Source organism: Pseudonaja textilis, chromosome 1 (genome assembly GCF_049901715.1).
Source record: "Pseudonaja textilis isolate UNSWEBS1 chromosome 1, rPseTex1.2, whole genome shotgun sequence".
In the NCBI taxonomy this organism is placed as follows: Eukaryota; Metazoa; Chordata; class Lepidosauria; order Squamata; family Elapidae; genus Pseudonaja; species Pseudonaja textilis.
Window position 1 is genome coordinate 178,085,811 of NC_141990.1, and position 288,358 is coordinate 178,374,168.

Below are 288,358 nucleotides of genomic sequence, written 5' to 3' on the forward strand. Positions count from 1 at the left end.
TATGCTATATTTCACAAATTTGTAGTTTATTCAAATGCTTGGGTTCTTGAAGTTCTCTGAGCTTGCTTCTTTTCCCGCAAACAGTTCATTACCAGGCTAGGTAGCATCATGGGAGAATGGGGTAGAGTTGAGTTTCTGGTTTGCCATTATTTTGCCTGCTGATGTGTATGTTCAGAAATATGTTGCTGTTCTTCTCATCTTCTCTTGTGAAACTGATTCCATGCAAGGTGTTGGTGGTTTTATGTTGGTTCTCAGCTGATTTTCTGAAGAATATGTCTTGCACATAATGGATCCATATTATAGCCTGCATCTGTAGGATTACTATTGTTTGCAGATGTTGTATCACTAGCTCTATCATGAATCTTGAGATGGGTGATCTCATGGATGACTGATCCCTTGATCTGTTTGCATACTTGTCCATCCTATTGGAAATAGGTGGTAAGGTAGAAGTCCATAAATTGGGACATTATGATTTTTGTGTGATCTAATAGGCTTTTTGTTTTGTGTAGTAGTGCTTCCTTTGATTCTTTGGCCATTGTTGGATATATGAAGTTTAAGAGTCCCATGACCTTATTCAAGAGAGGTTGGCTATATTATTGCCTAAGGCAGGGGTGGGCAAACTTTTTGGCTCGGGGGCCTCATTGACTTTTAAAATTTGCCTGTCATTACAAGTCAAAATCAAATGAATGCAATCATTCAATCATTCACATCAAACCTTAATTCTGTACCAATCTTCGGCAGGCCGGATTAAAAAGACCAACGGGTCAGATGTGGCCCGCGGGCCGTAGTTTGCCCACCCCTGGCCTAAGGGAATAAGTGGAACCTCTTTTGCATAAATACTACTAGAAACAAACCAAATCATAGTTTAAAGTACAACAATATATATTTCATCTGTTAAAGAAAGTGTAAAGAGTTTGAAATATCATATAACTTAGTTGACAAATCTTGGTCTAAAATGGGGCTTGTCGAGGGCTGCAATAATTGATGCAGCTGCTTCAATTGTTCTTCATCTGGACTATTCAACTCATTTATGCAAGTATACATTCCATGTTGGGCTGTATCAGTTTTTAGTCCAGAGAATAATTCATCTCAGAGTTCACATTTCATAACCGTTCTTAGATATTTTCCACTGATTTTTGAATACTCAGGGCAATAAATAACATGGAAAACTGTCACTGAAACCCACTCCCTTCATTCTGTACTGGAAAGAAACATTGGCAAGCCAATGCTACATTCTGAACTAAATGATTCTCTGACTAGGAACAATGAATGGATTTACTTCTCAATCCTAATTTATTTTTGTTGGAATTGAACTTGATCTATGACCAAACTCTTTTTTTTTTGAATTCTGTGAAGTTTTGGAATTCTTTTTTTAAAAAAATTCTCCTATGGATTGAAGCTGAAAGTGTGGGTGTAAATAATTCAGCTATTTAAAGCTTTCTTTGAGTGCCTTAGTATAATACATTTTCCATCCATTAACAAGAGAATATTGGCCAACTGTCCACTTATTTAAAAGACAAAAGGCCCACTTATGATTTTAAAATAATTAATTAAATATACACATTCAGGCAAATGAGAGCCAGTTTAATGTAGTGGTTAAAGGTTTCAGGGTATTTTATTCTGAAGACAGGTCGATGCATTTTATTCTGAAGACAGGTCGATGTCAGTCACTTTCCTTCAATCCTAGAAAGAAGCTAGCAAGCCACTTCCAAAATGCTTGCTAAGAAAACTGCAGGGACAGAACCTGCATTAAAAAAACTGACTCAAAGGCACATATAGCATATGAATAAGCAAAAAGGCCAAATAATTTTGTAAACAAGATCAAAGTTTGTTAAAACATTATATTTGTTTGCTTACTTAAAACGTAAAAGACTAGCTGAACGTTCACCCCTTAAGTCCAAAAATGTGCTTAAGCAAGTATCTATTTTAATACTATTCAGTTGCCTCCTAAGAAACCTACCAAAAGTTTGAAATTAATATATTAATGTTTCTAATATCTGAATCTTCCCTGGTATTTTCCATCTTAACTTACTTGCCAGGGTTTTAACACAATTAATATATTGTGTGAAGCTAAAATGTGGTTTGTTTGGCTTTGGTTATTGTAGTAGTGGTGGGATTCAAATTTTTTTTACTACCGGTTCTGTAGGCATGGCTTGGTGAGCGTGGCATGGCTTGGTGGGAATGGCCTGGTGGGAATGGCAGGGGAACAGGCTGCAAAAACTCCATTCCCACCCCACTCCAGAGGAATGTTACTGCAAAAGCCCATTCACTCCCCACCCCACTAACCTGCTTTCCAGCTCCGTCCTCCTGTGCAGGGCAACAAAAGAAGAACCAGCCAATCAGCTGGGACTTGGGAGGCAGAGAATAGATAGGGGCAGGGCCAGTCAGAGGTGGTATTCTGAACTTCTCAAAATTTCCGCTACTGGTTCTCCGAACTATTCAAAATTTCTGCTACCGGTTCTCCAGAACTGGTCAGAACCTACTGAATACCACCTCTGGTGTGAACCCAAACACTGCTTGTCAACCGTGGTTTACGGATTAATGTGTCCCATGCACTCAGTCAATTATTCAGTAGGCCACATTTAATGAAGCATAGTGCAGCTTAGGAATCTAGTCAGTATTTACAACTTTTGACATTTTGGGATGGTAATGGATTTATTCAAGATACAATAAATAGATTAGGATTTAATAATCTGCAAAAAACGGTGGGTATTTGATTGTTTCACAATAACAGTTTGATCTGACCAAGCTCCATTTCATTCAGTTTTCATTATTTCATTCACTCTTTAATTCCTAATTAAGTACATTGGGGGTACAAACAGCTCCCATTTCAAGGAGAGAAACTTGTTACTCATTGTTGGTGGCAGTACTAGGGCAAGTGGTGGTAGCAACAAGAATTAAAAAAGGTCTAGAAAAAACAGACTTGTTATAAAACTATTGAAGCAGGAAAAGATTGATTCAGGAACATTTGTGGTTGCTGAATATGCATTTGTGTGTATGCTGAAAAGATAAAAATTGCTAGTTTTAGTTTTTGTGGTTATTAAAAATCTTAGATCATGTTTGAAAGCACTACTGCATTTATCTATTTAATGCTATATGATATACCTTGTTTTTTTTAAATTATTACTGATTTGTAAAATATAAGTTTTTTTTCTTCTTTTCCATTAATGTGTTATTTCTGCATTGTAACGGTGCCTTATAACACTGTGCCAAGATAAACATTTCTTGGATTGGGGAACCATGCTGCGAGCATTCCAAAGTTCTGGAATCCATATAAATATTTAACATGATAAACATTCTGATTATGTTGAATCTATAACAACCTTCACGCTTCAAATAATTTTATGTACTATTATTGTGTGTGTGTGTGTGTGTTGTTGAGAGAGGGAAAGAGAGAGGGAGGGAGAGAGAGAGAGAGAGACTGTCTTGCAAGTGTTAAGTGAAATAGTTACAGATCTAAGATGGGTAGATAGGTAAATAGATGCAGATTTTGGGAAGAGAGAGGAAGATTTTCTTGTGAGTATATTTGACCTCCAGATTATACTTGACCCAGTCTTAAAGCTTAGGCCAAGGGTCTTCAAATTTGGCAAGTTTAAGACTTGTGAACTTCAACTCCCAGAATTCCTGAGCTAATATGTCCACAAGTCTTAAAGCTGTCAAGTTTGAAGATCCCTGGCTTAGGCAATGGAAGGAGAATAGAACTGAGGAAAAGAAAAGTATGGAAGGTGCAAGTTAAATGCTAGTTCAGGAATATATATAAGACCCCCTACTTTTGTTGGGGTGGAGGAGAGGGAGAGATGAGATAGGGAGAGGAAGAATGATTGAAACCAGCACGGTAGGGAGTCCATCCTCTGGTGGAAAGATTGTTCAGGAGCAAAATGTGAAGGAAAGAAGGCCCAAGGCTTTGTCTAAGGCACCCCAGAATGACTAATAGCAAGCTGAGTCAAGTTTATGTGAAGAACTGGAGGAGAAACTGAGAAATGGTTTGGAATTCTAGCACTGGAGGAGAAAGATGCTGGAATAGACAGAAAGTAGAAACTCAGGTTGAAGATCTGATACTTGGAGCCAGCAGTGAGTAGCCAGATACAAGAGAGGATTAGATAGAGCATGTTTTTTGCGGTGTGGGAAAAGAGAGTTGATTGGTTCCTGGGTTATTCATCAAACAGGTTAGTATAAAGTGTTTATTTTACTAGTGTACAGTAATTATATGTCTGTATGTTGTTTCATGATGCTATTAGTAAAATCTGCAAAAAGTGGAAAACTCCTTTTCTTATTGAATGTAGGGACGTTATCCATATAGCTCCCCCAGAAGAATTGCTAATAGGTAAAATGATAATAAATACTGAAGGAGATGAAAGTGATTCTGCTTAACCAAACTATATAGGGAAGAAGCTCTCAAACCCAAGACTGGGTCCAGCATTACAGCTGGAACTACTGGTGTTATGTATTAGCATACTTACCTGTAATTGGTCGGTCCGTGGCGGTAGGAAATTCAAAGAGCCGTCACTGGCCACAGCCGTGAGCAGCCCGAGTATAAGAAGGGCTGCCGTAGTTTCTTCATTGCTCAGTCCTAGACGGAAGTAAAGACAAATTGGAAATCATGCTGATGTCCTGAGTCTCACTCCCACGACATAACAACTACAATCTTGCATGTTCCAGTATACCCATTCTAATTATACAAATAACATCAATTCTACAGGTATATCTAACTGCAATGTTGATCCTGTTCTCTTACAATCAATATTGGAGTTTTGAAGAGAAGATTAAAAAGGAATAAGAAGGGAGAAAGTTCATCTGGCAGAATTTACCAACAATTTACAGGCATTTGGTGGCACAGTGGTTAGAATGAAGTCTTGCAAGCAAACTCTGCCCACAACTGGGATTTGATCCTAATGGAGCTCAAGGTTGACTCAGCCTTTCATCTTTCCAAGGTTGGTAAAATGAGGACCCAGATGGTTGGGGGCAATATGCAAATAGTACGGATATTGTAAACCACCCAGAAAGTGCTGTGAAACATTCTGGGGCAGTATATAAACCTAAATACTATTGCTATTGCTATCTGTCTGGATTCTTCTAGCTGGTCAGAACGATACTTGTCCCATTAAAAGACTTCACTTCTTTTATCTCCATAGAGTGCTTAGTAATTGTTTAGAATTCGTATTACTGGTATTTTTTTTTTCTCCCTTTCTTTCTTCTCTACTAGCCCTTTCTAGTGCCTGTACCTTTTAATCTGGAAAAAAAACCCCTTGTTGAGAGGGTTGTTACCTCATGATATTGTCACCTGGGTTTTAAGGGAAGCAGGGAATACTGCAGATTGCCAGAAAAGTGACAGTAAAATGTAACACCAGGAACAGTGGTGGGATTCAAATTTTTTACTACCAGTTCTGTAGCGTGGCTTGGTGGGTGTGGGGAAGGACACTGTAAAATCCCCAGTCAGAGGTGGTATTTGCCGGTTCTCCGAACTACTCAAAATTTCTCCTACTGGTTCTCCAGAACTTGTCAGAACCTGCTGAATAACCCCTCTGACCAGAAAGACCATAGAACCCTTTCAGCCACCTTCTAATTAAGGTAAATTGAAGAAGCCACCCAGGGGAAAGGACATTTTTGATACTGGCATTTTGGGGGGGCGGGATTTATTACAATTTGGGTATGTCAAGCTCAGTGATACGCTCCAAAGTTGATTCATCATCATCATCATCATCATCATCATCGTCAACATTTCCATATTTTCATTCACAATTATTTGACTGGAATGTAAAATATAGGTATACAATTTTAGTTGGAATACCCATTGCATTCTAAATGAGTAGATGGTTGCATATTAATGTTTTTTGTGGATTGTAATCATTTAGCAATTTTATTATTCTATTTCACAATTGTATAGTTAAAGTCCCATTGACAGTGTTTTCCATCTGAAAGGTGGGCCACAAATTGTTGAAATGTAATAACTGAATACATCGTTGATGGCTTAAATACTTGTCACATCAGTTTCCATAATAAAAGACGTCTGTATATGATTGTTCCTATAAACAGGAAAAAAGGGTATACCCATGATTTAGTGCTAGCTACTAAAAGGAAGTTGTGCAGGCAGAGCTTTGGACAAGATGATTCTATGGGAACATACGTCTGTTATAAATGGAAACTTCTCAGGCATTTGTGTTTAGTACTGTCTAATGTTGAAAGAGGCACATTCAAGAAGCCAAGCCAAGACACGTAGCCCCACCTTGTCTGCCCAAAGCTGGTCCTATGTTTAGATACATTAAGTTAGCAGATGAATCAAATTGATTGGAAATTATTTTGTTAGAATGTTTATTTGTCAGGAATGGGAAAAATATTTGCGGTACTGTCTCTTCATTATTAAAATAATTTTACTGGTCAACAAGAGTAGACCAAGAAGTGCCATTTACTCTGCCTCAGAAGTGGGGGAAACCTGTAGGCTGATCTCCCTGTGCTCTTTCTGTATCTTCTGCCTTGATTTGTTCTCTTATTGTTTCATCTTTGAAATATGTGAAATACTTTCTATTTAGGCATTTAGGTATGCATTAATGTGCAGATGGTAAAGCAATAGACAAACATGTTCCTAACAGAGCTTCCAGATGCTTAAATTAGGGCAGAATATGTATTTTTTATCTCATTCTTTTCTGTCTTAAAAAATGGGAGTCAAAGAAGACAAACAAGGAATTCCAAGTTCTTGTGTTTATATTTTAATGTGAAGGAAGGAAAATGTAGGAGAGAGAACTGATAAGGAATTGAAGGACATAAATAACTTATCCATTCAACCCTCTTTCCAACCTCCCATTAAACCCCCTCCCAATTTAAATGGACTGCCTACTCCAGTATTTCTCAAACTTGGGAGCTTTTAAGATGTATGGCTTTCCATACCATAATTTCTCAGCGAGCCTGGCTGGTTGGGGAATTCTGGGAATTGAAGTTGAAATCCACACTCTTTCAATTTGCTAAGTGAGAAACTGGCCTTGATTGAGGGAGGGTTTTGGGGTTTTTAAAAACCTTGCATTTAGCTCGATGGCAATTTTGGTGGCCAAAGATGATGTCCGATATAGAGCAGTATGTAAAAAAATGCCACGTCTGCGCAGTGTCAAAACCAAGACAGGGTAAGCCATTAGGGTTGTTACAAACAGTATCCAAACCACAACATCCATGGCAAGATATCGCCATGGATTTTATTGTGGAGTTACCAAACAGTAATGGTCATACAGTTATATGGACTATCATCGATTTATTCTAGAAACAGGCACATTTTCTACCTTGTAAGGGTTTACCATCAGCTAAGATGCTAGCCAATATGTTTATACAACAGGTTTACAGATTACATGGAACCCCTCGATGAGTGATTTCTGATAGAGGAATACAGTTCACTGCACAATTCTGGAGAGCATTCCTCCGCTTGTTGGGGTCATCCCAGGAATTAAGTTCAGCCTATCCAAGCACGAATGGCGTAGCAGAAAAAGCGAATGCTATGATAGAAAGATAGTTAAGATCATATGTGTCCTATCAACAACAGGAATAGGCAGAGTTGTTACTGTTTGCAGAGGTCGCGTATAATAACGCGGTATACAGTAGTACAGGATACAGTCCATTTTATGTGGTGAATGACCTGGAATTCAGCCCATTACCGGATCTTACTTGTCACCCCAATGACCCAATCAGTGTCCAAGAATGGGCACAATGAGTACAGGCTAGTTGGGTACATGTCAGAAAAGCTCTGGATAAAACAGCGATGGATTATAAAACATATGTTGATAAGAAGCGGCAAGACCATAAACCTTTTCAGGTTGGGGATAAAGTATGCCTTTCAACAAAATATATTAAGTTGAAATTGAACAGTAAGAAATTAGGACCCAAATACTTGGGCCCATTCTCAATTACAAGAATCATTAACCCTGTCACAGTCGAGTTAAAGTTACCAGCAATGTTGGGTTGTATACACCCATTGTTTCATATCAATTTATTGAAAACCATTAACTCTCAAAATGATGCGCCATGAAATAGAAACCCCAAACCATCAACCAAATACGGATCAGATCGAAATAGATAGAATTCTCGACTCCCATAAAAGAAGGAATAATATTCAATATCTAGTATGCTGGAAGGGATATCCAGTGTCAGAGGTGTCCTGGGTGAAGACATCAGATGTATATGCAGATCGTTTAGTGTACCATTTCCATAATACATACCCCTACAAACCTGGGCCCACATTGTAATTAGATTAACTATCATGGATGTCACTAATATTAATGTTTTTACTGTGTTGCAGGTGGATTCCTGATAGAGGGGGCCACCTGTCACGGCCCCGTGGCATGCTGGAGCCATGACACTGAGTGTTCCACTGTGTCTGGGTATTCTACTGCAGTAGTAAGCACCTGCCGGCCGACTGACACTGGGTCGGAGTTGCCGACAGCGATAGACGACGAGTCCTGATGACATCAGATGCTGAACTATCACAAGTTGTGGGCGGCTATCGGCAGAGCGATGAACCGGCTGACAGTTAAAACAATGACCTTGGGGGGCACATATAAACCGGGACGGCACAGGGGACTTGGTGGAATATAGAAAGTGTACTGTGGTGAGGGTATGGTAAAGGAGGGTTAATTAACAGAAAAATGCATGGATCAAGGTTAACCAGAAATTAAGCGGTAGCAGCCATTGCATGGTGGATAAACTCATTACGTTATTATCTGATGGATAAATACAGCTCTGGCTGTGAGGTGCACCAGAGCTGACTTTACTATCATTTTTTTGGTGTTTGTTGTTACTTGAACCCAGACTGATATATGGATGAATAAAGACTTGTCTATGTGCTATGGAGCTTTATTTCTTTTTCTTTCTGGATTTCAGCTGAACAGCTGAGACATACATTCATACATACATACATACATACATACATACATACATACATACACACACATATACTTTATATGAGCCCAAATTATATTTGCTAGTATAATACTACAAGAAGAAAACAGATTGCATGAGTGCAGAATTATAATCATTTATTACTAATCCACTTAATTGTCTATTGGAAAACTGAAAGTTGTGGCATGGCTGAAAATTGCCATGTTTATAGAAGGAATTCGATTTAATGGCTGGATTCACACATTGCATAATAGTGGCCCAGTACAGATTTAACACAGAATTATAGGCATGACCTACAAACCACTGTGGCAGAATCCAACATCAGGCTAAGACAAAACCAAACCAAGTTATGGTTTACTATGATCTGCAAACCCCTAATGTGCAGAGAAAACATTGTTGCATACTATTTCTAGGGTTTATTATTATTTTTTAAAAAATATACCTCCATTATTCAAATTTGCTAAAATCTCTTCGTTGTTGTTAGTTGTTGTTAGTTGCGAAGTCATATCCGACCCATCACGACTCCATGGACAACTTTCCCCCAGGCCTTCCTGTCCTCTACCATCCCCCGGAGTCCATTTAAGCTCACACCTACTGCTTCAGTGACTCCATCCAGCCACCTCATTCTCTGTTGTCCCCTTCTCCTTTTGCCCTCGATCTTTCCCAGCATTAGGCTCTTTTCCAGTGAAGAGTCCTTCCTTCTCATTAGGTGGCCAAAGTATTTGAGTTTCATCCTCAGGATCTGGTCTCTAAAGAGCAGTCAGGGTTGTTCTCCTCTAGAACTGACCAGTTTGATCGCTTTTGCAGTCCAAGGGACTTGCAGGAGTCTTCTCCAGCACCATAGTTCAAAGGTCTCAATTCTTTGGCGCTCAGTCAAAGTTATGGTCCAACTTTCACAACCATACATTGCAACTGGAAAAACCATAGACTTGACTATACACATTTTGTTGGCAGAGTGATTACTCTGCTTTTTAGTATGCTGTCTAAATTTGCCATAGCTTTCCTCCCCAGGAGCAAAATCCATTAGCAAATGTATTTCTCTTAGTTGCGCAATGCAGTGAAATACAGGCAGAATTCCCTTTTTTCCTTGGCCCATCTTTAGTGTGGCCTGGCATGCCTCATCCTCTCCAGCAGCTATTCACATAGTCCTATATAGCCATTTCATCCTGGGCTCCAGACAGCTATGTTCTGTGCTGGGCTTTGCAGTTGGGCTTTTTAGAAAATAATATTTTAATTGATCCAACTATGACCTGTTAAATCAATGACTGCCATCAATATTAGAAATTCATGCTCACTTCACTCCTGGCACCCTTTGGTTCCTGTTCAGGCTGGAGGAAGCATGGACCCATAGAAATAGCTGGGAACGGTGCAGGAAAACATCAGTTTAAAACTGCAATATAGAATTACCCTAAGTAGCATCATACAGCAGACTTGGACAACTGTTGAGCCATACCACTCTGGCAGGGCTCAGCAGTACAGTATCACTTGTACAGTATCACTTGCACCACAGCCTTCATTGGCTGTGTTTGAGAGCTGCTTTTCAAACTTCACATAATGTCCTGAACAAATATTATATTAAGGGAATTAGAACTGCATCTTTAAGCCACTGACGAGGAAACAAGGCATGTTATTACTAATTGACTCTTGCCATTGGTCTGATATAAGAAATCTTGAGTCAGTGGGCAATCTGGTTATCCAGGGCAGTAGGCAGTGTCCATCCATCCATCCATCCATCCATCCATCCATCCATCCATCCATCCATCCATCCACTATGTATCCTGGCAGAAAGGTATCAATGATAAGCAGTGGAAAGTTCAGCAGCAAATCCATGTAACAGGCCTTAGTATTCCTTAATGCACTGCTATGCAATTTCCCAGAAAAAACTGGGATCTAGCCTTTGGACTACTGCAACTGAGGTGAATAGAGAAGAACTCGAATCACCTTTCTCACCTTGATAGGAATGGACTTCAATCTCCATAATTTCAGCAGGTAAACCCTGCACACGAAAAGGGCATCTTAGAAATGCAGGATCAGAAGAAGGGCAAAACTTAGGCTGCACCTATGAAGGAGGATGCTTCCTTTCAGAAGCCAAAGTTTGTCCTAAAGAATGCTTTAGCATCTCATTGTCTCCTCATTTTCCAACAGTCTGAATCACCAAATAATTTTTCTGAATCAAATATGTGTGGATCCCAATCTGTTCTTTCAAAGGAGAGCTTTTCTTGAACAACAGCAGGGAGAGGTAGCAGCTCTCAGAAACTGTGTGTTTAAAAAAACAAAAGAAAGAAAGAAAGAAAGAAAGAAAGAAAGAAAGAAAGAAAAAGAAAGAAAGAAAGAAAGAAAGAAAGAAAAAGAGGAAAAGTTTGAGGGAAGAAGAGCGAAGCTACTCCTGATTCGATTGTTTACCATCAGTCACACGATTCCTTGCCAGGGACTGGATGATTATTAGGCTGAAGAAGCTGAAAGGGGGCAGGAAAAGAACTGGAGGCAGCATTCTTCCTATTTAAAGCTGCATCACTTGAGGGGGGAAAAGTGTTTGCAGGCTGCGCAAGAGCCAGAGCTGGTTAAAAAGAAAAGGCAAGCGAGAGAGGAGCTTGCAGACTTTCCGTGTGTCCTGTGGGAGTGCTAAAAGAAAAGAGCTGCCTTATGATGTCCATATGATCTTCTTTTGTACACTTTTTGTTTTGCACTTTTCCTCCGAGGAGGATATACATGTCTAATATTTAGACATGATGGCCATCTGGACCCAAAGAAGAACGTTTGTCATTCTTATTGCTTTTCTAGGACATTTGGGGACGATACGAACACAAGAGGAGGACGAGTTTGAAGGGGGTGAGTTTCTTTTTAGAGTGCCGAATGTCACTTTTGTGCTTTGAAGCTCTGAAATAAAAGTGGACTTAGAAATGCAGGATGCTCTCTGTATATTTGTGGGGGTGTATTGTGAACTAGAGGATTGATAGGAAACTGAAAAGTCAGTTAATGGGAAATGGGTTTTAAAAGCTAACGTTTTTCCCCCCTCCTGCCATCTGCACGGAGGACAAGAAAGAGAGGAAGAACAATGGGGAAAAATCCATCGAGCTCTTAGGGATAAATGCAGTTATGCAGGCTTTATTTCTGTGTAAGACGTTTTTAAAAAGAAGTCTTATTACTGTTTGTAATAAGTTTGCAGTTGTGATGAAACGAATGCAGCCCTTGGAGACAAGCCTAAACTTTCTGAACAGAGGGAGAGGGAGAGAAGTAAACACAAGGAATTGGAAGGGTGGAGTCCTTTTGCACTGCCTAAACTACATCTGTTTTATTCAATTCTTTGTTAGCGAGAACTGCACAGAACTTCTTTCTTTTTTGGTTCCCTTTCCCCCTGCTGCTTCTCTGACTTTCTCTCTGCATTTCTTTGCTTCTTGGAAATAACCGTTCCCCCGCTTTTCCTAAGTGACTCGTCTTGATGAAATCCAGACTTTATGACACACTGTTCTTTCACCCTTCTGGCTGGGCTATCAGCACCCTGCATTTTGCTCCCTGGTGCTTGAGGACAGGAAGTCTAGTCAGGAAGCAAAGTATTTGTCTTCGTGGCATGGCGATGGATTCCATTTAGCCAGCATGTTGGCTTCCAGTTCATATCGGTTCAAGGTTAACGTTGGGAGGATTTCTAAATGGCTTTCTGTGACACCCACTTGGAATTCAGCTGTTCCAAATTTGTTCTGGCTAGATTAGAAACTCAAGTGGAACTGCGAAAAGGATGAGGATTTTATTTTGCTTATCTGCATTTGCTAAAACGCCACACTGATTTGTAAGAAATTGGAATGGTGGATAAGGTTTGTGTGTGTGTGTGCGTGCATGTGTGCATATGTGAATGTGTATCTGCAGATTGTTGGACTGTATTACTAAGATGGCTTGGATGCTTTTGGGCAGGACACCTTGCATGCCCAACTTTTTGGATGGACAGTCAAATATGAACAAGGTCAGAAGTCCCCCCCCCCCCTTGCTGGAAGTCCAATAGAGATAAGGATGTTGCTGAGCTGTACAATGTACAAGGAGACCTCTAGAGGGTGCCCTTTATGTAATCAAAGTGGGCTCTAAGATAATGTCAGATTTGCATGGGACATGCTTCAGAGAAATAGATTTGCAGTGGAAAGACAAGGCCACTACCCAAATTCACAGCCCAGTCCTATGCAGCCTTCCCTTGAAATGTGTGCCATGGAATTAATGGGATTTGGAGGGCAATCCTTAGGAAGCACTAAATTCCATTGATTTAATGGGGCTTATTTCTGGGCAAGTGTGAATCAAATCAGCCAATCCTTTCTCACTGTTAAAAGACAGACAAACATGACAGTGGAACTTCAAGCATAATATTTTTAACTGCCAAAGAAATTAAAAGGCATGCCCTGAACAAGCTGTTTAAGCGGGGTTAGGTTAGTACACGCCATTTGTTTTGTTTATGTACAGCCTGGGGGTATGCCAGTGATCTTGTGTTGGGCAACACATTTTCCACTATATGTCATATGCAGGGAGATTTTCATTAAACAGTCAGGAGGCCAAAATATGAACTATTTGTACTAGGATTGAAATGTTTAAATGTTGTCTTGTGCAATAATGCGATTAAGCCCTTGCATTTTTAAGGGCTGCCAGCCTTCTAAAATCAGAACCTAACTCAGTCCAGCTGTAATCTTGTTTTTTGTGGAAGGTTACCAGCTTATTTCATGGTAAGGATTATCTGATGTCATGATCTCTTTTTCAGAAACAACGTGTCTTCATAAGTCCAAATAATACTGTACATTGTATTTTATATAGGATTACCCCAGGCCAGAGAATGCAAAAGCTACTGAAAACCCAGCTCACAAAATCCATCAACCATTCTCACAGCTGCCTTTACAAGCTGGATGGCAATTTAGAGATAGAGTGCTGTCTATAATCCATCCTTCAATGCCTGCTCAGAGAAAGAAAAGAGGCTTGGAATCCCTAAGTTTTTCCTTACTCTCCCAGGATCTGAGGGCCTCATTTTCAGCTGGGTGGACATTACCACCCTTAGTTATTGCTTTGGCTTATGACTCACTACTTGCATACATTTAGTGAACCTGTGAACCTCCATAAATTATCGAACTAGAAGTATCACTGAGCCAGCCAATGTGATTAGTGTTGAGAGATGCTGGGAATTATGGCTTAGCAATATCTTAAAAACCACTGATTTTAACCCCAGACCTAAATGTTCTATTCTGAATTCTCTCAATCATCAGTAGTGTGGGAATGGTTGACTGGTAATCAGTTGTGCTTTTCCTTAATTCTAATGTTCAAAGTGTGGCTGGGGGCCTTTCCCCCCTTTTAAAATGGACCTCTAATCTTTTTTTTTTTCTATGTAGAAGTAATTGCGTCTCACCTAGCCATCCTTTCCTTCCTCTCGTTTTATCTATAGTTTACTGTGCTTCAGATTATTCTTTCTTCCTAGTTTTGAAAGTTTTGGCCCCCTGCTTCCTTTTAAAAAGCTGAATCCAAAGCCGTGGGAGTTACCCTCAATGGAAAATATTTGACTTATTTTATGAACTGTTAAAGCAAATATTGACCAATTTTCTGGACAGATATGGAATGTTATACTTCATTGATATTATGAACAAAACTTTAACTTTGCATTCATTCAAAATCTGGTGGAATTGGTGAGATAAATGAAATTAGTATTTATTTATTAATTTTATATGCCAGTTTTCTGCATACCAAGGGACCTCAGATATAGAATCAGTAAAACAAGGTAGCCATCAAAATTAAGGGGAAAGAGAAGATTAACCCTAAATTCCTTGCAGATGCAGAAAGAATGGTGTCTTATAAACAGAGATGGGCTATATCAGAAGTCTCCAAATGTGGCAACTTTAAGACTTGTGGACTTCAACTCCCAGAATGCCTATGCTGGCTGAGGAATTTGGGGAGTTGAAGTCCACAAGTATTAAAGTTGCCAAGTTTGGAGACCCCTGGGTTATATTGTGGCTCCAAGTACCATGTGGTGCTAAGGAGTGTTTTAGGATGTGATTTGGCTATCCAATTATTCTGTACATTTCCTACATTGGTCTGAGTCCAGAGGTGGTATTCAACAGGTTCTGACCAGTTCTGGAGAACCGGTAGTGGAAATTTTGAGTAGTTCAGTAGTCCACTTCTGACTGGCCCCGCCCTATCTATTCTCTGCCTCCCAAGTCCCAGCTGATTGGTTGGGTCTTCTTTTGTTGCCCTGCACAGGAGAATGGAGCTGGAAAGCAGGTTAGTGGCATGAGGAGAGAGTGGGGATTTTACAGTATCCTTCCCCTGCCATGCCCACCAAGCCACGCCCACAGAACCGGTAGCAAAAGAATTGGAATCCCACCACTGTCTGTGTCATACTTTACTCAGCCAAAATGACTGCATTTGCACCAAATGCTAATCCACAAAGTATGGCATATAAGCCAGAACAGTTGTAGTAGCAGAACATTTTTAGAATGATTAATGAACCCGGTCAATAGATAAACTGCCCATGAAGTTTACAGTATATAAAAAAGGGGGAAAAAATCAGCCAATTGTACTCCCCAGACTATACTGCTTTTTTTCTTGTGTGGAAAAAGAACAAACATAAAACTGTAGTGTGCTTTATTTTCCTCAAGGAAAACTGGGACCTCAAGTATATGTTCACAATGGCAGCTTTTCAAGGGGTAAACCTAAATCGTTGCTACCAGTGTTTTTAATAGAACATGCAGATAGATTCTTAGCCTAGGACAGTGGTGGTGAACCTATGGCATGCATGCCACAGATGGCACGCAGAACCCTTTCTGTGGGCACGTGTGCCAATGCCCCAGCTCAGCTCCACCATGCATGCGCGCGTGCCGCCTGCTGGCCAGCTGGCCTTTTGGTCTCTGCATGTGACGCATCTGGCCTGCGGGTCGCCAGCTTGACAAGTGGTTAGACGGTCTAGCCACTTTGAAATAAAAGCTAAAGATACACAAACTTGGAGGTGTCTTCATTTTAAGACCTCTGTATGTTTAGAGTGCCCTTTGGTGTAGTGCTTAAGGTGTCTGGCTAGAAACAAGGAGTTCTAGGCCTGCCTTAGGCAAGAAAGCCAGCTGGGTGACCTTGGGCCAGTGTCTTTCTCTCAGCCTTAGGAAGGAGGCAATGACAACCATTTTTGAAAAACCTTGTCAAGAAACCTTGCCAAGAGAACTGAGGCAGTTCTCAAGAATCAGACATAAATAAATGGAAGGGAGAAAAAATCTTCCTTTAGCCATGGAAGAGTCACTCCTGCACCCTTCCAATGTGATGAATCCCTTGTATCTGACTATACTGACTGGTACAGTGTAAAATCTAAAACCTTTGAAGGATATGAGGTTGCCCTTCCCTGCTTGAGCCTATGAAGAGATGCTTGTCACTATGTGATCAACAAGAGAAATCAGATGTCAGTAATATGAGTTTGCTGCAAAATCCTGTGTGTATGTTTACTCAGAAACAAGACCCACCTTGGTCAATAGGCTAACCTTCCACTTGGACCATTATTACTAACTAATATACTATATAATTATTACCTACTAAGTGAAAAGGAAATAATTATTTATACAGCTCCACTCATAGAAACTAGAACGACAGCAATTTCCACAACTATTTGGCATTTCTCGACTTTACACTGTGAGGACCAGACATGTTACTCATAATTCTGCAAACTTAATCCCTTTTTTCTCAGTTTTTTTAAAGTAGAGGGAGTATAGTGGAGGGAGAAATATGCAAATAAAGTGTGTATTCAGGCCTGAATCTAGGTTCCTTATTTCATATGATGATTGGTTTTAGGTGAATGAATAACAATTGCTTTCCAGACTTTAAGCACAATAATAGTTGGTCATTGAATATTTCAACTTAAGAAAATGCTAGCAAAACTGTGACATTTGCTTTCAAAATAGCAACTGCATAATGGCAGCCCTATAGGGAATATACATAGCTAAAATGGGAGCCAAGGAATAATATGGATTTCTTCATGCTGATTTACTGTAGAAGAAAACATTTCTTTTTCTGATGATGAAGTAAAAACTCAGTTTACTATACAAAAGTAAGAGCTTTAACAAGAATGGAAGAAAGGTAAAGATTGCCTGGCAGTCAAAGTTATGCCAGTGATAATAAGCCCATATTACAGAAAAATGCAACCTTATTTAAAGGAATATAATAAATTACAATGAGATGCCAAGGATAGATCAAGGAAAGGCATGCCAAAAATGCCTGTAGGATATGCTAAATGAATACATTTAAAGCAAAGAAAACCCAGATGATTCCAGTCAAGCAGATAGCGCATGTTCCATACGAATGCCAAGCAATCCATTCAAAATTATTTCCTTACTTTTCATAAACAAATGTGAACATGGCTGTAGCTACTTAGCTCCTATGCCATGAAAGCTTTCATTTCACTGCAAACCTGACAGATTGAATTTGGGCTTTCAAAAGGATCACTCCAGCAGCACTATCAGCCTAACTAGGGATCCCAAGGACCAATTCTTGATCCAATAAGCTCTGTCAAGCTTTGATTTAGAGCACAAGCCTTTAGTATGCCCTCCTTAGGACACCTCAAAAAGTTATCTGGAGATAAACAATTATTAAGTGCATTGGGAAACATCTGTTCTGACCTGGATCCCTGCCTAATTTGGGGAGCATTGGCCCAGAATATTATTCAGAGGTCAGACATTGTGCTCAGCCCCTGAAAAGTTACACACTGTCATCTTAGAGAGTGTGCTTTAATCTGGCAAGCTGCATTTAGCAAGGGGATCTTCCTTGCAATACTGTATGGGGAGATAGGCATTTTCCCATTTCAGGCAAATCTAAAGAGCAGAATGAGAATCCCTGTATCAGAGTTTGGATACCAGTGGTGGATTCAAATTTTTTTACTACTGGTTCTGTGGGCGTGGCTTGGTGGGTGTGGCAGGGGAAAATACAGTAAAATCTCCAGCCAGAGATGGTATTTCCCAGTTCTCTGAACTACTCAAAATTTCTGCTACTGTTTCTCCAGAACTGGTCAGAACCTGCTGAATACTACCTCTGCAGTGTACATAAACCTTTTCTTTAATATATTTTTTCCAGCCCAATGGAATGTTGGAAAGAAATTATGGGAAAGAACTTTGATCTTTTGTCCGATTATTGATCCACAGCAAGATAAATCTCTTAGAACAAAAGGGGACCAAATTTGGTATGAAGGGAGAAGCTGGCAAAAGAAAGCTCAATTTCCTCTGTGTACCCATGTGGAGAACAGTTGGGCAAAGGCTAGAGATGCTGGTAAACGCCTTTCTCCTTTCTCCTTTTCGGTCCCTTTGGGGCGCCAGGACTCCTAACAAAGCTTTTTTAAGGAGTTGGAAAGAATTCCCAAAGCCATGCTTTGCATGTTTTCCTACTTTGTTTATAAATATCCAACTTTGTAGGATCCTCCCCTCATGATTAATTGAATTGAGTTCCACAGGCTTTAGAGACTATTTCTCTAATGCACAATTCTGTTTCTTTGGGACTTCCATAGTCCTAAAATTGTCTTATTGATAGATAAACCTTACATTTCCACCCTAATCCAATCACTTGTTATTCAGTGTGTTAATCAACACAGACATCCCACACAATGTTACTATGTTTGGAAATATTTGCTGTTAGGTATCTTTTTCATTAGATTGTTGCTTTTTCATTTTCTAATAACGTTTTCCATATTTTTCCCCCCATGGCTAAATAAATCTGCCAAAAGGAAACTAGTTGGTTATCTTACCTGGGAAAATTCATCTCTGGCCCCTGGTTTAAAGCTGAGCTTATTTCCAGCTGAGCTAACTGAGCCCAGGAGGTTAAATGGTTTAGCCATAATTGAGATTAGAAATTTTAGCACTGCTCTTTTACTCTCTTGACTCTTTGAATGATTAGACCACACAAGATCATCTGCTTTTCATATAACATATAATGGCCTCTTTCTTGAAAAGAAGGGAAACTTCTGGATGAAACTAAAACAAATGACAATATGTCAGTTCCTCTGCATTTTGCATCCTAAAAGAAGGACAGCAAAATTCAACTACAAGGTTTGTTTTAAATCCTGGCTGGATGGCTTAAGAGCTGCATCTAGAGATGTGCTATCGAGTGGAAAAAAATCTGGCAGTGTTCTGTACCAAAAAGTCCCAGAAAAAGCTGTGGTAGACACTGCGTGACGCTGTGCAAGGCTGCATCCAAGAAAGTGCATAGCGCCTTGCATAAATGGAAGTACATCTTTGGATTTCGGTTTGTTTTTTGTTGAAAAGATTGTGAACTAAGTAAAAAAGAGAGAGGTAAGGCTGAACTACATTTTTAATTTGTATATCTCATTTGCAAAGGCAGTGGTGGTAGGGTAGCATGAAGTGGAATAACAATAAATAGGAACCCAGGAATTCCTTCCAGGAGGGTAGGAAGAGGGGAAAAAGAGGAAGGGGAGGAAGAAGAGACTTTCTTTACTGGAAAGTTGGGGATTTTTTCTCATTTAAATTATATGTAATATTCTTGTTACATATACATGGGTCTCTCCCTTCTTCCCCATTTTTCTTAAAGTATACAGGCATTTTACTTACAATTACAACTTGGAATTTTGATCATTAGTCATTGCGGTTAAGTGAGGCACCCACATGACCACCTCACTCAATGATCGTATACCAAGTTCTCCCATTGCAATCATTAAGCAACAGTGCAGAGGTACCTCAGGGTGAGAGAGGCCCTGGGAAGCCATATGCCCATTGACATGCAGAAATGTGCTGTGGATAGGTAGGCATCTGCTGGCTAGGCCCACCAGAGTGCAGACCCTCTACCTACTCCACCATGCCTAGTTCTATTGCTTTGTTCCACCCTGCATGCAGGCTCCATTCTCATGATGGTTCAGAAGGCTCCTTCTATAAATCATACGGAGTGGAGAAGGGTCTTCTGAACTATTATGACAATAACATTCACTAGTCTTTTCTCCTCTGGAATGCCATTTTGAAAGGCTCTGTCTGGACTTCAACATTTCAGCACATTGAAGGTCAGAGCCCTTAGCGTTTCTCATCCAGAATCCATTTTTTTCACTAGCATATTTTGACTCTCTGGAAGAGAAAACACTTTCATTGTGAAAGGCTGGAAGAATTCAGAAGTTAGGAGGGAATGTTGCAAACAGCAATCATATGATCGCCGGGCATTTGGCAACTGGTAGCAAATGCGGGCAGATTGACAAGTGCCTGAAGTGCGGTCCTGTGACCAGGGGAAGGGCAGCACAACATTGTTAAACTACGGTCATAAAGTGAGGACTAGTATTCAATTCACTCACAATGGAAGACACCATATACTGTTGAGAGCAAGAAAACACTTTTTTTTAAAAAAAAAAAGGAAAAAAAGGAAACGAGAAAAGAACGAAGCAAAACTATTTCTCTTTTTTTCCTCTGGGTTTTTGAAGGATACTTTGATTCCTTACAAAAGATGCAGAAAACAATGCCATTTTTACAGGAACTAAAGCTTCTCAGAAACTTTGACACAGGATTTGGCCAGCCTTTAGCAAAAGTTCTTTTGTTTGGAGAGGATCACCTCTTTATTCAACTGTGAGGACAACAACAAAAATCACAGTAGTCACCCCCAGACCACTTCCTGAAGTGTTAGAACTATATTTCCCAGGATTCTAGTCATGGTGACTAGGAATCTTGAAAGTTATAGTCCTAGGGCACGTGGAATTTTCCTGGCTGGAAAATGCTACAGAAGAAAAACAAAACTTAAAAGAGTTTATTTTCAGTGTAGGTCACTCTTCTATTACTGTTAAAGAAAATAAAAATTTAAAAAATCCTTTCATAGTTTGATTTTGTAATTTTGATGGTGCAACAAAATTTACGGGAGTGTGTAAAAACATAACGTCTCTAAAACATTGCACAAATTCTCAAATGCCTAATAGAAGTCTGTTGTTATTTTTTTGGGAAAAAAGGCGTTAAATAGCTAAAAGATGGGATTAGGTAGCCTTTTATAAAAAATTTAAAAGCATTTATACCCTATTTTATTTGACTTTTACAACCATAATATTTTTCTTATGGATGGCTAAACCAATAAGATAGCAGTCTGGAAGCCTCTGTCCCAGCGCCTTTCCCCTGCTCTGGGGTAAAAGCTGGATAGTTTATGCTTCTACCTTCTATCTTCCTAATCAAAACAGCTCTATTCTAAGAATTTGTTCTGGCTCCACCTTCAATATTATTATCCTATCCCAGTGGTGGTGAACCTATGGTACGCATGCCACAGGTGGCACGCAGAGTCCCCTCTGTGGGCACATGAGCTGTTGCCCCAGCTCAGCTCCACAATGCATGCGCGCGCACCTCCTACTGGCCAGCTGGCCTTCTGGTCTCTGCCGCACATGCGTGAAGGCAGGGCACATGCATGGGGATGAATGCATGGGGCATGGGGGCATGAGCAGGGGACAGTGGGCACATGTGTGGGGTCCACACCTTGCATTTTGGGTATGCGTGCATGCAATTTGGGCACTGGGTGCCCAAAAGGTTCACCATCACTGCCCTATCCCACGGTTTGCTATATGAATAATATAACAAATGCTTCACTTTTCTTGGCAATTCCATCTCCACCATCTCTGGTGGTGACTGTAAAGGAATGTGTGAATGAACTTGGGGGATGAGAGAAAGAGATGCTGCTCAGAGAACAATCAGACAAGGGAGGAAAGAGCCCACTGTCCCTTAATAGGTAAGAGAAAGAAACTTGGGAAGAATGTGCCCTAATATCAGGTTGGTAAATGGGGCAGCAGGAAGTCTGTACCTTCAGACTTGCAAGATTTTGTTAATATGCTCTTATAATAAAATAGAATAAGCTCGTCTGGTCATGTTTCTTGTCTGATTTACCTAAGTGGACTGACAAGAGAGATGTTAATCATCTGCTTTCACAACTTCACTTCACCGATTCTGATTATATTTTTAGAATGTCAAGGTTTTATACCCTGGCAGTGTCAGATGCTGGGGTGATGTGACTCTGTACATGGTTGGAGAGTCATATTTTACCCAAGAGAATATGAATTGAGGTCTGAGTCTTTGTACAAGCCGTCTACAAGTTCCCACTGAATGTGAATAGTACTAAAAGTTTTCAGTTTTAATTAAAAGCTGCAAGATTGTATAGTCAGGTGATTATGATAAAAATAGGAAGGATAGGGTCTGTAAAGTAAACATTAAAATAAATAAATAAAAAGAATGTGGCCATTTACTAACAAACCCTGAACCCTGATCTATATATACTTTTTAAGGTCTAATTTTAGAATTCATTGTTCTGAAAATCTGTCATTTTTCATTAATGAAAAGCTGGTAAGCAGATGGATTACAAATGTAAAAATCCTTATTTTCTCCTGTTCCCCAGTTTATTTTTAAATACCGTGTTTCTCATATAATAAGGCCGGGTCTTATTTTTTTTTTGAGCCCTGAAAAAATGGCTAGGCTGTCTTTTCGGGGGTGACTTAATTCCCCGCCCTTGCATCTTCGGGTGGGCGGCGACGGCTTGGATGTTGGCCTCAGTGTTGGTGGGGCACTTCGTATCGGGGTCAACGCAGGCAGCACCATATCTGGGTGTGCAACAAAAGTACTTCCTAATGGCAAGCCCCCCCACCATTCCCCCCATTTCGCTTGTTTTAATGTAGGCCTTAATTTGGGGGGGAGGAGCTTAATTTCATTTCATGCCTATAAAACATGCTGGGACTTCCTATTGGGGGAGACCGTATTGTTGGAGAAACATGGTATCATCATCATCATCATCATCATCTCATCCTATGGGTTATTATATGACTAGCAAAATAGGTTGGATTGGTGTGGAAAAGGCCAGGCCAATATGAGTGGTTCAGATGCAATTGGGTGATTGACTATGTGCCATCAAGTCAGTGTTGAGTCTTATGACCACAAAGATAGATTTTCTCTCTGATCAAGTACAATGCCAAGTCATCCATCTAAAATTTAGATATACTGATAAAGATGAACATTTGTAGCTCAGGGCTGAAATGAGAAGTCCTTGGTGCTCTCTGAGCTTTGTTCTGTCCTGGCAGACACTTCATTACCCAAACTAGGTAATATCTTCTAGTTTGAGTAATGAAATAACTGCAAGAAAACAACCACGCTCAGAGAGTACCAAGGACTCCTCAAAATTTAAATTTGTTGGTTTCTTTTTTTCTACTTCATGTCAGAATTTCTTCCCTTCCTTTTTGTTATTTTGCACTGTCTGAACAATCCAAACAATTTTTTGGGTGTACTGTAAAAAATTAGAGATTAATCCTAACACATTCCAGAAGGTATCTCATGCCCTAGGCAAGTTGCATTAACTTATTTTGAAAACGCTTTATTTCATTATCATCTATAGTTGGACAGACTAGATAAGTGATTATAACAATGTTCTTAAATTAATCTTATAACAGTTAATTGGCTGGCATTTGTAGAAAGACATCTAGGGAGGAGGAGGAATAAAAGAGTGAAAAAAGTTATGATAGCAGCCACAATGGTTGATCAATAAATACCCTACAGAGTTTCAATTAGCAATTGCCACCACCCTCCTGACATTTTAAAAAATTCTCTCCTGAAGATATCCAGTTAAATCTCTAAATGCAGATCAGCTTGTTTTTGCACCAATGAATTGGGTTGTATAAGAAAAGAGTCATTGATGCCCTAGTCACTTTGTGATGGGACTCTGTGTAGAATGTGCTCTGCACAGGGCTTTGAAGACTATCTAGAACAAGGGTCTGCAACCTGCAGCTCTGGAGCCACATGTGGCTCTTTTGTCCCTCTGCTGCGGCTCCCTGTCGGCTGATCCCACCATTGGCTGGCCCCTCCCCATCACTCCTTGCCTGGCCTGAAAAAATAAGGGTGATTCAGGGGATGGAGACTCCGCTCCATATTCCAGAGCATGAGGTGACTGGGTGGGAGTAAGTGACGTCAAGTTGGCCATGACTACCCAGTCACACCAGTTTAAATTATTGGCTCCTGGTGTTTTCTTTTCTGTGGGAAACAGATCCAAATGGCTCTTTGAGTGTTTAAGGTTTCAGACTCCTGATCTAGAAGCTCTATTGGTCCAGAAAACAGTAGCGTAGGCAGCGATGGGCATGCCACAGTATGCCTATGTTACACTACTGTTCTTTGAGCTGCACTGACTGCCAGTGAGCTTCTGAATGAAATTCACCAGAGTTATCATCCACAGAGCCAGGATATTTGAGAAGCTGCCCTACATTCTATAATTCCATAATACTGGACAGAGTTGGTACACTTTAGGTCCCAGTAATTAAACACTGCCATCTATCAGGAGCCAGGAAACATGTCTTCTCTGTCCCAGCCCTTCAACTAACTAACTAACTAACGAACTAACGAACGAACTAACTAACTATTTCTGAACCCACTAGTACTCTCACTATGAAAAAGTGAGAGAATATTTAAAGAAGAACAGAGGCACATATGTTCCCAAAACATGAATATTGTTTTCATAACCATCCAACAAGATGGTTAAAAATGTACGATAGTAAAGGCCTCATCACTGCACAGTAATTTTAATCTTGATTTCCTCAGTCCTAGTCTACTCCCTTTTTCTTTAGTTCTAGAACTAAAAGCAAAACCTTCCTTTATGTTAAAAATGTTGAAGAAGCTAAAACAAAACCTTTTCATAATAATTCATGTTTATGTTTTCTCTGCTCTTTTAGTTTGTATCTAAATGCTTAATTATGTCTGCCCTTGATCAGATGAGTTAAATTGCATTCCAAAATATTTTAATTCTTTCATATTTCAGTTGAATGTTTTTGTTGTAATTAAACATTTGGCTTAGCTAGTAAATCCAGGAAAAGGGGGATAAAGTTGGCAGATGAAAAACATATCCAATTCATCTTTTAAAGAAATTCATGGCTTATTTTACAACAATTAAAAATAGAGGGACATTTCATTTAAAATATTTAATTTGCTGTGTTTTGATATAGATAAGAGATGATATTGTTTGGTTAAACATTTATTAAAGTATCAGGTGTTGCAATCCACATGTTATAATCTTAATTATATCTTGAGGCACTTCAAATAAAAGTATATTGTATTTTACTAAGGGCTTTAGATGATATAGACAATTAAGGCATTTTAATTATACAGCAATTTATATTTAATGTTTACAATTGTTCTGAGGAAATAATGTTAGTTTGCAATATTATAATTAGACAAAATGTATTTTGATTGCTTTTCCTATCATATTATTTTTTCTTGTGTTGTTTTTCTTTTAAATGTCTTCCTTCCATTAATGTAAAGGTCTATAAAAAGAGTTCTGATTATCTTCATAATTTTTGCTGAAAATAACTGAAAGAAGCAAATTAATTCATAGACTAGAGAGTGAAACCACAACAATGCTTGTTCACCAGGTCATGGTTAAATATGATTTATTTTTTACTCTAGCTTGGTATATAAATCAATAGCTCCACACTAAGTTTGACAGAGAATACTTAATGAATCTATAAAAACAGGAAAAGGATGTATCTAAAACAATATTTTAGAGTTTCTTTTGTGCTTCCTTAATTTTTTAAAGAAATTTCTTACAAAGTTTATCTTGCAGTCATGATGTAGTAGCTCTGGGAACCACAATAATGGTTTTACTAATGATTTGACAATGAAAAAAGCATTATTTGGCATTATTTTACACTGTTACATATAGCAAGATATGTACACATACAGACTCAAATCTTATTACACTTACACAGTTAATTATACAATTTTATGTGATAGTTAAAATAGACCATAGTATAAAGTGCCTTATATGATGTTCAGGGCTAAGATTTTCTATCAAACCTGTGCAGAGAACATTGAACATTCCTTTTTATAATGGGTTATGTGACCCACCACATTGTTTTATCAATCATTGGATGCATTGGAATATCTGTAGGGAATACCATTTGATTTTAAGCAAGACTGGTAGGACTACCAGATTATCTGTCAATAAGAAAGACAAAATTGTGGATTGTGGATAAGATTGTGGACAAGAAAGCCAAAAAAAATTGGTTAGTGGACTTTGCAGTACCTGGACACAGCAGAATAGAAGGGAAAGAACTAGAAAAAAAATCACAAAATTTAAAGAAACATAGAACTGCAGAAGTTGTACTGCAAGTTGAAGTAGAATGACTCTGGCAAAAGAGAGCAAAGATAGTTCTAATTGCACCTTGGGTGAACTTCAAAGATTCTGGAGCATCACTTGAACATCATCGGATTGACAAAATCACCACCAGTCAACTGCAAAAGGCAGCTTTACTTGGAACAGCTTACATCCCAGGACATCTATTTATTTATTTATTTATTTATTTATTCATTCATTCATTCATTCATTCATTCATTCATTCATTCATTTGTCAATCACTTACAAGATAATAGGTATAAGTATAAACATGAGTAAGAATACAGGTTTGAATAAATGGGGACAATAGGACAGGGACAGGAGGCACGATGGTTCACTTATGCACGCCCCTTACAGACTTCTTAGGAATGGGGTGAGGTCAATAGTGGTTAGTTTGAGGTTAAAGGAGTGGGGGTTAGAGAATGTAACAACAGAGTCAGGTACTGCACTCCAGGCATTGACCACTCTGTTGCTGAAGTCATACTTTCTGCAATCAAGTTTGGAGTGGTTTACATTGAGTTTGTATCTGTTGTGTGCTCTTGTATTGTTGTGGTTGAAGCTGAAATAGTCATTGACTGGTAGGACATTGTAGCAGATAATTTTGTGTACTACGCTTAAGTCCAACCATAGACAGTTTTACACCACCAAATATCTGCCTAACTTAGATCCTTGGGAAGGGCTTGATTGTTGGATAAAAATCCAGTCTAAACATCTGGCTGACTGTGTGACCAACTACAATTTTTAATGGAAAAAAGAAGTCAATGTTGAAGTCCTTCATAACTGAGGTTAGAGTGGTTTATGAAAATTTAGAAGATCAAGGATATGGTGTAATGGATAGAGAAAGGACAGCAGTGCTATTCATGATGAATGGATTAAGGCCTTGAAATAACTCATGATGAATGATGATTCATAAATGCAAAGCAAAGAAACTGGACAGATGACCTAACTAATGCTTTTTTGTTTATTTAAAAAATGTTATCCTAAGGAATATTCACAATAGTTAAGACAAATGCAGCATCTCACTAGTAGAAATTTTGAAGGATGATTTCCAGATGTTTGAAAGCTCAATTTGGCAGTAATAAAGAAGTACTGAGGCACATACTAGTTCCGTGAAAAAAAAAAGTGAAGCCCTGATGGAAGAAGCATGGAAGCTCTGACAGACTGGCATAATTTGCAGAACATGGCAAACTATGGAACATATGAAGAAAATAGGAGCCAACAGTGTAATGTGACTGCCCAGAAGATGTTAACTCTCAGGACTATAATTCATACTTGATCATAGAGAATTGAACACGTACTGTATAATTGCAAGTCTATTTTTATTCATCCCTTTCATCAAAAATGCAGGCTATCCACTTCGTCAAATACTGCCAGTGCCAAGCTATACTTTGATTTAAGGCTAGACTGAATCCTACCCCTTTATGTTCTAGGAAATTCTTTATTTCCCAGGAGCATAGATGTTTGTGTCTCTTTTGTCAACTCCTCCAATCCACCATGATATTTCCTAGAAGCAGCAAGAAGGAGGACAGCCCTTTTAGCATGCAACTGACTCTTCTTTTAAAGTGAAAGAAACAGTCAAACAGCACACTCTCTTCCTGCAAAATAAAACATCATAGTATACAGTATAAATTCAAAAGCTATCTCATAAATATTTATTATGGACACCCATTCAGAATTGAGAGTGACAACTCAATTCTTCCTGTGATTCTTTTTCACTTCCCTTCTCTCAAAGATTTTAAATCTCAATGCCAAATCCTGCCATACTTTTTTCATCTCTCAGTACCACATATCTTCCTTTTATTGAGGTCTATCACACAATGAAATTACTGGGAATCTCCTACTAAATGCATTTTGCTAATGACACTGATGATACTGTGATAGTATACCAAAACTTTGAAATTTTGATTCTTTTTTTTAAAAAAAAAACAAGTTCGTTCCATTATTTCATGGCTTTTTGGAACATATTTTCCTGAGAGAGGGTTTTTAAAATTCTTTTCATTCTTGGAAAGTTGTATATAAGAGTGCTTGTTCCATTGTCTGCCCATTAGCAAGTTAATTCTCAACAACCATAATAGAACAGGACCAAATGGTTATTTGGGGAGAAGCCAAGAAAGGTTTGATTTGAAAATAGTTTGGAATCAGCTAGGGAGTATTGTACAGAAGATGGGCTTGAAGAAGAAATGTAAGACTAGTTATATAAACACCAGCTTTGCCCTGAAATGTGATTAGGTGAGAAAGAAAGACATTACCTTGATTCCCCTGGGTATAATGATGAATCTCCGAGAGGCTTTTAAGATTTCATTATTATATCCTGTAAATAAGATCCATTAGTCCTTCTGGAATTGGTTTCCTGACTTAGCTTACCCCAGAGGGCTGACAGATAGCTTTAGGAAAAAGAATTTAAGATGTCTCCAGGACATTTGTTTGAGAGTGACAATTAGAAAACTTAGAATACAGATCGATTTTGTATTCCTTCTATGGCCAATTTTAGTGGAACACAGTGATCAATAATCAGGTGCTCTATATTTAGTTATCTGACATGTGTTAGAAAATTATCTCATCTGATCAAATTCTGTACTTTTCTGAAACAAACTTATTTTTTTATTAAATAATTTCACTAATCTTCTGGAATAAGAATTCCAGTCTATATTCCTTTGGGATAATTGTGATACTTTAAGGGAAACTGTTACTGTACAGATATACCTCAGTTAACCTTGGCAATTAGGATTGGAATTTCTATCACTAAATGTCATGATGGTAAAATATGATGTCACACGATCACATCTCTTATCAACAACAATTCTGGTGCTTTTTAGTTGCCACTTTTAAACAAATCCAGTGCCATCATTAAGTGAAGATGATATGTGGTCATTTCAGTTTTCTCTGCCAACTTCCCCATTAATTTTTCTCGTAAGAAGCAAATTTTGCAAAGGTTGCAAATGGTGACCATATGAATACAGGACATTGCAGTTGGAAGTTCAAGGACCAGTCATAAGTACCAATGATTCAATGGCATTGCCTATCTGAATATTTGCTGAATGAGTGATTGTTAAGTGAGAACCACCTGTGGTTACTCTTTATGAAGGATGCCTGGTTTTCTAACATATATAAACGAATCATTCTGAATCCCTAATTCATTTTCCCCAATCGTAATTTTATATTATCTGTTTTTATTGTAGCATTTGATTCATACCTATAAATATAGAGAACCTACCAGTTTGTAATCAGAACAAGGACACTTTAATGCATTCTACATAATATAGCTGGGCGATATTCATGTAACTGAGTTGTGATTAGTATTCATATTAACTAGACAGTGAAGCTGAAGCTCAGATACTTTGGCTATCAAATGAGAAGAGAGAACTCATTGGAAAAGACCTAGATGTTAGGAAAGATTGAAAGCCAAAGTAGAAGGGGATGGCAGAGGATGAGATGGTTAGAAAGTGTCACTGATGCAATGAACATGAATTTAGGCAAACCCCGGGAGACAGTAGAGAAGAGGGGGGCCTTGCATGCCATGATCCATAGGATTGCGAAGAATTGGACATGACTTAGTGACTGAAAAACAAAATTCATATAACTAGGTTGTTGATAAATAAAAGTTAGATTGTGTGAATTTTGTAACATTGGGCAAAACCTTTTTGAAATGCGATTTTATCACCAGTGGCAGGCAAAAAACAGGCAAGATCCAAAATGCCTAAAAATAATAAATCTGTGGTCAAGCAAGCTGGAAGTTTCCATGTAACTTCTTTCATCTGATGTTTCTGCTGATGACCCTGTGTTGTTATGGCATGCTTGTGGTTCATAAACTTGTAAAAATGTGTGATTAACAGTTTCAATGCCACCCTTTTCAACACTGTTGGTTTGAAGGCTTTTGTCAAAGTCAAATATTCAGTCATTTTACAGACTTAATGATGGCAGGTTGATCAGAGTTAATGAAAAAAAAATCTTCCTGATATAAAAAAGCTCCAATACCAAAGGAATAAGTGGAATGCTATTATTTCAAATCAGTTTTTTTTATCCCTATTAAAATCTTAAAGTCAGAAACAGGTAACATTTACAAATTAGGAAGAGAAACTGTCTGTTTAGTTTAATTATCCACTATCAAAAGTAGTCCCTCGACTTAGAACTGGTTGCTGCAGTCATGCATTGAAGCTTAGAAAAGACTGTAACTACTTTAAATAGTATACTCTACCCCCATACTATTGCTAGCACATTTTTGACTAAGTCTTGTTGCATGGAGAGCAACAAGATTATTTATTAGTTCCCTTCCACAAAAATAAATTATCCTCTGTGTCCTTCTGCATAACAATTGGGGAAATTTGCTTTGAAAATGCTATCCTCAGTAGTGTATTTCTGCATTAAAATATTTTATCCATTGCAAAGTATTCATAAAGGTCCCAACATTGAAAAATAATATGATAAACGGTAGCTTTGATGAAAACTTATTGAGAGTGGACACTCTGTCATCATTGCAAAATATTCTTTTGTATTTCAATGTCTGCATCTTTTTTTTTTTTTTGCTGAACAGTTAACAGTAGCATACTGTCTTTATTTATAATAATAGCAATAGCACTAAGACTTATATGCCGCTTCATAGTGCTTTTACAGCCTTCTTTAAGTGATTTACAAAGTCAGCATATTGCTCCCAAGAATCTGGGTCCTCATTTTACCGACCCTGGAAGGATGGAAGGCTGAGTCAACCTTGAGCCGCTCAAATTTGAACTCCTGGCAGTGAGCTGAATTAGTGTGCAATATTGCGTTCGAACTACTGCATCCCATGGCAACAATAATAGGTTTTCATATATTTTGGAGATTATAAATTTTTATTATGTTGGAAATGTGTAACTAAAAGAAAATAAAAATTGATATTTTGGGGAGAAAGATAAATAAACTTAGACATGCTCATGTTGTTACTTTGATAGCTAGAAGTGAGGCAGTCTTAAGGAATCTCTTGTTGAAGATGAAATAATGCAAAAGATAAATTGCTAATCAATATAAAAAAAACTAGAATTATTTTAGGAGCCAATGAAAACTTGTGTGAAAATAGGCAAAAATGGAGTATTTTCCTAGACTGAAAAAAAAGTACAGATCTAGACAGATCTAAACAAAACATCAAAGTGCAAAGACATTACACTGATATCAAATATCAGGACCATAGTTGTCTAAATTGTAACATAGAGCTGGACCACCAGAAACCTCTGGACAAATAAAAGCTGCTGCCTTTGAATTGGGGTAGTGGAGAAAATGGTTGGGAATGCTTGGATTGTAAGAGTAAGTCATTCAATTCTAAATGAAGTAAAATCAAATGAAGTAACTTGTTTTGGGTGCATAATGAGAAGACGAGTCATTGGTAGAAAAGCTGGTGTTTAGAAAAAAACAAAGAACACAGGATGACTAGATACTACAACTGATGACACAAAGGTAGGCGGATTACAAGAATTCAAAGAATCAGTTTGGGGGAATGATATTCCTTGGATCATACAGAGACCAAGTGGATTGAATAACAGGACACTATTAACAACATGGTTATCTACAATTTGTGTATGGATTACAAAGAACGAACAATATACTCATTGCTTCTGCCCTACTTTATTATTTTTAAAAAAATATTTATTTATTTTGAATGTACACTTGTGCATAGGTAAATACATTACAGCAGAGTAAAGCAAACTTGATACATATATTTACTTTCTAACATGTAGATGAGCACACTATTTCTAATAATTATGACAGAGAGAAACTGAATGATAAAGATTGGGAAAATGATAAATTTGATTATAAATCTAAAATGCACAGAAAGCTTCTAGCTGGTCAAAAACTTTTATTCTTAATTTAGTTTTGCTTCTGCTTCAAGTTATCTAGTTGTTTTCTGGTTTCCTAGAAAATTAAATCAGATTTTACCAGAAATTTCTTGCTAATATAAGAAAACATTGTTTTGTCACAGTCAATCCAAATCATTGCCCTATATTGTCCACCAAGTTAGAAGGAGCAATAACTTCCCTTGATTCAGCAGCATATTGTTTTGGGGTTTCTTTTGCTATCTTTTGTTAAAATTGGCACATTTTTCTTTAACGTCCATAGAGCTGTCCTACATTTATTCTTTGCAACTGGCAAATTATATTATCTGAATGTTTTCCCTCAAGGCAGTGGAAAAGTATTCCTGTTCCTTGCCTTTGGAAGATCCACATCATGAATAGCTTGTGTATCACTTTCAGACATTATAATTTCTCAAGTAAATCTGTCTTGGACAGAAATGGTGGAATGAGAATGGTGGTTGGATGCAACAATAAATTTTGCTGCATTAATATTACGGGTATGCAAAATAAAGACAACAATTCATTTTGTGTGTGTGTATGTGTATCTTGTGTGTCTGTGTCTATGTGTCTGCGTATGGGTACTCTGAGCCAGTTTTTTGACTCTTGGAAACTCCTGGACAAATCCCTGCAGTTTTCTCGACAATGTTTTTCAGAAATGGTTTGCCATTGCCTATTTCTAAGGTATGTATACTATACTTCTGTGTCAGAAGCACAAAAAAGCTTCCGTATGAAAGGATCAGCTGGTGGCATCATTGTTGCCCAAGGAATGCCCAGTTGGAGGTTGCTTTCATGTCCCTGTAAAGTTGCCCACCAAAGTGATATCCATCTATCTACTCATGATTACCCTCTTTTAAACTGCTGGGTCAACAGGAGCTGGAGCATGTGAGAGCTTGTCCTGTCTTCTTAGAGATAAAAAAGAATGACTGGCCAAAATCACCCAGCAGGTTTTGTGTCTAAAATGAGATTAAAACAAATGGTCTCCCACTTGATATCTTTACTATACCACTATTCTCAATTACTTTAATAAAGGTACTAATCAATGCATTCTGTTTGACCACTTCCTGACAAGGATCACATGGTAAAAAAACCTAAAAGAATTTTGAGTGGCTTGAGAATGAGGAGACCGGAAATTGCCAGTTTAGCACTGTGTCCAAATAATTCCAGTCTCACCATAATGCAATTTAAAATAATAGACCCAGCCCACCTGCATTATTAAAACACTGAAGCCAAACTCTCAGGTCATTCCAAACTCTTCTAATTGTTCTGCTATTGCTACAGCTCCTTTCTAGCTGTCTAGAATAGTTCAGACTACTAGCACCTGGAAAAGTCCAGAGCAGAATATTGAAATCTCCAAAGTATAATTTGGGGGAAGGGGGAGGGCAAGGAAAATCCTGCTGATTGATCCAGATTTTCCATGCTTTGGGCAGTCAGTGTGCATCCCGTTTCTGCTCGCCCACAGAAGGCAAACTAGCCATGCGGTGGTCTAATTGCAATGGGTGATGAAGAACTGAGAAACAAGAGGCAGTGAAAATGTGCAGGATCTTGCATATTAAAAGGGCCAGGTAGTTCCCATCGGCTAATTCAGAATTCTTAGATTTAGGAATGCTGGCTGCTTCTCCAAATTCAGAAAGAAAGTGATGCATAATTTATTATTGTTCCTGGGAATCAATGAAAATGATAGACATTTTTGTGCGATGAAGGGATATGCCTCAGACATGAACAGACATCAGTTGAACACAAGGAGACCAACAATTTGAAGAAACAAGGCAGGGGACTATTACCTAGGATTCCTCCTGGGAGTAGGAGTTATGGATATGGATGCGCTCTCATGGCAGAGACCTGGCTAAAAGGGCTTTGATGATGGTTCACACTTAGAGAGGGAGCTTTAATCTATATGGATGTACAAGATAGGAAGATAGTAAGAGGAGGCGTCACTACAGGGAGTCTCATACAAAAGATTCATTAATAGAAACCTCATGTTCTCAAAGGCTAACATACGGAAATGAGAAGTACTGGTGTTCGCTTTCTCAACATCAGTGGAAGAATGTAAGAACAGAGGAATTTACCAATCAGAGGATGTGGTGAATATCATCTGAACAGAATACTTTGACAGCATCATTGCCAAAACTGAAACGGACTGTAGATTGACATCTGTTGGGTCCTTGGTGCTCCCTGAGCTTAATTGGTTTTTTTTTCCAGACATTTCATTACCAAATTAGGTAACATCATCAGTGTTAGCAGGGAGTGAGGTTTGCTCTCAATTTATATACTAGCAGCTTGCACTGTCGGAGTTGGTGAGAGTGAAGTTGGTGGTTCCTTGATTAGATTGTTGCTTGCTGTTAGCCTGTTTATCTGAGTTGGTTGACATCTTGATAGAAATTTTTTAAAACCCAGCTTTATTGTTAGCTAGTTTTGAAGTGAGAGCCATGCAGCTTCAGGATATTGCACCGAACTCACTTTTGTGAGTTTAGCTTCTGTGAAAAGGCCCTGGTGAGTTTGTTTTGGTGTGTGTGTGTGTGTGTGTGTCATTAAATGCTAGCTAAGGCAGGCCAGGGAGAGAAAGAAAGGACGAACTGAAACTAGAAGAATGGATGATGACGTGCACTATAAAAACCCTGAAGAATTGGGTTAGATAATCCATTCACAGAAAGAGAAAGATACTGCATGGTATCAATGAAAAAAGGAATAGAAATGTCATGGAATGGAGAGAATTTGAGCTAACTGAATAATTTGAATTTGATAAACTGAATTATAATAATGAATTGTTATCTATTATATTATCTGAGCAAAGTTATAGGCTGAAGCCGCTGAGGCCATGATGAAAAATGTTAGGCAAGTGTTACACAAATTAATGTGTACATGTATCTCAATTATCTGAAAGCCATAATAATAATAATAATTGTCGGCACACAATTCCCGTCCAACAATACCACATAAGATGGATTGCCCTTCTTGGTGTCCCTTAAGAATTTTGGAGGAAATTCTTACCCGCTTCCCTCCCCACTCAGTTCTAGCAATTTCTCTTCAATTTGACTCCATCCTTCCTGTGTTAAATTAAGGGAAACGAAGAACTCACAGCATTATCTGGATTATCTTTTCTGTGTTAAGGATTACCTCCAAGGAAGCAAACAAACCTTTCATTTTAAGGTGTCAACTTTGTTATGTGTAGCTATGATCCGGAGGGATAGTGACCTGTTTTTACTTGTCCAGAATAACCCCGGTGGGACTTCAAAAGTGTTTTTGCTCTAGTAAATTTTTTTAGAACCCCCCCCCCCCAGTTATTCTTGTTCTTATTAATGATGACTGTCATAAAAGCAACTGCAACAATGTCCCCAGCCCCCAAGTTTAGGGAATGTGCACGCCCCCTACAGACCTCTTAGGGAAGGGGTGAGGTCAATAGTACACAGTCTAAGGTTAAAGTTTTTGGGGTTTGGGGAAAAAAACACAGAGTCAGGTAGAGTATTCCAGACATTGGCCACTCTGTTGCTGAAGTCGTATTTCCTGCAATCAAGTTTGGTGCGATTAACCTTGAGTTTGTATCTGTTTTTTGCTCTTGTGTTGTTATGGTTGAAGCTGAAGTATTCATTGACAGGTAGGACATTGCAATGTATGATTTTATATACTATACTTGGATTGGACCAAAGGCGGTGTTTTCTAGGTCTAGAATTTCGACTCTGGTGGCATAAGGTATTCTGCAACAAGTAGAGGAGTGGAGAACTCTTCTTGTGAAATATTTCTGGACTTTCTCAACTGTGTTAATATCAGATACATAATGTGGGTTCCAGACTGATGAGCTGTATTCAAGTATTGGTCTAGCAAATGTTTTGCATGCTCTAGTTATTAATGTAGTATTACCAGAGAAAAAGCTACGTAAGATCAGGTTAACAACTATTAATGCCTTTTTGGCTATGTAGTTTACAGTGGGCTCTAGCACTTACCGTGTTTCTCCAACAATACGTCCCCCCCAATAGGAAGACCCAGCATGTTTTCTAGACATAAAATGAAATTAAGCCCCTCCCCCAAATTTAGGCCTAGTTTAAAACATGCAAAATTGGGGGGGGGGAGGCGAGGGAACTTGCCATTTGGAGTGTCCCGGGGGCAGCTACGCATCACCATCAGCTGCTCCTAACAGCCAATCATGGTGGAGCACGGAGGGCTCCCTTACCCCCCCCTTACCCAGGGCAGCAGGCGGGTGGCGTCGGCATGGATGTTCGGCAGTGTTTCAGCCAATTCTCAGGCCTCCGTAGCTTCCACGGTTCCCACCGATGCTGGCACCTCTCTCGCCAGCGCCATCTCCAACAACACCGTCTGAGTCGCTCCTGCTTTTCCCCTGTCCCCGTAACAGGAAAGAAAAAGATTTTGAGGTACCTGGGAGCGCCGCGTGCTGCATTTTGGTTTAATCCTGAGCGGCTGGGTGGGCATGAGAAGAGCCAAGCGAGCGTCTCTGCTGCTGCTACCTTTGGCGCTCCAGCCTCGGGCTCTACATGTTTGCAAAAGTCCCGGTGCACAGCCCGTTCCTGCATTCCAAGCACCCAGACTGAGCTGCAGCTGTCCCTCTCTCACTAGCGCCATCTCCAACAACAGCGGCAGCAGCGGCGGGAACCGTGGAAGCATTTCAGCCGCTTCTTGGGTGGGGGAGCTGCCTCCGTAACTTCCACAGAGCAGCAGCAGACGCGCTCGCTCAGCTCTTCTCACGCCCACCCAGCCGCTCGGGATTAAATCAAAACGCAGCGCGTGGCAATCCCAGGTACCTCAAAATCTTTTTTTTCCTGTTGTTATGGGGACGAGGAAAAAGCGGGAGCGACTCAGATGCTGTTATTGGAAACGGCGCTGGTGCATGCGGCGGGAGGGGGAGAAATTAATTCACCCCCCAAAAGATGTCCTAGCCGTTTTTTCGGGGCTGAAAAAAAAATAAGGCCAGCCTTATTTTGTGAGAAACACGGTAGGTCATTTGAGATGAGTACTCCAATATCCTTGACAGAGTTTGGATCATCAACAAGGTCTTGACTATTCAGCCTGTATTTTATTTTCTGGGGTTTTTTGCCAATATGTAGGACAGAGCATTTATTTGTTGAGATTTGAAGTTGCCATTTGTTTGACCATTCTGATACATAGTCAAGGTCTTTTTGAAGGGTAGCAGTATTGTCTGTTTTGTTGAATAGCTTTACATCATCATCAGCGATTGTTCTTGATATGATCACAGAGGTCATTTATGTAGAGTATGAAAAGAATTGGTCCTAGAACACTGCCTTGGGGGACACCACTGTTGACAGGTACAGAATTTGATAGGATGCTCCCAATTTTGACCATTTGTTGTCTGTTTGACAGGAATGCTTCTATCCAGTAATGCAGGTGTCCAGAGATACTGTAAGCTTTTATTTTTAGGAGTAGTTTGTCGTGCACCACTGAATCAAAGGCTTTACAGAAGTCTATGTAGATTGTGTCTATTACTTTGCCCTGATCGAGTTGTGTAGTCCATATGGTTTTGCAGTGTAAGAGTTGCAGATTGCATGATAGTTTTTTCCTAAAACCAAATTGTTTTATTAGAGAGTAGGTTGTTTGTTTCTAAATGGAGGATGATGGATTGGTTAATAATTGTGTTTATATAATAAATGTTTATTTATTTATTATATTTATTTATATTTTATTTTATTTATTATTATATGATAAATGTTGATCAAATAATCTCATATTTCTTTTCCAAACTGATTCAATTGTTATGTGTGGTCTGGCTTATTCTGTCCTGATTGTAATACAATTTTATCAAGTTTGCATCTGTAGGAGTTATAGGTAAATTGGAAGACACACTTATTTCAAAACATTGAAAAATGCAGATTTCCATGTGGTTTGCAGTTTAAAAAAATGAGAATAGATATGTTAAGGAAATCCACATTCAAAATTGTATACATTAAAGAAAAAATGCATTCAAAAATGCATTGCTTACTGGAAAAGCATGCAAGTTTTTGTGCAGGTTTTTATTCACAACTTGATGTAAAAATAATGCCAAACCAAACAAATGCTTGAGAAAATGAATACTGAAGAAAATCAGATATGATAGTTTTGTTCCAGAATAGATAGAACAATCCAGCTGCAGTTACTTTTCCACAAATGAATCCAGAACAAAAGTGTTTCATATTTGTTTTAGACATGCACTACTCCACCCTGTAGAGAGTGCCACATGGGAATTGTGTTATGTGATGTAATTTCTTGAGGCTAGAAGATTATGGTTGAATGACACAACCATATGGGGCATCTCAAGTAATTTGCTTCAGAACAACTGACTATGATCCATGTTTGGCCTAAATAAAAGAAAAAGGAAAGGCTGGAAACAATAACTTGATATGGTAACTTACCTCTACAGGCAATGTAATAGAGTTGCACAGTATGTCAGAAAAAGTATTGCAGAGCCTGCAATAACTACAGTCAAATGACTACAGTCAAAATAGTCATTGCACCTAATCTTACAGATAGAAATCAGCATCTGATACAAAAGGTGTTGAAAAAAGGTCACAAAATTACATCATGAGGTTGCAACACAAACCCTGAGCTTTGTTACTTGAATTCCAATGTCACAGGCAAGCCTGTAAGTGACATGCTTTGCGTTATGACATTGCATTGCACATTTCCTTTCCTCCAAGGGTACCTGTGCAGACTATGCACTCTTTCTGGAACTGAATCTGGTATTTGAATTTAGTTTACATGGGCTTCAAAAATAGTTTCATCTGTGTTCTTTCCCTCTGCATCCTAATTCGAAAATCAGCAATATTCAGCTCTTGAAACTGCTCATTTTTAAATATATGTTTGGTAAAGAATTCTTCAGATTAGGTACCTTGGTAACGTGTGAATTATGTCCCATTTTCTTTTCTTGTTTTAAAGCTAGTAAACAAGGACAGAGAGACAGACAGACACACACGATAGATAGATAGATAGAGAGAGAGAGAGAGAGAGAGAGAGAGAGAGAGAGAGAGATTGATTATTGGAGCAGGATCTAACATTAAAGAATTTTTTATATACAACTCTTTTTCAAACTAGGCATGAAATGGCTTTGTAAAATTTTCAATACCATTTAAAATTGTACAGATTTATATTCCTATGAACATTCACTATACTCCTGATATAATTGAAAGGTAAGATACATATATATTCATATTCAGCATACATATTCAAAACTAAGCAGCACTTTTTCATGAGGCTGTTGATAAAAATAGGACCACCAACATCTGATGATGGATATGGCACACAAAAAAGAAGTAGCAGATACATACCAGAACTTATGAACTACAATTTCCAGAAGCCCTCACTAGTGGTCAGGCTTTTGGAAGTTGTGTTTATAAATCTAGATCCTTTAGAATCTAGATTTATAAATCTAGATTCTCTAATCATGTATTACAACAGAAACTGGAATTAGGAAAAAGTGTTGCTTGTGGTGAAGGATGGTTGGTATGCATAGAATAAACACTTCCGATCTTCAAAAAGGCTAATGTGTGGGAGCATCTTTTGTCATATTGAGATGTGGTGGTGCAGTAATTAGAATGCAGTATTGCAGACTAACTCTGCCCACAGCCAGGAGTTCTATCCTGACTGGCTCAAGGTTGCCGCAGCCTTCCATTCTTCTGAAGTCGGTAAAATGAGAATGCACAGATTGTTTGGGACAATATGCTGACATTTGTAAACAGCTCAGAGAGTGCTGTAAAGCACTATGAAGTGGTATATAAATCTAAATGCTAATTCTATTGCTATCATGTTATCATGCTTTTAAAATTTATTGCATAGCACAGTTGGTGATGTATATCAACCAAAGTGAGCATAGCAATAGTTAGCAGGCTTAAAAGTCATGTATTGTAGACTGCACAAAAAGTATTTTGATGTTTTACTTAGTTATTTATTTCCTCATTGTGTGTGATAATAGAGAGATAGTAAGCTATGACCACTGCCGATTTTTTTCTATGTCTACTTCATAAATATGCAGCTACACACATTATAGTATTCATAACAATGAGTATTGTCAGAGAGAGTAAGAACGGAGTTGTTAAAAATGTGAAATATATTTTTATATATTTAAATAATATAAACATATAAGTATTATACATTTATATAAATATAAACAAATAAATAATGAAAGATAGGAACTGTTTTAGATCCGTACTGTCAGCTCTGGGGAATCCAAGTGTAAATTATTGTTCTTTACACTGTACAGATTTCAATAAAGAAATGGTGCAGGTTGTGTATTTATAAGTGTGTGTAAAAGTGAAGACCCAAGGGGGAAAACATAACCATATGCTCTATGTGTCCTTATCCAATCCCTATAGATGATTATTACTTAATATTTCTTTCCTTGGACATCACTTTGGCCTCCTCCCTTCTCCCCCAAATCACTGACTTTAATTGTTGGTTTTGGAAAGCTAATTTCCCTCCTCCCCTAGTACTGCTGTTGCAGCTAACTTCTCTTTCTCTTGCTAGAACTTGGAGCATCTGGATTTTGCACTGTAACGGTACTACAGGATTGTCCTTTTCAGCACTCTTTGGTTCCTTTGCTCTTTGCCACTTTCTTTTAGGTTCTTCCTCAGTCTCTGCAAACATCACTTGGTTCCTTTTTACTCCTAATGCATGAATTGTCTAGGCTCCCCACCTTTCTGGTTACCTCTCCTTGGTTCACTTCTGTTTCCATAACTTCTTTCACTGGCAGCATCCCTTGTAGAATCTGAAAGAAATGCCCCTCCCAGCTTCCTACGTGTTCTTATCTCTCAGAAGTTTCCATTCCGGCTTACAGGTCTCCTAGAGAATTTAGACTCCATCTCCCATCCACACACATGGCTGGGCTTTGCACTCAGCAGGAAGACTTCCCAGGGAAAATAAATCTTTCCTCTTGATATGGTCAATATTGAAAAGAAGAGCCATGTTCTCAAGCATGGCAGCTCTCCCTGTCATATATAACTGTTAACTGTCCATTATAGAAAATCTAGGACATGTATAGAGGTTGGCTCAAATTACAGAATTGTGAAATCTACATCTCATTTCAAAAAAAGCACTTTAACTGTACTATTTGTTAATCTATAGTTTGTAGTTATACTAAATCAGGATGTTATATCAGTTTAAAACATACATTTAAACTGCTATTAAAATGCTATGAATGTTGGTGCTTACCTGACACAATGGATAAGATGAGATATGCTTGGTAACAGTTAAAAGGGCAACCCATGTTCTCTCAATATATTTATCTATATAACTACTATGTTTCCCCCCAAATAAGACTGGATCTTATATTAATGTTTGCTTTAAAAGACACATTAGGGCTTATTTTCTGGTTAGAACTTAATTTTGGGGAAATACAGTACTAAATGCATCCGTCTGGCTGACAATCTTAACTGGGGCTTATTTTGGGGGTAGGGCATATATTTTGAGCATCCTGAAAAATCATGCTAGGGCTTATATTATTTGGTTGGGTCTTATTTTAGAGAAAACACAGTAGGAGTAAAATTATGACATTGTGGTTATTTCATGAGTGAAATATGAGATACTAACCTTGCTATTTTCTCAGTCTTAATCAAGCTGTAGTAAATGCAGAAGACTTTGAAATTGGTAGATTAAATGGTGATGTTTCTCAAATGGCTTCAAACGTTACTCCCACTTACATTTTTTGTGTGTGACTGTACTCAATTGTTCATATAAGGTCCCAATTATATAAGCAAGAACCAGAGCTCAAGAGTTCCTTGCTTGTTCTCCTTAATACTTCTGTTTCAAGATGCTGGAGAGGCACAACATTTACTGTGGTTTGCCTCAATTTTTGTCCTTTGGAGATTATGAAATATTTCCATAGTGAATCTACCTCATTATGATATTTTAAAACAAAACTGCAGGTTTCTTGAAAAGATAGGAAGAATCTATTGGTTTTATGAATCCTAGAGTTTTGTTATCATCTTATTCAACCAGGCAAAACCTGTGGATAAAGGGAATATTCTGTACTTTTAGTTTGAATATCATAAGCCAGCCAGAATCACCAAACTCTGTAAAGCCTAAACCCCAAGTTCACATTTCAGTCTGAGTAATTAGCCATTTGAAGAAACAACTCAGGTTGTTGCGGTCACTGCCTCAATTTGCCTAGTATAAAATCTAATCTCCAACATGTTTCTTTTTCATTTTTGAGGGCTTCCACCCATTGTGCTTGCACAATTATTTAGATCCTCTCTTTTAATTTTCCCCTCCATCCAAAAGAATATCGAGGTTCAAGGGTTGTCCTTTGTCTCCCTCTATTCATTAGCATTATAAGACTGCAGAGAAAAGAAATCCAGAAAAAAACCCTCCAATGTATCCATATGGAAGAGACAATTGTGGCTTGGAACATTGGTGACTGTTCCATTTTCTGCCTTGCCCCTCTTCCATCCTAGTTTCATGACACAAAGAAGAGCTGGTACGAAGCGGCTGAAAATAATTATCAAAGCCAAATCCTGCAGGTTTTTCTTAGGTTATGTCTTTTGAGCATATATCTTGTTTTTCTTTGCCTGACACCAACTAGAAATTAGAGCTGGTCTCAGACCTTAACCAAAGAGTATGAGGAAGGAAAAGGATATTCATGGAATAGAGTTTCTCTCTCTACCAACCTTGCTGGTCAGTGGTGGAATTCAATTTTTTTTTACTACCGGTTCTGTGGGCATGGCTTGGTGGGCAAGGCAGGGGAAGGATACTGTAAAATCTCCAGTCAGAGGTGGATTTTGTTGGTTCTCCAAACTACACAAAATTTCTACTACCGGTTCTCCAGAACTGGTCAGATCCTGCTGAATGCCACCTCTGTTGCTGGTGCTTTGAAGAAGCCTGAAGTCTGGGTCTTCACCAGGCCTTTGCTGAAGATGACTAAAGCCTCTTTTTTTAACCTAGGTTATTTTCTTTTGTTGCTGATTTTTTTATTCTGCCACCTCTACCCTTTTTTGCTTTTGCTGTTTTCATTATCATGTTTTTCATGTTTTAAATCATTTGTGAATTGCTCAGAGATGCTGGGAGTTGGACAGTATATAAATGCCATAAATAATGACTTTAGCCTTTATCTTTTTTTGTTGTTGTTCTGTTGTCCTGGATGGGAAAGAAGGGAGACATCTCATCTATTGTAGTTCCACCATATCCTGCCTGACAGGTGGTTTTTCCTGTTCAATTTCCTGCTCTTTAAAACCATTCTTGCTGTTGAAACTTTGCAACATCAATGAAGACCGAAAAGGACAACAAAGATGAAAGTATATCTGTAGCTAAGGAGGGGGGAAAATGTATAGAATTTCTTTTGAGTATGGGTAAGCCTCAGTCACCAAGGTGCTTCCAAAACCTCCCAATGAAAACCAGTAATGCAATTTTTTTCTGGTAAATTTTCAGGCATAGACAGAAGAACCCCAGGAGGGTCCAGGCAATAATACATGATCTGCCTTTCAAGAGTGTGTTCCTTTAGGTTTCAACCCTCCCATTCTGTCAGAGCATTTCAGCAGTGCAGTTTTGATTAAGAAGGTTAAGGAGTTTGACCTGCTACATAACTTTACAGTATTCCTTTTAAGAACTATAAAGAGAGTAGGAAGGAAAGGATCAAAAATAGGCTGGCTTGAGGGATAGGATAAATATAATGGCCCAAAGCTATGGTACTGGATAAATATCATGGGTGAGCAGGAATCTAAAACTGGGTTTCCCTTGTGTCAGTCTCAAATTTTAATCACCACACTATGTGGTCTTCCTATAGCACACAGCTTTTCAGTGTATCTGTCTATGTACTGGCTTTATCGCTGGAGACTATCTGGAAGCAGAAAATGATTTTTCCATATGCATGCATGAAAGTTACTTCTAGCTGCAGAATGGAGGCAATTCCTGATTTCTATGGCTTTCCCCCTCCAGCTGTGCCTCTCTTCCACATTCCTGTGGAATAACACCAATCCATAACTGGAGAGAACATCCAGCAGGAGGGGGCTGGGAAGTTCCCTGACTTCCTTCTGTTTCTCTGGATTCAAGCCAATTGTGAGCTCTGTTTAAACAGGATTGAGGATATTTGCTATTGCAGGTGGATGGGATTTTTTTTAATCAAGGTGTTAAATTGATCTCACAGAAGGCATGACATTTTCTGATCTCATGGTCCAAGTATGTTTCATTCCAATGATGCCTGAGAAAACAACCAGAACAAAATATGACAAAATAGCTCCGTTCAAGCCACTCTGTGTGTCATTTGGGAAGGAATAATACAATCAGTGTAATGATGAGACCATACAGATGGATCAAGTTGTGTCATCTGCTGATGTTATAAAATATGTAATTGTCAGTGTTAGATCAATGGGTGTCAACTTAGTTTAGAAAAAGTAGTGAGGATACTAAAGATGATTCCTACTGAGATGACCCAAATATATTTTGGATATGGTCAAACTCTCACAAGTTTACCCAATCATATTAACTACAATGATTCTCATAAATGTTTGGCATTATTATCCCCAAACCCACACAATATTATTAGTAAGATTTCCTTAGAAGTAAACACTATTAGATGTAATTGTATACAAAACCAGAAGTTTTGCTGTCCTTGGCACCCCATATTATTGGGATACTGATCCAAATTTAGCTGAGAATTAATTATGCTGACACAGAAGTATAGTCTGCAGGTAATCCAGACCAACACTGTTCCATGTGCTGTATCATCCTAAGGATTTGGGCAGATGATCGATTTAACATATCTTTTTGTGCCTTCAAATCAGTGTTGATTCCTTTCAATTGCCTAGAAAAGAGCCCATATTTTTTTGTGGTAAGATTGTAGAAGTGGTTTGGCTTCTTCTTAGGACTGAGGGAGAGACTGGCTGAAGGTCATCCAGATAGCTTTATGCCTGTGGTAGTCTAGAACTAAATCTACCAGTTTCTAGTTTGGTGCTTCAACCAACTATCCTAAATTGGCTCTCATCTCTGTGGAATATCTGAGGTGTTTTTCCTAGTGATGCTACCCTTTCTATTAAGCAAGAAATGCCTCACAGGCACCCCATGAGGCCTTCCAGTTATTAGTTTCTATGTTAATCTTATATTGAACCTTTAAATAATCCCATTGTATTTATTCATTCATCTATACACTCTTGTGTCTGTTTGTAAGCTTCAACTGGGTGAGATAGTGCATTATAGGGCAACAGTTTTTGAATCATTGTACCTCAAATAAGCTAACTTGCAAAACCTGTTCAAAATCTGCAACCCATGATTCCTATTGGGAAAGTTGTGACTATTTCAGTGCTTCCATAATGCTACTGGTACTTTGGTGGTAGTGCTGCAGCCAGCCACAGTCATATGATTGTAATTTCTAACACTCTCCTACAGCTTCCCACAAGGTAGTGGGGAAGACAGCAGGAGAGTTTGTGAGTTGCTAAGTTTCCCTCAGGTATGCAAACTCCACAGCCCCTCTGCACTTGTGCCTCACCAGCCACTTCCACTCCTCCATGCTTTCTTTCTGACCCATATCACACCCCTGTGTACCTTTGCTGATGTAACTGTGGCCCCTCTCATAAAGGAAAACCCAACAGGAAGCTTAAACTTGAGAAGGAAGGAAGGAAGATCTGTAATGTTTACTCCCAGCTTCTCACAAGTATACACAATGGAAAAGTTATAGGAAGTTGGAAGTCACTCCCACTCCCATTTTGTTTTCCTGCGTATGGTCATTCCGTTTCTCTGTTGGGATGAGGAAATATCTCTGAAACAATGATCCAATAATCATGGGTTGTCTAGTTAGATTTAAACTTCATCTTTCTTCTGGGATTTTAAGCTTGCATACACAGCAGTCTGTTTTCCAGTTGCCCCAAGGAAACAGCAGCAGGGGTGGGATTCTACCAGTTCGCACCTATTCGCTAGAACCAGTTGTTAAAATTCTAAGCAGTTTGGAGAACCAATTGATAGAAGAAATTACTGGCCTAATCCTGTAAGAAAGGCAGGAAGGAATCATTCTGGTGTTGCTTACAGAAACTGCCTCTCCGTTAACCCTTATTACATTCTTGGCAGGACTAGACTTCCTGTCTCAGGAATGTCTCTGGAGTTTTCCCCCCCTTCTTTGCTGGTACTTTGCTTGTATGGAGTGACCATTCAAAGTTACAATGGCACTGAAAAAAGTGACTTATGACCATTTTTCACACTTACTACTGTTGTAACATCCCCACAGTCATGAGAGGCCAGGCGAGGAGATGCATGCCTCGATGTGAGTGATATTGAGTTGGCCACACCCAGCCAATAACATGACCACCAAGCCATGTCCACCCAGTCACATGACCACCAAGCCACGCCCACCACCTAAGCCATGCCCACAGAACCGGTTGTTAAACAATTTGAATCCCACCCTGAATAGCAGTGTTGTTAGAACAGAGAGTAACAATAAAATACAACCAACCTAAGTTAAGAAAAACAAAACCAAACAAAACTAAATAAGCAGAAAAGGGGGAAACTATGTATGTTATTTATGAATTAAATATCAAACAAATTACTATGACTGTATTACAAAAGAATAAATTAATATTCCCAGCATTGTTAGAAGAATTATTCTGAATAAAGACACATAGTAAAATGCTTGGCCGAGTAATGAGGTTCATTTAACACTGCTGATATCTATCAAGCTGTATGAAACAATAGAAAATTGAAACAACTAAGCCATGAGAGTTCATGTACCACAAATAATGCACAATCCAGCTGGACCTGTAGCCTGGCTCTCCCCATCCTCACAAAGCACTGTAGTAGCCCAAATATAACCATTATGATATATTCCAGGAGATCATTAAATTGGCTGCCTTAATTTTTTTCTCTGCCAGACTTCTTTTATATAGACTTCAATTTCCTTTCAGAGTGTAGAAGCATCTGCTCCTATTCAACCTTAACTGTGGTATCCTTCCTCCACGTCAACAAGGCAGGCTTCCAGGTTCAGCTAGGCAATGTCAGCTGCATGCTTTCTGCAAAGGCTTCACTTGCCAGTAGTTCTGGCTATAAATGAATCTTTCAGGTCCCCATAAGCCTGAAACTGAACATGACTACAGATGTGGGGAAATGAAAAAGTCAGAGGCTTCTAGAAAATCTCCAAACCTGAGAAAAGTATACATGATAAATATGAATCCTATGTGTACTGCACTATAAAGTAATATCTGGTATGTTTACTCTATGGATCGTGTGGTTCCAGCCAGCATGGTTCCAGCCAGCATGTTTGTTTGTTTGTTTGGCAGAAGTATATGTAATCTCAGTTTGGGGAGTTAGAATCTATATCATACATTGATTATTATTATTATTTTTTTAAACAAGTTTTATTGATTTTACAAACAAACAAACAAAACAAAACATCATTAAACACTAAAAACATAAAACCTCTTTCCATTGTAAATCGTTACAAGGCAGGTAACACATTGCTTTATATCACATACTTATAGTTTATCCCATTTCCAGATAAACACGTAAATTCCCTTTACCAAATTCCACATTGTTTCTCTTTAATCATTATTCAATCATATTTCCCTTCTAGTTTATCTGCTATTCAATCACCACATTTATATTTTCCTCTGGCTTGTTTATAATTGTTCTCATCTAGTCTTCCTCCGAGATTTTATTATTTAATTCTTAATTGAACACACACACATAAGACGTAAACATAAAAACATAAAACTTTCTTTTAGAAAGTAACTTGGCCCCAGATTACCTCTTTTTGTATGGACTTCAATTGAATTCATGCTCTTCTTATATACCATTACCTATCTTGTTTACTATTCTATATCTATTATGTAACTCCTCTCCAGTTTTGCCTCATCTTAATTCTGTTTTATATATTTAATCTTGCTTTAAAGAAAAATATTTTTATATCTTTTGTCCATGTCTCCATTTATATCTGTCTCATTTCCAATATAAAAAAGAATAGTTTCCCCTGGAATCACTAATCAGAGTATGATGCCTTTCTATCATTCCCCTAAATTAAAATTTAAAATAACACCTAAATCCCAATCAGATTCTGCTTAGTACATTCTACTATTTCAGAAACCAATACTACAATAATAAATCCATAACAGTCAACACATTAATCCATTAAACTCTATATTTAAACTAATATTTTAAACATTCCCTTTAGTATTTTATTAAAACTTAATATCATTCATTATTAAACATTTTAAAGTTATACCTTAATATTTTAGTCTTTTATTAGATCTTAAAAAGTTCTGATTATCTACTTATAATACAAATACCACTATTACAATACTCATGTGTACTTTGCAGAATCCCCCCCCTTTTTTAAAAAACCCATACATTACCCATTATCCCTAAAAAAAATTTTCTTTTCTCCATCTTGTTTTATACCTTTGTAACTTTTTCCCCCCTCTTCTCTTTCCTTCTTAGCCCGCCTAAACTTTTTACCCCCTCCTCTCCAAACCTCTGCCTTCTTGGTTTCCCCTTTCTGTTGCATTCCTCTTTCCTTTTGCTTTCTAGCATTCTGTTGTTTTTGCATCTTCTTTTTCTCTTTCATAAATATTTTTTTATTTCTTAAGTCCTTCCTTTTCACTCCTCTCTTTCTCCTTTCTTTCTTAGTCACACCATTTAGTTCATTAAAAATGGCTTCTTCTTCCTCGGCTTCTTCCAGCTGTTGTTTAATTTGCTGACACATGAAAAGCGCCATATCTAGGAAACAAAGGGCTTCTCCCATAACATCTTTGCCTTCTTTCCTTATTTTTAAATATTGTTTTTTTAGTTCATCAAGAGATAGAGCCATTTTAAACTGTTTCTTCTTCTTTTTCTGTATTCTCTTCTTCTTATTAAGCCAATCAGTTATTTCCAAACTTAAAACAGTTCCCAAAAGTCCCCAAATCCCGCAATCATCAAACAGTCCAGGCAGAGTACAAACTTCTTCTTTTTACAATTTCTCTTCTAGGGGTGAAGTCAAATTAGGGAAAGAAAAAATGTCCAGTCTGTGCTTTAAATCTTTTTTAGAATTAATTTCTATTCTCTTTATCTTCAAGGCATCTCCTCCAGCAAAGTCTTAAAGTAAATTTTTTTTTTCCAAGCCTCTCCCTTCCCACTTATAACAAAGGAGTTTAGGTTTTACCTTCTATTAAAAGGCTGGTTTCCCTTGACCATTTGTTAATTCCATAAGGGAGGGAGAGTAACTTCCCCTTTTCGTCACTTTTCTTCGCCGCTGAAAACATCAATCGGGAACATTGTAGCATCCAGAAAAAAGCCAATACTTTCCCAGGTGTTAAATATGTCCTTAAGGTCCCAGTTCGACCAAGAAAAAACTTTCGTTTTAAAACTCCTTCTTCCTCCTCCTGCACATTCTTTATCCAGTTGCCGGCTTCTTTATGGCGGCCATTAAGACCGCCGCTCCACCGTCTTGAGAGAAGGGGGTTATTGCCGGCTGGGGAGGGGGTTTGCGACACCCCTCAACCCCTGTCCAGATCCCCCCTTTCTTCAGCTGCCCCAACAGGGCAGCCTTAGCCTCCAAATCCGTCAGGATCGGAGGCACCAAGGTGGCTAGCACAGCAGGGATCGCAGAGAAAACCGAATCCCTGCTGTCACCGAAGCCGACAAACCGGAAGTATGAATCTATATCATACATTGATTATAGCCTATAATGGATAGATCTGAAGGAGTTATCTGCAGTTCATGTCAGCTGAGCTGAAAAGATACAATTTAAGATTTCAACTGGAAGATTGGTCATTTTTTGCTCCTAATGGTAGTTTTTATGGAATCTCTCCTTACTGTATAATTGATATTTGGTTACTGGTTTCAAGTTTCAGATATACATTTTTCATATTTACTGTATGTTCAGATAAATATTGCTTTTATTTTTCTGATTTTTAAATGCTCCTAAACTTTATATTTCTGCAAAGCTTTGTTTATTTGGGTGATTTCTTAACACTTTTAGAGCAGTTACTTGGCTGCTGTTCCTTTAAGATCTTTGCAATATTCTGGTTGCTGAAAGAAGGAAATTGTTTACGAATCTTACATGAAAAAAATCATTTCTTGAACTTTGTTTCAGTAAGGATGAGACACTAATCTACCGATTTACCTATACATCCAAAAAATAGGCAAATTCATATAGACACATGGAGGTAGACAGAAGAACGAAAGGAATAAGATGTTCCCACATATCTGTTACATCAATTTTTAAAGAGAAAAAAATGTGTTTCATAGCACTTCATCAGCTCTTTGAAAATACAATCTATTACTTATGAGCAAGATTAATTCTTTGGTGAAATAGGCTACCTTTCACAGCAAATTAAAATGTATTTAGAACAGAAGAGTGCATGTTATAGAGACATATTTAGTAAAATACATAAATGCCACACTTTTTCGCAGGCAGACAGGACCAAATTTTTTTAACACTTTTAAACATTATAAAAATTTGGACCAGGGAGTTGTAGGGATGAAGGGATGAAGGGAAGGTTCACTAGAAGATCCCCAAGTCTCTTCCAAACCTATGATTCTACAGTAAGTAAATTATTAAATTAGTTATACCTGGACCACCAGCTGAGCAAAATGCAGTGAATTGGATTTCAGAAACTCAATTGGAAGTCTGATACAGGATATGAGAATTGTACAGGTCAAATTTCCATCAACACCTGCTTCAAAACTTCATGTATTTGACTGCAGTCACAAAAAACAGTTTATAAAAAAACACTAAAAATACCGTAACAGCTGATATGTTATGATCAACTCCAACATCTATTATTGTCCATTTTGGGGAGCCCTTAAATCATACCTTGTTGGAAGCCATAGCTACCAGTCACAAAGCTATACTTCCGTATCTCCTCAGTTCTTCAGTTTTCTTTAAGAGGAGGGTTTAAACAATACCCATTGAGCAGAAAGTGAAGCCCATTTCACTTTCAATAAGACCTTCTTCATTTAGGATCTGATATTCGATATAATCTGTGTTGGTCAATGCTCTGCTTGAATTGGGTGCATACCTTTAATATTAAAGGTAAATGGGTAAAGCTACTCAGGGTTGTTATACATGAAAAGAATTCTGGGAGAAGTGTGAGCCTGAGTTGAAAGAATGTTGGTGAAGAATAATTTGAAGCATGTAGAATTATTCTTTTTCAGCCAATTTCCCAGACATATGTTGCAAACATAGAGCTAGAAAATATCACCCAGAGAGCACCATCTGTTTTGAATAGACTGCCGTGGCATTTCTAGTAGCTTTTGTTTATGTGTTGAAAATACACTGAGGCCATAATTTTATGCAACTGGAAATAGCTATCATGACCTAGTAGGTACCAATCATTTACATATCATTTATTTATATGTTCTCTCTGCTATCATTATATATTTTTTGATATTGTGGATTTTTAAGGTATAGAAAATAAAGTAAAATTTCTAATTTCTGCCTGTTGTGGAAAATTCAATGTAGGCAAATGATCAAGAAGATACAAGCAACAAAAATGGAATGTACTCCTATATCACATCAAACATTATTTTTATAAGCATGGCAAATTATGTTTTTACATATGCATTATGAAGGTAGTCAAAAAGTTTTTCTGCTGTTAGTGTGTTCTTCTGCTGATAGTTTGTTCTTCTGCTGATAGTTCTTCTGCTGATAGTTTGCTGTCACAAACTATCACCCTTTCTAAAAGTACAAAGATAATGTTATTCATTATTTTCTATTTTCTTAACTATAGCACAGTTCTTAGCTTAAAAATATAATAAAATATATATGAGCATGTATGCCTTTAAAATATGTATACACATGCATTTTATGGTACAATATCAACAAAAAGCCCACTTTATTAAAAAATGTACTAAAATACTGCATGTTTTATTGGGGATTATTTTTATTAAAAAACAGATTATACAAAAAGTGAATAAAACAGATTTATCAAGGAATACAGATGAAATTGTTGTAGTCTAAAATAATGTGACCTAAATTTATTCTTAGTGTGACAAAAATATCTTCAATATCACCTACACCTCACTTTAACAAATGTAGAAAGAAGATGAAGAGATATTTTCCACAAGAGCCTAGCCATCTCTAAGTACAGTCAAAGACATAATTTTTAGAAGATTAAGAGACAACAGGGCTATTGGGAACCACAGATTGCTGGTGTGTATTGTATGATGTCATAGACACATTGCGGATCACTATGGAAATACATGTGCAACCAATTACAGTTGTATTGCCAGCAAAAGCCAGATGGAATGTTCTGAAATGGAAAGCATGAACAACACACATAAGCTACAGGATTCAGTTTTAGCTACAGCCAATAAATTTGGCTGATGTAACTTAACCAAATTATTTTTGATTGTCACTTACTTGTTTTTGAGAGATCTTGTGTGATCTTTCTGATTCCTTATCTTAAACGGCCTGCTTGTATGCTAAATATTAGAAAATTAAAAGTCTCGCTGGAAGAGACAGTGGATGCCAAAGAATGGTTGTTATTAAGACCACATTCAATGTTTTTGTATTTTTATTAAACTTATAGAGAACAGTACATTAAATCCAGTCAAAGTAGGAAAAATGTTCCATCCAGATTAATTTGTCATACATACTTTAATGTACGAAGGGCAACAAAGCATATTTAACTTGCAATTCTATATACATTTGTTTGGGCGAAAGTACCTTAAAATAAAGTGGGGCTTATGCCGAAGTAATTTGTTCCCCAAACCACTGGAAACACTTCTGCATTCTTTCATGAACATTGGAACCATTGGTTTTTCCCTCTGCATCCCAGGTTCATTAGCTAATTCAGGAGTCTCCAAACTTGGCAACTTTAAGACTTGTGGACTTCAACTCCCAGAATTATTCAGCCAGCATGACTAGCTGAGGAATTCTGGCAGTTGGTCCACAAATCTTAAAGTTGCCAAGTTTGGAGACCCTTGAGCTAATCCAAGCAGGTCCCAGGGGAATCTAAGAAATGACATCTAGGTTATACTGCCTGGCCTCATTTGCTTTTCCGGCTAGGACAAAAAAGTAGCCAGTGAACTGGTGGCAAAATGTTATGGTGATTTGACTTTCTATGCTGCAGTTGAAATGAAGTTCAGGGCAAAGGGCCACGGCATCTTGACTTCTACAGCTGTGTGTCTCTGGTGGTACAAAGCCAGAAGGCAGAATGAGATGAGACATCCAACCGAAGGGAATCAATCTGCCAAGTGCCTGTTGTTCATATTGCTGGTATTTTATTTTTGTTATTATGCTATGTTAATTATTATATTATTGTTGATATTCATGGCATTGTTGCAGAATTGATCTCACGGACGGTACACTACATTAATCCTAGGCTAAGAAGCAATCTCACAATGTTTCCTTCTTGGCTGCAGCTAAGCCAGAAGTGAATCATTTCAACTGCAGAAGGACTATAGTCTATAGAAGCTTCCTGAATTCACGGGGCTATGGATGCAGAACTAATGCTAGATAGATCCAAAAGAGAGCATGAGTGATTAAAATCAATTTCATAGATATCAGAATATTACCCGGTGATACATTTGCATAGGTACTGACAAAGGTAAGTCCAGCAGTTTGCAGAAGTACTGGATCTGCTATCTGTAGATCCCATGTTAGCTGTTAGATCACATGCAGTTTGCATACCGAGCAAATAGATCGACAGATGATGCTGTTAACATGGCTCTGCATTACATCCTACAACACCTTGAATCTCCAAATACCTACGCAAGGGTCCTCTTTGTAGACTTCAGTTCAGCATTCAATACCATCATTCCAGACACTCTTCTAAGTAAATTAAACTAACTAGTGGTACCTGAACACACTTGTAAGTGGATCATAAGCTTCCTAACAGACAGGAAGCAGCAGATGAAGCTAGGCAGAATCACATCTGATACCTGTACAATCAGCACAGGTCCCCCCCAAGGCTGTGTGCTACCTCCACTTCTCTTCTCCCTATATACCAGTGACTGCATCTCAAACGATCCATCTGTTAAAATACTGAAGTTTGCTGATGACACAACAGTGTTTGGTCTCATTCGAGACAACGATGAATCTGCATATAGACAGGAGGTTATACAACTTGCCTCGTGGTGTAACTGGAACAATCGGGAACTGAACACACTCAAAACTGTAGAAATTGTGGTAGACTTTAGAAGAAACCCTCCCATATTACCACCTCTTACAAAACTAGACAATACAGTATCAACAGTAGAAACCTTAAAATGGGCGTTGGTAGAAGTTACCCTGAACGCCCTTTCTATCTATGCTGTGAGAGAGCCCAAGATGGGTTGACTCCTTCCTATGACATCATTTAGCTGAGTCTGTACTAAGATATAAAAGCCAGCCCCCAGAAGAGACCCCAGCTTTGGCGAAGATACTTGACAGACTGAAAGGTGTCTCTGAAAGACAAATGAATACAGAAATATGACTTACCCTCTCCGGACGAATCAAGGGAGTGGCTGGGTTCTCTCTCAGCATAGATAGAAAGGTGTTCAGGTAACTTCTACCAACACCCTGCATCGAAAGCCCAGGATGGGACATACCAAAGCTTGCATGTCCATGGGTGGGTCGTCGTCCGCTCATCACACCGACTGTTGAACTACTTGTTGAAGCACCCATCTGCCGAAGGCTGCAGTTGCCGAGGCAAAGACATCCAAATGGTAGTATCTGATGAAAGGAGACGGAGATGTCCACGTGGCCGCATGACAGATCTCATCTAAGGGTGCTTGGGTCGCCTTGGGCATCCTTGGCCAATAGGGTGCCAGGAGGAGGAGCTCCGCTCGTTCCTCCAACATCTTCCAAATTACTGCTGGAATGATGGGAGCGGGGGAAAGGCATAGAGGAGACTCTGAGGCCATCTGCACCAAAGGGCATTGGTCCCCTCCGCTCCCTGGCAAGGAAACCTGGTGAAGAATCTGGTGACCTGGGCAATTTGAGGAGTGGAGAAGATCCACCTCCAGTGTTCCGAATCTGAGGGAAAGGTCCCTGAATAGAGAAGGAGGAATAGACCATTCTGCCTGGTCGACTAGGCTCCTGCTGAGCCAGTCAGCTGGGGAGTTGTTGATCCCAGACAAGTGGTCCGCCGAGATCGACAGCAGGTGGTGCTCTGCCCATAACCCCAACTGTAGAACCTCTCCCATGAGGGCCGTGGACCTCATCCCCCCCCGCCGGTTGACATGAGCCATGGCGGCCATGTTGTCCATAAGAACTAGAACATGAGAGCTGGTCACTGAGTGCCTGAAATGCTTGAGAGCTAGAAAAATGGCTCTGAGCTCTAGCCAATTTATGGGAAGGACCTGCTCTGACCTGGACCAAGGTCCTGAGCTATCTGGCTCTGCATATGGGAACCCCAACCCAGGAGGCTGGCATCGGTGGTTATCACTAGCCTTTCTGGGACCCTGAAAAGGAGTCCCTTCCAGATTAACGGGAACACCACCAATTGAGAGATCTCCGGATTTGTGGTGGGACCGGGACCTTGATGGATGAGTGGCTGGTTCCTGCTGGTTGGTAGGGAAGCAGGAACCATTTGAGTGGACAGGAGTGGAAAAGTCCGCAGCTCTGGAGATATGACAGGGTAATTTGCAGATCCCGATGGGCTGCATGGACGAAGGAGGACAGAATCAAAATGTTGTCCAAATAGTATTGGATCCTCACTGAAACAGAAAGCAGAGATGCCATCAATGCTGCCAGAACCTTCGTGAAGACCCTTGAAGCCGATGAGAGGCCGAAGGGAAGTGCTCGATACTGGTAATGGGTACTCTGATAACAGAAACGGAAAAACTGGCGATGATGAGGCCCAATGGGGATGTGGAGGTAAGCCTCCATGAGATCAGTGAGATCTCCATGAGATCGCCCTCCTGAATGCTCTCTAAAATAGAATGCAGAGTCTGCATTTTAAAAAGACTGTATTTTACAAATTGGCTGAGAAATTTTAAATCCAGGATGGTTCACTAACCCCCCTGAGGCTTTGGGAACGATGAAAGGTGAGAATAAAGCCCAGGTCCCCATTGAGAGGGGGGAACAGGTTTGAATAGCTCGGATTTCAAGAAGGAGTTGAATGGCCTGATTCATGAGGTCTTGCCTTGAAATGTCCCGAGAGACAGGACAGATAAAAAAATTTTTTGGTGGGGGGGGTGCATTAGGAAGTTCAATTGTAATCCTAACCTAATAGTGCTGAGCATGCAGGCATCCGCCGTTGACTCCTCCCATTTGGAGGCAAAGAAGGCTAGGCGACCTCCGATGGGTGAGAAGAACGAGAGATTACTTAGAGCAATGGCAGGAACGACCCCCAGCCTCCCCAAAGGGCTGTTTACCAGTAGAAGGAGCTGGGCGATAGTCCCAGAGGAAGAGAGAATTTTATGTTTACCTCTGGTTTCGATGAGATTAGGTTCTAGAGCATCGCCAAAAAGCTTATTGCCCGCGAATGGAACTGAAACCAGCTTCCATTTACAGTGTGACTCCGCCTGCCAATTTCTGAGCCATAACAGTCTTCTTGCTGCTACTGAAGATGCCGTGGCCCTAGATGCAAATTTGGCGGAATTGAGAGTGGCATCTGCAGTGAATTCCGCCTCTGTGATAATCTTATTAAGGCCTTGGTGAGACCGAAGGTCAGATGTAGTCAATCTAATCTGGAGTTGGTGCAGCCACCGTATGGATGCCCACATGTGAGTGCCAGAAAATGGGAATGAGGCCAGAACCGGAATGTCAACAGAAGGCACTGCCAGGGAATTGTCCAGGGCTGTGCTGGCGTTGTAGAAACGCTAATCCAGAGAAGACGGGCGAGGACCTGCTGAAGGGGAAGCGCACTGTTCCTTGACCATGTCCAGGAACAAAGTGGGAGAAGGCAAAACCCCTGCATGCACTACAGGCTTGGAGAAGAATGAGTCTCCCTGGCTAGAGGGAATTCCTTGTGGCTCAGGAGCCACTTCCTCTGGCGACAGCTTGGCAGTGACCAAGGCCATGCTGAGTATTGGCCTGAAGAGAGAAGGATTGAAGACCAATGCAGAGGATGTCTGTTCTGGGCGAGAGTCCTCTTCCTCTGAAGATTTTGGTCAAAGGTCTCGCCCGCTTCACGTTCTGAACGAGAGGAGTAACTGTGTTCAGATGGTGAAGCCCTTCCCTCCTCATCAACCTCCTCCCATTCTGGTAGAGAAGAATGGACCCTGAGGTCCTGGGGTCTGTGTAAATCAGGGTGATGAGGCAACTTATAGATTGAGAAGGGAGAAGGGCCTGAACCCTTTCTGGAGGTCGAAGGATTTGCTTGAAGCCTTCAGCCAATGCCTGCCTAATGGCCAAAGAGACATCATCTTGGATATCCCTGGTCTATGCTCAAAGGTAGGGGCAGAAGGCCAAAGGTCCGCTGCTGAGGGAGTGAAGGTGGCTTCAGGCCTAGATTGAGAAGAGGTTCGAGGCCTGGAGGGAGGGGGAGGAGCATAGGGCCCAGAAGCCTGTTGGAAATAAGGCCCAGATCTGCTTAGATCCTGAGGATCATTGTACTGCAGAAGCCTCAGGAGACCAGGATGGAGGATGGAAAGGCTCATAGATAACTTCTCCTCCCCTGGGAATGCTTGGCTGGGGCCCACAGATATCATCTGAAACATGCTGTAGTTGCACTCCCTTCTGTTGAATAGTTCTATTGAACTGCCTCTCTCGGGCTGCATGTCTGTGTTTTTCTGCCCTCAACTCAGCCTGAGTTGCCTGCTTACGGGCTAGAGCCTTAGCTCTGACTTTAGCAGCCACCTCCCTCTGGGCTGATTGGGTGCATTGCCTACAACTTTTTCTCTTATTGGCTTAAGAGACTGTTCCACTGGGGGGGGGAGGCTCTGCCTGACCCTTATCTTGCTGCATTTGAAGAATAAAGGCTCTTACAATGGAAAGAAACTGTAATTTTTTTTGTATTAAGCCCCTTAGGGTATAAATTGGCCCCCGGGCTTACAAAATGGCCGCTCACCTTGTGGTGGAAGGCTTCAATCCAAGATGGCCGCTGACTATGGGAAACAGGCTCCGAGATCGAAGAATTTCTCCTTAGGCTATAAAGAGCCCCGAGTGAAGTCAGCAAAGGAAAGGGCAGCCTCTGGCTGACGCTGGTATTGGTTTTCCGATCGCTTTTTATGACCGCTCAAACCGCAGGCGTGGTGGAGGTCTACAGACGCTGCCCAACTTGCCTGAACAGCACTCTGGCAACGCTGCTCCCAATGCTGCAGGAGAGAGAGAGCCCTGCTCTCCTGGAAGAGCAGCTGCCCAGATCCTGGGAGCTGCTGAAGCGAGGAAAAAAGGTACTGAAGATCGCTGGTGAATGCTATCTACAGAACCTCAGCTGGCTGAGGCTGTTATCGGTTTGCCGATCGCTTTTTACGACTGCTCAAACCGCAGGCGTGGGGGAGGTCTACAGACGCTGCCCAACTTGCCTGAACAGCGCTCTGGCAACGCTGCTCCCAACCTTGCAGGAGAGAGAGAGAGAGCTCTGCACTCCTGGAAGAGCAGCTGCCCAGATCCTGGGGGCTGTTTGAAACGAGGAAAAATGGCACTGAAGATTGCTGATGAGTGTTATCTAACAGAAGCTTTCAGAGACACAGCTACTGACTGAAAGGAGCTGAGTCAAAAGCTGGGGTCTCTTCCGGGGGCTGGCTTTTATATCTTAGTACAGACTCAGCTAAATGACATCATAGGAAGGAGTCAACCCATCCTGGGCTCTTGATGCAGCATGGAGAAGAATTTCTAGGTTCTATGATATCACATGACCTAAAATGGACACCTAACATCAAAAACGTCATCAAAAAAGCACAACAAAGAATGTTCTTTCTGCGCCAACTCAGAAAGCTCAAACTGCCCAAGGAGCTGCTGATACAGTTCTACAGAGGAATTATTGAGTCTGTCATCTGCACCTCTATAACTGTCTGGTTTGGTTCTGCAACCCAACAGGACAGTCACAGACTTCAGAGGATAATTAGGACTGCAGAAAAAACAATTACTACCCACCTGCCTTCAATCGAGGACCTGTATACTGCACCAGTCAAAAAAAGGACTGTGAAAATATTTACAGACCCCTCACATCCCGGACATAAACTGTTTCAACTCCTTCCCTCAAAATGACGCTATAGAGCACTGCACATCAGAACAACTAGACACAAAAACAGTTTTTTCCTGAAAGCCATCACTCTGCTAAACAAATAATTCCCTCAACACTGTTCAACTATTTACAAAGTGTGCCCTGCTATTACTGTTAATCTTCTCATCACTCCTTATCACCCATCCCCTCCCACTTGTGATTGTAGGGCTGTAACTTTGTCACTTGTATCCTTACAATTTATATTGACTGTTTCCTAGTATGATTTGATTGTTGACTGTAGCCTCTGACATTAAGTGTTGTATGTTATGATTCTTGATTCTTAATGAATGTATCTTTTCTTTATGTATACAGAGAGTATTTACACCAAGACAAATTCCTTGTGTGTCCAATCACACTTGGCCAATAAAGTATTCTATTCTATTCTATTCTATTCTAAATGAGCAAGATGACAACTTAGGAATTGGTGTGGATAGAGCAAAATTAGGATTTGCACCTGAATATTTTAGCAGAAGCAGTCTCAACAAACCACAATTACATCAAAATGCACCTCTCATATAATAATCAAGCAAATGGCACAATTACATGCATGCATCAGAATGGATACCTATTCTAAAAATGTTGAAAGATATAATTTGGACTTTGGGCAGCAAACTAACTTGGACTAACACTGCCTGGATGGCAAACAACTTTGAAGGAAAATAGCTAATCACAATTTGACATTCTGCCACTTAACTGGGATAATTGCCTAACATTCAATTACTACTGTAACATTAAACTTGACCGTGGTGTTTTAGGAAATGCCTCTTACCTATAAAATCCTGGTTTCACCTACACTTACTGTCTTCTCATATTTTACTTTTGAGCTTACTGTCTCTTCAGCTTTGAACAAAAAGAGTTTTCAAAAGAGCAATTCAATGACATTTTACAAAGTAGTAGTTGTTCAAATCATATATCATGCTTTTGATTGTACATAATTGTGCCCTGTAAGATCAGATAGATACATAAAGATCAATAGCAACAGCACTTTGACTTATATGCCATTTCACAATGCTTTACAGCCCTCTATAAGCATGTTAACAGAGTCAGCATATTGCTCCCAGTAAGTTGGGTCCTCATTTTATCAATGTTGGAAGGATGGAAAGTTGAGCCAATCAAGATCAAACTCCTGGCAGTGTCAGCCTGAAGTACTGCATTCTAATCAATTATCTGTTATGCTTCAACAGATCTGCTATAGATTAATTCTAATCTTTTTTTTTGGAGGGGTGCCTCCAAATCAGTATTGATTCCTGGTGGTTGCCTAGACTAGTTCCTGTATTTTTCTTGGCAAAGTTTTTCAGAAGTGATTTGCCCTTCTGTATTTCCTAAGGCTGAGAGAAAGTGATTGGCTCAAGATTGCTTTTTTGCTAAGGTGGGACTAGAATTCACAACCTCATGTTTCTAGCCTGGTGTCTTAACAATACATCTGGTTCTCAGCAAATTCTAGTCCAGTTAAAGGTACATTTCTTGCTAATGTTTAATTTTTTAAAATGAGCATTTATAACTCATTGAAGTATCAAAACATCCTCACACAACAAACTACTTTTGATTTTCATCAGTGCTTGATGCATTATTCTTTGTGCTAAATTTTGTTTTACTCCCACTAATCTCCTTTTCAATAATTCACTCATGCTCCCTTCCAAGTACATATTAGTTCTAGAATTATTTAATTTTTACGTAAATTAACTGGTGACCATCTTCAGTAGCCTAAATTACCACCCTCCCAAACTGGCCCAATGGCATATTAATTAACCATTATGTACCTGTACTGATGATATGGTAGCTTTGTCCTAGATTTTTAAAGGTCTTTAAAGGGACCTTGCATGATCCCTTTGCTTTCTTGCATTCACAAAGAGCTAGTTATCAATTAGTTTAAGATTCTCATATTTTTTTTCACAGCCCTAAGCTGCAGAACTGGCAAGTAGGAGGACAAAACTTTAAATACATAGGTGTGCTTTTTGAAGCCTTTGGAGTCTGAAATGCCAATCAGAACCATGTATACCACAAGATACAGAGATTGGCCTCAATTTTGCAACCTTTTTATTTTAATGAAGACACACAGACTAATTAGTCTAATTTGTAACTCGTGTCTATTCAGTTATTTACATCTGAGATTCACTTCCGGTTATTATATGAGGCTTAATTAGGACCATATAATGAGATGGCAATATTAAAGATATTACAAGTTTTGGAGGAAATATTGGATTATTTTTTTCAACTTTTAATTATTGGATAATTCATCTGGATTGGCCCCTTTAATTATAATAGATAATTTTTGGCTCCAGTTGAAAAAAAGCTATTTTCAGGAAATTATACTTTTCTTGGGATGCTTTTTTACTAATGGGGTTGATCAAGTTGATTTGATTTTGAATGAAAGGATTTTAGATAAAGAAGGGCAGTTGGATTAAGTAGCTTGTCCTTATGTCTAAGGAGATTCTCAGTCAGCCAGGTCATGGTTGTCCCCAAAGTACTTTTTCAAGAAGCAACTGGACTTTCTGGGTTTTTTTTCCCCCTTTGAAGGTATTTCGCTTCTCATCCAAGAAGCTTCTTCAGCTCTGAATGTAGAACAGCTAGTGATCTGGACAAGAACACTACTTCAAAAATTCAGAAGACTTTGGGTTGTTTTAACATTCTCCCCACAGCAGTGTAGGAAAGGAAGTACAGGATAATCCCCTTTTCTGAACAATGGTGGCCTGTGATTTAGGTACAATAGAAATCTGATTTGTTATCTGCCAACTTGTTGGGACTTACACTGTTCTCTAAAATTCCAGACTAGGAAACCAATGCCATAGATGGTTAGATCAATGCTATTTTACTGTAAAGCTATCATAACAGAATCTTGCATGTTTGAATACGCTCCCACTCCACACTTTGTGTGAGCTATGGAGAGGTTTGCCTATGAAATAGTAACTAATGTTATTTTCTTGGCCTGGACTCAGTGTCTTATCCTCCTGGCTTTCAAGGTAATTCTTTGCAGTGTCCTTAAATTTTGCTAAGTGTAAACTCTGCCCTGCTAGGATTGTGTTAACCCTGATTAATATTTTACAGTAGCAGTAGTACACAACTTTTGACCACAATTGACCCCAAAATTTATGTTGTTAAGTGAGACATTTGTTAAGTGAGTTTTGCCCCATTTTATCACTTTTCTAGCCACAGTGATTAAGTGAATAATTGCAGTTGTTAAGTTAGTAACATGGTTGTTAAATGAATCTGGCTCCTCCCCTCCCATTCAGAAGGCTTTTGCTTTTCAGAAGGTCACAAAAGCTGTTCACATGATACCAAGACACTGTAAACCATCATAAATATGAAAGATGCCAAGCATCCAAATTTTGATCACATGACCACAGGGATGCTGTGATGGTTATAAGTGTGAAAAATGGTCAGCAGTCACTTTTTTCAGTGCTCTTGTAGCTTTGAATGGTTGCTTAATGAACTGTTGTAAGATGAGGACTACCTGTAGTTGGCTTTTTAATATTTTATTTCTAAAAAGATTCCTAAATATAGTCTGTTCATGTCCCATTTTGGATCTAGGATTGAACTGCTCTTCATGAATGGACGTTGGCCAAAGTGTCAAATTAATTCTGCTTTGATTCATATAATGAACACAACCTACAGAATAAAGCATGCCTTCACAAAAAAATTCTCAAATTCCAAAGATGATCAGTGAGAGAACTCTTGTGAGTGCAGATAGAAGGAATATGATCTATAAATTGAAGTTTATTAGATACAGCCACAGTACAACTCTAGGGATACAAAGTGCAGAGCTTAAAAGAGAGATGCCAGATCTTGGGCTACTACCCTCATTCGTTTCTGTAGGAAGCTTTGAACTAGATTTTGAAGAGTATTATTCAGTGTATTATGCATTGGCATGTCTTTTTTTTTTTTCTGGCAAAATTTGAGGTGTTAAAAATGGTGCCAGAGTTCTGTGTGTGTCTAGTGGGTTGTTCATCTCTGTAACATAATATATGAACCTTTTTTGTGTAATCCAAGACCAAAGAACTAGAAATTATAATTAACCTCATTAGACATCTGAAGATAATTAAGTTCTTTACTCCATTTTCAATGTTCAGTAATGTGTAAAGCAGACTGCGTTATAAAATGTTGAAATGTTTTTCATTTAACAGACTTTATTCACATGTCTAGAAATGAAGATTTTTTTTAAAAAAATGATGTTGTTCTTCACAAAGCTTCTTTTTCAAGTCCACAAAGCCCACATGTCTGTCTTACTGCAGGCTTGCTTATGCATGTTAGCATGGCAAGTCAAAAATTATAATGCTTTTATTCCAGAGTGATGGCTAAAGACATCGTGCAGTTTTCCTCACATCCATGTGTAATTTATAAGCAAATTTGCTTTTAATTGCCTATAAATAAAGCATCAATTATCTTGTTTGGTACTAGATGCTAATTATAAAATTCTGCATTAACACATTCCTCTTAATTTGTTGCAGTTAACTTGTAAGGCAGGGTTGTCAAACTCATGTGGTCACGTGACGTATTGTGACTTTTTCCCCTTTCGCTAAATCGAGCATGGGCATGGCCAGCAAGTGATGCATCCAGCTTGCGGGCTGCAAGTTTGACAGACCTGTTATAATGGAACCAGTTAATAGGATAATATTGGGAAAGGGTGGCTTTTTCAGTGCTGGCAGATGTCATACTCTTTCCACTTTTTTTTTACTCTTAAAATGGAAAATTGGAAGTATCTGCGCTTCCTTTTCTGTGTGTTAGTAAGTGATGTTAAATAATAGGAAATGTCCACATCCAGTTTTAAGGTGAGAAAAATATACAAAATAGAATGGAACTACAACAGGAAGCAATAGGTCAGCTAGCCAGGAAGTAAACGATTGTAATTCAGCCAGAAAAATCAGAGGCTAAGATAGACAGGCAGGCAAGAAGCCTGACAGACAGGAGTAAAATCAAAGGGTGGCTCCAGCAAAAAGTCAACTCCAATTTGGACTGAAAGATGAAGCTTGCTACCATATTTGGGGCAACAGGCTCTTGCTTGAAATCAATTTTTCATCATTTGTCTTGGGTCCCTTGTAAGCACATGGTGACTGCCCATCTGTTATGAAGCAGTGGATTTAAGCTGAGTAGTAGCTCAATATCCATAATCCTGATGTAAATATGGAATGGATAGGAGATGGTGAGTAAATGAGATGTTGCATCGATGTTGATTTTGCATTTGAGGAAAGAAATGGACAGCAATTGAATCTTTGTAGATCTTTTAATCTACAGCAGGTACTCAATTATCTACTCCCTGATCTCTGCCTTGCTAACCCAAAGGCATATCTTAGGTCTTGATGAGTTGCATGGGACTAGGAGTACAATACAACTGGGGTTTTGTTACTTTGGCAAGCACTAAATTGCTCGTCAGTGCATAGAGAAAGCTTCCTTCACTGCTCCATCCATGGAGGTTTTTAAGAAGAGATGGATAACCATTTAGAACATAGAATAACAGAGTTGGAAGGGACCTTGGAGGTCATCTAGTCCAACCCCCTGCTCAAGCAGGAGCAAATATTAGCCTTTACCTGGGATCGAACTCACAGCCTCACATATGATTGTGTTTGTCTGAAATGGTATAAGGTTTCCTGTTTGAGCTGTGGGTTGGACTAGAAGGCCTCCAGAATAACTGTTATTCTTTTTTGGTTAGTTAAGACAGCTAGGTGATAGTTGTCAACTCTTTCATACATAACTAGTACTCAACAAGGTGTATGTTAGTTTTAGTTGGGTGTATAGAATATATCTTATAATGCATAATATAACTGGGCAGCATAAATCTTTCATTCAGCCTTTCTAGCATCTACTGCCATATTAGGAGATTGAACTAAATGTTGGCCTGTACTTCAGCTATATGAAATGGAGGTCATCCAGAATTGTCTTTGTGTCTCTGGACAAATTTGCTCATCATATCAGAAAAGCGAATAATCGGCTGATAAATTATATTAATGAATAGTTTGGCTAAAATAGTTTCATAGTGATTTATTGAAGGGAAATTTCCAAGAAAATATGACCAAGGGAATTGCCTAATTCTTTACTTTTAGAATAAAAGCTGTTTTTTTTCTGTCAAGAAATAATGCATTTTATTTTTTGACAATCTGCAGAATGTTCCATGAAGAAAATAGTTTAACAATGTTTTCTAATATATGGGGGTTATATTGTAAAATTGTAATAATACTTGTCTTTTTAAATTTGGTCCACCATCGTTCATCTTTATAACATTACAAATAAATTACATTATTCATAAATTATTAATTATCTGGAAAATATAGAGCAAGGGAGTCCAATCTTGGCAAATTTAAGACTTGTGTATTTCAACTTGGAGTTCAACTATGTATTTCTGGGAGTTAAAAGTTGCCAAGATTGGATACACCTGGTATAAAGTATGCTTTTTGGAAGGGAGGACATCCTGATTTTAGTCAACTTTTCTAAGGTAACCACATTCAGATGAAAGTTTTCTGTGGAGAATTAAACTACCTAATTGGGTTATTCTCCATCTGGAACAGCCATGGAACTGTTGCGAGCGGCAGATGGTGATTGGTATACAACAGGAAGAGCTTTCTGAAGGACAAGATTATGTCCAGCAAGTATTCTCCTCTATCTCTTCCTCCAGTGATTAAAGTTCTGGATAAGAAACCAGGAGACTATATGTTTTCGTCCTCCTTTAAGAATGGAAGTTGACTGCATGACTTTAGGCAACTCATTTTCTCTTAGCTTAGCCTATTTCACAGATCTGTTGTTGTGGGGCAGGACTGTCAAACTCTTGTTCCATGGGCTGAATGCGTCATGTGCTGTCTATGCCCACCCGGTTTAGCGAATGGGAAAAAAGTTCTGACACGTCATGTGACAATTCCGTGACGCCGTGAGTATGACACTCTTATTGTGGAGGAAATAGGAAACAGGAACATTATATACAGTCTTCTTGATAGAGGTATACACATACCAAATAGAGTCTAAACATCTGACTGACTTCAATCAACCATAATAATAATATTGACAAAGGAGGAACAATGGTACATTGGAATATGTGCAAGAATATTTTGATTTGCCCATGAGCAAGAACTGATGGGACAGAAAATAGAGAAAGTAATAGAAAGTAAAAATGCTAAAGTGGGACTTTAGAATTCAAACAGACAAGCAGCTGCCACATAACAGACTGAACAATTATTCACAAGAAAGACAAAAATTCTACATAGTGGACATTACAGTACCTAGATATGATAGAACAGAAGAGGAAGAACTGGAGAAAAACATAAAATACAGAGACCTAAAGTAGAAAGACCCTTTCATGTCTATAGCTCAGCTTTCACAGCTGTGAAAGCAAAAGAAATTATCATGTACAAAAAAAAGTGATAGGACTACTTGTCCATCACTCCTAAAAGAAAAAAAAAACCCCTTGGTCTCAATTTTATATTACACTTTAACATCCTCTGAATTAGTGTATGTGCATTTGAATACAACTTTTTTACATGTCCACCAAACATCATAAAATGTCCCTTCTTGTTCACATTTCCAATATGAATTTGAAGTTCCTTTATGTATTCTAGACAATTAATGTGCTGGTGTACACCAATGGTATCTCACTTTATAAAATTTCTCTTTAAGATCGTATAATGTAAATTTCAATCTTTTAAACCAGGGATCCTGAACTCCTGGTCCTCAGATTGGTATTGGTACATGGCTTTTGGGGAACCAGGGCAGTGCAAGTGGCTGGCGAGTGCATGAAGTTTCATTTGTGCATGTGCGGGATCTAGATTGTGAGTGCCAAAACATCGCCTCCCCTGCCACCATAGCATCAGCAGTCTATGGAGCCAGAAAAGTTGGGGACTTCAGCTTTAAACCACATATTTTCCACCCATTGTTCCATCTGTATATTACACCCAAAATTTTTGTCTACTTTCTCCCATATGTTTTCTTCTGTTTCAAATATTACTAAAAGTTTATACATTTTAGCAATTACATGTTAATCATTTGTACAGAATTCTATTTCAGACCCAGTCTTACTATCAAGAGTGGGATTCAATTTTTTTAACAACTGGTTCTGTGGGTGTGGCTTAGTTGGTGGGCGTGGCTTGGTAGTCATGTGACTGGCTGGGCAAGGCCAACTCAATATCACTCACATTGAGGCACGCATCTCCTCGCCTGGCCTCTCATGACTATGGGGATGCTGCAACAGTCATAAATGTGAAAAACGGTCATAAGTCACTTTTTTCAGTGCCATTGTAACTTTGAATGGTCACTTCATACAAGCAAGTTAACAGCAAAGGAGGGAAAAAAAACTCCGGAGAAGTTCCTGAGACAGGAAATCTAGTCCTGCCAAGAATGTAATAAGGGTTAACGGAGAGGTAATTTCTGTAAGAAACACCAAAATGTTTCCTTCCTGCCTTCCTTACAGGATTAGGCCAATAATTTCTTCTAACAACTGGTTCTCCGAACTGCTTAGAATGTTAACAACCAGTTCTGGTGAATAGGTGCAAACCTGTAGAATCCCACCCCTGCTTACAATGTTGAAAATCAGCAACTCTACTATAATTTTTCTAGTTAGTGAAGTGTGTTTGCCTATTTGTCATCTATAAAATGTTTCTTGTGATGAAAAGCCCAGCCTGTTTTTGTATTTATTACATATTCTCAAAATGTCATGTCTATATCAATATGTACTTGTTATCAATGGGGGGTGGGACTAAAAATCTTGCTGTTGTTCTCTTATGTCTTATTTTGGCTTCTCCTACTTATAATAAAAACTTCTGTATTCATGATTTTCTTTGACATGCAACTTTATATTAGAAGAAAATAGCATCCTTTCTGTTTCTCACCTGCTAGGGAGAAGTCTATATTCCTGATGTCTATCTGTCTGTCTCTCTGTGCATGTTTGTGTGTAAATTTTGGAAAATTTGATTATTCTTCAATATAAATCCAGTTGGTTATATTTAGATAAAATGATTCTAGATATTTGACTAGAATTAGATAATATAATGCTATTTTGAAATAATTTGAAATCTTTACATGAATTTATTAAAATAATTATACATTATTTAAAGATGACAAGATAGTTATTGGTTATCCTGTTGGGACCCTTCAAGAAAAAAATAAAGAAGCCATATATCTTCTGAGAATTTTGAAGACTGTTGAAAAATGCAAGCCTTTGGGTAGAAATAGTATATCTGGCGAAATGTTAAATTGTGATTTGTTTGTGAAACGCCTGTATTTGAAAAGTCATAATGAGCAAAACTGTGTGCTGACTGGATCTTTGCTCTTTTGCAGGTCCTTGATAAATGTATGAATGTGAAAAGAAGTTTATTTTATATTTATTTGAGAAGTGAGGCATATGTGTGAATATAATGAAATAGTTAATGCTTCAGAATTGAGCAGGAGGTAAAATAAAGATGTGTGATGGTGCAGTGGTTAGAATGCCATATTGCAGGCTAATTCTGTCCACAGCCAGCAGTTCGATCCTGACTGGCTCAAGGTTGACTCAACCTTCCATCCTTCTAAGGACCCAAATTGTTGGGGGCATTATGCTGACTCTATAAACCACTTAGAGAGAGCTGTAAAGCATTGTGAAGCAGTATGTATGTTAAGTGCCATTGCTATTGTTTATTTATAAATAAATGTATAAGGAATGATTTTTTTTGATGTTACAGATGTGTTGGAAGGAGATATGAATGTTTATGTACTTGTTTTCCTTTTGCAGATGATGTTGTGTTTGTTACCTGAAAGCCTGAATTATTTGCAGTAAATGTTAAAATGAAATGATCTGAAAAGTGTACCGAAATTTGCAAGTTATACCTAAAGGCTGAAAATTCAGAAGAAGTAGAGGAATTTGGGCATCTTAGCAAAATGTTTGTTAAAGATGGGTTTGTGTGGGATCTATTGCAATGAATGGATATTGAAAATTGTAAAAATGGCATGTGTCTGGACATTCTATTATATGGAATTGAAAATTTTCTCTGTCAGAAGGAACAAAAAAGGAATTGTATCCCCTGGGAATTAAGTACTTAAGAAGGCTGGGTGGCAAGGAGATAAGATAAAGAATGAATGCAGAATGAATACAAAGGAGAGTGGCTGTATAAAATAAGCATCTTGGAATGGTTTGACATAGAGAAAGAATGAGCGAAGATAGAATTGCCAAAGAAATATATGAAGGTTGATTAAATGGTTGAGAGGAAGAAAAAGATCATGATTGGATGGAGTTAATCAGAATTTTAGAAAAAGAGAGGTGAAAAGTTTAAAGAACCTAAAGCAATGGATGAATCATTAAAATGTGGTGGAAATAAGGATGATATCTCTCTCCTATGGGGATAAGCCCTAAATCCAGGCTACTACGAACAAATGAGAGGACAGATGCTTTAAATATACAGACTCAACTAGATATTGAACAACTAGGTATGTGTTAATGCATTGCACTCCTTAATAAAAACTTAAATTCATAAATTTCTTACATATAACATATTAAAATAGTTAAAATATGGTCTTATTAGTCCATCATCAGTTATAAGTTGGTGCCAATGTTTAAATTCCATACAATCAGTCTGCTGGGTTAAATCCAGTAATTGTTTAAGCGTATTTCTTATAATAACTTAGCAGTTACTATTTTATTCACAAAGTAATGTTATAACTTAGTGACTTAATTTTAAATCTTTAAATATTTTAGTATTGCAAGAGTTAGGATTACATTATTACCTATATTTATAGTGTACTTTAGTTTACTCAATTATTTTATCAGGACTCTCTAAAGTCTTTATAAAATATATATAATTTTAGTTGGTGACAGTACAAGAACTCAAAATGTATCATTTTGAGGTGGCGGCAGCTTGATTTTCAAATGCCTGCATTTATTTATTCAACTCAACATTAATGTCTTTAAACTTAGAAGACATACCATTTTTGATCAAATAAATTGTTTGCCGCAGCTAATAACTACTTATAATGATTTTCTTTTTTTTAGATGTGTGTATATTGTTCCACAGGAAAGTATAGTAATAAAATGTTTATACTACATATGCTTGGTAATTTGACACAGCATCAAATATGATTTGATTTATTTCTGTTACCCACAGTATTTAAAAGTTTGGGCATTTGGTACATTTGGTACAGATGTAGTTCTTTTTAATATTATGATTGTAGGGCTCATTTAGCTCATCTAAATTAAAACTTTTCACATATATATTTTCAAACAGATTATAGATAGATAGATAGATAGATAGATAGATAGATAGATAGATAGATAGATAGATAGACATACACATTTGTTATTTGACACATTTGTTATTTGGCCTCATGGAAAAGAAAACCAAAACAATTTCCTAACACACCTAAACAGCACACACCCAAAAATCAAATTCACCATGGAAATGGAAACAAACAAACAACTACAATTCCTAGATGTACTAATCTACAAAAAAAACAGATGGCAAACTAGGACACACCATATACCAGAAGAAAACACACACCAACTACTACCTCAATGCCCAATCCCACCACCACCCAGCAGAGATAAACTCCATGGCCAAAACACTAATCGCCAGAACCAAACGCCTGGCAGACAAGACAAAGACTGAACTATGCACCCTGACTAAAGTACTGACAGCCAACAGCTTCCACAAAAGCAAAATCACTGGCTTGATCCACAAAAACACACTGAGACATAATGGAGACCTAGAAGATGAACAGACCTATGGAACAGCTGTCCTGCCCTACATAAGAGGTACTATAGACAAAATTAGTAAGATACTATACAGACATCACATCAAGACTGCCTTCAAAACAGACAGAAATATAACAGCCATCCTAAGAAACCCCAAAGATAAAATTGACCTGGAAAACCAAGGCATATATGAAGTCTCCTGTGCATCATGCCCTGCCACATACATTGGACAGACCAATAGAAGAATAAGTACTCGCCTAGGTGAACACAAAAATGCAGTCAAAAAGCTGGAACACACTTCCTCACTAGTCCAACACATGGAAGCCACAGGTCATAGCATCGACTTCAATAGCCACTATAGAAAACCCCAGCCACAGAATCATCAGAGAAGCCATAGAGATTGAAAAAAGACCTGAAAGCATGAATAGAAGAGATGATTCCACCAGACTGTCAATTATCTGGAAGCCTGCACTCTCAAACAAAAAAAATCTCCACACCACAAGCCAGGCAAACACCTTGGCACAAACAGATCCCCCCCTGATACCTCCAGCTCAAACACACCCCAACCAGGCACCCAGATGAAACCTAGCTTCCTAATAAATGATAGCCTTCTGCTTACTTGGAGCCAAGCCACACTAAAAGCTCAAACACAGCCCAACCAGGCACCCAGATGAAACCTAGCTTCCTAATAAATGATAGCCGTTCATTTACTCGGAGCCAAGCCGCACTAAAAGCCTCCAATACAGGAAACACAATGTTGCCAGCCAATCTAGACAAAAAAAGCTACAAAACAGACAGAAGATATTAGAAACACCTATCAAGCAGAACACAGCAAACTCCAAGACCAATAAACACAGGGCAAGACTCCCAACCAATCAGGATGAAGAAAAAACCATTCTGGCACAGCATAGGCTAGCCCCAAATTTAAAACAGAAACGGCTGTGAAAGTCTGACTCATAGATGAACACTATACAGAAGCCTGATGATGGCAGATAAGATTCTGCCAAAACGTTGCTACAACTTTAAAAGCACAACTATAATGACGTGGGGAAATACCCGAACAAAGCTGAATACCATACATATACATATACATATACATATACATATACATATACATATACATATACATACATACGTACACACACACACACATGTCCATGTATATGAAGAAAGAACCCATGAATGTGTTGTAGTTGTTTATTCAGTGGCTGAGTGCATGTTTGTATATAGAATGTCGCAGTAGCTGTGCATTAAGTGTAGAGACTATTTATAGAGTCCTATTAATTAAAATTTTCATTTGATTCCCTCCCCCTCAAATCTCCTTTTGGTGCTAAGCTGAATTTTCCAAAGCACCTAGGGCAGGATAAGAAGCAATGAAAACTGATCAAGGAGAGAAGCAACCTAGAATTAAGGAGAAATTTCCTGACAGTTAGAAGAATTAATCAGTGGAACCACTTGCCTTCAGAAGTTGTGAATACTCCAACACTGGAAGTTTTTAAAAAGAGATTGGATAACCATTTGTCTGAAATAGTATAGGGTTTCCTGCCTTAGCAGGCGGTTGGACTAGAAGATCTCCAAAGTCCCTTCCAACTCTATTCTCCTCCTCCTCCTCCTCCTCCTCCTCCTCCTCCTCCTCCTCCTCCTCCTCCTCCTCCTCCTCCTCCTCCTCCTCCTCCTCCTCCTCCTCCTCTTCTTCTTCTTCTTCTTCTTCTTCTTCTTCTTCTTCTTCTTCTTCTTCTTCTTCTTCTTCTTCTTCTTCTTCTTCTTCTTCTTCTTCTTCTTCTTCTTCTTCTTCTTCTTCTTCTTCTTCTCTTCTCCCTTCTCCTCCTCCTCCTCCTCCTCCTCCTCCTCCTCCTCTAAAGATGCTGGGCTAGAAAGCAGGAGATTGTAAGTTCTAGTCCTGCTTTAAGAGTTGAAGCCTAGGAGTGACTCAGTCACAAGAAGGAAACAAAGGCAATTACACAGATATTGTTGGGAACCTGCCTAGACTTAACCTTGTATGTGCCAGCAATTAAAACAGATTTGAACACATACATTCATGCACACAATAAACACATGTGTGAACACACACACACACAGAAACACACACACACACAGAATTTGTCCAGCTTAGAACTTTTATTTTTGCTTCAGTAGTTTGAAGCTGTATTATTTTGCACTGCTAGAATTTGGAAGTGAGAACAGCAAATAAACCTCAGAGTTTGCAAGTCCATTCTCATAAGTTGCTATAGCTTGGCAACTGATTGTTAAGTTTCCCCTTTTGGATCCATCAAGCTTTGCATTAATGTAATTACTTGTATTGGTTATTGATTTGTCATCATTCCATATCGAAACCTTTGGGAAGCATCAATTTGCTTAAAGCCTGCTATTTGAACAATTGTGATGAAAATGAATAAGAACTCTCTTTTGGTCTAAATCCCTAAACATGTCCTCACTCAATTTTTAAAATTCAAGATATAGACTAAAGGTTCCATAAGATCTTTCAAATTATTAGCATTACATTGTTGAATGTTATATTTATTTAATGTCATAGCATGTTTGATTGAAAATGAATCTTTGACTCTTGATTATGTTAAGAATTCCACATGGAGGGAATCTCAGATTGATGCCATCTGTTTTGTGTTTATTTATGGTTAGTGCTAAACCAACATAGGCAGATTTTCTGCATACTAAAGAGCACATAATCAAAATTGAAATTAGATGGATATCCCAACCCAAAGGGAAAAGAAAGGCAGAAGAGCAGAAATCAGTTGTTGTTGTTTTGTTATCCTATTTCTTTGTGAGGTTCAAAAATTAACTCCTTGTGTGCTTTTCTGTGCTAAACTTTTTATAACACATACTTTATAGTATATGGTAATTTATAGCTTCTTATTGTAGCTTCTTTTTCTTACAAAGAATACGCAATAATCTTGATGATATGTTCACAAAATGCTAAAAAATTTTGATACTCACATTTTATAGATAGTGAACAAAGACTGAGACCACAGTTTTGGTCACCATAATATAAAAAAGATGTAGAGACTCTGGAAAGAGTGCAAGAGAAGAGCAAAAAAAAATGATTAGGGGTTGGAGGTTAAAATATATAAAGAACAGTTGCAGGAATTGGGTATATCTTGTTTAATGAAAAGAAGGACATAATAGGGGTGACATAATAGCGATGATCCAATATTTGAAGGGCTCCTACAAGGAACAATGGTTGGAGATTAATCAACAAGAGAAGCAACCTAGATCTAAAGAAAAGTTTCCTAATGGTAAGTGCAATCAACCAAGCTTGCTTTCATAAGTTGTGGGTGCTCCATCCCTGGAGGCTTTCAAAAAGAGGCTGAACAGCTATTTGTCTGAAATGTTATAGGGTCTCCTGCTTGAGCAGGGGGTTGGACTAGAAAACCTCTGTGGTCCCTTCCAACTCTATTATTCTATGTGCTATGTTCTATGATTTGCTTAAAATCATCCAAGAAACTGATGTTGATTTTGACTCTGCAGATATTTTACTTTCTCTACCATAAGTAATAGAGTTAGGTAATCAAGTGGCATCTTACTCTCTCTTAGGACTAAGACGTAGCCTTATCCAACCATAGAAAATTATTAAGAATATTATATGAAGTAGAAATAATTAAAAACAACACTTTTTAAAACCCGTATGAGACCCTAACAGGGAAATGAACCTATAAGTTTGGCATTGTCTGATTTTTCACTCCCATCCCCAAATCTTTGAGTATAGAGAAAATGTTTTGGCTACCACTGACATAATACAAAGAACATATTCCCAAGAAATGTTATAGGCCTAACCCTTTGGGATACATTTGAGTCAATCATATTGATGCCCAAAATAGGTAGTGATCACCTGTTGGCCATGACTTTTTCGCCCCACAAGCCTGCCCTGTTCTCCAAACCTACTTGCCTATCCCTCATATTGACCACAAAGGTTTTCCTAGCTTGTGTGAAAATTGCCAAATTAAAAATCCTAGATATATTCTAGCATGATGAATTAATGCAAAGTAGGAAAATAATAACTTCACAAACATGCCTTGTTTATGAACTTGAATTTTTGTGTACTATATAGGCTTTGAAATGATTTGAGCATTCCAACATCTGTAATTTTAGATTGGAAAATTTGTAGTATAGCTGAGTTTCTATGATCTCTGGAAAAAAAAATAAAACAAAACCAACAACTCAAACCAAACCACAATTTGTCCTTTGGTTGTCAAAGACTTTTCAAGAAGAAACTAGGAACTGTGGGTGGATGTGGCAGGAAGCTGCCAGTTATATCCCAAAGAACAGCTCCCTTATTTTCAAAAATAGAAATGCAACGTGGCACAAAGACCAATTGTGCCATGAAGTTGGATGTACTGCTAAATGGATAGACAATCTGCATAATAATAATTACTCTTATTATACATGATGGAGCAAAACTGAGAACTGGTATACTGAACATATGTAAGAATGGATTTACCAGCTGTTCAGTTCGGTTTGCTAATTTGCTGAAATGAATTATTTCATTCAGAAATACCATAATGAAAAACAAACCCATTGATCTATGAAATTTATTCATTTCATTATCTCATTAAGATGAAGATGGTTTAATACCATTGTATATATTATGTATAACTGTGCATTTATCAGGCATGCAAATATTGAGCTAATATTAAAATCCAATAGGTAAGTGTACAGTATTATACAATTATGATTTACAATACAGAAATCTTTCAGTATGAATGGTGTTATAAGTTGACATCTCATAAGAAATTTTACCACCAATTGATAATATACCCTGAGTTATTGGTATCAGGCTTACTGGTTTATAATAATTACTCTTGGCTTTTTCCAGACCATCATGCTATGTATTGTTCTTAATTTTTCCCCATGAACTTTAAATAGTGGAGTAGTTATATTTTGCCTCATAAACATAACATCTGTCATTCTGGTCCAATAGAATAATTTTTCCCTATTTTTAATTCTACTGTAGACTATAAATAAAAAGAAGAGTGATATTATAGCTCATTGGGTGTCTTTTTAGTCAGAAAACAAAAAGAGTCACTGACCAAATGACAAAAAAAGTTTTTTTTTGTTTTTCCATTCATCCTCCTTCAAAGTTATTTATCACTTCATGAATGGAGCACCTTTAAAGCAGAGAAGGTTCAGTAGACTATAGAACCAAATATATAGAGACCATATATCCAAACCACACAGATGTCAGGTAGCAAGGTGTCTTGGGCCAGCCCTACTTGATTGAAAGTTTCTAAAAAGTTATTTTACGATGCGATTTGTCCCAGACTCAAATTGGGACCTAAGATTCCCCCATTGAGAAATCCTCACAAATCCGATATTTATTTTTTCTTCTTTGCTGTAACGCGATACAGATTTTTTTGGAAAGTATAAAACTTTGAAGGCGAAATGTGCAAGAAAAATATAGAAGCCAAAATATAACAGTCACCCCCTTCCAAACTCACAATATGACAAATATTTTGGAAAAAGCACAGTGTTTGATGAAAATAAGAGTTGATTTGAAAACAGAAGTTTTTTCTTAAAAAAGGTAAAGGAGTCCTTGAGGATTTTACTCCACTAATTGTTGCTAATTATAGGGGATGGTGCTCATCTCCATTTCAAGGCCATTGAGCTAGCACTGCCCAAAGACATTCCCATGGTCATGTAGTCAGCATGATATTGAAGAGTGCTGTTCACACCAAAGTGATACCTATGCATCTACTAGTATTTGCATGCTTTTGAACTGCCAGGTGGGCAGGAGCTGGAGCAAGGACAGGAGCTCACCCATCACGTAGTGCTTGGGTCTTGAACCTGGGCTGCCAGTTTTCCAGCGCCTTAACTGCTGAGCCACCCCACTGCCCATATACATCAAATACATGTCTATAATTGTGCTACCACATTAAAAAGGCCTCTCTCCTGCAACTATGTATTGCTCTTGATTTAGTAGGGCCCTTAGGAGAAAACCCTTAAAAATGATGACAGCATATATATTTTGTCTTCTAAAAATAATTATATTAGCCAAATAGTCAATGTGGCTCTCTGTATCTTCACTCTTAAATTCCCATTTTTCATCAGAGATAAGATGAACAAGCAGGGAAATCCACAATTCAGCCTATCAGTTGCGTTTTGCAGGAAGGCCATGTGGGTTCTCTATGATTGAAGGCAAGGATCCTCTGAATGCCAATTGCTGATGATGAATATCACAGAAAGACCATAATCTCCTCATCAGTACTTAGGAGCTTTTGGAAGACCATTCCAGATCAGCTAGATCTTGGTTTAACAAGCAGGGTCATCTTAGAGCAATCTGATCAAATGATTTGTTCAGGTTTGTTATTAAAAATATTTTCTGAAGCTCTTTGTGATACCACAGTATTCTCTTATGCTGGTTTCTCTCAACTTTTGTAGGACTACAATCTGTTGTTTTCTCTTAAGCTTGAAGCTATGAGGATTTTCTTTTAAGATGGTTAAAACATCTTCTCATATCATCAGTAAATATCACATTTCACTACTGGTATAATTTCTACCACCCATATGGTTTAATTTCATCAGAATTCCCTTTGTTCTTACTAATTACTAACAACTTGTCCATGATAACCCATAATAAGAGTAAAGACTCTCTTGAGCTGAATTGATTATACTGACACATCCATGAAGTTTTCTTGGCAAGATACAAAAACTGTTTGCTGTTACCTTCTTCTAAAATTCAACTTCCTCAGTTATTTCTTGGTTATTTCTTCTTACCATTCAAATGCTAAACAAGTCTGACCCTGTTCAGTTTTTTCAAATAGCTGGATTTTTTTAAAAAGTGCAGAATGTAGAATAGAATAATATAGTATAGAATAGAGCTGGGAGGGACCTTGGAGGTCTTCTAGACTAGCCCCCTGCTCAAGCAGGAGAACCTGTACTATATTATTTCAGATAAATGACTGTCTAGTCTTTTCTTAAAAGCCTCCAATGATGGAGCGCCTACAATTTCGGAAGGCAAGCTGTTCCATTAGTTAACTGTCCTTGCTGTTAGGAAGCTTCTGCTTAATTCCAGATTGCTTCTCTCTTTGATCAGTTTCCAACCATTGTTTCTTGTCCTGCCCTCTGGTGCTTTGGAGAATAATTTGACCCCCTCTTCTTTGTGGCAGCCCCTCAAATACTGGAATACTACTATCACATCATCCCTAATTCTTCTTTTGTTTAGACTAGCCAAACCCGTTCTACATATGTTTTAGTCTTCAGGTCTTTGATCATCTCAGTTGCTCTTCTCTGAACTTTTTTCAAAGTCTCAACATCTTTTTTGTAGTATGGTGAAAATGGTACTAATACTTCACATGATCTTGATTCTATGCCTCTATTTATACAATGGATTATATTAGCTTTTTTGTCTGCTGCTGCACACTGCTGGCTCATATTCAAGTGAACATCAATTAGGACTCCAACGTCCCTTTCACAGTTACTGTAATCTGCACTTATACCTTTGATTTTTCCTGCCTAAATGTAAAACTTTGCCTTTCTCCACATTGAAATTCATTTTGTTGGATTTTGAAATTCCCATTGTTCATGTTTGTCAAGTTCTTTTTGGATCCTGAGCTTGTCTTCAGGGGTGTTGACTATTCCTGCCAGTAGTTTTTAAATACATTGTTATGGTTATTTACATACAATTCCTCAGATAGTTCTGATTGAATTTGGTACTCTTGACTATTGGATACTATTGTAATATATGTGCTGCTCCAAGTAATGACTTTTGTAATTGAAGTGTGAGAGATTCTGTCTATTCCTAGTGTGCTGGTGCCCCAGCTATTGAAGAAATTGTTCCTGTTTTGCTTGACGGTCAACTGTATGCCCCTCTTAGGGTTAGATATTTAACATCCCCACTTAAAAGAACAGTCCACTGGGATCTCAACTGCAGATTGCCCTATTTCTTCCTTGGCTTTAATGCAGGGATGTCAAACTCACGTTATCACAGCAGTGTCACATGATGTATTGGGACTTTTTTCCCCTTCGTTAAACCAGGAGCGGGCAGTGCATGACACATCTGGCCCGCGGGCTGGGAGTTTGACAGCCCTGCTCTACTGTATACCTTGTGAGCAGAACTGCTAAGTTTTATTTAAAGCAGTTGAGCTAAGAACCCATTGCTTTGGACAGATTGGGATATCCTGTAAAGGTGATTTATTTAAAGGTGCTATAAAGCACTGTGAAACGGTATATTGCTATTGCTATTTGTCTGAGCATTGATTCTTTGCATTTACCATGTATGTTTTTTATTACCGCATTTTTCTTTTATCTATTTACCCCATAATTAGATCCTGAATTTGTATTTTTTAATATGGTCCTAAGACTAATCAATTAACTCCTCTTCCATCTCCTAGTGTGTCCAGGTGCTTGTCCAGATCTTTTGGTAGGACACCAAGTACTACTAGTACCACTATATTATTTTCTTTTTCTGAATTCGCTTGAAGGAATCATCACTTTCAAAACAGTTTACCCATCTTTAGTGCAAACTTCAATTAAACCTGGCCAAGAGAAACAAGAATGAGCAATGTTTTTGCAATTGTAAACCGAACTATTTATTCTCAAGTTTTGTATAGACATTTGTTCTTCAGTTTATTCTGTGTTTGCATGAGATATATTTATGTGTATGTATGTTCATGCATATATATGCACGCAAGCATATACTTGCACACATACCTTTTCTGTTGTCCAGAATAATGTTTACTCAGGCTTTTCCAAGCATATCATTCCCTGTGTGAGAACTTGCTAGTAAGAATAATTTCTGCCAGTTTTGAGAGCACCAAAAAGAGGATGCTTACTTCAGAAAAGCTGACACAGATTTACCTATAAAATAACAGCCCAAGACATCTGTTTTCCATCGGCTTGTTGTATCTTTACTGCACAATCAAGATCATGATGTTATTTTTTTGTTCCTCTCACATATGGCAAATGCTTTAATTTTTATAATGTTCAGTAATTCTTGACTGAGAAAGTATGAAAAGGCCATACTCTACCTTGCACCAAAGCTTGTGCATATGGAAAATTGGACCAAGAATTCTGCTAGCATTCCCCAAAGTGCTTTCTCAAGTAGTTCAGTCTCAGGAAGTCTGTCTTATGTATTTACATTAAATTGAATTGTTTGAATCGACCCATTTATATATTATCCTTCAGTTTATGAATGCTGGGATAGTTCAGAAGAAACACCCTGAATGTTTTCCCTTACTAATTTGGTTCTAAAGAAGCACTTTTTGGGGGAAATGTCATGATGGAATATTTTGGAAAGAAAATAGGAAAAATTTAAATATTATACTGCTAATGGATAGAAATATAATAAACTTGGGTTTAGACTTGAATAATCCATCCATTTCTTTTCCTCCAAAAGCAGAATAGATAACTTCTAATGGCTTATTCCCCTTGACCTGTTTCTTATATTCCAGGTAATATTTGGGTTGTGGTCTCAAAAGAAAAGCTTCATTTTAGGGCCAGGATATAAGAAAAGCTATAGCAGGCAGCTGAATTATCCATCATAACTGATCTACCAATTGTTAGCAAAAATCCCAGTTACTTAAGTTAACCATATGGTTGACAGAGTTCTCTGTAGGCTTTTACTCTGTATGAAATGCATCTAATTTCATAAAATTTCATCTGGAGATCATTTTACACATCTATGGTGGCACAAACTGTTTCTCACAATCTGTCTGAACTGAAGTTCCCATGTTGGAAGTACTTTGCTGTAGTTAGAATTTCCATCTCATCCTACTGCCTGATTTAGCTTTGAATCTGAGAGATCAAATATTGCCTTCAGTCATGGGATTTCAGTTATATTAGCTCTATATATTAAATGTTACCTATAGAGCTTCATTTAAAAAGTATACAAAGCAAGCTGCTAAAATTCATTTTTTTAATACACCCATTAAAATGGTAGTAGGGAATTAAACAAATTCTACTCACAGATCCTGCTTGGAAATTCCTGCTACTGATGGATATATGGTGAGATAAACTCTAGAAGATCAAAATTATGCTTGTGGTAATTCTTCCCTAGGAGAAAAATTATAGTGGATGTATTTATAGCAGGATTGAGCTCTTTAAAGGGTACTTACACAGAATTTTGGGATTAGTTGTGCCACATCAGTCACCTCTCAAAGTTTAGAGAATAAGTGCAATTCCTACCTGGCATTGGATTGACCTAGGAAATGTTTCTACAGAATTATACTTTTTTAAAAAAAGGAAATCTCCCAAAAGCAAGGAATTTACCTTGGTCCACTTATCCTTAGTATGTAACCCTGTTTACTTTTTCATCTAGCCATTCATACCAAGAGCAATAGCATTTAGACTTTTAAACTGCTTCAGTGCTGTATGGCCCCCTCTAAGCAGTTTTACAGAGTCAGTATATTGCCCCCAACAATCTGGGTCTCATTAATATAGAAAAATGCTTTCTGTGGAATATTAATTGATGATAGATGAATGTAAAATGGATTGGGAGTGGATAATTCCTGCCAAATTATTAAGTGCATAGCCATTCCAAACTAAGATAAAGCTGTTTCATGTAGAGATTTATGCACTGGAAAAATTCATAGCCATATGAAAATAAAATGTGCATTATAGCTTGAAGAAAACTTTTATTTCTGTGTCCCAGAAATCATAATCCTAGAAGAAAAGGAATAATAAACCTGTATAGATGTACTGAAAATCGTTTGAGAAGCCTGCAGTTATAAAATGACACTGGGGCAAGTTGATGCAATTCTTTCGTTTATTTTAAAGAACTCATGTCCTTGATTTTATTAGCTTCAGCATTTTTATCTTAGTAAGTTCTCTTAGGAAATATTGCCTTGGCAAGTCAGTGAAAGATTTGTAACTGACCAGAAAGCATTATAAATCCTAGCACCTATTACAATGCAAGAGAAATTGAACATTTGATTTTCTTGAATTATACTTAAATTTTAGGCTAAGCCAAAATCAGATGGTTTTGCAAACTGAACTGAATGATACCGGGTGCAGGAATTTGTTCTGATTTCCAAAACAGAACTAAACCTTGCCAATCTATTCGTGATCATCCAAGGTTCTACCCATCTGTCTTCCGCCCATTCCTTGGAAAACATCAGATTAATTAAAATTACCCACTTCCAACCCATTAAAATGGCAAAAAGGGTGCAAAATACCAGAGAAAAAACACTTCCTCTGGCAACTGTGGTGCTATGGTAGAGCAAAGAAAATGGTATGATCTGCAGTGCACTTACCATCAATATCACATTTATCAACCATCACTGACAATGATCTCTTTGGTGCTTAGTGAAAAGGATATCACATCTCCATGAAACAGCAGAGAGATTAATTGTTTGAACATTTTGGATTAATTGCTCTGAGCTGTATATATGATGCAAATGGTAGGTCAGGGGTGTCAAACTCTTGGCCCCCTGGCCAGATGCATCTCACCCTGGCCATGCCCACCCCTGACTTAGCGAAGGGAAAAAAAGTCATGATATGTCACATAATGAGAACGTGACGACAAGGTGATGTTGCAAGTTTAATATTTAATAAATATTAATAATATTTAATAATATTTACTTAAAGTTTTTATTTTTTAAAACAAACATATACAAACAATACTTAAAAACATAAAACTATCTTCCATTTTATATACATACAATGTGTCAGTTGGTTATGAATCTTTTGTGCAATCCTTTCATAGTCATTACTCACAGTTTATATAAATTTCACATTGTCAAACTAACATATGCTTATATGTTTATCAGTTATTAATCATCCATGACTAAACTATTTATTCCATCATTTTATATGAGATATCCCAAATTTTATATATATAAGACTTGTGAACTTTAATATCCAGAATCCCTGAGCCAGTATGAGTTAGGTTTAGAGTTAGGGTGGAAAATGCTGCCTGGAGAATAATTCTGGGAGTTGGTCACAAGTCTTAAAATTTTCATGGTTGGACACTCCTGGTTGAGGTGTTATTCTCATCCATAGCACTTTTTACAAAAGTGCATTTGTTTTCAGTATTTATATTGGAAATATACAATCTAGCATTTCATAAGTGAAAGAGGGACACTTGTATTGTTGTAACATCTTTGTCTTTACTTCCTGGAGCTTATACTAATTTACTGCACTTTTAAAAAGATTCTCCTCTATGTGCATTTTGCTGTAATTGTTCACTATGCAGCAATCTTTCTTGCACCAATTTAGGTTTGTCATAAGGCTGAACGAAAGTTGCCTACAAAAATTCTCTAAGTTATTTTTGGGTGGAGTTCATCGAGTATTGTTGATCATTTTTCAACAGTTTATGGTGTGTATTTCTGAGAGAAATTGGCAAATTTATCATTAAATTAAATTTTATTATTAGAACATTGGGAAAGAGATGAAGACTGAAATGAATAGAGTCCAAGCCGACCACTTTCCACAATATTAAAAGAGCATTTAACAATATTAACATTGGCTCTGCAATAGTACAAAGAAGCTATCCTCATAGAATATAACTTTAAAAACTCATTTTTGCCAGCTATGCTTCAAGAAATAATCAGAATTTCCTAGGATAGTTTTCTTCAATCTGATTTTAAAGGCAGTTGGCTGTTTAATATTTTAGTTTATTATGTGTTTGATGTCTGACATAAAATTTTGGTATATGACTATCAAGCAAGTTTGATACTTCATAGAAGCATAATCTATTGTCTTCCAGATAGTTTGGGGTTTCCTAAAACTGGAAGGTTAGAGAGCTGTAAATCCAATGCATTTCAAGGGTAAAATTTCATTAACAGATTAAAAAAAATCTTGAAAAATGAAGACTTCAAACACTGATAAGAAAATAGTCCTTTACAAGATTTCAATATGATCTTAAAGAAACCATGGTTAAAAAAAACCACAACAAACCCTCACATGGTACTTGTGTATTTGAATTGAAGATTGATTCTAGTAAATAACCTTTAGGAGAATAATACTTCCTTTGCAGTGACTGAATGCTAACTGCAAATCTTTTATCACAAATGGATGTTATTCAATATTGAGCATTGGTCTAACCTTCTGTGTTTATTTAGTTAACTACAGTAGTTACCCTGAGTAATATTTTTCATAACTTGTTATCTTGATTCATTTTTATCGTCAATACTTCACTCTGGAATGTCAAAGGTCTGTTTTTTGTCAACTTGAAAGCTAAACTAGATAACTGGGATGCGGGCAAAGCTGAATAGGAACCAGGAACAGAAGGATTCTGCCCCCCTTTGGACTCCTTGTAGCTTTTCTTGCTGGGCATTCTTTTAAATTTCCCATAGACCCAGTATTGCAATAGATGAATAATTTTGCTATGCAGTCAGCCAGTTATCTGCAAAACTTTCCAGGAACAGCAAAAGCAGTGCAATTATCTCCTTAGGTCAGTACTTTGTGCTGATGGCACCAATATAGGAGCTATGTCAGAATAACTGCTTTGCAGCTTGAAAATGGGGCCTACCTCACCCTTACTTCTCATCCTTGATTGGGGATATCACAGCTCATTCTGGGGCTAAAACAAAAGAACAGATGTGAAAGTGCCCAACAGACAAGGTGAAATCCAGAGTTTGGCTCAATGTCTACAGCAAATCAATTTCAATATTTCTCAAGAAAACATTTTACTTTTAAACCTTTTCCAGAACAGGCCTTTTGAGTAGAGAATTTTATTTTCACAATGTTACTGCATTATGCCTAAAACCAATTAATCTTCCTCCTTCCCTTCCTTCCTCCCTTTCTCTCCTTCCCTCCCTCCCTTCCTTGTATAATCACTATTCTTTTTATTTCTATTTATTTACTCACCCACAAATCTTCCTCCCTCCCTTCCAGACATCTGAAAAAGGAAACAGTTTATTTCATAATGTTATTGTAACATTAGAATGTATTAATCTTTGAGAGAAGTGAACGATTATAAGATAAACAAGATATATAGCAAAACACCGTTCCCACATTGGCAAGCTGCTTTAATCTCCTTTACTGGTGCTTTGGATCTACCTATTATAGGGCTTAGAAGACAAGATGGATGCTTGGGAATGAAGATGATTCATAAATATATGGGCACATTGAATAAAGATTTTACCTATATCTGAAACGGATGTGTTGGCAGTTATACATATTGGGATATGGCTGGATACAAGCAGTCCTTGACTTACAGTTCATTTCATGACTGTTCAAAGTTACAATGGCTCTGAAAAAAGTGACTTATCACCATTTTTCATACTTATGACCGTTGCAACATCCTGTGGTCGTGTGATCAAAATTGGATGCTTGGCAACTGATTTATATTTCTGATGGTTACAGCATCTTGGGGTCATGTGAACAGCTTTTGTGACCTTCTGACAAGCAAAGTCAACGGGGAAGCCAGGTTCACTTAACAAGTGTGTTTACTTATGTAACAACTGCAGTGATTCACTTAACAACTGTGGCAAGAAAAGTCATAGAATAGAATAGAATAGAATAGAATAGAACAACAGAGTTGGCAGTGTTGGAGGTCTTCTAGTCCAACCCCCTGCTTAGGCAGGAAACCCTACACCACTTCAGACAAATGGTTGTCCAATCTCTTCTTAAAAACTGCAGTGATGGAGCACCCACAACTTCTGGAGACAAGTTGTTCTACTGATTGATTGTTCTAACTGTCAGGAAATCTCTCCTTAGGTTGATTCTCTCCTTGATTAGTTTCCACCCATTGCTTCTTGTCCTGCCCTCAGGTGCTTTGGAGAATAGCTTGATTCCCTCTTCTTTGTGGCAGCCCCTGAAATATTGGAACACTGCTATCATGTCATCCCCAGTCCTTCTTTTCATTAAAATAGACATAATCAGTTCCTGCAACCGTTCTTCTTCTCTGCACTGTCTCTAGAGTCTCAACATCGTTTTTACATCGTGATGACCAAAACTGGATGCAGTATTCCAAGTGTGGCCTTACCAAGGGATTATAAAGTGGTATTAATACTTCATGTGATCTTGATTAAAGTGGAGCAGAACTCCCTTAACATTATGTCTAACTTAACATACATTTTGGGCTCCATTGTGGTCTCAAGTGAAGGATTACCTGTATTTTATTTATTTTGTTGGGATAGTTTATCCTCCAGTGGCAGGAACATGAAAGGTCATCCCAATCCTTAGCCTTAAACTAGCTTTCCAAAATCAATTTCACTGAGATAGTTTGATGCAAGAAAAGTAGCATTTTGGGATTTCATCCTTTCAGTGTATAATCCCAGAATGTTCCACATATTTAGCCTTCACCTCTTAGGGCAAGAGAGATGTGAAACTAAGTATAGAATATAAAGAAGATGACCTGGTCAAGAATATGCACAAACCATTAACCAATAAAAGGGTCTGCAACATTTTAGAGTCCGAAGCAAGAAGATAACATTCCTCTCAGACAGGCACTTCCTGAATTCAGTTAACTATAAAGGATGCAGCATAACTAGATTTGCATGAATGTACTGTTAAAGCCAATATCAACAAAAGTAGTTTTAACCTTTCTGTGGAGTTGTTTTCCTGATATGGTCTACTTTGTGGGTCTGGCACTAAATACACTATTAAGGATTAGGGCCATGTTTTTAGAATTAAAACATACACACATATAAAAATCCCAATCTTAGATATAATGAAAGGGAGGGGCAATAGTTATTGGGAACAAAATCCACAAGGAAACAGGATTTACCATAATCTTTATTTTCCTCCCTATGATTATGTCTCCCATCCTCCCAGTGCAGTTATTATCTGTATTGGGTCTATGTGTGTTAATTTTGTCAGTATGTCCCTGTATGTCTAACATCTGCCTTTCCTGTATGTCTAACATCTGCCTTTAGGTGTGTGTATGTTTAGATGTTGCTGGGAACAACTTTGTATTTCTATATACTGTTGAAAATAGTATCCCTGCCTGTTGCTAACTATTAGGAAAAATGCTGTGGTTTCTAATGAAAGTATCTAGTAGCACATCTTGTTTAGCTGTTTAAATTAGGCACTGCTTGTTCCCAAAATTGTGGGCTTATACAAAGCTTCTGTGTTTCTTAGAAGTTTGAAGGATACTAGCATGCTTGATCGATGGCAGAAGACTTTTGGAATAAGATTTTACCTCATAGGGAGTCTTCGTAAGTCAGGGCTCCAACTATTGGCAGTAATATAGCTGTTGTACTAAGTTGGGAGGCCTCTGGAAACTGAGTCATTTCCAGAAACATGACAAGGATTTCTAATAGTCAGCTGTGTGACAACAGTGGCGACACTAAAATGAAAATATTGGAGGCAAAGGGAATGTCTAAAATAACTTTTCAGAGAAGTAAAAAGTCCCTTTTCAGTGAAAGGGACTCCATTCTAATGCCAGTCAAAAATATGTGGTCAAAAACTGGTAGTAGATATTTGCCTGACTGACCCATGCTTTGCTTCTGGCGCTGATTGGTTTAACGTTGTAAGCTGCCCCAGAGTCATATCAATGTGGGATGGGCAGCAAACAAATGTAATAATAAATAAATAAAAAACTGATGGATTTCAGCTTCTAACAAAACAAAATAGATCTTCACAATTCTACATTTTTAAATTGTACACAGATCTACTAGATGCTTTGAGGCCCAAATGCAGGACCAAATTTTACATTTCACAGACATTTTGTTTCTTTAATAATTTTAACAACAGCTAATCCTCCCTAGACTGGACTGAAATGTACTGCAGCAACGTGATATAAATAGATATTCTACAGCCCTGCACTCTCGTTTGATTCCCAATCCTATTCTGTAGGACATTTAGTCCTAAAGAGTAGGTTTGTGAAGGCCTGCTGGGGCAGTGGGAAAGGGACTTTATGCTGAGTCTGTTCTTTTGACTCTTGGATGTATTTGGTACTTCAGTGTCTTCAGGCTGAAAACTTATGCGGTACAATTATTTTAGCTTCATTTTGAAGAAAGAGGCAGTTTGATAATATGGGCTATATACCATTTTTTTTACACTAATTTTCTTCCATCCCTCAATTATCTGGCAATTTCGGTACCTGCTTTGCCAGGCTGTATTAGTATTAGTAAAAAGCTAATGTGTTCTTCTAAGAAACTGAATATGAACTTCCAAATGTCAGTTTCATTCACTGCTTTGCAAACATACAATTCTGTTTTTATCTCTCATTAAAAAGTGCAGGCAAGCTACTCAGTGGTGGGATTCAAATTTTTTTACTACCAGTTCTGTGGGCATGGCTTGGTGGGCATGGCAGGGGAAGGATGCTGTAAAATCTCCAGTCAGAGGTGGTATTTGCCGGTTCTCCGAACTACTCAAAATTTCTGCTACCGGTTCTCCAGAACTGGTCAAAACCTGCTGAATACCATCTCTGAGGCTACTTATTTTCCTCAGCATCTCTGCAATGTAGTTATTACATTTGCAGAGAAAACTTCCTTTGGCTGAAAATCATAGTCCAAGATGATTCCAAGTAAGTCAAACAAGTTAGCTTCTGGCCTGGTTTTTCCTTTTGGTGCAAACATAGTTTCGTTTAGTTTTAGCTGGCTTCTTCTGCCCCCTTGTGGTTGTTTATTAGTACTTTCCCCACCTCTAAATAATGAAAGGATCTCTATCCTAGGAAATCAGCAAAAAAAGGAAGCAGGAATAATTTTCTAGTTGAACTTGTATCAGCCACCGGAAAGAAAAACAATAAGGTCACGCTAATTGGTATTCAGCTTTCTTCATTTATTGAATGCATGTGTTATTTTTGCCTTTGTATATACTCTTTTAATATATTTTTGAATGATGGAGACCAGCTTTGCTATTTTTTTTCTTCTTTTCTACCACTATTTTTCATGTTATTATTTTTTCAGAAATGAACATTTTCTGCTGGTTTCCCTCATATACTTCATTGGATTTATATTTGGAATACAGAAATCGACTAATCATTAGAGATTGGTAGACCTTATATGAGAGAATTGGCTGTTTATTTATTGTTTGGATGCCTTGGGAAGCGTTGAATTTTCTTTCTAGAATAGAGCCAGTTTGGTGTAGTGATTAAGATACCAGGTGTGAAATCAGGAGACCTGAGTTCTAGTTCTGCTTTAGGCATGAAAACCGGCTGAGTGACCTTGAGTCAATCATTTGCAGCTCAACTTAGCCCATAGGGTCATTGTTGTGGGAAAAGAGTATGTTTGTCACTTACAGTTATTTATAAAAATAATAAAGGCTGGATTAAAAAAAAATCTATTTTTTAAAAAAATGATTATTGTTGTCAAAGATATTTTATTTATTTTATCTGAAATATTTTAACAGCTGCCCATCCCACAATCCAGGCAACGCACAACTCCAAAAAATAGAACAACTTTTATCTGCAATAGAAAAAGATTGAAGTGGGCATAAATATTAAAACTGAACATTAAAACCAGAAAACTGGTTAAACTGCCCACAACAATTTCATCTCAGTACACTCAGATATGAGGCTAACCAAGCCATTTTGGGATGTGAATTATTAATGAGCAGGATTAGGACTGGGGAGAGAAATCCTCGCTTAGCTGTGAAAGCTCTCTGAGTGTCTTTGGGCTACATACTTATTGAGTGGGTAAATCAAAAGGATTACAGGTTATGCAACTTTTATTCAGAAAGTAAAGGGAGCTACAGGGTTAGGTAACTTTCAAATCTGATACTGTTTTAAGATGCTATGAGAACTCTGAAAACCTTGATGTTTATTCTTCTAATGCTCCTTTTTACTTTTTCTCCTCTTCATCATCATCTTCTAGTTGTTTTAATTTTTTTTTAAAAAAACCTTATAATTGCATACATGGGCAAATTAAATAAGTGTAAAAAGATGTTAGTTTCAGGCATGGGCAGTGCTTTCAAAGGAGTACAAAGGTAGTCTAGTGCTGGATTGAGAGGTTTTACTAATCGTGCAACATAATTTGTTGAATAAATGACTCATTGCTTAGATTCATACTGCAAGTCCAGCTATGATTTGCAAATTTCACTGGGTTGGTTTATGGCCAATTATCCGGTAAAATCCATTACCACAATTCACAGCTATGGCAGTAAACTTAGTTGACTTCAAAAGAAATTGAGATAAATTCATGGAGGGCAAGACTATCAAAAGCTATTGTTCTTGTAAATCAGTTACTTTAAATTTGGGCCAGCGTCTCTTTTAATACAGTATCAGCTATAAGGGTGAAAGAGGGTTGTTGCTCTCCTTCCTGCTTGTGAGCATCTCAAGGCATTGAGTTTGGCCAATGTGAGAAATAAAATGCTGGACTATGATAGGCTTTGGCCAGAATGAGCAGGGCTATTCTTGTGTTCTAATGTCCTAATAAATTAAGCCAAACTGAATCAATCAACCATATGAGTTAATGGGTTGTTTGAACCCTGTTCCTGAGCTCTAGCACAAGAACTCAGCCTTTGTTCCAATGCTGTTGAATTATGGTGCCATGGGGCATGGATAATGTTCATTGCACTGCTATATTTGCTTGACTGTCATCAATATATTTAAATATACAAAGCTGATTCTTGCTGGAATAGTTGAGCTAAGGTTCCTGTGTTCTCCATTCTCTACTTCTGAAAGTCAAGAATATAAATGACAGCCCTTTTATCTTTTTGATTCAGTTTAGTGGGATCTTCTCAAATCTGGATTGTCAAAAGATTTCACTATGCTAGAATTTTTTTTTTGCACAAATGTTAATGTAATTCTGTATATATAACCAGAGTCTGAGGCATGTTGTTTTGGGAAGGCTTCCTTAGCACATCTCATTTTTACTTTTTTTTTTTTTTTTTTAGTATATGAAAAAGATAAACGGGTAGCTCTCAAGGCTCCCAGGCTGATTGGTCTTGCTATGTATGCCGGCAATAGCGTCATAATCACATTGGTATGCAACTCTCCTGGTTTTAGACTGCAATTCTGCCCAGTGAAATGCTTTGGATAGCTATGCTCATGACACCTTCAATAAGTCTTCTGAGTCAGGAATATTTTCCTGTTCTTGTGTTGGAAGCATTTTTTTCTTCTTCACAGCTGAAATCAGATGCTACTAATGTTGTTCTCTGTCCTTTCTCTCTTCCAGACTTAGAAGAAGAAGAAATTGCCTGCACTCAGAATAACCAGGTGTATCTGAATAGGGACATCTGGAAACCTTCGGATTGCGAGATTTGTGTGTGTGACAATGGAGCCATTCTGTGTGATGCTATTCAGTGTCTCGAAGTACTAGAATGTGAAAACCCACGGGTCCCCCCTGGAGAGTGTTGTGCTACATGCCCAAACACAGGGCGGACTGGATTTGAAGGTTCTATCGGTAAAGTTTTTTTAAAACAACAAAATAACTTTCAATATATCAGTGTGTTTTTTTAAATCCATACTTTCAGTGACCGTTTGATAGTAAAGCATGACACGAGAAGATCAGGTGTGCACTACAATATACTGTGATTAGTGATAATGAAAGGAAAAAAACCAAGAAGCTAAAAAACCAAAAGGTTATATAGCAGAATGTACAAAACATTAATTGTGAAAGGTTCTTTGTAAATAAATTAATTTAGAAAGTGATCTTACTCATTCTATTTTTTATTTATTTAAAGCATTCTCCCCCCGCCCCACTTTTTGTTTAAAATGGATGGTTTTACCTTTCTAGTGAGTGTTACATGTATACAGTTGTTAATTCATTTTGGTTTGATTATTTTTAACACGTGCAAGTCTAATTTATATACCTTTTCTCCTAAAACATAGACCCCCCCCATTTGCTCCCCCTGATAAGCATTTCATCTATACCTCCTCCAAACACACAAACAATTCTTTTAAAGCCAAAAACTTGATTGTGAGAAGAGCACAGCTTAGAAAGGGATACCAAAATCAGATTAGTTTGGTTCGAAGTATAGACTGAATGAAACTTTCCAATATTCAATAATTTTAGTACATTTTTCAACTGAAAACTGTTCCAGAACTTGCAAGATATTTAAAAAACTCAGCAATGACTGTGTTTTCACTGATACCAAAATTTGAGAGGAATGGATATGCATATAGAAGTAGACTGAATTCTCCAAGCATATCTATGGGACAATATAGGCAGGATAGAAAACAATGGATGGAAATTAATCAAGGAGAGAAGCAACCTAGAACTAAGGAGATATTTCCTGACAGTGAGAATAATTAATCAGTGAAACGGATTGCCTTCAGAAGTTGTGAGTGCTCCCCACAACTTGTGGGGAAATCTTTAAGAAGAGACTGGAGAGCCATTTGTCTGAAATGGTATAGTGTTTCCTGTCTGAGCAAGGGGTTGGACTGGAAGACCTCAAAGATTCCTTCCAGCTCTGCTATTCTCTTAATACGTATTATGTATGAAAGTGGTGGTGGCGATAGTAGAGAAAGCAATACTTCAGTGACAATCCCTCGTACTATGCCTGTTTCATCCCCATTCCCAAGTCCTTGAAGAGATGTTGACAATTTTGGGAACACAGAATGGATCAATAAATTCAATAGAATACTTTTTAAAATAGATGTATAGAAGGACTCATTTCTTTTTTCTTTAAAATAACTTTTTTTAAAGATTGCACAAACCAAACAAAATATCAGAATAAAAAAGAACCATGCAATACAAAAAAACAATAAGGAAAAAATAAAACAAATTGAAACCAAAATATAGGCAAAAAGACCCTGCTAACATTTAAAGACCCTAACAGACCTTAACAAATTTTAAGGCTAAACATTTAATATGTAAAACATACAAATGTCACTAGTTTACAAAAATACTTTTACACATTACTAAAATTATAAAATTATATAACAAAATCTATACCAAAGAGGAATGTGTTACTTCATTTGTTGATTAGTTAAAAATGCTGCCTTTTCTCAGATGGACAAGTTACACATTTCTCAAAGCAAATTTTTATTGTCTTGAATAATATCACTTTTCCACTGTCTCAATATATTTTTTCCATCCACCATGCCCAGATTAACCAGAATTCTTCATAGATTCCAAAGTTTTGGAATATGATTCTACATCACATTAACATCTTTAACACTTAGAGATTTCCCCGTGAATATACTTACAAATGTGGAAATATTATTCCAGATGATTACCAGTAGTTCAGAAGAACAAATTAGATAGGCCAATGAACTTTTACATTTCCAGGAAAAATGTAGTAGGGAAAATCTAATACTCATCCGTTTGAATACAGTAATTTTTTGAGGGTGCGGGGGTGGGGTGGGGAAGTCCAGTCAACTTAAAATACGGTTTTGATGAATCAATTTTTGTATTAAATTTGATATTGCGTGGGTGTTAAAAGCTTGCTTTTATCAGATATTCTAATTCTTCAGTCTGAGTTTGATATATCCGTGTAATACCAACTTTAAAAATATTGTGCTTTAAAAATATAAGCTATATTGTGAGTCAGACTTAAATCTATGAATTCATATTCTTCTACCATGCACATAGTTATCAAGAACAATGAATGGGTCTGCTGAGACATTCCTAAGCAAAATATCCCACGAAATAATGCATGACTAATCCATGCTGATCTTATTTGAAATTAGTTGGAAGCAGAACTTTGTAGATAGATACAGTGCTAAAGAACTGGGAAGGTCTGCAACATGCATTATCTTTCAAGTTGTAAATGTAAAATTGCTAGGATGTCTAAATAAACCTTTTCCTGATATAATTCTGAAATAGTAGAGCTTCTACTTAATATTCTGCCTCTTTGGACTCATGTCTCCAGTTAATCTTAACATTGTAAGTAGCTTTAGACGTGAAAGCTGCCATCTGAGATTTAAAAACAGTTCAAAATGACAATTTGGTTTTAGAACACAGGTGTCCAACCTTTGGACTTGCCTGAGCTACAATGAGTGAAGTGGAATTGTCTTGGGTCGCATATAAAGTATATAATATAATTAATGTATCTAAATAAAAGAGAAGCATGGTACCTGCTGGTAAAGCATCTCAGCTCCCACTCAGATGATTTAGAACTCAATCCTAGGTAGCGGCAGATGTTTCTCTCTTAGAGTATAAAAAAAAAATCTGCTATGAACTCCACATGGTGTCAGGAAAGGCATCTGGCCAGTAAATGCCTCAACTCTATCCAGTCACCCTGACTCTATCCTGAATTAAGGGATTATAGTATTGTAGAAAGGGAGTTATTAATTTTTATAAATAACAAAACTTTCTTCAATGTTTTATAAATCTTGTGGGGCTTCATTACTAGCTGTCCAAGGCCACAAGCAGGTTAGACACACCTGTTCTAGACTATGACCTTAATGTCGTGTAAGTTATATTTTGGTGCCAGTTGTTATTGCATCAAATTGCTACTTGGGCATATAATATCTTCTTTGGATAATTGGAGCTGTTTTCAGTTAGTGTCAAGCTAGTTCTCCCCCAACCCCCCTTGGAATAGTAATAGTCCATTTTGTTGTCCCTTTTTAAAGCCATTCAGATACAATTGCCAAATTATGACATTACTGTGTTTCCTTTGATTTTCTTTTATAACAAAAGCAGCATTATTTTGCCACAAAAATAGACATTCCCCTCAAATAATAAAATAGAACCTGATGATTAAGAAACCAGACAAAAACAGTTGAGAGATTATTCAATCACAAATCCCACATTTATCATTAACTCAAAACAAAAATGTAGTCTAGAAGTGCAGGGACGAAACTTTTAATTGAAATTAGGAATACATTTATTGCGTGGAACTTAATTCCTGTTAAACTCTGCTCTATAGAAGGATTTGGATCATAGAGAAGCACTGCCTGACAATAACCAGCTTATTATACAAACATGTTGCTTTGGCAGCTCGAATGGGAACCTGCCAGGAGACAAGCCAGAGTTTCTGGCTCAGATATTAGAGTAAATAAACAAGAGATGGAGCAGCAACGACTTGTTAGCTAAGCTTGCTGGATGAAAAAGTGAAGCAGGATTGATCAAGCAAAGCACATCATCACGTAATAATCAAGGATTCATTACAGTTTGGGCTTACTGTGACATTGTAGTGCAGCCTATAAGAGTTGAGTTTCAGGCAGTATCCAGCTACCCATGGAGAATCATGAAAGATTCTAAAAGATTCTGGTCAAGAAGCCACCCTAAATGATCTACTGGTAATCAATAGTTTAAGAGACAAAAAGGAAAGAACTGAGCAACCCACTTGTACCTGCTATCTGCAGTTCTGTCAGTAGGATAATAGCGAGGTAATAACTGAAAGCCAGGCCGGTGCAATGGTGAAGGTGCTGGCCTAGAATCCAGGAGACTGAGAGTTCTAGTTCTGTCTTAAGCATAAGAACTCACCTGAATGACTTTGGGCCTAGTCACTCTATCTCAGCCCAATCTATCTCACAGAGTTGTGAGGGAATAAGGAGGAAGATTGGGTATATTTGCTACCCTGAGTTACTTATAAAGACATAAAGGTGACATTAAAAAAATCTGATAGACAGACAGACAGATCAAGCTGAACTGGAGAGCTACAATGATCCAATTCCCTTCTTTGAGAATATGCTGTTTACAGAGATTCTGGGACAAGCCTTCTCTGAAATGGCCTTTTAGGGAATGACTTTTACTTCATTATGCAGTCTCCCTCCTCTATACTGGCACACAGAGGACCATAAAGACTCAGCTCTTCAGGACACATTTAGGCATGTTTAGCCTACCGTCACAGTTGGCAATGTCACTGTGCATAGATGGATGACAGTAGTTTATGTTTTTAACCCTATGTTCTGGCATTTTGTCAGTTGTTCAGAACCAATGGGAATTTAATGGCATAGAAGCTTTAGTATTTTTTTTAAAAAAATTAACCTATTTAAATGTTTCCATGATTAAGAAGGAAATGTAGTATTATTACACACTAAGTATTTTCTTCCAAAATTCATACCATATAGTTCCCTGAAAAACGAAAACAAAATCTCTTTAAATGACAGCAGGAGTGATTCATTATTTGTCTGCCTAGAGGAACAGAAACTGGAATGACCCCTAATTGGAAAAAAAGGAACCTATATTTGGAGGAACTTCACGACATTCTTTCAAACTGGAAGCCAGCAAGAGCACGCATGCAAACCCACAGTCCTTTCCTATCCATCTTTGCTTTGAAGTAAATTCCATCAAGGCCAGAAGGGCTTATGTCTAGATACAGTGGAACATTTGTATACATTTGTATACACCCCAGTGCATTATGCTTTCTGAAAATGATTTGTCAGTGATGATACTGATTATGAATTAAGAGTGCTGTGCTGGTTGCTCTATGCCAGTTAAGCAGTAAAACCAGATATGGTTGCTTTAATAAACAGATGGTACATGTCTGGAAAGTCTTTAGGTGTTTTTAAGGTCAAAGGCTGAATATTTATTCAGTAATACAAATAGGGAGAAATATGTTTGGAAGCTGCAGGCTGCATAAGAGCTCTTAAATATATTAATTCATGTCAGCTGTCCCTAACCTGATGTCCTACAGATGTGGTGAAACTATAGCTCTTACAACCCTGCCAATTGGAATCTCAAAAATGTCTAAGAGAGGATACATGTGTCCTCCCAACATATGTCTGTCTGTTTGCTTGCCTGTCTGCCTGTGTATGTAGGTTTAATTTTAGCATTCTCCTTAAAACAAAAGATAAGTGCTCAAAGAAAAACAGGAGATTTTATTTAATGATTCATGTTACCTAGAAGATTTTCTACTATGTGAAATAAAAAACATAAATACAAAATATTGGGGTTAAATGTAATCTTAAAAGCCCAGTGCATTGTAAATAGATACAGTATGCACAGTTTAAGTTTTTTCGGACCTTACATTTTTTTTATTCCACTTCAGCACAGGTATATTAATTCATTTTTAATGAGCCTGCATTAAAATGTATGTGCTTTTGATGCATGTGTTACAGTATTGATTTTTCTGTCTGTGTTTTTCCTTAATACATTGCTGTTTGGTATGATTTTTCCCAAGTGTGCAGATTTCAACACTTTTCCCTGATATGCATTTCTGAATGCATTTTTTAAAACTTACATTTTCAACTTTTTTAAAAAAAAATCACATAAATACCTGTATTTAAGTAAGTTTTAGTGTGTAAAGTATGGATTTAGTTAATTTGCATTAAAATCTGAATCAAGTGAACTTCTGTGCCATCTGAAATAAAACCCAATTAGTTAAATTTATTCCCAGTTATGTTGCTCCGTAGGGCAACAAATGCTTTTCTGGATATTGATGGAGTGAAGCTCAACTTTTTACAGGGTTTTTTCCTGCCTGTCTTTGTTTCACTCAGTGTTTTGACTTTGATGCCAAATCTCTTCCCAAAACTACTGCCACCTAAGAATAGCAACAGCATTTAGACTTATTTATCATTTCACAGTGCTTTACAGCCCTCTCTAAGCAATTTACAGAGTCAGCCTATTGCCCCCAAACAATCTGCATCCTCATTTTATTGACTTTGGAAGGATGGAAGGCTGAGTCAACCTTGAGCCTGGTGAAATTTGAACTGCCAAATTGCTGGCAGCCGGCAGTTAGCAGAAGTAGCCTGCAGTACTGCATTCTAACCACTGTGCCACCATGGCTATTGAATGCCTGTTTTTTCCATTCATGTCAGTGCCTTGCAGTCAACCAGTCATACATAGCCAGAGGGGGTTAGCATCTCTTTTCTAGAGGATTAACTAATACTGGTAAAAAGCTGATCTTAGGAACATAAAATGAGCAAAATGTTTTATATTCCATATTTGTGTATTTGCACTCCAAAAGCAATTAACATTGAAACAATCTGCATATACCCAGTGACGGCATAATAGATCTGGAGGCCTAGAAGCTAACAGGTGACTCTAATATGAGTGGCCCATTGGCTATCTGGCTACTGGTATTCTGGTATTCTGTAACTTTAGCCACTATCCTATTACAAGGTTTTAGGATAAGGATGGGAGTCAGGAGAGCAAGGATTTTTCTTTCCTCCTCGGAAGTCTTAGTTGAGAGTCTTCAGAGAAGCAAGAAGGACTGGATCGGCATATGATTTGGAGTTTGCCCAAAGTCCCTCTGCCCAGAGAATTAGTAAAGTGAAGTTTGCAGTGAAAGGATGTATTGCCACACCAGGATGTATTGTTTCTTTTCAGTGGTTAGTTCTCTAGTTACATCTTTTCTCTCATTCACTGTCCCTCTCTCTATTTGTTCAGAGTAATGTTTTCTGTTCTTATGCTTCTGAAATAGATCTATTGTTGCCTTTAAAAAAATTAAAATCCTCTGTTCTTTGTTTGTTTTACACACACACACACACATACACACATACACACACACCGAATTTAATAACACAAACACATTGTGTTTTGTTCTTTCACCATGGACTTCCAAAATGGCTTAAACTTGGTAAGATAGGTTAAAAGGGGGGAAATTGAGATAATTATTTAAAATATTATTCCTGGATGAGGTGGATTTGCTGCAGTGCCCTCAAAAGACTGTTGGTGTGTCTACCCTTTCCAGAACAGGTCATGGCAACATAACTACTGGTTTAAATAGTCATTTATGGTGAGCAATCTCACTAGCCAGTCCAAAACACAATAGATGGGATCCCATCTATTGGGCGAGGATGGGAGAGGATAGGTAGGATGGTCTTGACAATATATAGTCACTACTTTCAAAAGTTAAATATGCTTAGCTCATGAGATATGGCTCTACAGACATGATCACCAATGCTTGGAAATTAATTGTGTTAATTAATTATTTCATTTTGCTTCCCTTTTTCTAGGTAGAGGACTAAAGGTAAGCTTAATTATTGTTATTTAGATCTCTCTCTCTCTCTCTCTCTCTCTCTCTCTCTCTCTCTCTATATATATATATATATATATATATATATATATATATATATATATATATATATATATATACACTGCTCAAAAAAATAAAGGGAACACTTAAACAACACAATGTAACTCCAAGTCAATCACACTTCTGTGAAATCAAACTGTCCACTTAGGTAGCAACACTGATTGACAATCAATTTCACATGCTGTTGTGCAAATGGAATAGACAACAGGTGGAAAGCAGAGGCAGTTAGCAAGACATCCCCAACAAAGGAGTGGTTCTGCAGGTGGTGACTACAGACCACTTCTCAGTTCCCATGCTTTCTGGCTGATGGTTTGGTCACTTTTGAATGCTGGCGGTGCTTTCACTCTAGTAGTAGCATGAGACGGAGTCTACAACCCACACAAGTGGCTCAGGTAGTGCAGCTCATCCAGGATGGTACATCAATGCGAGCTGTGGCAAGAAGGTTTGCTGTATCTGTCAGTGTAGTGTCCAGAGCATGGAGGTGCTACCAGGAGACAGGCCGCTACCAGGAGACAGGTCTACCAGGAGATGTGGATGAGGCCGTAGGAGGGCAACAACCCAGCATCAGGACTGCTACCTCCGCCTTCGTGCAAGGAGGGACAGGAGGAGCCCTGCAAAATGACCTCCAGCGGGCCACAAATGTGCATGTGGCTGCTCAAATGGTCAGAAACAGACTCCATGAGGGTGGTATGAGGGTATTTGCCAGAGAACACCAAGATTGGCAAATTCGCCACTGGTGCCCTGTGCTCTTCACAGATGAAAGCAGGTTAACCCTGAGCATATGTGACAGACATGACAGGGTATGGAGATGCTGTGGAGAACATTTTGCTGCTTGCAACATCCTCCAGCATGACCGGTTTGGCAGTGGCTCAGTAATAGTGTGAGGTGGCATTTCTTTAGGGGGCTGCACAGCCTTCCATGTGCTTGCCAGAGGTAGCCTGACTGCCATTAGGTACCAAGATGAGATCCTCGGACCCCTTGTGAGACCATATGCTGGTGAAATTGGCCCTGGATTCCTCCTAATGCACGACAACACTAGACCTCATGTGACTGGAGTGTGTCAGCAGTTCCTGCAAGATGAAGGCATTAATGCTATGGACTGGCCCGCCCATTCCCCAGACCTGAATCCAATTGAGCACATCTGGGACATCATGTCTCGCTCCATCCACCAATGCCACATTTCACCACAGACTGTCCAGGAGTTGGGGGATGCTTTAGTCCAGGTGTGGGAGGAGATCCCTTAGGAGACCATCTGCTACCTCATCAGGAGCATGCCCAGGCATTGTTGGGAGGTCATACAGGCACGTGGAGGCCACACACTCCCTTTATATTTTTGAGCAGTGTGTATGTGTGTGTGTGTGTGTGTGTGTGTGTGTGTGTGTGTGTATTCGTAGATTTTCACTGATACAGGTATGCAGGTCTTGGCATGTTTGGGTCTTTTCCCGTGTAAGATTGAGAGCTGAAATGTCACCAAGATACTCTCAATCTTACACGGGAAAAGACCCAAACATGCCAAGACCTGCACACACACACACACACACACACACACTAAAAGGGGAAGTAGTTGGAGGTGATATTTCAAGAAATTCAAGGTTCCAGAAAGAGTCATCCTCTCGTAAATGTATTAACATTAGAAAGACAAAGTTGTTAACCATTCTTTCTAAAGTTTCCAGACTCTCTGACTTGAAATAAATAACAAGATATGCTTAGATATGGGAAGAATGTAAGGAAAAATGAATGAAATGACAGATGTGGATTTCTGTGGAGCGTCATTGCAGCTTGAGGCATATGGGATAAAGAATGCATATATGATTCTTTAGCGCATCACTCAGCTGAACTGAGTGGGAAGAAACTTGACGTATCTTTCTGCTACCTGGAGAATGAAATACCAATTCAATTTATTTATTTATTGAAGAAATACCAGTAAGTGAGTAAGTAAGTAAGTACCATGTTTCTCACAAAATAAGTCTGGGCCTTATTTTTTTTTGATTCCCCCCGGAAAAACGGCTAGGCTGTCTTTTGGGGGGTGACTTAATTCCCTCCCCCACCTAGAGCGGTCCATGTGCACGTAGCTCGCCACGAGGCCGTTTCTGTCGGCCGACGAAAGCTCCCCAAAGGCAGATTCCCCAGCCGCTTCGGGGCGAGGCATGGCTGCCCGTGTCCCCTCGCCATTAGGCAGTGTTTTTTGGGCAATGGAAGCTCCCCAAGGGCAGTCACCAGCCACTTCGATCGGCCAATAGAAGTAGCCTCGGGGCGAGCACACATGCACACTCCCCTCACCCCGAGGCAGCTTCTATCAGCTGATGAAAGCTCCCTGAAGGCGGAGTCCCCAGCCGCTTCGGGGTGAGGCGTGGCTGCCCGTGTCCCCTCGTCATTAGGCAGTGTCTTTTGGGCGATGGAAGCTCCCCAAGGGCAGTCACTAGCCACTTTGATCGGCCAGTAGAAGTGGCCTCGTGGCGAGCACACACACACTCCCTGCCGCGAGGCCGCTTCTACTGGCCGATCAAAGTGGCTGGTGACCGCCTTTGGGGAGCTTCCATTGCCCGAAAGACACTGCTTAATGGCGAGGGGACACGGGCAGCCACGCCTCGCCCCAAAGTGGCTGAGGACTCTGCCTTTGGGGAGCTTTCACCGGCCAATAGAAGCGGCCTCACGGCGAGGGGAGTGTGCGTGTGTGATCACCCCGAGGCTGCTTCTACTGGCCGATCGAAGCGGCTGGTGACTGCCATCAAGGAGCTTCTATAGGCTGATGTTCTAGCGGTAGTAGATCGGGGTATTCTAGCCTAGGCTACCTGCAGGGCACTCCTAAAGGCAAGTTTTCTCCCCATCACCCCACTCTTCCCCCCCATTTCTCTTCACCTCGTGTAGTTCTAACAAACGATGTGAGAAATGATGGGGAAATGCATGGTTTAAATAGGCCTAAATTTTGGGGGTGGGGCTTAATTTCACCTCATGCCGAGAAATCATGCTGGGCCTTCCTATTGGTAGAGGCCATATTGTTGGAGAAACACGGTAAGTAAGTAGAAAAAAAGAAAAATAGTGATTATACAAGGAAGGAAGGAAGGAAGGAAAATGATTTTTAAATTGCCTAAGAAAAAGTCTGGTGGTTGAACGGTATAAAAGCAAGTACCAGGTGACTAAACATGGCAATATGACTAAAGTGGCAGATTTCCAATGGCTTTTCAGCTAAGATGAAATAATATCTGAGAAGGCCTTTTCTACCCAGTCATCAATCAGTGTCTGGAAAAAGGCTATTGATGAAAACTTATTCAGGTACTTAGGTCCTTAGTCACAGCAATACTAACTATATCAGTAGATATTCTTGTGAACAACAGAGGTGGAAAAGACATTTTCTTAGGGCAGGGGAAGAGAAACTTGGCTCTTCTATCACTTATGGACTTCAACTCCCAGAATTCCTGAGTGAGCCATAAAAGGTTCCCCATCCCTGGCCTACTGGTTTTTCAGTTGTGGGAGAACTCAATTTTTGACTTAATGGGACTGTTTAATATGCCCTACATTTCTATATTAAACAGTCCCATTCAAGTCAAAAATTGATTTTCCCCACAACTGAAAAACCAGTAGGCCAAGGATGGGGAACCTTTTATGGCTCACTCAGGAATTCTGGGAGTTGAAGTCCATAAGTGATAGAAGAGTCAAGTTTGCCTACTCCTGTCTTAGGGTGTGTGTGCACTTTCCTCTCTAAGCGGATTGTTGGATTCTGTTTTAAGGCAGGGGGAGACAGAAAGCAGAACACCGGAATACATCCATCTCATTTCTCAAGCCAGCTCTGTCTGCCCTGAAATCTTGGATCTTAAATTTGGAAATTACATCTCACAGCTAAGAGGGCCTAGCATGTGCCTTTAATGCTGAAAAATTTTCTAGCAATCAGGGAATACTTTCCACAATCATGTAAATTTATGCTTCATTGTGAAATGTGAAAAAGTGGGAAAACTATTTCTCAATGTTTTTTTTAATACTATTTTCCTCAGATAGATGTTGTCTTTTTTTACCTTATAGGGTCAAAAAGGAGAACCTGGAGTAGTACCAGTGGTAAGTTAGTGTGTGTGTGGGTGTATGTGTGTGTATTTGGGTGCGTATTATATTACTCTTTATGACAAGTATGTAGAATGTAATCTTAAAAAAACTATATTTTGGAAGCACTTACGGTATTTTTTTACTGTATAGTTCTGGGCTCTTTAGGAAAAAAATATCTGTACTCCCTATAGATATTAGAATATAGTAGAATAGAATTTTGTTTGCCAACTTGTGAGGAACAGATTCCAGGGATGGAATGCCATGCAAACTGTAGTCCATAACAGAATTTCTCTTGTATCCCCCCTCTGCAAGTAGTCCTCGACTTATGACCACAATCGAGCCCAAATTTTCTGTTGCTAAATGAGACAGTTGTTAAGTGAGTTTTGCTCCCACTTAAAACATTTCTTGCCAGGGTTGTTAAGTGAATGATTGCAGTTGTTAAGTTAGTAACACGGTTGTTAAATGAATCTGGCTTCCCCATTGACTTTGCTTCTCAGAAGGTCACAAAATTACATGATCCTGGGACACTGCAACCATCAGAAATATGAGTCAATTGCTAAATGTCTGAATTTGGATGACGTGACCATGGGGATGCTGCAACTGTTGTAAGTGCGAAAAATGATTGTAAGTCACTTTTTCAGTGCCTTTATAAATTTGAACGGTCACTAAATGAAGTGTTGTAAGTTGAGGACTACCTGTATCCACCTTATATCAAACGCTGGGAGGTTCCCAATCAACAATTAAAACATTAGTAATAAAACAACTTAATAAATATATCTATTTAAACATTAAAAACCTGGCACCGGTATGACTCTTTCTCTTCTATGGGAATTTTTCTCTTAAGGGGATAGAACCATCAAAGCAAGATTTTAATAACTGGACCTAATTACTCACTAGTGTTTGGCACAATAGTGTGTGGCAATTGTGGGAGCTGTCTTTTCTATCCAAACCAAGAAATATCTCCAAATAAAACAGACAGAGAGCAATTGCTTGATTTCTTACTCTTCCCCTTTTTTCTTCTATTAGCCATAACTGTGATGCTGTGATAAGAACTCTATGTACTTGTTCACATCTGATAGCATCACAGATATGTATTTTGGTGTTGTGAGACTATAGTTGTTCTCTCCCCCTCCATAATCTAATTGTATGCTACAGAGGAAATAGGAAAGGCAAATATATCAGACTTCCTGCTGTTTGCTGTCTCCTATTGGATACAAGTTTTGTATGGTTTATCCATTCCCAAATAAGATTGAGCCCAGGGATGGAATGCAAATATTTTTACTACTGATTCTGTGGGTGTGGCTAGGTGGGTGTGGCCATGTGGCTGGGTGGGCATGGCTTTTTTTTTGCACCCCCAGCGCTCCATTTTTTTTGCCTCCTGGGCCTTAGGGAAGCCTCTTGGGGGGTGTTTTTGCTTCCAGGAAGCCTTCCTAAGGTCCAGGAAGAGAAAAAAATGGAGCGCAGGGGTGGGACGCAGCACCCCCATATGCCCCTTTTTGCTTCCTGGACTTCAGGGAAGCCTCCTGGGTGAAACAGTAAGACAACGAGGGGATCCCAGCATAGCTGATCATTGGAACAGCTGATTGTCAGGAGGAAAAAAAGAAAAATACCTTAAGAAAAATACCTGGGCGGGGGACAATGCAGTCAGCAATGTAGGGCATGTGTGCGATGTTGTGCATGCACGATAAGGACTGACTGGGCGGGGAGGGGTGGGGCCAGACGGGCATGATTTGCTGGTTCTGCAAACTGCTCAGAATTGTAACAACCGGTTCTATAGAACCAGTCCGAACCGGTAGAATCCTACCCCTGGTTAAGCCTCCAATACAATCATTTTTATTGCATTTGTGCATAATGCAGGCTCTTGAGACAGGGTCCAATTGAGAGCCACTAGTTTGTTTGGGTTTCGATGTTTTAATTCGATGGAAATGCAATGGGGCCTCTCCACAGTTTGTTTCTGGTAAGCATTTTACTGCAAAAAGACAGAACAAAACAAAGATTGCAGTATATCCTACAGTGGATTATGATGATGTACTCCCACTTATTTAACTATTGGATTGATCTCTCTTGCACGCTTCTTTCCCAAATAGAGCAGTAGTTTCAAATATACCTCCAGTTTTTGCACCCTGTTTAAAAATTTTTTAAAAAGTAATATAGTCGTACCCAGAATTTTAACTTTACAAGTGCTGGTGTTCCTTCCCCAACCTCCTGTTTAGATATTTGGTACAATTGCTAAATTATTTGTGTCATTTATAAAACAAGGAGGTAAATGCTATTTTTAAATTATTGATTCAAAATATTCATACAATATTTATTTATTTTATTTTTATCCCACCTTCATTTTTTAAAATAAATAATTCAAAGACAGTGAACATATCTATTGGTCTTTTCTCCTCTTGTTTTCCCCACAACAATAACCCCATGAGTTGGGTTGGGCTGAGAGAAAGTCGTCTAGCTGTTTTCATGCTTAAGCCAAGACTAGGACTCACAGAAAACCAATTTCTAGGCCAGTACGTTAACCACCATCTTTCTCTTCTCTTCCCTTTTCTCCCCTCCCTCCCTCCCCCTCTCCTCTCCTACCCTCCCTATTCTTTTCCTTCAAATCAATTACATATTTATGTAATTATTTCTGCATTATTTACAATACCGATACCGAATAGTTTGGAGGGTTTGCCCTCATTCTTACCATTCGTGCCCCCTTTAGGGGATAGAAGGATTGGTATGAGATGTTGTAAATTTTATATTCTGTAGTATCAGATAGATGGGAAAGGGGGAAAAATAAAGAAGATAGAGATTTGAAATAAAGAATTCCACATTGATATTTAAAAAAAAAATTCTCTCATTTGTAGACTAGAGCCTTCATATTGTACAGACGAACAAAACAGAATTGGTTGTCTCTTGCTGAAAATATAAGAAGCAGTTACAGTTCTTATTTGTTTCATAACTATATCGCAGATGACACATGTTCAGATTCTTTTCAGCACATTCTGTGCTTATATTTTAGTCCTTAAAATGCTTTTATTTTTTTAAAAGTAATCTGCAAAAAGATGTTCTTGAAATAATTCAGGATACTGACAGTACACTAAAGATCAGAGATAGAATGAATTCCAGGATGGATTGAGAAGTGTCAAGACCAACAGGCTGAGAATTTGTCAGAGCCCATGGCTTTATGTGGAATGAGCGGGGATTGCTAATCTATAACATTTGACCTTCCTTATTTTTATTACAATTGCTTAGTCACCTCTTCTTGCTAATCAAGTGAGTAATGATCAAAGGAAAGAAACAAATGATTTTTTAAAAAACCGATCTTGTCTTTTTATTTGGTGCCAACCTCTTCTGTTCTGGTGCTTTCCAGAAGTATTAAAGAATTATTCCCAGTTCCCAGAATCCCAAGAAATTTGGCCATTGGGAGTTCTAGAATTATAGGAGTTGAAGTATAGCACATCTACGGCAATATACTGGGAAATTGGTGTAGGAGTAGGACTTAAAGAAAGAAAGAAAGAAAACCCAGCAAGCACATAAACAGCAGGAACACTGAAGAGGAAGCCTACCTTGAAAGCATTTTGAAGGCATGAAACTGACAGTGATGTGCAACTGTGTTTATCTTCATTATCTGCATATGTTTGAGTAAAAAGCTTATGAAACAGAACAATAGACACTAAATAAATAGACAAATAAATAAAGTCTAGCAATTGTTCATATCATTTCTCTTTCCCTTTTCTTTCCTTAATAGAAATTAGTAATGAGAAAAAGATGATATGCTTGCCACAGTCATTACTGTGTCCTATTAACAGTTATGACTTTTTTTTTAAATAGGTTACAGGTATACGAGGACGGCCAGGACAATCTGTAAGTATTATTCCTGGTATTCTTTGTAAAAGTGTGAATAGTTTCCTAATATTTTTAGGAAATAATGATCACTTTTAATAATTGCTTAACTTTTTTTTAGTACTATGGGAATGGAAGTATTGTGGAGAGATAGGGAATCCCTGCAGGATTATTGCTATTACTTAATGCTGAATCTGTGGCTTTGGGAGAAGTTCTACATTACAATCCAGCTATGTGAAGATAGATATGGATTTCTTTATCAATGATTTGGCTAAGTGGCAAATTCTAGGGTACTTTATTGCCTTGCATAGTATGGGCTATCTTATTGGGACTCTTCCAATATTTTTATGGACTGAGATTAAGATCTGAAGTTCTTTTTTTTACTCCATATAATGGAAAAATCAGCTAATTTGTTTGTTATTATCAATTTTCTTGTTAGTTCCTTAATAAGTCCCAGAAGCCCAGTAGTTCTTATCACACAATTTAAAAATGACTGTGACAATGTACAGGTAGTCATCAACTTACAAATTTTGCTTGCTAAGCAATGCAGTCATTAAATGAGTTATCACATGACCAGATTCAATGTTATGTCCATTTTTACAGCAGTTATTAAGGGAATCATCTGGTCATTAAATGAATCACATAATCATTAAGTAGATTTGGGTCTCCTGTTGACTTTGCTTGTTGGAAGCTGGCTAGGAAGGTTGCAAATTACAATCACTTGCATGCAAGATGTTGCAACCACTTTAAATCAAGCTGGTTGCCAACTGCCATACTTGTGATCACATGACAGCAACGGTGTTACAACAGTCATAACTTTGGGCATAGGTTGTAAGTCACTTTTTCCCAAGGCCGTCATACATTCTCAAGGCAAACTGCAACAAAATATGCAATTATAGTGTAATTTCAAATGTGTGGTATTGTCACCATTTTATTAAATTATTAAATTATTAAATTATTCTAATAATTGATTTAGGGACCTCCAGGTTCACAAGGACCAAGAGGAGCTCGAGGACCCAAAGGAAGACCGGTGAGTTGGAAAGCATTCTTCCAAGAACAATTTAATAGCACTTAGTAATAGCACTTAGACTTATATACCACTTCAGTGCTTTTAGAGTACTCTCTAAGTGGTTTACAGAGTCAGCATGTTGCCCGCAACAGTCTGGGTCCTCCTTTTATCCACCTCGGAAGGATGGAAGGCTGAGTCAACCTTGACTTCAAACTCTCAAACTGAAGTCAGCCAGCAGTCAGCAGAAGTAGCCTGCAATACTGCATTCTAACCACTGCACCACTGAGACTCTCTATTAATAGGAATAGATTGCTATTCCTTTCCCAGATGCCCAAGATGAAATGTTTTGGGGTCAGAGCTACCTAGGTTTGGCTTCTGTTTGAAAGTCAAAATGATTAAAGTTTGGTTGCATTCTATAATGTTTGGTTTCTAAATATGAATGTGTGTTAGCTTCAGGAAAACATAATAAACATTCACAGCAATAACACTTAGACTTATATACTGCTTCATAGTGCTTTAAAGGAATTCTGGGAGTTGAAGTCTACAAGTCTTAAAGTTGCCAAGGTTGGAGACCCCTGCTTTACAGTCCTCTATAAGCGGTTTACAATGTCAGCATATTGTCCCCAACAATCTGGGTCCTCATTTTACTGATTTTTGAAGGATGGAAGGCTGAGTCAACCTTGAGCCAGTTGGGATTGAACTCCTGGCAGTGGACAGAATTATAGTAAATGCATTGTAATAATTATAAAGGCACTGCTCTTAGCACACTCCAAGAGATGTACCTGGAAGTTTTTCAGTCTCTAGCTCCCTCCAAATCTCTCTCTTGCACTCTGATTCATTTTTATTTCCCAGACTTTGCATTCTTTCACATATAATGAGTCATATACTAAACAGTTCTGAACTTCTGACATTCCATGGATGACTAAAAAAAAAAAATCAACCTCTGATAATTAGTCCTCAGGAAAAGACATCTACCATTTATCCTTGGTATTTTTTTCCCCAAAAGATGAAGTATCCTTCCCCCTGGTTAGAAAGTATAATACCAAATATAGCCATTTAGTCCACTCTGGATTTTTTTAAAAAGGATTCCAAACATAAAATTTCCAATCACTAATTCAAACTAAAATATATAAACATTCCAGTCACCAATTCAAGGATAAAGGGAGAATAATAGTGATTAAGCATAACAGTAAATTTAGAGGTATAAACCAGAGCAGTTCAGTGGTTAAGGACCAACAAATCAGCATAAAAACAAATACAAACACACTTTGACTGAGCACGGAAAGGCATAGTGAAATATTTCTTTGAAAACACTGAAGTTAGGCCACTAAAGAAAAAAAAAAAACCCAACCTCTTGTATTTTTTTGATTAATGGACTCAAGAGCCACAGCTGAAATGAGATGAGCCACTCCTTTCAGTTTTTAACTTCCAAACTACTTAGAATTTTAAGAGTCAATACCAATGTCATGAAAACTGACAGAAAAATATAAGTATTACTTTAAAAAGTCATGTTCTAATAATACAAATAAGTGTAAACCTACTACCTGAGTATCCCGAAGGTGCTTTTTAAAGGGGCAACTGGACTTTCTGGTGTTTTTTTTTTTTTTGAAGATGCTTTGCTTCTCTTCCAAGAAGCTTCTTCAGCTAAAGAAGCTTCTTGGATGAGAAGTGAAATGTCAAAGAAAAAACAGAAAGTCCACTTGCCTCTTAAAAAAGCACCTTTGGGACAACCATGACCTGGATGACTGAGAATTTCCATAGATTACTACCTGAGTAGCAGCAAGTAGCATCTCCCTTGAGTGAAGATATGGTCATTCACATGCATATTGTTCTATAGAGGTCTTGTCATGTACAGTTGCTCATGTGAAGGCTTCCACACAATCCTGCAGTGTACGGTCACATATATAGTTATGGCACTATATATTCTCCACGTCAGTAGGTCACCCTGTAAATAAAAAAGATCACATCTTTACTGATGTCACAGCATGGCTTATGGGAGGGAAGATCTAGTTATCAATACTTGCATGTTAAACTAAAAATCTATGGAACAGAAGGGGTATAACATGGTTCCATCTAGTTAAAGTAGTCAGATTAATGCTCCAATATCTTCAGTGCCACCTCCAAGGACAATATCAGATGGGATCCAACCTTTGTGTTGTAATATGAAACATAGAATTTGAGAAAAGTCTTCAGTGAACCTACGATTAGGAAGGAATTTGTAATACTTGCAAAAAGGGAGAGGATAAGTAAAAGACTTTAACTAGGAAAGAAGAGAAATATTAACCAATATAGCTTCTTAGGCAAGTCATACTTATTGAAATTCCCATTTCTGTAGAAGCCCTATCCTGCCTGATATCAGCCTAACTACATCTTTTTCATTAGGATGAAAGGAGGAGGTTGCCAGAGAACCTGGGATATGAGCTACTGAAGTATACTGAAGCTTCCTGCTGAAAAGATGCAGGAAATATGACAGTGGGCAACAGCTGTATCACTGGCAGTCATTTATAGCATTGTATTTCTGTAGAATGTAGCAGGCTGCTTGTTCTGATAACTCAATTTACATTTGCTAGATTTTTAGCAGAAGTAGGCAATTTAATTTAACCAAACTTGGCCATAATATCTGAAAGGTACCAAGATGCTAACTTTTGAACCCTGTTATAGAGCTGCCTTAAGAGCTTTACATTTAAGGGGCTGATAGATATTTAAGGAAATATATCCATTTTGGTTGCGTAATAATATAGTAATAATTCTCACTACCTCTAAGAGATTAATGAGAATTAAACATTAGTGTAAACATTAGAATTAAACACAGTGTGTGTGTATTGAATTAATTTATATGAATGAATAATCCAATGATTTGACAATTTTATCATTGCTGAAATATTTCTCAAATACATTTAAGTATTGAGTAAGAGGTAGTACAAGAGTATGTGTGTTGAAGCGCCATCTAGTGGCCTTCTTTAGCAAATATCGTTTAGAAGTTGCCTTGAATTGTGGAAATAATTGACATAAGAGACCAGTATAGCTTACCTTTAGATAACTTATTTTTGAACTTTTCATATGTTTCTCAAATAATGAAGCCATCATCTTTTTTGCAGAAAAACGTCAGTTTTCACTTCAGTTGTATTGATGAGCTTAGAACTTTGATTAAGTATTTTTGTGGGTAGCTGTTTCTACTTTTAATTGTTTATTTGGTCTACAATTTTATACTCTCAGCATAACGTCCACCAATAAACTGCAATGTAACACCAACATATAAAGATGTATCATATAGGCCTTTAACATGTAACGACAGATGTATCTAAGATGTAAATGTATAGAATGGAGTGGTCCCATCTCCAATTTCCATATATCAGAAGATTTGACATTTTAATATGAGAAGATGAAAATTCTTACATATTTTAAATTAATAATTATAATACTGAAGGTTTAAAAACTCTTGACATATTACTTGCAAAGCAGGTATCAGAGACAATATACATACCAGTTAAGTAGGTTACAAATAAATGATCTTTACATGCAGATTTTTAAAAAAAACCAGAAATCAGTGAAAATCTGATTTCTTAAAACCAGGTTTTACTTGGGCAGAATAATCCAAACCCTTCCACTCAACTCTAACAGAATAAAAATATGGGAGAGACTTGGCTGATAGAGGGGGAGGGCTGGTGGGAGGCACATTTATCCCACACATTAAGCCTATTCAAAGTTCCAAGGTGGTGGGTCCAACATGGAAAATTTCAGGAATGGGTATTATGACTTTTAAACTCCTGAATCTTAAAACTCCTGGTTTCCCTGAGACAAACCCAGATGTTTTCCCGCACATTAGCTTAGTTAAAAACCTAGTAAAGCTGCTGTATCCTACCATGGCTAGCTTGAAACCAGGTTTCCCATAACAACTCACTTTTCCTGATTTACCACTGAAATCCCTTAATCTGCAACTTTTACAAAATAATTTGTCAAAAGCCAAGTTAATCATTTCCCCCCTCACATTATTTGCGTATTGAGTGTTAAAATAAGTTCTTAAGTAGCACTTAGATATTCTTTTCTTGAGCTTCTTTATTCAGCTATCAACTTCATTCATTCACTTTCAAAGCAGTAGAGCAGTGCATAAATGGAGGAGGCTGCAGAATATATTAGGTTACCAAGAGACTTCAGGTTTTATTCCAGATTTATGAAATATTTGCATTAATTATTTTGTGATTTTTCCAGCTGTCTTCTAAACAGCCTGTTCTACTTTTAATATACATTCTTGCTCCATACTTTGCCAATATAAATCTGGAATGGTATCCATAGACTTTGAGATATTTCTCTGGATTTATGCCTGCATAAATGGAAATAAAAGCTGCTTGTGTGCATGCCTGTTGGTATTTAAACCTTGTGCAGATGCAAATTATGCAGTTTTGCCTTTATTAAGTAAATATCTCAAATCCACAAAATTAATTTCCTGGTATAAATATTAATTTACTGCAATTTCAACATATATCCATTCCAAGAATTTTTTTTATCCACAAAAGTCAAGGATTTTCATCAGACAAAACACTGCTGATGAAAAATGTCAATCACCAGTTTTATAATTCTTCCAGGAGAAAATGTGAGAATGAAGTTAGCAAAATCTTTCATTTGGGGTCTTGTTATTTAAACTTGTCTTACTTTGCAATAAGCTACATGGTATAGATTCCATTCAAACAAACGATATTTTTTTCCATGAGATCTATTAGTTTATCATGTGAGATTTCATTCAGGTCCAATGTAAAGACTATTGGTAATTTAATGCAGTGAAGACTCCATAGGAAGAATGTCATTGTGGAACTAAGTTTGTGGATACTGTTCTGACCCATCCTTCACGGAGCCCCACTCAGCAGCCTACTCATGAGAAGAAGCCCCCTTTTATTTGGAAAGGCAGGAATTCACACATTCACTGAGAAAGCTCCAGATTACACACCCGTAAGTGATTCACAAGCCATAGCAGACTCTTGAGTTCCCTACAGGGAGTCTCAATTAGAACTTTAATCCCAACACAAAGAGCCCTGACCAACCTGATCAGTGGCAAGGAAATCCTGGCAAGAAATCCTGAACTCTTCTAGAGCATGAATGGATGTCTCCAACAACCATGTCCCCACATCCCTCCTCCTTATATTCCAGCCAGGGAGGGGGTTGTTAACATCTCCTTCTTTTCCTGGACAGTCCTGTGTTGCTCTCCTCTCAGCACTTCTCTGTGCATACACGTGTCTAGGAAAGGGAGCACCTGTTCCTCCCCCTTGCTCAGCTCAGGCCCCCAAAACAGTTGTCTCTCCGCCTGAGTATGAGTGGATGGGCCCTGCTCTGCATCTGGCTCTGAGACCTCCTGCTCCTCAGAGCCTTCTGCCAGCTCCGATGGTAACCCAGGCACCCGCTCCATCTCCTCTGACTCATCTGACTCGACTGCCATCTCTGCTGTCAGTCAACAAACCACAACAGATACATCAATTGTTGGGCGTAATGATTGAAATGATGTATACAATGTCTGCTTGATGGATATGTGTGCTTTTTAAAAATGTGCTTTATATCCAATCTCTTTTTAGGGTGCCCGTGGTCCTCCAGGAATAGATGGGGAACCTGGTGTACCTGGACAACCTGGTGATCCTGGACCTCCTGGACAACCATCCACAGGGCCAGATGGCATAGGCAGAGTGAGTGACAGTAGTAATTAATTCCATTTCCTACATGTGCATGCTGTGGTAAGAATAAACTGAATAATAACTGAGTACACAAACTGATTTGCAAATGCATCAGATTAAAATGTAATTGGTTAGTTTGTCACAATGTACAAAAGGCTTCAAATCTGAAATGTTCCTGTTCAAAATGGATGGTTTGATCCTACTGGTAGTGGTTGCAGATAATCCTCGACGAATGACTAATTCTTCATAATTGAACCTGCAATTCCAGTTGTAAGCCAAGACAATCATTAAGGGGGTTATCAGGGGACTGTGGCCGATTTTGCAAACTTTATTTTGCAGTGATTGTTAAATATAGCTATTGTAAAGTGAATGTTGCAATTATTAAGCAAAAGCTGTAGTCATTAAGCAAACACCACAGTTGTTAAACAAATACTGTGGTCATTAAGCAAACCCATTGTTCGCTATGTGCTATTGTTTTGCCAGAAGCTGGAAGTAAACACAAATGGCAGCCACATGATTGTGAAGTAACATAAATGGCGGTCACATGATTGGGATGGTGCAAATGAACATCAATGTGGGCCAGTTGCTGAGTGCCCAAAATGCAGTCATGTGACAGCAATAGGGTGGATGACATAATTTCGAATTCAGGTCATATGTCCCTTTTTGGGGGTCTGACATAACTTTGAACAGTTGGCAAGCAGCTGGTCATAAGTTGAGGACTGCTTGAATTGGAAACTCTTCCAGAATGCTGAAAATAACCTTTTCTTGAACTCAAAACAACTGTGAACAGGGCATGTCAACCTGAAAATGTTTTGAATTTGGAGCATTTTCACATACCGAGGCTGAGTGTATCATGTCATCCCTACCCTTTGCTGAACTGCCAAATTTAAGGGATAACATTTCATGAACTGCCAAATTTTGTGACATATTTAACAAAATTAGATCTGATTATAATTAATAAAATTGTGTTCTGTATGTATAATTTTCCACCTTCTGTCACAATAAAAACCACCATGTGAACTCAAATTTGGGATTCGTTGAAAGCAGAAGTGGTATTCAGCAATTTCTGACCAGTTCTGGAGAACCAGTAGCAGAAATTTTGAGTAGTTCGGAAAACCGATTTTACAGTATCCTTCCCCTGGAGTGGGGTGGGAGTGGAGATTTTACAGTATCCTTCCCCTGCCACGCCCACAAAGCCATGACACGCCCACCAAGCCATGCCCAAAGAACCGGTAGTAAAAATTTTTTGAATCCCACCACTGGTTGAAGGGTTTCTAAATCTTCTGGAAGCCACACACATTATGCATTGCTGTAAACATGTGATAAAATAGTGATGATTTCCTATGGACTCCCATCAGATTGCTATTAATTATACTACACCTTTATGATTCCTGATAGGGTTATCTCATTCTCACAATCCATGCACATCAATAGAAATTTATATTTTCTCTTTTCTCTGTGTGAGATTTCAGAGGAAAATGGAAGTTCCCAAACATTTTTCTGCAACTGTCACTGGGGATTTTTATAACTATTTCTACCTCTGTGCTCCCACTGCCACTGATTACAATCTTTCTGTATAGTTTTGGGCAGTTTAAATCTCAATGAGCTCAATCCTAGATGCAAAAAAGGATGGCAGAAATAATCCTGCCCTCTCCAGTGCTTCAGAAGAAAATAATATTTGAGGCTACAGGGTTGTTTCTTTGTGTCTGTAAAATTTATACTTGTTATTCATAATACTTAAGAGGAATTATGTATTTCAGTGATACTCAAGTTACCTGTGACATTTCCAGAGTTAGATCAACAAAAAAGAAGCATAAAATGTTAGGAGTCATGCAAGACAAAGACTATTTTGTTTGCGTGAGCAGTTTCAAATATGTGCTTATATTGATGTTTAATTTGGTCTTTTGTAGCCAGCATGTGATGCATCTGCCCTGCAGGTCATGAATTTGACAGTCCTGAGCTAGATGGACATGCCATAGCCAACAACCTGAATGAGGATCTAAGCCACAGAGAAATATAACAAACTTTTTTGGTAAATTTTAGGTTTAAAGCTGTCCTTAAATAGTAAAAACACAATACAATGAGTGAAGCATTGGTTAATGTGCCCTTGCCTCTTCATAATTGTTACTGTGCCCTGAAGCTAAAATATCTCTAGAGAAGTGTGGCCCTTGGGTGGTTTATCAATTTGTGATATAATACTCAAACATTATAGTAAACATACTGTACTTACGCAGCTGAATTTGACTGAAATAATGAGGAGAGAAAAGTGGTAGATATGAACAAGAATTTCCCTATTCAGTTATGACATTGAGACACTTCTGTTTTTTTCTTCCATAATCTATAGCTACTTTTTTTAAGAATAAAATTTTAACAGCATGTAGTGTTTTATTCATTTGTAAACACATTAATTTACATCAAACACAGTAAACACATCAAAGAAGGTGAAGCATAATTTTTCTCATGTTTTTAAATACGAGGCTCACAAATGAATGTCACTACACAATTCAATCACCTCTGAATTTATCATTGCAATGATTTAAAACAGTACTGATAGTATTGTTTATTCCCAGAACATCTCTGATGATGGGAACAAAAATACCTTTCATACATTTTTTGAATAACATAACTTCTTATGTTTACAGCCATTTACATCTCAGCTGGCCGGACAAGATGATGCCTTTTCACAGATGATGATGCCTGGTCCAGTGGTAAGGATATGGATTGATTAATGAATGAATGGAATATGTATGAAATAAGCACTGAAAAAAACAAAGGTGGAACTGGGTCTTATAGTATGGTAAATTCTGTTCACAGTGCATCCCAACAGCTTTATACATTGTGATAGAGAACTTGTCAAACAATAGAAGAGATATCTAAAACGCCTGGAGTGATCTGGGAACTCTATGAACAGTGGCGTGACATAGTTACTATGTACATAGGTAAAGCAAGTTCAAAGTATATTCTCAGTTGTTCAATTTCTGCATCCCAAATGGCTCAATTATTCTTGTAGGAGGCTTTTTAATATGTCCCCTCATGGATGGTTTTGTAGACATATTTTGGTAAATCTGCTCTGTGAAATGTCAGAATATAAACTTTTCTCCTGGTAATGTTGCTTATAGTTGCCACTCTTCTATGATCTGCAGGATATTTTTAAGTGTTTATTGAGAAGGAATTAATATTTCCTCAAATATTAATCAAATAAATGGCTATCAGGACTAGGGGATGCTATGATAGTAGTGTTCTAATATTTGAGAGGCTGCTACAACCTATTTTCCAAAGCACCAGAAGACAAGACAAAAAAGAATGGATGGAAACTAACCAAGGAGAGAGGCAACCTAGAACTAAGGGAAAATTTTCTAATGGTGAGAACAATTAACTAGTGGAATGCCTTGTCTTCCAAAGTTGTGATGCTCTTTCACTGGAGGCTTATAGAAGAGATTGGATAGCCACTTTGGTTTGGAACAGTATAGGGGCTCCTGTTTGATCAGGGGATTGGACTAAAAGACTTCCAAGATCCTTTCCAACTCCAATATTCTGTTATCCTGTTAAATGCTTTTCTGGACTTTTCATGCTGTAAAGTAATTTGCCATTATTCTGCGCTCTGTGTGTGGTGGATGGATTATGCTTGCCCTTCCCATTGCAGCAACTTTCATAGATTTAAATGTTGGGATTGAGATTTAAAGTCAGAATTTATAGGCCAAAAGACAGCTAAATATCTAGTGAATTCTAGAAAAATGAAAGGTGGACAACGTTTTCCATTCAAAGGGTTGCACATTTTTTTGCAAAATGAATTTTTGCCCCTGAAGAAACAACCTTGAGAACATTTTGAAGGGAAATTTGAAAATCTTTAAGGCAATTTTTCAAGGTAAAATCACATTTCCTAAGATTCACATTTTGCTATTTGAGCACAATTAATTTTTAACCACCTGGGTGTAGATTGTCAATCTCTGAGATGGATCAAGGAGTTAATGTTGATTCTATGTCCAATTCACTTGTATCTTTTCAAGAGCCCATTTCAATATTAAACTGCAAAAACACATATACAAATATGCATATACAATGTAATTTTAATAAGAGTCAGGCTGACTCACTTTAGGTACGAACTGCATAAAATTTCAAGAATCTTTAAATGTTAACAACCCAGTTGAGCTTTGCCTTATATCATGAATAGAAATGACATAGGGAAAATATTTAAGGTTTTGTTTGTTAAATATGTAAATCCAAATCTAAGAAAGAAATTTTATATGTATTTGCTGGAAGTATAAAAGTTCAGGTATTTTATGTGGAAAAAACTATTTTGCTGTTTTAATGTATGAAATTTGTGAAACAAGAAAATATGAAATGTAATAGTAATAATAGACTAGATACTATTGGAATTAAATAAATTTACATCAACTGGAGAATAGTAAGAGAGATTAAAATGAGTATGATAAGAAACAATGTTTATTTTCATACAGGTGACTTGAATGTGCTTTATATGAGAGAAAGTGAAAGTTCTTTTAAAAATTCATATCAAATTTTTCTTTTATGGCAATGTTTATATTCATAAGCAAACTTTAATGTTAGTGTATTTTTGGGAGGTGTCTGTTTCTTTCTTCTTTGGGATGAAAGGCAGAATCAGAAGTTGTTAGTTACTGAAACATATAGAATAGTTGTTTTACCTAAGGCTGCAATCTCTCTACTGACTTTCTTGGCATATATTTTAACAATTATATTGAAATTCTAGTATTTTTTTCATAATTTTCTTTGCATTTTGTCCTTTTAAACTTCTTTTGACAACATGATGCCTGCATGTTGCATTTCTGCACTAGTTCTCATTATTATTTGATTAATAAGCTTATATGTCTTTCTCCCTAGGGTCCTGTGGGTCCAAGAGGATCTCCAGGTAATCATGGGAAACCAGTAAGTAGTTTATTTCAAAATACTTGCATGTAATTAAAATTATTATATACTGACTATATTTGGTGCCCTCCAGACATACAGGTCATACTGACTTGTGGATTATGGAAGTTAAAGCTGATGTGTTTGATGATACCATATTCGAGTAGGCTGAATTATATTTACCTTTAGGGAATAATTTTGTATTTATATATCCCATGTCTCCTCATTTTACAAGATGGTGCCTGAAATTATTTGTTTACATTTTATTCTCCTTCACAGTTTAACTTATGTGCATGAGTTATCTTAAAAGTTGTTGAAATAAACCAGCTTTATAACTCACAACATAGGTTTAAAATGGCTAATTGCAGGAATCAAACATCAGTTAAGATTACCCATAGTTTATCTTGATGCAGATGTACTCAGAACACTTGCTTGAATTAAAGTGGAGGTAGAGTAGTCCGTATCACTGTTTAGGAGCTGCTTTAATTTCCATAAAGCTTGCATGACAAGTTACTGCAAAAGGAACGGTGAGTTACAGGTTTTCCCCTTGTTCTAGTTTTTCTAAATAATATATATGTTGTACCATCAATGGCATTCATAGTGTACAGTGATGATACTAAAATTGAATACTGATGTCATGATATTTGACCCAAGTACATACAGTAAGTCACAAAATTTGAATAATATTGTCACACAGTTTCTATTATTTACCCTCTTGGCTTGTGTCTGCCCTCTTTATGTATTTATTTATGTCTGGTGCACTCTTAGAGACTCTTTAGCTTTGCAAGCAAGACAAAAATAAAAGTAAAACAAATACAAAGTTACAATTAACACAATAAAACATCTATAATACAAGTAAAGCCCAAGGCTGTGCAGGGACCATTTCTTGTTTAATTTAACAATTTGTGATGTGAGATGTATTCTTGCATTTCTTTATTTTTTTGTTTGTTGATGCTTTTCTTTTTACAAATAGCTCAAAACTGCAAATATATCCAACATACCTCTCTCCTTCTATGTATTTTAATTTTTGCATTATTGTCATCGTTTTTATTTTTTTTAAAAAAGTTTGCTGCCCAGTATAACCTGGTGAGATGGATGGTCATACAGGAATGAATAAATGAACGCACGAATGGATGGATGGATGGATGAATGGATGTATGGATAAATAAATGAATGAAAAGAAAATGAGTATAAGTAGTCAGCAGTAATGGACATTTAGTTATAGGATTAAACAGTTGTTAGTGAGATTTCATACCCTAAATGCTCCTGGAACAATTCACTTTTTAATAACTTGAAGAAAACCAACAAAGGAAAATCTGATCAAACTTCTGGAAGGAGGCTATTCTGAAACACAGCACTGCAATAGCAGCACCTATATGCCTCTGCCTCCTCATGTCATGGAATGGGGGTTCTCTTTAGATATATCAGCTGAGCAGGTTGAAATCGGCAGGAGAAGAAAAAGCCACTAGGACCTTGATGCCAAGCCGTTTGGCTTTTAAAAGTTAAACCAGCACATTAAAAGGCATATGGGAAGGGGTCAGCAGAGAGTTTAGAAAAGAGGTGTCACAATCTCATGTCAACCTATACCAGTTAACAATTGAAATGTTGCATTCAGGACCAATTGAAACTTCCAGGGAGTCTTTGAAGCCCCATGTAGAGCACATTGTGGTAGTTTAGTCCGGAAAAGTAAATACTGAGGGCATTAGTCCTCCTTGAATTCCAGATAGAGCTGGAGCAGAACAATATTCCTCACCCCCAACCAATCAGCTACAGACTCTAAGTTGTCCATTGGCCAGGAATCTCAGAAAATTTCCCAATGAACTGCTTTCTTCAGGGGTAGTGCTATTGTATCAAGATTTATGACTGAAAACATCAAAAAAACTTGAACAAAGTTAACCTGTTTTGGTTGGGTTCAATTTCAGTTTCTTTTGTCTCACAGGCTTCAGAGAAATTACAAATTAAGAAATTAGGATTATGGAAAATCAATTCTGGACCTAGGCTATCTTAATTCTTATAACATGTTACATTTATTTTTGTGGATTGTTTTCATTAATTGATAGACTACATCATTGTCCTGATTTGCACCATTTCTAATATAAATGTGTGTTTTATTTGTTTATTTATGTTTTAGGGTCCTATTGGACCCCCAGGTCCTCCAGGTGAAGTTGGTGACCCAGGATCCATGGTAAGGTCAATTATGCACATATTACCTAGTGGTGGGGGAAGTAGCATAATAGAGCTTTATAAGTTGTAGTATGTCACAAGTTTTTCAGAAGTTATGTTGATCAGTCTGGGAAACAAACTTCTTATCAAAATAGGTGTAGACAGTACAATTTTGATTGCTTAATTTTCAGTTGTATTTTTGTGCATTAAGCATTTTAAAATGTCATTTAATTTCTTAATGTACTGTAAATTTTCTCTGCTAGGGTTCACCTGGTGTTCGTGGCCCAGAAGGTCCTCCAGGAAAACCTGGTGAAGATGTAAGTTTTAAAATAGATTTCCCAACAGTATGCTGCTAGACATGTTACATAATAATAATCAGGAAACAATCTTAAAATCTGAAAAGTTTATTTAGCAAAGCAAGGAAACTTATATCAAGGCAATTGTCACCCATACAACATTTTTTTCTAAAATAAGATTCTGTTCCATCTGTTGAAAGGAAAGGTCAAGAAGTTCTAGAAGGGAGTAGGCACTAAATGAAATTCTGTTTTTCACTGCTTTTTGAAAAAATAATAAAGCAAGCATTTGTGCTAACCTCCATGTATGTTGAGATTTAACTTCCATGGGCTCAGAATTCTGGGAATTTGTTCCTAAGTTGTCCAGAAGTTATTAGATTGAGGAAAGGTGGCATAGTCAACTGTATAATAATGTGATGCAATACATTTTGATCTATTTTCAGTACTAAACTGAACATTTTCAATATTAAATATTCTCTGCCTAAATGGGGAGGAAATAATTTTTTATTTTATTTTACACTGATCACTGACATTAGTGGCTAAATAATACTGCAACCATTTTCACACAGATGCAGTTGTCCATGAAAATATGAAAGATTGATTTATCCTAAGTTACATGAGTACAGTTGGCTTGATCCAACGCACCTGATTTTGAGCCATTCCTCACAATCCATTGTAACTCAACTCTGAATACTATTATCCTTTGGTATAATGTGGTATATGGCACAGAAGATTATTATAGATATTATAGATTTTTTTTTAATAAAAAAAATTGTGCTTTATGACAGTGGAAGACATTCCTGGGGGTTCAGAGTTACTTTTGTATAAAACTTAATGTCGATATTTATTTCCTGCTATGCCACATATATTATATAGTATTATAAAGCATAATCTGATATTAGTTTTTATAACAACCATCAACTGCATAGTGAGACAGCTTTCATTAGTAGAGCAATTGCTACATTCTAATAGAACTTCATTGTCTCTTGGAACCTTGATTTACCTGCTATTGCTGATGTGACAATTTCAAAGAAAAGAGAGGTACACTTAGTATAAATGCTAGAGTGTTACATGTGGTTTAACAGAAACCTTGGTTGGTAATAGTTACACATATGTATATATCTTTTTGAAAATATTGCTGCAATACTCAAAATGCCTTATTTTTGAAGAAATAAACTTTCAAGAATTTCTCACACCTTCAGCCTGAATGACAATAACATGTTTCAGAGAAAAGAAACTGGCTGATGTGCAAGATATTATAACACTATCTATTTATTTATTAAACAAATTTTAGGGTGCCCAACTCACACAAGGTTACTCCAGGTGACTTACAACATTAAAAACCACAGCATATAACCAACTCCCTCCCTCCCTGGCAGTAGCAACCCAATCAGATCAACCACTGCTTTTATTTTGTGGTTTTATGACTTTATTGTTTTGTTCTTTTAGGGCGAACCTGGCAGACCAGGGCAACCTGGGGAAGTTGGATTTCCAGGATCTCCAGTATGTACAATTAGCTGTTGTTTTTTTTCTGAACAAATCATACATTCAAATCTGGAATAAAATGTGTAAAGGATCCTAGACTGCACTTACACCATTTATCAACAAGTGTATTTTTTAAAAACAAGAAAAGGTAAAAGACCTGTATCTTGTTAGCCTTAATTTCTTAAACTTACCTGGTTTTTAGAACGCACAAGAAAGTTTATCTTTGGAAACTATATTGTAACATAAGAAGGAGAGCTGGGGATAGAAGATAAGAACAAAAAAAATGTACGTATAGTTCTTGACTATTAGTCTTAAATGCGAAAAACGACATGTAAAAGAACAAAAGATGTATCAATCCATATCCATAGAGTTTCGATGGCAAACTGAATGTTAATGCAATGCACTCAGGAAATGCAGCTAAATAGACAAAGAATTTTCATATGGATAGTATCTGTGTGTGTCATAGTTGCTAGATAATACAGGACTTATACTGGTAGTCTTTGACTTACAACAATTCATTTAGTGATCATTCAAAGTTACAGTGGCACTGAAATAAGGGACTTTTCACGCTCACATCCATTGCAACGTCCCCATGGTTATGGGATCAAAATTTGGATGCTTGGCAACTGACTCATATTTATGACCATTGCACTGTCCCAGGGTCATATGATCCCCGTTTGCAACCTTCCCACAAGCAAAGTCAATGAGAAAGCCAGATTCACTTAGCAACTGTGTTGCTAACTTAACAACTGCAGTGATTCACTTAACAACTGTAGCAAGAAAGGTCATAAAAGGTTGCAAAACTCACCTAACAAATCTTTCACTTAACAACAGAAATTTTGGGCTCAGTTGTGATCAACCTGTAATTATATCAGGATGAGCCAGAAGTTTTCTCTGTTTCCTCTATCCTCTGTGAAGAGGATCAATAGTTACATTGCTGATTTCTGATCGGTATGAAAAAAAGCTTATCATACTAAGTATTATCATTAAACAAAATTACAGAAAAAATATTTGTTAGTAGATTCCAAAACATAAAAACATGAAACAAAACAACAAAAAATTTCAGAACAAACCAGTAGAAAAATTGCTACTAGGTGTCATTGTGCCAGTTTGGTCAGAAAACTTTTCTCTTTACTCTCATTGGAACAGTCAATGCAAAATTATTATTCTCTTCGATTCAAACTAAATAGATGATTTGCTATCCTGTGAAATATAATACAGTAGCATTTTTGAAAGAACCCTATGATAAAAAGGGTTTTAGGAGAAAGCTTTAAACAATTCTGGTTTAAGATTGCTGATTCAAAAATAGATTGTTTTGCAAGAAAACTTAAGAGAATTATGCATAATAGAACAAATTCCAAAGCTTTATTGATTATAAAGATGTATATTTCCTGACCAATCAGGCAAAACAACAGTGGCACATTTTCTCTCATTGTTTTGTATGTGCATTTAAATTTCAGAGTCAAATGAGAAATGCTTAAAATTGGCCTTAAAAACCACTCAGGATGTTTATACTGCTGTGCAGATAGTTCTGCACCATTAAGTTAGGAAACTCGCATAGTTTCAGGTTGCATGTAAGCTGCTTTCCTACTTTTGCAAGAGGGATCTTGGAGTCCTAGTAGACAACCACTTAAATGTAAGTCGGCAGTGTGCTGCAGCTGCCAAAAAAACCAACACAAACTGTGTGAACAGAAGGATGGAATCATGATCATGTGAAATGTCAGTATCCCTTTATAATGCCTTGGTAAGATTTGGAATACTACACCCAGTTTTGGTCACCACAACACACACAAAAAAAGATGTTGAGACTCTAGAAAGATTGCAGAGAAGAGCAACAAAGATGATTAGGGGACTGGAGGCCAAAACACAAGGAACGGTTGCAGGAATTGGGTATATCTAGTTTAATGAAAAGAAGGACTAGGGGTGACATGAGATCAGTGTTCCAATATCTATCCAATCTTTAATCAAAGAAGAAGAGGTCAACCTATTCTTCAAAGCACCTGAAGGCAAGACAAGAAGCAATGGCTGGAAACTAGTCAAGGAGAGGATCAGCCTAGAAATGAGAAATTTCCCAACAGTGAGAACAATTAACCAGTGGAAACCTTGCCTTCAGAAGTTGTGAGTGCTCCAACACTGGAGGTTTTTAAGAAGAGATTGGAGAACTATTTGCCTGAAATGGTATAGGGTCTCCTGCTTGAGCAGTGGGTTGGACTAGAAGACCTCCAAAGTCCCTTCCAACTCTGTTGTTCTGTTAAGCTAAAGAACAGCAACAGCTCAACGTATATTACTACAAAGCACAAAAACTCCAAGGCCCTGATAATTTTTTTCATGTTATGCTTTACAATTTATTTCATTTATTCATAAACTTAAATTAAAAAAAAAACCTCAGATACCAAAATCCTTTGAAAACTTGGACAAATAAGTAAACATTAAAAGAGGCAAATATTAATTTCAAGCCATTTCAAAGACCTGTAAAAGATAGGCTTGGGTTTCTGGTAAGTTTTGGAAGTCAGCATATCTGGTGAATGATCTCTGCCCTGGGGAAAAATGAACAGAAAAACTGAGACGCTAAAATCAGGCCATTTCAGTTTGGGCAATGCCTTTAGTTGCTTTCTGATTAGATCACAGGAGGGAAGAGATCGCCACTTACTAAATGATACTTTTTTTCCACAATCTTGAAGGACATATGTTCAATTCTGTAGCAACTAAAAGGCTTTCACAGGGTATTGTAGAACAAACGTGTCATTTCACATTTTTCCCTCTTTTTTGAGATTATTATCTGCTGCTTCCTTTGAAGCTTTTCAAAGTTATTTTTTATTTAAATATAAGCAGTGAAATTTGGATATAATTTTGCATCCTGAAGCTAAGATTTTGTAATGTAGAAAGCTCAGGTGTGCATTATATACTTATGCCAGAATGTTAATTTGTGGCCTCTACAAATAAAGAGGCACTTTATTTACCTTTTAAAGTTGGTTGCCTCCCTTTTTTTATTTAATCTGTGAGCCTCATTCTTTTATACCTTTCCAAGTACCTCAAATCTTCTCCCATCATTCAATTGTTCTATAATTTTTAGTTTCAGGGCATATGCAACTGTAGTATGTAACGTTTTCCGGTGTTTGTGTATCTCAATCCTCATACTTCAATTTTTTTACCTCTTCTTACACCAAGTATTTAATATTTTCCCATTTTCATCTCATAAAGGACCTAGTTTAAAAAAGAAGTTGGACTGGCCTTCCTCAATTGGTGTCACTTCCAGGATTCTGAAGGTTAAAATGTAATGGACTATATATTACCATCCTTGCATCTGGGAACTGCCTTTATAGTCTCCATTTTGAATTTCCTTGTCATCCACACATAGTCAAAAGAAGAAGAAAACAAATCTCTATTAAATGCTTCTTATGTACATTATGCAGTATGTAATTTGAGCTTAAATAGTATATACTTCCAGGGATAGAGGAGATTCCTTACTGCACAAATGTGTTGGACAATTAAATAATGTCATGGTTAGCTTGTTAGGCCACTGAGAACTACATTTATCCCTGCATACTTTTGTTACATGCAAAGCCTATACAGGGTTCAAATGACTATAGGCAACTTGCATGTGTGAATAGATAGGTGGTACAAGCATCTATAACACAGGTGTCCAACTCAATCGTGTCACGTAACGTATCAGTGTTTTTTGCCTTTGCAGAGCTGGGGTGGGTGTGGCCTGCGTGTGATGCATCAGGCCCATGGACCAACCAATTTGACAACCCTGATCTATACTGTGGGGACAGGAAGAGGACTTGACAGTAGTTTGACTTGAAATGAAGAAGCGTCTTGTGTCATTATATAATTGTGGATTTTCTCATTCTGCTTCAGGGAGCTCGAGGTTTTCCTGGTACACCAGGTCATCAAGGTCTAAAGGGCCCCAGAGTAAGTGTGAATATATCTTTTCCTAATGAAAGAATTGACGTGTATTTGGCAATTTCTTAAAAATATCTTTGCTTCTTTTTTCACTTTTTTTGGTGAATGTGGGTTCCAAATTATTTGTCTATTTTTTTTTTTACTGGGTATATATATATATATCTTTGGTTGTTCGGGTTTTCTCCCGCGTAAGATTCGAAGTATCTTGGCAACGTTTCGATGAAGTCTCATTCATCATCTTCAGGCTTCCGTCTTCGGCTCTTGCTTCTTCTGAGCCGAAGACAGAAGCCTGAAGATGATGAATGAGACTTCATCGAAACGTTGCCTAGATACTTCGAATCTTACGCTGGAGAAAACCCAAACAACCAAAGATCCACATACAAATACCCGTGAAAACCTCAGAATATATATATATATATATATATATATATATATATATATATATATATGCGCCACTGCAATTACTGATTTATATTTACATCACAGGGAGAGAAAGGACTTGATGGCCCTAAAGGTGAAATTGGAGCCCATGGATCCAAGGTAAAATTTTGTGGCTTTTTTGCCAGGTAGTAAAATAGTATTGTTCTATTGCTGCAACTTGTTATGAAATGCAATGTATACTTTTAGAGAAGTTATGGAAGAAACCTTCACATTATGATGCGTGATGTGTTTGCCAAAATATATGTCAAAAATAATAATTATTCAGAAATGGCATAAATCATACAATCAGTTAAGTTTGGAGCCAAAAAAAGAGACTCTGCTTTATCATGTGTTTCCCTGAAAATAATACTGGGTCTTATTTTTTTGGACCAAAAGACCCATTAGGTCTTATTTTTGGAGGAAGTCTTATTTTGTGGCTGCCCACCCACTCCCTCCCATCATCTGCTTGCCTGCAGCCACCATGGCTTGCACACCTTCCCAGGGCAGATACATTTTTTGCCCGGATGGAGAAATGGAGACTCAAAGCTTTGTCTGCTTGCAAATGAAATGCTTTGAAATGGAGCTAATCTTTCAGTTTCAAAGTGGCCATTTGCAAGTAGATGAAGCTTCGTCTCTCTCTGGGTGAAAAGTATACAGCGGAGGCAGAGGCATGGGAGTGAAACAGGCGATCCCAATGCACCCACTGCTTTCCAGTGTCGGGATCACCTGCTTCTCCCCCATCCCTCTGCCTCTGCCTGCTTCCAATGCTGCCATACAAGTCTCCAATGAGCCTGTCTCTCCCTCCCCACCTCTATCTCCACATTTGGACTTATCTGTGCTGCATCAAGGGGCTGATTGGCTGCTGCTGCTGGACATCATCAGCCCCTGAATGCTTGAAACCTCATCCCTGGGTTTATTTTGGGGTTAGGGCTTATATAAGGCCCACTCTAAAAAATCAGGCTAGGGCTTATTTTTGGCAGCAGGGCTTATGTTCAGGGAAACACTGTACTTACTTACTTATGCTGTAGTAAGGGTAGTTAGTTAGTTGAAAAATGGACAACTATATAGATCAGTGGTCGCAAACCGGTGGTCCACGGTCCACTGGTGGTCCGCAAGAAAATTTTGGTGGTCCACAGAGAAATGTCACCCCAAGAACACTCCCCAAAGCAATTAATCCAGGCTGCGTAGGAACACAAGGCTCCGCCTCCCACATGGCTTGCAGGAACCCTCCCCGCCCAAACTTGCCTACTAAGTTGCTATTTTTCCTCCCCCCCAACCATCAGCTGTTCTGCTGTGCCAGGAGATTTAGATTAGTTAGAAAGCAGGAAATTGTTGGATTTCTTGCTTTCTAGCTAATCTTTAGAACTTTGGCTCTGCTTTTAACCTTCCTTAGGACTGAAGCTTCTATTATTCAGTGCAGACTCAGATAGCCGATGATAGAAAGATAGATCTCTGAGTGAATCTGTGATTCTCTGAGCAACTCAATCTGCCTGTCTACTTTGCCTGATTTTGGGTAAAATTTGCTCTTTTTTATTAAAAAAAATCAATATTTACATAAATATTTATAATATTTACATACAAGCCATGACCAGCCAGTCACATGACCACCAAGCCACACCCACAAATTAGGCCATGCCCACAGAACCGGTTGTTAAGAAATTTGCATTCCACCCTGCCTCTCTCTGTGTGTGTGTGTGTGTGTGTGTGTGTGTGTGTGTGTGTGTATGAGGGAGAGAGGGAGAGAGAGAGGTTAGATCAGATCTCTCTCTGTCTCCCTCTGTCAGTCTCTGTCTCTGTCTCTCTCTGACAATGACAATATTGAACATTTGTCAGCCTTCAAGATTTTCTCCCTTTGCTTTGCATCTTTCGACTGTCATAAGTAATAGGGGGAGGAGGGGGAGAATGATTATGGGAAGTGAGCTGGAGGTGTTACAAACCAGAACTGTATAAACTGGGGGGAGTACATTCTTGCTTAGGTTTCTATCCTATGCTATGCGCAGCTGCAACCCTTTATCAAACTTTGTCAAGGTCAATGGACAGAAGCCCCATCACCACCTGGCGATGCCCACATGATGCTATACACAACTTTTAATTGGATGAGCCAATTGAACTCTTGGGGATGGGAACATTGCCATTACTTTGTATATGTGATTTACGCGCCATTTTCTCAGATTCAGAATTCTTTTGTTGCTACCACTTGATTTCCAGTAAAAGATATCTTTTCTCTAATTAATGGAGTCTAAGTATTTCTTTCTTGGATTTTGAATGGAGCACCAGCTGATTCCATTATTTATTCTATGCAATAGAAGGAGTTCTAGGAGACTTAAAATTTAGGAAATATTCACTTTTGCTGTCACTTTTGGTGTTTCATGGATGGATTTAAATAAGCTCAATGCATGCACCTTGTTGTTTTTTCCTGATGAAGAAAAAAGTTTTAGTGTGATAGGGTTCCTTTATCCTTGTGTTAATTTAACTACCTTCTTTAATCTAAAGCCAGAATAACTGTATGTTAAGAGTGTCATCAAAGTTTGCTTGTAGCTAGGTGACAAAAATATTGCAGAGAAACTCACATAAGGATGTTCTCTATTTTGCAAGGTTAGATGAAATTCACATATGAGAAATACTGGCACAATGAGTACACTCTAACTTTGCTTAATTTGGTCCTATAGTTCATGGACCAGATGTAGTGTTGAGAGCCATTTTCATCTGGTCCACAGTTGTCTAGCCTGTGGAATAACTAGGCTTTTAAAAAGTTTTCATTGGCAACAGTGGATACCTTTTAAAAATATAACCTTCTGTTTGGAGAGGATTGGGATGGAATAAATTCCTGAAAAGAAGAAACCATCCCTACTAAGATATTTAAATCTGTCCTCAAGAATCCCTCACTCTCACAAGACCGTGCAGTGTGTACAATACATTTCATGTATATATTTGAAGCTGTCATTGAAGGATCAGTAGAAGAAGAAGGAGGAGGAGAAGCTATCAAAATGATATGACAAAACCTCACAAATATCTGATACTTTGCTTGGAATAATTTCCAGCTATCTTATATTTAAAAGAATTTATATTTTACCAACAAATGAATTCAACACAAAAATAGTTTGTCACAAAAGTGACTGCCTGTGAAGGCTCCTGGATTGGGGCTGCAAAGCAGAAGTGGAAGCAGTATTCTCTGTCCCATAAATGGGTAGACCAGGTTGCCCTGATGGACCAGTCTCACTGGAAAAAAAAAACACTTCTATTTGGAATGTATATTAGATTTTAATTTCATTATTCAATGATGGATTGTTGCAAGATGTATATTTTTTGTTCTTTGCTTTGTTACTGAAATGTAGCAAGTTTGAATAAACTATTTTTTCCCCACTCAATGCATAGGGTGAATCAGGCCCATCAGGACAGATGGGTGCAGCAGGTCCTATGGTGAGTGTATCATATTCATTATTCACATTTATTTTCCTTTTTTCCACCTGTAGGTTTTTTTATTACTATATAAGTGTAGTTTTAGTCTAATTATTGAAGAAATATCTTAATCAATTTTATTTCTTCATTTAGCTGTCTTGTTTAGTTGCTCTTGATTTAGACCCCACAGTCATACATTTAGTTGGGATGGCAATCTATACCAGCTGCCAATCAAACTCAGAAGTAGTATTCAACAGGTTCTGATCAGTTCTGGAGAACCGGTAGTAGAAATTTTGAGTAGTTCCAAGAACTGACAAATACCACTGACAGTATCCTTCCTCTGCCATGCCCACTAAGCCATTCCCACAGAACCAATAGTAAATTTTTTTGAATCCCACTACTGATCAAAGTGTAAGAAAACTGAACAAAGGGGTGATATTTTTTTAAGGTGAAAAAAATTCCCACAGAAGCTATACTAGCAATTTGTTTCCTACAGAGACAATCAACCAGATTGAGCCTTGAAGTAGTAACTAAGAGAATGCAAGGAGATTTTTTAAAAAACAGCAACAACGAAGACAACATAACTTGTCTTCTTTAAGCCAGGGGAAGAACTTTTTTCTATGAATTCAAGTCAGCCATGACCATTGTTGCTGTAGGAAAATCAAATACATTATCTGGTCTGATGTTATGCTTCTATATTGTATTATAAGTTATAATGTATTATGTCTCTTCTGTCATCACTGACCTTAAATGATGATTGACTCTGCTTTTCCCTGTATCTGCTTGTTCTTTTACATTAATTGCAGAGGTGGTATTCAGCAGGTTCTGACCAGTTCTGGAGAACCGGTAGTAGAAATTTTGAGTAGTTTGGAGAACCGGCAAATACCACCTCTTGAGTGAAGATTTTACAGTGTCCTTCCCCTGCCACGCCCACCAATCCACACCCACAGAACCGGTAGTAAAAATATTTGAATCCCACCACTGATTAATTGTATTTAATAGAAACTGGATGTTATGATAGAATGATGATAGATTGTCTTACCCTTTAGGCACCTGCCTAATAATTAACAACAAATTGGAGATGCCATACTTGCTATACATTGCCTCAGAAGACTATTCTTAGTACAGGCAACTATTAAGCAATTTTCTTTGCATCACATACATACAGACCCCACACAAACAACTCACTCACTATTTGGGTATTCAGTATTTGCCTCCAGACCTTGTGGGTACACCATCACTGGAGGAGTACCTCCAGTGACTGGGCAGCCCATTTGTCTGGAGTGGGTCAAGATCTCCTGCTCAAGCAGGGAGTTGGACTAGAAGACCTCCAAGATCCCTTCCAACTCTTGTTATTCTGAATTCTTAGCTGCTTCTTTTATAGAGAAAAATGTATGACACAACATGTTTACTTCATAATGCAAGAGAAGAAAAGGGTTCTGTCTTATTTAAAATATATTTTAAATTCCACTTCCTTAACTGTTTGGGTGTGTGCCTGTATGTTTACCTAAGATTCATTGAACTTTTATTATTTTTATGCTGACTGCCCAGATAATATTTGTTTTGGGGTGGATAAAGGAAATTGTTGGTCAGTCATAACTAGAGTTGGGGAGAATTACAAGCAGATGATCTCCACTTCCTATTTAACTTTGGACTAATATCCTTTTCTTTTGGTATTATTGACTCCAGGGTCCCCGTGGGATGGCAGGAGAAAGAGGCCGAATTGGACCACAGGGCGTTCCAGTAAGTAACTGTTTTTGGTACAAAGCATAGATAAAACCAGTGTAATTGTTGAACAAGGGTGTTAAAGCATCCCCATTTAAGTATCTTTTTGCTTGCTGTTCACTTTAAACTTGCTGTTTATTGAGTTCTAGTTAAAAGCTAATTTTGGAAACACTCAGTTTTGGACAACTGCACTAGAAAGCAACTAAAAAGCATTGGTAATTTCTAATGGCTTTTTTAGACCCCTCATGTAGAAAGAAAATAGCAATTATCAATGCAGACCTATATGTTAGTAGCAGCTGAAAATAACCTGAAACATATTGAAGAAGAAGACTGCTACAGTTCTGTTCAAAACAAATACATTCCCCTGAAGTAGTTAAGAAAATAACAGGGAATGTCTTTTCTATGCCAAGTTATTTCCAAGGAAATGTTCTTACAACTTCAGTCTTCCTTGCAAGAAGACTTTATAATCAATGAGAAATCAATCTCTGTCTTGAGTTACATGTGCAGTAATGAAGCCACTCTGTTTCTAATAGAAACTAGTGGCAGATTTTTTTTGAAATCCCTTGTAGCAATCAATATCCCTTTGGAAATCATGTTCATATAATCAGACTTCTATCTTGTAACCATATTTTTCCCCTTAGGGGGCTCGTGGTTCACATGGCATGCCTGGGAAACCAGGACCAGCGGTAAGTATTTCTTTGGAATCCCCATTTTCTTTAAGTGATGTGACAGATATGCAATTCATAACATCATAATTTATTAAGATATTTTACAGAACCATGCCCTCAACAAAATAGTACTATCTACTATTGGACTTGGACTGCATATCACCTGGATTTCAGTATCCACTATGGTATTTACTGGGTGACATTGGGACAGTGACTCTCTCCCAGTGCAAAGAATCTTAAAGATTTGTGGTAGGAGAGCAGATAAAATCCTTCCTTCCTTCCTTCCTTCCTTCCTTCCTTCCTTCCTTCCTTCCTTCCTTCCTTCCTTCCTTCCTTCCTTCCTTCCTTCCTTCCTTCCTTCCCCAAAACATTAAATATGAGAAAATAAGTAAATAATTTAATAAATACTACTTTAACTAATAGTACCACAAATAACAACAACGTCAATGAATAATCACATCAAACCTTGGGGTGGGGGAATCACATCAAACCTTGGGGTGGGGGATCAATAGTACTGAACATGTTGGAGAACCCTGGCCTTTGCTTACTCCACTACCATCTGTAAACACATGGAAACATATCTCAGATGTCCTTTAAACAAAGCTTTTTCTATAGGTAATGGAGATTAGGTATGACGGTAAGACAGTTTGCAAAAAAGTTTAGAATTTTAAATTTATTTATTTTGTTCAGAAATGCAAAAAAGAAAGGAAAACTAAGTAACTGCCTTATTTCTTGCATAAACAAGACAACAAACAAGCTGCTAACTACATTTCATGGCAAAACAATTTCTAAGTGTGTTCAGTACTTGCAGAAATAGTATCTTAGGTAAAACAGTTAATGGGACTCCTTTGCAGGCATCAGGAACAGTTGACCAGCCAAATTCAGGTCAAAACCTGTAACATGTTCATTCACCTGGATTATTTATTTATTTACTTATTTGTGAAGAAGCTGAAAAAGAAAGAGCCAATTTGATGTAGTGGGTGAAAGTGCTGGCCTAGAAACTAGGAGACTGTGAGTTCTAGTCCAGTGCTAGGCATGAAAGATGGCTGGGTTCCTTAGAGCCAGTCATTATCTTTCTCAGTCCAAACCACCTCAAAGGGTGATTGTTGTGGGGAAAAGAGGAGGAGGAAGGAGTATCATGTACATTCACCATCTTCAGTTACTTATAAAGTAATAAAGGCAGGATAAAAAACTAATAAATAAATGAAAAGAGAAAGGATGTAGCCAATGAGACAAGAGATTTGAGGTTCTCATGCTTAGTTATTGACAAAGTGCCAATACTGTTGGCTATCCAATAGATGTACAAGAGTTAAGATTGAGGAAACATCCAGTTTACAATTCCCTACTTGCTTTCTGGAAATATTTAAACAAACTCAACTCATATAAACTGTTGGTTTTTTCTGATGGAGAAGAAATGCTTAGTGAAATGTACTTACTTTTCTCTTGTATTAATTCAACTAACTTCTTCACTCTAGATATATCCTCATAGACCAGATGTAACATTGAGGGCCATTTCCATCTGGCCCACAGCTGTCTAGTTGTCTAAAACAACTAGGCTTTTAAGAAGTTTTTATTGGCAGCAGTGGACAATTTTTAAAGCCATAATTACTGAGTGCAGGGAGACAGTTGGGAAAAAACACATCCCTGGGGAAGAAAGGAAGAAAGGACTATCCCTTCTCATGTATTGAAATTTCTCTTCAAGAGACACCCACCCCCACAAGGCAATTAAGCTTTCAAATGTGAGCCTCTCTCTATACTCAATTCTCTTTCCAAAATTGTCTCATCACGCCATAGTGAGGACTTCTCAGTCACTGCCAGTGGAGAATTCTAAAAAGCCTGATGAGCAAAGGAACCCTTTCTGCATGTGCATGTGTGTGGCTGAACATGGGTGCATTGTAAGTGTTGTCATCACTGCATTCTAAGGACCTGATCCATTTTAGATGTAATATGGAGTTCAGATTGAATTTCAGATAATTGGTAGAAAGCTTGCAAGTGAATGCAATGGAAGCTGCATTTATTTAAATTGTGGAACATTTCCAAGCAACCCCCCAGCAAGCACCAAACTTAGATCTTTCTTCCCTCCTTTCTGCCTTTCAAGTTAATATGTAGTGGATTATGTCCAGAATGTATTTGACCAGGTTCATGAATCAGTAATGTTAACTTAACAGCTATTATTTTATAGAATAGAATATTCTTTAGAATAGAGTGGAGTGGAGTAGAGTAGAATATTCTTTATTGGTCAAGTGTGATTGAACAGACAAGGAATTTGTCACTGATGCATAAGCTCTCAGTGTACATACAAATAACAAAGTAAGAAAGTCATAAACCACAAATCATAGTTACACTCATTAATCATAAGATACAAACAACAATTGATAAATCATAAGATAATAAGAGATAGTTTGTAACAGAATTTTAAATGGCAAAAAGAAGGAAATATATAGACTAAAAACATCACAAAAATTAAAATATGTGGATATGCACACATATACACATGGTTGATAATAATTAGCATTACATAATTCCAAATTAAATCTCCTTTCATCAGTCTCCAGAGTTGGCTGAAGCAGCCAGCCTGATAACCAGTGGGCAGAAATGTGCCATACATTATCACAAGATCAGGGGAAAAAACCTAAATATGTCGGATAGATTGAGTCATATTGTCACTGAACAATAATGCCAGTAGAAGACAGTGTACATTAATGCATGAATTACTGTTAAAATGAGACAATGATTGGGAAGTAAAAAATAATAATTGTTTGATTTCCTGTGGCTTTTCTCTGTTCAATCTTTTTTCTCTTTCCTGATCTTTTCCCAACAGAAAATCCAATGGCCACTGGGTTTGTTAAAATCTTCTTCTTAAAGCTCCTAAGGAATTCCCCCCCTAAAATTGACTTTTTGGTAAATCACTAGAAATCCTGGACTTTCCCTGGAAAGTGACAACTTGAAGATGAGTGGGCTTCAACTCCCTGAATTCTGCAGGAAGGAATTCTGGAAATTAAAGATAGACATTGTCAAATTGCCAAGATTGAAAAATATTCCCCTAGATCTACTGTATTTCTCCATTGTGCCTAAGTTGTGTCTAGGTATTTTGGTCATGGTAGCACCCATCGGTGAAAAATGGACTTTATTGTTAATATATAAAAAAGCATAATCAAACACGGCAGCCTATCTTTGCCATGAATGTTAGCTGGATGTATGATTCAGGTGGTTGAAACCAGAGGTGGTATTCAGCAGGTTCTGATCAGTTCTGGAGAACCGGTAGTGGAAATTTTGAGTAGTTCGGAATACCACCTCTGACTGACCCCACTCCTATCTATGCTCTGCCTTCTGAGTCCCAGCTGATTGGCTGGGTCTTCTTTTGTTGCCCTGTACAGGAAAATGGAGCTGGAAAGCAGGTTAGAGGGATGGGGAAGGAATGGGATTTTACAGTATCCTTCCCCTGGAGTGGGGTGGGAATGGGGATTTTACAGTATCCTTCCCTGCTACACCCTGCTACACCTACCAAGCCACACCATGCCCACCAAGCCATGCTCACAGAACCGGTAGTAAATTTTTTAAAAATCCCACCACTGATTGAAACATACAACTAAACATTGGCATTCAATGAGCCCTATCTTTAATCTTGCTTCAAAATGTATTCTTTTCGGTGTTGAAAGTGTGTAAATCTCAGTAGAAAAATGAAGGAGAATAAATTAAACCTCCCTTCTCTGGTAAGATGTTCTTGATCTAGATTAGGAATCTGTCCTGTCTATAGGCCACAGGGTTCAACTAATGCAGAGTATTTTATCTAATGTATAATTTGGCAACCGGTCGACTAAATTTGTTGTTTCTGTTTTTTCATTTGAGATTTCATTATTGTTGTTATTTCCCCAAATCTTTCTGCAACTCCCCTTTGTGTGTAGATTGGGTTCATTTGCCTCCAACTTTCTAAAAGAAGACTCAAATGGCTAATAACTTGAAAGAAGATGAGATTTTGCAGGGATGCTTTGAATAAAATTCAATGCAAGGCCAGAAACCACATAATTTTCCCGTTGTCAATCATTTCTGGAACAGATCATTCTTCTTATTAAGATTGCCAGGAGACACATCCTTTACCCCGGACAATATTTTATACTGGAATATGCATCTTGTTCTTCAATAAGAGCCGAATCAGCCAAGGAAAAGAAAAAGAAATCACAGGGGACTAGTGAACATTCGAAAGGATTTGGAAAACATTATAATTGCAGCACAACACTGTCCAGAGATTGCTTAAGCAATCTATCTATTCAGAATAACTAAACACATAAAAAGCATTATACAATTGGAAATCTTTCCACTATTTGGAAGCCGATTTCCTTAGCTAATTAGAGTCATATAACTTTGTTGTTTGTATCTCATGATTTATGTTGGTTGCCTTTATTTAGTATCCCATTATGATTTATGTTGTTTGTTTATTTAGTATCCTATGTTTATCAATGAGTGTTGTATCTTATGATTTATGATTATTGTATTTTATGATTATGATCACTTGTTGCTTGTATGGACACTGAGAGTTTATGCAATGGAGACATGCCACAATCCAAATCCTTAATCTCTACCCACCCCAACACCAAACAGCACTAGTTCAATTGGAGCAACACAAAAATCATTGGTCACACTACCACCCGCCATGCTTATGAATTCATATAAGCCTGGCACTCCACAAGCAATTCCATCAACAGACATGTTGACCTACAATCAGCCTACAAGCCCTCAGAATCCAGATCAACCGCACAATCAACCAGACACAGTACTGACCCTCAATCAACTCCCCTACCAGCAGTTCCCCTCCCAATGACACTGACTGGAGGTAATCTCCTTATCACAAGACCCATCACTAGACTCAATGATGACTCACAGCTGACCCATCACAAGACCTATTTTGATACACCCATAACTGAAGCCCTTATAAACAGAATCCCCTAAACTCTGCTGAAGATGTTATCTAGCCTGCTCATGAAACATTTGGAAACCAACCCACAAACTTAGAGAATGAACCTTCACCTTCACTCTACACCCGAGCTACAGATATTCGCCACTATTGCAATTCTTTTCTATTCTAAAAAAGGATATTTTTCTTTTCTGTGGAAGAAATGAATACTGGCAGAGACTCTCTCCAATATTTATATTCGAGTTAAAACTGGCTAGTATGATGTACATGTTTGATTATTGTCCATGGACTACATTGTCTTGGAAGTGATATATAGTAATAATAATGGAGGGTTGCGTAATGGAGGGTTGCTGGAATGCTGACATTCTGCTAATGTCTCTGATAGCTGATTCTTCATTCAGGACAACATGGAATGTGACATTTTGTGTTGTAACTCTGCTCTGATCTTTGGATGGAACTTTTAGCTGCTTTGCAAGCATTGAACAGTACTAAAGATTTGTTCTGTCTTTCTGCAACTTGACTTTCACTGACTATGCACCATGAAATTCAAAGTCACCAAGTTTGTTTTGAGGAAGTGAAATATTTAAAGAGAACTGTCAATCCAATTCTGTCTCCCTTTAACTTTTATAGGGAATGTATGAGTATCCTCAGGTCAGAAATGGGTAACATTTTCATTGAATTCTTTTTTCACATTTCTTTATCATATATATATAGAATATATACGTGTGTGTGTGTATTTCAATGTGGGAAAAAGTGAAACTGACAGATGTCTCAGCTGACTCCGCTCCCAATTTTGAAGATTCCGTACTTCAAACACAGGCCACTGAGTTTAATAGTTTCAGTTTAGTAAGCAGTAATAGTAGAGCTCCATTAAAGCATGTTATTAGAGTAGAAGACAAACATATTTATGTGTTGCTCTGTTGCTGCCAAAAGTGTTTTGTCTAAAGTGAATCAAAATTAGAAGAACAACAGCATCAAAAGAATACCACTTGGGTTAAATTGGATGTAGTATGCCTGGCCTTTAAACCATTAACTGGCATGAAGAGCAGATTAGGACTTTATCATAGGAAAGGGAGATTTGCTCTGCAAATCCAGATTAGAATACTCTCTTTCCCTGTAACCACATAGAGGAATTATTTGGTACCAACGTAGACTTTTGGCCATTTGCAGAAAGCATTCATCATCATTTTTCAGTGTTGCTTAAAAACATGGCATGGCCAAGGAACAAAACTGCTCAACATAAAATCCTAATATACCTCTCCTGCACCAGCTCTTGGTTAAAGGGAAAAAAACAAAAAAAAACAGCTTTAGCTTTGAGCCTTGGTGACATGGTGGTTGGAAAGCGGTATTGCAGGCTGATTCTGCTGACTGCTGACTGCTGACTGCCAGCAGTTCGGCAGTTTGATCCTGACTGGCTCATGGTTGACTCCACCTTCCATGATTGGTAAAATGAGGAACCAGATTGTTGGGAGTAATATGCTGACACTGTAAACCACGTAGAGAGGGCTGTAAAGCACTGTGAAGTGGTATATAAGTAAGTGCTGTTGCTATTGCTTTATACTATCAAACTAATTTCCCCTGCAGGATTTTCTCCCTTATTATTCAGAGTAACTCATACATCTAATTCTTTCTTAATTCTTTGAAACTTGCGTTATAATCTCTGCCTTTTTGGATTTCACTGTCTTGAGATTAGTCCAGTTATATGGCCTTCACTTTTATTAGTAGTAGTAGTATTTTACACAGAAGTGACTATTTGTTATACTGAAGTGGAAAGCATTAATGTTCAAAATCTAAATTGTCATTTGTTGTCATCCTGAGAGAAAGGATCGGGGATCTGCCATTTTTCACTTTCTTCTACAACCATTAAAAAAATAATATCACATTTTTCTGTTCTTCCCATAACTGAATTGGTGAATTTTGTCATGTTCTTTTACAGAAATTAACAGGAAAAATGCTTACTTTCTATATCACCCAAGCTGCAGGGGTGGGATTCTACTGGTTGGGACTCGTTCTATATAACTGGTTGTTATGATTCTGCAAAGAAGAAGAAGAAGAAGCAGAGAAGAAGAAGAAGAAGAAGAAGAAGAAGAAGAAGAAGAAGAAGAAGAAGAAGAAGAAGAAGAAGAAGAAGAAGAAGAAGAAGAAGAAGAAGAAGAAGAAGAAGAAGAAGAAGAAGAAGAAACAACGCCCACCCAGTCACATGGCCATGGCTACCTAGCCACGCCTACCTAGCCATGCCTGCAGAACCGGTTGTTAAAAAGTTTGAATTCCACCCTTGCCAAGCTGCAATAGTTCCCAGCATGAAAAGTGGTCAGGCTGTATCTCTTTCTATGCGGTTGTTCAAAGACCAGGAATTAGTCTGATAAAAGTTGGTAACAATCCTGATCCAATACTGCAGATATGATTGAATGCACAGATCCACGAAATTAAATACTTAGCAGAGAGATCTGCAACTTTCACTTTGCCCCACATGAAAAAAAAGTCTATATTCATTCATAAAGAAATGTGAAAAAAGAATTCAATGAAAATGTTACCCATCTCTAATCTGAGCCTAGTCATTCCATGTACAGAACATTTCCCAGCATGAAACAATATACCAGTTCCATTCCATTGCATTGTTAAATATTAATAATAAAATTATAGTCAAAATCTTACCATTCCTTTTCCACAGGAAAGGCATGAATAAAATAAGAATAAGCACCTATACACAGTGCTTCTTAAAGCTCCCTTCCGCACTGAAAACTGTTTTAATTAATGCTCTTGCAAGAATATTTAGAGTATTTGTCATTGATGCTCAACATCTCTTCTTTATAGGGTCCTCTTGGTATACCTGGTTCATCAGGTTTTCCTGGCATACCTGGCATGAAGGTAAGTGTTTTTTTTTTGACTTTATTAATCAGTGATGGAATGTAGAGTTAGATGGTAGCCCTTGGTCAGCCTTGGCTCAACAACCATTCTCAAATGGACTTACTTAGTACTTGAATAGAAAATCAACAGGAAATTCAGACTAGGTAGAGACTTCTAAAAACTTGCAAAAGTTGATGATACATATTTTCAATAGTGCTGCTAAGAAAGATACATATGTCCATATAGTATGGATAGCAGGAACAGAGCTCAACTTGTAGGATACTTCATTTTCATACAACTGGTAAAGAAGCCAGTTTGGGGTAGTGATTACAAAGTAGGAGATTGTGAATTCTAACCCCATTTTAGATGCAAAGCCAGCCACTCTCTCTCAGCCCTGGGAAATAGGCAAGGGGAAACACTTCTGAAATCTTATCATGAAAACTGCAGGTACTTGTCCAGGCAGTCCCAAGGAGTCAACACTGACTCGAAGGGGTGCACACATACATGGACACATACCATAGTGGGAATGGCAGTAGGAAATAAGATTGCTCATAATGAAAGCCTCTTAATTTAGAAATTATTTCTCTGATGTTATGAACTGTTCCACTGATTAATTGTTCTGTCAGGAAATTCCTCCTTAGTTTTAGGTTGGATCTTCTCTTGATTAGTCTCCATCTATTGCTTCTTGTCCTATTTTCAGTTGCCTTGGAGAATACATTGACCTTTCATCTTTGTGGCAGCCCCTCAGATATTGGAATACTGCTATGTTACCCTTAGTCCTTCTTTTCATCAAACTAGACAGATCCAATTTCTGCAACCATGAACTGTTAACAGAATAGCAGAGTTGGAAGAGACCTTGGAGGTCTTCTAGCCCAATACCCTGCTCAGGCAGGAAGCCATATACCATTTCAGACAAATGGTTGTCCAATCTTTTCTTTAAAACTTCAAGTGTTGAAGCATTCACAACTTCTTCAGGCAAGTCATTCCACTGATTAATTGTTCTAATTGTCATGAAATTTCTCCTTAGTTCTAGTTGCTTCTCTCCTTGATTAGTTTCCATCCACTGCTTCTTGACCTGCCTTCAGGTGCTTTGGAGAATAGCTTGACTCCTTCTTCTTTGTGGCAACCCCTTAGATACTGGAACATTGCTATCACGTTACCCCTAGTCCTTTTTTTCATTAAGCTAGACATGAAAGGAAAGGACTAGGGGTGATATGATAGCAGTTTATCACATTCTGATTTTGGAAAAGAGGAATAAACTCTATCAGGGATCCCAATTTTAGGGACATGTACTCACTAGAAATGAATGAGTTGATAGAACCTTTAGTTAATTTATTTCTCATGTTCTAGGTCTAGATGGACTCTTATGCTTGCTAGGATTTTGAATGGTTTGGGGAAGAGTCAACATTATAGAAAGACCACACATTCTGCTTTATTACTAAAACTATAGATTCAAACAAGGGTTTAGTACTAGTTCCTAAAACTTGGCTTGTACAGGACTGATTAAGCCTGAATTCAGACAAAATGCTGTTTGCTCAGCATTTATTTTTTGTCCTCAAATGACCAAATGACCTATCACAATTGTAGATTTTTTTCACTAGCAAGAGGAGAAGCCAAGTAGGAGATATTAGTATGCTGAAAACAGTGTTGCTTTGTGAGAATATTGCCCTAAAGTCCCTCCTAAAAGAACTCTGCAAAAAAGTTTGTTAGCCAAGTATTCTGTTGCAGCTCCAGATGTGGTTGGATGTAATTTGAAATGGGAGATGGGCGTGAACGAAGGACAAGCAAGTATATCACATGTACATCCAGTTATGAAGTGAAGAGGCCTGTTTCTGAGATAATCACGTAGAGATAATCAGTTAGATGAAATAAACTTAACTTTACTTCCCAATATATCCTTTTAAAATTATTATTTTTTTACTATTGTGAGTGTGATGTTACTTATTTGAACAGATCTGGTTGCAACATCCTTTAGGAAGCTGAAACAGCTGGAAATGCAATCTATTTAAATGGACGTTGGCAGTGCTCTTTGGATTCGGTGCACGGAATAATAAACAGCAGAAAAGCTGAGAACAGCCAGAATTTATTACTTATTTATATGGTGTCATTGACTGTCTTCTTCTCATGCAGTCATAATGCCTCTCCTCCCAGCTGCAATGCCTAAACAAAATTGAGGAGAGGTTATTTAGTGTAAAGAATTGGAATAGAAAAAATGTTTCATGTCTTTGACACTGGAAGACCTTCCATGGGTTGGCACTGCAGTTCCCAAAATCTCCAACCAGGGGTGCTGCTAGCTGGGAATTATTGGCTTCACTCATCTGAAAGTGCAGGTTGGGAAAAACTGCCCTAAATAATTTGTCTTATTTAACAGTCTTCTTTAGCTGCCCTTGAATACCAGTAGCTGAGTATTCTTTATTCCTCTAGATGGGATGTTTGCGTGTGAGAGAGTGAAGTTAGGGTAGCTGCCTGTGTTTTCCGAAGTAATTTTCCCCCTATGATTGGGGAAGGTGTGTACTGTAGTAAAGTACAGGTAGTCCTCAACTTACAACAGTTCATTTAGTGACCATTCAAAGTTACAACAGCATTGAAAAAAGTGACTTACGACTGTTTTTCACACTTATGACCATTGCAGCATCCTCATGGTCACCTGATCAAAATTCAGATGTTTGGCAACTGGTTCACATTTATGATAGTTTCATTGTCCCAGGGCCATGTGATCACCTTTTGCAACCTTCTAATAAGCAAAGTCAATGGGGAAGCCAGTTTCACTTAATAACCACGTTACTAACTGAACAACTGCAGTGATTCCTTTAACAAGTGCGGCAAGAAAAGTCATAAAATATGATGTAGCTCACTTAATAAATATCTCACTTAACAACAGAAATTTTGGGCTCAATTGTGGAGCCTCACATTGAGCATAACCAACATTTGTGATAGAAAAGGCAACCTGGCCATTATTTAGACTACTGTTTCTCAAACTCAGAAATTTTAAGACATGTGGGCCTCAACTCTCAGAATTTGGGAGTGCTGACGGGGGTTCTGGAAGTTGAAGTCCACATATCTTAAATTTGACAAGGCTGAGAAGCCCTAATTTAGGCCAAGGCAGCAGTATACAGCTGAGGTCCCTCCATTAGACCCTGCAAACCTTATTGATTTTGAAAACCTAAGCAAAGTCAGCTCTTGTTAGAAACAGATAGGGAGAATGTAAGAAAATTTCAGGGCTATAGACCGAACTAGGAAGTTTTTTTTAAAAAAAGGAAGGAAGGAAATGTAAACCATTTTTGTATTCTTACCAAGGAAACAATGAGTTCATGGAGTCACCAAAAGTTGAGCTTGAGCTGGAGGGGAGACTAGCATTTATGCTGTAATGTATGTTCCCTGACAACGTACAATGAGAAATGAGAGTATAGACATAACTTCTCTCAGATTGTGTATTGCACTATTTATGACTATTAAACAAGTCTTAGGGGGTGTCTTAAAACAGGCTGGTAGATGAGCTGAGGAGTAACTTTTGTTTCATTCTTCTTTGCTGTCTCTGAGAATTTTTCAGGGCTAAATTTCTGAGATGCAATCTGGCAATTGTAATAGGATTTGGTCAGTTATATCACATAGTTAAAGTTCTTGGATTTGCTTCTTCTAGACATTCCTTATCTCTGATATTTGAAGGAAAGAAGTACAAATGTATTATTGTGGCATACTGTAATAATGGTTGTTGGATTGAAGTTTTCTGTGCCTTGAAATGATGAAATCCTATGTAACATTGCAAGCATTAGTTAACCATGGTCTTGGAGAGAAAGGATAAAACGAATTGGTCCAACAGATGCTCTATGTATTTATAGTTGGCAATTTTCACTGAACGAGAACTTAATTGCCAATGCTGTAATTCAGTGGATCAAATAATTTCTCTAAACATGTATAATAAAGTAAGGCCAAAATTGAACAAATGTCTAAAGGAAATGCACGACTTTCCTGTTTTTTTTTTAAATTGGAGGCAAGTCCCTTTGTTTTATAGATTAATAGAATGATACTACATTATATTAACAATCACCACAAACATCCATAATATCCTATCTCCATTATTCCAATTCATTTATTAATTGCATGGGATTAACATGATTTGTATATGAATACAGTAGATAGAGCATATGAGCTTTACATGGTTCCCAGTCTCATTTTTGTAGCTCTAGGAATCTTCCAATATCATTGTGCCAAAATTTTATGGTAAAACACCGAATAACAAGAGCAGTTTTATATGTTTTTAGTCAAACAATGTCTAATTAGAATGTCTCCTGTGTGGTTCACATACCTATTTTAATTAGACAAATTACTATGCAAAGGTCATTCTTTAAAAAAAGCTATCAGTTATATCTCATCTTCCTTCCTCCCTCCCTCCCTCCTTCCCTTGTGATTATGGTGTCACATACCCACAGCTCCCTGTAGTCTTTAGAAGCCAAAAAAGAAAAAAAAAAGAATGTAAAGTGATGATGAGGAGGAGGATGAGATGAGGAAGAGGAGGTTGCAGCACTAGCAACCATTTCTAGCCATAAAATAGTTGTTTATTACACTAATTTCACCATTAAGCATTATTTATCTCATAGTATAAGTCCACGTATAAGTACTTGAGTCCACTTTTTCCAAAGTCACATGATTTTATAAAACAATAGCACAAAACAGTTCAACAGAAAATGAAAAATAATCTCAGTGGTTTTTTTTTTCAAATCCCACCTAAGATGGTGACTTTGGAGTTGTGAGCCTGAATGGATTTTGATCAGATCATGTAATGGGGCTGAAAACACTTTATTTCTGTGCTAAAGGACAAAATTAGAGCCCACAATTCCTTATATAAAACCCAGATAGATTTAATACTGCATTAGCACAATGGTAAAATTATATACCACACTTAGACTAGCTTAGGCAATTCAGATAACTATGAGGAACAGCTAGAAGGTAGAATTCTATTGCATTATATCAATTTTAACTCTAAATAAGCACTTCTTTAAAAAAAGCACCTTCAGTTAATGAGAGGCTTAATGGTTAATATTAATATTGCATTTTCTATTTTCTTTTTTAATGTGAAACTTCAGGGTGAAGCTGGTCCTACAGGTGCACGTGGTCCAGAAGGTCCTCAAGGACCAAGAGGAGAAACGGGTGCCCCAGGTCCCCCAGGATTATTTGGTCTTCCTGTAAGTTTTTCAAACTGTCATAAATTACGTTTGGAGCTATTCATCCCTGACTGGCTGCTAGGCATCATTCATAAATGTACAGAGATAGAAGTATAGTATACACATGGAAAAATGTGTGTATTGTCTCCACAAAAAAGAATATGGAGAATGATTCATACAAAGCCTGAAATGGATTGCAAAAAAAGTTAAAGATGGTTGTAATCACATAAACAGAAGCACAGGTAATAAAAGAAATCACTTAGCATGTCCTAGTTTTTGATATAACAGGGGATATCATCTTCTGTGTCTAGTCACATTGCCACAGGATAGTAGAAAAGGCTTAAAAGTAAAAACTACTTTTGCAATATGTAGCTTAAAGCAGTGTTACAATAATTTATTTGCTTAGGATAGTCAGATATTTATTTATTTATTTGTTTGTTTGTTTGATTTATATTGCCGCGTATTCGCCCATGGCGACTCAAGGCGGCTTACACAATGTAAAATCATATTTGAAACAAAAAATAAAAATAAAAACAATAAGAACTAACAAAAAGAATCAAATAAATTAGTAAAGTACAAAAGAACAAAATTTGGGAAAACAAAAAACAAAACAAAACAAAAAAACAACTCCCCAACCCCACCCCGACAACAGTGGGTCACACTAGCCACCAGATGGGTTCCATCCCTCTCTGGGTTCCCCAGGCCTGCTGGCAAAACCAGGTCTTCAGTGCCTTTCGGAATAGTATTAACGAGGGGGGCATTCTAATCTCTGGGGGAATGATGTTCCAGAGAAATGGAGCCACCACAGAGAAGGCCCTTTTTCTAGGTCCCATCAGGTGTATCTCCCTCAGGGGTGGGACCCGTAGCATTCCCTGCCTCCTTGCTCTATTGCAGATATACGTGCATTAGCTGAAAATTTATACATCAGCCAATATGCATTTTCTTTGTATCTTTCCATACTATATACTTTCCATATGGATGCATTTTTATATGGTTTATTTTCTTCTTGGGACTAAATCACATATTCTGGAGAAGTTAGGGAATCTGAAGGATACGTTTTCTGATCCAAATTGCTGTGCACGCAAGTATGAAATAGGTCAGTTTGTTTAAAAATGTAGACCAGATGAAAATTTCTGACGTTCTTTCACCTTGTAAGAATTGCGTAAAACTTATAGTTTTTCAAAGAACTGTAAGAGTTCCCCAGAATAGGCAAGTTCCAAAAACCTGAAACTGTTTGCATTTAAGTTGTGAGGCATCTTAAGACATTAAGACATCTAGATATTTAAAAACACTTATTTTACAAGTAGTCCTTGCTTACTGACAGGTTGCTTAGCAATCATTTGAAGTTACAATGGATCTCAAAGAATGTATTTGTGGCCTTCATTAATTCTGATCCCCACCTTGCATTTTGGACATTCAGTAACCTGCCTACATTTAGAGATGTTTGCGGCATCCTATGGTCAGATGTTCATAGTTTACTTCTTTTTTTTTTTTGCTAGATACTGTCAATTGCTTCCATTTCCCAACAAAGAACACCTATTGTGTTTTCTTTACAGTCATAAAATGTCATAAAATAATATTGGTCACATGATGGCCCAGTTAATTAAGCCTGAATAACTGAAGCTAGTTCAGAATCTTAAGATTCTTGATATTTTTAGTTCATGATTTTAGAGTAGTTGCCTATGGAAATCAAAGGACAGATGTTGACAAAATTCTAGACTGTGACCAACTGGAATTGATATTAAACAGCTGCCTCCAATCTATATTTTTCAGAAATTAAATCACTTGGTATTTAAGAAATTGACATTTGCATGTAATATTTCAGTCAAATTGGTACATAGAAATGGCCATGTTTGATGAAATTACAATAATATGATGAAATTAATCTGAATTAATTAATTAACTACATATCTGTTTTGTGCTATTTTAGGGTGCTTTAGGTACGGATGGTTCCCCAGGAACAAAAGGGCCTTCAGTAAGTAACTGACCTAAGCAAATACTCTTTTTGAGACTTTATATTCCATTCCATGGACACTGTTGACCACATCAATATATCTCACAGGGATCTCCAGGAATTTCAGGGCCACATGGCTTACCAGGTCCACCTGGTTCTCCAGGACCACAAGGCAGCACAGGTCCTTCTGGCATTCGAGGACAAATGGTAATGATTTGAAAAATCAGAAATGGTAAAAATTTGCATTTAATGCATATTTATTTATTTGGGGTTTTATACCCCATCATAATCCTGACAGTCAACAAGATTGAAGCACCCATGGTAATAATGCATTAAAACTGTGGTAATTGTACAAAAAATAGGTAACAATACTGAGACTACTGGATCAATGTGTCTCAAAGGTTTATTTTCCAAAAGGCAACTGAATTTCCTTGGTTTTTTTAAAAAAAATGTTTCACTTTTCATCCCAGAAGCTTCTTCATGGGGAACTGAAGAAGCTTCTTGGATATGAAGCAAAACATTTTCAAAAAATCAATAAAGTCCAGGTGCCTTTTGGAAAACAACCACTGGGACAACTGTGACCTGGATGACTGAGAATCTCCATAGACTACTAGAACAATAAAGTGTGTAGTACTGGTATTATATAGCTATAAAACCGTGATGGTGAACCTATGTGGAATGCAGAGTCCTCTCTGTGGGCACTTGGGCTGGCCATCTGGTCTTTGTGGGCATTGGAGCGCCAGAAAATGGCCTGAAAAACGGTCTGAAAACAGTCCAGAAAATGGCCTGAAAATGGCCAAAAACATTTCAGGCCATTTTCAGGCCATTCTTTGCGTTGTTTTGGGGCCATTTTGGGGAGGCATTTTCAGGCTGTTTTCCACCAAAGCGGCCCCCCAAATGGTCTGAAAATGCCCCCCCAAACAGCCTGAAAACAGCCCAAAAATGGACAAAAAGCAGGCATGCATGTACTGGGCAGTTAGTCTTCGGGTTTCCAGCACTCTTGCACATTCCGTTTTGGGCACTGCTATAGAAGCTTTCATTTGTTAAGTAACAGAGGTGTCAAACTTGTGGCCTGTGGACTGGATGCATCATGTGCTGGCCATGTCTGCTCCCAGATTACCAAAGGAGAAAAAATTATGCATCATGTGACAACAATGTGTTGTTGTGAGTTTGACACCACTGATCTAAGAGCAGCTGCTCACAAAGGGAAAAACTCTTTTTCTGGAACAAATGTCAGTTCTCTGTTGACTTGCTAGCTTGTTTATTATTTATGTTTTGATTTATGTTCCATCTTCCTGCAAATGGGGCCCTCAAGAGAGTTAGCAATCTAAACTGAATTCTTGTTAACAGTAACAGAGTTAACTTTAAGAATAACAGACTAAGAATAGATCTATTTATTAGAACAATCACATGACTTGGGGGAATATTTTCTATAAATTGCAAGGCACCAGGTACTCATGAGACTGAGGTTGGAAATTTGAAGCAAATTTAAAGGAGCTTCTTCTGTAGATAGTAGTGACTGAGCAATTTGATACTGAGATGAGCAAAGTGTTTTGAAGTGTTTTGTGTTTTGAATATGAAACCAACATTTTAAACTTTTAGGAATTGCAGACAATAATCCATGTCTTCTTTATTTACATGGAACAAGACTGACATATCTGCATATGATTATAATATTATTGAACAGATGATGTGGATTATATTATACTATGGTCTGTACTGCTGAAGAAACCATGAATTTGGCCTATATTAATACATAGACATGGAATCATAAAAGTTGTTATACTTTCTGTCACTTTGAATAATTCAGATCATTATTCTAATGGTGATACTTGCTTTCAGGGAGATCCTGGTGTTCCAGGTTTCAAAGGAGAAGCTGGCCCCAAAGGAGAGCCAGTAAGTTTTCAAAATATAATCTCTAGAAACCATCTTTAAAATGTTCCTTTATAAAATAACGTGCATATTTTTCTGTGACTCAGTTCTGTCCTTAATGTATCACAAACTGTATGGTTGTTTTTTTTCATTATCAATTATTCATTAATACTTATTAGAGCTTTACTTTTCTCCAGAACCTTAGGGTGACAAAAAAGCAGTCCATTCTCCCATTTTTTCTGCATCTTATGAGATAGTTTGAGCAGTGGGATAGTGGGAGATGGAGGGATAGTTCAAAATTCTCTAGTAATTTTCTATGCCTGAAGCTGGATTTTAATCTGAATCTCCCTGATCTTAGTTGCAAACTTTAAATATTAATTGTGCTGTCTCATTGACTTCTTCATATTGCAAAGGAATACCATTTTTCATTTTAAGTAAATAAATATGAAACTTGGCTTAAAGTTTCCTTTTCTTTTAAATATTTATTTGATTTAAAGGGGTGATTTGGAAATTTTTTTTAAAAAACCCACAAAAATAATTCTCCCTTTCTTGGGAAAATAATTGATAATGTAACAAAGGAGTGATCCTAATTTCCCACTTTCAGTGCAATCAAAAAGTCTTTGTAACAATTTTTAAAGGTCATGTCCACATGACATCATTGCTTTCTCATCTGTCAAGGTGACCTAAGGTTGTTAGCATCAATTTTTTTATATCCATGCCTCAAATCTATTTCATAAATATCAACAATATTAGAAAATCCATATTCACCTAATAAACTCTTCCTTGATTATTTCAAATCACTATTCACAATTCCATCATTCAATTATTATTCCAAAACTAATTGCAGAATTAATTTCTCTTAGTGCAATTGGCCAGTGTTCTAGAATAAATAACTTATATTTTGGAATATACACAAGCAAAAAAGCATTTAAAAGAATGTTTGCAGAAATGATATATTTTTCAAAACCTTTTTCAATAAATATAATTGGATTTGAAATGGGGCATCTGTATTTGTCTTGTGTCAATGGCAGCATGGTTGAATGGTGGTTTTGTACATTTTCTTTATAAGTGCAAATGTTTTTCACTAGGGTCCCCATGGCCCCCAAGGACCAATTGGACCTGTTGGTGAAGAAGGGAAAAGAGGTCCTCGTGGTGATCCAGGATCAGTTGGTGTCCCTGGATCTGTTGGAGAAAGGGTAAGAATAATAAGGAAAAAAATCTCAGTAGTTTAATGGTGAGTTATTTTGGGAATAGCTCTGTTTAGTTTTGCGTTGAAAGTAGAATATCCAAAAGATTTCCAACTATGGTAGCAAAATTATGGTTTGGATCTTGACTTTGACCCTTCAAAGGAAAGTGTGCTAGATTTCTAACTCAGTTTGTTGCTTTGTAGGAAAATCTTATCAGATTTTTCGAAAGGCATATATGGCTTCATTTTTCCTCACAGGGAAAAAGAAAGTTTTTGAATAATTTGGATCCAATTAGCAACTTTCTCCAATAATAGTCCAAAATCTGTTACTAAGAGTCGCTAATATCTGAACTAATAGGATCTGAACTAATAGAATCTGAGCAACGGTGGCATAATGGTTAGATTGCAGTACTGCAGGCTACGTCTGCTGACTGCCATCTGCCTGCAGTTTGGCAGTTTGAATCTCACCAGTTTCAAGGTTTACTCAGCCTTCCATCCTTCTGAGGTGGGTAAAATGAGGACCCAGATTGTTGGGGGCAATATGCTGACTCTGTAGAACTGCTTAGAGAGGGCTGTAAAGCACTGTGAAGTGGTATGTAAGTCTAAGTGCTATTACTAATTCCTATCTGAACTTCCTAGAGTGATCCAACTGAGTTTTTTATAATGAAAAAAAATGTATATAAAGTTCAGAACAGCAAAACAATTTTAAAAAATGGACATATAGGACATTTGGTCCAGTGTAGTCATGTCATATAATTATTGTAAAAAAAATCTAAAATGTACCCATATCCATAAATATCACCTGGCAAAATGTCATTTTGTTTGAGAATTACAGAGAGAAATTCCTTCTTAGCTTTTAATTGGAGGAAGAAGGTCGTTTTAGCAATGTGGTTGTTTTCCATTATTTAAATAAGTGACGGGGTTGATTTCTAAAAACCTCCATGGCAAGCATTCACTTTTATAATTTGTTTGGTTTGTTTGCATTTTTATTTATAGTATAGGTTTTTTTATTGACTAGAATAAAAAATGTTGTGAAAAATTGTATCATATGGTCATTATCATTATTATAACTATCAGATTTCTGCATATCTTATGATGATGATGTTGATGATAAGAATAAAAATAAGAATAAGAATAATATTCCTAGCGTTATTCCCACAAGAGCAGGATCCATTTTTCGGATTGACAAAATGCCATCTTGCATTATCAAATCATTATCTGGGACATGTCTGCATTTTGACGGAGATGGCTATATTGTATATTACAACCACTGATTACCACAAAAAATTGACCCACTGGCTTGTTGCCTGGGTCTGGTGTCAGTTTGGTCTGTGTTCAGCTCAGCAATGCCTTGGCAGGTGGGCAGTGTCCAGCAGCAGCACTAGGAGGAATATGCCTTACCACCATGCTATATATTTAAATATATTTGTTTATACATATTATTATAGCCATTTATGGATAATGATCCTGGATAAACTTAGATTTCACTAAGGAGTGGGCTCATCAGCACTTCCTAGATTCAGAGGGGTCTATTGGATATTGGTAATCCTTTGGCATTTTTTATTCTTTGAATGTTTTTCCCCCAAATACAATGTATTTTAGCAATAGCAAGAGTACTTAACGTTATATACTACATTATAGTGCTTTACAGCCCTCTCTAAGCAGTTTACAGAGTCAACATATTGCCCCCAACAATCTGGGTCCGACCTCAGAAGGCTGGAAGACTGAATCAAACTTGAGCCTAGTGAGATTTGAAATGCTAAATTGCAGGCAGCCGGCAGTCAGCAGAAGTAGCCTGCAGTACTGCACTCTAACCACTGTGCCACCACAGCTTTTTTTAAAACAGTATTTTAAACATAAAAGGAAGCTTAAATGTCACAAGCATGGATCATACATGTCATTCCATTTTAAAAAAAAGTTTTTGTTTCCATAGGGTCCTCCTGGTAACCGTGGCTTTCCGGGATCTGATGGTTTGCCAGGACCAAAGGTGAGTTAATAGGAATGTAAGGATTATTAAGATATTTTTTGATAGGACGTATATTCTAGAAATGTAATAGGATACAAAATAGTGCATCTTGCAAGGAATTTAATGTCATACCCTATTTTCTCTTTTCAGAAAGTTTCCATTAACACACACACACACACACACACACACACACACACACTCCCAGGGGTACCTCATCTGGTAGAAAGATGTTGCCATTGATGATTTAAGAGAGGCAATTTTGAATTTAGAAATTAGCCAAGAAACCCCATCTGTTTATTTGCTTTTAATTGAACTTGCTTCCTTGATGCATGTTTCTTAACAAAATAGCCTGAAATAACTTGTTCTGTAAGAGCTGTCATTGGGTAGCTCAGAAATCATTTGAAAATAAAACCCAAATACCCATGAAATCACCTCCATCCCAACACATACACTTCTAATTATACCTGCAATGCCACAGAGTGATCTTGCTTTTGATTTCCTTTTCAGGGAGCTCAAGGGGAACGTGGTCCTGCGGGGGCTTCAGGCCCTAAAGGAAGCCAAGGGGATCCTGGTCGCATGGGTGAACCCGGTCTCCCAGGTGCCAGGGTAAAGAAAGAATAATAATCCTACTCTACATCCAGAATGAACATGTCTAAGAAATGAAGATGACTATTCAGATCCACAAGTCTCGGCTAATTTATGGGAGTGCACTGTATAAATATTAATATCATTTAGGTCAAAAGGAATGCAGGATTGTAGATGTCAGATACTGTAAAATAGTATGAATTTGGATAGCTTGTTCTTATGAATATGTGTAATTTTTGGATGAAAATGATAACCGAGTGCCAGAAATAGCATTGTTTTGTATGCTATTTTTACAGGGTCTGACAGGGAATCCAGGAGTCTCAGGTCCAGAAGGAAAACTTGGTCCTTTGGTAAGTAAATTGAGACATTTGTGAGAGAATTTAGTTGATTTGTGTCTAAATCTATTTGTTTAAAAAGGCAAAGTAATTGAGTGGGATCCTGGTTCTTGATATCCTTATTCTTGCTTTCCTTCTGTATCCTTCTCAATGATACTTTAGAAAGAAATTCTCATGAGGATAGGAAGAAACCGGGAACTTTTTATCTGAGAACCCAACCTGGGGAAGGAGGACATAGGAGTGTTTTTTTTTAAAGGCATCAAGCTAGAAATTAGGAATCCCCAAATTCTAGTCTTGCCTTGGGCATGGAAGCCAATCAGGTGACTTTGGCAGGGTAAACCACTTGCAGAAAACTGCAGGGAATCATTAGGATTCAAGATTCACTGGAAAGTAAAAACTAAACTAAACAACACCCCAACCTTTAGTTGAAGAATTGTTTATATGGAACATTTTAAAAGTTAAATCTTCTTTAATAGTTTCTTCAGATATAAATTTGCTAAACTGAGGTTAACTGTAGCTTAATGTACACTAATTAACATTTAGTTTTAGTTACATTAACATTAGAATAGAATAGAATTCTTTATTGGCCAAGTGTGATTGGACACACAAGGAATTTGTCTTGGTGCAAATGCTCTCAAGTGTACATTAAATGTTAATGTAACTAATTAACATTTAGCTTAAAATGCCAAAGATTGAACTGTAATATCATTAGCTACGGGAGCAAGTAAAACCTAGAGAGAGCCAAATTCAGAGATTTGGTATCTTTGAATACCAGAGGCAAACCACGAGAGTATTGTCAGAATAACAAAGAGTGAGCAGCTCTGAATTTAAACTCCCCAATTCCTTTTGTCTTTTCACTTTTTATTGTTTTTTTTAATGCACACATTCAGACAAATGACAAGTGGAAACTATTAATCCAGGGCCGTGAACATCAGATTTCCAAAAGTTATTTCCTTCAGTCCCCTTCCCTGTTTCAGATGCATGCACACCCGACTTGAAAAGGTTCTCTGGATTTCTGATTCTGTTACACCAGTAGCGTGATTCATCGTATTTCATGATGCCAACAGTTTGAGTGGTTTACTAATGTTGATGTCATCTGTGTAACTGAAACTTTAAATTATAAACAGGTAGTCCTTGACTTACAACAATTCATTTAGTGACTGTTTGAAGTTACAACGGTGCTGAAAAAAGGGACTTACGACTGTTTTTCACACTTACAACTTTACAACAACCCTGTAGTCAAGCGATCAAAATTCAGATACTAGGCAACTGGCTCATATTTATAGTAGTTGCAGCATCCTCGGGTTATGTGATCCCCTTTTGCGACTTTGTGACAAGCAAAGTTAATGAGGAAACCAGATTCACTTAGCAGCCATATTACTAAATTAACAACTGCAGTGATTCGCTTATCAATTCTGACAAGAAAAGTCTTAACGTGAGGCAAAACTCACTTAACAAAAGTTTCACTTAACCACATAAATTTTGGGCTCAATTGTGGTCGTAAGTTGAGGATTACCTATATATTAAGTGTGAGTTGATTTCGATCAGGAAATACTATAAATAATTAATCAGTATTAGAACAATGATATCGATATAGGAATAGGAACAGTAATTTACTGTGAATACTTTTTATCCTTTTTGTAGTTCTGGGAAGGTTTTAAGATTATAGAGTATTATTAGAATGAAAACACATGCTGTCAGCAGGGTGGGATTCTACTGGTTTGGACTGTTGTTATGAATCTGTGCAGTTCAGAGAACCAGCAAATCGTGCCCCCTCCCCACCTCCCCTTCCCAGTCAGTCCTTATCACTCATGCGCAACATTGCGCCCATGCCCAACATTACCGACTGCGTTCTTCCCCGCCCAGTCACTCCTTAAGGTATTTCTTTTTTTCCCCCTCCCAACAATCAGCTGTTCCTATGATCAGCTGTGCCGGGATTCCCCTTGCTTACTTACTGCTTCACCCAGGAGGCTCCCCTGAGGGCCAGGAAGGCCAAAAATAGAGGGGGGGCCAGCTTCCCCTGCCCCATCCATTTTTTGCCTTCCTGGGCCCCAGGGAAGCTTCCTGGGAGCAAAAATTCCACCCCCAGGAGGCTCCCCTGAGGCCCAGGAGGTCCCAAAATGGAGTTCAGGGGGTGCTGTATACCTCCGCTATGCTCTGTTTTTTCCTTCCTAGGCCTCAGGGAAGCCTTCTCGGAGCAAAAATGCTCCCCAGAAGGCTTCCCTGAGGCTAAGAAGGGGGAGAGATTTGCTGCCAAAAAAGCAATGTTCACCCAGTCACATGACCACACCCACCTAGCCCACTGAACCAGTTTTTACAAAATTTGAATCCCACCCCTGGCTGTCGGTTTACATAAATGACATGGTATGTAGAGTTGGAATTATTCAAAGGGCTCTTCCTCGCCTTATCTTTATTTTTCCCAAAATGGAGGGAATGGAGCTGTGTAATTAGTCTTTTATTCATATAACCTATAATCAAAATTAATAGCATTTGTGGTTATTATATCCCGGTATGTTTTGCAGCCATGGGCTAACAAACATTTGAAATGCTAAAACAAACTAACCATTTTGTGATACATGCTTCTACCTTTCCAATTTAATTTTCCAAAAGATGCCACATTGATTTGTTTGCATCCTGCATTGATGATTCTGCAACTAGTTTTACACACAAACACAAATACACTCGCACAAGATTAAATGTTTGATGTTCCCTTAGGGTGCTCCAGGAGAAGATGGTCGGCCAGGTCCTGCAGGTCCAATTGGAATTAGAGGCCAGCCAGGCAGCATGGGTCTTCCTGGACCAAAAGGGAGCAGTGTAAGTATTGTGCTTCAGAGGTTCACCATATTTACAAAATTGTGTAATATTATTAATAATATATTAATAATATATTTAAATAGGGGGATCCTGGAAAACCCGGGGAAGCGGGAAATGCTGGTGTCTCGGGGCAGAGGGTAAGTATAATTTTATTTTTTGTTAGAAAGTTCTAAACCATAGCATTTATAGTGCATGAGTTTATACATATACATGTCACCTTAATCAACTTTATTTATTATACCATTTTAGGGGGCACCTGGTAAAGATGGTGAAGTTGGCCCCGCTGGTCCTGTTGGGCCCCATGTAAGTTCCATCTGAATATTTTTGGTGCAAAAAAATATTATTCAAAATTAATGTTTTTGAATGGCACTGATATTCCAACAGAATAAGAATCCTGTATATTCTGTAGATTCTTATAAATGCATGATCATTTATTTGGTAAATTCATTTTTAAAGGCATGATGTGGTAGACAACTATTGGAGGGTAACACACATTGCTGAAATACAAAGGCAGAATATTTGCTAATCAGTTCTTTTGTCAACAAATCTTTACTTAATCCATATCAATTGCCACATATGTTATAGCATACCGATTTTTAAAATGTTAAAAGGGAACATCCCCGCCCCTTCACTGAAATATTGAAACCTAGGGCGTCGATCCTGGCAACCCAGATGTTTTATTTTATTTGTTCTATGAACTGCTGATGCATAAAAAAATGGATTTAGAGAAAAGGAAAACCATTCCTAATCACTTGTCACAACAACCAAATATCATATAAATTCAAAGGGGAAACTGTCTGAATAAATAAAGCAGTAAGCCAAATTAACTGTTTAACTATGTGAATATTAGCAGCTTGTTTTATCAGCCAAATTGCAGTAAGTTTGGGGGAGCAATAACAAAAGAACAATATCTTCCTATGATTGCATCAAGATATTGAAACATGTATGATTAAGCTGTCATGGTAGTACCATGTGAAATCATTTTAAAAATATTTGTTTTTTGTAGGGACCAGCAGGAGACAGAGGAGAACAAGGTCCTCCAGGTCCCACAGGTTTTCAGGTGAGTCTTTCTGAAATCAGTGTAATCAATGTAAGCCATCCAAGGGCTTTGGGATTGTTGTTATTATTATGAGTAAAACAAATGTAATAAAATAACTGCCAAAGTAATGACCACCATGTTTTTGGAGTACTTATGAATTATTCTTTGTGCTCAAATTAAAATACCACTGAAGCGGTATTTTCAACATATAATCCAAGATAAGCTGACCATGTGATTTGTTTTTGGTTTATTTCCTTGTAGGGTTTACCAGGTACCCCAGGCCCTCCAGGAGAAGGGGGAAAACCAGGTGATCAGGTACCTGTTTAATAATGGTTTTGTGTGATTGATTAATTTTGAATACTTTTAACTAATTCATTTCTTTTTTTTAACAGTGTTAACTTTTTTTTATAGTGTAAGCCATGCAGTCACCGTATCAGTAACACAGGGAGCATAGTAATGAAATGAAATAAATAAATATTTCTACAGCTGTTTTTCCCCACAGAAGTTATGCTTTTGAGAGAATATATATTGTCATGGGCAAGTGGGGTGGGAATGTCAAATGTGTACAACATGTATTAAACTTGTCCAGGTTGATGGGGAAAAGCAGAAAATGTAATTAAAAACTGGAAATGTCAAATGTTTTGTCCTCACAATTACAGAAATTCCTTCCTTCCTTCCTTCCTTCCTTCCTTCCTTCCTTCCTTCCTTCCTTCCTTCCTCCCTCCCTCCCTCCCTCCCTCCCTCCCTCCCTTCCTTCCAGAGAAATGTCAAGTAGAAGACATTTTTGTTGGCCTTTTAAATCACTTCCTCTTTCTTTGATACCAAGACACTCCAGTTGCTGAATTCATCTGGCTGTAGGAATAAAGGGAGAAGATATTTCAGCAACCAAGAACAAAAACCCAGAGTCACAACACAGTAATCATCCTGATGAGCTTGCTTTCTGTACAGCTGTTCCTAGATACAGCTGGGGTGCAAGTAGGGAGCGTTTTTTTGGTCCAGCCTCTTGCACACGAACGTTTTAGATCAGTCCCTCTTCTCTGGAAAGGATGGCTGGGACCTTGTGAGCCTCTTGAATATCTAGGACATCTGGAAATGTCCTCGATAGGAACAGGAAATGTCTCAAGTCATCTCAGGAACTCTCCTCTAATTCTTTGATAGCATGGAAGAACATTAGATACTGTTCTAGGAATACCCTGCCTCCTAACCTCCCTCACATTCCTTGCTGAGCTTTTTTTAAAAAAAAGATTTAAGTCTTTTAAAAGATTAGCACATTTTCCAGAGAGAAGCTCCTATTGCCCTGGGAATTTTTATTAATGGGGACAAACACAGCATCAGTAATTATATATGGCAGTACATGGATCCCCTCTTTCATAATTTGTTGTATAGTACCAATAAAGCTAGCTGTCTGTCTGTCTGTCTATCTATCTATCTATCTATCTATCTATCTATCTATCTATCTATCTATCTATCTATCTATCAGCAGAATACTTTTGAGATATTATGCTTAATGTTGCTTCTGTTGCTGATTTTTTGTTGTAATTCTGGAAGATCTGTGACTATACCTTTCTTTCTCTACCCATTGCAATTCCTCATCCTAACTAAAGGGTAATTGTTGGGAAGCTTCCAATGTATTTGGTCTTATACAGTAGTTATGAAGAGGAATATAGTGAGAAGAACACACAACTTACTATCTTTGGCACTATTACTATGTTTTTAAGATCACCAATAACTACTCCCTAATTCTCTCTCTTCGTCTCTCTGTATGGAGCTAGCAATAATATCTCTCTCTTTTTAATAATTGTTTTAGGGTGTTCCTGGTGATCCCGGAGCGCCAGGCCCCTTAGGTCCAAGGGTAAGTTCGATTTCTTAATAATGACTTTTCAGAGAAAATTTTCAGAGTATTTTTTAAATTAATTTTGGAAGAAAAACAATCATGTGTATTATACTAGTGAGTTGCAGAAATCCCTAAAGGGCAAGTTGAATGCATTACAGTTTCAATTCATTATAATATACACATTCTCCCCAGTGCTCTGATAGTCAAAAACAAACAAACAAAACAAAACAAACAAACAAACAGGTCCCTGTGCAATGTTAGATTGTGCAGGCTTTGGGTCCATTTATCTGAAATATTTTGAATCTTTGATTTTTCATTTCAGTGGGACTCTATCACAGATTCTAGAACCCTCTGTATTAGCAGTTTGTTTCTATTTATTAATTGGTATGCTTCACTTATATTGCTTTACCTATTTAAGTGCTGTGTACATCACATTGTATATGTAATTTGTGGATGCTTGCCATTCAGGTACTAGCTTGATGCAGACCCACTTAGCTCTAGAGAGGAAAGTTCCTCAGAAGAAACCCCAGCAATTTTTATAACCATGTGATGTGTTTACAGTTTAATGAGTTCTAACACCTCCACAACTTATAGCAATTATGGGAAACTGTTAGGTTTATATGAGACGTGAGATTGTTGTACAAAATCTGCAGAGATGGCATCTCCAGGCAACCTGCTGCTGCTCCTTAGTATTTTGATCCATGACTTGGCTGGCCATTTTGGCTGAGTTCAAGTTGAAATTTAAACAATGTAAAGGCCCTCAGATCACTATCCCTTCAAGTGGAAGGGCAGTTTTTAATATTCTGTTAAAAATGTTGCCAATGTCAGCAGGTTTATCCTTTTTTGTGTGTAAAATTCATTGCTAGCATATATGGAATGAGTTATTACTTCTTAGATGGAACTACATTTACAATTGCTAAACTATTTGAAATGCTATTTCCAGGGAGAACGTGGCCATCCAGGTGAAAGAGGAAACCCAGGATCATCTGGTCTTCAGGGGGAAAAGGGTATGGCTGGAGGTCAAGGTCCTGATGGTCCAAAGGTAAGCAGTGCCCATATATACTATAAGTGGGTATGCATTCTGCATGCACCATTTGTCTGCATATAGAGAGAGTGGATGATGCAGAACAATGCTTATAGCAGTGTTCATTAACATAGAGATATGGACAGTTTTAAAATGAGCTTGACTCCTGACAACTGCATCCATGAAGGTTTTTTTTTCCTTTGTGGGGGCAATGTTACAAGTCACAGACTAGTCAACAAATCTGGAATTTCCAATTGGATGCTCACACAAGGTACAAATCAGTAGTTACAATAAATCATTTTTATACAGCTTAAGGTTCTTGTGGATCTCATTAACTTTATTTTAAGATGGTTGGTAAGTTCATTTTAATGTTATATAGAGAGTAGAAAATAGTACTAGTAATATGTGTAGGCCAAATGAATTCACTAATCAAGCTGGGATTATGCCAAGACTGGTTTCACTCCTTTTCTGTCTTAAAAGGCTTACAGAGCAAAAAAGATCCCACTACATGAAGGCCATGCAGTTATGCTACTTAGAGATTAAGCTCTGCTAGTTCTGGAGGAACTGTTTTAGTTTAATCATACCATGAAGATTGCATTTCAAAAAAGAGATAAGTCCAATTGCTAGAAGGCAGAGAGGCATGGACTTTAAATTAAAAATACAAGAGAGGAATAAAACAAAACTAGGGGCTTTTATTTATTTACTAATATGGAGAATATAACATTTGTCAAAATTGAGTTTCTCTAAAGATTATATCAATGAGATTATATAAGTGATAGCATTTTGATGCGCTGTATTACAATCATTTTCCTATGGATTTATTTCATATTACATTTGTTCCCAATTTTATTTTGATAATATAAGAGCTAAAATGAAGGGAAAGAACTCAATTTATACATACCTTGACAAACAAATCAGATTTGTGATTCTCAATTGTAAGAAAGTACAACATTTTGGTTTTAGGAGACAGATCTAATTGAGATCCATTCCGAAATAGCTCTGCTGAACGACCACATTCAGACAACAAAACATCGGTCAAGCCACAGTTTATAGAACACCATTGTATTGCTATTTATGGCTGCATTTTGATGCTCACAAGTCGAAGAAATCTGAGCTATTTTTCAATTTAGAAGAAATGTTGATTCGTTATGGTGCATCCCAACAGGACATTTATGTGTTCTGGAGATGGGGAAATGCACCCACCAAGGCAAGGAGGGCCTGTCCAATAGATAGAGAGAGAGAGATAGGCAGGACTCCAAATTGGTTCCCTTCCATAAAATTACCTCCTGCCTTTTAACTTCCTTTTCCTTTTGTTTCAGGGAAATCCAGGCCCTTCAGGAGCATCGGGAGATCAGGGCCCTCCTGGTCTTCAGGGGATGCCTGGAGAGAGAGGCCTAGCTGGAACACCTGGCCCCAAGGGTGATCGGGTAAGCTTGTTTAGAAATGTCCATGACTTCTCTTTTCTGTAGGAGGATTTCCCCCCTCTTTTCTACAACCTTACACCTTTATATAATTATTTGGAAATGACTCGAGTTTTCCTTATGCTTTTTTCAGGGCAGCGTAGGAGAAAAAGGAGGCGAAGGCACCGCTGGCAATGATGGGGCCAGAGTAAGTGGAAAGTCCTCTTTTTTTGCTAATAATGCTGGGTCTTAATGAGAGATTATAACTAATAGTGTTGCAATAGTGGCAAATATTGGTAGCTCGGGTGTAGGATGCGGGTAGAGGTTCGTTCTCCAAGCTTGTGGGTTGGTTTCTGAACGTTTAGTTACCAGGCTAGGTAACATCTTCAGTGGAATTTAGGGTATGTCAGTGTCAGTGTTCTGTTTATAAGGGCTTCAGGTGTGGGTATGTCAAGTGAAGGTCTTGTGATGGGTCAGCTGTGAATCATCAGTGAATCTTGTGATGGGTCTTGTGATAAGGAGATAACATCAGGTCAGGTTCAAACCCACGTAACAAAACGTTCAGAAACCAACCCCAAAACTCAGAAAATTAACCTTCCCCCTCAACTAATAGTGTATTGCAGCATATTTTTGATACCACATGTTAGTAAACCAGAACTGATTTGTGGTAGGAGGTCACATGCTATAAGTGTTTGAAGGCACCAAATTCCATTCCAAATAAAGTGTTCTTCTGATTTATTAGGGTTCTTAGCTCTTATTCTAGCCTAGCCTCATAAATATCAGTGGACCAGCATGGCTTTCTTTTCTGAAGAAAGTTTAAAAAAAAACCAAGAGCTTCTACATACAATGAAAGATTGCTTGTCTTACTGGAATTATGATTATCTCCTAGGGACTCCCAGGTTCATTAGGCCCAAATGGCCCCGCAGGTCCGGCTGGTGAAAAGGTAAAACAGTTAGTAGAACTATCAACTATGGAGTGGGTTTATGATGATGTTATAGTACAACTCTTCAGGACTATGTATGATAAAATCTCATAACCTTTTTTCAATTTAAGGGTGAACCTGGTCCTCGAGGTTTAGTTGGCCCTGCAGGCTCTCGTGGAAATCCTGTAAGTAAAGAATCACATTGTCTGTGTTTTCATAAGTTGGGTGTTGGTATTGTTATTATGTACAATGACAATTTTTTTCACTGCTTTTTCTATTTACCACTCATTCATTCTCTCTTTCCCTCCTCTCTTTCCATAAAACTGCTAAATGAAAAGAATAATGGCTGCTTATCAAATTATAAAAGAATATATCATTTTGAATATAACTGTATAATATTTTTATAATATTGGATAGTTTGCATCAATTAAATCATATATTAAAGCATCATAATTCTACATACCATATATTCTTAGGAAGAGTCAGATTTCCTGTTCTAGCATTTATAGAATTCCAGGTGGTGATGATGATTGAAACATTTTAAATATATTATATCATCTATATATGTATATGGTTGTTTATTGATACCATTAATTGCTTCTGCAAAATATATTCTGTAGATGTATCTAGCATAACCAGCTTATTTTTTACCAGAATAAATCATGAATTGTTGAAGTTACATCATAAAAAATAGCAAAAATTGTATGTTTTAACGTTTCCTTTGGAACCTACTTTCCGTCTTTCTTTCTTTTTCCTGCTAGGGTTCCCGTGGTGAAAATGGCCCAACTGGTCCAGTTGGATTTGCTGGCCCTCAGGTGTGCAGTTTCTTTGAAGCTTTTTTTTTGAACCTGTGATTTCAGAGAAGGAGAACTATGTTGCAAGGTTCTTAAACACGAGGCATATGCTGGGCCTTTTTTTTTAAAGGAAAAAAACATTTGTATTAGTTAAAAATAACATTCATAACATAGGCTTGGAATAGATGAAAGAACTGGATTGGTCATTTCTCTGAATGTTTCTAGGGCCCTGATGGTCAACCTGGTGTGAAAGGTGAACCTGGGGAGCCTGGGCAGAAAGGAGATGCTGGATCCCCAGGACCTCAAGGTCTTTCAGGTTCTCATGGTCCACCAGTAAGTAAACATCTCATTGAAATAAAACTCTCCTTCCCATCATTTGCTGTGGCAGCTGAATATTAATCTTCTTTTTCTTATTTCCACTCAGGGCCCTCCTGGGGTTCATGGACTCAAAGGAGGCCGTGGTACAAAAGGACCCCCTGTAAGTTGATTGAGCAGAGTTCCTATGAGTAAAGTTCTAGCTTTTATTTTGATTGGGATATCTATGACTTTCTTAGCACTTTTGTATATTTCAGACATGATGTTTAAGTCTTTATACAGTAAAGAATGCTTGTCAACATAGTACATATAAATGTTTGCTAGGTCCCATGTATGTTTATTTATTTCTAGGGTGCTACAGGTTTTCCTGGATCTGCTGGAAGAGTTGGACCCCCGGGACCTACAGTACGTTAGATGTTTAATTAGATATATTACAGTAAGGATTTTATTTAAAACAAGTATTGTAAAATAATGCAAACATAGCGAAGATCAAATGATTTTTTAAAATATCATTTGTGTCCCATTTTGTGTTAAAATAGGCAGAGGCAGAAAATTGATCCTCGAGGTATTGCTGAACTACAACTCCCATTCATCAATGCCAAAAAAAATGGAGGGGGGAGGTTGGAACTAGAGATTCAGGATCTCAGGTTTCCAGCCCTTGAGATAATATGTCAATGTGTTATAGTAGATTATGAATTATATGGAGAAGATTTCTCCACTATTACTCTGCTGGTGCTCTTAGGCCAAGTCAGTGGTTCTCAACCTAGGGTCTGCAGGCCTCTGGGGGGGACTGCAGTGTCATCACAGGAAGTCCACGAAGGCTTGAAGAAATGTTATGATTTAAATCTTGAATTAAGTCTTGGGGATCCGTGGACAAGGTTTGTGGCCAGAAAAGGTATTTAAAGGGGTCCATGGTGAAAAGATTGAGAACTACTGGGCCAAGTTATTGTCCTTCACTCAGTGCAGGATTGTCATAAGACTGAAAGGGTAGAAACATGGGCATCTACAGATGGTGGGTAGATACCTGCAGGTTGATGAACATGGTGTCACAACTGGACTGGAGTTTCATTTGCAGCACTGTGACCAACAACTTGCTGATTTTTTAAACTCTCTTTATATATGCTCTTAGGGGAAAGATGATACCAGTATTAATATCAATAAAGATGTTACACACTCTAGTTTATGGATAGAGATAATGTTGCACAATATACTTTTTATGAGATAGATATTGCTAAAGTGCTATTTCATTTGGAAGGAAATTCTATTTTGAATGCATGAAGCACTAAATTTAGAGGTTGGATGAATTCTGTCACCTGGCTCAAGACTGTACAAAAAGTTTATTGGAACTCTAAAACTTTAAGGACTTTCTTGCATTTAAAGAAAAAAAAAATACGTGTCCTATGTGTATTGATATATTGAGTAGTAAGCAAGTGAGTCTTTATTGTGGTCTTTGACCTGCTTGAGAATATTTCAGCAAAGGGATAAGAAACAGTAATATTAAAATCCAATTTTTTAAAAAAAGATTAAAATTATTTACAGTATGTGAATATTGAGGTCATACACAGGATTGTATTTAATAATTAGGGAGTATTTGACAATAATTGAATGGCAATTGATTACATTTTCAATGCATGTAATATAAGTAACATAATTATTTCTTAGAAAAGCACGATGAAAAAACCTAGAAATATATAGTACATTTTTTGTGAGGCTTAGATCAGGTCTGGAAGTGATCAGCGTAAGAATGAAAAACTACTGATCAAATAGGAAGCATCCTAGCTATGTTCTAGAGCAGTAGCATGCTGTAAAATGCAATAAAGAAAAGAAATTGGATCACTGACCTGTCTGTTTTTAACAGAAGCTTCTTTTTTCAGGGAGCTCTTGGTCCCGTTGGGCCTCTTGGTGAACCAGGCAAAGAAGGTCCTCCAGGTGTTCGTGGAGATCCTGGTTCTCATGGCCGAGTAGGAGATAGAGGCCCAGCAGGACCACCTGGCAGCCCTGGAGACAAAGGAGACTCAGGAGAAGATGGGCAACATGTAAGTAGAGGGTGAGACTGGGAAGTAGAGAAAAGCTTATGTTTGCAAACGAGGTATGGAAACTTTCCATTCTTTTTTCCCTCTAGAATTTAGTTATTCATATACCTTTAGAAGTGAACCAAAATTATCTCATTACCAGGAGCTACAAAGCCTACAAGAATATATTTTATGGTGATATTTATAATCTGTGATATGGTTGCCTTTTTTGTTTCCTAATGCTTCCAATTCTCTTTTGACATAGCAACTCCTGCTCTTTTGTTCTGCACTTTTTTATCTTTCATCCATTCCAATTCACATGTTTCCCCAGGCCTTTTTAAAAAAAATGAAGACTCTGCGTTAAGGCTAAAGAAAATTAGGTTCTTTATTGTAACCCACAAATGCTGGGTGGGTTACTATATCTGACCCAACAAACTCTGGATAGGCCCTGGATGTCAGCAGAGCAGTAGAGCTTATATTTCTTTGCTGCTCTCTCGATGGTTGTCTGAATTTTTGCAGCCGAGATATGGTTGTCTTGATCTTTGGGAAAAAGTAGAGGGAAGCCTTGATTTCAACTCAAAATGCTAAGGGTCATTGAGCCTTTTTCTTCAAAAATTTCCCTCCTAAACCACTTCTTTTAGAGCAAGGAAACAAAAAACTTACATTACAGCTTTCAGCAGCATCAGATTTTCTCATCTTTGCTATTTCTTGATTAGCTCAAATGCTAAACTATGACATCCTAGTTGAATATAAATGTTAGAGGTTGCTAAGTAAGCCAATTTGTTCCTTGTGTATTCCAGGGTCCTGATGGCCCCCCAGGTCCATCTGGAACTACTGGGCAGAGAGGTATTGTGGGAATGCCCGGCCAGCGTGGAGAAAGGGGCATGCCTGGCCTGCCAGGCTCTGCAGTGAGTATTGCCACAACTGGCATTTTTGACTATGCACTCAACTCTGTTCAACCCCAGGGAAAAGAAGGACTGGGGGTGACATGAGAGCAGTACCCCAGTATTTAAGGGGCTGCCACAAAGAAGACAGGGGGTAGTCAACTTATTTTTTAAAGCACCAGAAGGCAAGACAAGAAATAATGGATGGAAACGCATCAAAGAGAAGCAACCTGGAATTAAGGTGAAACTTCCTAACAGTGAGAACAATTAACCAGTATTACAGCTTGCCTTCAGAAGTTGTGGGTGCTCCATCACTGGAGGCTTTTAATAAGAAGAGACTGGATAGCCAATTCTCTTGAATGGTATAGGGTCTCCACCTTGAGCAGGGAGGTTGGACTAGAAGACTCCCAAAGTCCCTTCCAACTCTTTTATTCTGTTATTCTGTTTTATGGCTGTAAGAACGTAGCTATGATTGATGCCCATTTAAACTGATGTCTGAATGCTTTGCTATACATAACAATCATCCGTGGGTTTAATCATTGACATGGTCTCTCTTTTCATGCCAGGGAACTCCTGGAAAGCAAGGTCCAACTGGACCAACAGGAGACAAGGGCCCTTCTGGGCCAATTGGTCCTCCAGGTGCTCCTGGACCAGTGGGAGAAGCAGGGCCAGAGGTAAGTGTATTTTCATAGGCAGTTTTGACATAAGAATAGGTTAACAATGTTATGGATTCAAATAACTGCCCGTGAATACATGTATACGTTTCTAGAACTGATATTCCTTCAGTGATATTTGTATCACATTGATCCTTAAGAAAGTCAGTCCCAGGTGTGGACAAGTTTTTTTTTGTCCTACTGGAAGTCTCTCAGTAGAAGTAATGGGGGAGAGGCCTCCCCCGTTAGAGGCCTCAGTGTTGGTGGAACCAAAGGATATAGTAGGGAAGAGCTAAAAGTGGCTGGTATCATTGACTCTCTTTTTTGGCATGTTGTCTCTCCCCATCTTTCTGGCCTTCAGTTTTTCCTCTCTAATTTTTGACTGAAGGAAAAATGCATAGAGATGCTACTGAAGGTTTTCAATGTTCTCTTGTATTCAAGCTTCAAAATTCAGTCAAAGGCTACCGGTTGCCCTTTCATTACCTAGGCTATAAAATTTAGGAGCTTGAAGAAGAGGCCAGTATAATTGTTTTAAAAATGGCAAGTATTGTAAGCCATTCTCTTTTGGTATTATAATCTAGTTGGTTTTAGTAGTTTCAAAAATGCAACTAAAAATACATTGCTGCATTTTCATAAAATAGCAATATTAATATTATTCTTAATATTATCAACACAGCTTAATTTCAATCATTGGAGTTTCCTTTTATATGTCTCTGATTATTTTGTAATTTCCAAGCCTTTTTCAAAGGCAATCCCATGTATAAAATATTATTTTAGGACAAATCTGATTTCACACATAATCCACTTTTCCACTTCTCATTCAACTTAGGGTCCTGCTGGTAATGATGGCACTCCTGGGCGAGATGGAGCTGTTGGTGAAAGGGTAAGTGAGTTTGAAATTTCAATGAATAAAGCTTTTGCTTTCTTGTTGATTTAGAGTTTTATGCCATCCTTTATATTTCAATCTTTGAGAAAAATCACCGTCAGAACTCTAAATAAGGATGAATGTTTTAAAACAAACCCAGTTTTACAACAAAAGCATAAATGTGTCTAATCTATTTGTTTGGGGTCTTCATGAGTATAATCTTAGTAAGGACAGGTAAAAAGGTTATAATTCACCATGTGGCATATAACATATTGGAAGTTAAGCTAAGTTAGCAGAGTGAGCCTGTAATAAAATGTTATCATTATTGTTATTAAAAATTTTATGCCTCTCTACTCCCAATGGCTCAATGTGGTGTAGACAGAAAAATCTGACACTTAAAATAACAAGATAGTAATAATCAACATACTTTGTGATAACATTGACTGACAGGTTTAGAAACCCAACTCTAATATCCCCAAATTCTTTCTCCCAGAGTCAATTTTTTCTTCATAAACACTCATTAGGGAAGAATAGCTCCTATGTGTGAAGGCAAATTACTCTATGAGATGTATAAAAATCTTGCAGTGTTTGTTCCCCTTCAGAAATCCAGCAGTCAGCAACTCTCTTTTCTAGGTTCCCAGATTCCTTCCTTTTGAAGTTCCAGATAACTTTTTCTCCAATACAGACTAAACATGTCCAGTCCTTATTGGACTATTTTGCAGATATGATTTTATCTCATGGCTTTCTTCTGATCCACCCCAGCTATATTGTAGATAGTTGTAGCACAGCAGCTCAGTAATAATAGTATAATAGAACAAAATGCGTAATTTTGTCTGTATAAAGATATGCACTTGGAAGTGATCTATATCTGATTGTAGAATTGGAATGGTATTTGTTGTAGGGTGATCGTGGTGAGCCTGGACCTGCAGGACTTCCTGGTTCTCAGGGTGTTTCAGGTACCCCAGGGCCAGTTGGATCTCCCGGGGATGCGGGACAAAGAGGTGAACCAGTAAGTATAGCTGTTCCCTTATATTATTTGCATTTCATTGACAGAACTCTTGACCATACAGTCAACTACCCATTATCATTTATCCTTCTTAAGACATATATTATGAAAGAAGAATTCTGGCCATGAAATGAGATGGCTGATGAATGTATATTTATGTTTCTGAGTTAAGTAATGTTTAACTGTCTAATAGATTTGCTGTTGTAGTTTTCTAATTGACCCGGATGTGTCATTTGCCAAGCTCTACTGTGAATCCTTTATGAAGATCCTATATAAAACAGCTGTATAGTTAAAATGCTAAATGAATGGCTGCTCTAAGGCATAGATTCTTAATCTGGGTTCCATGGATCCCTTCTGTGGATAAATTATAGGGCTCTCTAAGATCAGATGGGAAAAATTTTTATTACTCCATCAACTTTGGAGATGGTCGTATTTAATAGATGTGGCGTTGGTGATAGTATGCCACCCAGAGTCACATTTTGTGAGATAAGCATGCCATGTAAATATGTTTAATAAATGAATTTTTTTAATTTTCATTAACCTCTAGCTGAAATTTACTTTATCATTCTGTTACAAATAAGGTAAAATATGACTTTGAATCTCCAAAAGTGTTTCTTCAATAAATTTCATTATCTAAATTTATTACAATGATTTATATTTTGATAATTACATTTGAGCAGTTTTCTTTGAAAACTGTACCTGTGAATTTTATTTCATGCATTTTTCTGCTAAAGTTTCAATAGACCCTCAAGGGTTCCATAACACAAAAACTGTAAGAAACTCTGTTCTAAGTATATAGATGCAATCATAAATGAAACCATCTTTTTATTTCATTGCAGGGTTCACGAGGCCCAGTAGGTCCTCCTGGCCGTGCTGGAAAACGAGGTTTGCCCGTATGTTCTCTACATTTCCTTTTAATGGAAACCTTAATAGTTTGAAGAATAGTTGTACTTTTCATTAAAAATAAATTCAATAATGCAAGTTTTGTATATCTGTGTTTTAGCACTCAATATAACTGAAGCTTATGAAAAATAAAGTAATAATTAAGATATATAAATTACTCAGATTAGATTCACCTGTACTGTATCTAGTTCCAGGGAGAAGATACATATTCTTAAATATTTTTGAATTTTAAATTTTCTATATCTTTTATATACACCATAAACAGATGCAGGATATTAAAACGAATAGAAAAAATCTATAATTATAGATGGAGTTTGTTTATCTTCTCAGTACATATCAATCTGCATTTTGAACAGCTTTGCATGTCAATATATGTACAACACACGCAAATGTGAGTGATATGGCATATAGCTTAAAAAATAAATTTTGTTGCAGATGTGTAAAAAATGTATAGGAGTTATGGATACTTATTATAGATATTCATTTAGGGAACTGAAGGTATGCAGTCTTAGTTCACTGAAATCAATGAGAAATGGAGCATATTGCTAATGCCTGATTTGAAAAGCATAGAAATATCTTTAATTTTAGCTGGATTGTACCTTTGCATTTTATTTTAATTTTAATTTGTTTTATTTTTCTAATTTAAGGGTCCCCAAGGTCCACGTGGCGACAAAGGTGACAATGGTGATCGAGGGGACAGGGGACAGAAAGGGCATCGAGGTTTCACTGGCCTGCAAGGTCTCCCTGGACCTCCTGTAAGACATTATCTATATATTTGTTTTACTGTTACTCCAGTTCTCCATCGCAACTGCCGTTTTTGTGCATATATCATATTGCACTTGGCACTGCCTTCTGCCTCTGCTTCCTTATTTATTGTGGTGGAACACTCCTTTTCTGGGTGATGCACTCAATCACCTTTTTGAATCTTAAAAAAATGTAAAAAAAGGCCTTAGAAATAGCAATAGCACTTAGGCTTATATACTGCTTCATAGTGCTTTACAGCCTTCTCTAAGCAGTTTACAGAGTCAGCATATTGCCCTCAACAATCTGACTCTTTATTTTACCTCAGAAGGATAGAAGGCTGAGTCAACCTTCAGCCATTAAGAATCAAACTGCCGAACTGCTAGCAGAATCAGCCTGCAATACTGCATTCTAACCACTGCACCACCATGGCTCATAAAAAAAGTATTAACCTTGACTGTCTCCATGTTCAAAATGGTGCATTTATCTGGAAATGAAAAGGAAAAATATATCAATTTCTTTTAACTAATTATTTATTGTAAATCCTTTAAAAGATTTTCTGTAGACTTTTGCCATAGGAAAGCTGCTGAGCAGCTGTTTGTCAGTCAGAACAAGTGCATGCAAGGTGTAGTACATTATATAACACAATGGAAATGATTGCTTGACGATTTTGCTTTTGCTTTCATTGTGATCCAGTCTGTATTAAAATCTGGAGCGTCTTCAAAATCATTTTTCTGTTAACAAGAGATGCATTGGAAAATATTGTTGATAGGGAGAATGAGGACTTATAGGGAAAAGTTTTATTACATTGCCTTCCCTCACCCGCTAATTTAGGGCTCTGGTTTTCCAAGATGATTAATAATCTTTGCAACCAAAATTCAAAACTATATTTTCTTGCAGTGGTTCAAGGCCAAGCATGGCTGCCTTTGCTCCAATATGATCTTAATCATAGAACGAACTGTCGGTGGACTTAGAACTACATACAACTTATTTTTTGTTATCTTCAGGTTATTATGTCATGAATTAGAAATGCTGAGACTTTAAACTAAAGAATAATAGGTCATCACTGGATACCCCAGGTTGATTTATTCAAAACCATCATATTTTCTTCTTTAAAGATGAGATGTAATTTGAGAAAACATAGACTATTCACACTGTGTTTTGCAGGGACCTACTGGTGAACAAGGCAATGCTGGGATTCCAGGCCCATTTGGCCCAAGAGTAAGTAAGCCAGATGTGAAATATAATATGGAAACAATTAAATCCCCCTCCCCCGTTTTATGTTTGCTGTTGTACAGATGGTGTTTGTTGATTTCAGAGTGAAATTAATTTGGATAGGGATGCAGATTATTTTTTTATTAAACAAGGTTGTGCTTGAGGTCATTTACCTTCCTTAATTCCTTTGTGTATGGAATTCTAAATATAACCTAGTGTTTGGCAAATATGCGAACTTGACAAAGATTTAGCTTTCATTCCAAAAAAGGTTCTTATTCCTCAAGATTTTCAATAACAACCTCCAATTTGCTGGTATCAACTAATGGCGACTTTGGTGCACATTAATGCATACTTTTCCAATGGGCTTTAGTTATCTTTTTCTGCATAGATCTCGGTGTTCTTCATTCTTTACTCATATTATATCCTTTCCCAACTCCTTACGTCTTTCCAATTTTGCACAGAACTCAAGCAACTTTTAAAGGGACAACTTACAATATAAACAACTAAAAGCTTAATATTTCTCTGGTTTTAATTTTATCAATGTTTTTATTGCTAACATTGGCTGGCTGGGATGTTTGAAAATTTGAGAGTTGTGTTTTAGAAGAACAATGTTTCAGAAGAGCAAAAAGAGAATGAATACAGATTTAAAATATATTTGGGAACCATTTTTCTGTTTGTGCCAAAAGGCATCAAATTTGATATCAGATAAAACTTCTTCAACAAACCGCTCCAGTTTATGAGTCAGCAACCAGAATAGGCCTTCTGAAGAATAAGTTAATGGGGGAGGGCAGGAGATCAATTTCCAAGTTTCTTGGATTCAAGGCTTAAGATACAAATGGATTAAGATGTGGATGGATACTCAGTGAAGATTGTGAACTTTTGATACCAGCAGTTTTCCCTGAAAGGGGGGAGAGAAAAAGTGCAAAAATGAATGTGTGCACATGGGTGAATCTGTGTGCATGTTGTGTGCATACTGTATGTGAAGAAAACTTCAGTATACCATTGAAGCTTATCAAAAATGATTAAATTGAGGAAAGCAAAAGAAAAAAACAGCAACCTCTCCCAGATTTCTACTGGATTGTTATTGGAAATTCCAGAAAACAGATTCTGCCACATCAAAATAACATTAAAATTGGACATGGATTTGGTGGCATCTAGCTTTCCTTGTTTCAGATATCTCCCCCAAGTAAAGTTAAGCACAGCGATTTAGTGTAGTTTGTGGCAGCAGCTGCTAAAAAAAACAGTTTGAGCATATTCCAACTCACCCATCTGCATCTTTTACCCTAAGGGAAAGCCATCTTCATTGTAATGTTTGAATAACCCAGCAACAAAGAAGCTTCTCCCTTCAATGGCCTCTTGGGAGCCATTTTATGTCATGGTTCACATTTTGTCATGGTTCACATTTTTTCTAGGAGCTCTGTGGAGTGCCCACAGGAAACACCTGATAATTATAACAGGAAGACCTTGAGCAAGTGCAATTCTTTTAAAATAACTTGAACAAGGAGAGTAAGGCTTTTATTGGCATTTATTCAATCTCACTATTAAAATAATGGAGATAAAATGGCTGAAATGCTCTCCTAGGTTCTCAGTCTATTGATGGGACTGAAAAAGAGAAGAATACTTTTACCATGTAAGCATTTCAGCCAGTCAGTTAGACCTGTTAGATCTTCAGACAATATCTAAAAGAGAAGAAATTAGCAGATTCAGATGCCACAAAGGGTGCCTCTAGATTCAAGCAATAAAGACGTGTAAGAAAGCCTGTTCTTATTCTTTTCATTCTTATTCAGTAACATTGTTACCTTGTTCATCTTTGTTGTTTCCCCACCAAATTTGTATTTCAGTATCACTCAGTTAGCACTTTTATCCCATGAGTATTTTTTGGGAGGGGAGAGAGAAGAAGAAAAACAATCAGACTTAGCAATTAAGTGAATCAACTAATGAATCAATACATGTAACTTTTTACAATGCTGTTACAACCTTGGGGCTGAAGCAGTTAGTTGTTGCTCAACAATTGTCTAGATCTAATTCTTTGTAATAGCTTAAATTTAATTTATGGCTTACACGTTAAAGAAACCTTTTCTAACAGTGATCATAATATGATTGAGTTTTGTATTAATCTGCATTCTCCTGAACTGGGTCTTAATGTCTGTTCTTCAAATTATAATTTTAAAACAGCAAACAATGATTTAATAGCTGCTGATTTGGCATCTTTAAATTGGCACCGTCTGTTCTCAGGTTGTAAAAATGTAGAATATTTTTATAACATTCCTTTGCTTGAAATAAATTGAGCTATAAATGTATTTGTACTAAGAAAAACCAAAAAAGTTATAAAGAATAAATTACCCAAAGTAATAAGAAAATTACAATCTAAGAAAAAAATCTCTTTGGCGGAATGACAAGACATATTTTGTTGCCAAATTCAAAAGCCACTACAAAGCCTTACATCATCAAATTAAAGATGAATGCACCAATTATTTCTGTAAACAGGAAGAAAAGCTGTTAAATTCAAACTCTACATGAGTCTTTCATAACTTTGTTAACTCGAAACTTAAAGATTCACAAGTGATTCCACCCTTAAAGGGCAAAACAGGTTGATTGCAATGACAATGTTGGTTAAGCCCATCTTTTCAATACATTTTTGGTTCAGTTTTTGTGGATACCAATGGTTGCACTCCCTCATTCACAAGTCAAACCACAAATAGTTGTAGCAAATTGTTGAATATTAAATTTTCAGTAGATAATGTTGAATTACCATTATGTAATTTAAAGCCATTGCTATCCATAGGACCAGATGGATTATGTGTTTTTTTCCTGAAAAAGCTTGCTAAACCTTTGTGTACAATTTTTGGAGTATCATTTCAAACTAGTTCCCTGCTTGATCTATAGTCAGCTATAGTTATACCAATTTTTAAAAAGGGTGACCTTAGTTCAGTTGAAAATTATAGACCAATTTCTTTGTGTTGTGTTACATACAAAGTTATGGAATCAATTATAAACCAATCCATCGTTTACCACTTAGAAACAAATAATTTGCTATCTGGGAAACAGTTTGGCTCTAGGAAAAATTCATCCTGTAATTTACAAATTTTGCACTGTAAAAGCATCCACATGTCTTGATCAAGGTAAAGCTGTAGATGCAATTTACATAGATTTTTGTAAGACTTTTGATACATTAGTACATGATAAACTCCTGTTAAAATTAAGCTTATGGCATTTTTTTGCACAAGTGGATTGCTGCTTTCCTGTCTAATAGACTGCAGAAAATCAAAATAGGGATCTTGCTGTCTAATCCTGCATCAATCCTGCATCAAGTGGTGTTCCGCAAGGCAGCTTTTTAGGTCAATTGCGTTCTTTTTGCTGATGATGTAAAATTCTTCAATTCTACAGATAATTCTGTTGTTTTGCAAAGTGATCTCGACTGTGTCTGAATAGTCATCTATTTGGCAACTTCAAATTTCGATTAATAAATGCTCTGTCTTACATATTGGTAAACTTAATCAGAATGTCAAGTATAAGCTAGGTGGCATTGATCTAGCAGATGACCCTCACTTTGTTAAAGACCTAGGTGTACTTATCTGTGACAATTTATGTTCCAAAGCTCACTGTAATAGCATTGCTAAAAAAGCATTAAGAGTTGTAAATTTAATTTTGCGAAACTTTTTTTCTGAAAACATTGTAGTGTTAATTAGAGCTTATAAAACTTATGCTAGACCAGTTTTAGAGTATTATTCAGCTGTTTGGAATCCCCACCATATATCTGACATCAGCACAATCGAGCAGGTACTTAACGCGAAAAGTCTTGCATTCTCCTGTACACAATATAATTCTTTATGTTACCAGGCTCGAAATTCTAAGTTTGGATAACTTAGAACTGCGTTGCTTGTGATCAGAACTAGGTATTGCATACAAAATTATACATAATGTTTTACCTAAAAATGACTTTTTCTGTTTTAATCACAATAATATACATGTGAACAACCGCTTTAAACTCAATATAAATTGATCTAAACTTGACTGTAAAAATTTGATTTCTGTAATAGAGTTGTCAAAGTTTGAAATGCCCTACCTGATTCAGTTGTCGTAGCTACAAATTTTCACAATTTCAGTCATGAATTGACTTCCATGGACCTTACTTCATGCTTAAGTGGTCAGTAGAAGGGGTGTGCATAAGTTCACTAATGTGTCTATCATCCCTATCATTGTATTTTTATTCTCTTATTCTTGTTCTCATTTTTGTTGGAAAAATTCCAATAAATGAATAAATTAGTTATTAAGATTAAATAATATCTACCGGTAATAATTATCTTGTAGAAAGCTGAGAAAGGCAAGAAGTATCTTTAGCTGAAAAGAAAGGAAATTATTTATGTGCCCTTATTGACATGATAAACATGAACTTTTGTTTTTAATATAGGGTCCCCCAGGTCCTATTGGACCTTCTGGTAAAGAAGGAAATCCTGGACCACATGGACCTGTTGGACCTCCTGGTGTAAGAGGAACTTTAGGAGAAGCAGGACCTGAGGTAAATAATGGGAAATTGGTTCAGTCAGAGAGAGGAACAGTTAATGACTTGTAAGCTTATACAGTGGAACCTTGGGTTGCAAATGCTTCTGTTCACAACCAAATTGGGTGGTGAACAAAAAATCCACCTGACTTTTGAATTGGGTCACAATTCAAAAATCGGGCAGCGAACAAAATTGGCATGGAAAGATGCCCTTTCCGCGCTGATTTCCCCTTTGGTGCCATTTTTTTTCTTCCGAGCATATGCAGATGTTTATGCTTCTGGTCACAACCAAATTAGGTTGCAACCGTGGTCCTGGAAAAGATTACGGTCGTGACCCAAGGCTCCATTGTATGAGTCCAAATTACATGCCAATTTGGAAGAAGCCACATCTTTCTTTATAAATGCAGGGCACATGAACTAGTGAAGTAGGAATCTGACCATATGTTCCTTGTTTTAGGAGCAACCCAGATCAGTCTTTTTGTCTTTGCCATTTGCACTGCCAATTTGGTTATTTAATGGATCACTTTTTAATGGTGACAGAGATTATAGAAGTGATCCAGATCCAAATCTGTCAATAAAGGAGCAAAAAACTCTCCTATCCCTCATCTCCTATTCAGATTAGGTCCTCCAAACTTAAAAAAATAGTAAACTCTACTTCAAATTGTATTTGATGCTTGGTGACTTCATACATTTTATGTGTTTAAGAAGACAGGAATACAAAAAAGTTTCATTATTGCCACTATTGCCTCTGCTCAAGAATAAAAAATAAGGGTGAAAACGGTGACTTTGCTTATCCCGAGAACAGAAAACATAAAATTGTTAGTTCAATGAGTTCAGACCTTATCAATATTACAGTGTTGGGGAAGAGTGCTCCAAAATAATCATTCTTAATCTATGTCCAGGTAGTAATCAATTAGAACTATAATATTCAGTTACTGAAACAATATCATTATTCTTTTGCTACTGCAATTACTGATGCAAATTGGGCAGCTAAAAGATTCCTTCAGTTAACTTTTATTTATTTATTCAATTTGTATAGCCGCCTGTCTTAACCAGTGACTCTAGTTGTAGTGATTGGAACTACTATGCAGTTATGGTAACTTTGTGTCCCAGATATTACAGTCCTGGATGTGGTCTGTATTGTTTTTTGTGTATAGGGCCCTCCTGGTGATCCTGGTCCTCCAGGCCCACCAGGTCCCCCTGGCCATCTTACTGCTGCAATTGGTGACATTATGGGACATTATGACGATGGTCTACCAGACCCACTACCAGAGTTCACTGAAGATGAAGCTGCTCCAGATGACAGCAATAAAACAGATCCAGGAGTCCATGCCACACTGAAGTCACTCAGTAGCCAGATCGAAACCATGCGCAGCCCTGATGGATCCAAGAAGCACCCAGCCCGTACTTGTGAAGATTTAAGATCATGTCATCCATCCAAAAAGAGTGGTAGGTGTATATTTCTTTTTAAAAAAACAGTCTTCAAATGTGTTTAAATAGAAATACAGGTCTAGTTATACATATTTCTGGAAGGAAAAGATAACCAGGGTCTTTAAGGACCACATTATGAGAAATAGTTGAAAGAATTGTTAGCTGTAGAAGCTATAGCAGGCTACTTCTGTTGATTGAGGGCTGCCTGCAATTTGACAGATGGAATCTCACCAGCTTCAAGGTTGACTCATCCTTCCATCCTTCCAAGGTGGGTAAAATGAGGACCCAGATTGTTGGGGGCAATATGATGACTCTGTAAACCACTTAGAGAGGGCTGTAAAAGCACTGTGAAGCAGTATATAAGTCTAAGTGCTATTGCTATTGTTGAATAATGGATAGACTGCCTTAAACTCTTCATTGCTGGAATTGTTCAAACAGAGGCTGGATAGCCGTCTGTCAGGAATATGCAGTTGTATTACAACATTGAGTGGAGGATTAGATCAAATCAGGGGTATCAAACTCAAGGCACAGAGGACAGATCCAACCTCTGGGGTGCTTAGATCTGGCCTGTGGGGCTGCCCTGAAAACAGCAACGGACCGGTCTGCAGTGTCTCTGCCAGCGAAAATGGAGCATGGGGGGGCTGCCTGCTCCATTTTCGCTGGCAGAGGGTTGCAGGAGACCATCACAACCAAAAACGGAGCTCAGGAGCCCATTTTTGCTGGCAGAGTGCTCCACGGGTGCCCCCAACATGAGTGATGTCAAACTCGCCATGCCCACCCAGACCACGCCCACCCTGGCCCCATGAACAACCCTGATGTGGCCCTCAATGAAATTAAGTTTGACACCCCTGGATTAGATGATTAGATCCCTTCCATTAATAGATTGGTCTTATTAGGACATTGTCTTTGTCTTCACTTTTTATCTTTATTCTACCTTCACCAGAGTAAAGGAACTAAAATTTAAGCAGCCTGCTACAAGATAGCCAGAACATAAAAATCATAAAGGAGGCAGATATAAATGATGAACTATGTAAGAAATCTTGCTCAGATTGTCCACTATTATTATTTGATATATAATAAATGCTTCCAGAAAAAGATTTTTTGTAAGATTTGTCAGCACAAATTAAGAAAAGTAGGCCAAAGATGATGTATTTGTCAAATAATTGCCAATTCTACTTTTACTTGCCCAAGTCTTAAATGTAAGGAAAATTATTTAATTATGAATAAAGAAAGATAATATTTATGCAAGCATATTTGACTGAAAAGGCAGCAATGTTATAAATGCAGTTTAAATTAGCCCAGGTTTGAAATATTGGACAACAAAAATTAAAAATTTGAAAATTAGTTTAGCTATTTTTGGACACCAAGTATCTGCAGACTATCAAGTCCTTTTCCAGTACTTCCTCTTTTACCTTTTTGCTACATCATCACAAACCTTGATCCTGGAACAATTGATATTGAACTCAAATACATTGCTTGACCGTATGCACATTTATTTATTAATAGATGTGCACATGATTGCAATATTAAACTTGAATAGGAAGGAAAGTACTTTGAAGTTATGTTTTGTCCTTAATTGAAATTGAACTGCAACATAGAGAAGGAAAAATTGGTTTGTTATACTTTAAGATTTCCTATTTCGCTTTCATAGGAGAATATTGGATTGACCCTAATCAGGGCTGTGTAGAAGATGCAATCAAAGCATTCTGCAATATGGAAACAGGAGAAACATGTATAGCTGCAAAACCAGCTATCATTCCACGTAAAACATGGTGGACAAGTAGGTCATCTGATCTAAAACCAATATGGTATGGACTTGATATGAACAGAGGTTCACAGGTAACTAATCTGAATTTTCTTGGTATTTATTTCAGTTATTGTTTTGGAATAAACATACGCAGTTTAGTCTAATCCTGGATTTACTTATGCAGCCTTCCACAACATACAGGCATGTTTTTACTAATTATATCCCACCTGTGATACAGCAATTGCTGTCATATCCATTTCCCATTAACATAAAACTTATAGTCATGCAGTTTTCTTTTATATACATGTACCTTATTTACGTGCATCTGTGCTGCCAGACATATTTTTGTTTTCAACTTTCCCATATATTCATTTTTTACTGCAGCTTCCCTAATTATATGCTTTTTTATATGCCGCTTCCCCAAGTATATATATTTTCATGCAATGAGTGAGCCAATAATTATTTTGAGATAGATGCTAGCAGGTTCTCTAGATTATATCCTATTTATGCTACAGCAGATTGAATTTGGGTGGAATTTCATTTTAAAAGATACCCATGATGAATTTTCCATAACCTTGTATTGAAGGATTATAAATATTTCCTTTTAATTCACCTCAGTTATTAAATAAATGTTTGGGGTACACACAGAAATTCACATATTTAAATTAATGTGTACAAAATTTAAAGCATCAAAAAGCACACATATAGTACATATAAGTATATCAAGACACAGATAGCTTTTAAATATATTTACATCACTGGTGAGATTCAAATTTTTTTACTACCAGTTCTGTGGGTGTGTCTAGGGGGAATGGCCATGTGACTAGTTGAGCATGCTTTTTTTTTTGCTTTTTGCAGCACCCCTCCCCCCATTTTTTGGGTCCTCTGGGCCTCAGGCAAGCCTCCTGTGAGGGCATTTTTGCTCCCAGAAGGCTTCCCTAGGGCTCAAGAATGCAGAAAACTGAGCCTGGGAAGGGGTGCACAGCAACCCCTCCATGCTTCGTTTTGGGGCCTTCTGAGCCTCAGGAAGCCTCGGGAGGGGCGTTTTCGCTCCCAAAAGTCTTCCCTAGGGCTTAGGAAGGCAGAAAACTGAGCCAGAGGGCATGTGCAGCACCCCCCATGCTTTGTTTTAGGGCCTTCTGAACCTCAGAAGCTTCCGGGGGGGCATTTTCAGGGGTGGGATTCTACCAGTTCAGACTGGTTTGGTAGAACTGTTTGTTACGTAGTTCAGAGAACTGATAAATCAGGCCTTTGGCTGGCCCTGCTACTCTCCACCTGCTTCTCTGCTCCCTGCCCAGTTGGTCCCTATCACACATGCGCAACATCGTGCACATGTGTGACATGCCTGCAGCCTGCTTTTGCCCGCCTGCCAGGCCAGCCATTGCTGCCTGCCTCCAACTGAGCAGCCCTGATCTGCCTGCTCACAGGTAAGCTTGCAAGTCATGCTAGCTCTTCCCCCACTGTTCCCGAGCCTCCCCGGGCCTCACCCAGCCATCTCCGGGGCTGGGCAAGGCACCCCTTGATGTGGGTGGGGAGGGGCCAGGTGAGGCACTCCTTGATGTGAGTGACATTGAGTTTGCCCCACCCACCCTGTCACATGGCCACCAGGCCATGCCCACCCAGTCACATGACCACCAAGCCACATCCACAATTAGGCCACGCCTCAGAACCAATTGTTAAGAAATTTGAATCCTACCCCTGGGTGTTTTTGCTCCCAGAAGTCTTCCCTAGGGCTCAGGAAGACAGAAAACTGAGCTGGGGGGGGGCATGCAGCCATCCACACTTTGTTTTGAGGCCTTCTGTGCCATAGGAAAGCCTCCTGGGGGACATTTTTGCTCCCAGAAGGCTTCCCTAGGGCTCAGGAAGGCAGAAAACTGAGCCGGGGGCACCCCCCCATGCTTCATTTTGTGCCTCCCTGGAGCCCAGGAAAGCAAAAAATGGAGGGGGAGCAAGAGGGATTTTTTTTTTTTTTGCCTTCCTGGGCCTCAGGGAAGTCTCCTGGGCAAAGCAACAAGTAAGCGAGGGGAATCCCGGCACAGCTGATCATAGGAACAGCTGATTGTCGGGAGGGGGAAAAAAGAAATACCTTAAGGAGTGACTGGGTAGGCTAGCATCAGGTGGGCGCGGTGAATGAGCACTAGGGGTGGGGCAAGTGAGTGAGCGGCAACTGGGGACCAGGTTGGGGGCATTGGCCAGCCAGAAGTTACTACCAGTTCAGTGACCCGTGCCAAATCCTTGCTACCGGTTCGTTTGAAGCGGTGCAAACCAGCTGAATACCACCACTGATCTATATCTATAAGGTTGAACGCATTAAAACACACATATTTGGAGGCATAATTAACAGCTTTCAAATAAAAATTTCCTACTTGCATTTTCCTACCTTTTTCTTCACACAATCTGTGGTTGTTAAAAGAGATCTTTCTCACAAACACAGTGGTCATAAATTGTCTGAAGCCTAGTAAGAATGCGATTTCTTTTTAATTAAAAAACACAATAGAAGAGTACAGAGGTTTAGGGAAAGAAAAATAGTAATTAGGAAAAAACATCTAATTATTGCTACCTTTCAAGCTGGGGCTGTTTGCCTGTTAGGCTGTTGTTATAGCCACCATGCTAGGATTGCAATTGCAATTCTGTAACAGAATCTGCTATAGGCTTGATTTAAGAATTAAAAGCGAAAATGAAATGAATGGGGCAGTCAATCTAAATACAGAGGTTACCTTAGAGCAGTGGTTTTTCAATGCTGGCAATTTGAAGATGTGAAGAATTCAACTCCCAGAATTTCCCAGCCAGCATCCAGGCTGAAGAATTCTGGAAGGTGAAGTCCACACATCTTCAACTTGCCAGCATTAGGAACACTGTTTTAGAGGAAAGCAAAGTGCAGTCAGCAAACTAAACAGGAACACACAATTGGGGGTCCCCTTCCCAGTGTGTGTGTGAGTGAGCACTGGGCAACATATCCATTCCTGCCCTCCAAAATTATTGCTTGTCTGAACTGGTGACCAATGAACCTGGCAGTCTAGTCAAACCTTTAATTATTAATTTGTTTAGTTATGAGTTATATTATCTCTTAAAATTATTTGTTTACCTCTCTTCATCTTAATGTATTAATTAATGAAAACAAATGAATACTATACACTGGACTAGAGTGAGTTTTCCTGAGACTTAGTATTGGTTTATTTAATTTAACTAGTCATTTAAAAGATTTCAATCTTCTGGTTCCTAGAGCAGTGGACTAAAAGGGCAAGAAACAAAATTACAGAGATAGTGCCTTGTATCATGGAAGGGATCAACTGAGCAGTTGAATCTGATCCCCGCCTTTGAGTTTATGGGAAGAATATTGGAAGAACTTTACAAAGCCCTATTGTAAACATAAAGATTTTATTTTGCCAGATAAGGTAATAAGGAAGGCAAAACACAAGCTCATATTGGGTTATTTATTTCTGTAGTTGAACCTGTCCAAATCCACAACAAGCTATTAAAGGCAGGTGCAGGAACATCTGACAAGGTTGAAGTGCCAACTGATCTGAAGAAGAATATTAACGCTTTCAAGAAATGTAACAAAAAATAATAATGCCTCCTTTCTTCATTTGTAGTTTGTTTATGGCGATAATCAATCACCCAACACGGTGATTACGCAAATGACTTTCCTGCGCTTACTCTCCAAAGAGGCCTCTCAGAATATTACCTATCATTGCAAAAACAGTATAGGTTACATGGATGACCAAGCTAAGAACCTGAAGAAGGCTGTGGTGCTGAAGGGAGCCAATGACCATGATATCCGAGCTGAAGGAAACAACCGTTTTAGATACACTGTCATTTCTGACACTTGCTCTGTAAGTCTTTTTAGAGTGAATTAACTTGGGGCATAAACTATTTAGAGTGTGTGTGTGGCTACTCAATTGTTTCTCATGAGGAAAAAAATCATCACAGCTCTGAATTCAAAATTAATTTATAGCAGTAGCCAGAGCTGGGAACCACCACAGCTGATTTCTCTTTATAAATTGCAGCTATATCCTTGAGCAGATAGAAAGACCCTAGGTGGATACAGGCTATCAGGACTGAAAGAGAGAGGAAACATCTTGATTTGTTGTTGTGGTATCCAGCGAAAGGATTGTAGTACTATCCTAATATATCTAATGTATTCTGATATTTATCTACTGTTAACCAAAGTGTAAGCAGGATTACATACCTCCCAAATCACTGTATATACAAAGGGTCTGAATTGGAGTGATGCTTATTAATGAGCTCTTTCATAGAATGTAATAATTAGCCTGCTCTCATTTTCTTATTGATATTCAAGGAATCCAGCTGATAACCTTATGTTTCTCTTTTGATTTGTTCTTCCAGAAACACAATGGGAATGTGGGCAGCACAATCTTCGAATACAAAACACAGAATGTGGCACGGTTACCTATCATTGATATTGCCCTAGTAGATGTTGGAGGTGCAGACCAAGAATTTGGAGTAGAGATTGGACCAGTTTGTTTTGTGTAAAAAAGTAAAGAAGCAAATAAGTAAATACTTAAATAAATAAATAAATGGGCTTATCTTTTCAAAAGCATTGGGGATGACAGCAGCAGCAACAGAACGCAAGAACTTAGACTGAGTGAAGTTAATCCTGAGACTCTTGAAATTACGGCTGATATTACAATCAGCATTGTATATAACAGTTCCTTCTAACTCCCTGGCCTTCTTTAGTGTATTTATTTTACTTACAAATCTTCAGTCTCACTGTCTAAGTCAACATTTTAATGAAGTAAATCCTATTTTAAAATGACAAGTGACCACACCTGTATCTAAAATAATTCAAAACTAATCTTTGTTTCCTAATTAGAAAAGGTAATCATGATTTCTGGAGATTCTGCTCAACTTTAAAAAGTGTAATTCATATAATAGAAGTATGCTGAACAGCAATAGGAAATAAGTAAAAGATTCAGATGTTCACCATATCAAAATTACCAGTCCATTAATGCAACGCCATAGGGTACCTCCACAGTCAGTCATGGCCCTGTGTTCAAAATGTTGTGGTATCTGTTTGAATCCATACTGTTCTGTTTGTCAACTGAGCCACTTTGTTTATAGCTCAGCAGTTGTGAATTTCAAATCATAGTTGAAACAATTTCCCTTTTGATATGCCGAGGTTTTGAAGAGTGGCTTCCCTTTGGTGGCATCACCCCAGCTCTGAACTCATCCAGTCTTTTCCAATAGAGGTTCAGCCACTGTGACATCTTAACAAAACATTATTATCTTACTTTAAAATACAACAGAGGGACAATGCACAGCTCTTCCCCAAGAAACCATTATGATATGGAGAAATGCAGACAACATGACATTCAGAAGTGTTGGAGCATTGTTTGAATATCCTATTTTGCTGCCTGATCAGATAGACAGTACAGAGACTAGCTCAGGAATAGCTCATGGTTTCAAGACCAGAAGTGGTGAGAAGGATTCATGGGTCAGCTTCAAATAGATTATTGAGAACTTGGAAATGAAAATGGTGGCAAAAATCCATAGATTGCAACAACAAAGTGATCTTCGTACTGTCTTTTTAGAAGGAAATCCTACTGAGTTCAGTGATCTTTGTTCCTGGATAAGTAGATATATGTTTGCCAGGCAGTAGATGCTAGAAGATGGCTACATTCTTCAGGAAGATCATTATTCATATAATTGAAACCACTGGCTAAAAGTGTATTCTGCAATCAGTCATAGCAGATAATGAAAGTGAATCAGTCTTCCTCAACATGATGCACTCCAATTGTGTTGGATGTTAAATCCTTTAATTCAGTAATCAGCATTGGTGATCATGGAAACTAAACATCTGGACAAAAGTTTGGAAAAAAATTGAAGAAGACAATATTTATGTTTTTAATGTTTTAATTATAAGGTTCCCAGAGCTCAGAGTATGTTATCTCACTCAATAAATTTATAATCCCCCAAAATTATTTTCCAAAATAAGTTTCAGAGACAACACTTAAATATTTTGTTTGTGGAAAGGATTAGTTGTTGACTTAATGAGCAGAAAACCTTTAGTGAACAATTATTTCTTGAAAGTAATAATCTGTAGAGTATTACATTTTGTATGTGGTCAAAAATGAAATTTCTAAATGACTTCAGGTAACATCAGAATTCCCCTAATGTAGCCTTTCTCTATCTGAGCATCTTCTAAGTAAATTTGGTTCCACTCTGAGAATTCCCAAGCCAACAGGGTCATTATTAAGAATTTTGATAGTTGGAGTGGACATAACGTAGAGATCATGGAAGGCTGCTACAATTTCTTCAAGTGTATTGTCCAATTATGTGTGTGTATCATTTATTCCCATGTATTAATCCCAAATCAGGTATTAACATAAATATTAGAGTTTTACTGTGGCTGAAAGAAATGTTTCATTCAATAACTGGTCATGCATTATCAGAAATTGTGACATTGCATGTCTTGATTTATTAGGACAAACCAATGGTCCATCATTTCTTAGCATGAGCTACCTCATCTCTAGAAGCTGGGATGCATTTAATAATCTAGTGTTAATTCTAGATACAACAAGGTGCTATGCTTCTGTTATAATTCCAAGTATGGAGATACACAGGGCAACATAATAATGAAGTAATAATTAAAATGTTTTCTTTATGAAAAAGGGAATGGTGCTACAACAGTTTCTGTACAATCCTGGAAAAATAAATTTATTGTCATCAACCTTTTCTTTTTTTAATAGAATTTAATTACTATATTTTGGTGTCTGGGAAAAATTCTTATACATTGCGTTTTTCCTCTTATGGTTTTATGATCTACAGAACGGGGTGTTCATCACTGCATTTTTCTTTCCACGGAGCATGTGGCTACAAGACTAGTTCTTCAGTTGGCTTCTTTGTTGAAGACCTATGTTCTGTTTTTTGATTGTTTGCTTGTTTTTCTAAATAAACACATGCACACACACACAAACACACACAAAAGAAAAGCCATACGCATAGCTTTATTCATGTATCTTTGCAAAGCATTTAATTAAATACAAGTTTCATGTTGAGTAATGGCTTCCTTTGTGTATAGTCCTTCTGACAATTTAATCTATTTCTAGGGAAAGGCAACAGGATTCTGTGTGTGTGGACTGTGCATGGTAGAGTGTGTGTTTGCTATGTCATCTGTAAATTCAAAATGTAGCACCCAAAGCACTTAATAAATTAAATATTAAAGGGAATCTTGAGTGACAAGTGTTTGTGGTAGTGCTTTAAAAAGTCAAGATGAGTTATCCAAAATTATTTCTATCAATCACATACCTGGAAGCTTAGGATTTGACAAGTCTGGCTTTAGAACTCTGAAATTTAAGGTTTATCCATGTTGTTGAATAAAATATCATGATAAAACCACTGTCTCAGTTTAAATCACACCATTTTAGGGAAGCCACATGAAAGGCATATGGGTTTTTCCCAAACTAGAAAACAATGCTTGAATTATGGTAGATTCAAAGGATTGTTCATCCACGAGCAGTTCTAGCATGTCAATATAAATGCTAAAACAACTGCATGCTGTGAACTGGAATGTTTGAAGGTTCATAGTGTCTGTTCTACAACTTAATTATATAAGAGCTGACAATCCAAGTTTACAAATCATGTCTTAGCATAATCATAGTTTGTTAAATAATCCATAAGTGACTGAATTACACATCGTACCAAGCAGTTAACCATGTGTTATAATGACAAGGTTAGCACAATATGTTAAAATAAAATTTTAAATAAGCCACATTATAATTTGATGTGATGTAACAATCCAGGCACTAAGAATTCAGGATGATGATAGGATTTCTACCTGGGATTATTATGTTGATCTGAGGTTCTTTATGAAATGATACTATTTTATGACCACAAGCTCAACATTGAATTCCCTGCATTATTTCTTCTTATAATTATTTATGGAATAAAAACAGCACACAGCTGTTCCATGCTAATGAAAAGGCCACTTGGTCATTCTTTCCTTCTGCTGTCATTGCTTATAGAGTGAACAAAAAGCCAAACAAAACCATTAAGAGTTCCTAGGTAGCCTCTTGTATAATGGAAAAGATTTTGTTCTGAAAGCAGCTGCAAAACAAAGGCTACAACTCATTCAATTTGATCTCCTTGCGTATGTAGGAGGTGTCAAAAATTGGGAAGATTTAAACATGCTTTTAATGGGAGAATCTATTGAGAAATGCGTAACTTCTTTATCAGATTCAATCCCTTGTAATTAAGCTCCTTTTACTCTTCCATACCTATTCTCAGATAGAACACGGGGTAAAGAATTAAGGTATGGTTATGATACAAGCACCTGTGATGAGATCAGTGTGGTCTAGGGCAGGGGTGGGATTCAAATTTCTTAACAACCAGTTCTGTGGACATGGCCTAATTTGTAGGTGTGGCTTGGTGGTCATGCGACTGGGGTGGGAGTGGCTTGCTGACTGGGCATGGCTAGGTGGTCATGTGATGGGTGGGCGTGGCCAGGTGGCCATGTGACTGGCAAACCAAATGTAAGTGGTCCTCGCTTAATGACCAGGTCCTCACTTAATGGCCAGTTGCTTAGCAAGTGTTCTAATTTACAACTGACCTTCACAGAGCTACTTGGCCTGGTTTTGGTGTTTTGACAGACACACACACACACACACACACACACACACACTTCTAACCATGCTATTCTTTGATTCTGTAAGGATCTGCTGGAGCAGGGGGTTGGACTAGATGACCTCCAAGATCCCTTGCAGGCCAACCCTAGATTGCTGTGCTGCTTCAAAGTCTTCTGAAGCCAGGGTTTATGTCCTTCTCCTTTTTTTCCCTCTCCCTCCCTCTCTCCTTCCATGTATTTATCTATCCATCCATATATCTCATTTACTTTCTCATCTCTCCCTCCCTCGCTCCCTCTTTCCTTCCTTCCTTCCTTCCTTCCTTCCTTCCTTCCTTCCTTCCTTCCTTCCTTCCTTCCTTCCTTCCTTCCTTCCTTTCTTTCCCTTTTTTCTGCCCCTTCCTTCCATTCCCTTTCTTCCTTTCACTTCCTTTCTCTCTCCCTTTCTCTTTCTTTCCCTTTTCTCTTTCTTTTCTTTCTTGTATCTTCCTTCTCTCCCCCCCTCTCTTTTTCCCTCTCTTTCTCTCTCTCTTTCTGTATCCCCCCTCTTTCTCTCTCCCCCTCCCTCCCCTCTCCCTCTCTCTCTCTCTCTCTTTCTGTCCCTTCCTCCTTCCCTATCTCCTTCTAAAGCTAGGAAGCCCACCCAAAACACACACGTTCTCCCAGTTTGGCCCTGTTCTGTTGTACTCTGCCTATCAGAGAATAAGCCTGCAGGCAGGGACTGTGCTTTTTAGTCTTTGTGCAGGGTCTTAAGAAAAAATACATGCAATCAACAGAAACAAATGAGGCTGCTTATAAACAAGATGATGTTCAGAGCAACCCCAGTTCAACAGTATAATAGAATAAGAACAGCCCAGAAGAAAGGCAATAGCAGGGAGGGAGGGAGGGAGGGAGGGAGGAAGGAAGGAAGGAAGGAAGGAAGGAAAGAAAGAAAGAAAGAAAGGAAGGAAGGAAGGAAGGAAGGAAGGAAGGAAGGAAGAAAGAAAGAAAGAAAGAAACCACTCTACTGAGGGCTGCAGAATCATGCAGCCTTTAACGTTTCAGATTGGTGACCCTTCCTAGACCCAACTGGTGCTTCTTATTGTATCTACAGTACACGAGTTTCAGTCCCAAAGATGCTCCTTCTCCCCAGGAGCCCAATCTTCGATTCTGGATGAATACTTCTGCACCCTTTCACTCTTTCTTCCTCAACATCCTTCTTACATTGGATCACAAGCTATTGAACCAGATCAGAACCAAGAACAACAGTTGCAGTTATGCTGCAACGGTCATAAGTGTTGGAAATGGTCATGTCACTTTTTCCAGTGCCATTGTAACTTTGAATGGTCACTAAATGAACTGTTGTAAGTCAAGGATTATCCATACAAAAATACAAAAAGCTTCTTTGCTTGCAAAAAGCTGCTCTAAATACCAATCATTAGATTAAAAATACCTGCAGGCCGGAGTTACAAATCAGGCAGGGTGCCAGAGCACCTTGAGGAATTAAAATAGTTAAAATGCAATGATAACTATCAAACAGCCAACTCTTGCTCATAAAGTGAAACCCTTTAAAAGAGAGGTCATTTAAGCTCTCCAGAAAAAGCAGACCCAAGAAAAGTAATCCTTAGATCCATTTGCACCATTTAAAAATACCAGCTGGTCTCACCTGCCCTCCAGAAGGGCAGTAAAAAAAATCAGTGCCAAGCTTGTATCCTGCATCTTGGAAGTATACCCCTAAAGGACAGTGCCAGATAGTATTAAAGCAGTGACAGAAGATAGAAAACAAATAGAAAAAGAAACCACGAGGCAAGAAAAAATTCAAACACAATACAAATAATTAAATCACAACAGTAGCTGTTGCTTGTTGAAGCTGAAAAGGGAAAATATCCCATCAATAAACACAGGATTAAACTTCACCAAGCACAGAATTAAGGTTCACCAACCTTAATTTTAGACCAAAACTTAGAAAGGGTATGTAAACTCATGATTGAATGTCAATCCTTCTAGCTAGCCAATAAGCCTTGCTGAATATCACTCATCTTGGTTCCCTGTCACTAAAAGCTTTGCTTTGTTATTCAATTATTTTTTCAAAGTGCTGATTGTCCAGGGAAGTATTTCCTCCCAACAGCAGTGTAAAAATCTTAAAACAACCCTTCCCCTTTAAGAAAGCCAAGTCTCACAAGCTCCGGAGGCAGCAAGTCTAAGCTGACTGCCAAGAATGTAATAAGGGTGGAAAAAAACAAACAGAGATTGCTTCTAACTACTGGTTCTCTGAACTACTTAGAAAGTTAACAAGGGGTTCTATAGAACCGGATAGAACTGGTAGAATCCCAGCCCTGGTCTAGGGATTACAGCATTGATTTAGAAGCAGAGAGTCCTAGGTTCTGGTCCACAATCAGCCCAGAAACCATGGAACCATGGAACCTCTGTCAGCTTAACCTGCATCACAGTTTTGGGGGTTTTGTTTGGGTGGATGGAGAAAAATGAGATGAAGGAACACTAGTGATACTACCTGGAGCTTCTGAATGAAAGGTAAAGTAAAAAACTCAAAGGAACTTTCAGAAAAGTGAATGGAAACTTCTTTGATTCAAGATTCTCTACCCTTTGGGCATAAACAACACAGGTCCTTCAACTGGAGGTCAAAAAAATAAAAGTGGGGGACCCTACTCTGGTTGTTTCATCTAAGCCCCATGTGCTAGTTTTTCCTACCATTTTTAACCAGTGCAAAAAGGAGAATAAGCTATTCTAGCAAAGACCAGATTCCTGAACTCATGAATATTCTTTTCAGACTCTTCCCTGGATGCGATTCAGCTTGGTGCCAGATTTATGATGGAGAGAAAGAAAGATTACTTATAGGATTTGGCATATTTGTTTCAAACTCTACCAAAGTTAAATTATTCAGAGGAAGACCACCTACCCTCCTATTTACAGTCTTACTAAAGGGGCAACCAATCTTCTCCATCTAATTTTCTTTTCAGCAACATGTTCTGGAAGTATAAAAGAATACAAATGGGAACAAAATGCCTTTTGGGAAAGTGTTCACAGGATCCTGCAACATAATGCAAGCAGTATTGCATCATTACGATGAAAGCTTTGCCCTTATGTTTTTAACTATTGATCTTATACACTGCCACAACCAACTCTCAACAGGTATACCTCACATAACATTTAAAGCAACCAACATTAAAACATACAATAACCACATAAATAACAAAAACAAATAAAATAATTAAAATGGTGCAATGCAACCAAGAGCACACCTTCTGGAATAGTTTGTTTCTTAGCAACTTTTTAACAGCCAGCAGGGATGGAATTACACACACACACACACACACACACACACACACACACACACACACACACGTATGTATATATGTATGTAATTCTGTCTCACACTACTGATCTTGCATCATGTCATGGTACTTTAGGCCTCTGTCCTTTGCAAAGCTGCAGCAAAAGGTTTTGCAAATGGAGGGAAGGCCTAAAGCACTAAAGCCTTCCCTCCATTTGCCAACTTTGCAAAAAGCCTTTGCCATGTGCGTCCCTCCAGGCCTCCTTTCTCAATGGCAAAGATCTTGAGGAAAAGCCTTTGCTGCCATAAATGGAGGGATGTGCAATTACCTCATGGCCTCCGTTCTTGCCAGCAAAGGCTTTTTTCAAAAATGACTAAAACCTATAGGGATGCAATCTTTCATCCCTGCAGGCCTCAGTAAGCCTTTGCTCAAGGCAAAACTGTGGCAGAGAGGCTGGAGAGAAGACAGTTCCCTTGATCATCAATGTCTTCATAAAATAAGTGACCCAGTCAGGCATAATGGGAGGGGGAAGCATGAGATATTGTAGTGTGCTGGGGAAGCCTTGAGTGGTCAGAAGCCTTAGCCCCCCAACATTGCCTTCCCTACCCTGAGATACCTTATGCACTGAATGATCCACACATTTGATTAGTGAATGTGTGGGCAAAAGCAGGGAGTGATTCCATTTAAGTTATGTGATTCATTCATACGAATCCTCAGGTTACAAAGGTAATTGGCAAGCTCTGTTACATTCGTAACTCAAGGATTATCTGTATTAAGAATTCAGATTGAGAGTCAACATTACTTTTTAGGTTCCATAAAAATAGGGGTAGAGCTATTCTAAACGTAAAGTAACTAAATGATTCTATAGAATTATTCTAAGGTGAAAAATATTGTCAATGCTAGCAGCAATACACAGGAATAATTTCTGGCCTCCATCACTGCGTTAGAATCCTACTTGCATGTTATTATTCAGAAAATTAATCACAGATTCTTTGGCTTGCTTAGAAAGTTTGTTTTAATACAATAGCTTGTTTTGGTTGACATGAATAATTATTTCGGTGATATTCTTAAAGAACCATGCCTCATCAATGTTTAACTGTGATTCAAAGCAATCAATTTTCATGGTTTTGTGAACTCAATCAATGCCTTGCAATGACTGGCATGTCTCAGGGTGACCTTGAATACCTGTTCATAAGGGTTTTTTTTTAATGCTGGTAATTCTAAAGAAGATTCCTCTTTAAAGTAGCCACAACTTGCCAACTTTGTATTGTGTGTGTGTGTGTGTGTGTGTGTACGTACATGTATGTATATATATTGGTGTTTCTAATATCTTCTGTCTGTTTTTAGCATTTTTTTTTGGCCTGATTAGCTGGCAACATTGTGTTTCATGTATTGGGGGCTTTCAGCGAAGCTTGGCTTCAGGTGAATGGCCGACTATCATTTATTAGGAAGCTAGGTTTCATCTGGGTGGCTGGCTGGGGTGTGTTTGATCTGGAGGTATGGGTGTGTGTGTCTGTTTGTGCCCAGGTATTTGTTTGGCTTGTGGTGTGGAGATTTTTTTGTTTGTGATTGCAGGCATCCAGATAATTGACATTCTGGTGGAGTCATCTCTTCTATTCATGCTTTCAGGTCTTTTTTCAATCTCTATGGCTTCTCTGATAATTCTGTAGCTGGGGTTTTCTATAGTGGCTAGGGTTTTGGTGCCATTGAAGTCGATGCTATGACCTGTGGCTTTCATGTGTTGGACTAGTGAGGAAGTGTGTTCCAGTTTTTTTACTGCATTTTTGTATTCACCAAGGCAGGTACTTATTCTTCTATTGGTCTATCCAATGTATGTGGCAGGGCATGATGCTCAAGGGACTTCATATATACCTTGGTTTTCCAAGTCAATTTTATCTTTGGGGTTTCTTAGGATGGCTGCTATTTTTCTGTCTGTTTTGAAGGCAGTCTTGATGTGATGCCTGTGTTGTATCTTACTGATTTTGTCTGTTGTGCCTCTTATGTAGGGCAGGACAGGTGTTCCATACGTCTGTTCATCTTCTAGGTCTCTATTATGTCTCTGTGTATTTTTGTGGATCAGGCCTGTGATTTTGCTTTTGTAGAAGCCGTTGGCTGTCAGTACTTTGGTCAGGGTGCATAGTTCAAATCTTTATGTGTGTCTTGTCTGCAAGGCATTTGGTTCTGGCAATTAGTGTTTTGGCCACGGAGTTTAACTGTGCTGGGTGGTGGGATTGGGTGTTGAGGTAGCAGTTGGTGTGTGTTTTCTTCTGGTATATGGCGTGTCCTAGTGTGCCATCTGTTTTTTTGTAGATTAGTACATCTAAGAATGGTAGTTGTTTGTTTGTTTCCGTTTCCATGATGAATTTGATTTTGGGGTGTGTGCTGTTTAGGTGTGTTAGGAAATTGTTTAGGTTTTGTTTTCCATGGGGCCAAATCAGAAATGTGTCATCGATGTATCTTAACCATAGTTTGGGTTTGTGGGTGGCATTAGCCAAGGCTCTGGATTCGAATTCTTCCATGAACAGGTTTGCAATAATGGGTGACAGTGGTGATCCGATGGGGGCTCCTTCAATTTGCTTGTATCTTTGTCCTCTGTATATGAAATATGTGTTGGTTAAGCAGTGTTCTGCTAGTTCCATGAAGTGTTTGGGTGTTTGGTATTTGTTTTTGATGATTTCAAGGGTTTCTTTTATCACACCCCAGGCAACTACCCAGATGAAACCTAGCTTCCTAATAAATGATAGCCAGCCATTCACCCAAAGCCAAGCCATGCTGAAAGCCCCCGATACACGAAATACAATGTTGCCAGCTAATCAAGGCAAAAAAATACAACAAAACAGACAGAAGATATTAGAAACACCAATCAAGCAGAACACACCAAACTCCAAGACCAATAAACACAGACCAAGACTCCCAACTAATCAGGATGAATAAAAAACCATTCTAACACAGCAGTAGGCTAGCACCAAATTTAAAACAGAAACGGCTCTGAAAGCCTGACACACAGATGAACATAATACACAAGCCTGATGATGGCAGATGAGATAATTATCTGTTCAAATAAGGATACTTTTGGTATAAAGATGAAAAGGTAATATGTCCACTAAATTAAATTTCTTTAAATTTCCATTATTTTCTATGCATGGCACCAGAGTTATATAGACTAATATTGCAATCTAAGAATGGATGTAAAATTATGAAATTCAGTGGATTATGAAAATAAGTGAAACTATTGTTCATTCTGATTGCATGTTAGATTTTTGTTAGTTTACATTTTGCTTATGCAATCTTCTAGGAGTCAGAGAAATTCTCCTTACTAAATGACTTGAAGTATGAAATAAGACTAACTCAAAGATTCTTTGCAAATATATTTGCTTTCAAAGAGGAATTTCAGGGTTGATGGAGTTTTCATGAAAGAGGCACTTTATTCTCTCGTGGTTTCTTATAACCCTTTTGTAATGATAAGAAAACAGACATGACATTGATCTTATGTATGTTGGGTTCAGCCAAAATCCTAGAATGAGGAGGACCATTTCTTCTGAGGCAATGATTATAATGGTACCTCCATCCTTGTTCATGGCTTCTGATAAAGTTGTTGAAATAACCTGAATGAACTTCACAGCACATGAATTGGAGAGCTCAGCTATGTTTATAACCTGCACCAGCTAACTTCATGAGATACTGTTCTAAATGGAAAGTGAGGTGAAATGGAAACTCACTGGGGCATACACCCTGGTTTTCAGCAAAAATGTAAAATGAGCTTAGGAAGCACAATTTTATCAAACCTGATTGAATTTTCTGAGTTACCTTAATAACAACAGATTATAATCTGGTGTACTCTTTATACAGTATGCAATAAATTTTCACAGGTACAGTATCTGACTTTTTATTTATATGATAGTGGTGTCAGCTTTGAAATTCAGCTGACACATTTTATTGGAAGGGGGTTGGAGGAGTTGAAAAGTTCAAGGTTATTCTGTATGTCGTATTAAGAAATTCCAGTTGCAGTTAATTGGTTCTTCTGATTTATGAAGTGTAGAATTGGGAGGAGAGAAGGTGGATTCTGTGTAACGCGCGAAAATAATTTCACTTTGGGAAATTGCTTTAGACATACCTGATCTGTTTCTAAATAAATCAATTGGAGAGAAAATGCCTTGGAGTAACTGATATCATGGATACTTTCTGGATGCCTTATAAGTGGATTTTTGTTTGTATTTTCTCAATTTCTTCATCTTTTTTTCCATGTATGTATATATGTATCTTCGAATTGTGTTAATACAGCTATCTGATATTGTAAAAGGAAAAAAATAGATAAATATAGCACTTCTCCTTTAAAACCAAACAGTAAAATGAGATTTTGCTAACACCTTATCATAGTGGCAAAAAAGAAGTAGTGCCATCAGAGGGCTAATATTATTAAATATGGCTGTCTGTTCCTTGTTTTCCATTCTTCCCCTAAAAATGTGGAGGTAATTTTGCATGGTTTCATTTTTTATACATGGTGGAAATTGTTAATCTTATAATCATTTTATAGTTACAATTTTATATTTTGTTTTATCAAGCTAAGCTGAGAGTGAGAAATGGAGGAACAGAACAATGTTGAAAGAGAACAAGAAAAACAGACAGCATGGAAGGAAGTGAAAAAGTGGTTGGAGTTTTCAGATGGAGTGATGAGCAGGAGGTGGTAAAATAAGGAGGACAACAGAAGAAATAGATTATCTATTTTAAGAAATAAGGTTGTCAAATCTGGACTGCAAAAATCTAGATGGCCACATGTTTCTTTCCTGCCATATTTAATAGTCACCCAGATTTGTTATAGTCTCTATAAAATAGCCATATCAAGGGGAAATGATGGAAGACTGGGGAGCAGCCTATTATAAGGGGATGAAGTTGGTGGGCTGAAATTTCAACCCTTGACAGTCATGCCAGTCATCTAATCAACATGGAATGGAGTTTCAAGGTTGAAAAAAATAAGGATAAAACCCATTGATTTGAAAAGATAGGAAGGAGGCCTGGGGTTTGAGTCTGAGACTGATCTGTACAAGGCAGCTTTCTTATGTGGGCAGAACTTCTCCATGTCTATGATTTTCTAATTATTTACAATAAAGTTGCTTGGTCTGCCTGGCAATGTGAATGAGAAGAAAGATTAAGCCATTGCCAGAACTCCTCAATGGAATTAAAAAACCAAACGACAGAATCAGATGGTTCTTCATCTGGGAAGGCCTTGCATTTTCTCAATGAGCAAATTATATTAAAGATCATTTATGAAACCTCCAGCAGAGTAACACAGAAAGGACACCTCACAGTTTTATTACAAGATTTTATTATGTGTCTCTGTAAAGAAAAGACCAACAACCATATAAAAGCTTACAAAGATGGTTAACCTCCAACACTATACATGTGTGAATGTGACAAGAGAAACTCATGATTCTGCATCTTTATTGACTTTTACAGAGTGAATGAAGAAAAGTCCTTCAGAAATGGCCTACCAACCATATGACATCCAACAAGAGACATTTATGACTGTTGTCAAGTTTTGGTGTTTCTAGGCAAGTCAATAAAACCTGGCTTGCAGATTTAGAAGGGAAAACATACACAACTAGCACCATCGTATTTCTCTTTTTTACACTTCCCCAATTTTAGTGGTTGACCAGCAATGATAGGAAAGTTTTGGAGCACCTTTAAAACATGCAATGCAATCCAGAAATAAAATAACACAAGGCTGTTGGTATTAGGGCATTCTTTTCTTCTGATGGACTATACTCTGTTCAGCTCAATCTGGCACAGACAACAAACAAAACAGACCAGATGTATTCCTTGGTCCCAACACATTTTTCTTTCTGCTTTCTTGATGGGAATCATCAAACCTATCCCGGTTTCTGTCCATGTTGAGGTAGTTGAAACAGGGAATTCTCTCTAGCTTTATGAACTGCATCTTATAATGGAAAGTAAACTTGGATGCTGGAATCCACCAGTGCTTGATTGGTTGGGCAAGCATTCAACTAAAATTACAGTTTTGAGTTGCTGAGTGTTGAAGTTGCAATGTAGCACCATGAGAGCATTGTTGAACATAGGAGTTTGGTGAAAGGAAAAAGAGCAAAAGACATTTTTGTTGTATTCTGTGTGAGAGCAAAATAAGAAAATGGTAACCCTTTATGTGAATTTATCTTGTTTTTTTCTCCCCCCTCTTTCTAGAATTTTTGCAAATAAATAACTGGGGTACTGTTGATTTGACTCTAATAGTTGCCAAGGTTAAAACAAGAGCAAAGATGGAGTGTGAATTTGCTTTCTAGGGTTCAGAATGAGCATTGATTTATAAGAAGCAAACTGGGCCAATGTCCACACCAAATTCTTGATTGGAAGCGCCAATGTCGAAAGGTGCAATATCTATCACCGGCAACCTCATTGTCTTGCGTGTTCTGTATTCAAAGACGGTTTTACCCCATTCGTCAGTATGTTTCTGTGAATGTAACAAAATAACAGCTATGTTAAAATATATTCAGGTAGAGCTCTTCTGCATACCCTGATTTCAGAACTTCCGAGAAACTCAGTAACTTGCTGGGCTTCTACTAGCAAATATAACCAAAGGAAATGAAAGAATACTATTGATACTCACATCCCCACCCATTTGATAGATTTAAAAATGGAATGTTCTGAAAGATTTCCTTTCATTGATGTGGACAGAGAAGAGTAAATCATTGCTAGCTGCTTCTTGCAGACGCTATATTAAAATATTACTTTGCTGATCCAATTCTGATACTTCAATTTTTCCTCCTCTAAAGGATACTTCTTGCAGATTAGATCCAGATAAAGATAAGCAATCTAAATGACTCATGGAAATGTATTGTTCCCATTGATTTCAGTGGGACCCAAATACACATGGCATCTGTAGCCATCATATCTTTCTAACCAATCTTGCATCCTCTTGAGATATGTGGCAGAGTGGAAAGCTCATAAACAGTACATAAATGTAAGTTTTGGGCATTCACATCAAGAGAACTGCACTGAAGATTACTATGAAAATGCGGCCATTTGAAAATTCTATTTTTTTACAATTGTTTTGTATGTTAAGTATTCATGTTTGACTTTTTCTAATGACCAAAAATACAGAATGTTTCTATCCCTCTTTTTTTAAAAACAAAATTGTAATGGGGGCATTTTGTTTACTTACAGTACAGCCATCTTCCTGAACTGTGTATGTGAATTTGTTGTTTCCTTCTGCCTTGATTTCACTATCAGTAGAACTCATGAATTTGAGTGCTCTCTTCACATTTCCACTGGCTTCATCCATATAGGCAATGCTGTTTTTGCAATGGTAGGTGATGTTTTGAGAGGCTCGGCTTGAAAGGATTCTGAGGAATGCCAATTGAACATCTGCAACTTCTTCTGGAAGATCTGGATCTCCATAGCTGAACTGTGGTGAAAACACAAAAGGGTTGGTGGCTGTTTGACACAGGTCTTTCATTCAGTTCTGCTTCTTGCTTAGAGTTTGATAACTATAAACACTTTCATTAAGTATCAAACAATGCGGTGTTTACCTGGAAGCCTCCGTTCATAGTTTCTCCAAACCAAATGTGCTTCTTTTCAGGACCTGGGCTTGTCCACCAGTTCTTCTTTGGAACACTTGACGGATTGGCACTGAGGCATGTTTCCCCAGTTTCCATGTTGCAGAATACTTTGATGGCATCCAGTTTGCAACCTTGGTTAGGGTCGATCCAATACTCTCCTACAAAAAGAAAAGAAAAGCAAGCAAATAAGCAAGCAAATAAAAAACATTATTTAGTTCAGCTGGATGATGATATACTCCACTTAAATGATCGGCATTTGGGGAATAAAGCAATCTTCTCTAATAATGTATACTTTACTCTTGGCGTGTTATTTTAAAACTATCTGCATAAACATATTTCTTTAACATTTTAAAGTACAAATTAAGTACATAGTAACTCCCAAAGACATTTTCTTTCTTTTTTGTTTATGTTTTCTGGGAATATTCAACTTTTTTTTTCTTTACCCAGTAGAGCTTTATCATATTTTTACGAATAGTTAAAGAGCACGTGACTTTATATAGCAAATCATATATCTGTATTACTAGAAAAAGAACAGAAAGAATCATATTTCTTGAGGATCCCATATTGCTTGTTAACACAGATAAGAAAGGAATGGAACATACCGCTTGAAAGTTCAGGATGGCAGAACTTCAGATCTCTGCAGTTACGGGCAGGATTCTTCCGTGAACCATCAGGGCTAATGATGTTTTCAATCTGGCTGTTGACTGATTTCAGTGAAGCTAAAATCTCACCCACATCAATGTTGCCCTCAGATGCCTCATCTTCGTAGTAGCCAATTCCTTTGTTAGGAGGAGAAATTGGTCCATTGCAGCATGGACCAGGTGATCCAGGTTGACCAGGGGGCCCAGGAGGCCCACTGTGACCGGGTGGACCCTTTCAAATACAACAAGTAAAATTGCCCATCAAAACTCCATCTATGGGGATGCATTAAGAGAAATAACGTTCACATGTTATACACACATTTATTCCCCCCACCACCACCAAAAAGCCCCACCTTAATATATATTAGATCCTATACACAGGGTGTTACTGTTTTTTTCCCTCATGTTCATTGTAAGCCAATTAAAGGTTTCCTCCATCCAGTTGTATCAAACTCAAGAGGGAAGTGCTCATCTCTGATTCTCATCCTAGAGACAGGGGTGGGATTCACATTTTTAACAACTGGTTCTGTGGGCATGGCTTAGGTGGTGGGCATGGCTTGGTGGTCATGTTATTGGCTGGGTGTGGCCAACTCAGTATCACTCACATCAAGGCACGCGTCTCCTCCCCTGGCCTCTCATGACTGTGGGGATGCTGCAACAGTCGTAGTGGAAAAGTGGTCATAACTCTCTTTTCAGTGCCATTGTAACTTTGAATAGTCACTCCACACAAGGAAAGTACCAGCAAAGGAGGGGGAAAAAAAACTCCAGAAAAGTTCATGAGACAGGAAGTCTAGTCCTGCCAAGAATGTAGTAAGGGTTAACTGAGGGGCAGTTTCTGTAAGCAACACCAGAATGTTTCCTTCCTGCCTTCCTTACAGGATTAGGCCAGTAATTTCTTCTAACAACTGGTTCTCCGAACTGCTTAGAATGTTAACAACCAGTTCTAGTGAATAGGTGTGAACTGGTAGAATCCCACCCCTGCCTAGAGACCCTGTGTGGTCTAAGAGATGTGTCAAATATTGTGTGGCCAGCATGAAAATTATGGAATGCAGGAACCTTTCTTGCCAAAGCAGTACCTATTTGTCTATCCCATCTGCATGCTTTTGAACTGTTAGGTTGGCAGGAGCTGGGACAATAATGGGAGCTCAACCTATTACGCAGATCTCAGATCTCAAACCTGGTCTATTGTCTTTTCAGTGACAAGATCAGTGTCTTAACCACTGAAACATTGCACTCCTACCATATAAGATGATACATATGCATTAATCGGAGATTTTGAGTGTTCCTTCTTTTAAAATAAAAATATGTAACTGTATATGCAGGTATGTAATTTGCTCAGTGTTGTCTAGTGGAAATGACCAGCATTTAGAATAATAATAGTTATTCTATTCACAAACAAGTAAGTTAATCAACAAACATTGCTATTCAAACTTGAAGGCAAGGTGAATGGTGAGTCTGAATCAAACACAAAGGAGCTTAATGGAGAGAGATCTATTCCATGACCTATGTGCTTCAATGACCATTAGAATTTGCACAAAGAAGGGAATTGTCTGGATATTCTAACATTTATATGTTGGTAAATTGGATTTGCCTATATTTTTCAAAAATATTTAGATTAAAATTTTATTGGCAAAAAGATAACATTTTTCAGTACAGGTTTTCTTTGACTTAAAACCATAATAGAGTCTGCCATGATGGCAGTCATACAAGTCAGTCATGTGACTGATTGGATTTTAGGACTTTTTTTGCAGGGCTTTGTTAAGTGAATGCCAAGCTCATTAAAGTCATGGCTTGCACTGAAAACTGGCAGTGCTGGGTTTTGATCAAACTATTGTAAACTATGGTCACATGACTATGGGGTATTGCAAATGGTTGTAAACATGAATGTGTTGCCAAGTCCCCAAAGTCCCTTGGTCACATGATCATGAAGTGTGCCTGATCACTGGACCTCAAATCTGGAAAGAAGGTCCCCTTTTTGGGGTTTGTTGTAATGACAGACTGGTCACTTAGATCAATCACTAAATTATCTAAGTGGCCACTCAAGAACTATCTTTATATGTGGGAAGGTGCTAAGTGTGCATGTCATGTGTGCCAGGTAGACAGTGGCAAATTTGCTTTTTTTGGAACATTTTTATGCAGATCCTTCTGGGGAGTGAGCAACATATTGATTAATTTGCTTCTCCTGTCCTGTGTTAATCTTCCTAAAATGAATTCCTTCTTGAACTCCAAGGTAGAAACTTCAGAGTAGAAACTTGGTTTATCTTACCGCTTGTCCACTTTCGCCTCTGTTCCCACGAGGACCTGGAGGGCCAATGGGGCCCGCATAACCAGCTCTCCCATCTTTGCCAGGTGAGCCACTTGGTCCAGGAGGCCCCTAAAGCATACCAGAAATCAGATATCTGTGTCTTTCACATGTTGCAAAGTATTACTATGAAGTGACATCATATCTCTTTAAATGGCTAGAAATAATTTAAACACGGATTAAGAAGATACAGAAGATACTTACTCTAGCACCTGCAGGTCCTGGACTTCCACTTTGACCTGGGGGACCCAGTGGACCCTACAAAGGTAAGAATGAAATAGAGATTGTTGTATTCATTGTAAAGTTTGATAATCGCCATCAATCTAAACCATGTGTTTTTAAAAGCAGGTGAGGGTAAGTAGATAGAACCTTCAACTGAAAAGAAAAATCGGTATATGATCTAGGAAAAACAAAAGGATAAGTTTCATAGAAACATTACTGTTGGACACAAATTCTGGATTAGAAATTAATTGGAGCTAAGAAACAAGGCTATAAGTAAGAACATCCCCATTATGAATTTTTCACTTGGCATATACTCACATTAATTGAGGGAAACCATTATTTTTCAGACTTACTTCTGTTATGTATATGAAACACTTTTAATAAATGTAAGTAGCTATATTTCTATTGAATGCTATTTTTATCAGCAACAGTCAGCAACCTCTGATGTTTGTAGTACAAGTTAAACTGCTCATTTAAAAATCTTTGAACTATTTTGACTTCAGAAATACTAAAATAGTTGAAATGAACCCCAAAACTCTTTCTTAAATTACTGAGCATTGATGGGTCAGAAAATTGCATTTGCAGTCATTTTTTTTTCTTCTATACATGATTTCCAAGGATTTTGGGTCATCATCATCATCATATTTTTTCTTTACACTTATGGAGAAGAAACACTGATCTTCTAAAGTTGCTCCATAAAACTTAAACTAATAATTCCTACTCCTAAAACATTATGCCTTCAAGATAGAAATAGAAAAATAAGGAAACAGATACAGTCATTTTAAAATACAGCGGTGTTATTCTCATTGTGACATATTGTAGGATGGCTTCTTCTAGTCCCATCTCCCCACCCCACTTTCTTAGGGAAGTCAACAAAAGCTGCCAAACTTACCACTGGACCAGGAGATCCTGGGTTACCAGGAAATCCTCGGTGACCCTTCACTCCATTAAGACCCCGTTCTCCAGCTTCACCTTTATCACCACGTGCTCCAGCAGGACCCTTTAAAAACACAAAGTGAGGGTGAGTTTTAAAAATTGCTTCTCAGATGAAAGAAAACTAGCTGAAGCAGACAATGAGATGTTATTCTGAAGCAAGGACTTACAGGAGCACCACGAGCACCAGCTGGGCCAGCTGGGCCAGCAGGACCAGCAGGACCCTATATGAGAACAAAAGCAAACGGAAATTAAGATTGCATGCATCATTCCATACCCATAGATACATTATGATGCAATAAAACAAATAATTGCCAATAGGACCTCAAACATACCACTGCAAATGATATACAATTATTACCTGAGAGTTGGCCTTCCATAATAATTGAAATCCCTGAACTTTTCATAAAAGCACTCAAACCATTTTGACTTTTCTGACTGGAAATGGTTTTAAGAAACTACTTTCCAATTATTAGATGAAAGAAATCTTGTTCTGCAGACTTAAGAGTAAGCAAGGGTCAGGAAAGAGATGGTTCTCCAAATATGTTGCCTTGAATCCTGAGCAGTTTTCAAACTCAATGCTGCTTATCTGCCATATGCATAACAGAGTTGGAAGGGACCTTGGAGGTCTTCTAGTCCAACCTCCTACTTGAGCAGAAGACATATACCATTTCAGACAAATGGTTGTCCAATCTCTTCTTTAAAACTTCCAGTGTTGGAGCATTCACAACTTCTGGAGGCAAGTTGTTCCACTGATTAATTGTTTTCACTGTCAGCAAATTTATCCTTAATTCTAGGTTGGTTCTTTCCTTAATCAGTTTCCATCCATTACTTCTTGTCATGCCTTCCAATGCTTTGGAAAATAGGTTGACCTCCTCTTCTTTGTGGCAGCCCTCCATATATTGGAACACTGCTATCATATCGCCCCAGTCCTTTTTATTCAACTAGATATATGCAAATCCTGGAACCATTCTTCATATGTTTTAGCCTCCAGTCCCCTAATCATCTTTGTTGCTCTTTACACTGTTTCTAGAGTCTCAACCTCTTTTTTATATTGTGGTGACCAAAATTGGATGCAATATTCCAAGTGTGGTCTTGCCAAGGCATTATAGAGTGGCATTAACACTTCACATGATCTTGATTCTATACCTCAGCCTAGGACTGTGTTGGCTTTTTTGGCTTGCAGCACACTGCTGGCTTATATTTAAGCAATTGTCCACTTGGACTCAAAGATCCCTCTCACAGTTACTACCAGGTACCACCTATTCTATACTTGTGAATTTTAGGTTTTTTGCCTAAATGTAGAACTTTACTTTTCTCATCATTGGATTTCATGTTGTTAGATAGGGCCAGTATTCAAGGCTGCCATGATTCTTCTGTATCTTGAGCCTATCTTCTGCAGTATTGGCTTTTCCTGCCAGTTTGGGGTTGTTTGCAAATTTAATTAGTTCCCCTTCTATCCCCTTGTCTAAATAACTGATGAAGATAATGAAGAGTACTGGGCCTAAGACAGAGACTTGAATACCCCACTGCATACTTCCTTCCATGTAGACACAGTTCCATTAAGGATTAAACATTGAGTGCAGTTGGTCAACCAATTATAAATACATCTGGTAGTGATGCTGTCTAACCCACATGTTCCTATCTTGTAAAGTAATAGGTTGTTGTCTACTTTATCAAATGGCTTACTGAAGCCAACATGACCAATGGCAAGGATGCTGGGAATTGCAGTTCAGCAACACTAGCAGGATCATATATTTCCTATCCTGTACTAGAATGGAAACAGCATTCAAAGGAAATGGAGTATCCTAATTATCTAACTTGTCTAAAAACATTTGAACATCCCTGATCGCAGGGCTTAATAAGATCTCCCTCCCACTGTCAACTCCCTGATGTTTGCTGTTATTGTAGAATCTACAGGACATATATCATCTTTGATCAGGTTCTTTCAAAGAGAATTCCATCTTGAGAGTATAAATATATTAAATTTCTCTTTGAGCATTGCGACATAAAAATGCTGCATTGGTTGACTTGAATAAGTGGCTCATTCTTAACTTTTTGCTGATGTACGGGTAAGAAATGTAGAATTCAGCATAATTTTCATCCTTACCGAATGTCCTCTTTCACCAGATTTTCCAGGTGCACCAGGACTACCTGGTGGCCCCATGTGACCTGGAGATCCAGGCACACCAGGAGGACCATTTTCACCACGATCACCCTGAAATGAAAAGAAAATGAAGCTTTAATTTATTATATGACATATGAAATAAATGCACAGATATGCAGGAAAGTGTATAAAGATTCAGCAGAAGCAACCACAACCAACTGATAATATTGTTGAATCTTACCTTTGGTCCTGCAGATCCATCACGACCTGGGAGACCATCTGATCCAGGATTACCCTTACAAATACAGAATAATAAGTATTCAGATTTTTGAGGGGTGGGGGTAGGGAGAAGGAATAGGAAGAAAAGAAAACCCCAAAATTTAAAAAGCATTAACTCAGGAGTAGATTTTCTTCTCACAATATCTCTCCCTTAAACTTAGCAGTAACGAACTTGCCAATAATGAGGTCATTGCATTTATAAGACTGCTGGTTCATATACATTCATCTTGTTTAAGGCATCATCAAATGATGATTGTATATATAAAAGGTCAAACAGATATATTGCAAATAGAATATTCATATTAACTCACAAAATGTTTTTCTATCATTTACACATAATCAGCTTAGTAATGGATTATCTTGACCAGTGCATATCTGCACATATCTGAACAAGATGAGGTCTGTTTTTCTCATTTTAGGATTTACGTCATTTAACTGTTCTATTTGTGCCAAGCATCTATCACAGGGATACAATTAAAGTAAAAATATAATTACATCTCTGCCTGGTTCTCCTGGTGCCCCATTGATGCCAGGAGGCCCTCCTGGCCCTGGTGGTCCTCGTTCCCCTGGACTACCATTACTTCCTGGTTTGCCATCTTCACCCTACATTGGAATAAGAAAGAAACTGATCATGAGTTGAAATGTTTAGATTTTATAAACTTCATGCCTAACGTTTTTAAAAAAGCAGCTAACATACATAATAAACACAAATAATATAGGCCTACAGATATATTGTTCAAATTGTATCTTTGTTCAGCCGATCATGGAAAGTGAAAGGCTTTTTCCTTTATAGTAACACACTCCCGAGAGAGCTATTCAAACTGTAGCTCTCAAAATTCCATTAATCCCCCAAATTATTTATATTATCCAGTTTTGGTCACCACATTACAAAAAAGATTTTATTTTGTTATGTTAATTTATTAAATGACTTCTTTTATTAGTTTTATTGTTTTTATATTCTGTAAGCTGCCTTGAGTTCCATGTGTGAATAGGTGGCAATATAATTTCCCTAAATACATAAAAAGATGTTGAGACTGGGAAAAAGTGCAAAGAAGAGCAACTAAGATGACTAAGGGCTTGGAGACAAAAGCATATGAAGAACAGTTGCAGGAATTGGGTATGGCCAGTCTAGGGAAAAGAAGGACTAAGGAGTGATATGAAAGCAGTATTCAATATTTGAGGGGCTGCCACAAAGAGGAAGGGGGGGGGTGTCAGCTTATTTTCCAAAGCACCAGAGGCCAGGACAAGAAACAATGGTTGGAAACTAATCAAGGAGAGAAGACCCTAGAACTAAGGAGAAACTACCCAACAGTAAGGACAATTAACCAGTGGAACAGCTTACTTTTATAAATTATGGATGCTTTATCACTGGAGGTTTTTTTAAAAAAAGACTGGACAGCCAGCTATCTGAAAGAGTATAGGATGTGCTGCTTGAGTAGGAGGCTGGACTAGATTCTAGAAGATCTCTAAGGTCCTTTCCAGCTCCATTCTGATTAATCAAGTAGGCAACCATGTTTTAAGCTAATTATACATGGAAGCAAGCGGGGGACGGAGAAGGTTCTCTGGAGTTTAACAACTACTGGTAGTGGAACATTAATATTAATGAATGAATGAACATTAATGTAGGAGATGATGCCATGGAATTATGGGAAAAAATCTTGTCTAGTTTAGAAAGATGAAGGCCATTTTAAAAAGCATTGTCAGGAGATTCCCCCCCCCCCACTTGGAAAACAGCATTTGTCTCTCCCCCTCCCCCCCCCCCATATAATGATGGCAACAAAATTAGCAGATGGTGCTGTTGCTCTGATGGTAAGTATCTGAGTAAAACAATTTAAAAAAATTTCCCTCCAATTGTCTCCCCCTCTCCCATGCACAAACCAGTTCAAGCCCCAAACCAAACAACCTCCACGTTCAGCTCAATCCTTCTTCCATGAAATCTTTAGGATGATGATTTACCTTGGGACCAGATGGACCAATAGACCCTATTGGTCCCCTTGCTCCTGGCAATCCTACAATACCACGTGGTCCAGGTATGCCGTTGTTTCCTGAGGGACCTGTTGTACCCTAGGGGAGATTAATCAAGACCACAATTAACTAAACTCAATGGAGTTAGGGGTATAAGGAAAGGGGCATGCTTAAATGAAGCCGGAGGTTTACATTTTAGAAGATAATATCAATATATCCATATCTATAATTATTGTATCATTATTACGTATTTTTCCATATATTAAATAACAAATGGGAAGGAAAAAAAGAAAGTGAAAACTAAAACAAAACAAAAAAGCAACAAATGACAAAGAATAGGAAAAGAAACAGAAATCAAGAAAAAGATGTTATTTCCAACCTTCTTTTCAACAGGAAAGGTATTTAAATCTTATTTTCCCTCTTTCCTCTTAGATGTTATACAAATCACTTCAAACCCTTATTTAATCCCCACATTCAATTGTCATACTATTGCTGTTATTGTTGTGATTTGGATTTATATCTTTCCAACTCCATTCAGACTTTCAAACTATTGACAAACCCTTATCATGCAAATTATGTTTGACTGGTAGTCTGACACTGTGCTCAAGATAATTGGAGCATAAAGGATTCTATCCTTTCTTTGTATAGACTTATTTCAGGTAGGATCTGAATAATTTAGGAATATTAGAGACAAATAAATAAGCATCTCATTATAATAGACCTGTGAAACAGCTCTATGCCACATCAAAGGCATGGTTTCAATCCAAATTCCTGCCTCTATCTTAAGTGAGTTACCATCAGAAAATTAAGACATTTAACAGCACTGAAGCATGGCAACTGATTCTGCTGGCCACTTCAATCTGGTGGAGCCGGGATATGTACAGAAGTCCCCTTCAGCAATAGGACTGGAATGGGATGACTTTCACCTGACCCTTGAAAAGGGGAGTTTAATTTGGTCTTTGACTTCAAGGGGGTGTTTTAGTCAGGTATTTGTGAAACTGAACAACCCCTTCAAATTTCTATATCACCCTGGAAAATCAAATAAGTAAATGTGATATTGATAACATTTTTTCTGTAGGCAGGTTGTAATGTTTGGATGGGTTTTTAAATTTCTGGACTTATTTATAATGGCTGATCACCATTTGTCTAAGGCAGAATAGCTGAGTTGATAACTGTTCAGGATTTGCAGAGTGGAAGTATTTAGAAAAATACTGTAATTATTTCTGAATATTGGTTATTTTTTAAAAACGTACTATTTTCATAGAATGTACTTACATCATTTCCTTTTGGTCCTGCTGGGCCTTTTTCTCCTGGTACACCTGGCTCACCTTTTGGACCTTGACTACCTGGAGGACCAGATGGGCCAGTAGAACCAGGTGGGCCAGAATGTCCATCTTTGCCTGGTGGACCAGCATTGCCAGGTGGTCCTGCCGGTCCCTAGAATGTGATATTTCAGAGAGAGGAATATAAGACAGTCCTTGACTTAACTCTACCAGGACATCAAAAAATGGAGAATATATGATGTAGGTATAAAGGACAACTGCCTGATCCACTACCAATAAAAAAAAATGAATATATCAATCATTTCATGCTTTTAAAAATAGCAAAGAAATTAAAGATTAAAGAAAAAAATTGATAGTGTAGGCCAAACTGTTTTTCCTCAGTTTGCAGGCATACTACACTTTTTCTGTCATCCTAAGGAAATGAGGATACTGTAGTTGCAACAGTGATAGCTAGTGTTACCTGACCTGTGGCCAACAGAACATAACCTAGTCCCCTATCCCACTTCCTTACTTTCGGTAGGGCAGGAGTAGCCAACTCTGCTACTGCTGCCATCGTGAATTGAGCTGCATCTACAGAGACTTTATTTAATTCCATGACTGCATTGCAACTCCTTCATTCATCCTGCTCTTGGACTAGCTGAATCTTTCAAATTCCAAAGTGATTGATCTAGTTTTCCATTTCTACCAACCCTACTCAAAATGGAGCAATGTTTTTTTTTTTTTTAAGAAAGGAGGAAATATATATTTTGGAAAAGGGGGATTTCTTGGAAAACTCTCAGTAATCATGGGCATGATGAAGTAGTCTGGGTTAAGTATTGTCCATCAGAGATATGCTTAAGAGGTGCTTCAATTTATAAATGGAAATATCTGTGATCAAAGCCTGTGGCTGAATGTGCAGGTTGAATTGAACAGTTTGATTTTTCTACTTATTTTCAGCTACAATACTGGAGCTGAGAAAAGGATCTGAAAGCAAAGAAGAACTGTAAGTGTTAAAAAGTGTCGGAATTCTTACGCTGTTACCAGGAGGACCAGGTAAGCCTCGAGCTCCAGGAAAGCCAGATGCACCCTGAAACAAATGAGTATAGATGACATTAATAAGTTATCAGTAACTGCTCAACAAGAGATGGAAAAATCAAATTCAAGAAACTGGTATACCCTTTAGCAGATGCAATAAATCCTTTGCTTCTGAGTCCATCCTACCATTTCTACCAACCCTACTCAAAATGGAGCAATGTTTTTTTTTTCACTTATATATCCTTTGCCTCTGAGTCCATCTTGGCTCCTGATGACTGTCTAGTCCTTGAAGTTTATTTGTCATTTTTTTCAGAAATGATTTCCCATTACCTTCTTTCTTTGGACGGAGACATAGTGATTGGCCCAAAGCTACCCAGTTGGCTTTGTGCCCAAGGTGGGGCTACAACTCCAAGTCTCTAGTCTGGTAACCTAATTACAACACCAAACTGGCTCTCTAAGGAGATTGTTTGTTTGCATTTGACAATTTGGTTAAAAGACAATTGCATCTTTTGATGTAACATGACTCTAAATAAATGGATCTCAAGAAAAACTGATAGGCGTCAGACTGCACTTTTCCCAGCTCCAACCTAAAAGACCCCCTGTCCTTTACATAGCTATTGAAGAAGAAGAAGAAGAAGAAGGAGGAGGAGGAGGAGGAGGAGGAGGAGGAGGAGGAGGAGGAGGAGGAGGAGGAGGAGAAGGAGAAGGCATGTACAATACATGTGTATAAGATTTGAATGGAAAAGTCTGATTGTGCTAAGCCCATGGATCAGCGCTGAACTTATGAGAACATTTTGGAACTGAAATGTCAGGTGAACTGGAACATGCCATATTAAAAGGACATCTTTTTACTTTATTTATGTTTCTTCTTAAAGAAATTAGTGTGTTTAGTCCATGGTGTCTTTTAGAGGGCCTAAGAGTTTGGACGGAAAGATCAACCAATTTAGTAAACTTTTTTTTTTAAAAAAAATAATACTTACTGGAGAACCTGGACTACCACGTTCCCCCTTAGGTCCTGATGATCCAGCTGGACCCTAGGTAAGATATGAGAATTAGCATCATAATACTAAAGAAAAGAACAGACCAATCAATATATGAATTTCAATGGAATCAATATATTCAGTGGTTTCTCTTACAAAAGATACAGGATACAAAAATCAAGTTTCAAAAAAAGTAGATAATACATAGAAGATATAGATTACAGCATACTTACTGGTGCACCAGGGCCTCCTGATGGACCTGCAATTCCTGGGGGTCCAGATTCACCTCGTTCACCCGGAAGGCCTCTCTCTCCTTTTCCACCAGGTTCTCCATTTTGTCCCTATATAAAGATTAGTTATTGCAAATATTTAAACCTTAACAGTTAATGATACTTACTAAAACTTAGTAGAAGTGGAAGTAGGGCAAATCTTCCTGAAATACTAATAGACAAACTGGCTTGGAACAAAAGACCTGAAACTTAATCCAGGCAACCATTTCCATATATATATATATTCCATTTGCCAGAGAACACCAAGATTGGCAAATTCGCCACTGGCGCTCTGTGCTCTTCACAGATGAAAGCAGGTTCACACTGAGCACATGTGACAGGGTCTGGAGATGCCGTGCAGAACGTTCTGCTACCTGCAACATCCTCCAGCATGACCGGATTGGCAGTGGGTCAGTAATGGTGTGGGGTGGCATTTCTTTCGGGGGCTGCACAGCCCTCCATGTGCTCGCCAGAGATAGCCTGACTGCCGTTAGGTACTGAGATGAGATCCTCAGACCCCCTGTGAGACCATATCCTGGTGTGGTTGGCCCTGGGTTCCTTCTAATGCATGACAATGTTAGACCTCATGTGGCTGGAGTGTGTCAGCAGTTCCGGCAAGACAAAGGCATTGATGCTATGGACTGGCCCCCCCGTTCCCCAGACCCGAATCCAATTGAGCACATCTGGGATATCATGTCTCACTCCATCCACCAACGCCATGTTGCACCACAGACTGTCCAGGAGTTGGGGGATGCTTTAGTCCAGATGTGGGAGGAGATCCCTCAGGAGACCATCCTCCACCTCATCAGGAGCATGCCCAGGCATTGTAGGGAGGTCATACAGGCACGTGGAGGCCACACACACACACTACTGAGCTCATTTTGACTTGTTTTAAGGACATTACATCAAAGTTGGATCAGCCTATAGTGTTTTTTTCCACTTTAATTTTGAGTGTAACTCCAAATCCAGACCTCCATGGGTTGCTCAATTTGATTTCCATTGATAATTTTTGCGTGATTTTGTTGTCAGCACATTCAACTATGTAATGAACAAAGTATTTAATAAGAATATTCTATTCATTCAGATCTAGGATGTCTTATTTTTGTTTTCCCATGTCATTGTAGTTGTGCTTTTAAAGTTGTAGCAACGTTTCGGCAGAATCTCATCTGCCATCATTTTATATATATATATATATATATATATATATATATATATATATATATATATATATATATAATATGTATATATATATTGTGTGTGTGTGTGTGTGTGTGTGTGTGTGTGTGTGTGTGTGTGTGTGTATGTATGTATGTATGTATGTATGTATGTATTCCACTTTTCTTTCTCCTGATTTCCTTTGCAACTATTAAACATGCTGGTTGATATTTGGTATGGGTTGCTCTGCTATTTATTTACTCTACTTCAACTCATCTCAATCCAGTAGAACAAATCTTTCCCACCCTTTATGCTAAAATATCTTCATACTTACAGGTGCTCCAGGGAAGCCAGCAGGACCAGGTGGCCCTTGTTCACCACGATCACCCTGCAGGTGACAAAGGAATAGAAAAGAAGCATAACTAACCCTACAAGGAAAATGATTCCACTATGCTAACACCACTCTTTGCCTCCCTCAGCTACCCTCCTTTGCTCACAGTAATATATATTTCTAACACACTTCTTTTTGTCTTTCCACCAGAAACCTTACCATAAAGTTATTCAAAGCCCCTTGTTAATGTGCGAATTTTTCAGATGGAGTGGGAGATTCCTGCACTTTTGAATAAACTCAAGGACTTTGTAAAGAACTGCTAATCCCCTCCAGAGTGCTTCAAGAGAGCCATCTCAAGTGGATGGCTGGAACCTCCCTTCTGGTGCAGCATATTGCACCCTTTGGCTTTGCAGGCAGCATCACAGGGGATCAATACAGGTCTTTGAGCCCCTACTAATCCAATGAAAGCTGCATTTAGAGTTTTCTAATTCTTGTGAAAGAAAGAATAAGAAGTGGGTTAATATTTTCTGAAGTCCATATTCTTTAGGACAGGGATCCCCAACCCCTGCTCTGTGGCCCAGTGCCAGGCCACAGCCAGTTCGAAACCGGATTGTAAAAATGGTAGGTAAGTGTGTGTGCATGTGTGCATGAAACCATCCCAAAAAGGTTGGAGACCTCTGCCTTAGGATATAAACAAAATGGTTGCAGTCTATCTCTGCTCCTAATTCACTTGCTGATGACCTCCTTTCTACTTCCTATGTTATTTTTATTTATGAATTTACTTGTCTGTTTCCTCTTTTATGACTTTAATGGAAGAGTGACAGTGTATTACCCCTTGAGGAGGTCAAACAATCTTAGGAAGATAGGAGAGTAAGAGCTTGAAATTCTGTTTTTTTCTAATCAACATTGATTATGAAGAATTTTATGCTGTTAACTGAAGATACAGCTTTTGAGATATGAATTGATATTCTTAATTATAAATATTTGCTTGAAATTATTTGTAATATGAAATGTATTAACTTTTTAAATTTAAATATAATTTTTAGATAGGTTGAAAAGAACAGGAGTATTCTAGCATATTACTGTTATCAAGAAAGTAATCTAACTTTCCAAACCAATTAAGATTAAACCAAAAAAAAAAACACCTTTGTATGAAAATTGTAGGATTAAACACCTACAAATGTAATTAGATTGTGTATTTGAAAGAATTTCTTACCGGACCACCACGGGGACCTGATGGGCCATGGGGTCCAGCAGGTCCAGGTTCTCCCTAGAAGATAGATAGTTAAATAAATAAATCTTTTATTTCAGAATCATTTTCTTCAAAATGAATTTAATTTATATTAACATATGAATGAAATATATATGTTTGTATGTATACCTTATCACCAGATTGGCCAGATGGACCAGGAGGTCCAATGGATCCTACAGGCCCCTACAATGTTAAAAATAAAAATCAGTTGGTAGCATGGGCTTATCAATCAACAAGTATGAAAATGCAAAAACATTCAGAATACTCTTCCCTGCACTGAAAACCTCTGCTCATTTTAGTTTTGCCTTCCTAATCTACTCTGTCTCCTGTTGTGCTGAAGTTTCATAGGCAGAGAGAACATTCACAAGAATTATCAAATGAACTAGATATAGAGCCTGAAGATGTTTAACAATATGTCACAATGCTTGGGACTTGGCAAGGTATTTATTTATTATAGCAGATTCTTTAACTTGTGTCAATCAATTTGCCATTGCACAAATTCATTGAAATGAGAAGAACAAAATCTGTTTTTGTTAACAAGTATTCTTATATTTCTTCTCCCCTCACCTGTATTTTTCAGAGATTCTAATTCTAGCTCTTTGAAAGATGAGGAAAAGCTAAACTTTTAAAAGTTTAGAATTACTTGTATATGGTTGACTAGTTATTGATTATGTGCAGTCAATTTGATGCCAGCTCTTAGCAACCACAAAGCTAGTTTTTCCCTATGTTCCTAACTTTGTCCTTCAGTTCTTTCAATGTTACATCCATCATCACCATTTTCTATATGCTCGCCTATAATCTTATTCTACTTCTTTTCATTCTGTTCATTGTATTCTCATCAAGGAACTACTCTCAACTCAGTAAGAGTCCTGGAAAATAAACCCAGCTACCGCTTCAAAGAATCTTGGTAGATCTGAGGAAAATTAGGTCAACTAGATTATTTTTAATTTTATTCCTATTACTGTAAAAAATGCTTATTAAAATATTTACAAAATTGCACAAATTAAGAAAAGAGTTCCTGAAAATGACTATAAAATATATGTATCTTTTTGGAAGGCTAAGAGTGTTGAGGCAAAAACGGAATTTTCACACTCAAGCATCTCTAGAGATAAGGATTTTGCTGTGGCGCTCTCTTAATCTTGGTTAGATAAGGAAGGAGTTGCTACAAATAACCTGGAAATAGGTACAATTAATCAATCAACTACATACCCTAAACTTCTCCTCAGCATTAGAAGCTCTTGGCATGCCTAAAATATCCAGCTATAATATTAAATGCAAAATCTTTTTTAAAGCTATATGGTCTGCTGGAACCAATTTTGTTCTGTTGTAAATTAGATGAAGCAAACAAATTACCCATGACATGGCAGAATCTACTTACTCGTACTCCATCTTTACCAGGTGTACCATCGCCTCCTCTGCTTCCAGGCTCTCCCTATCCAAATGAAAGAAAAGAGCAGATACATTGCAAATAAGCTAACCAACGGCAACCTGTGGTACCATGCAGTTCATAAGCTTTCCCAAACTAAAAAGCAACGTTTATGTCTTTATTTAAAATTATATAATAAAGAGTATTAAGCAAATACAATCAGCAGGGAGACACGAAACAGGATATTGACTCAGTGGACAAAGAGTAAAGCTTCAACAACATCCACATCTGACGTAAATGAACCTATTCAAAGCATTCTTCCCTAAATCCATTAATTTCAGTTACTCTTCTCAATGTACAGAAGATGGGCTTTATGCAACCTGGAGATCTAGTTTAGTACTTACGCATATTGCCCAGCATCAGGTTTTATGAATAAGTGATGTCAATCTCAAAAGTTTAGATCGACTTAGTTAAGCTTAGTAATCCGTGATAATAAGTCCTAGTTTAGCTGGTCTTCATAATTTTGGATAGTATTATCTGGTTATTAAGGGGAATAGAAAAGAACGTACCTTTTCTCCCTTAGGTCCAGGATTTCCAGAAGCTCCTCTCTCTCCTGGCATTCCTTGCAATCCTGGAGGTCCCATACCACCAGGAGGACCAACTGGACCACTAGGGCCCTGAAATCATATTTTTCAGAACAGTTATTAGGACACTTGGAAAAAGTACCTGGAGCATAATTTAGATATACAAAGTACAATAATTTCAGCTTACTTTTCCACCTTCAGGGCCAGCAGGGCCAGGACCACCTCTAGCTCCAGGGGTACCTGGATTTCCTGGTGAGCCTCGTTCACCTGGGATGCCATTTTCACCCTAATAGAAATAAAACTATTTAGTTTTGTTTGAGTTCTTCATTTTCACATTTTTATGTGACCAGATTAGTACCCAAATTTACCTTTCCTCCTGGAAGTCCTGGAAGTCCATTTTCACCTTTTGGGCCCTATTGTGAAACAAAGGTGATTTGATTATTATTTCTGTGTTTTCATGGGTGACAACTTCCTTAATATTCAAGATGCAGCCAAACAATTCCACCTGAGGTGTCTATCCAGTCAATGACACAACTGATTACATTGATCTTCTTCCAATGCATCATATGGGGTGGGGGGGGGGGAGGGAGGGAGGGAGAGAGAAGCTTTGGAAGTATGTAATATCTGATTTCTGTAAGATATTATTAGAAAAATAGCTGGAATTATATCTGAATAATAGGTAATGAACTTTCTTAAAAGCTGAATTTTGTGTCAACGTTATAGAAATTTGTTTTTGTGGAAAAGAAAGAATGTTTCACAACAAGGTCATAGTTCTGGAATCATAATTTATATTGTTTCCCACACTTAAGTAGCACTACATATCCTTTTTACACATATTTGGGAGAGACAAAAGGACAACTTACTGGATCTCCAGGTTTTCCACTCTCTCCAGGAGCTCCTGAAGGACCAGGAAGACCCTAGCGGAAATACCGTTATTGTTTAACACATAGCCCTCTGTTCTTCAGAGATTGCATTTAAAAATGTCAGAAATAGAGATTTATTGTACCTGATGAATTTTTATAAAAATTTGAGATAGTGTTTAGTTAGGCCATTAACATCATATATGCCATTCTTGTAATTATACTCAGTGTCACACTTTTTATTATGAACCACCATACACATTAAATAAATAAAGAAATCAACAAACAAACAAACAAATATGAAATAATTTGGTGGACAAAATCAGGCAACAGTAAGCTTTTCCTTTTCTTCACTAATTTCTTGATTTCAGTTTGAATGCATTATTTTAAAAGCAAACATTGAAGAATATCAGCATACCTGAAATCCAGGTGAACCTGTTGCTCCTTGTTCTCCTCTTTCACCAGGACCACCCTGGGAAAAGAAAAATATCATTCATGGTTTTCCATTCCCCCAACAACTCCTTTCTTAGCTTGTTTGTGCTGAGCGGTAATAACTTTCAGTTCCTGGATACGAAGCTTTCAAAAACCCTAAAGGGACAACATCAGTCAATGCAGTGTTAATTAAACCACAATAAAGAAAATAAAAATTAATGTGCTATTGTAGAGTTACAATAGTCAGTGGTCCATTCCACTCAATCTAATTTTTGAAGGATTTAGGCTAACCCACTATTTTGAAAAGTATTGTTTTTCAATAAATCCTGTGATCAAAGGATGGGCTCAAATAATTCTTTCCATCACTGTAAACAATATAATGATTAATAAGTTAATGAAAAATTGTGTTATTCATTGCTTGCATCCATCACTCTTCAGTAATATAGAAGATATACATATATAGTAAGTTAATATTAATACACGACTTTTATGTTTTTATTACTTACAGGAGGTCCTGGGGGCCCCTGTCCTCCTGGTTCACCATCTTTTCCAGGTAGCCCCTGTTAAATAATAGAGTAGTGATTAGCTTACAGGGTCAACAGAATTGAACATGCGGGTGTATATGTGTAGACAGAGTGAAAGAAATTATTAAAAGATTGAGTTTACTGACCGGTCCACCAGGAGGTCCTGATCCTCCTCTTTCCCCATTTTTACCCGGTGAACCCTACAAATATAAAAGATGCAGTTTAATATCTTACCAATAATTAAACATAAAAAATTACAGGGTTCAAATGCAATTTCAATTTAACATGCTGATAGTAACATGTTTCCATATTTTCTTATTAGTTTCATTTCTTTGAATAATACACTCTTGAAAGCTTATTTCTTTGTTTAGGATTACTTTTGATAAACGAGGAGTTGACATCTCAAAGAGAAATTTTAAAAAATGTCATCCTAAATACAAGGGTAGTCTGGATAATAATGAGGTTATACTGACCTCATTGCCTTTTGGACCAGGGAAGCCCATCACACCTGGTTGACCTCGTGGACCTGCTGGTCCTGGGGGACCACTTCGCCCTGATTCTCCTGGTGAACCCTGAAAGTCATAGAGGTGAAGAGAGGAAGAAAAATAAGGAAACACTGGAAGATCACTGAGATTAAACATTCACAAACATGTTTAAACAATGGGATTGGCCCATCCCATTAAATCTAACTCTATCACAAGAGGATTGGTACAGACCCTGTCTGTCAAGGAATTTCAGCTTTGTGGGGTCAAAGAGAATAGACTTTTTCTCTGTGGCCCCTGCCCTGTAGAACATTCTGGTGCTGGAGGTGAGATCTGCACCCTTCTGACCTTCCAGAAGGACCTTAAAACATGGATTTGCCAGCAGGTTTGATGCCCCTTTGTTTTTAATTCTTATTTAAGATTTATTAATTTTAATATGTTTTATATTTACATTTTTACCATTTTACCAAGCCACCCAGAATCACTTTACCAATGAAATGTGCAGTATAACAAATGAATGAATGAATAAACAAACAAACAAACAAACAAATAAATAATAAGTGTTATCCTATTTGGTCCCTTAGAATATAATTGTTTTTTTTTCAGAAGCAGAAATTAATGCGATTCTGGTAATATTAGATGTTAATACAGAGATTATGTAAAAAGGCTTACAGAGCCATTAAATGAAATGGTCAATGAAAAGCTTGTAAATAATTCCCCAAGAAGTGAAATAAGCAACTAAATTAAATGCTCATAAAGTGACATCAAGGTAAGGCACAGTAACAAAAATAGTATGAGGTAAAACAACAGAATATAGTGACGTACAGAAGGACCTGGTTTTCCATCTACTCCTGGACCACCTGGACTCCCTGTTAAGCCCTGAATAAGAAAAAAATATATGTAATTAGAGCATGTTGAAAGCAATAGCTTTTCTAACCCTGTTTTATTATGTAAATTAGAGATTAAGAATACAAATGGGGCTATAGACCTGGTTGGAGAATTTCAAGTACTTTTATTAGCGAAATCAAGAGACGCATCCATAGAGCTCAGAAATATCTGTTGCTAAGTAAGGATATAAGGAAGATAGTTACTCGAAGTCAGGAATATTAGTCATTTCGTTACTGTAATATTAATAAAAACTTTATTTAGATAAGTTTTTTCAAGAATCAAGTTCACAAGGATGAGGTAAAAAGCTTTCCTGATAATTTCTAGCTGACCTAAGTTTATATAGAAAACACTAAGCAAATTTGTGCTTGGTTGATACATGTATGGGAGATCACCCCAGAATCTCAGAACAATAGACTAGAGTGGGAAGATAAAATACATCTTGGAAGAAGGAAACAGGAAACCATTTCTAAATTGGCTACCTAGCTGTGTCTATATCATCACTGATTTTGACCTGAGATAGTCTTTGCCTTTTATTAAGAATATAGTCATTTGAAATGAAGCTCAAATTATTTTTACTGGGTGGTGTAAAAACAGTTGGTTACTGCAATCATCATGAAAGATAATCAAGTGACTAAAGAAGCTTATGATTCTTCAGTTTACAAAAAGTTAAGCTGCAGGCAAAAAGTCAACCAATTAATAATGAAACTCAATACCAATATCATTTTGTACCATGGCTCTTGATCCTAAAAGTCTATTTATCAATTCTTTAGGGTACTTTATCTGGGGGAGAGGGATTCTACACACTTGATCAGTATGCTTCATTTCCTAAGAGAGCTATCCTACACTCACTGATTTAAAGATTCACCTGAGTAAATAGCCTGTTTGTTTGTTTGTTTTAATTTATTTTTTATACAGGAAAGATCTGGCTAATTCACAGAAAAAAAAGAAAAATTTCCTTGGGTTGCAGGTAAGGGCCCACACATTAAATAAATCTGGACATCTAGCAGAAGGGACCAAGCTAAATAAATTAGATATGTTCTTCCTGACATTAGATTTTTCTCAGTAGAGAGATTATTTTTCTTCCTATAACAACACTATTTTCTCATTACATTACCACAGTGAGTTCAGTTCTTTATAAGCTTCAAAACCTATATAACAGGGCTTCACAATTTATCCTGGGTTAAAGACTTTGCCTTTTAGAGATATACTGGGACCTTTGTTTACATTAATAATGAGTGAGCTATTCCTTATGATTGTACCCTATGACTATCATTAAATGTTGTACGTTATGATTCTTGATTCTTAACAAATGTATCTTTTCTTTATGTATACAGAGAGTATTTACACCAAGACAAATTACTTGTGTGTCCAATCACATTTGGCCAATAAAGTATTCTATTCTATTCTATTCTAATTAAACCAATTGACTAGCACTGACATTTAATAAAAATTAAAACAATTTCAAAAGGTTATATATTTAATACTGTTCCCTTTCCTTCACAGCCTGTCAAATTCTCTGAGAGCTATACCTCAAACTTTCTAGCATTACATTCTGAAGGCAACAGTGAAATATCTATAAAGAAAGCCAGGTATCTTTTAGATATAACTGATTCTCAGAACTACTTTTGAGATATTTGCATTAACTGTAACAAGTATTTATAATCTGGGAATATGGAATCTGATCATTAATAAGGGAATGCATTGGTCTTTTTTGTTCTTGTTGCATCTTTCCTAATAATGTCTCTGAATTTTATATTCTACACCCAGGAGATTTCTACTTACTCTCATTCCTGGAAGGCCAGGGCTGCCATCCCGTCCTGGTTCTCCAGGAGCTCCTCTTGGACCAGTAGTGCCTGGACCACCTCGCTCACCAGGTGCCCCCTTAAATGACATTGAACAATATGATCATACAAGGACACGAAGAAAAAGGGGATTACAAATCATAATGTGGCCTGAACAAAAAGTAGTAAATGAAACCAAAAGCTCTAAGTAAGAAACCTATTCTTCACCTTTTCACCTCCAGGTCCACTCGGACCAGCAGGACCGCGGAATCCTGGAGCACCCTGAAAAATACAAAGAAAGACATTTTTTACTGAAAAACTCATGAAGGGATTTCCAAAAGTAAGAATATCACACAGTAATGAAGTTGAGAAATCAATGCATATTTTCAATTTGTGTTCTTATGTGTGATTATTCTGAGATCTAATGACTAGAAAAATTGCAGATTATGTCCTTGTTAGCATACTGAAGTGTAGCATAAAAAAATTAATGATAACAAGAGAATTTTCTCTATCGGCATTAACAATCCCATTGCCTTTTCTCTGGTGAACAACCATCTTATTGCTTTTAATTCCAATTCTTCTGAATAATCCCATTGGTTTGATTAGCAATTTAGCCATAACTGAAGTACACAAATAGGGTTAGAGCACAAATGTATCTGGAAAAGGAGTGCTGACTACCATAGGTTGCCTTGTGTTCTTGTCTAAAACAAAGCTGTTAGAATACTTGCCCGTTCTCCTGCAGCTCCAGGTATGCCATTGGTGCCAGGTTGACCAGGTGCTCCTGCCTTGCCTTCTTCTCCTGGAGGACCAGCACTACCAGGGGTGCCATTTTCACCCTTATAACAAAGGCCATCAAACAGTCATGGATAAAGCTAATGACATTTCAAGATAAACTTTTACCAAAACAATGCAACTTTTCAACTTAAGGTTTACTCTATTTTAGTAAAAAGGGCAGGCCTATTCCACCCCAGATCTACTACAGCTGTATAAATTAATACTTACACGTTCACCTCTTGGTCCTGGCTCTCCTTTTGCACCATTTTTACCAGGTTCACCCTAAAAAGAATACAAGACTGATGAATTGCTCTGTCAAATTTCAACTCTAGACCTAGAAAACCTAGAACTACGCTGCCTCCCATCTGATCTAAATATAGTATAAAATCATACATTGCAATGTCCTACCTGCAAATGAATACTTCAGCTTCAATCATAACAATACAAGAGCACACAATAGATACAAACTCAAGTTAATCAAACCAAACTAGACTGCAGAAAATACGACTTCAGAAACAGAGTGGTCAATGTTTGGAATACTCTACCTGACTCTGTGGTTTATTCCCCAAATCCCAAAAACTTTAACCTTAAACTGTCTACTATTGACCTCATCCCCTTCCTAAGAGGCCTGTAGGGGGTGTGCATAAGTGCACCAATCATGCCTACTGTCCCTGTCCTATTGTTTCTTTTTATTTTTCTTATAAGTATTCAAAACTATGTTTATTCTTATACCTATATCTTGTAAGCGATTAACAAATCAAATAAATACTAAATACTAAATTTGATTTGTTCGGTCCCATCAAACACAGATCTTGGTAGTAGATTAGAATCTTGCTTACAATGAAAGACAAGGGTTTATTTGGAATTGGATCCAAAGAATCGTGTGTACAAAGAGAATGTGAATCAATACTGTTACTCTGTGAATTCTTCTGCAAGCACTAGATAGATTTCTTACAGTGAGATGTTACTGAGCATTGAGGATATTGATAAGATGATAGGCTAGGTATACAAATATGTAAGATGTTTTGAGACAGCTATTACAGAATCAGTCTGTGACAGAAATGTGTATAATCTAAAGATGATAAACCATGCAATGTTGTTCTATATTTCCAGTATAGAAGGCCATTTTATATTATTTTTAGGTAGCAAAAAAGTAGAAAGTCTTTTGCTGAATTTGATTTATGAAGTTGAGTCTTATATAGAATCCTACTTCCTTCTAGATCCTTGTTCTGATATTAATCCTTTACTCAGTGCTATTCTGGTATATTTCTCCTTGTAGGAGAAGATAGGAAACAGAAGACTCCACAAAAGAGGAAACACGGGGCATAGAAACCCCTTTGAATGTTACAGGGAGGCAGATATACAAGTGAGCATGTTACTTGAACATTACCTCTGGATCCAAGTCAACTTCTTTAAATTGAAGCATTTCAGAGTGAATATCTGATCTACACTTACACGTTTATTGCCTCAATATATAAATGAGGAGACATGTATATTGCCCCTTCTCTCCGATAAATTCTTACTCAGCATGTAACTGTCTTAAAATATTTTCTTACTGTTAATATTTGGACCTTCTGGCCCTCCCATGTTTTAGATTATCAAAATTATACAACAGGAAAAAAAAGGTTGACAATCTCCACATATTGAAAAAAATGGGGGGGGGGGCTGAAATCCAGGAGTTATCTCCCTCTACCCAAATCATACCCTTCTGTCAAAAGACATTGTACAGATTTCTACAATATGGCACATTTTGTGTGTATCTGAATTCATTTTTCATGTAATCATGACATAAAAAAATAGCATGCTGATGACTTACAGATGGACCTCTTTGTCCAGGGATTCCATTAATTCCAGGAGGACCAGGAGGACCACGAGCTCCACTTAGACCAGGAGCACCAGGAATTCCAGCAGCACCCTGGATAAAAGCAACATTTGCTCAAGAAAGATACCATGGAATGATTTGAGTCAACATGCATCTTGCTTAGGAAAATGCAGTGGCATACACCACTCTGCCTGGGACACTTACTGGAAGGCCTTTGGCACCAGGATTTCCATCACGTCCTCCAGGACCCTATTGACAAAAGATAATAGCTTTTATTAGGTTATGCATTTTTTTTGAAATACTATGATCTTACTAAAATACACTTTACTAAAATCTAAAATAGACTTGAGACATCATTTTATAAAGAACATATACTTACGGGAGGGCCAGAACCCCCAGGTTGGCCTGGAGGACCAGCATCTCCTTTTGGTCCAGGAGGTCCACTAGAGCCTGCGGGACCAGCAGGACCATTTTCACCCTGTGAAGTGAGAGAAAGTTAGACCAATCAAATTAACAATATGTGGCAGCTGGACAACTTTATTGGGGTGGTGGTACTGGATCCCTTGTAGTTTGAAAGGTTTGGCAATGTGCTAATGAATATTCTCTAGAAGAAGCATTATCGCAATGAAACCTCAAATATTCTTGCTGGTGCACTGAACATGGAATGGTATCTAGCAGAGGATAGAATAGTAGAGGGTAGAAAGAATGAAGGGCATATCAGCATCAGTAGTGCCCATCAATATTCCACAGTAACAGTAGCTTCCCTCCTTCGAAGGAATATATACCAGACATAGGCTAATATATGAAAGGAGAGGTGCGGTGGTCTAGAAGTGGAGCTCTTGCCTCACAATCAGGAGGCTGTGATTTTGATCCTTCATAGAGGCAGATATTTCTCTTTCTGGGCACAGTGAGAATATATCTGCTGAACAAAACTCTGCATTGGAGACAGGAAGGGCATCTGGCCAGTAAACACTCTGCTAGCTCCATTCGGTTGCCCAGATTCCACCCCGCAAGGGATTATGGGGTCATTAAAGATTATGATGATAGGTCAATATATGAAACATCTTTTTTTAGAGTGTTAATTCAGTTTCTCTTTTTATATATGCAGTAGTAAATACCTTAAAACCTGGAGTACCAGGAAATCCTGCAGGTCCAGGAGGGCCTGGTGGACCCTGAAGAAAATAGAATAAGGATATGATTACTTGAGGAAAATTATCAACAATTTCTTTAAAGAAAACAAATGTTGTTTGGTATTACATCATATTCAAATGAGGGGGGGAAAGGCTTTTGTAATTGAGCCAACCAATGTAAAATTGTGTTGTAAAACAGATATCTATAACACACGGAGCCTCTGTGGGGCAAATGTAGCTCTAATTATATGACTTTTTGTTCTTAGGGTGACTTGCGGAGCCTCCAAGATAAGTTGACCAATAATAAAGTTCTTGAACCTCCATCCAAATCTAATTATCTGCTAATTTATTATAGGGTTCTTTTTTTCAAAAGCACTGGATTTTCATTTTCTCTGCGTTATTTGCAAATTTTAGTGTACATTATCTATTATATAAATTCATCTACTGTCCAGGTCTTAAGAGTTTGCAACCTTGATCTTTTAAAGGAAAAGGTGGGAGAAATAATATTTGAAAATATTATTTTATTTCAAATATTATTTGAAACCCAATTAATGTGCCAGGTTAGAAATAAAAAGACTGTGAGATCTAATTCCACCTTAGACATGCAAGCCAGCTGGGTAACTTTGGGACAGTCACTCTTTCTCAGTCCAATTCACCATGGCTTGTTGTAGTATAAAATATAACAAGTATAAAGTTTCAGGTGGGATTTGGGGGATTCAAGGACCATAACTTATACTTTAGCTAAGAATTTCAATATGGAAAATCAGAAAAGGGATGGGAAATACCTGAGAAAGAAAGAAGAGATATACTTACAGGTTGGCCCGCTGCTCCAGGGCTACCATCGTTACCACGACCACCCTGAAAATACAAGGAATTGATTAGAAATAAATGAATGTTGCTTGTGGTGTTTTAAAAATAACTAAACAATATCACAGAGCTTACAATAATGAAAGTTCTATAACCTTTCATAACTGCTCTGAACTCATTTATTTATAGGTATTACAGTTCTTTAATAATTAAATAAGGAACCCTAATATCTTAAATGTACATAATAAGATATACAGTATATGGGATGTTATCTAATTATATATTATCTATTTGCATTTTTTAAATAAAAAGAATTGTTCTGTGAAAAGGATCCCATGTCTTATCACTAAATTGCCTCAACTGGGATCATATTCGGATAGTCTTTTTTGAACTGGAGCAGGCAAGCCAAAAATGGGGCAAAAGAGGAACACATAAGGGCCAAAAATAGCAAACAACATTTTTTATACACCAAATTATAAATATGGATAACACACTGCTAGAAAACTATAGAATCAGAAATGGCAAAGTTGTGCCCTTGAAGTGAGTTGTAAAATGTCTCCAAAAAGACTGATTTTTGCCAGAGCAACTCACAAAAACCAAAGGTAGTACAACAAATTTGACTTCCATTATCTTGTCCCTTCCACGATTCTTAGAGTCTATAATTATATACCAGAGAATCAAAATTGGCAATGATAATAAGAGTTTATATTAAACTTTCACCCAATTACTTACTGCAGTTCCTGGAAGCCCAGCTCGTCCTCTTTCACCAGGCAGACCTCTGGGTCCCTGAGAAACATACAAGACTTTTAGAGAATGCAGAGCAACCCAAAACATTCAACACTGAAGGAACAGCTGTAAAACCTTCATTAAAGAAAATATTACAGGTGAATCATACGATTTGGATAAACCATGGTTCAAATTAGGCATTTGAGGAAATCAGGGATGCTTGATATGTAACATGATTTTTTTCCCCTTTCTCTTATTTTTAAACAGTTCTTGTTATGCTTCCTCAGATCAGAAGTGATTTAGGCAAGGAGGATTAATTTAAAACCAGAATGTACAATAAGGTAAGAGGGGACTGGCTGGAGGCTTCACATTGCAATTCCAGCATTATATGTGAATTAGGCAAATACATATGATTGCCTCAGGTGTCTATGATCTTATCCCCAGGGTTGGCACTACCAATGAGTATCCTGCAAAAATTATTTGAAACTCAGCTCAGCCATACTTTTATTATTGTTAAGCTTAATTGCAACTAAATATGTGATAAATCTCATGTACTTCTCCAATCAGAATAGAAATGTAAATCTGTCTCCTTATTACTTACTACATAGATTACCACAGAGTTCAACAGATTTTTCTTCATGTGGATGAGTAAAAGAATTACAAATTTATGATAATTTTATTGTTTCTATTGCTGTTTTCTCCCACATACTTTCTACAATATTGTTCAGAAAGTTACCATTGGTCCTGGGGATCCATTTTCTCCAGGAAGGCCATTTTCACCCTATGCGATAAAGGGAATATTGGTCAGTATATCATCTGTGTTATTCCACATTTGAGCAAACCACTTTACATTATTGTCCCAATTCCATCTTTCTCATATTCTCATCATTCCTACTGCCTTCCCCTATTGGTATTTTATGATTTATCACTTGTTATTTGTATCTTATAATTTACCACTATGACTTACCACTTTGTTATTTGTGGGTACATTGAGAGCTTATGCACCAGAGACAAATTCTTTGTGTGTCCAATCACATTTGGGCAATAATGAATATTTCCATTCCTATTCCCAATCAAGCAAGAACCTAAGCACTCTAAAGCAATTTTTCATATTTGAATCTCTTTCTGCATCAGACCAGTTCAGTACAAAAAGGAAGGGTCAGTTTGCACCAGCTGAAACTATACATACTGTATAATTCTCCTTATGGAGATCATTTTTATCAATGAAAATGTGGCATGCAAACTTTAGAAATGAATAAACAAGCAAACTACCAATTTCTTAACAGAGTGATCATTTTGGAAATGATGTGATGGGCAGTGGAGAGACAAAGTAATTGAAGATAACCAATTTTGCTTCAACAAATGATGAGGATGATATTACTGCATCTGTCCATAGAGTAACCTCATGAGAAGAAAAAACTGGTATGTACAAGATTTTTTTTAGGACAGCTCAATATGCAGTGGTAAATGTACTTTTCTATCAAACTCAATTTAATAAGAACATAAGATTTCCAACAACTAGAAGCCAAAAGCAGAGTAAAACTATGATTAGAGGTAGTATATGGCCATTCTAATTAGCAATCCCTAATGGATCAGTTTAATTAGTCTTGTTTTCAGAGTTGTCCATCATCTTGTTAAATATGTTTTAAGTGAACAAATATTTCATTGATCTCTTTTATAATCAACATTTTGGGATGAAACATATTTACTTTACTTTGAGAAGCGGGGCAGGGGGGAATCCCAATGCTTATCTTTAACTACTTTCTTTTCACTGTTCACAGATGGGTATAAGGAAGCCTTCAGAAAAATTGACTATCAGAGAATATAAATGAGCAAAATAAAATGTAAATAAAAGCATATATTTATAAATTTTGTGAACTGAACTCAGAGTATAATCCTGATATTTCAGGGGCAATTGGGTAAATCATCTCACACTGGAAGAAAAGGCTTGACCTCAGAGGTAGTAACCCCACTTTCTGTCCCCACCCCTGCCTCCAATTCAGATGTCCATGCCAACAACCTTTTCCCACTTGTCTGAGAAACAGAAAGAAAGGAAAGTGGGGATTACAAGTGAGGCACGAACATAATGGGAGAGCCATTACCAGGAAAAAGAGGCAGATTCAGTTCTGTCTGGATGTGACCAGCAGGTAAATATTCTGAGAAGCCCAAGAGACAGCCACTGTTTAATATATTCTAAAGAAGAATTTTATCTGACTAAACCTGTCTTCTTCTGCACAAGTAATAAATGTAAATTGTACCTTTAGACCAGGAGCACCTGGATCACCTTTGCTACCATCTTTTCCATCAAAACCCTTTGTGCAAAAAGAAGAAGAAGAAGAAGAAGAAGAAGAAGAAGAAGAAGAAGAAGAAGAAGAAGAAGAAGAAGAAGAAGAAGAAGAAGAAGAAGAAGAAGAAGAAGAAGAAGAAGAAGAAGAAGAAGAAGAAGAAGAAGAAGAAGAAGAAGAAGAACCATATGAATGACACATAGGACATTTCCTAAATCAAAATACTGAACATCTGGAATGTTTATATATCTCCCAAGCAGTATCTAAAACTTGTAAAGTGAGGATGACCCCTAATTTTTATATCTACATTGCTTCATGTTCCCCCAACCCACCCAGCTATAGTTCATTGCATTTGCTTCAGCAATTCCTTTAGAAAAGTTTCTGACTGTAACATGCTATCTGCCACTGTAACATCTGCTATTATAGTTTTCTCCAACATGGTGCCAACCTGATGAGCTGTATCTCAACTCTGATAAATGCCCACCAGAATTCTATAGAGATTGCTTTAATTAAAATTATCTGGAGAGCATTAAGTTGAAGAAGCCTGAAGCAGAGCTAGCTGTGTTGATATCATCCTCTAATTTTTTTTTATTATAGAATATTTGAGGTTGAGCACTTACCCTGTGACCTTTCATTCCAGGCATTCCAGGCATTCCACTAGGTCCTTTGTGGCCCTAAATTAAGACAGAGAGAGAGAGAGCACAATAAGATGAGAAGAATTGCATTGGAAGGTTATGATGATCAGGAAATGATAAACAGGCTAAGAGTTTAAGCATGGCTAATGGAATACCTGAGGAATTATCAAACCAGAGAAAGCCAAAAGGAGGAATTCTTCAGAATACAAAAAATACATCAATATTTGTAAAAAACCGGACCTTTGGAATGGATTATTTCTGAATATTCAATTACAAGGTGTTCATGTAATTAGATGGCATACCATGACTTTCAGTTTCAATCGATCTAAAAACAATATTCCTCAGCTTTGATTGCAGAAGGAAGCTGTTCTTTTTGCAAACATGGATGTTGCTACATTTTCTATGATTTTGTTCTTTGATAAGAAGTTGCCATAGGATGTGAATTCATGTTATTTGTCCTCTGCTTCATTTGCTGTCAGTAGTGTTTAATTTGATTGATTGCTTTTGGTTTATAACTTTCAGATGTTACTGCTGTGGTGCCCTCAGTTAGGTTTTCACTTTCTACCTGATGAAATGGCAGGGAAGCTATAGGAGTGAAGAAGAAAGCTGTAGGCACAGAAAGACTGTAACAGCATGGCTATTTTTACAACTGGGAATAAAGCCTATAACTTTCTCATAGCCACAGAACTAGCAATAGCAATCAATATCATTGATAAACAAACATAAATCTTGTAAGTGAAGTGAGAAAATAGGAGACCTGGAAATGGCTGAGGAAATTCAACAAAACAAAATCTCTTATTTGTAACCTCATTGTCAGATCACACAGATGGAAAGGCATTTTTTATACTGATTTGTGGATATCTTAATTGGGGAGGACTATGCCTGAGTGGAGATGAATGCTAAAACATGCCATTTTCCATTAATGCTATGTTATGAAATAGTAGGGTGTCATGACTTCTTCCTACAAAATAGGACTTAGTTTGATAATGGTGGGGACTGAAGAATGCAGTAAGAGGACAATGGCATAATTACATCACACAAGCGATTGAAATGGGGGTGGAGTTTTTCACTGGAGTTTTTCAAAAGGCTTAGCACCTTTTAGAGTTGGTTTCCAACATATCCCGTTTACTTACAGGAGTGCCAGGAAATCCACGTTCTCCAGGTCTTCCAGGTCTTCCAGGTTCTCCCTGAAGACACAATATACAATTACTACACATAGACACCAACACACATATTCTATAGTCAATCTGAGAAGGACTAGAAAATCAGAACACATAATGATGAGAAGAAGATTTGGCTATATATTATGGAGCTACTGCTGGTTGGCCTTACAAGAATTAAGGCAACTGGAATATTTCCTGTCCACAGCCAAAATATCTTCAGTAGACCTCCAGACAAAATATTTCTTGTTTTCTTTCAGTGCATAGGCAATCTGGCAGGTCTTTTGACTGATAATGAAAGAATTTACAAGTGGTTATTTATACATTTATATCCTGAACTATTTTCAGTCAGAAATTTGATCATTACATCATCTAGCAGTTTTATGGATGATGGAATGGGAAGTCTTCTAGATTGCTATGAGTTTATATATGAGTAGTGAAAGCAAACAAAACACATTCACAGATGGAAGACTGCAGAAAAATTAATGGGAAATATCTATCTATATGTAGGGCATTTGCTCAACTGAAGTATTCTCTATTTTCTAATGGGATGATATTGATTTAATTGGTTTGATTTTATTGCAATGCACGTAAGATTCTATTCATAAAACAATTCTACAGAATTAGTGGAATGTTCTTTTTTTTGCATTTTTCTCTATCCCCATAGAATGATATATGATCTAAATAAGGAATTCTGAGGAAAATTGCTCAAAAATCACCTCTCCTTCTTCAGTCAACAGAAGCCTCTTCTAGATCTAGGGACTTCATGAATAAATAGACCCCTTCCTATTGTGAAGAGCAAAAATATGTCTTTGCTAATGCAGAAATATTAGGCTACCTTAGTTAATAAGCACTGCAGGGGCTTATTAATCAAGAGGCCTTCTCTTTAGTTATGTTTTCAACTAAATCTAATCATTAAAACTTTAACCTGGTTTTCAGGGAAGAAACTGTCCAAAGGCTAGGATACAAACAATTCAAACAATTTACAGCAGGGGTGGGATCCGAAAGGGTTAACTACCAGTTCGATGATTTACGTGCGTGCCTGTAAATCGTCATCAGCACGCTGTGTGCAGAGAAGTAGCCTTTCAAAAAGCACTTTTTTCCTGCTTTTTAAACTGCAGCTGTGCCTTGCAAGGAAGCTGAAGTTGAAAAAGCGGGAAATAAAAGTCAGGTAAGAGCCCAGGTGGGCAGGTGGGCCAAAACATCAGCAGACATAGAACCGGTTCTATGTCTGCTGTTCTTCAGAGCTACTAGTTCTACAGAGGTGGACAGAACCGGTAGAAACCCACCCCTGATTTACAGTATAATAATTTAGAACAACTTTAAAAAAAAAACATTCTTTCTGAAAAAAAAAACATTAAAAATCTAAAATGCTGCCTCACAGGATGGAAATTAGTTGATTTTTACTTCTTTGTACTGTAAATACATAAAAGAGCTTTTGTCAGTTGGGTTGAAATATCGATCAAATTGAAGATGCCAATATCTATGGAAAATCAGAATTATTTGGAGCCAGCATATGAGCAGAATGCTTTTTTAAAAAAATTCTGTAGCTTTATTACTCTTTCCTCTTCAAGCAATACCTTTTCCCCTCTCTAAATCTGCTTTTAAGTATTAGGCAACCTTCCATGTTGAAGTGTGCTGTGGTCCCCTGAAAAGTATTAAAGTCAGAAGAAAAGGCCTTGAATAACTGCAACTATACCATTCATACTATATGTGTCTGTAGAGCGACATGCCAAAAAATCTATTTATCTTTATTCATATATTGATAATCCAAAACTTACATCTTTTCCTGAAGGTCCAGGGGGTCCTATCATTCCTGGTGGTCCAGGAGAACCCTGGAAAGTAAAATAAAGTTAAATAAAAGCCAAAGGTAAACAGATGCTTTCCTTTTTGTGTGGTTCTTTTGATACATAATATAAAGGCTATAGTGTTTAAAGCACCAAAGTAGCTCTCAGAGAAACCAGGTGACTGTGAGTTGTAATCTCTCCTTATGCATAAAACCAGCTGGGTGATCTAAGCTCAGTCATTGTCTGTCAGCCCTAGGAAGAAGACAATGGCAAATATGGATTTGAAGGAATATCCTCCTTCCCCAAATTATAAAACTTCAGAAACAGGATTGTAGAGAGGATGGAACTGGAATGATGGAGTTTACAGAATTTTGCCCTATCATGTTTAGGTCCAAATCATTGTAGGCCACCTCAGCTCCCAGTTTGGAATTGCCTTTAAAATCATAGCTCTAAAAAGCTCTTGCAGGTTGTTAGAAAGTTCCTTGGTAAACACACACAACTGCAGCTATATACACAGCTGTGGATAGAAGACCTCTAAACACAATAGTCCAAGAGGCATATGATTTCATTCACTCATGAAGCAAACTATTTTTCCAATTGGATAGCTAACACAGGTATACACAAACTAGCCTATCTTAAATATGATATACTGTATAGTATGAGATCTGCAGAAATGAATATTGATACTTACAGGAGCTCCAGCTTGCCCAGGTTCACCAGGTGGGCCTTGGTATCCATGAGGTCCCTAATGAAGAAAAGATGAATTGCTTTCATTAGATCACTGTTTACCATATCCACAATCAGATGGAACAAATTTCCACTATTTGAATAATCCTTAGGAACTACAGGGAATTGGACCAGATGAATCAATTCTATTTCATTTGTGCACATAATAATTTAATGTGTCTTGTAAGTAATTGCCTTTTTTTGTACAAAGCACCATATAAATGAATGCTGGTTTTGTATGTTTTTTTTGTCCTCCTTCCTCTTCTTATGGAAGGGAGTACCTAGAGGGTAATGGTAGCAAAACTCAAGATAGTAGTCACAACTTCGCAATCAGCCTTCCCCAATATCCGTGTCCTGTGGGCTGCATTATAATTGCTTCTTATTATATATGAATTGAATATGAGGAGAGCCAGTTTGATGTAGCAATAGGCTAGAAACCAGGAGAGTGTCATTTACAGCCCGCTCTTAGACACAAAAAAAACAGCTGGGTGGCCTTGGGCCATTCACTTTCTCTTAGGCCTAGGAAGTAGACAATGGCAAGACCCTTCTGAAATCTTGTCAAGAAAACTTGCTCCAGTTAGAAGTCAAGACTGATTCAAAGGCAGCCCCCCCACATCTGAATTCTGGTTAAAACTAAGGTTAAACTTAAAACTAAGTCTATAGTTTGGCAGAGAGCCAGATGTGATACTCTATTTTGTTTTAAATACTCAACATTCCAAAGCGTACATTTACTAGAGAGGATTTCATTTAAAAACAAAAGCCAGTGCATCCACTTTGCTTCTCCGCTAGGATAGAATAGAATACTTTTATTGTCACTGCATTCCACGAATACAATGTAATTTGAAAGCTACTCCAGCACAGTGCCCCAAACACCACATCACAATCATACTACAGATTTTTAAAATTAAAATAATTATAATATTAGTTCTTGTCGGCTGTAGACTCAGACACATATATCACCAAACACGCACACTAAACTGAAAAGCTGCAGTAACGGAGTGTGCTGCCATCTTAGAATAGGGAGGTCAGTGGAACAAGATTTACTAATTTGTGTAGTGCTAAGCTGTTTTTAGTCCTCTATCACAAAGAGTTCCTCCTTGGGCACACCTTAGCTGAGGGAAAGAACATTTGCACCTTGGTAGTAAGGCACTTTTGAAAACTTGAAATGTCTGACATCTTTTCAAACCTCAAACCAGGTATTTTCCCCACCTGGGTTCCCCCAAAAGGTTGGTGTTTTAATAGCTATGCTACTAGACCGGTGGTCACCCACCAGTGGGCCAGGGGCCACTGGTGGTCTGCAAGAAAATTTTGCTGGTCCTCAATGTCATCCCCAAACACCCCCAAAACAATTAATCCAGGCTGCGCAGGAACACAAGGCTGTGCCACCCACATGGCCCGCAGGAACACAAGGCTTGCATCACTTGCATTGCAAACAACACGAGGTAGGGGGGGAGGGGGGGAAGCGGGGGAGGAACTTGCCCCACTCACCCCACATGCCTGACCTGGCCAGCAGGATTCTTCTTTCCACTTCTTTCTTCTGCTTTTGAATGCACTCAAGGAAAGCAGCAAAACTCTTTCTTTCTCTCCCCCAAACTCTGCCAGAAATGAGTCTTTGGGACTCTGCAAGACATCCTGCTCCAAGAGGCTCTGCCGGCACGACAAGCCTCACAAAGACTCATTTCTGGAGGAGTTTGGGGGAGAAAGAAAGAAAGATTTCTGCTGCTTCTGCTGCTTTCCTTGCATGAAGCCAAAAGTCTCTCTCTCTCTGTCTCCCCCTGAGAATGGACCTGGAAACAGTATCCTGCAATCCCAAATAAAGAATGATCTATGGCAGATAATGGGGTGGGGAATTTTCCTGCAGACTTTTTTTGGAATTTTCCCAGGGTCTCTGGTCCGCAGATTAAAAATTATGAGTTTGGTAGTCCCTGAGGTTGAAAAGGTTGGTGACCCCTGCACTAGACAGCCTTTAAGAAAATGTATTGGTTCAAAATATCTTTAGCAGCCCTATTAAACAGCAGAAGGCCACAGAATTTACAGTTTTTTGCTGTACCCAGACTATGTACATATCTACATAGACTTCTGTAAAGCCTTTGATTCAGTGGTACATGACAAACTACTCCTAAAACTAAAATCTTATGGTATCTCTGGACATCTGCATAACTGGATAGAAACATTCCTGTCAAACAGACAACAAATTGTCACAATTGGGAATGTCCTATAAAATTCTGTACCTGTCAACAGTGGTGTCCCCCAAGGCAGTGTTCTAGGACCAACTCTCTTCATACTCTACATAAATGATCTCTATGATCACATTAAGAGCAACGGCGTTCTCTTCGCTGACGATGTAAAGCTATTCAACACCACAGACAATACTGCTACCCTTCAAAAAGACCTCGACTATGTATCAGAATGGTCAAACAAATGGCAACTTCAAATCTCAACAAATAAATGCTCTAAAATACAAGCTGAATAGTCAAGACCTTGTTGATGATCCAAACTCTGTCACGGATCTTGGAGTACTCATCTCTAATGATCTAAGTGCTAGAGGCCACTGTAACTACATAGCCAAAAAAGCATTAAGAATTGTTAACCTAATCTTACGTAGCTTTTTCTCTGGTAATATTACACTACTAATTAGAGCATACAAAACATTTGCTAGACCAAAACTCGAATACAGCTCATCAGTCTGGAACCCACATTACGTATCTGATATTAACACAGTTGAGAAAGTCCAGAAATATTTCACAAGAAGAGTTCTCCACTCCTTTACTCGTTCCCGAATGCCTTATGCCACCAGACTTGAAATTATAGACCTAGAAAACCTAGAACTACGCTGCCTTCAGTCCGATCTAAGTATAGTATATAAAATCATACATTGCAATGTCCTACCTGTCAAAGAATACTTTAGCTTCAACCATAAAAATACAAGAGCAAACAATAGATACAAACTCAAGGTTAATCGCACCAAAGTTGATTGCAAGAAATAGGACTTCAGCAACAGAGTGGTCAATGTCTGGAACATTCTACCTGACTCTGTGGTTTCTTCCCCAAAGCCCAAAAACTTTAACCTTAAACTTTCTACTATTGACCTCACCCCTTTCCTAAGAGGTCTGTAGGAGGCGTGCATAAGCGCACCAACGTACCTACCGTCCCTGACCTGTTGTTTCTTTTATTTTTCTTATATGTAGCCATGTATTCATAACTATGTTTTTACCTATACCTATTATCTTGTAAGCAATTGACAAACCAAATAAAATAAAATAAATAAATATGTTCCTTAGAGTTTAATGCACATTCTTACCTTTCTTAGTGACATGGTTAGCACAATTAACCAACAGTATAAAATATAACTGGACTGGAAGCAAGAAAAGAAATAGACAAATACTTACAGGTGAACCTGGCTGACCAGCGGGACCAGGAGGGCCAATAGGACCAGGTAGGCCAGGAAAGCCACCACCCTATGGGAAAGATTGAAAAATAATGCTGTGAATTGCAGATAAAATGAATTCTTAATTCTGTATCAAAATAGAGTAGAAAGGGCAGTGTATATACTGTAACAAAAGCTAGTTATGTGAAAAGTGGAAATGCTTTTAATTTGAACCACTCTAGTATTAAATCAGCATTTCAGTTCAGCTTCAATTAGTTTCACTTCCTAGGCTGATGTTAGGCAAAAATAACTCACTGCACACAAAGCAATGAACAAGGCAGTACAAGTCATTGGGATGAGATAGAAGGTTCTGTTTGGTAAGCCAAGTTCATTTGTGTACTGGCTATGATTTAATTATGGATTCTGGGAAGTGAGACATAGGTACCACATCGCTGGTTGACCTGAGTAGAGTTACCAGTTCCTCACCTGGGGACTGTGCTTGTCTCATGGGAAAATTTGGGGAAGATATAAGGCTATGAACCTTGAGCAGTCGCAAAAAGGTACATCAGTTATTTGACATCTCTTTCCCTCTCTTTCTCTGAATGGTAGTAACATGGTCATTTTGTTTCCTCTAGATATTATTTCCCTGTATCTTGTTTTAAAAATGCATATCAAATTTCTCTGTGAGGATGTTGTATGGATTTGCTGAATAAGATTGCACGATATTCACTCTTGTTCATTAAATAAATACCCAACTCTCTTCACCTTTATTGAAAACATACACAATCTTAATTGAAATTGGGATATGTAGGCCCTAAATGATATTTTAGCCTTAAACTTAGGTCTTATCACCAAATGCTTATATAGTTATACTTTAAGTAGCCTACTAACAGACAATTCATTATTTATAATTGCTACAGGGAGAAAAAAGTTTAAAACTTGTTGGCTTCAAAAATTAAAGTATGAACAATATATGTTTTTGAGAACTGGAAATAGTTTCTATGAATTACAGTTTAATTAAAAATAATAAATAAAGAAATCAGTGACATATGAGATGTACAGGCAAAGAAATATTTCTTCTAGAGAATTGCTATGGTGAAGGGAAAAAAATGGGTTGACTTAATTTTGTAAGATGGCTTTATAATTCATTAAGGCTCCTTCGATGATTAGGGCTCTCATCTCTTTTTGTTAAGCAGGAATTATGCAATTGTGTCTTGGTAAGCAATGAAATATTAAAAGTCGTTGCTTGTCCTAGAATTTTTGATTTAACTCTGTTGAACCATCTATGGCAGGGGTCTTTAACTTTGGCAACTGTAAGACTTGTGAACTTCAACTCCCAGAATTCATGGCTGGCTGAGGAATTGTAGGAGTTGAAGTCCACAAAGTTGCCAAGGTTGGAGACCTCTGATATCCAGGGCTTCATACACTCATGCCCATCCAGAACCCTATATGCCCAACAACTCAGGTAGCTGGAAGTTTTGCAAACAACTCCATTAATCCCACTGGAAGTGATTTACAAACGGGGAAATGCAGGGAAAGGACTTTGATTGCAGTCACACATTCTTGGATCCATTAAAAATGCTATAGAAAATATAAACAGGGATCAATATTGAGAAAATTATTTATTTTTTTCTTTTTAAACACAATCCCACTAGTATGATATGACCATAGGTGTTTTCTGCTAGATGCTCTGCAGTGATATTAATATCAAATTCAAAAACTTCACTGCCATCTGAAAATTACAAGAGTTGCAGTTGCTGTGGTCCTTCTGGACATACATTCCCCAAACCCCCTTCCATGAAAAACCAGGACCTCTTAGGCACTTTACCACCAAAGACATGAAAGAAGAAGGCATTTCTGGTTTATACATCTCAGATGCAGAAGCTACAAACAACAGAAGCTGCAAGAAGGAAAAATGGTGAGCAACTGAAAACAGATGAATGAATTATGATGGATGGATTGATGAATTGATGGACTGAAAGTAGAAAAATGCTGTGAGGAACAGAAGACAAATGAATTTCATGATTCATAACACAGTAGCAAATGGACAACATAGGAGAGAAGTATACATTCAGGAAAGTCTGTTTAAGAGCACTTTTAATAGCCCAGTGTGAGGTCAGTTGCCCTTTTCACAGATTGTGCAGATATCACACATTCACATATCCACACACACACATTTTTTAAAATATTTGCTTTCTTTAACTTTTGTTTGTGAACAGAATTTATATGATGCTTTTTATTTTTGTAGAAAAACTCAGCAGCTTACTCAAGCTGCTGACTACAAGATGCCACCATGTCCATTGATATAAACTTATTGTCTCTCTACTTTTTAGGCATTTATCTGAGGATGAGTTGTGTGATTTTTCTAAAAATCAAAACACCTTCACACAATCCTTCTCTTTACCTTTTACAATATCTCAATCCATCTAAAAGCATGTGCCTAGATTGACTAACATATAAGAGGCAGCACCATCCCAAGTTAATTGATTTTTTTAAAAATCCAAAATTGCATCATTTAACCTTGTTTTGGTGTTTGCAACCAGGTTAGAGCATAGCTTTATTTTGGAACATCATGTGGAGTGATTGTTCCAAGTATATTTATTAAGAGAGACCGCAAATTTAAAAAAGTTATTACCCACTGATATCTGCATTCTGGAAATAGCAAATACTGTGCAATTAATAGCCTGGAAAATTGTTGCAGGGGAGAAAAATGAGGAGACAGATCTAGACAAAAAGAATTGGAAGAGCAAATATTGCAGGAAACACATGGGAACAAAGAAACAGGTGATGAAAACAGCTGAAGGGGTGCTGTAAAATATAGAAAGAAAAAAAAATTGAGGCAGAAACATCAAGGAAATCTTTGGTTTGATAAGAGGTTTCAAGGAGTGTTTCTAATCAGAACTCTGAGGGAGAATGCCGCATTAATCCAGTTTTGTTTTAGGAAATCATAAATCAATATTTGTTTGCTAAATAACCTGTGCAAGAAAAGGGGGAAAAAATCCATTTTTTTGAAAAACGATTTAAGCAGCATAAAGGTCATGCTACTATCTTACAGGTGTAATTTGTGGTTCTGGTCCAGCCTTCACATCATAGCCATACTGGGAAGAAAAGATCTGCAGTAGAAAACAAATTGAAAAAAGAAGTAGTTGTTATAAATGAACAGGTCAGCAATTGATACACTGGGAACATTTTTATATACATACACACCTACCCCTTAATCAGATATCCCCTCAGCTTGGAATCATAGGCCACACCTTTATGCACTGGTGGATAAATCAAACCCCAATTATTTTAAGGATTTATATTAGGGAACGTCCCAGCACCTTACATCCCAACAGATTGGAAAGTTACAGAAGTGACAGAGCAATGGGTGGAAAATCTGTGAGAAATAATTCCAGTTATTGCTGAACCAAAGCATTGTCAACATTAGACATGTTCATAATATTGTAGCATAAATTCAGCGCCAGAAAAGTAAACACAGATGACTGAGGCTTCATTTAACTTCTTTATAAACACATAAACTAGATTTTACAATACCAGTTGTAGATTTCTCCAACATGGAGAAAACTCAAACAGCAGACATGTTACAGGTTCAGCGCAGAAGAGCAACTCAGGAGCTCAGAAACAGACATCAGTTTCACTTTAGTTCAGCAGGCAAGCAAGACACACAGCAGAGGAGAGAAGCAGTTTCATTTTCAACAGACAGACGCAGGCCTTAACATACAGTAGCTTCAGTGCTGCAGAGCTTAATGTAGAGCCACATCTAGGCTACTTCTAGTTTCCAAACAGTCCTCATTGGCTGATTTAGTTGCTATGCCTATTCATTGGCTGACCTTGTTACCATGCTCTATTCCAATTCATGAATATACCCTGACAAGACATAATGGTTGGGGACGCTGGAGATTGTTCCACCTGGGTGACCAAAGACTTCCACTTAGATTCCTCCAGGAATGAGATTTGCTGAGAAAAATAATTTCAATGTTTAAGGAGTCCCAAATGTACAATGTACAATGAGAAGAAATGTGAAAAAATGGTTGGCTGGAAAGGGGTACAAGATACCAGTTTAGAGAAAGTCATGGGGATTGGTAGATTTTTTTCAAATTCCAATTCTGTTTGCGTCAGGTTTTGCATCATAGGACATGTTCTAGAAAGCAAAAGTCATATTAACTTCAGCATGGAGTTTTAATGTAAGAATTGTGGTGAGATACAGAATGCTTGAAATTGCAATAGGAGCTATTGCCGTTATTTATTAGTGAGGTCATTCAGGTGGGATCACTTTCAATATTTTAAAATCTTCCCAAGTCTTTTACAACACAGACTGAACTGCTGTTTATGAGGTAAGCTACTCATTTATTTCTCTCCCATTCATTGGTTGTTCATGCCTAAAATTACCATATTGGACTCTATCTTCTCAGACATACACTTCACAACAGAGAACAAAACAGCTTTGACAATTAGCATTTTTAGACATGCTTGTCAATAGACAAGAAAATGGAATGCCATGGTGAGAACTCACTGCAGTACCCAGCAAGCTAAACACTGGAAAGCAGGTACCCATGTGAACAATTCAGGCAGAATGGGTACCCACAAACATTTGTTACAAGATACTTGCATAACATGGTGGGAAGAGAAAGAAAGAAACAAAATACAAGACATGGCACACCCTGCCATACATCAAAAAGATTTTGGAAGCAATCGAATGCAGCTTCTGAGATCAGCAAGTGGCATTGCACACCACCCAAAGGCTACCATAGGTGGACAAATGATGCATTATAAATGTTGTTTTGAGGTGGGAGATACTTCCAATATAATCTATTGGATCCTCTGCATGGATTGCCCCTATGACTATGTAGGACAGATGGGGAGAAAGCTAACCACCAGATTGCAAAAAACAACAACAAGCAAGTAGTCAGATGAGGAGACATTGGTAGTGTCACATTGCAATGAACAAAGACATATATTTAATTTTGCAGCTACTAAGATTGTTGGATGAGCAGGCACAAAAACAGTCAGGGTAGTGATTGAAGCCTGGGAAATGGGCTTTGTCAACAGGAATGTTGATTTACCACCAGCTTACCAAGTACTTAGGAGGCAAGGGGTTGACAGCACAAGCAAACAACAGCCAGTGACTTAATTGCTGGCCATCAACACGCCGATTAACAACTAAAAAGCCACATATAACCAGACACCTTATGAATAATACCACACACCAAATAACCCAGGACATACACTCTACTAGAGAGATGTTCCCTGAGGATGGCCTCTAGCATGAGTCCAAAAGCTTGGAAGACTAAATCTCTGGTCCAGGTGACCAACCCAGATTGCATCCTGCTAAAGTTTTTCGTATTTCTTTCTCAGACTCTTCAATCTTTCACACCCTGTTAATTGGAGGTACCATTTCAAGGTTATTATGCAATATCAATCTGGAGGGAAACATTCATCCCTGAATATATTTAAAATGTTCAAAATGATGAATTGTAATTGAATTTGTTTTAGTTACTTTTTAATATTTCATAATAGTTATCACATGGCAAGTCATTTTCATGAATTTGGTTCAGAATCACTGAGAGCTTGCCAGAAGCATGGATTCGCCAAGGTTGGAAGTACAGGGTACATAACAGATTGACTGCTTCTCCAATTCTCCACAGCAATATCTCTTTGATGGTCTCCTTTAATTTAGATTTGCTGTGAACAACTCTTTCAACGTCTTCATAAATTTGGAAATATATTAATATCTTATAAACTAGCTCTTTAATAAACTACAGACAATTATAGTAACATATGGCATTATCTACAGAATGTGTGAGAGGAAACCTGATTGCCAAGCTATATGCTGCAAACGTGTAACATTTAGATTTTGCCATCCAGAATGATTTTTGCCTTGCTCATTCCAATTTTTGCAGGGGTTCTGAAGAAACAATACTTCTAATTATTCCCCATGCCATGATGGCTGGGGAATTCTGTGAGTTGAAGTCCATGCATCTTAAAGTTGCTGAGATTAAAAAAATATTGATCTAATTCATCTTTAACTTGAAAAAAAACCTTTGGGTTTCTGAATAAATGGCATGCCAAGCACTGCATATTAACATTTAAACACAAATGAAACACAAAAGAAAAGATAATGGAGAGGATGTTACTTACAGTTCCATCTGGGCAATTTTGGCAGATTCCAGGGGGGCCAGGTTGACCAGGGTCTCCTGGCAGGCCAGGGATACCAGGGGATCCATTTCTTCCAGGTGGGCCCTAAATATAATTTTAGGGGAAAATGGAAAAGAAATGAATATCATGCACAAATATTCAAATGGTTTCTTATTTAGGTAATGCATGGAATGCTAAACAAAAGGAACCAAAGTCCTATTTATTTGCCTGTGTGCACACCCCCCAACAATATAATTGTAGGTAATTAGGGAACTAAAATCCTTGATAGTGGATTGATGCAATCATTTTAATAATAATACCTTGTTTGTTATATCAGCTCATATGTACTGACTTATCAGATCTACTCATTTTCTAGATATATTTCAGTTGGGTTTAGGGTTGGTTCTGGTACTGAAATTGCCTTGGTGATTTGGACAATCTTAACTGGGAATGATAAAGGAGAAGTGCAATCCTGTTAATTATTCTTCAACAACTTTGATAACAATGCTATAGTGCAATTGTTCTCAACTGTTTCTTCACTATGGATGCCCAAGACTTAACTCAAGATTTAAATCATAACATTTCTTCAAGCTTTCAGGAACCCCCTGTGATGACATTGTGGGCCCCGAAGGAGTCCATGGATCATAGCTACCAAAGATGTTGTTCAGATTAGTCTGGGAGGAACATATCAGCCCGATTAAGTAGACTGAATTCAATTCCACAAGATGGCTAAAACTTTTTATTGATATTTGTTATAATAATAAATTTTACAAGTATGATTGTGCTGTACCTCCTCCTTCTTTTCCTCCTCCTCTTCATTCAATAAATTAGGGAGGTATGCTTCTGAGCCACTTCCTAATATTACCTGGACATTCTGGACTTAAAAAAGTGCTTTAACCTCTTTTGCCTAGACAAGGGAGCCTTCCTGTTTCTATCTACTCTGTAAAGAATAATCTTTCTTACTCTCTACAGAACAGCCTTGAGGTCATGCTAATCAACAAACCAGGTGGTGCTAGGAAATTTCTCCTCAATCTCATAGGATTTAGCACTTTAGAATAAATGTCAGCTGAATGCTGATGACATCTAGCTCTTCCCCAAAAGGGTCTGGTGAAAAAATAGACTCAGGTAATGAATTCGATGGGACCAATAAACTGGGGCCAATAAAAGCCAGCTTCTTTAGGACCATAAAGGAAGTCCAAAAATATCTTCTACCCAAGTCAATTTAGGAATCATTTAAAAAAGGATTCATGGTGAATGGCATCAGTTTACGTTGTAGTGTTAATTCAAACTTTATGTTGTTAGGAGAGATAGAAAATTGAGTAACTTGTGCCATGATGGTTACAATTTTGCAGTGGAGGTGTACTGGCTGCAATGAAAAGTCAAGGGTAGTGCTCACTCTTGAGTACAATACCTTGAGTAGAGACGAATAGAAAAGAGGCGTGTCATTAACTTGTTACCTTGGAATTGGTACATTCCTTATCAGTCTTTCTACTTCAGCTACACTTTATACCAATTACCTTATTTCACATCAGAAAAACTATCACATAAGCAGTCAAAGTAAATGCCCTGTGACAAACACAGTGTGGTATGGAAAAACCTCAGTACTTCCTCAACAAACTGGTAAGTGGGAAAATAAAACTCAGCTTTCTATGTGTCTTTAAAATAAAAGCAGGGACCAATATTAGAACAACAGATGTATGTGTTTCAGTACAGACAAATGAGCATATTGGATTGAAACATATTATTAAAACATGCCTTTTCTGGAATAAAAAAAAAATCCTTAAAAAACAAATCCATATTGTTTTTAATGGAATGTTACAAATATATCTTGCATAAACAGGGTAGATTGAGCTGTCCATCCTTACTGTATTTTGAAACATTTCTATTTTCAAGCAAAGGAATACATTAATAGAACTTACGGGGTCTCCTTTTTGACCTTGGGGCCCCCGGATTACAGTTTTTTCAGGCTAGAAGGGAAAACAAAACACTGTCAGCCTCAGCAATAAATATAACACAAATGCAAATTAAAACAATTAACCAGAATTTCAAATAAAACAAAAGATATAATCAAATGAGTAAAATGATATGGATATATTGGTACACAATTGAGGGTAAGCAGACATAACTTCACAACCTCCAGAACTGGGCTACTCCTCCCATCATGCCAATCATTTGGCCATGGTGGCTGGGGCTGATGAGATTTGGAGTACACATAGGAAAGATCATGTTTCATGTATAGCTTACAAATCCAATAGCTGTTGCCAGCTACTAATATTACATTATCTTGCATATTTTATATTTTATAAAGTATGTAAATTTAATCCCAGGAATATAATGAACCAGTACTGAAGATTATCATCTTTTTCATCTTTGTGATGACTTTCCTTTTCCTTCTCCCTTTCTGCTCAATATTTTCATTACTTTGGCCACTGAGAATGATACCATTTTGGGTGAAGTATATGTTTCAATTCCAATATAATCCATGAATATGGAATATCATTTTATAGAAGTTCAGGAATAATTTGTAATGGTTTGGTTGGGCATCTGATGTACAGAACAAGAGATAACTATTCCCTCATGTACAACCTATGGGAGAATAGATTGTGATATACTGTAGTTGTTACTTGATGAATCCTGAGGGTTGTTTTTTGTTTTACTCATACTTAATTAACTTGAAAATGTCTAAGGTTTTATTTTAATTTCCTTATCATGATCTGAATAATCTATAGGGAAAGAGTGGAGAGAGCATGAGGCAGTACAAATATCCCCAGTTTATTCTTTCCCCAAATAAGACTGGAGGTCTGAAAGGTTATTTGAACTTGAATGTATTTGCATGAGGACAAGTGACAACTTTCCATGTGATCCAGCGCCCTGATTTGTGAAGATAATAGGTTGTGTGAAAAACTATACTCAAGTTCAAGCAACCGTGAACAAATCTCCATTCCAGATTCTTGGCTGAATATCTGGAGATTAGGGTGAGTGAGAGATTAAGCCAGAATGCATGCACTGCTGTCTTCCAGCTTCAGGTTGAAGTCCTTCAAATGTAGTAAGATTACAATAGCCAATCCTGCTATGGATCTATACCCATGTGGTCTTAGGTATGTGAAAACGATATCCAAATCCATAATTTGGCAGACATGTTCAAGGTCTATGTGTTTGCATAGTGTGTTCATGCTAAAAAGTCAAGGCAGACTTTGCCATCTTAATCCAGAATTTAGTAATTTAGCATAATGGCATTATGCTTATTTTTAAAAGCCTATTGCTTAGATGTGAACTAACTTGGCCCCTGGAATATATGAAGCTGTTGTCAGGTTAACCAAGCAGGCCTGGCCTTGGTTAAAGGTTTGGTATCAGCTCACAGTGTCTCTAATTGGATGCCAGACATCCAGAAGTCTCCCTTACTGAGCAAACTGGGCAGCTGAAATTTTATTTTCTCCTATTGTCCTAGAGTGATGCTTTCTCATAGGCACAGATAGGAAGAGAAATGACCTCAAGCCAATTTGTGTCTACTTTGAAGCTTGTCCTCCATCCATTGTGACAGGCCTGTTAAAAAACTTCGTAAAAGCCTTCCTTGCACATGGACTTTCCATTATTTGCACTCAAATAAAAGATTGATTGTATGGCATATTTATAAAAGCATTACCCTTCTTTCAGGACACTTTTGTGTGAAAAATTCATGAATGCATGCAAAGTATGACAAACAACAGTGTATTATGTCAATTTATAGAAGTTAACGATTGAAATCTAATCCATAATGTCTTTTCTGAAGAATACGGACTTTCTTCAACCTAGACACTATCAAATGTGATAGCCCTCCATTTCTATATTCCCTGTACAGCGTATCCTCTGCTGATGATTCTGGGAATTGAAATCCACTGCTTTGGACAATGGACAGTTGAGACAGTAGCTGAGGCCTTCTGGGAATCCTAAGGTTGGCAAGGTTGAGGAACACTGGTTGGAAATTGTCAAAAATGCATAAAGGAGTTTTAAATATATGTTGGAAATGCAACCATAAAGACAGTATTTTTTACCATATTTGGTGGGCTTCTGACAAAGCAAAGAAAAAAAATACTGGGACCAGATTTTTACTTTAATTCAGAAGATCATTCGAATAAATACAAAATTGACATTGGATATTTTCCTTTTAGGTTTGATGGACAAAGAACTTGGAGGGGGGTAGGACTTTGTTATTATATATGTTGACAGAGAATCTTATAAGCACAAAGATGGAAAGGCATACTAGTTCCCAGAAATGAAAAAGTGAATGGTAAAGATGAAATTAACAGAGATGGCAAAACTGGCTTTTAATTAAAGGGAATTTACCTAGTTTTGTTTGTATTTGGAAATGTTTTTTTCAGGACTAAAAAAGATAAAACTTTGAGTTTAGGTTTTGATGTTTTTGTTAAAAAAATGACTTGAAATGTTGTGAAAACAAAAGCTTGAGCTATTTTTATTTTGCTACTCTGAAAGAAGTCAGAAGTCATCACTTTTCTCTCTCTTGCATTTTTTACTTTCTTTTTTCTCAGTTTTCTAACTTTTTCCTGTATTGTTTATTTTATAATAATTTTTTTAAAAAGAGAAACACTTGGTTGGGGAAGCCTATATAGTTCAATTCTTTATATATCTACTGAGAAGTAATATGCATTATATTCAGCGAAATCTACTCCCATATATGTTAATCTGGGCATACGACTTTACTTTTATTTTGTAGCTGAATAAAATGAACACAGGACTTTCAAATCATTGTGAGGAAAGAAGCAGTGAGACATCTTGATATATAAAAGAGACTACTAGTTATGAGTTAGTTTCATAACTTAAGTTAAAAGTATGCATGTAAAGCTAAAATGGATAGAGATACTCCATTTTACAAAAGTTTCCATCTTGACTCAATCTGACTCAAGCATTTTGAACATGTTTAATTGGCAGAAACCAAGTGTTCTGTGTGAACTTCTTTCCAACCATCCAGGCAATATGGGAGAGTTCCAGCTGAATTTCACTCTCAGCAAATCAAGCTGGGCCTTCTCTTGGGACTGAGTTTAGTGTTCTTTGGATCCATGTCTTTTGGCTGGAGCAAATATTCATAATACGAGCCAGGCATTCAACTAAATAACAAGTCCAGGCCAATTTTGAAATGCTCGGCCATTAGCAGCATCTTTCCATTGGGAAAGTGGAAAGAGCAATTCTTAGGAGATTGCTGTGAGACTTCCTTGGTCGATCCCTGGTTGGAAAGGTTTGCAAAAACAATCTTCTGCAGGATGTTTTGGCACTTTGTATTCTCTTCTAACACTTCAGGAAGGACAGAGGTCTCTGTTATATACAAAAAGGAAGGATGTGAACCTTCCTGGGCCTCCATGAAATGGTCTGCTGGATTGTGAGGTGTGGTTTTGGAGCAGGGATGGACAACCTGCAGCCTTCAAAAACAGATTGTACCAACAGATGTTGGTCTAATTTGAAAAGTCTCCCAGCAGTTCAGATTTTTGGCAAAATCAGTGTGTCCCTCCCTTGGCAACCTGCTTAACTGGAAAAGACACAGAGATGTAGATAAGGATGTTGGGATGGGAGGAGAAAAAATGGAAGAGAGATTGGGAGGGGGAGAAAGGGGAAGATCAGCTCTTTCTGTTGTGACCCTTTCTACTGATATTTGTTCCCTGGTAGATAATAGAATGTAGACCTATGAAAAAAAAACACCCTGGAGATTTTGTTCTCCTGTAGCTCAGATTATTTAGTCCTTTCCTACATTGATATCTCTTTCTTTAATTCAGTGTCCAAATCTTTTGAAAAGAGCACCAAAATATTTAGGGCAGCTAAGCTCAAAAACAATTGCATTCTACTTCAGCATGATCTTGTTCATGCCCCAAAGATTTTACTCTTAAAGTTGAGCAAATCTTGTGAAATCAAGAGCATAGAACCCTTTCACATCTAAGCACTAAGGTAGAATTGAGGTTGATATGAAACAGCATGAAAATACAAGCAAACCCAAATGTGGAACTTACAGGAACTGGTGTTGGTTTTGGACAAATAGGGCAACATTCTCCAAATGGAATCTCTGGATTTGTACAAGGTAACTCCTTTTCTTCACAAATGATGTCATCACAAAGAACAGATCCTGAGTCACACACGCAAATTTGACATGGTTCTGGTTTCCACACGTCTCGGTCAGAATACAATTGGCCAAGGTGGCTGCATTCTCCGTAAACAACTGGGAAAAACATGGACAGGGGAAGGGGAAAAAGGAAGAAAGAGGAAATATTAATTACTTGGATTTCACTACATTGATCAAAGTAAAAAAATAACAGCAAGTACTAATAAAACATAAGCAAATTGTAATTATGACCTAAATGCTCTATTTGTAATGTGTTCAACATGTCCGTCCTTGAGAATAAAATTAAATGCATTGTCATTGATAATACTCAAGCTGATGGCAGCTCTTGGCTGACCCTGGGCTTGGAAGAAAAAAATAGGCCTGGGCCTAGTTAGTACTTGGAAGATAGGCCACCAGAGAATGCCAGAGCTGTGGGATGCAGAGGGGAACATAAAAAGTGGTTGGAAGTAGGCAAAGGCAAATCATGTCTACCATATTGCCAAGAAAACGACATGAGCATGTATGAAGTCACCAAGAATTCAGCTTGATTCTATGGAGACTTTATTAGTCATTGCTATGAGAGCCAGCCAAGCTCCCTAGAAGTTAATATACTCCTGGAGAAGATGCAGATTTGTCTAGAGGTAGACTTGCTCATGTTACTGTGCACCATTATGAGAATAACACTTATGCCATTTAGCTCAATAGGGACAGATTATTCAAGATTCACATCACCTAAAGTTGTTCTGTCAGTTAGATGGGTGGTCTCTAAATTAGTTTTAGTTTACTTTATTGTCCTTGCACCTTGTACAATGAAATTAAACACCATTTTCAGTGCACATCATGACCATGAAAATAAACACAAACACACTTCCTTCACACTCCACACATTGAACTGAAAACCCGCAACACTGCACCAACACTGCACTATACAGTAGAATTCAAAACAGCTACTGCCCTGGGATAGAAGCTGTTTTTCAGCTGATTTGTGCTTGTTTTTATTATTCTGTACCATCTGCCAGAAGGTAATAGTTCAAAAAAAAAAGGGTTCCCAGGATGAGATGGATCTTTGAGAATATTTTGAACTTTCTTAAGGCAGCGGGAGCTATAAAGCTCTTCCAAAAAGGGGAGAGGGCAATCGATGATCTTCTGGGCAAAGACATTAACCCTCTGGAGTGCTTTCCTATCTGCCACTGTGCAACTGGCAAACCATACAGAGGTGCAGTAAGTTAAGATAGATGATATGTGATAGATAGATGATAGATAGGGGATTGATAGATAAGTAGATAGATGGATTTCACTTGTCAAGGGTAGAAAGAGTGACAGTATCTGAAAACCAGGAAGCATGAGTACATCTCATCATCAAGAAACTATCCTATTGCAATCTTTTGCTCCTTCACATCTTTAGAAAAAGTTATCAATGAAATCTATTCCCCCTATAAATATATTTAGGAATATATTTATTCTTCTAATGGCATTTATTCTTCTGAAAAAGAATAGAACATTCTATTCTGAGCACCTTTGGTAAAAAATCTGGGTTTTTGGGCTCCAGATCTATTATGATTGTTATTTCTGTATTGTAGTATATTAAGCCCATCTCATTATGCTCTCTTACTCAGTCCTTATGTATGATGGAGAAAGTAATATGGTCTGTGCTTTCAAAGCATACTATAAATGAACTCTGCTGTGGTCTTGGAATCATACTTTATCAACAATCAAATACAGAGTAATTTTTCTGCCTTATTTATGTATTCATTTGCTGGATATGCTACTCCAATCTATATAATCTATGATTCTGAGTGGCCGATAAAATCTTGTTCAAATTAGTTACAATGCGCTTCACACAAAAGGAATAATCAATGGCCAAAAATTGTAGTATTAGTGTGTGTGTGTGTGTGTGTGTGTGTGTGTGTGTGCATGCTCTTTGCAGTAATTCTAATTCCGCTCACCCTTTCCCCCACAAAAAGATATTTGGAATAGCCAAGTTCTAATGTGAATATCAATAAAAAATTTGTGAATATCAATAGGGAGGGAGCCTGTCTACTTTGATGGTATAAGTGGAGTTGGTTAGGATGCTCCTCCCCCAAAATGAAATCCATCTGAGAAGGTTGATCACAACAGATGAACTTCCTCAGGAAGAAACCAGATGGAAATTCATCATTTTGTGATAGCTATTTCATTCATTCATTCATTCATTCATTCATTCATTCATTCATTCAATCAATTTCTATAGCTGCCCAACTCAAGAATGTGACTCTGGGTAGCTTACAATTCTAAAATTATAAAACAATTTAAAAACATGAAAACCATAAAAACATCTACAAAAAAAAAAAACACCACCATTATCTGAGGTGCATTGCAGTGGGTACCTCATCACATGCTTTGCTGGGAAGATCAAATATAAAAAAAATATACAAAAAGATGTCTGAAATATTACAGATAAAAATCAAAATAGTTTTGCCTGAGCAAATCTATAAATACTGGCCCACATGCATATATAGAGATTTTAACGCTATTACTTTAATACCTTTATACAGAAATGGTAGACTAATGTTGTGTGTGAACCTTCAGGAAAGACTCGAGGCTTTCAGCTCAACCATCTTGACACAAATCATTTTAGTCATTTCCACATTGTTAAAAATGTAATAAGAGGGCATGATGCCTCTGTGTTTAAAGATGCTGAGCTTGAGATAATAAAATGTCTTAATATTGAAATGCAGATGTTCACTGAGTATGAAAGTAGTATAAAATATATATTCTTAGATTAACATATAATTATATTTATATCCAATGTTTGCCCTTTATTGTCACTATAGTTTAACACAGTTAATACATACAAGGTCCAATATTTATATTTAACTTATTCCAAACAATTTAATTATCTTTAAAATAAGAACAACAGATTGATTATGTTTTCTTTGAGCAGCAAGGGAGAACTAAGAAATTTATGATTAAATCCTACTATAGTCCAAGTTATCTGGCAGACAGGATGTTGAACTTGAACACTTGACCCCAATCAAGTAATGATTAAAATCATCTTTCCTAACTTCCATTTCTTATTTGTAAAAAGGAATGAGAGAGAAGAAATAGGAGAGAAGAAAAATAAAGAACAGCAAAGCTAAGCTATGAGAAGGACCCTCTGTTGATGCAGCTCAAAACTACATTGGCTCCCAAGTTACTGGAACTCAGTAGATAGAATTTTAATATAAACAGATGCAACTTGCTTCATTTAAAAGGGACATGGAAATAAGGAATACTTCCTAAATATTTATTTAAAAATAGGTTTAACATAAGTAGCATCCTCCCAAATAAGTTAAGTCTTTTGGTCATACAGATATTGCCATTAATGTTACCAGGCTTGGCCTATATAAAATCCAGACAACTGACAGATGACGGCAGTAGATACATAAACTTTAATTCTAGTGGCTATTAGACTTACATAGAGCCTAGATATAAAAGCTTTAGGAATTTTGCAGTAAGACACTCCTGGAAGAATCAGTTCTTCAGAATCAGAGAATATATTTATTTCTGTAAACTTAAAAAAAAGTTAAATAAAAATTATCCTTATTGAAAAAGAAGGAATCCAATAATGTTTCATGTCATTCTCTTACTGCCCAGGCAGTGGCACTATTGACTAGATAGAAAATAACATTGTAGAAACATCTGGTTGTAATAACTTACAGCTTTGCTTCAAACTCGCTGGATATTGTTAAATTAGTTAAGAACTAAACTGGAAGTGCTGACCTAGAAATCTTTGAAACTTTTGGAAAAAGTAAAATATTGAGTACTTTTTTCCAGGAGAATCTTCCATGTTGGTTTTTTTGCCAACTGAAAAAAACCCCTGCTAGATTAAAATGTGCATCTTTGTCTTGATTCAGTATAATGTAGTGGCCTGTCTATTGTATATCTACAGTTCTTTACTGGGTACAACTAAGCTAACAATGTTTTTAAAACAATGGGTAGTCAATCCTGCAACCTAGTTTCCTGTTTCTGTTTCCAGACTGCAAGGATGAAAGAAGGACATTACAATTAAAGAACGGCTTATTTTGTTTTTTGTTGTAAGAAGAGGATAGTGACTTCAAAGTGTTTTCATATAAGAGGAAAGTACTTTGTATTTAATGACTGCTTTATTATGTAATCATAAAAGAAGGATTAAATCAGAGGCTGATAAATTCTGTAAGAAATGGCTGTGGGTTCAGAAATCTGGAAATTCTTCAGATTGTAAAGATGAACCATGAGAGATGAAGGACTCTTCTCATTAACTATTAATTTCCCTTCTCATTAACCATGTTGGTGGGCTTCTAGAAGTTGTAGATCATCAACATCTGGATGGCCATCTAAGCTTTCTATTTGAGGCTGATTTAGTAATTCCCAGAGACACTGAAGGAAGGAATCAGGAGCCTAACTGGTGAAGGGTTCTTCCTGTCAGCTTGATTTATCAACCATGATTATTGCACGGTATAAGGAAAAGGACAGCCCCCAGGCATTTGGCTAGGGTGAGTGAGAGAACAGATAATAAAATGTATATTATCTTTGTGAAATTCCATCCTTTTCACACTTGTATCACCATATCATACAAAAATGTGGGTGGGGGGGGGAGGACCTACATCATGTCATGCCACACATTTGGTCATTTTTGCATCATCATAGGTTGTACAAGTCACCTAGGGAGGGAAATATAAATATCAGCAAAACAAATAAAAAGCCATTGTCCACAAACCAATATAGAACCTGCTATATTTATACTCATTTATCTAATAATTTCCAGTTTGGGAGCTGGAATGGGGCCTTTGTGTGCTCTAACTTGGAAATTTTGGGGAAATCAAGGATGGATAACTTTATTCCTGGCACACTGTGTATCACCCAAGTTATTGTATATAATTTTCTTTTTAAATAATGATGGGAATTGCTTGCCAGCTTTTGTATAAATAAATTATATGTTATTGAACATCTGGAAGACATTTCACAAAACATAAAGAAGCAGAAGGGTTTTTGTTTTTTATTTTTAGTATCAGAAGAATTTTTAGCATATTAAAATTGTATTTCCTAAGTTTTCAGAATTTAATGACAGTTTTCTTCAGGGAAGACTTGCTGTCCTTACATCAAACCAAAGAAAATCAGAACTGAAGTATGCTTTCCTGCCTGATGAATAATGTTTGATATAGTGCCAACACTTTTATGAATGCCACTAAAGGAACTTTACAGTGTGACAAAATATTTATAGCGTGACAGGGCGATGTTTGTTTTTGAAAAACCACATTTTAGCTTGGTCATTAATGCAACAAAGTTCCTAAGAAACAAAAGGAAGAGAGAAAGTTATATTTTTTCTTACAAGGATGTTGTTAAATATTAGATTTAACTTCTTCAAAACTTCTGCTTTAGATTTCTCCTTTCAAAAACAGCAAATTAGAGATGCCCAATTAGATCATTTCCCTATTGTGAAATGGGTTAAGTGTCAACCTTACCAGTAAATCTGACAAGAAACACAACCAGATAAATTAGTTCTACTTTATTGTAGGGCTACATGAACAGAATTTTACAAGTCTAAAATCAAATTCTCCTGCCATCATTTTTACATCCCATGAACATTGGGAGGGGTCCTTCTGAGCCTCTTGCTTTTTCCATTGCGCAGCTGTGGGCTATAGTGTTTCTTATCTGACCATTTCCTAGGCAGCATCTCTTCACTCTGTCTCCCAATTTTCCGCCCCAAACCATCCGATCAATCTAGAGAGAAGTGACTGGAGCAAAATCAATTGGACAATTTCATCCAGAGAAATCACACATCTGCTTTACATTCCTCTATCTGAAGCCTTGTCCAGTTCACTCTAGTTTAAGGATTAAAACCCCTAAGATGGAAAATCAGACTCTGGAAGCTTCCCATTAAAAGCAAATCCAGGGAGTTTCTAGGGAGCAACCAAAGGGGCCGACAGGCTCCTTACCTATAAGGGGATTTCCATTTAAGGTACTGCAATGACTCCTAGATTTGCTTATGTCTGTTAGGAAGTTAGAGTACCTACTAGCTGCTGGGCATTGCAGAAACAAGATGATTGAAGAAATGAGTAGCAACAACTATAATATCAGAAGGAAGGAGCAGGCAAATGAAGGACTTATGAAGCATGAAACTAATAAGAACAGATACTAGATTTGATCTTAGCCAAAAGCCAATTTTGTATTAAGTCTTGGAATGTTACATATTGATCACTAGAATCTCCTTCAATGTTTTGCCTTTTGGAAGGAAAAATGGAAGTGATTTGGGTGAATGCTGGAGGAAAAATATACTGCCTCATAAAACACTTATAAAACAGTAGCTAGACAGAATTCTGGGTGGAGTGGAAGGTGCTGGTAGTCCCCTCTAAAGGCTAAAGGCTCGGAGATGTTCAAGTGTTCTCTGGTTGAACTTGTCTGTCTGGTATGAGGTGGGAAATACATGTTAAAAGTTCCCCACTCAAGGTAATACCATCCACAGTTGAGACTTCTCAGTGATGCCTTTTTGTAAAATAGTTTGTCCACTGATATTTGAACCACCCAACTTTTTCTTGGTTTCCAAGAAATCATAAAGCTACAGCTTTCTAGGAAAGCATTTGGGGACAATGAAGATTAGGAGGTCTTGAAACAAGGGCTGTGAGTTTTAGTATGTGTTTTGTTGCTTGTTGTAGTCAGGGCTATTTGGAACTGAGTGGCATAGAAGCTTAAATAAGTAAGTATGTTTTCTTTGGCAAACACCAAAATGTTATTTTATGTACCATATGTGAGGTAGGAGGACTTGTAAATGAGCAGAATTGTGTGGACAGAGGGAGCTATAGTTTGGGGATATCTGGAAACTATCTCAAGTTTGCCAATGAATTTATGTCAGTTGCCACTGAATCTTGAAGAGGTTTATGTGTGTATTATTAATGGTGAGATTTTTAATGTATGAAGCTAAATGACCAGATTAAAAATATATATTTCTTGCTGCTTAAGACCTCTGTTAGTTATTATGGCAATGTTTACAAGCATAGCTAATGCATTTGTTCCATAATAAGAGTCAAAATAGAGCAGTGCATACTCTCAAAATGAACTCACTGAGTTGCTGAGCCAAAATACAGAATGTTTTCCATTTGGGGGCAATTACTTAAGTGCTCAGTTCAGGAAACTGGAAACATTTTTTTTCATGCTGACTTCGGAGGAGACATGAAGAGGTATTATCCCAAAAAGACGACAAATAGGTGCCTCTTTACCATTCTATAGGTAACTTACTCATGATGGGATTTTTCATCCTTCTGAGCTGCCAACAGATAAGTAGATAGCTAGCAAATGAGAAATTTTAGACACAAAGAAAGAATTCAGCAAATTGCAGTAGCTGTCAGAAATCAGGCAAGAAGTTATTCTCATCTTACTGAACTTAACTGATAAACATTGACTAGGCAATGTGGAGTTTCTTTTGGCACGCACCAGACGCTCTCCTGTCTGGTTTCTATTTGTATTTCCTAGAATCTTTTAGTTTTTTAAAAAGGTAGAAAAACTAGTCCTTCCAAAGTGAACCACAAGTTCTAGTATTATTTAGGAACTGTAGCTAACACCTTGCTTGGTTGTAGAACCTTTTTGGAAAAGTGAAGACAGCATAACAAAACAAGGCAGAATGGAAGTCAGGGTATCACGTCACAATTTTGCTTTCTGCTAAATAGAAATTTTATGGCTGGCCCATCACTTTAACTGTGGTAGTGAATATGAAAAAGAGGAGGGAGAATACATGGATTAATATTATTCCCCATGCATGGACTGTATGTTGACAGAACCCCCTGGCATCCAGAAAGAGAGGAGCAAAGATCAAACAGATGCTGCAATGTTGCAGTGTTAATTCTGCCTGATATACTTGTGTAAGTCATCCTTTGATCCTCAGGGTTGAATTCTGGGGTCAGATTAACAGAGTTGGAAGGGACCTTGTAGGTTATCTAGTCACCCAAGCAGGAGACACTACACCATTTCTGACAAATCTTAATGTCCTTCCTTAGACATTTACAAATTCCCATATCTCATGTTTTTTTTAATAGATTGATACTATCATGTCTAAGGCTAGTGACATCAGGTGAGTGGGAAGAACAATCAGGAATTAATTTTACCTTATAACTTTATTGAATTATTATCTCTTTCCCTCATTGCCAAGATGGAGCATGATTTGTCAGAAATGCATGAAATCTAATTAATGAAGCAAAAATCTCTAATGATTAAATCACAAATTTTAAATCTTTTTTTTTAAACGATCTGATTAAACACTAATGGCATAGCAGCCCCAAAACTTTCAGTGGTCATTTTTGCCAGAATGTAGGCACAAGTTTAGAATAGTAGGCAAATATCCCATCTGCAAAGCCCCTACACAGCCTGATGTTGATTAGATTAATCAATATTCTTATTGATTAATAAGTGTGTGAAAGTCAATGGTCAATCAACGTGTGAAAGTAGAGTCAATGCTTATTTAGGACCTGTTTCAAATGTTTGATTTTGGACTGCTCTGTTAATATAATTAGTAGATTGACCAAAATGAGATGTATAATATCTCATCTTAACTATATGGATTATACACAGACATAAACATACATATGTATGGGTGAAGGTATATATTTATGTGAGCATATACGATGTGTATATGTGTGTTATGTATGTGTTTGCATAGATATATAATTTCTCTTGAGAGTGGGTAATTTTATTTTTAATATGGGCCAGTGTGCTCACAGTAAAAAAAAAATGACAATTAAGTTCCCTTCCCTTCCCTTCCCTTCCCTTCCCTTCCCTTCCCCTCTCTTCTCATCATCTCTCCTTTCCTTTCCTTTCCTTTCCTTTCCTTTCCTTTCCTTTCCTTTCCTTTCCTTTCCTTTCCTTTCCTTTCCTTACCTTTCCCAATCCTACCCTACCCTATCCTATCCCATCCCATCCCATCCCATCCTATCCTACCCTACCCTACCTTACCTTATTTTACACAATTAATAGATAGCTAAAAATAGATCACACAATAATGATAACTAGTAATTTAGATAAGAATTGCAAAGACTCCTAGTCCGAATGCCTCTAAGATACACCCAAATCACAACATAGTTGCTGGAAGTCAGGCAGCATGGAAATATGATAAAGAAAAAATTAATTAAATATTATAAACTAGTGACAATGGGACCAATAGTAGATCTTGCCCTCATGGGCATTGCATATAGAATATGATTGGCAGCTGCAACATACAGGAGGTTGGACCAACTAGCCTTTGATTTGACCCAAAAGGCTGTTTTTATATTCCTGATTAGATGCATGTCAGTTTAGTAAGGTTTGCTGAGATTAATGTTCCATACTCCTAGAGAAATCTGTAGAGGATAGAACCTGGGAGCTTAATGGGGTTTAGTTTGAAATTCTATCTTTGTTTACTGAGAAGGAAATCTCATCATATAGGTGTCACTGTAGGGTGTCGACAAGATTTCTAATAAAGCATTTTACATCTCAGAGATTTTTACTGGCATTTTCCCCACAGCTGTACATCATTCTTTCCATTATGGCCTAACCCACTATGCTTCCATACCAGAGTTCAAACAAATCCTGGCACTTGGATTTCTGCCTAACACTTGGATAAACATGTTCAACTGGAAATTCTGTTGATTTCAGTGAAATTTACTTCTGTGTGGAGAGTAATGGCAAGGGCCATAGCCCCTCCCCCAGCCCTCAAGCATGGTTGACTGAAATATTCTGATTCTGATTTATCATACGTCATCTATCAATATAAGAACAACACAGTCATGATGCAGAAACTATTTGTTTTATTTTATTAGTAAAAAGGAAAGCATTTTTATCTAGCACTAACTGGCCACAATGATAAAGAAGAACAAATACATTAAATAATTCAATTATTTTAAGAAATACTTTCTGCTGGCCAATATGTAAAAATGAAAGTAATAAACAGTTTAATCTTAAGACTAAATTGGTTCTTCACATATTTTAGTTAATGGGCATTATTCCAAATTCATTTTAAACATAAATAAGATTAGATCCTTCTTGTTTTGGGAAAAATTCATTAAGTATTTGTACCAAAAACTTGCAAATCACAAATGATACTTTCAGTAACATATGTCTAAAAAAAGTTTCTCTGCTATGCAGCTCTGTGCTTGATTTATTATTTAGACTGAATATGAGTGACAGAAATTTTCTAGTAGGCTGCTCACAGAATTATATTCTTTTGACTCTCATATTGCTTAGCTTCATGCTTGTAAAAGCAAATGAAATAACTGGTGCTTACAAAAAGTTTGAAAGGCTAATGACATAAAAAAGAAATTTCTCTTTTATGGGAAAGAAACAAAAAGGTGACCCTAGGCTTTTATCCAAAAGGGTATTTAACAACAACATGCATTTTATAGTGATTATAGTGGTGCCCAAGGTCCAACAAAGCTGTCTGAGAACATAAGAGCATGCAGAACTACTCAAATTTTCTATGGTTAAAGTTCAAGTCAGGGGACACTCCACTCCAAAAAAGAAGAACACGTTTCATTGTTTTCTACTTCTCCCCAGCTTCATCTGTCAAAATGTCCTGTCATTGGAACAGCCTTTCAGGAAAGGCAGGCCAGAAGATTGAGGTGGGACAAATCTGTGATTTGAGAGATATAATCTCTGTCTTCAAATCAGTTACTCTGATGAAGCTTAGACCTTCGCAAGTACAAAGTCAAGTCCTTCTACTCTTATGGTTTAAGTCAAGGAAATGTATCATTGCAAATAACATTTCTCGGCTTTCCCCCAGCACTTCAAGCAACTGCAACAAACATTGAAGGGGAGTGATGTGGGGGTAAATGTGGATTATTTCCTAACTAATGTGTTTCTGAAGTGCAACTAAGGAAGGATCTTTCCAGATGAACAGGAGCCTACTTCTGTAAGCAATGGTTCTCTTCTGCTGGAGAAACAAGCATGGCCAATAGAACACATTCATAGCCTGCTATGGCAGTGCAAAACTGGCATTTATATGCATTTCCAATATGTGAATGTCGCTTGAATCATCAATCTATGATGACTGGGACCTGAAGATTCTGATGAATTCTATTGTCTAGAATAAATAGACTCTATTTCAGCACTCTGAGCTTCCAGCCCAATGCTTATTAACTTGTAATTAATCTTGATGGACTCAAGTAGATGCCCTCACACAACTATGAATTTATGAATGTCAAGATGGCAATCATCATTATTTTCTACACTAAGAAAGCAGGAACACATGCCTTTCAGTTGACATATGATTGAAAATTTGACAAATTGATTGGACAGATTACCAGATGACTATACATTAAGCCAAATTATCATTTTCTACTTGCCTCCATTTTTAAGGTTGAGGAAAGCTACAGAAACATTACTAGAACACTGCATCAAAGAAGCAGATTTGTAAAAATTAGAAATAAAAGGAGCAATGCTAGGTAGAGCAACTTTTTAGTGAAATGCACATAAATCAAGATTAAGATTCACAAGTGCATTCAACATTGCTTCAGTATTGATGGAGTTCCTTTAGAAAACAAGTTGAGACATAAGAACAATTCAGAATTACTTTAAAAGGTAATAATATTATGCAATTCAGTATAGGTGACTTGATTTGATTTGTGATCGAACCATTTGTAGTTACAACTCCCTCCCCTGTGGTTGTTTACAACTAAACATAACCCTAACTCTAACCCCCCACCTATCTCATTGGATCCCCACAGGTCTTGGCCTATTTCCCATCCAGTCCCTCAGCCACATAAGGGAGCCTAAATTTGGTCAGCACCATTGCTACCATTGCAGATGCTATGGTGGGCAAAAGGCTTCCTTGGGTGACTCAATAGCTGGGTGGGAAGAAAGCCAAGGATGAAGGGGACCACAAGGGGCAGGAAAAAGATCATGGGGGTGCCTCAGGGATTAGAGAAAGGCTCGGGAGGTCCAGGACATTCATTTAATCGCCACTTCAGGGAAAGCAGAGGGTAAGGGGACAAGCAAAGCTGTCTCACTTAATCACCATCATCACATGCAATTGTAAAAGATAGGTTCCTAACCCATATTTTGATCACTGAATGCCAAATCTAGGAACAAGTGTACAAGAAAGCTCTACCTTACATTTGTGCCTGGAAATTTCCCAGGAATAACTTATGATCATTGCTCGAACCAAAATCTTAGATTAAATGAGATTGTATTTAGTGCAGTGTTTTTGTGGTTTGCATTGCATGCTGGCTGGCAGCCCATGTGATGAAAAACATTCCTTCTTCATCCTGAGTAATGTCTAAATCTTTTAGGGGGATGCTCCAGAAATATACTTGGGGAAATTTTCTCAAAAGTACAGAGTAAAGAAGGATTGGAAGAAAGTGGCTGATGTAATGTGGGATATATCTTTCCAATCTTAATCAATGTATGTCTTTCCAATTTGAGGCTCTAGGAACTCAAATCTGAAGACTCAAGTAAGAAATATGACCTACTTGATGTCTGGTTTGGCCAGATATATTTTCCAGTCAGCAGGAAAAACTATGGGAAAAATAGAGTAGAGTAGGGGAATTGTATTTTTCTCTGCCAAGAAGAACAAAACTTACACATTTTTATGGAATTGAGTTTTATGGAGCTGTTTTACTTTGTTCAATATGATCTATCACCTCCATCTCTATATCTTCAGATAAGAAAGAAATTCATTTCTGGTCTATCTCTAAATTCTGGCTAATTTATAAATGATCCTAATGATTCCAAAGCTTATAAGTCAGTGAAAAAACTCAGGTAACCATTTCTGGTATACAATAAAGCAATCTAGCAATCTAAAATTATTGATTACAAAATAAAATGAAGGATATAAACATATTCTGATCTTGGACACATTCGCTGACCCATAAACCTTCACATATTTACTATGGTATCCATTAATGGAGAAGTAGGTGAAAGTGAATGCTGTGAGGAAAGCAGGATTAGAATGTAAATTGATGACCAATAAGGAAAAAGCTACTTTATATGAACTAGCTGTCAGTAATCTCAAAACTACACTCCTATCATGTTCCTTAGGGCTGTGCAAAGTATTGAAGAAAAGTATTTTGCAAAATATATTAGGGGAGTGAAAGATCACTTTTCAAAGCATTAAAATAGCACCATCCTTTTGAGGGATTGTAGGGCTGTTTTGAAGATTGGTCTCAGCTGCCTGGCCTATGCATGAATGCACAATGTCTCAACTTGGCTTCTGGTCCGAGTGAAAATGTTGCAGATCTATTTGCCCTCACCATCCAGTATTTTTATCTCCAAGTGAGAGTCCTTTATTCAGATCCCAGACTACCTCCTTCTAAAACTGGAAATGGCAGGAGTTGAACCTGGAATCTTCTGTGCACAGACATTCTGCTATGCTAATCTATGATGCTTCCCTGAAAGATGATGCATTTTTTAATTCTCCACATTAGCACCACCATACCTTGACTTCTGATAGTACTAGCTGGGAAAATAATCCAAACAATTTTCTTAATAATTTCTCCATGACATTCAACGCTGTTAAAGATTACACATTAGTTTGTTCACTGTCCACTTATGTTTTACCCTAAACTACATGCCCTAACAAGGACATCAAAGAAACCATATAGAATCCATTTAATATATCTTGGCACTTCAAGACTTCCACAAGTAAATGGATCAAATGTTGCACTGAAATCTTTTGCATTGCCAAAACTATCCATATACGGACTTGTTCCTTAAGTTTTCTTTTCATAGTCAAGAACCTACACATTCTAAACAATTTCTCTTAAGAAATGAACAATCATAGTTCATGCCTTCTCAACATCCTGAATCAGCCTTCTCTGTTGGTTGTTGGGATTGGTCTTCAGTTGATCAAGAACAGGGGTGGGATTCTACTGGTTTGGACTGGTTCTATAGATCTGGTTGTTATGATTCTGCACAGTTTGGAGAACCAGCAAATTGTGCACCTGGCTGGCCCTGCCACTCTCTGCCCACCCCTCCCCTCCCTGCACAGTCAGTCCTTATCGCACATGTGCAACATTGTGCATGTGCCTGACATCACTGACTTCTGATAAGGTATTTCTTTTTTTCCCTTCCTGACAATCAGCTGTTCCTATGATCAGCTGTGTTGGGATTTCCCTCACTTACTTACTGCTTCACCCAGGAGGCTTCCCTGAGGTCCAGGAAGGCAAAAAAATGGAGGGGGGGCACAGCACCCCGTCCCCTCCATTTTTTTTGCCTTCCTGGACCCCAAGGAAGCTTTCTTGGAGAAAAAATGCACCCCCCCCAGGAGGCTTCCCTGAGGCCCAGAAGGCCCCAAAACATGGGGGTGCTGCGTGCCCCGCTGTGCTCCATGTTTTTCCTTCCTGAGCCACAGGTAAGCTTTCTGGGAGCAAAAATGCCCCCCAGGAGTCTTCCCTGAGACCCAGAAGGCCCCCAAAATGTGGTGGGTGCAGGGTTGCCAGATCGCAGTTTGGCTCTGTGGCAAAACTCAAGTCAAAATACGGCCAAATTCGGCCAAATTATTTTTTGCTCATGGTGACGCGCATGCACGAGGGAAGGAGAGTGCCAGAGGACGCCCTTGTCCTCCTTTTGCTCATGGTTATGCGCATGTGCGAGGGAAGGAGAGCTCAGGATGGGTGGGGAAGCTGAGGGGCGTGGTGTTGGAACGAGCCGTAATAGGAATGGGTGTGGTGTTGATGGAGGAGGAGCTGCCCCTGCTCAGGTCACAGGCTGGAAGGGGGTGTGGCTGGGCACCAAGGCCCAAAGGGGTGTGTGACGGGAGTTGAGAGGAAGCGGGCGTGTCGGAGAACTAAGAGGACACGCTTGTCCTCCTTTTGCTCATGGTGACGCGCATGCGCGAGGGAAGGAGAGCAGCTGGGTTGCCATCTGGCCGATTTCACAGCCAAGCAACTTTCGTACGGCCAAATTTCCAGCCAAATAAATTTGGGTGGAGACATCATTTTTTTCATGGCTAAGCAGATAGAAATACGGCCAGATTTCTTGAATTTGGCCAGAAAAATGGCCAGATGGCAACCCTGGGTGGGTGGGTTGCTGCTAAAAAAGAATAAGAAGCCACGCCCACCCAGCCACACCAACAGAACCGGTTGTTACAAAATTTGAATTCCACCCCTGATCAAGAACTCTTTATGATCACTTGCAACTTGGTAATATAAAGATAAAAGATATAGAAAAGTGTATGTACTAATAACACAAATCTAAACAAAAAGTTTAGCTACATAAAATATCATTTTCTATTGAGTTTGGGTTGTATTTTAATGTGATATGGTAATAAATTGTTTTGACATTCAGCACATAAACATGGAAGTAATGGAAATATTCAGGAAAAGAAGGGGCCCAGTGTTCCTAGAACTATACTATATATATTTTTTGTTCTGGAGATAATGTTTTGATTTTCCTTCCCTTGCAAAGTTTCCCTCCATTTTGGATGCTATTTGAGCCTGATGAGACACCGTTTAATCAGTTCCATGCTATAACCTGCTGGGCAGGGCATAAGATCATCCATGTGGAGGGCCAAAAGAATCAAGGTAACAGCTGTGATCCTTTTGATGCTTTGTATTGTTTGCTTTCTTTTCTTTCTTTTTCATATTGTCTGACAATGGCTGTGACTGTGTAACCCAAACCTAGCTGCTTTTTACCTGCACGTTTTCAAGGGGTGTGGCTTATATAATATAATAGCAAGAACATGTATCTGTAAAGGCTTGTAGTCTTCTAGTAGGATGGCAAGACACTATCTGTTTATATAGGCAACACTTTACTCACCTAAGGAGAAAATAATGAGGCATTATTGTTTGTCTGTATGTGTGAGTGCCTTTGAATCATTGATGATTCTATAGGGACTTGTGCCTATAGTTTTCTTGTCAAACAGTTCAGAAGTGGTTTGCTCTTGCATACTTCCCAAGCTGAGGAAACGAGGGACTGCCCCAAAGGTCACCCAGGGGCTTTGCGTCTGAGACAGGGCTAGAACTCACAGTCTCCTGGTTTTTAGCCTGGTGCCTTAACCACTACACCAACTGTCTCTCTGTTAGATTTACTCAAACAATATTATAGCGCTCACTCCACATGAAATCTTGGAAAATGGAATCAGCTTGTTAGCTAATATGAAAGGCATCTCCTTCGTTGTGTTTCAAGAAATGCAGCCAAAATCCCCATTGGTTGATGCATACCCAAAATAAATCTTACAAGGGACTCTTGTTGAAAGAAATGTTTCATGTTTTCCATTGTCATCCTAATATGAAACAGGCAAAGTTTACAAAAGGAAACTGGAAAAGGGAGCCAACTTGATGTTAGCAATATACATGGGGCTAAATACAGCTTAAAAAAAAATCTGGAAAGAATTATGACATGTAAACAATTGACCTTACTTCTTTTTTTTTTTAAAGCTAGAATTAGGATGCAGAAGATGTGAGATTTATTTACAGAGACAGTGACAGTACTGGCATGTAGAATACGTGTTTAAAACAAAATAAACTTTTTATTAGCAGAGACAAATAAATGAATTTCATTATGAGATTATATCTGTCTTTGTTCAGTTTCTGGTAAACTGTAGTTTTTATTATAACAGAAGAAGGAAACAAATACAAAAGTACAAATAATAATAATAATAATAATAATAATAATAATAATAATAATAATAATAATAATAATATTCACATTGCACAAGTTGCATCACGCAGTCCTAAACACTTGGGAAGTGTTCGACTAGTGATTTGTGATACGAAACCCAGCATGGTTATCTCGTCTGCTGTATATACTGTCATTTTTGTGTACAATAATTAATTCAAATTTAATTTCATATTTCATATTCAGGATTTATCTGGTTCACCCACTTTTAGGGGAAGGGTCAAATGTGGAAGAAATGCTAGTTCAAAAGCCCTTCTTAATTTTATCATGATCTTTTACAATAGCCAAGCTTGCAACATTTTTGCAAAAACTAATGAATCATCCAACCTTCTTGGAACAATTGCTTAATAATGGCAATGAAATGTGACAAGTAAGGCAGGTCTAATTAAAAGAAATGACTGTCTGTCTGTCTGTCTGTCTGTCTAGAATTGATTTCCCATAGATATGGAAAAAACTATGCTCTAAGAAAGAGGCCTGGTTCATCACGCTTTTAGAATGAGTGTACAAAATGGCAGCCTCAAAGATTGTAAAAATAGGTCAAGAGATTTCATTACATAAAATAGCTATTCAAAGTCTCAAGTAAAATACATGCAAAAAAAATCTTTGAATTTATTATTAGCTGGATTGAAAAAGTAAAATAGGCCATTTAATAGGATCATGAGTGGATCAGTGATTGTTTCTTTCTACCCATATTGAACTATCATTTAATGATCATTATAGCCATTCACACAATCAATGTAAATAGTAGTCACACTCATTTGGAAATGAACTCAATTGATCATAGTGGGTTTTCCAAGGTTTGTTTACAAGAGAATGTATGGCTGCAAAGCCTAAATCCTTCCAGTTCTTCCCAGATCTCTCAGACAGAATGAAACTGCTCTGGATAAGCAATTGGAGAACCTAAGCCTTAAAAGGCCTTGTTATGGAACCATGTCATATAAATTTACCAGCGCCCTTCTCAGAGTCACTTAGTGACATTTTGGTCACAGATGGTTTCCATCATTCACATTGTTTTACTGCCTGCGCAAACCTGCCAACTCAAACTCAAGCAAGTTTGAGAAGTAAACTATATTTCACAGGGATCAAGAAGTCTAAAGCCAGGTTTGCAGCCTGAACAGCAATGCCTAAAGATCAATGTGTTATCCAGGTTGTGTTTCCAGAGATTCAAAATTTCGCAAAGATCTACTTGTAGCTATCTTAAAAAAAAATCCTAGCACCATCTGTTTAGAAGTATTTTCATCATTTTATTCCCACCTTGCAAAATGTGGTTGTGGGGCTCCTGACTTGTATCAGCATTGCAGAAGTTGCATGCCCTAACTTGGGTAATGAATATATAAACAATCTCAATAATTTTTCATGAAATGTGGTACTCTTCGAATGTCTTGTGACTACAACTTCCAGACTCTCTGCCATGGCCAAAGACCAACAAACCTGGAGACATTAAGTTGAGGGAAGCTGATCTAGATTAGAAGAAGAATCTTGACTGACCACAAAAGTGGGACTCATAAAAAATAACAACCCCAGACTGATTGTTTTCCATGTTCAGCATTAACCACGGAATTCAAATGGCAATGATTAAAGCTGACAGCATTTGGATTTCTTGGCAAATGGCATCAATTCAACATTGTTATAGTCAATTAAATAACACTGAGAAAAAGAAACATCATCTTAATTCCTTTCTCCCTGCAGTAAAGCAGGGTTTCTCCTCCCTCCCTCCTCATATCTGCAGTTCTTCTCCTTCCGGCAGGAAATCATTTGATGACTCGGTCTGAAGTCAAAGCACACACATGGAAAGTGCAGACAAGGCAGAAGTAACCATTTAGCTTTCATCAAACCACAATTCTCCTCAGGCTTATGGAACTGGCCTAATTTCAGTAACACCTACTCGCTTAAAGGATGTGGAGTTCTTAAAACTTAATTAAGATTTGAGCTTTCCTTAGTTCAAGGAGTTGCAAATGGAGCATCCTATGAAGTTTATACTTTACAACACTTTAAACAGGGTTGGATGGCCATGTTGGCAACTTTTTGAGAGCTAAAGAATGAACTCACTTAATGTTCCCAGACCAAAGTGAGAGGGAGTGAGATACAAATTGGGTGATCCAATTGGGGAAGGCCAGGATTCTCTTCCCCCACCCCAGAATAGACTTTAAGGATTTCTCTACCCAAACCAACCTTCACCAACTGGGTGAAGCCTATTTTATAACCCACATTATAGTTTTTACTGATTGCTTGTCTCAAAACACCCATCACCTTTTAGGATTTGCAATCAAAGAAGGCTGCAAATATAAGTCCAGGGCCTCCCAGTTGTCTATTCTTGACCCACAGAAAACCAGGATCCTAAAAGTGAAAGCATGTTGAGCCTTAATTGATGTGGAGATGAAGATGCCATATATCTGAATATTGTTCCTTTCTCTTGGCTTGATAAGTCAGCACATTTCACATTTATAATCTTTGTTTTATTTAATTTTGACTATTAAGAGTTAAACTGAGGTATAGTTTTAGCAAGGTTTTTCTCGAAAAAAAAAGCTGTGAATGACATCCAGAGAACTTTTATTAAAAACTTCTGAATACTTTGGAATGTAACATAAGCACATTTTACAAATTAGATTGACAGAGGCAACAACTATTTTAAGTGTAACATTGAAATGTAACATGGAAGCTGAAGCCAAAAAAAGTTTATATAGGCAAGGATCTTGTCTGAACAATGATATCCCAACTTATGAGTTAAAAAATGCTCTGCTAGAGGAATTCTACTTCAACTATCTTCTGGGAGTTCAAAAGCGTTGGGGCAAGTCTTACTTCTTTGCTAGAACTATTTCATAACATGGAATCTAGGTACGGAAGGATCATATTAAAATCATTCATTTTAGTCAATTGTTTGCTTTGAGAGGGGTATATCCATAACCTCATCCATATATCTGCAGAGATAGGACCCCATTTCTAGTTGCCACTACTATATGTTATAAGTAAAACTCTGATTATGTACTAAGCTATTTTAAACTATGGGTTGTTTATTTTAATTTCAATAAACTATGGTTTAAAGCAGTCGTGTCCAACCCATGGCCTTTGGGCCACATGCAGTCCTAGATAGTTAGAAATGTGGCTCCACAAGACCCCACCCCCCAATAAAGAATATGCTATTTATATACATTAATTATATTATATATTTTATATTTGGCCCAAGACAATACATCTTCACTCAATGTGGCCCAGGCAAATCAAAATGTTGGACATCACTGATTTAGAGGGAAATCTTCTACCCGCTTTGGGGTAGAATGGAATTAGCTGAACTCAAACAGTGAGGTATGAATTAGTCTTGTCAAAAGATTCTGTTATATAACCCATAATTCTATTTTGTGCCACATCTCTTCTGCTATTTACATGCATCCTGACTGGAAATTTTGGCTTGGCTTATCTCACAATCCACTAATTTCAAATTAATGTTCAAATGCCAGAAATGTGAGCAGTGTTTGCTTTATGCACAGTAAGCACAAAACATACACTGTAATTGGAAAACCAGAAGATCATTTTATATATTTTTTTCCTTTCACAAAAACCTCAGATGATAGTTGGGGGTGGAAATCTAAAGTTGATTCATACATTATCCACAGTTTGTGAGGCTGCTGTTTCAACATGGATGGATCCCAGTTTCAACATCTCAGTCAAAGAACTATGAGAAGAATGGGATGGAATCTGCTGTTTTTCACCCCAAAGAGAATGATATGCTTGGTTAATACCACAAGGTTATCAAATTTAAATATTACTCCTATACAGTGGGATTATTTGGAAGGACACAACAGTCAATAAATGGAGAAAAACACTTCTATTTTAATGTTAAAAGTTATTTTAACAGATTGTTTTCCTAAAGTCTGTACTTGTATTATGCTTCTACATGCATGGTATATTCCAGATCTGGCTGTCTCTCTTTTAGAAAAAACACACAAAAATGCTGGCATTACTCAAGCTGTCCATTCTGTCTAGAATGTTTTTTACATGAAAATACATCATTTTTGAAAGCAAAGCCTTTGTATATAATCTATTTCCAAACAGTTCATGTTTTCATTATACTGTACATGAAAACTTAGAAGTAAAACATGAAGAGGCAAGAGTACAACAAATCCCAGTGTCCATTAATCATGGCTACAGTCCAACAAATTAAATGTGGAAATCTTAAGTATTAATTTTGGTTAAGAGTTGCAGTGAGAGTTCCTCCGAATTCTTATGAGGTAGCAACAAAAACAAATTATAAAGTCATTTATTCATCAACTTAAGAAAGGCAGTGAGTACATTTGAGTAAAGACATTATGGATTTTTCTAATAATGGAAATGTTAATAATTTCTAGTAATATAAGATGAGGATCAGATGGTATGGCACTATCAATCATAGAGACAAAAAAATTAAATAGGAGCAAAAAAATGAAATAGACAGCCTTTCATTATCAAGCAGTGCTTCCTGGAGCTGAAATAAGGTTATGGAGTACTAAGAGAAGTACTTCATTTAAAAAAACATAAATTAATGCTCAGAGAAATGAATGAGGTTTGCAAGGAAGAAAGTTCCATGGCATATTACCATATTTTCTAATATTTACAACTAGGAATCAGAAAGAAAAGAAAGAAACCAAAACTTTGTTGTAAGATGAATTGCATCAGCATAGGTCCAGGGCAGAGAGAGGGGAGCTAATGGTTCTTCAAATGATGCTGTATTAACTAATTCACCCATGAGGCCCAACAAACATGGCCAATGAGGAGAAATTCTAGGCCACAAGTTCTGAACAGCCATAAGTTCTCTGATTTATGTATAGGACACCCAAACCGTCAGTGTACACTCCAATTACACACCTTGGCTTCAATGCTTAACCTAATAATTGTCATGCAAATCTGTCCTCATTCTCCTATTCTAGTTATTATAGCAAAGAAGGAAATCATGATTGAATTTTACGGTGTGATTATTTGATGCTCAGTGTATAATCATTAGCTTCTTTACCTGAATATTTTGGTATAATTTAACATTAATACTCTCCTTCCTTCCTCCCTCCCTCCTTCCTTCCCTCCCTCCTTTCTTATTTAAAGGTTACTTTCAGCCTATACAGAACAATTTACCACATCTAGAAAATATTAATTTCCAAGATGGTTACTGTTTTATTTCATCTATGGGTTATAGCTTGTTACAAACTGAATAATCTTTATTCTGGTAGGGAGGGAAGGAAGGAAGGAAGGAAGGAAGGAAGGAAGGAAGGAAGGAAGGAAGGAAGGAAGGAAGGAAGGAAGGAAGGAAGGAAAGAAAGAAGGAACTCATCCATAACACACCCATGACTATTGGTAAAAAGTTAAAAGGTAAAGACAAACGTAAGAGAGATTCTAGAACATTTTTGAAATTTCTTCTGTTTTAAAACAGTGTAGGTAAAGGTTAAGAGCAACCAAGAGATTGTGGGTTCTAATTTAGGCACCTTTGGCACAAAGCCAGCTGGCTGACTTTGGGCAGCCTAGTGGTAGGATTCAAATTTTTTTTACTATCGGTTCTGTGGGTGTGGCTTGGTGGGAGTGGCAGGGAAAGGATACTGTAAAATCTCCAGTCAGAGGTGGTATTTGCTGGTTCTCTGAACTACTCAAAATTTCCGCTACTGGTTCTCTAGGACTGGTCAGAACCTGCTGAGTACCACCTCTGAGCCAGTCACTTTCTTTCAACCTAGGAAGGAGGCCACGACAAACCACTTCTGATAATCCATGCCAAAAAAAATTGTAGGGACTTGTTCAAGCAGTCTCCAAAAATCTGACACATGTGAATGGAAATGGGGGTTAAGGGTATGGAGGGAAATATAAACCATTGCAGCATGCTGTATCATTTCTACATTTTTAAAAATCTGGTCAATGTTACAGGATTTTGTATTCTCTCTCTTTCTCTTTCTTTTTCTTCAATCTTACAGAGTCTAGCCAAATAATGATAACAGAAAGTATAACAGTAGAACAAAAATAGTATTTCTGAATAGATTTCTCTGTTATATCTACCTAAAATGCATGTTGCAACTAGAAACAAATACTACATCTGTTTGAATACACCAAATGCGTAGCCATAGATGCTTCATATCCTTTAAATCTGCTGGACATAAGCAATTAGATCCAGTGGAATGTGGAATAAACAAAATTTAGAAAATTTCTACAAGCAATTTCAGTATAGTTTATATCAACCATACAGAATCAATTATATAAAGCAACCTTAAAAAAAATGAGTGCCTTTTTTCTTTACTCACTAAATCAATTGTGATGAATGAATGAATGAATGAATAAGTTCATTTCTATAGTCCTTGCAGCTTATTTTTTAAAATATATAGAATATCCTTTTTTTATAGAATCATTTCTATGAAAAACTTTTCTATTAGATAAACTGATAAAGAAACATCTAATTTCAGATATACCTATCAATTACGTGAGTATATTTGGTTGGGGCAAATTACGATGTAAAGCTTGTTATTAGTTAATTGTATCAATCAAGTTGTGCATTCAAGATATAGATCACACAATGCAACAATTCTGTCAATTCAACACCGTGCACATCACCACCAAACAAACCAGGATCCAAAAACGTCCTTTATTAAAATGTCCTGAATCTTAATTGCCAAATGTGCTTGTAAGCCCTGCAAATCCTTTGACTGTTCACAATCAGACTTACTCTCCAGGAAGCATGTATAGCCTGAGGTTATTTACTGTTAGGAGAGCAACGGACATGAAAGAATTCTCTGATGAGTGATGAAATAAAGTTTGAGATGTGATATATCCTTCTCCTTTCCTGTTTATGTCTCAGAAGAATACACTCATATCCACACCTGGAAAAATCTTTCCCCAGAGCTGAGCCAACCAACCTGGTTCACAAAAGCACTTCCTTAAATAATATAAATGACTTTATACGTAACCCTACATTTAAAAAGAAACATATGCCAGCAAGACTCCAAAGCAGTGTTTCTTACAAACCCTAACACCGCCCCCCCCCACCCATGGCTAAATACAAGCTTCTTTTACATTGCAAATTAAGTTCAAACTTTCCTGAATTCTGCACTCAAGAGTTTTATTCAAAAAGCAAAAAGAAAAAACAGTAAGATGTTTCCAGTGCTGGTTAGGCAAACTAAGTCTAGAAACATCACGAGAGAAAGTTTAGAAAAAGGCACAGAATATGGTTAAGCCTCTAAAATTTCCCCCTTTAAAGGTTAGCCTTCTTGCTTCAAATGCAGGATCCCAACCCAGCTCAAAGCAAAAGGGAAAAAAAGTAACTTGAGAAATGCTCGATATCTGGCAAAGTTGCATAGAAGGGAATATATAATATAAAACCATGACAATTCTCAATTCTTAAGTGGGATTACTTACCTTCTTGTTGTTGTGCCAAAATGACGGAGAATTGTGACACAGTAAAGAAGAACAAAACGGCTCTCTGCACACAGCTCATCATGTTTAAATAATTTTAAACATGAGACTCTATGTGCAAAAGAGAATGAGAGAGGGGAAAAAAAGGGGAGAGGAAAAAAAAATCAAAAGATCACCATCAATTGCTTCCTGCCCTGTCAACCACTGGGCCTGCAGAGAACTCAGCCACAGACATTCCTGTGTTTTGCCCTTAAATAGGGAAAGCTTTGGCTTCCTCTACTTGCCAGCCCCTTTCTGAAATTTGAGAGGAGGTCCCATCCCTTTCATGTGAAATCAAGTGATTAATATTTCTTTTGGCCTTGCAGTAGGAGCAGCCAAAATGAAGTAGATACATAACACATCTGGAGTGCCTGAATCTGCAAAACTTTTAGCCTGTGCATGTTCTGATAGGAGATGAAGGCTCTGAAGAGCTGAAGTGGAGGTGCAAGAGATGGACTTTTTGCTTCCGGCAGACAGGAAAAATGAATGTGGAACAGGGGATTTAACTTTTTTCTTTGTAGTAGGATCTGGTGTATTTACATGCACAATATTTCTCTTTGTTTTCCAAATACGATAAGCAGGATCACTAAGAGGACTAGGAAGGATGGAAACTGGTGGTCCTTGAAGATGTTGCTGAACTGCAGCTTCCTTTAGGCTTCCCAATTGATCATTTGGCTGGAGCTGCAGCAAACTGTAGTTCAGCAATATCAAAAGTATCAAGGACTCTTCTCTCTGACCCACACACTGTAAGAGGAATATTAGTAATGTTGGGAAGCCACATAAAATATGGTGAAAGGAACCTGTTAGAGTAGATTCAGCATTTGGTCGGCTAGTTTAGATAATGTACTGACTGATGCCAGAAACCAGCCAGCCTTCAATGCCATCTCACTCAAACAAGAAGCCCAGAGAGCAGGACAATGAGTGGTTGAAGCACCAACCTAATCTTGTGCTGAACTATGATTCTAATCATATCTTATGATAGCTGAGTAGGTAAGATTCCTACTTCCAGAGATCTATGGCCTGGAGTTTCCAAGCTCTAATGCATGGGTGTCAAACTCATGGCATCATGTTGCCACCATGTGACATTTCACAATGTTTTCCCCAATCATGGAGCTGGGGTGAGTGTGGCCTGTGCATGATGCATCTGACCTGCCGGCTGCCAGTTTGACATCCCTGGTCTAGTGCAATTGAATAGGCTACTTTTCTTCAGATGGTGGGAGGGTGGGAGAATATCTAATCCAAGGGTCTTCAAACTTGGCAAGTTTAAGACTTGTGGACTTCAATTCCCAGAATTCCTGAGCTGAAATGACTGGAGGAGGAATTCTGGGAGTTGAAGTCCACAAGTCTTAAAGCTGTTTGAAGACCCCTGATTTAATCAAATAAAAGATCTAATGAAAGATTCTTACCTTCCTGCAAGGGAAAATAATCCCAGCAATGAGATCCTTAGAATCATATTAGGGGTGCTATGCTTATGGTTTTATCCGTGATGGTGATGATGATGATGATGATGATGATGATGATATTAGCAGTGACATTCCTGCCCTGGAATCTACAAGATCAGAGTTTGTGACAGATTCCTATTATTTCATTCTACTGTGTATGTGCACCGGGATCAGGGGCAACTATGTAGAAGGGGAGAAACAGTTTCCTCACAGAGATGATAAGATCAATGCAAGTTAAATCCAATTCTTCAGACTTGACTGTATGCTGTATTTTTGTAAGGTTTCCAGTGCTTTTGAACAACACTGCAACCATTTTAATAATATGGGCACCCATCCTCCTTTGAATTCTTCTAACTCTAATACTAAGACTTAACAAAACACCATTCATATATGAGAGGGGCTAACTACTTTTATAGCTGAAGGGAATGCCAAGGAATAAAGGATCTTTGTGGGCCACAAGGATACAGTGGTGATTAGGTGATGTCACTGGAAAAAATAGAGCCAATTGAGAGGATAATTTTTTCTTCATCACTCTTCCACTTTTTGGGGGTGTGTCGTTGTTGATTGGTTTGTTTTAAATATTTATCATTGCAGAGAACAAAATTAGCTTTTTAAAAAATACTATAAACCATATCACCAAATTTAAGTTGGGTGGGTGGCAGGAAAAACAAGATTTGGCAAGGAGAGACTGGGAGCCTATGGACTCTTGGCCAAAGATATCCACTTTGGCTATTGCTCATTGAGTTCCACAGCCACCTTGCATTCAAGATAATGAATGTTTTTATAATTGGCTCACTCCCAGGAAAATCATTGAATTGTTCTCCCCTTTTAGAGGGATAAGTTGAAGGGTGGGAGGTTTACCTCCCTTAGAAATTGGATTACTCATTCTTAGTGGAATTCCATCCATTCAGAGCAAAATGTTTTCTCTCTTCCCACTTCTTTTTATATGATTGATTGCTTGATTGCAATTGACTCCTAAGCACTGCTTTACATAAAAATGCATCAGCAAAATAACTAGTCATAGTGACATGCTGTCAGTATAGAACCCTTTCAGTATAGAACCCTTTTAGATTTAACACTTTGGGCTTGAAAGAGTCATATGACCTGAGCTCATTAAAATCCAAATAATGGCTCATGAATCCTTAAAGTCCCACAATTAGCCAAAATAGTATTTCATGTAAAGGTGAGATGGACATCAATATGGACATCAATAGATTAATTCTGGACCAAAATGTAAGCCTTTGATTCAGTGATACACAACAAATTACTCCTAAAACTAAAATCTCATGGTATCTCTGGACACCTGCATAACTGGATAGAAGTATTCCTGTCAAACAGATAACAAATGATCAAAATTGGGAGTGTCCTATCAAATTCTGTACCTGTCAACATTGGTGTCCTCCAAGGCAGTGTTCTAGGACCAACTCTCTTCATACTCTACATAAATGACCTCTGTGATCATATTAAGAGCAACTGCGTTCTCTTCGCTGATGATGTAAAGCTATTCAACACCACTGACAATACTGCTACCCTTCAAAAAAAACCTTAAGTATGTGTCAGAATGGTCAAACAAATGGCAACTTCAAATCTCAACAAATAAATGCTCTGTCTTACATATAGGCAAAAAAAATAAATCAAAAAATAAAATACAGGCTGAATAGTCAAGACCTTGTTGATTACCCAAACTCTCTCAAGGACCTTGGAGTACTCATCTCAAATGATCTAAGTGCTAGAGCCCACTTTAACTACATAGCCAAAAAGGCATTAAGAGTTGTTAACCTAATCCTGCGTGGCTTTTTCTTCGATAATATCACTCTACTAACTAGAGCATATAAAACATTGAATACAGCTCATCAGTCTGGAACCCACATTACATATCTGATATTAATACAATTGAGGAAGTCCAGAAATATTTTACGAGAAGAGTCCTCCATTCCTCTACTCATAGCAGAATACCTTATGACTTGAAATTTTAGACCTAGACAACCTAGAACTATGCCATCTTCGGTTCGATCTAAGTATAGTACATAAAATTATATATTGAAATGTCCTACCTGTCAATGAATACTTCAGCTTCAACCAAAACAATACAAGAACACACAATAGATACAAACTCAAGGTAAGCCGCACCAAACTTGATTACAGGAAATACGGCTTCAGCAATAGAGTAGTCAATGTCTGGAATACTCTACCTGACTCTGTGGTTTCTTCCCCAAGCCCCAAAAACTTTAACCTTAGACTGTTTACTATTGACCTCACCCCCTTTCCTAAGAAGTCTATAGGGGGTGTGCATAAGCGCACCAACGTGCCTACCGTACCTGTCCTATTGTTTCTTTTTTTCTTATTTGTATTCATTTCATGTATTCATAACCATGTTTATACTTATACCTGTTATCTAATAATCGCTTGACTAAATCAATCAATCAATCAATCAATCAATCTTTTCTAGTTTCCATGAACTGGATGAAAAAGATTTCTGTTTCTTGACTTCATTCTCAAGAAGTTGGTGGACTTCTTTAGCATTTCATTTTCTTCAATTTATCTTATTGTATTCAAGAGTATGCTGAGAATATTTCCTATTGCTCTGCAGTTTAAATTCCTTTGCTTCTTAGTCTGAAAAAGCCCAACGGAAGGAATTTTATTCATTTATTTAATTTCTATAGCAGCCACCTCAACTAGTGACTCTTATTCCCTTATGATGACATCCTTAAAATGTTTTTATGATGTACTTATAGCAAGTGCTGATATATAGTTGGATTCAAGGATAGTCAGGTACAGAATAGATGCAACAAACCTCTATTATGCTTGACTAAGCTTGTCTCCTGTTTGAATGGGGCAGCCGTTCTCATGACTGCTTGCATCCAATGCAGAGTAGAATCTTAAGGGTTCAATAAATGATCTTTCATTTATTTCTATAATACATTTCAGCTTTGTGTCATAAATGCAAATATGTTCATTGCACTTGAATTAATAAAATATACACAAAGCCTAAACAGTAATCAGAAACAATATTTTTCATGAATATGTAACCTTTCCAGGCAGGTCTTTTAAAGTAACACTCTGGAAAAAAATGCCAGCAGATAACTGGCAATGCCTTTGAATTTTCAGTCAATATATAAATATGTACTTGCAAATGTTCATATCAGATATATTTTTTTGGCCTGATCTTCCTATTCTTCACTTGGTCAAAGAACGAGACCCAGTGTTTCATGGACCAGGGGGAGACCATGGACTTGATGGGGAAAATGTTTTTAAGAGTCTTGTTTCTTTGTAATCACTTGGCATAGTGCCTGCATGTGTGTTCTTGAAGCAGTGAGGGAAATCAGCTCAGCTTTTTTTGACAGGAATTCTTTGCTTTGTACCCAAAAGAAGAACAATGGTGTCCCCTACTCCTAAACTCCTGAGCCAAGACTTGACATTTATAAAAACTGGCGCTTGAGAAGAAGCAAAAAAGATAGAAATGAAGATAATATGGAATGCGGTTATTCATCTGATTCACAGTTTGGACTTTGGTGTCCAACACAGCTGTAACTGCTCCTAAAGCACAGCCAAGCTTATGACCGTAAATGGATTAACCAAAAAAGACCAGCAATCCCTGATCTGCAGGGGGAAAAAAGTTGCACTTGGAAGTGCTTTTGGTAAGAATACATATTCTTGAGCCCTGGGACTCAAAGAAATAAGCAGGGTGGGGTCCCATTTGTTTGCAAACCCAGTATTAGCCAGAGATGAATCAGAGAAATTGGCAAATTGAACCAGATTGCTGTTCTAAAGAATGCACATCTTTTCAAAATTAACTTATGGTCTCATATTGTAATAACTTTGTTCTCCATTTAGAAATTGCACATTGTCAAGTTAATTTTGTTCTGCATAATAGTTGACAATTCAGTTCTACAGAAATGAAGAGGTAGTTTTTTTAAAATTGCAATATAGCTGTAGGAATTGATCCAAAATTCTGTGTGGCCACCTGTACTGGCCACCTGTATTGAGTTCTGATCCTGTAGAGAGAAAAAAGCAAGATGATGATTTTCATTTTCCAAAAATGTGCAGCCCTTCAGCCTGTTGCTTCATCAGATCAAATTGGGGTCTTGCAAAGAGAGAAGCATTAATAAAAAATTACCTACTACTTATTACCACCAATAAGAATAGACCTCTGAATCAAATGTTTAAAATCCAAATCAGTGTTTAGCAATGTTAAAATCTTTATATCTGGTCACAATCAAGGAAGGAAGAATTACAGACAAAGAATTACAACACAGAATTTTCATGCAACATTTGGAAACTTTAATCCTGAAAACTACAGAATCTTGAAAACTATAACTGGAATTTTCACTCCTCTTTAATTACCAAGCACATTAAGGTGAAATCTGTTTGAACATTTTTGTGGTATTTTGTTTGTTTATTTATTTAATGTGTGACTTTTTTTTGGTAACTTGGACTGACATGCCATTTATGAGATAAGCTACTGACGATGTCTTATCCCATCTGCTGATAATTTCTGTCTAGGGTTCCTTCTGCTTGTTTCTCAGATTCCTAATAATCTGTTATAAGCACTTGGAATTAACATAAGTAGATAAGACTATTTTGGAGATAAACCTTTAAACCTAAAAGTTATATACATTGTATTACGATAGTGGAAATATTCCTTGTAGAAGTATCACTTTTCTGTTTGAAAAAATTAAGAAAAAATATCCTAGATTAGAACATAAAAATTCTATGGGACAGGAGTATGAGTAGACACATTGGCATTAGTGCGAAATCTTTTTTGGTACAATTGTGATAAAGGAAAAACCTTAGCTTCCTTGCAGATAAACCATATCATCAGACATTAAGCATTTTCAGAGTGAGTGCTTAAATGCTTCAAAGGGGAGAGTTTTTTGAGGTGAGGGAAGGAAAGAAGGAATGAAGGAAATAAATGAATAAATTTGATTGCTTATTGTACCCTATGACCAGGGCTGGGATACGAAAGGGTTAACTACAGGTTCGGGATTTATGAGCTTCCCTGCCCTCTGTGAGCCATGGCACCTGTACATCATCATAAATCATCATTAGCATGTCATTAGCACGCTGCCTGCTGAGAAGCAGCCTTTGAAACAGCCTTCTTTTGTGGTTTTTTAACTGCAGCTGTGGCTCGTTCGGCAGCTGAAGTTGAAAAATCAGGAAATAAAGATCAGGTAACAGGTGGGTGAGTGGGTGGGCAAAAACATCAGCAGACATAGAACCGGTTCTATGTCTGCTGCTCTTCAGAGCTACCGGTTCTACAGAGGTTGGCAGAACCGGTAGAAACCCACCACTGCCTATGACTATTATTAAATGTTGTACTGTATGATGCTTGACTCTTGATGAATGTCTTTTCTTTTATGTACACTGAGAGCATATGCACCAAGACAAATTCCTTGTGTGTCCAATCATACTTGGCCAATAAAGAATTATCTATTCTAAATAAATGAATAATATGATGGGATGAGATGAGCTGTTGATGGGGAGAAAAAGTGAAGGGTGGAAGAAACTCTGGTGCAGAATTTCCCCAGCCTGTCCCTGAGACCTGGCCTTGGGAGAGATCACATATGCTGACTTAAAAAGGAATGCAGTGAGAAAGGCTAATAAAAGTAAAGAGAAATTGAAATTATGATGCTGGCACTCCAGATTTGCATTTTTAAAAGTGAAAGATCAAAGTATGTCAGCCTTCTCTACCAAGGTGGCTTAGCTGTCAGACTGAAGTATCAAGGGAATCTATGCTTAAGTTGCAGCTCTGTCCCTGGGAGGGCAGGTGTGAATAAATTAATGTATCTCCATTGCTGTGTTTTGGATTTGCTTTCAATCACTTACAACTGGTTGACTGCACCCCTTTGTCTGGAACATGTAATACCATATTAGTTCAGAAGTGGAATATACAAAGAATTTGGTTAGGAGGTGTTAGGCTACCATTGAGCTATGAAAAAAGTGTAGGGCTATAAAAATAAACTCTTATAGTCACATTGCTTTTCTCTAAAACCTCACAGTCCTCCAGAATAGTGCAGAATGGTATAGTGCAGGGGTCTTCAAATTTGACAGCTTTAAGACTTGTGGACTTCAACTCCCAGAATTTCTCCTCCAGTCATGTTAGCTCAGGAATTCTGGGAGTTGAAGTCCACAACTTCTTAAACTTGTCAAGTTTGAAGACCCTTGGTATAGTGGATGCATATGGCAGAGAAGACAATTAAAGCAGATGAGACTGCATCTAATACATTTAGCTAGAAATCTGACTTCAATAAACTAGCCCCACATGTACAACTAAAGGAACATGATCTATCTGCAGATCAAGCCATAGAAGATATGGAAACTATCCTTGTGTTTTGCAAACCATAATGTATCACCAACAGATCTGAGATCTGAACAATGGTGCAGGCATTCGAATACCAAATAGCTATCTGTGGCACGGTAAGGACATTTAACTGTGTGTTCCTTTAATTCACAGAAATGGAGATACTTGAGGCAGGATTTGCACAAATCATCCTTCTTTATAACAAAGTTCTTGCTTGCAAAAATTTACTCTTGGTTCTTTTCTCTAAAAATTCCTTAGGTGGACTCCAAGAAAGGCCGGACTCAAGGAAAACAGTCCAATTTTGCATTAGGATCATGAAACAGCTGAAACATTTGGTTTCCCAAAAGGCATTCATGCTTACCAGCCCACATGGGTCCAAGGATAAGAGAACACTTGATTGTAGAATTTGCCCAGGTGACATTTAAACCACACCCATGAGGAAAAGTTGACTCATCTAGTGAAAGTTGCTCTCCTACCACCATCTAGAGCAGGGGTGTCCAACCATGGCAACTTTAAGACTTGTGGACTTCAACTCCCAGAATTCCTCAGCCAGCAAGGCTGGCTGAGGAATTCTGGAAGTTGAAGTCCACAAGTCTTAAAGTTGCCAAGGTTGGACACCCCTGATCTAGAGCTTCCATTCTGTCATGAGATTCTTCTTGATAACTCAGTCTCAGTTCAGGGTAGTAGGCTTGATACATTGTCAGGGCCAGTGATAACAACAGTGTCTATTGGCTTGATTAGCCCCTATGTTGTGCTGAGTGAGCCAGAGGAAGATAAGGAGATGCACCTATTGCAATTGTGAGCAAAGTCACAATCTGGCTTGATTTGCCTATGGCTGCATGATAGTACATTGTATTTCTTGCTCCTCAAACAGTATCTAACCAAAAGGGGATATTTGGGCAAATGACATGGTGAAGATTTATTTACATGTAACTATGTGTAACCCTTGCCAGACCAATTCTTGAATACAGGTCGTTCATCTGGAACCTGCACTGTATATAGGACATTAACACAATTGAGTGGGTTCAGAGGTATTTCTCAAGAAAAGTACGCCACTCCTCCACTTACAATAGAATTCCCTATGCCTCCAGGCTCGAAATTTTGGGCCTGGACTAGAACTGTGCTGCCTGCTGTCAGATCTAAGCATAGTACACAAAACTGTCTGTTACAAAATCTTACCTGCCAATGACTTCTTCAGCCTCAATCACAATAATACATAGGCAAGTACAAACTCTAGGTAAACCACTCCAAACTCGATTGCAGAAAATATGACTTCAGCAACAGAGTGGTCAATGCCAGGAACGCCCTACCTGAAAAAAGAAAGTGACACCATGCTATGGTAGCTTTGTAATATTTTGACATGACTTTTGATTGTTTTAGTTTATAATAGAATTAATATTTAGTAAAAAGAAATATACTTTTGACTGTAAAAATGATTTAAAGATACACATTTTATATTTAAAAGCTCAAGAAAACCCTTAGAGACTGTTGCATTAATTCTTCAAAAATTTCAAGTTAGCCCAGAAACAGTTAAGCTAATAGGTTAACTAACAAATATAAAAAAAATTTAATTATAAAACTGTTGTTCATACTAGCATACTGTAGTTAGTGAAGCAGCTGAAGCCAACTTTAAGATTTATCCAAAATTTATTGTTTTAATTATATTGTTCTGAATAGGATGAATTCATTTTCTTTGGCATTTCCTAATTTTTACTATAATTTAACTTGATGTGAGCATGTTTCAGCACTTTTAATTTTGGGGAGAGTGCAGAGAGAAATGAATAAATGCAAGAAAAATGTGTCAACTTGGATTTTCTCAGATTTCACTTATTTTATTACTGCATTTGGCTATTCATACAATTCACTTAAAAAAACCCTTCCCCAAAATACTTTGTTTTAATTTTATTAATATGTGAGTTTTCTCAAATTACTTTTAATCTTCAAAATATGTTTCCAGTCATCATCATCAACATTATATTAAATTACCACACATTTTTTTTTAAATAGAAGTGCTGTAGTCAATTTCCCATTTTACAAGAATAATGTTTTAGTAAAAGAAATTCAAAACCACTGGGCTGATTGAGTTTTATGTCAGTGACTTGCATGCTGTAATGTCTTATTCAGCAGTTGTTCTTAATGGGTGAAAGGGAAAAACTTTTATTGATCCTCTCTAGCCTGCAGCCTAAGATCTGTTTCAGCAACTGAAGAAGAAAGGGGGAACAATGAAAAGTCATCTCCTTCCCTCTTCCGATCATAGAAACTCTTCAGCACCCGAATGTACTCATGAATAAAAGCACAGTATTTGATCATGTCTCCAAGTGAATGAAAAGCCAGTGTGATGTAGCAGCTACTGCACCAGGCTAGAAACCAGGAGACTGTGGGGTACATAGCCAACTGGTAATCTTGAGCCAGTCCTTCTTTCTCAGCCCTAAGCAGGAGGTAATGGGAAATCATTCTTTGGGGACTGCCATTTTGACTTTTTTGACCAACCTTGAAGATGCCATTGGCCAAAAGGTTGAGAAGCAATGTAGTTTTAGGTTAGTACAAGTATTCTTAATTTCATCATGGAAAGACCCTTCATGTCATGAGAAAATACTCTAGATAAAGTTAATGCAGCCAATTCATTTTGCAGATAGTTAATTTGGCCATTCTGTTTTCACCTTGCACTGAAAGAAAATAAAATTGATTTTTTTTGAAAAAAGAGGAACCTGGCATGATTTCAGATGCTATTACATTTGAAGAAGCCTGCAGCTGTTCCATATATAAATCACCTCATTAACCAAAAGTTATGACTCAGATACATTCCCCTGGTCACTTGCTGATAATTTAAAATGTGAAAAGAATATTATCTTGAGAGACGACCAAATACAATAAAATGTTGGTATATTTTAACTAATTGTTACAAGCTTTCTTTGTAACATATGACTAATCGTAAGTCACAATTTGAGCAAAATAGTAAATAATTAAGGCTGTTCAGAAACTTTAGTAAATATCCAAATCTTACATCCTACTCAGGGATCTTAGGTACAGTTATTGTAATCATAGTCCCCTTTCCAATCAAGTGAATCCTGGACATACATGTCAAGGCCCTGTTTTAATTCCCTTATACGTATTATTTTCACTTTTGCAAAGAACCTATTTTTTACCTTCAATCTGATGGTCTATGAATGAATAAAGCTTGATTTTGACTGATTTTATCCACAGAAAATAGTCAGGTCAAAACTATTCATCCCAAAGATAATTGTGCAATATCATTATGCTTTTATGCTCAATTTTTTTTAAAAAAAATGAAGGGCCTCCAAACAGAAGAAAAAAGTGCCTAGTCAGAATATTTACCTGTTGTTCTGCCATAACAGTGAAAAGAACATCTTAAATATAGTTAGAATATTGTAGATCAGCACACACTATAGCAATCACCAGCTTTTGACAGTAATAGCTGCAATAATAAAAGGGGAAAGTAAAACAGTTACTTAGAGAACCTTCAGTATTCAATATTCTCTCTGTTACTTCAAAGCACATAATATTGCTAACATTAACCCAAAGCTATTGCCTGGAACTTTGGAGTGGATTTTCATATATCTTATGAAGAAGAGCTGCAGTATTTTCATTAGATCTGAAGCAGAACTATTCAGGAGGAAGGAGAAATTTGAAAAGGCATTTGAAGCTTAATTGCAACTCCCCTGGAAAGCAATCCACAAAGAAAAACAAGACCTCTTTTGAAAGATTGGAGCAGAATAATCAGGATGGCTGGTTAAATGGCCATGCACAATGTCACTTAGAAAGAACTATCTGATAAAGCCACAGTGGCACAGGATTAGAATGCAGTACTGTAGGATACTTCTACTGCCTGCCAGCTGCCTGCAATTCAGCAGTTCGAAACTCATCACGCTCAAGGTTGACTCAGCCTTCCATCCTTCTGAGATGGGTAAAATGAGGACACAAATAGTTGGGGGCAATATGCTGATTCTGTAAACAATTTAGGGAGGGCTGTAAAGCACTGTAAAGTGGTATATAAGTCTAGGTGCTGTTGCTAATATTACTAAAATATGAATAAGTTTATGCAGGGGCAAGCAACCTACAATCTGTGGGTTTCATGTAGTCTCATTTTCTTTGAATGCTTGAAGCCCGTTTGACAATTTTTGTTGAAATTTTGAAACACAATGTTTTGCCAATCTGAAGCAGAAACACACAAAAAGTAGAACTGACTCTTTGAAATAATTCTAAATCACAGCATTTGATTGCCATTTAAATTGCCATTTAAAATATTGCATTGCTAAAGTGACAACCACATTTTGTGATAGTAGCCATGTATTTTATAAGATTAAGAAGGATTACTCTTGGATTAAAAACAAAGTCCAATTAAAATAACCATTGTGTTCCTTGTAGCCATCAAGGACAGGAAGGCATTGATATTTCGTAGAGTTAAGAAGCCCTAAATCAATCTGTTGCAACTGTGATTGATGTCTATTGATAGCTTTATCCCCCATGATAGATCCTTCTAGCTTTCCCTTGTTCAGCTTGGGAAGAACTAGAGGTTACAACTGGGAAACTTAATTATTATTGCCAACTTCAGATGTTCAAGTCATAACAAAGAATGTAAAGTTAAAATCAAAGAGGGGAAGAACACTATTGGGTGATTTTATCCTCCAAGAATTTAGCAATGAATCACAGTGGTCAGTTGGATCAATGACTGTATCTACTTGTAAGGGAGAGGTTATTCTGCAAAGAGCTTCTGGATAAGAATCTGTAGACATTAAAGGTAGAGCATTAAAATAAAAGCAATTTAAATTTCAAGTATCACATTCAATATTCCAATGTTTAAGCACATGCACACCAGCGTACCTACCAACCCTGTCTTACTGTCCCCATTTACTGTATCTGTACTTACTTCCTTAGTTTATGTTTATGTTTATACCTATACCTGCTATCTTGTGCATGTTTGACAAACAAATAAATAAAATAAATATAAATGTGTTGTATACTTTATTACAGTGTGATTTGGAAGCAAGCCCATCACATTTCATGGCAAACAGCATTATGAAAAGTACATGAAAAATATCAGGAGATTACTTTTCAAAAGAAAGTAAAGATGTAAGTAATAGAAATGAAAATATAGCCAAAACAATTTTATATAATCATATTCAATGTAACTTGCCATACCTTTCTGTCTTTACAAGCAAACTTTTCCTCCACCAGGTTCCTCCACTGATTCATAAGTTGCCTTTTGTTTCTTCAACTTCTCACCTTTCTGATTATCTCCATCTAGTCATGACTAAGTTTTTCCCTTCCATTCATTCTTCCTTTATATACTGTATTTACTTTGTGATTTGATCTTCATTCCTTCTTTTGACATATTGAAGCCTTCTCAATGTACTTCTGTCATCCGAGTCATTCTCATTTGTATATTTCCTTCATTCTCTTCTTTCTTGGATGATAACTTTTCTTGTTTTATCACACAGGACTCCATTCATACTGCATTCAATTTCTCTTGGCATAGCCAACTCTCACTTTTGCATAGCAAAGTTGGCCGAAACAGTTCTTAGGCTACTTAATATTCTATTTATTCCATCTTAGCCATTTTCATTTGTTTTTAACAAACTTTCTTCTCTTAAAGACTACACTCTACTCATTATTTTGTATTAATATTAATATCTTGTATTTATATGAACATCTTATAATTTTCACTGCCATTTCCCCATCTTTAATACTCATTCCTCGAGGGTACATACATTCAGCTGTTCTGTTCCAGTTTTCTACTATTTATGTATAGTTTGCAATCATTCACTCCATTCTGCCTGGCCAATTTAACCACCTCACTCTCTGATATCAGTATATTAATTTTCCGATGCATATTTCTCATTATATTATCCAATCTAACATTTTCTATATGTTGTTTGAGTACAGTAACACAATATACTATAAAAGTACACACATATTGATGTCCATTATTAACACACCTTTGACATCACATAAAATATATATTTATGAATAAATAAGCAAAGAGACATTATAGTCCACTTGCTAAATGTTAAACCACTCACTAAACATTACAATTATGCTCACCTGTTGTACTGTCATCATATAACATTGACTAATCAACATTAAAATCCATATTTACACAAAAGATTCCAACATTCAAAATTATCCACTTTATCATACATTTAAACCAAGGGTCTCCCAACTTGGCAAGTTTAAGACTTGGGGACTTCAACTCCCAGAATTCCTGAGCTAACATGACTGGAGGAGAAATTCTGGGAGTTGAAGTCGACAAGTCTTAAAGCTGTCAAGTTTGAAGACCCTTGGTCTGAACCAACAAATGTAGTACATTTCATTCATTTCCTAATTATCTTCATGTCTCCTTATTTTTAAAACTTTTTAAAAATTCAAGTAAGTGCTTTATTTGTGCAGAAAAAGCATTACCTTTAGCTTCAGTGAGACAAAACCAAGTAAAGGGCTTTTGATTCATTGGGTTGACTTTCTTCTGACATACTTTATTTAACAACTAAATCACATATAAATATTTATGGTGTGTGATTGACTTAGTTAAATGCATGTCATAGTATATGCCAAATCTTATTTCTCTTTTTTGTTTTATTTGGTATTAAAATCTCTTATTATTAGAAATTCTAGGGGAGGCAGAAGATATCATTTATTTTGCAAATCATTTATTATAATTTATAGATTAATCAGAAACTTCTTTAATTAATCTAATTTCATTAATAGATATCCTATTGAATTAATTTAGAAGCTAAAGTATATCAGATCCAATTTCTTTGAGTAATAATTCTTACATAAATAGTGACTGAATTGTTCTGAATTTCTTGCTATCTTGCTTTAAAGCTCTCAGTTTGAACCTATCTCTATTCTGAACACAAATAAAAGATTATTAGACCTCCCTGAATGTCCATTTATATAATTGGTTAGATCAAAACTGTAATTTTATTTTTTATATTTATTAGTTTATCTCATTGTTCAAGTAAAAAAATAGCAGTTTGGTCTTAATTCCAATAGCTGTGCAACTATATATTGGCAACTATGTACTGCAACCTCGATCTTCCTTATAAAACCTAAAGATAACTTTTTCAGCTTCATCTAAGACAGGAGTGTCAAACTCACGATCCACGGGGTCAATATGTCACATGCTGGCCATGCCCATCTCCATTTTAGCGAAGGGGAAAAAGTTTTGATACATCATGTGATGACAATGTGTCATCATGAATTTGACACCCCTAATCTAAGGCAACACATCAACAGAAGTTCTTGCTTCAATTTAATGTGAATACAGAACAAAGAAGTAAAGAGTATCCATGATGAGAATGAACAGCAATGGTGAGCTATAGAAATCTATAGAATATTAAGTAGCTTCTTTTGACAGCAGACATTATCCAGAGACCCAAATATTCACACATAGTATGCCCAAAATATGATAACTTGAGTCTCATCATGTATGCCTTTAGTGGATTGACTATGGATTGATTTGTTTTATGATTCATTTGTTTGGTTTTTTTGACTATTCATAGTATTCTCAGGAGTCTTTTCCAATACCAAAGTTCAAAAGCATCAATAATACACCAAAGAAGTTTCTTTTGAAACTTACTGCCTTGTTTCTGCAGATATAAATCAGCACAGAATATTAATCAGTTTAATGCCACTTTTTTATATTATTTCAAATAATAATAATATGGCATTGTGGTTAGAATGCAGTACTGCAGGCTAATTCTGCTGACTGCCAGCTGTGTGCAATATGGCAGTTCAAATCTCACCAAGGCTCAAGGTTGACCCAGCCTTCCATCCTTCTGAAGTGGGTAAAATGAGGACCCAGATTGTTGGGGGCAATATGCTGACTCTGTAAACCACTTAGAGAGGGCTGCAAAACACTGTAAAGTGGCATATAAGTCTAAGTGCAATTGCTATTTCTGTGTTTTGGAGTGTATCAATAAGATAGTTATTGGTACTAAAAGGTAGTAAAACAATTGTTGCAGATTAAAATGGATCCATTCTTCAACTACGTCCACAGTATTTGGAAGTTATTATCTCTTTGGGAGCATGAACTTTAGTTGTGATAGTTTTCTATAGTTGTGCTATTGAAATTAGACAATGTGGTTATTAGGGCTGAGGTAATGGAATGTGTGGGATATCTTGGGGAAGTGGGGAAGAGATGCTGCCCAGGAAACAATCAGACAAGAGAGGCAGCAGCCTCCAATGGCTTATTGATCAGAGAAAGAAATCTAGAAAAGACCTGCTGAATGATGAAACAATTAAAAGTGGTGGTGGGAAGTTTGCAGTTTCAAACTTGCAAGATTCTGCTTATGTGGTCTTGCCATAAAGTAGAATTAGTTCATCTTGTCATATTTCCTGTCTGGTTTGCCTGGGAGGGATGACAGCTCCCAGAGACCATAATAAAGAGCCTAGCAATTGCTTGTGGCTATGGAATCCCACAGATTGGTCAGCTCTACTGCCAACGAATATTTTTTTCAGATTCTTTTCTGGGATGTGTCCTGAATTGTCTTAACAAAATTGAATAAATGTCTTTTTGTCTTAACAAAATTGAATAAACAAGGGAAAATAAATAATCATTTCAATCAAAATTATCTTACTTGTTTGTCAAAATGATTCTTCATTCAAAATAAAAACGGATCCTTGGGGAAATATTTTCCAATGTTTCTTCTACTTGGCCTCCTTTTAGTTTTGATAATATCCCTGGAATTAAACTGAAAATGAGTGCCATGGAAAACAGATTTAAAAAATAGAAGTTTCAACATTTCACTTCTTGTGTTTTGCCAGTACTTTTTCAATTCTTGATATGAAATCTGACCATTTTTTGAGAAATATATTATTTGGATTGTAATTGTTTTAATAATTTTAAATCCTTTATTAACAATTATTTTAATTCTACTGAAGATACATCGAAATGGAACAAAGGGAAGATTTGTGGAACTGAAGAAGTAATCAGCATCCAGTGGCCATTAATTCCTTATGAATCAATATAATAAGTTTAATTTTCAGAGTGATGTGACATTAACAAACAGAACAGGGCATCAAAATTGATTTATTCAATTTATATAGTTGTCCATCTCACATAGCAACTCAGTTTACATCAGATAAAAATTATAAAACAGTATACAACACATGCAGCAGTTGACACATCTAAATCCCCTTTTGCTTTGATTATTTTAGGCCATTCAACTAGTTGCAAATCTTTTCACTACATTTAGATATTATTTAATTTTAGAAATATTGAACATTTAGTTAGATCATATACTAAGAAAAAAAAACACAACATATTCAAAAGGAATACCAAATCAAAGAATTGTCATGGAGAATATATGGGCTAATGCATCTATCACAAACTCTGAAAGAAATGAATGCAAGCAAAAATATGCCAAATAAACTCACCAGAGTAAAACAGCCATAGTGGTTAATACAGACATTAGAAGCATGAAACTACACTAGAAGATGCTTAATCTATTCTAATGGTTTTATTATACCTATAGCAGAAATCATATTCATATTCCCCCAAATCATATTGTTATTGGGAATGAAACCCTAAATGGCAAAAATCAAAAACAAGGATGAAGAATTTGGGAACTTTCAGATATTATTATACTCCAAGTAAGAGTGGTCCTGGCGCTCATGGCCAAAAGTCAAGGGTAAAGAAAGTTATGGTCCATCAGCCCCAGGGTTTCAAAATGTAAAAAAAAAAAGTCAATG

At 37.5% G+C, this 288,358-nt stretch overlaps 2 protein-coding genes across 4 annotated transcripts; one reads left to right on the top strand and one right to left on the bottom strand.

The window, feature by feature from the left end:
- Positions 1–11,371: 11,371 nt before the first annotated feature.
- Positions 11,372–185,617, top strand: COL5A2 (collagen type V alpha 2 chain). Of its 3 annotated transcripts, none has more exons than XM_087919820.1 (55): positions 11,372–11,703; positions 90,347–90,574; positions 97,963–97,976; positions 102,060–102,092; positions 105,891–105,923; positions 106,879–106,932; positions 112,473–112,580; positions 115,211–115,276; positions 117,426–117,470; positions 119,581–119,634; positions 119,876–119,929; positions 121,355–121,408; positions 125,252–125,305; positions 125,783–125,836; positions 129,092–129,136; positions 130,805–130,858; positions 131,482–131,526; positions 139,235–139,288; positions 144,352–144,450; positions 146,360–146,404; positions 146,492–146,590; positions 148,226–148,279; positions 149,344–149,451; positions 151,375–151,428; positions 151,915–152,013; positions 152,289–152,342; positions 155,043–155,141; positions 155,225–155,278; positions 155,391–155,444; positions 156,148–156,201; positions 156,442–156,495; positions 157,988–158,032; positions 158,958–159,056; positions 160,358–160,465; positions 160,593–160,646; positions 161,328–161,381; positions 161,492–161,545; positions 162,122–162,175; positions 162,380–162,487; positions 162,579–162,632; positions 162,821–162,874; positions 164,344–164,505; positions 165,282–165,389; positions 165,932–166,039; positions 166,848–166,901; positions 167,785–167,892; positions 168,729–168,782; positions 169,440–169,547; positions 170,701–170,754; positions 175,160–175,267; positions 176,407–176,698; positions 178,332–178,519; positions 182,021–182,260; positions 182,775–182,941; positions 185,217–185,617. In XM_087919820.1, the coding sequence occupies exons 1-54, from the start codon at positions 11,601–11,603 to the stop codon at positions 182,919–182,921; spliced, it is 4,494 nt and encodes a 1,497-aa protein (XP_087775946.1). In that variant the 5' UTR covers positions 11,372–11,600; the 3' UTR covers positions 182,922–182,941; positions 185,217–185,617. The 3 variants fall into 3 exon arrangements, with proteins under 3 accessions (XP_087775946.1, XP_087775947.1, XP_026552710.1); XM_087919821.1 differs by having other exon boundaries at positions 182,775–182,925; XM_026696925.2 differs by having other exon boundaries at positions 182,775–185,617.
- Positions 185,618–195,586: 9,969 nt separating this feature from the next.
- COL3A1 (collagen type III alpha 1 chain) lies at positions 195,587–271,092 on the bottom strand. Its single transcript, XM_026696927.2, has 51 exons — positions 270,869–271,092; positions 246,849–247,054; positions 242,775–242,822; positions 240,859–240,960; positions 237,771–237,830; positions 234,740–234,808; positions 231,316–231,369; positions 230,619–230,672; positions 228,811–228,864; positions 227,663–227,716; positions 227,016–227,069; positions 225,494–225,538; positions 224,764–224,817; positions 224,038–224,082; positions 223,213–223,266; positions 222,474–222,572; positions 222,299–222,343; positions 222,089–222,187; positions 220,501–220,554; positions 220,227–220,334; positions 219,727–219,780; positions 219,500–219,598; positions 217,655–217,708; positions 216,821–216,919; positions 216,494–216,547; positions 216,330–216,383; positions 215,810–215,863; positions 215,395–215,448; positions 214,900–214,944; positions 214,719–214,817; positions 214,517–214,624; positions 213,960–214,013; positions 212,711–212,764; positions 212,546–212,599; positions 211,333–211,386; positions 209,808–209,915; positions 209,575–209,628; positions 208,593–208,646; positions 207,573–207,734; positions 206,289–206,396; positions 204,828–204,935; positions 204,295–204,348; positions 204,057–204,164; positions 202,117–202,170; positions 201,906–202,013; positions 200,996–201,049; positions 200,756–200,863; positions 198,451–198,721; positions 197,819–198,006; positions 197,452–197,694; positions 195,587–196,740 (listed from the first exon to the last, which is right to left on the bottom strand). Exons 1-51 carry the CDS (start codon positions 270,948–270,950, stop codon positions 196,594–196,596), a joined length of 4,359 nt encoding a protein of 1,452 aa, XP_026552712.2. The 5' UTR covers positions 270,951–271,092; the 3' UTR covers positions 195,587–196,593.
- Between the last annotated feature and the right edge of the window lie 17,266 nt (positions 271,093–288,358).

Bases quoted from the DNA above. Each gene is read 5' to 3' on its own strand.
- COL5A2 (XM_026696925.2), top strand. From the start codon at position 11,601: ATGATGGCCATCTGGACCCAAAGAAGAACGTTTGTCATTCTTATTGCT. The intron at 151,429-151,914 runs GTGAGTTAATAG...TTTCCTTTTCAG, and splicing joins ATGGTTTGCCAGGACCAAAG to GGAGCTCAAGGGGAACGTGG. The intron at 155,279-155,390 runs GTAAGTATAATT...ATACCATTTTAG, and splicing joins CTGGTGTCTCGGGGCAGAGG to GGGGCACCTGGTAAAGATGG.
- COL3A1 (XM_026696927.2), bottom strand. From the start codon at position 270,950: ATGATGAGCTGTGTGCAGAGAGCCGTTTTGTTCTTCTTTACTGTGTCA. The intron at 247,055-270,868 runs GTAAGTAATCCC...TGTTTTTCCCAG, and splicing joins TTTGGCACAACAACAAGAAG to TTGTTTACGGAGAATGCAGC. The intron at 227,070-227,662 runs GTAAGTGCTCAA...TTTTGCACAAAG, and splicing joins CTGGAATGAAAGGTCACAGG to GGTTTTGATGGAAAAGATGG.